The 235,309-nt window shown below is 45.1% G+C and overlaps 7 protein-coding genes, 1 long non-coding RNA gene and 4 pseudogenes across 16 annotated transcripts; 9 read left to right on the top strand and 3 right to left on the bottom strand.

Moving 5' to 3' along the window:
• Positions 1-12,613: 12,613 nt before the first annotated feature.
• Positions 12,614-15,704, top strand: LOC308609828 (protein FAM170A-like; the record flags this gene model as incomplete). The annotated part of the gene is made up of 2 exons (XM_081259124.1): positions 12,614-12,777; positions 13,576-15,704. Coding segments are annotated over 2 exons (833 nt in total), but the record flags the coding sequence as incomplete, so codon positions are not given.
• Positions 15,705-25,318: 9,614 nt separating this feature from the next.
• LOC308609827 (uncharacterized protein) lies at positions 25,319-149,226 on the bottom strand (the record flags this gene model as incomplete). Its single annotated transcript, XM_081259123.1, has 11 exons — positions 25,319-25,717; positions 27,601-28,977; positions 29,743-29,793; positions 100,107-100,233; positions 102,117-102,162; positions 104,259-104,309; positions 138,869-138,995; positions 140,879-140,924; positions 143,021-143,071; positions 143,547-143,706; positions 149,189-149,226. 10 exons carry the CDS (start codon positions 149,224-149,226, stop codon positions 28,805-28,807), a joined length of 870 nt encoding a protein of 289 aa, XP_081115249.1. The 3' UTR covers positions 25,319-25,717; positions 27,601-28,804.
• On the bottom strand, positions 40,945-44,872 carry LOC308609832. Its single transcript, XR_014014359.1, has 3 exons — positions 44,042-44,872; positions 42,474-42,590; positions 40,945-41,050 (listed from the first exon to the last, which is right to left on the bottom strand). It is a non-coding gene; the product is annotated as an uncharacterized lncRNA (long non-coding RNA).
• On the top strand, positions 76,113-76,961 carry LOC308609825 (protein FAM170A-like; the record flags this gene model as incomplete). The annotated part of the gene is made up of 3 exons (XM_081259121.1): positions 76,113-76,125; positions 76,176-76,895; positions 76,945-76,961. 3 exons carry the CDS (start codon positions 76,113-76,115, stop codon positions 76,959-76,961), a joined length of 750 nt encoding a protein of 249 aa, XP_081115247.1.
• LOC308609824 (protein FAM170A-like) lies at positions 87,116-92,817 on the top strand (the record flags this gene model as incomplete). Its single annotated transcript, XM_081259120.1, has 3 exons — positions 87,116-87,283; positions 88,082-88,666; positions 92,704-92,817. Coding segments are annotated over 3 exons (867 nt in total), but the record flags the coding sequence as incomplete, so codon positions are not given.
• LOC308609823 (protein FAM170A-like) lies at positions 105,125-115,799 on the top strand (annotated as a pseudogene). The gene is made up of 2 exons: positions 105,125-105,142; positions 114,988-115,799. The product of its transcript is annotated as a protein FAM170A-like (transcript).
• LOC308609822 (protein FAM170A-like) lies at positions 125,888-131,580 on the top strand (annotated as a pseudogene). Its single transcript has 2 exons — positions 125,888-127,531; positions 131,467-131,580. The product of its transcript is annotated as a protein FAM170A-like (transcript).
• Positions 149,227-163,967: 14,741 nt separating the features above from the next.
• LOC308609826 (protein FAM170A-like) lies at positions 163,968-170,193 on the top strand (the record flags this gene model as incomplete). Its single annotated transcript, XM_081259122.1, has 3 exons — positions 163,968-164,037; positions 167,335-168,100; positions 170,166-170,193. 3 exons carry the CDS (start codon positions 163,968-163,970, stop codon positions 170,191-170,193), a joined length of 864 nt encoding a protein of 287 aa, XP_081115248.1.
• A 646-nt stretch (positions 170,194-170,839) lies between these two features.
• LOC308609831 (zinc finger protein 226-like) lies at positions 170,840-235,299 on the bottom strand. 5 transcript variants are annotated; one of them, XM_081259129.1, is made up of 5 exons: positions 195,952-201,584; positions 195,426-195,476; positions 193,284-193,329; positions 191,275-191,401; positions 170,840-171,053 (listed from the first exon to the last, which is right to left on the bottom strand). In XM_081259129.1, the coding sequence occupies exons 1-5, from the start codon at positions 195,984-195,986 to the stop codon at positions 171,022-171,024; spliced, it is 291 nt and encodes a 96-aa protein (XP_081115255.1). In that variant the 5' UTR covers positions 195,987-201,584; the 3' UTR covers positions 170,840-171,021. The 5 variants fall into 5 exon arrangements, 4 of the variants coding, with proteins under 4 accessions (XP_081115255.1, XP_081115252.1, XP_081115253.1 ...); XM_081259126.1 differs by lacking the exon at positions 170,840-171,053 and adding an exon at positions 184,804-188,003; XR_014014358.1 differs by lacking the exons at positions 170,840-171,053; positions 195,952-201,584 and adding exons at positions 231,740-231,866; positions 233,752-235,299 and having other exon boundaries at positions 190,765-191,401; positions 193,284-194,660.
• Positions 178,297-183,987, top strand: LOC308609821 (protein FAM170A-like; annotated as a pseudogene). Its single transcript has 2 exons — positions 178,297-179,934; positions 183,874-183,987. The product of its transcript is annotated as a protein FAM170A-like (transcript).
• Positions 204,448-208,687, top strand: LOC308609829 (protein FAM170A-like; the record flags this gene model as incomplete). Its single annotated transcript, XM_081259125.1, has 2 exons — positions 204,448-204,517; positions 207,809-208,687. 2 exons carry the CDS (start codon positions 204,448-204,450, stop codon positions 208,669-208,671), a joined length of 933 nt encoding a protein of 310 aa, XP_081115251.1. The 3' UTR covers positions 208,672-208,687.
• On the top strand, positions 218,765-224,451 carry LOC308609833 (protein FAM170A-like; annotated as a pseudogene). Its single transcript has 2 exons — positions 218,765-220,402; positions 224,338-224,451. The product of its transcript is annotated as a protein FAM170A-like (transcript).
• Positions 235,300-235,309: the final 10 nt, after the last annotated feature.

Genomic DNA, 235,309 nt, shown 5'->3' with positions numbered 1-235,309 from the left:
AAATGGGTGTTGAATTTTGTCAAAAGCTTTTTCTGCATCTCTTGAGATGATCATATTGTTTTACTCCTTCAATTTGTTAATATGGTTTATCACAATGATTGATGTGCGTATATTGAAGAATCCTTGCATCCTGGGATAAACCCCACTTGATCGTGGTGTATGATCCTTTTAATGTGCTGCTGGATTCTGTTTGCTAGTATTTTGTTGAGGATTTTTTCATCTCTGTTCATCAATGATATTGGCCTGTAGTTTTCTATCAATGTGACATATTTGTCTGGTTTTGGTATCAGGGTGATGGTGGCCTTGTAGAATGAGTTTGGAAGTGTTGCTCCTTCTGCTACATTTTGGGAGAGCTTGAGAAGGAGACGTGTTAGCTCTTCTCTAAATGTTTGATAGAATTTGCCTGTGAAGCCATCTGGTCCTGGGCTTTTGTTTCTTGGAAGATTTTTAATCACAGTCTCAATTTCAGCACTTGTGATTGGTCTGTTTATATTTTCTATTCCTTCCTGGTTCGGTCTCGGAAGGTTATGCTTTTCTAATAATTTGTCCATTTCTTCCAGGTTGTCCATTTTATTGGCATAGAGTTGCTTGTAGTCATCTCTCATGATCCTTTGTATTTCTGCAGTGTCAGTTGTTACTTCTCCTTCTTCATTTCTAACTGTTGATTTGCATCTTCTCCCTTTTTTTCCTGATGAGTCTGACTAATGGTTTATCAATTTTGCTTCTCTTCTCAAAGAACCAGCTTTGAGTTTTATTGATCTTTGCTACTGTTTCCTTCACTTCTTTTTTGTTTATTTCTGATGTGATCTTAATGATTTCTTTCCTTTTGCTAACTTTGGGTCTTTTTTGTTTTTCTTTCTCTAATTGCTTTAGGTGTAAGGTTAGGTTGTTTATTTGAGATTTTTCCTGTTTCTTGAGGTAGGATTGTATTGCTATAAACTTCCCTCTTAGAACTGCAGTTGCTGCATCCCATAGGTTTTGGGTCATCATGTTTTCATTTCACATAACTGATGTGTCTTAGATGCTTAACATGAAAACAAATATTCTAAAATCAGCAGTGTCCTTTTGCTTTTTGTATCACTTCTATATTATATCATTATTTAAACAATACTGTAGCCAATTAATGTGCATAGGGAAAAATGAATCGACCATAAAGAAAGCTTAAGTTTTTCTATTATTTAATATCTTTTCATAGAAGGCAACTTGACAACTATTTTCTCTCAAGAAAATGACTTCCTATGGGTTCTCCCAGAATCAAACCCAGTCATAAACATTCCAGTTCAAATAGTTAATATGAGAAATGGAAGAAACTCCAATAGGAAAGTGAGATAGGGAAGAGAAGGCAAGCATTAAGTACTGTGTTATAGCCAGGTAATAGTGTGGAAAAGTGGAGGTAATCCACAGAGAAACTCTGGGAAACACAAGCTTCCAACTTGAAGGGCCAGGGAGCTGGGGCATTTAGATACCCACTCCCATCAGTCCTTGGTTGAGGACTGCTGCTGGGAAGCTATTAATTCCCCTCACTTCCTTCCTGCCATCTACACAGGCAGAGCAGACTTCAACAGCTTCAGAAGTTCCTGGGCTGGAAAATGCCAAATAATGGCAATTGAAAGTTTGCCACATGCACAAAATGGTAGGGTCTAAGAAATATAGGAGGGACATTGAACAAATTGCCAATAGCAGGCAACTGGCAAATGCAAATTCAGAGGGCTTCACAAGTCATCTTAGCAATTAGAATAGATAATAAGAAACCTCTCTCAACAAGAGCCTGAGATGCACTATTCTTAGCATTTGAATAATGAGTGCTGGTTTCCATTTATTAAACAGTTCTTATGTGCCAGGTACTGTACCAATGGCCCAACGTCCATGATCTCATTTAATGCCCACAACAATCTTATTAGTACATCACCAGTTTATAGATGAGGAAGCTGGACTCAGAGGCATTAAGTAATTTACTGAAGTAACAGACACCAGCCCAGGTCTCTCAGTTGCCAAAATATTTTCTCTTTCTGCCTCCCACTGTTTTCAGTGTCCCTAGATGGACAGATATATATTTTCTTTAGCTTGAGTATGTCATTAGCTCTGGAAATTCTATCTAAAAAACGTCACAGTCCGCCCCTTTCAGAGAAAGACCTGTGTCTTCATATCTTTGAAATTCCAGCCTGTGTACCAAACATGGAGAGACTTCCCACCTGGTGCCCCTGTCATCTCTGCCGCGTGGACTTTTACGAGAGGCTCTCACTTGGTGCTCTGCACCTGCCCCATGGTGGTTAGCACTTTCAAAGAGCTGCAGGCTCCAGGAATCACAAAACCACCTCTGCTTCTATGTCCTTTCCCACCTGATTTCCATTTGCTCTGCCTGGTCATGATGGGAAGTTTCTTTTTTTGTAGCATCATTCCAGTCTGACTTTTCTTTCACCTCTTCACAGTCCACATTCCATCAAGTGGCAATTTTATTCTACGATCACCAGTTAGAACTTTCAAATAGATTTTCAAAGAATATCTGACTGTTAGAACTTCAAATAGCTCAAATATAACCATTTTCTTCAATAAACCTAAATTCTAATCTCTTTTAAATAGTATTTTGAGCAAAATAATAATTCATACTCACTTGTATTAGTCCCTTTTCACTCCTGCGTCTCCAAGTCATTCTTAAAACCTTCAAACTTTAAGTCCTCTAACGCTACCACAGCACACTTTTAATTACTGGTATCAAAAGAAAGGGACTATCATAGGGGAAAAGCCTTCTATGTTATTTTACCAGCTTAATTTCTACACCAAAGCTTTCAAGTAATCAACAAAAAGAAGAAATGCGAATCCAAATAAGCCACAAACTAGGAAGACAGTCCAAGAATGAACAATGAAGGTCAAATCCAAGTACAACAAACCCCATGGAGAATACTGATGTTTTGCTGCAGTGACATTTCATGGTTAATTGGTGGTTTGTTAAAGATTACATTTCCAAGATCAAAAAGAATAATGATAAAACACACTCAGAAATGGAAAGCAAGGGCTCTATAAACAGTAGCTGTTTGGAAATTATAAATGGTACTAAATGACTAATGAGGAAGATAGAGAGCTTACCAATTCTCAGGGAATTTTGTAACTTTCAAACCACAGACTGTTGTGGGCAGGATTTGATCAAAGGTCGCTAGAGTACACTTTCATCCTCATGAGGTTGGGGTCAGGAAGAGGAGAAGGTAAAGAGGACCAGGAGCTATAAGGCTGTGACTTGGAAAGGCCTTTTGCAGTCATCTACTTCCAGCATCCTGCCCCAGAATTCCTCAAATTCCATGTTTTCCCATAAGCTGTTATTTCCATCCAGGTGTTACATGTACCAGACCCCTTTTCTACAGCAATGGCCCTTTCAGGTCTTGAGGGAATTTTAAATAATACAAAGAAAAATCTGCCTTGCAGAATCTTAGGAGATTTCACTGATTTCACATTGCTCTTAATGGAACGAAGGCATGGCATCATCTGCCTAGCCTCATATAAAAAAGGAGGAAAAAACCAAAAAACATTCATTGCCCCATTGAATCTGGTGCCCTACATAGTCCCATGTGTGACACTGGTCCCACACAGAAAAATTTGAGCTTACTGTCCACGCTGATGCTCAGTTAAACCCACCCTATACACAGTCACCTAAGTGGCTTTTCTAGGACACAGTCTGATGGAGGCACTCCTCTGCCTTCACCTTCAATGAATCCCCATTGATTACAGAACAAAGTCTAAATGACAGAGCCATGGCTCTCGTTCCAGCCATATCTCCTATCAACCCCCTTTCTCAGAGTTCATGCCCCAGCCATGCTGAAGAACATACAATATTCTCTTTATCTTAAGGATTTTGTACAGAGTGGTCCCTCTGCCTGAAACTTCCTTCCTTCCTTCCATCTTTGCCTGGGAAGGTCCTGGAAAATTGCTACTCACCCTGCTGATCTCCACTATCACTTTGTTCAAGAAGTCCCTCTGGGTCTCCCATTCCCTACCTCCACAACTGGACTTAGTTAAATTTACCCTCCTGTTTACACCCACAAACACCTACTTCCTCTATCAAATGACTTATTTCCTATGTTGTAATTACCTACTTCTTTATCAGTCTCTCTGACTGACCTATACACTCCTTAAAGACCGAGAAGTTGTTTCCTTCACTATCGTATCACAAAACCTAACAGACTAACTGACACATGATAGTAACTCAGGAAATACGTGTTGGATGAATGAATGAATGAATGAATGAACGAATGAACAACACACTAACCAGCTGTATGAGCTCAATCTCTAGTCCATCCCTCTGTCTCTTACCTGCAACCTAAAACAATCCCAGTACTTCTGGTTGTCTTCCTTGGTCCTGGAGCATTTGTGAAATTGCAACATCATTCCCATGCCAGACAACTCCACTTCCAATAATTTGTTGTCCTTGTCTATAGTAACACCAGTTACCTAAATTTGGCCCATCTACTCCAACCACATCCCAAATCCTCTGAGCCAGGTGCAGCAGCTTCCTTTCACAATGCTAGGAACCACCACAAAACAGATGATAATCCCTTTGCACATTTCAAGGAGCAGCACCAAGGGAACAGTACCTGGGAAAGGCCATTGACAGCTCAGACTATCCAGGGCATTTCTAGAACCTCGGCACTGCTCTCGCTCTAGGAATGAAGGTCCAAAAAGCATGTCAGAGAATGTTCATAATTGTAAACAAGCTCCACCTTTGAAACACAATCTACATAGAACCAAATATACAAGCCTGCACAATGGATGAAGCCAACGTCTCCTCCATGATTGCCCTTCTGACAACCTTATTGTCTCCTCAACCATAAAAGGTGAACTTCAAACTCACGACCTTGCCTTGTCACCAGAAACATCCAAGCTTGGATCAGTCTTTCCAAGACCAGATATTTGCTCTGTGAGCTACTAGAGACTTGTCACATACACAGAAGTAGAACAGGATTATTTCTATCTACCTGGGGACCTGGAGTCTTTCACATTGCTCCTGTTAAAACTCTCACAACAGCAAAACTTTACCTACAAAGGGTTCAAGCTATGACACTCCCAATTTTCACAAACCTCATCTCCTGTGAGTCAAATGCAGCCAATTCCAGGAATTGGAGACATGGTTGTGAGGATGAAACTGACTTTGGGGCTCCCCTTGGATATGGTCTTCCAGACTTACCAAAAGGCCATTAAGAGGAAGGTTTACCCCACCTCAGGGAAACCCGAGGCAGTACTTGCAGTCAAGGGCTGGCCATGGCTTCTGAGCTACATCCAAAAAGAATTTCATACTGTACCTGGATCTGCTGGAGCCATTTCTGACTGTCCGAGAGCCAGCATGTACCGTTCCTGAAGTGCCTCCATTGTGGATCATCAGTAGGGCTGTCACCTTTACTAAATAAAAATACAGGATACCCAGTTAAACTTGAACTTCCCATGAATAGTAAGTCATCACTTTTAGTATAAGTAGATCCTATGTAGTATTTGGGGCATACTTATCTTAAAAATGTACTCGTTGTTTTTCTGACATTCACATTTAACTGAACAGCCTATATTTTACCTGTCAACCCTACTCATCAGAAATGATGGAGGCTTATAGAGATCCAAGAGATGCCTCAGAGCATCCTCAGCTTTGATTTCTATGTCCTGGACAGTGAGCCCGAGCTTCCCACTCCCATTAATTGCCTGGAATGGCATATATTCTCCATTTTAGAGTCTTTTCTACATGTCATTGTAATTATCTTCCTTATTTTAAAGAGATGTATATTTTTTTCCAAACTTAATGGCTCATCCAAAAGTATTTGGAAGTTCATTCGACAAGGGAAAAAACAACATGATTCTGACAAGCGAAGGAAACCACCTGGTGCTTACTAAAGAAGTATTAGGGAGATTGAAAAAGCCAAACTTAATAAGCAATTCTCTCCAAGGGTATTTTCAGAGCTTGATACCCTCCCACACCCTGAAAATATTATTACATCAAGAATGTAGAACCTGCTAACCAAATGTAAGGCTCCCATATGATTCTATCAAACTGAGGATGCTTCTTCACTAAGCAGTGAGCACACATGCTGCCCCAGGGACCTTGGCAGTTGCAACACAGAGCTCTTCCCTTTGGAATGGAAACAGCAAGCTTTCCTGTGGTCTTCACACTGGCCCCCAAAATACTACAGTCCCAATACTTGTCAACTTTAAGTATTTTTCTACATATCTCCATTTTTCTGTTACTATTTGGACTACATCCTAGACTTGACATTACATAAATTGCATTCAAGAAGCTACTTTTAAAAGTTGGTAGGAAACCTTAAATCTATAGCTTGCAGTCCCTGCCTTACTTTCATCCAGGTGCATAAGGGTTTTCAAAAGTAGTCAGGTTAGTTACCCCGTATCACAGTCCCACGCTTGTGTCACAGATATGAAAATGGAACATGATATTTAAGGTTTTAGTTGCCAAATCATCAAGCTTCCCAGACAGAGGCAATAGAGCAAAATGATTACAGAGGCATGGATTTTGATTTGCTCCAGTGTCTTGGGCAAGTCACTTGGCCTCTGTATTTATTTGTACTTATCTGCACTTATCTGTCACTTGGGGGTTATAATTGTACCTAGTCCATGGGTATGTTGTACAAATTAACTGTAAAGTAGTTAGAAGAAACCGACACAGAGTAAGCACTCCACAGACATTGGCTATTAGCTATTGGAAATATTTCTCCATGAAACAGATGACTTTATCAGTGGATGACTCGGTGGGAGACAGTGAATCACAGAATCACAGCATGTTGAAAGTGACCTAGTTCACACTCTTATGTGAAAAAAAGAAAAGTGTGCATGTGTAGAAAATGTCTCAAAGTTTACATAACAAATAGTTCATCATGTTAACTTGGAGGATTAGAATAAATCAGGAAAGGAGGAAAGAATAACTTGAGTGTAATTCAATTTCTACATCATTTGTGTTTCTACACTGAGACTCTGAATACACTGGAGGTGCAAATTTTTTTTAACGTGGCGGGATAAAGGTTCTCAAGTTTTCCTGATACATCCGTATTATTATTTCAGAATTGCTGGCATTTCTTGCCATCTTCGGATCTACACCCATTGGAGTCAGGGGGCCATTCTGGATGGAGGAGATAATAGAGCAGAAGTGAAGTGAGAAAAAAGGAGAGAAAAGATTTTCTCTTTTCTCTTCAAAGAGGAAAGGTCTTTGGAATGGGAACAACTCACAACCAAACTTTGGGGAAAGGATGTGATGGAAAATGAGATAAACATCCTACCCCTGTGATGAGAAGGATTCCCTGGGCTGGATGGAGGGAGGTCACAGGTGGCTGGACAAGGAAACCAACTAGGGAGAAACACACACAAGTGCAGAGCAAACACCCTGAGGCCACTCAGCCTGACTCCATGCAAACATGTGTCCAGCAGCCAGCCCTTCACCTGTGGCTCCCCAGCAAGACAGGTACCTCGGGGGTGCCAACTCATTCTGAGTCCATTACGCCTGGCCATTCATAAACCGCTGAGTAAACTGTCAATGTTTATGAGGAAATTGGGGAAGGAGATTGAAAGGTTACTTAAACGGAAAAAAAAAGAAGTTCAGGAAGGCAGGATGGTAGAGAGACAAGAAAAAGACCTTAAAAGATAGAAAGGATTTGCCAAAGAAGAGAAAGAAAAAGAAATGATTCCGAATGGCTTAACCTGCAGCTAGGAAGTTAAGGAAGATTATTGATGGGTGAAGACTATGGAATAAAGTGAATAAAAGTTTTCAGAAGTTGCTGAGACTATGGTAAGAAGCATGATTATCCAATTATGAATTGGCTGCAATGGCATTCTAGGGGGACACTAGGAAGGGGAAGCAAATGTTCCTGAGATGACAGTGGCAGGTGGAAAGTTGTTTCAGGGGAAGATCAGTCTTGCAGAGGGTGTGTCAGAGGAGGGCAAGTGTGAGCAAGCAAGGAAATACTAAGTGTATACGGTTCCTTCACTGAGTGCACCCAGCCCCGTGGTCAGCCTTGAGAACAAGCAGGACTTCAGGTACTGGAGCTACATTTCAGTCATCAAGACTTGAGAAGACACCCTTAACTCAGGTCTTCTCTTCAAACTCCATCTTTCCTTCTTGACCTTCATTTGGCCTCTTCCCTTACCCTCAAGCTGTGGACTGAGGCCACAGAGCAAGATGGGTCACTAGTGTCCTCCATCCCCTGGCGACTGTGGTTCACATCAGTGGAGTACCAAAGGCAATAACCAAGTAACAGACACAAGAGTGTATGAAGAAGAAGAGATTCTGATAAGGCTTTCTGTGACAGTGTGGGCCAAGTCGGCTCTATATGGCTGGTATCACCTGAATTATGAGCAGCCTTAGGGGAGAAGTTCTCAGAAGGCAGAGCCTGGCTCTCTAGAGGCTCTGCGTGCTCACAGCCCACTCCAAGACCTCAGTTACACCTTCGGCCCCCAATATCTCTCCCTCTGCCTGCTCAGAGTTTTTGAAGGCTTCTTTCCTCCACATTTCTCTTGAGCGGTGGAGGAGGAAGATGAGCTTCAGGCCAGCTCAGACTCCCCTGGGATCCCAGCAGGATGCCTATCATTAACCTCCCACCTTCTAGGAAGCTCCTAAGATCTTCACATTTGGGGCAGTTTTCATTTCAGCTGTGCTTCAAATTGCTGGCTGGAGACGGCCTGTTGGAAGGTGGCTAAAAGCAAGTAGCAATCCTTCGGGCAGCCTGGCCCTTCTCGACTGTCAGACATCTTCAGGGATATTCTAGGAAATGTTGTTTGTTCTAGAGAAGGGAGGGAAACAATCCAATTGTCCAATAATGCTTGAATGGAAAATAAATGATGCTATATGCATGTGATGAAATAATATCAAGCAGTCAAAAATCAAAGACCTAGATCTATATGGATTCACGTGGATAAATCTTGAAAACATAATATTGATTGAAAGAAAATAAGATCAAGAATGTTAGATTGTGATAACAGGTATGTAAGTATTTAAATATTTAAATCAATTCAACATATTGCTTCTATATATATAGATGCAAGAAAATAAACTTTATCCAAAGAACACATTATTTACATTTCATATGCTCATTTATCTAGGAGACCCAAAAGAACCCACAGATAAACTAGCAGGAACTAATAAGACGGTTCAACAAGGCACACACATACAAGATCAATAAATTTTAAAAGTCAATCAGGCTCCTCTACACTGGCGATAACAAATTAGAAACTGTAAAAGAAAATAAGAAAAAAAGAAGATCTAAAAATTGTCACAAGAGCCATATAAATTATTTAGAGCTAAGCATACGTAGAAGGCAATATAACTAACAAACTGAGTACGAACAGTTAAACTCCACCCAACCCAAGGTTAGGAAAAGACTGTTGTTACTTTATGAGAACAGACCCTCTTCTTAAGTGGCAGATCAGTAAGTGAGAGTGAATCAAAGAAACACAGCATTTGAAAAGTCAGCTAGTCCAAGCCTCTTGATGGCACATACAGAAGCTGAAGCCCAGATAGGTTGAGTTACTTGGTAAAGGGCCCAACGTCCTGACTCAAGGACTAGCATTTTTCACTCATTCGTAAGACACAATCAAATGCAGTACCTTGGAAAGAGATGGGAAAAAAATGAAGAAATCAATTATATAGTTCCTCATCTTTAAGTACAGAAATAGCTGTGACAAAATTACACGTATTGAGGGAAAATTGAAGTGCAGAGTTTAAAATGTCAATAATCCACAGGGAAACTGGAGACCACTGAAAATATTCATATTAAATCTCTCTAGAAAAGACATGAAAAGATCTCCACTCAAAATGTGAATTTTATAATAGACATGGTATGATACAATTTATAATAGATATGGTATGAACCTTTCCCTTTCACGGGAAAGGTTCAGCTGGGAGAAAGGAAATGTTCTTGAAAATGGGGCCTGTGCTATTGCAGACACTGTGCTCAACCTAGGTCCACGGAATGCTCTGATGTCATCACTGAGGTCACAGAATTCCACTGTGCGCCTGGCAACCTTGCAAACATAACAGCCCTGGTGAGCACTAGGCAGTACTGCTGGTTCACTAAGTGGTACAAGTCTTTCAGCCATTTAGGAGACTTGACTATTTTTATTTGTATTGAATCATTTCAACGGATTGCCCAAGAGCCAACAAGGGCCAACCTGTAGGGAAGAGGAGGAGTTGGACATCTCTTGAGGCATCTTCTAAGGGAGACTTCTAGTTGGTACCATGAAACGGCGACAAAAGAGGAAACATCTGGAAAATGAAGAGTCCCAGGAAACTGCCGAGAACGGAGGAGGTATGTGGGGGGCAACTTGCTGGGGCACATGGGTTTCTGCCAAACTAAACCTTCTCTAGGATGGGGGGGACTGAGAACGTGTCACCTGTGAAGCAGGGAGCGAGAGACCTTGTCTCACTGACGCTGCCGTATCCATCCGGAGGGTCCCTGTGGTGTGAGACGGCACAGAACGGCCAGATGCCCCCTGGGAGATGGGAGGTCAGCTCCGCTGGTCTGAGGACTCTCTCCTGGGGCTGCCGGGCCTGGAGCTTTGTCGGACTCACAGCAGGCTGCATCCTGCTTGCACAGACCTAGAGATGCAGCTTTTCTCAGTCCCCGATTTCTCTCTTATTCTCTTGGATCTTTCCCTGGGGTCATGAGGTGGGGGATGTGAAGGATGCAAGGATGCTGAGAGAGACCCATGAGTTGCTTGGCCTCTTTTACCAAAGTGGAAAGAGAAGCCCCATGAGTTGAAGGCCCTGTTGAAAAGTATCTTGACAAGTGGAATGCAGTTCGAAAGAAGATTGTTTGTCTAGGGATGGTGTCATATTGAAAGCAAGGAGGTTTTATTCCTTCAACAGGAAGAATTGCCCAAAGGAGATCAAGGGAAAGGAAGGGTTTTCCAGAGACTGAGACCACGTGGGCGGGAGCGAGAAATGTCCTCAGGGTCCTGCGGGGAGCTCTGAGAGCCACGGGCCACGGGGTGCCTGCGTGCATTAAATGTAGGCGAGTAGCTTGCCCTGGGAGAGGCGTGGTCACCCCAGAGTTCCAGCTAGACGTCTCTGCCCCAGATTAGAACCCAGTAGCTCCTACCGGGCCCAGGACCCTGGAGACTGTAGGGTGGGCCCTGCCAATGGAGGTCTAGACAGCAGGCAGATTTTCAGGCAGTGGCTGGGACAGGCTGGGGAAGGCAATGACTGCCCCTGACCATTCAGAATATTTTGCTCTATGTTCCTGTGTGTGTGTGTGTGACTGTGTGTGCGTGTGTGTGCGTGGTAGTGCAGAGATGAGCAGGATGAATGGGGGTAGAGTGCTTATCAGGTATAAAGTCTGCGTGGTAAAGTTCTTGTCACCCTGCCTGGACCTGGCTGACATTCAGTGTACGTAAGAGTGTATACAGAATTCTTGTTAGGGGTGTTTTATGAGACAGTAACTCATACACCCATGTACACTCTGATACAGCAAAAATATCACACACCCCACATATAACTTCCTTAGTAAACCACACACAGCACATGGAGGTATATACACGCATCCCTCCTATACTACGTTCTCATACAACCCATCTGTACCACAATCCTGTCCTCCAACACCAAACGCTGGAGATGAGATATGCATATAGACACACACACTATATATATAGGACACACAAACACACACTATATATATATATGTATCTCCTCAACTCTCGCACAAACACAGCTAACTTCAGCCATCGCTAAATACCTCTATAAGAACCAGTCACGTGTCATACACACCACACTTATAACACATTCTTGAGTAATGCCAGACCCGCTTTGTACAAACCACAGTAAACCACAGTGTCACTAACCCATGTCAGGGTTGCCAGAGAAAATATGGGCTATCCAGTTCAATTTGAATTCCAGATAAACAACAAGTAATTTTTCAGTATCAGTATGTCCCAAATATGGTATGGGCCATACTTACACTAAAAGTAAGTAAGACCAAATACTGCATGGGAACACTTACACTAAAAAATTATTCTGGGTTTATCTGAAACTGAAATTTAACTGGGTGCTCTGTATTTTTCTTTGCTTAGTCTGGTAACCCTTATATACTTACCACCAGCTCAGGTATTATATATTTATTGTATTTTGGTTTAGTCTGTGTCTTCCACTACTAGAATGTGCAGCGTTACCAAAGACTACAACAATGGAAGAGTGCCAGATACACAGGAGTAGCTGCTTACTGAATCTTGGTGAACGAATGAATGAACACACACCATAAATACAAGCCACACCATGTAATGAGGAAAAGTTACATGTCCCAGAATTCCTGACTTGTGAACAGAAACCATGCACACAAAGGCCACAGACACAGATAAGACACATCTGCACCGTGCTCCCCATGCCAACCCCACACTTACCACAGACTTAACTGATACACATCACTCACTCACTCTTCCCACATACTCACAGTCACCACCGAGGCCTACATTTCCAACAAGACAGTGACAGAGTAAGTACTGATTGGAATTAAATACTGGAGGATCCACTGGGAACCACACTCTCAACTGTGTGTATTCACTGCACCTGACACGTGTCACACACTCAGTAAATATTTGTGGACAGAGGACTGATGAACCCACCCTGAGCCTTTCATTCCTCCCTCAGGAATCTCGAAGTCACAAGAGGATCCCCCTCGGCTTGGATCCACTGTGGTGGCCCAAGGCTGCAGCCCAGGGCCAGGGGAGGTCTCCTCTGCCCCTAAACACTTCTCCTGTGCTTCTTCTCCGCGCAAGCTCATGTACGCCGGTAAGGGCGCGGGGCTCCTCAGGTGAGGGGTTGCTTGGCTGTGAGGCAGGAGGCACACAGATCCCAGGGAGGCTGAGAGGAAACCCAGGGTCATCAGAGGTGATGAGGGCTCTGTGGAGGAGCCTGGGCGGGATGGCTGAGCTGTTACGAGGGCGTGTATCCCAGCTGAGTCAGGGGTGGGGGGCGGGTGTGAATCCTGGTACTACCATGGTGGGGAAGTCAAGGAGCAGGGGCCGGAAAGGTCTGGACTTGAGGTGGAGGGAAGAGGGACCAGATTAAGCATCTTCAGAGAAAAATGTAGGGTTTCTCTTTGCCTTTGCTTCCAGAGAAGGACAGAGTTCTGCATCATACACCTCCAGCTTGAGAGCAGCACCATCCAGCTCAGGTCCACACAGCTCACACACACATGCGCCCTCCAGGCACAGCCCTTCTCCGTGCACACATGAACCCCAAGCACGTGATCCACAGTACTCTCCTCCTGCACCACAGCCCCATTCCACAAGGAATGCACCACCGATATTCCCAAACTCACACTCCTCGTCATACACGCATCCATACGCTTCCCTCACATACCACAGTCCTCACCACTGTACTCCACACCCGTGTATACAGACACCGCTCCAGTATCCCCCAACACGCAGATGAAAAGCCCACAGATGACACCAGATACACCACTGCCTCCTACGGCCAACAGACACCAAGCTCACGACATAGCTACGTCATGCAAATGTCCCTCTCTCGTCTACCACACCTGCTCCCTCAGCTTCCGGCAGGGCCCATGCATGTTATTATGATTTTAATTTCCTTTTTCAGGAATCCGGAGATCACATCGAGACACTGCCCAGCCTACCGCACCCCTAGCCCAGGTTCAGGAAAAAGGGGAGACCGCTCCCCCATCACACTGTGTCTCCTCCTCACCCTCTTCACCCTGTAAGAACGATCTGCACCCAGACAAACAGGAAAGGGGCATGAAAATATACTACATGCAGGTACAAGTGAACAAGGGTGTCGCTGTCTCCTGGAAGACAAAGAAACCCTTGGAGTTGCCTGAAAAGCAGCTGAGGATAGAAGAAGTGACCCTTCCTGAGGATGCGTGCGCAGTAGGCACTTACCCCTATGATGTGTCCACCGAAAACCTCCTGTCTGACAGTGAGCCCACTGGGGAGGACAAAGAGTATGAGGAAAGGGCAGCGCCAGGCAGCCCATCAGGGTCACCTGCCGTCGAGGAGAGACCCAGGGCCAAGACACCGGAGTGGATGGTGACCATGGAGACCGGCTTCAGGTGCATGGCCTGCTGCCGGGTCTTCCCCACCTTGGAGATCCTCCAGCAGCACGTGAAGTTTGGCATCCTGGAGGGCTTCAGCTGCCGTGTCTTTCATCTCACCATGGCCCAGCTGATGGGCAATGTGGAATCCGAGATCACCCCGAGGAGGAGGACGAGGAGGACGAGGAGGACGAGGAGGACGAGGAGGACGAGGAAGAGAAGGTAGAAGGCCCCAGCCCGAAGAGACCCCGCAGGCAGGCTCTTTTCTCTCTTTTGAGTTCCACACAGCAACTGAGATTCATGGGACAGAAGATCCTGGAGACGGTGTGGCCGTGGAAGAGGTAAGGCTTGAGGCTGGCAGTCTTCTGAGCCTATGTCACGAGGGCCCAGAGGAGTCTAAGGGAAGGGGCCGCACACATGTGCTGGTTGACCTAATGGCTCTGCAGTTGCATCAAATGGGACACACCCAGCACTAACAAAGGCATTGAGCTCTGTTGACGTAAACAAGAAGGTGGAGCCTTTTCCTAGGAGTTTTCTCAGGGTCTGCACGACGGACCTCAACTCTTAGAGGACGTACTGCCAGCAGCGCCTTCTCGGCAGAGCGAGCCAGGAGTGGTCTCCAGAGAGGACAGGGGCCCTGGCAGGACCAGACCTTTGAGGTCTGAGAGCCTTGGGCCTGAGCCGAGATCTCACCCGGACCACTGGACCTAGCCTTCTGTGACAAAGGGGAATATGAAAGAGAGTCACGTGGAAATGAGGTCCCCCGAGATATGGAAATGTTCCAGAACCTTCGTTGCGTGGTAGTTGATCTGGAGCCAAGCTCACTGTGGTGTGTGTGGCTCTGAGCATTAAGGCAACGCTGGAGGGTAACCCTGACCAGCAGAGCTTGGAGTGCTTCTTGTCTCTTCCTGTTCTACCTCAGTTGTTTTATCCCTTCCAGGGAGAAGAAAGCACCCTCGGGATAGTTGGTAGTAAACCAGGGTATATCCTCCCTCAAGGGGACCCGGCCTGCCCTTCATTCAAGATGCTCTGGAAATGGGAACTGACTCATGTTATCCAATTGGCTGAGGGAGCACAACTCCCATGTTGATTCCGGTCAGACATGTTCATCAGACCTAGAGCTTTTCTCCTGATTCAAATCAAGTAGGGTATTAGTAGAGTTCCCATTTATTTCAGCCCTAGAGATAGCACATGAGCAAATAAAAAATCTTTGTGTATCAAAGCATTCTAATGAGCCCTTTCATTTTGCTGTTCATTGTGAAAAACTCGCTCACTTTATCTCTGCCAATGAAGTGTTTCCACTTGACCAATGATGCCCCACGATCCCATTAGCCTCACTGAATTTAGGGAGCCCATTATGATGACATCATTTCCCTCTCATTCTTGGCCTGCAGAGAAGAGCAGCTACAGAGCATTCCAAGACTGCTAACGCTCCCCTCACCAATACGTTTCTTAAACCTCTGGCAAAGGAAGTGTCCTCTGAGCCCTCCCAGGGCACATAGGGGGTTTGGGTGAGCAGATCTTATGTGATAAATCCACTCCAGTGGTCTGGCATTCCTATGCCTTTGTAAACCTTCTACAGTGGTGGTTCTCAGCTGGGGACACTTTTGGTCCCCCCTCCCAGGAAATATGTGGCAGTGTCTTGAGACTTTTATTTTATTTTATTTTTTTTTTGTGGTACGCGGGCCTCTCACTGTTGTGGCCTCTCCCGTTGTGGAGCACAAGCTCCAGACGCACAGGCTCAGTGGCCGTGGCTCACGGGCCTAGCCGCTCCACGGCATGTGGGATCTTCCCGGGCCCTGGCACGAACCCATGTCCCCTGCATCGGCAGGCGGACTCTCAACCACTGCGCCACCAGGGAAGCCCCTTGAGACTTTTTTCTTTAAGGAGCTGTGTTATGAATGAGCCCCACGTGGCTGGTGCACACGGATGTATCAAGGCACTTTTTTTTTTTTTTTTTTTGGTACGCGGGCCTCTCACTGTTGTGGCCTCTCCCGTTGCGGAGCACAGGCTCCGGACGCGCAGGCTCAGCGGCCATGGCTCACGGGCCCAGCTGCCCCGCGGCATGTGGGGTCTTCCCGGACCGGGGCACAAACCCGTGTCCCCTGCATCGGCAGGCGGACTCTCAATCACTGCGCCACCAGGGAGGCCCTCAAGGCACTTTTTATTGTTACAACTAGGGTGGCAGGGAAGAGTATGTGCCACTGGCCCATCTTACATTGCACAGGACAGCTCCCAACAACAAAGAGCTATCCAGTTCAAAATGTCAGTCATGCCAACGTCAAGAAATTTTGCTACAACATACTTAGAAAGTCCTGGCATTTTGACTTTAGCATACGCTAACTTTGGGTACAGGTTTCAGTCATTTGAGCAAACTGCTGAAGGCATTCCCAGGTAGCCAAGCTAACACGCTGAGTCTGGAATGGGTGTTGAATGCACTCGTATCAACAAATCCAGCCTAACCCAATATTACATTACTCCCACCTGCTTCAATACCTACAAACTCCACACACATTATTTCTCAGGTTTCTATTGATATAAGTTATAAAATTCCGTATTTTAGCAGATAGCGTCTCCTCATGGTCATCCTTTATACCCGGTGGGTACCCACCCCTTCCCTGCTCCCGTCCCCATTTCAAGGACTCTAGTCTGATTACTAGGTCTGGAAAAACGAGAGGTAGTGGAGGCAAGTCTTGAGGATCCACAGACCCCTGCAAGGAAACTACCTCAGAGTAGAGGCAGACTTCCTTCTAATAGCACAGCAGGCTCAACTAAGAGGTCACAGGTCAGAGGTCACAGGCCTCAGCTTTGTTGGAATCTGCCCATATATTTCCACCTCAAATTTCCAGGATTCTACTCCTTCCCACTGATGCCCTATGACATAAGAGAATCTACAAGGTTGTGAATCAATGTGTTGTCATTCAGCCACTGACTGAATTTGACTTTGGATCCCCTTAAAAAAATAAACAAATAAAAAGGAAGGAAAGAAAGATAGAAATGCTGATTATAACAAGTCCCCCAAAGTGTTGCTATGTAGCCAAGCTCAAAGCTAAGACAGAAAATCCCCAACGGTAAAAACAGATTTCGAGCTCAAGCTATCAACTGGGACTTGAAACTGAAGGCCCTACAAAGGCCAATGGAACTGGATACAAAGCTAAAGATTTAGTCTTTAGCATAGATGGGAGTCAAGGTTAGAGGAAGCCACGCACTGGGAGTGAGTTGTGAACTACTCAACACTAAGAATGGAAGAGCAGCTCTTTCATTGAATGTGAAGAAAGAAACAGGTAGTCCCTAGTTGCTACCACTGTCTTTGAACCAAACTAAAGAACAAGGTCAACCAGAAGGGCAGATATGAGAATCAAAAAGGAAACCTCTCTGGAATCCTCACTGAACCAAGTCTAAGTTCTGCTCTACTTGTGGTCTTTCACTTACAGAGACAAACCTTTTGGGCTTACCACAGGGATCAACAGACTTTTTCTCTGAAGGGCCAGAAAGTAAATATTTTAGGTTTTGTGGGCCATCAGTGCTCGTCACAACCACTGAACACTGTCAGCACAATGGGAAACACTCAAAGATGGTAAATAAATGGATGGGCCAATAAAGAGCTTTTATGTTCCAATAAAGCTTTAAAGGCAACGAGCCAGGTTGGGCTCACAGGAGGTAGTTTTCCAGCCCTTGACTTAACTCACTAAACTACAAATTACCTTGAGAGTTGGTGGTTTGATATCTACCAAACCAAACCAAACAAGAAAGCCCTAGGATTTCTGACATCTAATGCAATGCAATTTGAGGTAGCATGGACTTTACATACACATGTGAAGGTGTGGTCTAGGAAACCAATCTTGGAAACCTGCCTCTCACATTAAATACATCTTTTGCTGAGTAAAGCCCTTTAACCAAGTAAGTGTTAAACATCAGTGAAATGACCAAGAAGTAGGAAATGGTATGCAAACCTCCTCCTTAACAACTTGTTCCCATCATTCTAGGTTTCTTCCCTATGCACATTTTTCCTTAGGGAATCGTTGATAAATTTTACCTCTAAAACTTACCTATTTCCACTCTCTATCTTCAGGATTTGCCCAATCACTGTTACTTTGTAAACAATTTAAAAAAGTTTTTTTGGGGGGTAAATTCCTTTTTTCCCACAGCTAATGGTTCTCTGTGTCATAGTGTCTGGAACGACCCAGCTACTTCTCCAGTCAGACCAAGCACTTGAAAGGACAAGCCGGTACCCCGAGCTATCCATCCATTCACCCAGTAAGGAAGCCTGATGAGGAGAACTAGGATGTGTAAATTTCTACTGTTGGAATTAAAACAGAATATTCTGGGCTGCACGGATTTATCCTAAACTTCAAATGCATTAATTATAAATAGACCGTTACACTGACTAATATTCTGTCTCTTTGAATAACCATATACATTTTTTCTTTTTTATAACTGATTTCTACAGGTCTATTCCTTAATTTTGGCCATATATATGTATACCTCATGATGATAGGATTTCTTGCTGTGAGGGATTAATATGTTCTTAGTAATTTTTAATATTATATTTTACATTATTTTACCACCTATGTTACTATAAAAATAACAGTATTTTACTGGGAAATTGATGCTCAATGAAAAATTTAAAATATGGAAGTTAAATGTGGAAAAAATCCCTGAAAATCTTGCCACTGTTTACATAAGGGTGAATATCCCTTTACAGATGATAGGATGCATTAACACACACACATACATGTTTGATAAAGGTATGTGATGTACCTACCTAAAATACATTAAACTGTTACATGCTTCTGTCATTAAGTTTAAGCCATCATTTTAACAGACCTGTTATTACATAAGTATCTTAAAATATAAAGACATTCCTATTGAATATTTCACTTTTACAAAATTTAGTAACATTGACATGCTACTCACCTTTTCTACTTGAATTTCCTAATTATAAGGTCCTATTCTGTGATTTCTATATCAAAGGGACGCACGTTCTATGTTTTGATATGTACTCAGCAACTTCACTTTGAAAATCAATTTTTCAATCCACCGCTAGGAAAAAGTGTGCAAGTCAGTCATTGAATAAATATGTTTGATGAAATTACCAAATTTCAACAAATAATTTTTTTCTTTTTATCTCAGGCCAGAGAGGAGTAAGGAGATAGAGAACTTGACAAAAGTAATCTACTTCACACAGCCTCTTTTCTCTACTTAAGAAGTCCTGATGAAAGTAATGCTAAAACCCTTGGGAGACAATCACATCAAAACCTAGACGGAAATGTGGTGAATAAGAAACCAACGATCAGTTCATTTACTAAGAAATGTTTGTCCTCTGTCACTGTCATTAGTAACTCTTTCTGACACTTAAACCTCTGCCTTGACGTTCTTGAAAAAAGGGTCAACAGTATGCTTTCTGTATTGCAAGATGAACAATCCATTTTCAGTAAGTCTATACTGTCACAAAAGATAACCAAATTTGTACTGTATAAGGTTCACAGAATATTAGATAGACAAAGTCCAAGATAAGATCCAACTTGAAGCGAGGCTGGGGGGAGACAAATGGAGCTCATCATAACAGGACGATGCCACATTAATATTACAAATTGCAATACTGAGTGGTTTTCTAACACTTCAAATTTTTGTCTCCCTGAATTACTTTTAAGGCCAGATTTAGGTTAACTCCTCTGAATACAAATTTTTATGAAATTTTGGAGGGGATTGCAACATAATTTTCAAAAAGTTTTTCCTCATTCATTAACTGAACAAATATCGAGCACCTACAAAGTAGCTGACAATGTTCAGACTGTAGATTCAGAACAAACGTCGCTGCATTCGTGGAATTTACGTTGTAATGGGCATAAATTTTGGCATGTTCATCATACTTTTGTACAAGGCCTGCTAAAACTCACACTAAGGCTTCTCCCCTAATATTTAATAGAGGTCAAAGTTCAAACTTACTACACCACTTACCAGAGTTCTCTGCCGTGTGGCCTCCTGACTACTGGGACATGTTGAGCTATGGCTGAAACACCGACTTTAATGAAACAAATGATTTTTTTTTTCTTCTGAACTTGATGACTGGAAGAATTCACATGACACCTGAGTTGTTTCTGTCTCTGTTTTCATCATTCTATGGAACTTTTTTCGTGTGTGGGCTCTCTGATGGTCTTACCACTCCTATCACTTTTATAGGATTTATCAGCAGCATGGATTCTGTGATGAACTGTCAGATTGGAGCGCCAACTGAAGCTCTTCCCACAGGTCTCACACGTGTAAGGCTTCTCCCCCGTGTGCACTCGTTGATGGGACTGTAGCTGTGAAGGCCGACTGAAGACCTTACTGCATCTGTCACATCTGTACGGCTTCTCTCCAGTGCGGACGCTCTGATGAAGCTGAAGACTTGAGGCCTGACTGAAGTGCTTCCCACACTCCCCACACTTACATGGTTTCTCTCCTGTGTGGACCCTCTGATGCATGTCGAGGTTCAGGCTCCGCTTGAAGCCCTTCCCACACTCCTCACATTTGTATGGCTTTTCTCCAGTGTGGACTTTTTGATGGGCTTGAAGGTGTGAACTCCGACCAAAGCTCTTCCCACACTCTTCACAGTTGAATGGTTTTTCTCTGCTGTGGACTCTCTCATGGGCCAGAAGATTTGAGGCCTGCCTGAAGACTTTCCCACACTCCTCACAATTATACGGTTTCTCTCCGGTGTGGATTCTGCAATGAATTTTAAGATCTGCTCTACGACTGAATCCCTTCCCACACTCTTCACATTTGTATGGTTTCTCACCGGTATGGATCAGCTGGTGGATCTGAAGTCGTGAACTCTGATTGAAGCCCTGCCCACACTCCTCACACTTGTAAGGTTTCTCTACACTGTGGGCCTTCTGATGGATTTGAAGATATGAACTCTGACTGAAGCCCTTCCCACATACCTCACATTTATAGGGCTTCTCCCCTGGGTGGACAACCAGATGAACTTGATAATGGGAGTTCCTCCTGAAGCTCTTCCCACACTCATTACATTTGTATGGTTTCTCTCCTGTATGGACTCTTTGATGTGCCTGAAGGTTTGAACTCAGAGTAAAGCCTTTACCACACACATTACATATGTATGATTTCTCTCCAGTGTGGACTCCCTGATGGGCCTCAAGACTTGAAGGCCGACTAAAGCCTTTCCCACATTCCTCACATTTGTAGGGCTTTTCTCCTGTGTGGACCCTCTGATGAATGTATAGATTTGAGCTACAAATGAAGCCCTTCCCACACTCCTCACATTTGTACGGTTTCTCTCCCGTATGGACTCTCTGATGGGACTGAAGGTGTGAATTCCGACTGAAGCTCTTATCACATGTGTCACATTTGAATGGTTTCTCCCCAGTGTGGACTCTCTGATGGTCCTGAAGGTGAGAGGCCTGACTGAAGGCCCTCCCACACTCCTCACAATTATAAGGTTTCTCTCCCGTGTGGACTTTACAATGAATAGTAAGTGCTGACCTACGACTGAAGCCTTTCCCACATTCCCCACATTTGAATGGTTTCTCTACAGTGTGGACTTTCTGAGGAGTCTGCAGCTGTGAGCTCTGACTGAACCCCTTGCCACACTCATCACACTCACTGTGTTTTCCTCCCACGTGAACTCTCTGATGAATATGAAGAACCGAGCTGTAACGGAAGCCTTTTCCACACTCACTGCACATGAGACTTCTCTTTTGAGTGTAATTGCTGGTGAAGATCAAAGGTGGAGAGATCGGTGAAGGTTTCTTTACATTCATCACACTGGTAAGGATTTTGTCCTGTGTGAATCATAGTATTCTGATCCAGTGTTGAAACCCTCGTGCTATCTTTTCTATAATCGCTGTAGCCGTAAGATTTTTGACCCTTGTGTACTCCATGAGCATCAAGGTGATGTGAAATCCAACTGATGGTGTCAACATCCTCTTTACACTGACACAGTTTATTTTTCATGGAAATTTGCTGGTGTCTATTCTGATAATTCTGGGACTCAGCCAATGAAGTTTTCCTCCAAGAATCCTGGGCTCTCAAAGTTGCAAACCTTGGATTTCCAGTACTACTGGGATCACCTGCTTTATCATTTAATATACGGTTCTCATCTTCAGAAATTTGAATAGAGTCCTGCCCCAATCTGGCAGGGGGAATCACCTTGTTTGTGGAACTGACAACTATTTATCATGGAGTCTTGGCATCTGGTTAAGTCATTTGCAATCTGTTGCCAGATTTGCCAGCAGGAAAGCTCTTCACGTGATCCTCTGTCTTGAACGGCCCTCAACTCACTTTGATTGTTTTCTTCTATATGGACAGAGAATTCAGAGATGTGGACACGTGAAAGCTTTGTTCAAAGATTCAAGATTTTACACTTAAGACACAGTATGAGACTTTAATGAACCTCAGGATGGTTCAGCTGATCTTTCGCACGACAAATGAAGTTCTCTGGTTTATATACTAACAGAAACCAAGAGATGGTCTGTTAAACTCCCAAATACTTAGCATTAATGAAACCCATTTAAAACCAAATGACTACTCTGACATACTATTTAAATCATCTTTCAAAAATTACATGTCATTCCTACCATAACACAGTATCAATAAAGACAAGCATTTTGCTGTGCTCACAGCTTTAACAGTGCCTAGCAGTTAGTCAGGGCTCAAGAAATGCATGCACAGGTGAACTCAGTTTGATTTCTAGGATTCTCTACAATTCTGAATCCCAGGTTAAGTTTGAACCAAGTCAGAGAAGCGAAACAGCTTTTACACGTCAGGTATCAGATACAGGAAAAGGACTGGAAAGTACAGTTTTGCTTAAGTTGAAAGGCTGCACCCGAGGCGGCAGCACACCAAGGGGGTTAGTGCTGAGGAGGATATGAAAGGTGCTAAAAACCGGGACTTCCCCGGTGGCACAGTGGTTAATGATCTGCCTGCCAGTGCAGGGGACACAGGTTCGAGCCCCGGTCCGGAAAGATCCCACATGCCGCAGAGCAACTGAGCCCGTGAGCCACAACTACTGAGCCCACGTGCCACAACTACTGAAGCCCGCGTTCCTAGAGACCGTGCTCTGAAACAAGAGAAGCCACTGCAATGAGAAGCCTGCGCACCACGACGAAGAGCTGCTCCCACTCACCACAACTAGAGAAAAGCCCATATGCAGCAACGAAGACCCAATGCAACCAAAAATTAATTAATTTTAAAAAAGGGTCTAAGAATCAGTGGGGTTAAAAAAAAGCATGAAGACCTATGCACTGGATCCTTCTGAGGCATTTGTGCTGCCTAATATGTTCCTCCACTCCCCCTGCCAAGCAGGAGTCAAAATGTAGAGGCTAGGGAAGAATGCTGTCTCTTTAAAAACAGCATGGAAAATTTTTGGACACAGATACATTGGTCTTTAACAAGAATGAGTTCCAAAGTGAAGAATGGGGTTTATGAGTGAGCTGGGAATAACTTCCATAGCCTGTGATAAGTGTTGAGAAGAAACAGACTAGAAACTATTAAAGAATGATCAAAGCACCCAAGGTGACATTATCTAAAATGCCTTCTACAAGATACATACAAATGCACACACACACACACAAAATGTTTGTAGAGCTAACAAAGATCGATTTCTTATTAGTGAGGTGGGCTTTGGAGGAGGCAAATGGGACGCAGCGGGGCAAATCTTTTAAGGGAAAGGCTAACTCACCAGCTGCCTGTTTTCTGAGACCTGTTCTCCCCTGGTATAAGGGATAAGGAAACAGAAATTTCTTTCCTTCTATGGGAGGGTTACCTAAGAAGTAGACATAAGAATCCTCATTCAAAACAGTATTTCCTCCCCAAATGAATTTGCTCTGCTACTAAGAGCTCAAGGAAAGTCACAGGGAAAGCATTTTACTCAGTTTGGTTATAATTACAGGTTCTATACATATTTTTTGTGCAAGTTGATGAGGGCCAACTTGTACAGAAAGGCAAACACACACATACACACATCATGGGCACCTGAGAAGTTAGAATTAGGCTAGGAATTCATTTGAAGACAAAAAAACATTTAGCAATATCCCTTATTCACTCGGATTTGTTCACCGCCTACTAGCTATTTTCATGGAAGGCTAATTTCTCTATCCATTAACTCATTCGTTTATTCAAGAAATATTTAAGAGTTCCTGTCATGTACCAAGACTATGCTAAGCACTGAGGCTAGTGAGCAATAAACATATAACAGACCAAATTCCTCCTGCACTCCTGGATTACCCTCCAGTGGAAGAAAGAGAGGCGAGAAACAGGTGAACAAAATGTACATGAGTGAAACGCTTAGAGACAAAACAAGGCAGGGCAGAGAGAGTAAGAAAGAGAGGACTGTATTTCCCATAGGGTGGTCAGAGGACAGCCACCTCCTCATCTTTAAGGTGACTGACTGAAAGAAGTAGAGGCCTAAAAGATTACAGGTGAAAGAGCATTCCAGGCAGAGAGAAGGACAAGGAAAAGGCTCTGTGGCAGAAGCATCCTTTGCAGGTCTGGAAAAGATAGGGTAAGAGGGAGGAGAGGTGGTGTATTCAGGGAGGTGGTGGAGAACGAACAGCAGCCCACAGAAGGCTCTAGAAGCCACTTTAAGTGGTTTTTATTCTAAGTAAAAGAAGCCACAAGAGAATTTTGAAACAAGAACATAACCTGACTTAAAGTTACAAAAGATCACTTTGCCACCTAAAGAACAAACTGTGGGAGGAGAAGGGTGGCAACAGGTGACCAGTACAAAGACTATGCAATAATCCTGGAAAGAGATTTCCAACTGGGACCAGGTGATGGACAGCACAGGGCTGGTGAGAAGCAAAACAGATAGACAGCTAACCACAGGAACTCACGACTGCTTGGTTCTCACCTAAATTTCTATCTGCGTTGCTGAATTCATCAACCAAAGCCTCTCTTCTCTTTCTATATGTTTTGTATCTCGTTTGAAGAATGAGAACATGCAAAGTCACAAGTTAACATGAACGGGCTAGAGCGAAAGTTTACTAGAAATTTGAGTTCCAACTGCATATTCAAGGTATTGAAAGCTGTGTTTTTCAAACTTTGTATCACGACCCACTGAAGAAACAGCATTTATTTCACAACCTAGATACACAGGTAGAAAAGTATACATTACTAAAACGAAGCTTGAATGACCTATATCTAACCAATGTCTCTTTTCATGAAATCTGTTCCCACTGGCTCTCACACCACTCATGCCATCGCCCAGAGTTTCTGCTGCAATGTGTTGTACTCTTCCTAAGAAACTCTGATATTTTCTATACTTTTTTATTTCATTAAAAAATCACACGTAGGGCTCAATAAATTGGCTTTATGATCCACTAATGGCAGGGAGGGAAATCTGAAAAAGAATACACAAGGTACAGCAAGATACTGTCGATTTACAGTTCTTTTACAGAATAATTGAAAAGGACCTGAAACACACTGTTTGGAAAGACCAGAGGCATCCTCTCGTGTCCCACAGGAATTGCAAAAGTCTGGTCCCCAAACTCAGGGAACCACCTCAAGAGGCCCAAAGCCTTGAAACACCAAGGTCACAAAGACACTCGCAGAGAAAGGCTGTCCTCACCCACTGAGACCAGGTTCCGGAAGTTTTCCACCATCACATCCTGGTACAGCTTCCTCTGGGCCGAGTCCAGCAGCCCCAGCTCCTCCTCTGTGAAGGCCACGGCCACGTCCTTGAAGGTCACCGCCTCCTACGACAAACACCACCACCTCAATCTTATACCCAGTGGCCAGTGGAAGAGGGGCAGCCCCGAGGAGACGAGGAGGATGGGAAGTTGCTCCGGCTCCTGTGAGGTGTGCAGACTTCCCAGCACCCCCTCCTTCCATCCTGCCAATGCCACACACTGACTTTCCTCAGCCTCACCGGACGTGCAGCTATGAAAGAGAAAGCTTTGTGTATTTACCTGGGGCTCTCAGACAACTCATAAGTAAACTCCCTAGAATTCTAACCCCTGGATCCTGAACTAAAAAGCTTTCACTGTTTAATTATTATTGCCAAGTGCCCCAGAAACAGTTACCAATTCAGTCCTGGCAGTATTTGATGGCACCTGCTTTCTCATTGAGGTGGGAACCAGCTGAGAAGGAGTGTTATCTGTGGAAACTAACCAAAAGGCCATGCCAGGTCTCTGAATGAAAACTCTCTCTTTCCCCGTTTCTGTCTTTCGCTTGAATGCAATACTCTGACTCCAGACCCTTGGTTTTCTGGGTGAGTCTGAGTTGGTTCCTCCTTTTTTCACAACCCCTATTCTTTATATTTAAAACAAAGATGAAACCAAGCACCTCTTTATACAATTGTTCTGAGCTGTCTATGCAGTGACAAGTGCTTTAAGTACCACTGGACTTTTTAAACTAAGGTCATGTATTACTCTGATTAGAAAAAAATAGAAGATGGAAAAAGAAACAAACCAGTAAATAAAATACACAAAGGGTCTGACTCAAGCATGGGGAAGACTGAATCTAACTCTGGTCGTGAGAAAACTTCTAACCATACATTATTTTTTCTGCGTGAAGCAGCAGTTTGATCCTGCTGTGCTCTGCCGTATTTGGATATTCTACCAAAAAACATCCAAGGCACCACATGGAAAACATACCTCTTAAATTCTGAATACCTAAACCTACTATGTTAAGGGCAAAAAGGGGCAATATTCTTCAGAACAGATATTTTGAGAACAAGGTTAAATCAGGAACACTGTCACTGTAGTGCTCCGAAAACAGGAGAAGTCTTTCAACTCAATGTCTGTGAATAAAGAATAGTTTAAAAAATAGGTGCAGGGCTTCCCTGGTGGCGCAGTGGTCGAGAGTCCGCCTGCCGATGCAGGGGACACGGGTTCGTGCCCCGGTCCGGGAAGATCCCACATGCCGCAGAGCAGCTGGGCCCGTGAGCCGTGGCCGCTGAGCCTGCGCCTCCGGAGCCTGTGCCCCGCAACGGGAGAGGCCACAACAGTGAGAGGCCCGCATACCGGGAAAAAAAAAAAAAAATAGGTGCCTAAGTTTGCAGGAACATGATAAAGCAATTAAAAGTGAATGTTAGCTAGTATTAAATGAAAAAAACAATTTAAAACTGTATCTATGTTATAAATACAAATACACATCCATGAATACATATGATGAAGAGATTACAGAAATATAAAAGCAGCTAATTTGTAAGCAGGTAAGCAGTAGACTGGAAGATGTCCTTCATTTCCCTTAATTTTTCTTTTACTTGTAAAATAAAAAAATGATGAAATAAAACAAAAATTAAAACCGAAACCAATTAAATTTAACAGGAATTTTAAAAAAAGCACACATGGCACACTCAGGTCCTCATATGCTTAGACTCTCCTTGAAAGAGAAAACCCATATGGAACTATACCCAATATTTCGTAATAACCTATAAGGGAAAAGAATCTGAAAATATATGTATATATATGTATAACTGAATCACTTTGCTGTACACCTGAAATTAATACATTGTAAATCAACTATACTCCAATCAAAAAAAAAAAAGAAAAAGAAAAAAAAAAGAGGAAAACCTGTGTCCAACCTGAGTACAAAAGTGGCGTTTTTAACAGCAAGAAAGGCAAGCTCTACTCACCTGGAATGTGCTCATTTTCTCTCTCCTTCTGGGGCAGTGCAGAGTCCTAGCAAGACAGACAGGGAAAGAAGAAGTCAAACTGGAAACTGGTTTAAAGAAAAAGAAGTCACTAACCCACGTGGTGCTCATTGTGAATTACCAAGGCTCCCAGTCCTCGGGGTGGCTACAGCTGATTATGCTTGATGAGCAGAGCCCCACGCAGATACCAGATGCCCCCGTGAACCCCCTCAGTGGCTGTGTGAGGAATGACCTGCCCATTCATACACAGTGGCCCCCTCACAGTGTGCCTGCAGCTTCCACAGGGGTCATTCTTATTCTGGGTATGGTGTAAACAGAGACCATGTAAGTCAGAGTAGGTTTTGGAGTCAATAGGCATGGGCTCTGATCAGGCTACGCCATTCACTAGCAGTGTCACCCTGGGCAAATTATGCACATCCCTTCGCCTCAGTTCTGTCCTCTGCCAGTAGGGGAGAACACGGGCATCCACCTCGTGAGATCGTCATAAGGTAGGAAGCTCTGAGAACACCACTGTCAGGGTTTCTTATTTCTTAGCAACTGCGGTAAAGCAGATGATATTTTAGTTAGAAATTATCCTTAGAGATGTGATTTCTACCAACAGAAGACTGTCAGACATGTGGAGGTCATACGTTGTTGCCCTGTTATGTGAGAGTCTTTAGACTTCTGAAAATCTCTGCTTGTCTTCCTAAAGATTTTGTGACTGCAACAATAATATTTAAATTGACATGGACAACTTTTTACAAAAGGTATAAAAATACGTTAAGTTTCTTTTTAGACAGGAAGTACCCTTTTGACAATTATGCACAGAGGTAAAGAGAACTAATAAAAGCCAGGATTCTGCAACAACAATAAAAAATAGTTTGACAGTCCATACCTAATTCAAATGAAAAAAGACAGGAATCTGAATTGTAATTATATCATCATAAATATAGGAAAGTTTAAGAAATAAATGGGAGACTTCCCTGGTGGTGCAGTGGATAAGACTCCACATTCCCAATGCAGGGGGCCCGGGTTCGATCTAGTACAAAAGATGGCAATGATTCCACTCCCCAAAGCTTGGGAGAGAGACATCTTCACAACTTCTAACGACCTCCATTTTGACTCTACACTTGCTAGCTGTCTTCTGCTCAATTCAGGATTCTGAAAGGGGCCCTGACAGTTGACAATAATTAGTGGGGGAATAAAATCATTGGACTAAGTAGGGCTTTGGTGAATCCAGCTCAGTTTTATCTGTGACATCCAGCAGGGTCAATTTCCTCGGCCTCAGTTTCCAGAAAAGACCCTCTCTTGAGCTTCTCGAATTTTCACGTGCATGTGAATTACTGCGGGATCTTGTTGGAATGCAGCCTCCTGGGCCCCCTACGCAGAAATTATAAATCAGAAGGTCTCGAATGGGGCTCAAGGCTGGGCATTTCTATCCAAGTGATGCCAGTGCCGCTGGTTTGTGGACCACAATTTGAGTAGCACTGCAGTGGAACATCAGTCCCACAAAAAACAGCCTCCACTACACAGAAACATACACAAAGAGTAACCAGACAAAAAGGCACTAAAACATTAACAACTGCTATCTTTACATCCTAAAGTTATAGATAATTAAAATTTTTCTTTATGTATATATCTGCATTTTTCCATAATGATTATGCTGCTTCTATGATATACATATTATTTGAAATAAAATAAATGACCCAGTTGAGAAAACTATCTTAAAAACTCATAAAATAGCCTAAACCTTGCTCTCAAGGTCCCCACAATTAAGTCCCAACCTACTTTCATGATATGATTCTAGCCAGTACCCTATGCTCAAAGAGAATATACCAAAGGGATTAGCAAACTCAGCTGCTGGACTCAAACTGCCTGGGTCCCAACCCCAGCTCTGCCTCCTACCATCGGGGTGAGGATGGGCCAACAGGGTTGTGTTCCCTGCCCCCAGCTCCTCAGCCTTAAAGTAGAGAAAACAGCAGTACCAATTCACAGAGCCACTGCCTGATGGAAATGTGGTCATGTGCATAAAGCTTTTAGAATGGAAATTAGTGACCAAGGCTCAGTTATCATCGTTACCCATGTCCCATACGTTCTACAATTTATAGGAATATCTTAAGTAGAAGAATGCCAAGTCCTACTCACGTGGGGCTCTGTTGCCTCTTCCTCCGTGCAGTGCTTTTTGAGAAGCCAGGGCTGGGGAAGGAAAGGAGACTGTGAAATACCAGGGCTGTTGTTTCCATCCCCACTAATTCATACCGCACCCCCTTCCGCCCCCGTACCAGCTAGAAGTCCTCTCCTTCCAAAACAGGCCAGGAGTCCAGGACAATTCAGCTTCCTGGGCTCACAGAATCCCGCTGCGAAATGGGTGCCTCCCGAATTAGCGTAGTATTAATACCAACAACGTATCAGGCAGTTGTAGACCTTTTACTTGTGCTATCTCGTTTCTTCTCACAACACTATGTTAACAAGGCATTCCTTTCTCCCCCCTTTTACCGAACAGCAACGGAGGCACAGAGGAGTTAAGCAACTCACCCAGTGTGACGCCGTATGAAGCGGTAGGGCTAGCTCATAGGTGGGGGACGGGGTCAGGTTAGGGGTGAAGAAAACCGGGGAGACCCTCAAACCCCAGGAGGCACGACCTGAGCCCACCCCATCCCGGGTACGTTACCAAACGCAAAGAAGCTCCGCCCGCGGGACGTACATCACCACTCCAGGCCCTCAAACCTCCGCTTTTAGCCGCCCCTCCTCTTTCTCCCCAAATGAAAGGTCTGCAAACGTTGGCCCCAGGCGCATGTCGGGGAAGCTTGAATGGGTCGTGAAGAGCGGACCTGAAACACCGCCATCACGCAAAACATGGCTGCTACGTGTCCTCCTGGGGCGGAAGTGCCTGCGACTAACCCGGAACTCCTGGACCACATTTCCCAGAATTCCGCGGGCAAACCTTTACAGCGAGGCGTTACTGTAGCTGCAGTATATGGGACTACACGAGTTTACGAGCTCTGGACTACATGTCCCAGAATGCAAGGGTGGGTGCGGGGGTGTCTACCGGCACCAGCTCTGGACTACATGTTTTCACTCTGGTTTTCACTTTCCGGAATCCCTGAGAAGGTCTCGGGCAGTCTTGCCGTTCTACTGTGTAGGCTTCAGAAGAGTGTAGATTCTGTTCATTGAAAGGCGTACAAACTCAGTAGAATTTTGGACGTCTTCAAGAGGCTAAGCGACATAAAAGCATTACCAGCCACGAAGGCTTCCTGGTAAACCCCAAAGAGTTTCACCATTGGAATAAGGGGAGAAGGAAACTGGGCTTTCTTTGGCAGGGACTGAAGCCAAACGCCAAAACACCTCATTCCCTGAGATTGTGTAAAGGTGAACGTGTTTTGTTAGCATCTTACAACCCGTGCAGAAGCAAGGGAAAATCCTTTCTAGAGACAGACATCAACATCCTAGGTCTCGAGTTATTTCTGTAATTATAAAATCTGTGACATTGCTATTTGACCAAGTGAACTTTAAGGGGAAGGAAAAAGCATTACTTGACATACGGAGGGACACTTCACAGTCATAAAAGTTTCCAATTATCAGAAACTAATAACTTCAGCTGATACTTTATAAAGCAAAAATTGACAGAACCATGAAGAGAAACATTCAAATTCATAATTGGATCTGGAGATTTGAACACATACATAGAGGGAAATGTTGAGCCTTAAAAGCATATATTAAAGTAGAAAGGGGGGCTTCCCTGGTGGCGCAGTGGTTGAGAGTCCGCCTGCCGATGCAGGGGACACGGGTTCGTGCCCTGGTCCGGGAAGATCCCACATGCCGCAGAGCGGCTGGGCCCGTGAGCCATGGCCGCTGAGCCTGCGCGTCCGGAGCCTGTGCTCCGCAACGGGAGAGGCCACAACAGTGAGAGGCCCGCGTACAGCAAGGAAAACAAAAACAAAACAAAACAAAAAAAAACAAAGTAAAAAGGAAGTTGAAAATTGATTCAGAAAACATCCATTTCAGGAAGTTAATAAATGAATAATAAAACTGAAGAAGGCAGATGGAAAAATATAAGATCAGATTAATGAAATACAAAATAAAGTAGATCCCACACACACCCACAAAACAGAAATTAAAGAAAAAAACAAAACAAACAAAAAAAGATCATCCATAGTATAAACAAAGATTTTTTCAAAAATTTGTTCCAAATTCTTTCAGGAAAATATCCTCCAAGAACTATTCCTGACTTAAGCCAACATAGCACACAGGATTTCTTTCCACTACAAGTAAAGTGAAATCTTGGATATAGCATGATGAAATACGGTAACATGATTAAGTTTTATTTATTCACCTCCTGTTCCCTATGGCACCCTCCACTCCCTTCTCTACCCCGTAAGCTACCATTCTAATTTGTTTGATGTGTTTTCTTTTGGGTGTGTTCTTGTGCACAATGTGCACTTGTGTATATTTTCAATTCATATAAATAATATTGTGTCATAAAATTCATTCTGGTGTTTATTTCCTTCATTCAGGAGTATATTTTTAAGATTCACCCATCCGGGCTTCCCTGGTGGCACAGTGGTTGAGAGTCTGCCTGCCGATGCAGGGGACGCGGGTTCATGCCCCAGTCTGGGAAAATCCCACGTGCCGCGGAGCGGCTGGGCCCGTGAGCCATGGCTGCTGAGCCTGCACGTCCGGAGCCTGTGCTCCGCAGCGGGAGAGGCCACAACAGTGAGAGGCCCACGTACCGCAGAAAAACAAACAAACAAAAAAAAACATTCACCCATCTATCTAATTTGTTTCATAGAGTTCCATTTTCTGCACCCACATTTTACCTGTACTCTTCCAACTGCCATGCCAATGACAATCAAGTAAACATCTTCTTACATTTGTTTATAGACGTATCTGAGAATTTCTTTGGAATACATACCCGAGTGAAATTATTTCATAGCAAATGTGTATACTTTAATAATATAGCCAGATTGACTTCCTGAACGGCTCCACCAGTCCAGATTACCAAAGAGTTGCACGTCAGGTTTTTGTGCAACCACTTACCTTCATTTGGACGACTCATCACCGTTTTGCTAGTGTATTAAGTGTACAGTAGTATCTTGTTTTAGTTAAATTTCTCTGATTTCTAATAAGTTTGATCTTTTTTTCAAATGCTTGGTAGCTTCATCTATAAATGTCTACTTAAAACTTTTGCCCCATTTTCTAATGTGGATGCTATCTTTTTCTTCCTCATTTCTATTACATATTCTGATTATTAATACCTTTTCAGTTTTACCAATTACAAGTATCCTTTCCTAATTGGGCACGTGTTTCTAAAATTTTTCTATTGTGTTCTTCATGGAATAGAAATCTTTAATTATAAGATAATAAACCAATAATTTCTTAATATCTGTGCTTCTGAAACTCCTCAGGTGAAAAAATATATTTCTACCTTTTAAAAATTAACTTTCTAGACTTATCTTTCACATGTAGGTCCTTTAAATATTTTGGAGTCTATTTATGTACATTTTATTACATGGGATCCACTTTTATTTTTCTCCAAGAGAAATTCTTAAAAATAGTGATATTCATGGCTTGAAGATTCAATATTACAAAGATATCAGTAATCCTCAAAATGATCTATAGGCTCAGTCAAACCCCAATAAAAACACCAGCATTTTTTCCCCTTGGAAATTGATGAGATGTTTACAAATATTATGTGGGAAAGCAAAGAGCTACAAGAAGAGCTGGGGGCTTCCCTGGTGGCGCAGTGGTTGAGAATCTGCCTGCTAATGCAGGGGACACGGGTTTGAGCCCTGGTCTGGGAAGATCCCACATGCCACGGAGCAACTAGGCCCGTGAGCCACGTAGTGAGCCTGCGCGTCTGGAGCCTGTGCTCCCCAACAAGAGGCCGTGATAGTGAGGCCCACGCACCACGATGAAGAGTGGCCCCCGCTTGCCACAACTAAAGAAAGCCCTCGCACAGAAACGAAGACCCAACACAGCAAAAATAAATACATAAACTCCTACCCCCAACATCTAAAAAAACATAAAAATAAAAAACAAAAGAAGAGCTGGGACAATCTGAAAGAAGAATGAAAAGAAAGATATTAGTCACATTAAATCTTACTATAAATCTACAATATAAGATAGTCTGGTGTTCGCTCAAGGATAGACAAGATAATAGACATCAAAATCCATGTTGAAACAGACATTATAACAACGTGTAAAAAGAAAACACTGCAGGGAGTTCCCTGGTGGTCTAGTGGTAAGGATTTGGCGCTTTCACTGTGGTGACCCTGGTTCAATCCCTGGTCAGGGAACTGAGATCCCGCAAGCCACGCAGCACGGCCAAAAGAAAAAAGAAAGAAAAGAAAACACTGCAGCAGAGAGGGGAAAGAACTCTTGTTAATACAGTTGATCCTTGAACTAGGGTTCAAGGGGGTTAGGGGTGCCAACCCTCTGCTAAGCTGAAAATCCAAGTATAACTTATAGCCAGTCCTCTGTACGTACATGGTTTCTCCATAATCGGCAATTCTGCATCTGAGGATTGAACCAACCTTGGATCGTGTAGTAGTGCAGTATTTACTATTAAAAAAAATCCTCGTATAAGTGCACTTGTGTAGTTTAAACCCATGTTGTCCAAGGGTCAACTATTGGTTCTCAGTCAGCTGGATATCCATATGGGAAAAATATTAATCATTACTGCATAGGATATAAAAATATAAATTGCAGAAGATCTGCAGACTTAAATTTGAAAAGTAAACAATGATGCTTTAGGAAAGGAACGTAAGATAACAGCCTTTTTGCCTTGGAGTAGGAAGAATTTCTTAAGACCAAAAAAGTCACCAACTGTGAAAGAAAAAATTGAAAAATTGGACTATTTTAAAGTTAAGAAACACTGTAAACCCAAACGCAGCACTCTTGGGCCAAAAGTGAGAGATATTTTAAAAACATCTATGGAATAAAAGACTCAGATGCATCCCTCATGCCCATGCATTCTTCAAGGGTCAACTGTATCTACCAAAGTTGAACATATACCCTAGAACCCTTTGGCTCCACCCATAGAAATATCCCTCAAACAAGTGCACAAGGCACATTCTAGATTGCTCACGTCACCACTAACTGTGATAGCCAAGAATGGGGAAGTACCCAATACCCACCAATAATGGGATTAATAAATAGATTTTGATATGTTTACACACTGCAATAATATCCACCAATGAAAATGAATCAAAGGTATCCACTCCCAACAATATGGATAAATGTCATGGATATACTGTGGAGCAAATGAAGCCAACACAAAATAGCACCTGTTACACGACTCCATTTATATCAAGTACAAAATAGGCTAAGTGAATCTACACCATTACAAATTAGTGGCTACCATATGGAAAGGAAGGTTACTAGAAAGAGCCAAAAAGGGATGCTTCTAGGGCTTGGGGTTTGTCCTGGTCCTCCAAGAACTAGACGGCAAAGTGCTGAGAAAGACTTTAATGAACAAATCTTTCATTAGGGAAAACATCGGAGAGGAAATGGCAGGGAGCTCTGGAAGGCTGGCGGAGCTATCAGCTCATAGTGCAAGTCTGACCCTGAGTGAAGATTTGGAAGAAAGATTTGGTAGATCATCCGAGACTGCCTTGTCATCCACGTAAACTCCTTCAAGGCTGTCAGAGTCCTTGAAAAAAGGTCACTGGACAGAGGAATCCTGGTCTCCAAGAAATGGCCTGCCTTAGGATCCCTGCTGTGCTGACTAGGAGCAATCAGGGGCAAGGCCGGCCTCCAGGCAAACCTGGTGATGGGTTTAAGAGCAGCAGCTGGGACCTTTGGCCAGTTATGCTCCCTGTGGTCATAACTGTGAAACAGGAGACTCTCAACGTGGATGCTTCCTTGCGATAAGATCTGGTTCTTTATTTCTGTCAGTAATAGTACTGAAGCAACGTTGCGTCCTTCTCAGTATAGCATACCCCAGAGATCTAAAACGTTCGTTTGTTCTGTTATTGATCATGTTCATCTCTTGGCTAAGGTAGTGTTCACCAAATTTATACCTACTGTATTTCTTGTTGTGATTAATACTTTGTGGAGAGATACTTTGGGTTTTGTAGCATCCTGCTCCTTGTAAACTTTCAACCAGTAGTTTTATAATTCATTGATTACTCTTGCCAGAACCTATCATTACTATGATGGTTGTAAATAAGGATTTTTACATTACATCATTCCTTCTATATATTTATGGTTTGGCATTCTATTATGAGAGCCCTTCCTTCCCTCCCTTCCTCTTTTTTTATTCATATTCTGTATGATAATTGTTTATTTTATGGCCAAATTGCTCAGATTTACCCAGTGTGAGTCTCTTCAAGCTGGATCTTTTTACACATCCCGCCACTCTTTCCTACTTTCTGGCACAGTAAATTTTCTCCAGGATCATTCTACACTTTCCTTGCTCCAGCCCTGAAATAGAAACGTGGATATACATGCTTATATACATCACATACACATGTGTGTGTTTGTATATCCTCACACTTCCATATCTACTTCTGTAAATACCTAGCATGTGCACTCACTCCCTCTCTCTCTCTACAGATGGGTGGACGGATGGATGGATGGATAGACAGATCTGTATAAATAACTTATGGTCAGACTTCCATATCCGTGGTTCCTCTGTATCTGCAATTCTGCAACCATGGGTTCAACCAACCACAGATCATGTAGTACTGTAGTAATTACTATTAAAAAAAACCCTGCATATAAGTGGACCTGCCCAGTTCAAAACCATATTGTTCAAGGGTCAACTGTAACTTGCTAAATAAAGCCCTTTAACCAACTATATTAAAAATACCACCATTGGTCTGCGTATGGAACGCCATCCAAACCTGCTTTGTCCTTACTGGTTCCACATCCAGAGGGTCCTCTGCCATTATGCTCAGTTCTCTCCTCTTGTGCACCTTTTCAACAAGAGCAACTTTTTTTTTTTAAACCTCCACAATGTAGGTATATCCACTTTTGTTTCTAGCTCCAGGATTTTCCCTCTCCCTATTATGGATCTGTAGTTAAAGCACAGCATAAATAATAAAGCTTCAATTGTTGAAACTCATGAATTTTTCTGTGTATGCAAAATAATCTGAGAACTGTTGTGTTTTTGAAATTGGCTTCCAGAGTTCATACCATAATTTTGATCTTATATGCCTTATGACAATATAGAACAATTATATAAGGTCTTAACTTGCTATTGCAGAGACTGCGCTCAACCTAGGTCCACAGAATGCTCTGATGTCATCATTGAGGTCACAGAATCCCGCTGTGCGCCTGGCAACCTTGTAAACTTAACAGCCCTGGTGAGCACTAGGCAGTACTGCTGCTTCAATAAGTGGTACAAGTTTTTCAGCCATTTAGGAGACTTGACTACTTTTATTTGTATTGAATCATTTCAACGGATTGCCCAAGAGCCAACAAGGGCCAACCTGTAGGGAAGACGAGGAGTTGGACATCTCTTGAGGCATCTTCTAAGGGAGACTTCTAGTTGGTACCATGAAACGGCGACAAAAGAGGAAACATCTGGAAAATGAAGAGTCCCAGGAAACTGCCGAGAACAGAGGAGGTATGTGGGGGGCAACATGCTGGGGCACATGGGTTTCTGCCAAACTAAACCTTCTCTAGGATGGGGGGGACTGAGAACGTGTCACCTGTGAAGCAGGGAGCGAGAGACCTTGTCTCACTGATGCTGCCGTATCCATCCGGAGGGTCCCTGTGGTGTGAGACGGCACAGAACGGCCAGATGCCCCCTGGGAGATGGGAGGTCAGCTCCGCTGGTCTAGGGACTCTCTCCTGGGGCTGCCGGGCCTGGAGCTTTGTCGGACTCACAGCAGGCTGCATCCTGCTTGCACAGACCTAGAGGTGCAGCTTTTCTCAGTCCCCGATTTCTCTCTTATTCTCTTGGATCGTTCCCTGGGGTCATGAGGTGGGGGATGTGAAGGATGCAAGGATGCTGAGAGAGACCCATGAGTTGCTTGGCCTCTTTTACCAAAGTGGAAAGAGAAGCCCCATGAGTTGAAGGCCCTGTTGAAAACTATCTTGACAAGTGGAATGCACTTTGAAAGAAGATTGTTTGTCTAGGGATGGTGTCATATTGAAAGCAAGGAGGTTTTATTCCTTCAACAGGAAGAATTTCCCAAAGGCGATCAAGGAAAGGGAAGGGTTTTCCAGAGACTGAGACCGCGTGAGCAGGGGTGAGAAATGGCCTCAGTGTCCTGCGGGGAGCTCTGAGAGCCACGGGCCATGTGGTGCCTGCGTGCATTAAAAGTAGGCGAGTAGCTTGCCCTGGGAGACAGAGGGGTGGTCACTCCAGAGCTCCAGCTAGAGGCCTCTGCCCCAGATTAGAGCCCAGTAGCTCCTACCGGGCCCAGGGCCCTGGAGACTGTAGGATGGGCCCTGGGAATGGAGCTCTACACAGCAGGCAGATTTCCAGGCAGTGGCTGGGACAGGCTGGGGAAGGCAATGACTGCCCCTGACCATTCAGAATATTTTGCTCTATGTTCCTGTGTGTGTGTGTGTGTGTGTGTGTGTGTGTTAGTGCAGAGAAGAGCGAGATCAATGGGGTTAGAGTGCTTACCAGATATAAAGTCTGCGTGGTAAAGTTCTTGTCACCCTGCCAGGACCTGGCTGACACTCGGTGTACGTAAGAGTGTATACAGAATTCTTGTTAGGGGTGTTTCATGAGACAGTAACTCATACAACCATGTACACTCTGATACAGCAAAAATATCACACACCCCACATATAACTTCCTTAGTAAACCACACACAACACATGGAGGTATATACATGCATCCCTTCTGTACTACGTTCTCATACAACCCACCTGTATCACAATCGTCTCCTCCAACACCAAACGCTGGAGATGAGATATGTTTATAGACACACACACTATATATATAGGACACACACACACACACACTATATATATATGTATCTCCTCAACTCTTGCACAAACACAGCTAACTTCAGCCATCTCTAAATACCTCTATAAGAACCAGTCACGTGTCATACACACCACACTTATAACACATTCTTGAGTAATGCCAGACCCGCTTTGTACAAACCACAGTAAACCACAGTCTCAGTAACCCAGGTCAGGATTGCCAGAGAAAATATGGGCTATCCAGTTCAATTTGAATTCCAGATAAACAACAAGTAATTTTTCAGTATCAGTATGTCCCACATATTGTATGGGCCATACTTACACTAAAACTAAGTCAGGCCAAACACTGCATGGGAATACTTACACTAAAAAATTATTCTGGGTTTATCTGAAACTGAAATTTAACTGGGTGCCTTGTATTCTTGCTCGCTAAGTCTGGCAACCCTTATATACTTACCACCAGCTGATGTATTATATATTTATTGTAGTTTTGTTTAGTGTGTGTCTTCCCCTACTAGAATGTGCAGCGTTACCAAAGACTACAACAATGGAAGAGTGCCGGATACACAGGAGTAGCTGCTTACTGAATCTTGGTGACTGAATGAATGAACACACACCATAAATACAAGCCACACCATGTAATGAGGAAAAGTTACATGTCCCAGAATTCCTGACTTGTGAACAGAAACCATGCACACAAAGGCCACAGACACAGATAGACACATCTGCACTGTGCTCCCCATGCCAACCCCACACTTACCACAGACTTAACTGATACACATCACTCACTCTTCCCACACACTCACAGTCACCACCGAGGCCTACATTACCAACTAGACAGTGAGAGAATAAGTATGGATTGGAATTAAATCCTGGAGTATCCACTGGGAACCACACTCTCAACTGTGTGTATTCACTGCACCTGACACGTGTCACACACTCAGTAAATATTTGTGGACAGAGGACTGATGAACCCACCCTGAGCCTTTCATTCCTCCCTCAGGAATCTCGAAGTCACAAGAGGATCCCCCTCACCTTCGATCCACTGTGGTGGCCCAAGGCTGCAGCCCAGGGCCAGGGGAGGTCTCCTCTGCCTCTAACTACTTCTTCTGTACTTCTACTCCGCTCAAGCTCAGCTACGCTGGTAAGGGCGCGGGGCTCCTCAGGTGAGGGGGTGCTTGGCTGTGAGGCAGGAGGCACACAGATCCCAGGGAGGCTGAGAGGAAACCCAGGGTCATCAGAGGTGATGAGGGCTCTGTGGAGGAGCCTGGGCAGGATGGCTGAGCTGTTCCGAGGGCGTGGATGCCAGCTGAGTCTTGGGTGTGTGTGTGAATACTGCTACTACCATGGTGGGGAAGTCAAGGAGCAGGGGCCGGAAAGGTCTGGGCTTGAGGTGGAGGGAAGAGGGACCAGATTAAGCATCTTCAGAGGAAAATGTAGGCTTTGTCTTTGCCTTTGCTTCCAGAGAAGGACAGAGTTCTGCATCATACACCTCCAGCCTGAGAGCAGGACCATCCAGCTCGGGTGCACACAGCTCACACATACACGCGCCCTCCAGGCACAGCCCTTCTCAGTGCACATCAACCCCAGCACGTGCTCCACAGTACTCTCCTCCTGCACCACAGCCCCATTCCACAAGGAATGCACCACCGATATTCCCAAACTCACACTCCTCGTCGTACACGCATCCAGCCGCATCCCTCACATACCACAGCCCTCACCACCATACTCCACACCCCTGTATACAGACACCGCTCCAGTATCCCCCCCACGCACATGAAAAGCCCACAGATGACACCAGATACACCACTCCGTCCTACGGCCAACAGACACCAAGCTCACGACATAGCTATGTCGTGCCAATGTCCCTCTCTCGTCTACCACACCTGCTCCCTCAGCTTCCGGCATGGCCCATGCATGTTATTATGATTTTAATTTCCTTTTTCAGGAATCCGGAGATTTCATCGAGACACTGCCCAGCCTACAGCAGCCCTAGCCCAGGATCAGGAAGAAGGAGAGACCGCTCCCCCATCACACTGTGTCTCCTCCTCACCCTCTTCACCCTCTAAGAACTATCTGCACCCAGACAAAGAGGAAAGGGGCATGAAAATATACTACATGCAGGCACAAGTGAACAAGGGTGTCGCTGTCTCCTGGAAGACAAAGAAACCCTTGGAGTTGCCTGAAAAGCAGCTGAGGATAGAAGAAGTGACCCTTCCTGAGGATGTGTGCGCAGTAGCCACTGAGCCCTCTTCTGATGTGTCCACCGAAAGCCTCCTGTCTGACAGTGAGCCCACTGGGGAGGAGAAAGAGTAAGAGCAAAGGGCAGAGCCAGGCAGCCCATCAGGGCCACCTGCCGTCGAGGAGAGACCCAGCGCCAAGACAGCGGACTGGATGGTGACCATGGAGACCGGCTTCAGGTGCATGGCCTGCTGCCGGGTCTTCCCCGCCTTGGAGATCCTCCAGCAGCACGTGAAGTTCGGCATCCTGGAGGGCTTCAGCTGCCGTGTCTCTCATCTCACCATGGTCCAGCTGATGGGCAATGTGGAATCCGAGAGCACCCCTGAGGAGGAGGACGAGGAGGAGGAGGAGGAGGACGAGGAGGACGAGGAAGAGAAGCAAGAAGAAAAGGAGAATGAGGGAGCGCAGCCCACGGGGGAAGGCCCCAGCACAAAGAGACCCCGCAGGCAGGGTCTTTTCTCTCCTTTGAGTTCCAAACAGCAACTGAGATTCATGGGACACAAGATCCTGGAAGACGGTGTGGCCGTCCCTTGGAAGAGGTAAGGCTTGAGGCTGGCAGTCTACTGAGCCTATGTCACGAGGGCCCAGAGGAGTCTAAGGGAAGGGGCCGCACACATGTGCTGGTTGACCTAATGGCTCTGCCGTTGCATCAAATGGGACACACCCAGCACTACCAAAGGCATTGAGCTCTGTTGACGTAAACAAGAAGGTGGAGCCTTTTCCTAGGAGTTTTCTCAGGGTCTGCACGACGGACCTCAACTCTTAGAGGACGTACTGCCAGCAGCGCCTTCTCGGCAGAGAGAGCCAGGAGTGGTCTCCAGAGAGGACAGGGGCCCTGGCAGGACCAGAACTTTGAGGTCTGAGAGCCTTGGGCCTGAGCCGAGATCTCACCCGGACCACTGGACCTAGCCTTCTGTGACAAAGGGGAATATGAAATAGAGTCACGTGGAAATGAGGTCCCCTGAGATATGGAAATGTTCCAGAACCTTCGTTGCGTGGTAGTTGATCTGGAGCCAAGCTCACTGTGGTGTGTGTGGCTCTGAGCATTAAGGCAACGCTGGAGGGTAACCCTGACCAGCAGAGCTTGGAGTGCTTCTTGTCTCTTCCTGTTCTACCTCATTTGTTTTATCCCTTCCAGGGAGAAGAAAGGACCCTCGGGAGAGTAGCAGACAGAAGGCCGTGGTCTGAAGGAGGATGAAGGGACCGGCACTCAGTCTAACATCATATGACAATAGAAGCGTCCTATGCATTAAAGGGCATTTTCCAAACCTTTCCTGGAGCTTTTATTTAATTACATTTTTCTATCTATGCATCTATCTGTCAAATACATCTGTATCTTTCAAGGTTTGTGAACAAGCTTTCACATAAGCACTAGAGACGTCGGCCAGCATTTTCCAGAAGAGGCCTGCAAATTGCTGGGGACTCCTCACAAATAGGGAATGGCCACAACCCCTGCCACACAGACTATGCGCGTGGCCCTCCTGACGTACTCCCACTCTCTCTCTGAATTTCCCAACGTCTGAGATGAGGGTGCTGGCTGGAGGCAATGATCACGTGCAGGCTGAATCTTCTCCAGATTCTGATTCTCTTCCTGGGCCTATCGTCCTCAAGCACAGTCTCCATGTCCCTGGCCACACTGATCTCCCTCCTTCAGTCCTTCCCTCCCTCCCTCTCCTGCCTCCCAGTGCAGAGAATACTGTTTTGCATTTGAGACGACATTTAGTTTTTGTTCACAGAATTCTCACCTGTTCTACTGTGGCCTCCGTTGTGAACATTCCAAAGCTGAGAATTTTCTTTTTTTCTCCCTCATTTCTGCTGAGTCTTTACCTTCCTAATGCAGTGAACTCAGAGTGCCTAGCTGACTGGATGGGGACAAAAATCCAGGGAGCAAAGAGAAATAATAAAAGAATATATCAGTTAATTTTTCATAGTGTTATCCAACTACATATTTTTAAAATTTTGGAATACTATTAGGAATCTTCTCTTTATAAAAAACTGAATTATTGGGCTTCCCTGGTGGAGCAGTGGTTAAGAATATGCCTGCGAATGCAGGGGACATGGGTTCGAGCCCTGGTCTGGGAAGATCCCACGTGCCACGGAGTAACTCAGCCCGCGCGCCACAACTACTGAGCCTGCGCTCTAGAGCCCGTGTGCCACATCTACCGAGCCCACGTGCCACAACTACGGAAGCCTGCGTGCCTAGAGCCCATGCTCCGCAACAAGAGAAGCCACTGCAATGAGAAGCCCGTGCACCACAGCCAAGAGTAGACCCCGCTCACTGCAACTAGAGAACGCCCGCTAGCAGCAACAAAGACCCAATGCAGCCCAAAATAAATTAATTAATTTTAAAAAATTGAATTAGTTTCAAGGGTACAATGTATAAAAGTACAATAAAAGCCCCCCTTCAGAACCCCCCAACCCCACTCTCAAGATGGAATAGATATGCTGTGATACAATTTATAGTCGTAGCACTACTACTCCTCCCACCACATCCGAAATCCTCTGAGACAGGTGCGGCAGCTTCCTTTCACAATGCTAGGACCCGCCACAAGACAGATGATAATCCCTTTGGACGTTTCAAGGAGCGGCACCAAGGCAACAGTACCTGGGAAATGCCACTGACAGCTCAGAATATCCATGGCATTTCTAGAGCCTCGGCACTGCTCTCGCTCTGGGAATGAAGGTCCAAAAAGCACATCGGAGAATGTTCATAGTTGTAAACAAGCTCCACCTTTGAAACACAATCTACATAGAACCACATATACAAGCCTGCACGATGGAGGAAGCCAAGGTCTCCTCCATGATTTCCCTTCTGACCACCTTATTGTCTCCTCAACCATAAAAGGTGAACTTGAAACTCAGGACCTTGCCTTGTCCCCAGAAACATCCAAGCTTGGATCAGTCTTTCTAAGACCAGATCCTTGCTCTCTGAACTATTAGAGACTTGTCACATACACAGAGGTAGAACAGGATTATTTCTATCTACCTGGGGACCTGGAGTCTTTCACATTGCTCCTGTTAAAATTCTCACAACAGCAAAACTTTACCTACAAAGGGTTCAAGCTATGACACTCCCAATTTCCACAAACCTCCTCAGCTCTTGTGAGTCACATGCAGCCAATTCCAGGAATTGGAAACATGGTTGTGAGGATGAAACTGACTTTGGGGCTCCCCTTGGATATGGTCTTCCAGACTTACCAAAAGGCCATTAAGAGGAAGGTTTACCCCACCTCAGGGAAACCCGAGGCAGTACTTGCAGTCAAGGGCTGGCCATGGCTTCTGAGCTACATCCAAAAAGAATTTCATACTGTACCTGGATCTGCTGAAGCCATTTCTGACTGTCCGAGAGCCAGCATGTACCGCTCCTCAACTGCCTCCATTGTGGATCATCAGTAGGGCTGTCAGATTTAGTAAATAAAAGTACAGGATACCCAGTTCAACTTGAACTTCACATGAATAATAAGTCATTATTTTTAGTATAAGTAGATCCTATGAACTCTTTGGGGCATACTTATCTTAAAAATGTACTTGTTGTTTCTCTGACATTCAGATTTAACTAAACAGCCTATATTTTATCTGTCAACCCTACCCTTCAGAAATGATGGAGGCTCATAGAGATCCAGGAGACGCCTCAGCGCCTCCTCAGCTTTTATTTCTACGTCCTGGACAGCGAGCACGAACCTTCCAGTCCCAGTCATTGGCTAGAATGGAGGATATTCTCTGTTTTAGAGCTTTTTCTACTTGTCATTGTTATTATCTTCCTTATTTTAAAGAGATGTTTATTTTTTCCCAAACTTCATAGCTCATCCAAAAGTATTTCAAAGTTCATTAGACAAGGGAAAAACAACATGGTTCTGAAAAGTGAAGGAAACCGCCTGGTGTTTAGTAAAGAAGTAGTAGGGAGACTGAAAAAGCCAAACTTAATAAGCAAATCTCTCCAAGGGTATTTTCAGAGCTTGATACCCTCCCACACCCTGAAAATATTATTACATCAAAAACGTAGAACTGCTAACCAAATGTAAGGCTCCCATATGATTCTATCAAAGTGAGGATGCTTCTTTACGAAGCAGTGAGCACACTTGCTGCCCCAGGGACCTTGGCAGTTGCAACGTAGGGCTCTTCCCTCTGGGATGGAAACAGCAAGTTTTCCTGTGGTCTACACGCTGGCCCCAAAAATACTACACTCCCAATACTTGTCAACTTTAAGTATTTTTCTACATATCTACATTTTTCTGTTACTATTTGGACTACATCCTAGACTTGACACTACATAAATTGCATTCAAGAAGCTATTTTTAAAAATTGGTAGGAAACCTTAAATCTAGAGCTTGCAGTCCCTGGCTTACTTTCATCCAGGTGCATAAGGGTTTTCAAAAGTAGTCAGGTTAGTTACCCCATATCACAGCCCCACGCTTGTGTCACAGATATAAAAATGGAACATGATATTTAAGGTTTTAGTTGCCAAATCATCAAGCCTCCCAGACAGAGGCAATAGGGCAAAATGATTACAGAGGCATGGATTTTGATTTGCTCCAGTGTCTTGGGCAAGTCACTTGGCCTCTGTATTTATTTGTACTTATCTGCACTTATCTGTCACTTGGGGGTCATAATTGTACCTGGTCCATGGGTACGTTGTACAAATGATCTGTAAAGTAGTTACAAGAAACCGACACAGAGTAAGCACTCCACAGACATTGGCTATTAGCTATTGGAAATATTTCTCCATGAAACAGATGACTTTATCAGTGGATGACTCGGTGGGAGACAGTGAATCACAGAATCACAGCATGTTGAAAGTGACCTAGTTCACACTCTTCTGTGAAAAAAAGAAAAGTGTGCCTGTGTAGAAAATGTCTGAAAGTTTACCGAACAAATAGTTTATCATGTTAACTTGGAGAATTAGAATAAAACAGGAAAGCAGGAAAGAAAAACTTGAGTGTAATTCAATTTCTCTATCATTTGTGTTTCTACACTGAGACTCTGAATACACTGGAAGCGCAATGTTTTTTAATGTGGCGGGATAAAGGTTTTCACGTTTTCCTGATCCATCCGTATTATCATCTCAGAATTGCTGGCAGTTCTTGCCATCTTTGGATCTACACCCATCTGAGTCAGGGGGCCATTCTGGACGGAGGAGATAATAGAGCAGAAGTGAAGTGAGAGGAAAGGAGAGACAAGATTTTCTCTTTTCTCTTCCAAGAGGAAAGGTCTTTGGAATGGGAACAACTCACAACCAAACTTTGGGGAAAGGATGTGATGGAAAATGAGACAAACATCCTACCCCTGTGATGAGAAGGATTCCCTGGGCTGGATGGAGGGAGGTCACAGGTGGCTGGACAAGGAAACCAACTAGGGAGAAACACACACAAGTGCAGAGCAAACACCCTGAGGCCACTCAGCCTGACTCCATGCAAACATGTGTCCAGCAGCCAGCCCTTCACCTGTGGCTCCCCAGCAAGACAGGTACCTCGGGGGTGCCAACTCATTCTGAGTCCATTATGCCTGGCCATTCATAAACCGCTGTCTAACGTGTGAGGAATAAACTCTCAATGTTTATGAGGAAATTGGGGAAGGAGATTGAAAGGTTACTTAAACGGAAAAAAAAGAAGTTCAGCAAGGCAGGATGGTAGAGAGACAAGAAAAAGACCTTAAAAGATAGAAAGGATTTGCCAAAGAAGAGAAAGAAAAAGAAATGATTCCGAATGGCTTAACCTGCAGCTAGGAAGTTAAGGAAGATTATCGATGGGTGAAGACTATGGAATAAAGTGAATAAAAGTTTTCAGAAGTTGCTGAGACTATGGTAAGAAGCATGATTATCCAATTATGAATTGGCTGCAATGGCATTCTAGGGGGACACTAGGAAGGGGAAACAAATGTTCCTGAGATGACAGTGGCAGGTGGAAAGTTGTTTCAGGGGAAGATCAGTCTTGCAGAGGGTGTATCAGAGGAGGGCAAGTGTGAGCAAGCAAGGAAATACTAAGTGTATACGGTTCCTTCACTGAGTGCACCCAGCCCCGTGGTCAGCCTTGAGAACAAGCAGGACTTCAGGTACTGGAGCTACATTTCAGTCATCAAGACTTGAGAAGACACCCTTAACTCAGGTCTTCTCTTCAAACTCCATCTTTCCTTCTTGACCTTCATTTGGCCTCTTCCCTTACCCTCAAGCTGTGGACTGAGGCCACAGAGCAAGATGGGTCACTAGTGTCCTCCATCCCCTGGCGACTGTGGTTCACATCAGTGGAGTACCAAAGGCAATAGCCAAGTAACAGACACAAGAGTGTATGAAGAAGAAGAGATTCTGATAAGGCTTTCTGTGACAGTGTGGGCCAAGTCGGTTCTATATGGCTGGTATCACCTGAATTATGAGCAGCCTTAGGGGAGAAGTTCTCAGAAGGCAGAGCCTGGCTCTCTAGAGGCTCTGCGTGCTCACAGCCCACTCCAAGACCTCAGTTACACCTTCGGCCCCCAATATCTCTCCCTCTGCCTGCTCAGAGTTTTTGAAGGCTTCTTTCCTCCACATTTCTCTTGAGCGGTGGAGGAGGAAGATGAGCTTCAGGCCAGCTCAGACTCCCCTGGGATCCCAGCAGGATGCCTATCATTAACCTCCCACCTTCTAGGAAGCTCCTAAGATCTTCACATTTGGGGCAGTTTTCATTTCAGCTGTGCTTCAAATTGCTGGCTGGAGACGGCCTGTTGGAAGGTGGCTAAAAGCAAGTAGCAATCCTTCGGGCAGCCTGGCCCTTCTCGACTGTCAGACATCTTCAGGGATATTCTAGGAAATGTTGTTTGTTCTAGAGAAGGGAGGGAAACAATCCAATTGTCCAATAATGCTTGAATGGAAAATAAATGATGCTATATGCATGTGATGAAAAAATATCAAGCAGTCAAAAATCAAAGACCTAGATCTATATGGATTCACGTGGATAAATCTTGAAAACATAATATTGATTGAAAGAAAATAAGATCAAGAATGTTAGATTGTGATAACAGGTATGTAAGTATTTAAATATTTAAATCAATTCAACATATTGCTTCTATATATATATATAGATGCAAGAAAATAAACTTTATCCAAAGAACACATTATTTACATTTCATATGCTCATTTATCTAGGAGACCCAAAAGAACCCACAGATAAACTAGCAGGAACTAATAAGACGGTTCAACAAGGCACACACATACAAGATCAATAAATTTTAAAAGTCAATCAGGCTCCTCTACACTGGCGATAACAAATTAGAAACTGTAAAAGAAAATAAGAAAAAAAGAAGATCTAAAAATTGTCACAAGAGCCATATAAATTATTTAGAGCTAAGCATACGTAGAAGGCAATATAACTAACAAACTGAGTACGAACAGTTAAACTCCACCCAACCCAAGGTTAGGAAAAGACTGTTGTTACTTTATGAGAACAGACCCTCTTCTTAAGTGGCAGATCAGTAAGTGAGAGTGAATCAAAGAAACACAGCATTTGAAAAGTCAGCTAGTCCAAGCCTCTTGATGGCACATACAGAAGCTGAAGCCCAGATAGGTTGAGTTACTTGGTAAAGGGCCCAACGTCCTGACTCAAGGACTAGCATTTTTCACTCATTCGTAAGACACAATCAAATGCAGTACCTTGGAAAGAGATGGGAAAAAAATGAAGAAATCAATTATATAGTTCCTCATCTTTAAGTACAGAAATAGCTGTGACAAAATTACACGTATTGAGGGAAAATTGAAGTGCAGAGTTTAAAATGTCAATAATCCACAGGGAAACTGGAGACCACTGAAAATATTCATATTAAATCTCTCTAGAAAAGACATGAAAAGATCTCCACTCAAAATGTGAATTTTATAATAGACATGGTATGATACAATTTATAATAGATATGGTATGAACCTTTCCCTTTCACGGGAAAGGTTCAGCTGGGAAAAAGGAAATGTTCTTGAAAATGGGGCCTGTGCTATTGCAGACACTGTGCTCCACCTAGGTCCACGGAATGCTCTGATGTCATCACTGAGGTCACAGAATTCCACTGTGCGCCTGGCAACCTTGCAAACATAACAGCCCTGGTGAGCACTAGGCAGTACTGCTGGTTCACTAAGTGGTACAAGTTTTTCAGCCATTTAGGAGACTTGACAATTTTTATTTGTATTGAATCATTTCAACGGATTGCCCAAGAGCCAACAAGGGCCAACCTGTAGGGAAGACGAGGAGTTGGACATCTCTTGAGGCATCTTCTAAGGGAGACTTCTAGTTGGTACCATGAAACGGCGACAAAAGAGGAAACATCTGGAAAATGAAGAGTCCCAGGAAACTGCCGAGAACAGAGGAGGTATGTGGGGGGCAACATGCTGGGGCACATGGGTTTCTGCCAAACTAAACCTTCTCTAGGATGGGGGGGACTGAGAACGTGTCACCTGTGAAGCAGGGAGCGAGAGACCTTGTCTCACTGACGCTGCCGTATCCATCCGGAGGGTCCCTGTGGTGTGAGACGGCACAGAACGGCCAGATGCCCCCTGGGAGATGGGAGGTCAGCTCCGCTGGTCTGAGGACTCTCCCCTGGGGCAGCCGGGCCTGGAGCTTTGTCGGACTCATAGCAGGCTGCATCCTGCTTGCACAGACCTAGAGGTGCAGCTTTTCTCAGTCCCCGATTTCTCTCTTATTCTCTTGGATCGTTCCCTGGGGTCATGAGGTGGGGGATGTGAAGGATGCAAGGATGCTGAGAGAGACCCATGAGTTGCTTGGCCTCTTTTACCAAAGTGGAAAGAGAAGCCCCATGAGTTGAAGGCCCTGTTGAAAACTATCTTGACAAGTGGAATGCACTTTGAAAGAAGATTGTTTGTCTAGGGATGGTGTCATATTGAAAGCAAGGAGGTTTTATTCCTTCAACAGGAAGAATTTCCCAAAGGAGATCAAGGGAAGGGAAGGGTTTTCCAGAGACTGAGACCGCGTGAGCAGGGGTGAGAAATGGCCTCAGGGTCCTGCGGGGAGCTCTGAGAGCCACGGGCCACGGGGTGCCTGCGTGCATTAAATGTAGGCGAGTAGCTTGCCCTGGGAGAGGGGTGGTCACCCCAGAGCTCCAGCTAGAGGCCTCTGCCCCAGATTAGAGCCCAGTAGCTCCTACCAGGCCCAGGGCCCTGGAGACTGTAGGATGGGCCCTGGGAATGGAGCTCTAGACAGCAGGCAGATTTCCAGGCAGTGGCTGGGACAGGCTGGGGAAGGCAATGAGTGCCCCTGACCATTCAGAATATTTTGCTCTATGTTCCTGTGTGTGTGTGTGTGTGTGTGTGTGTGTGTGTGTGTGTGGTAGTGCAGAGAAGAGCGAGATGAATGGGGTTAGAGTGCTTACCAGATATAAAGTCTGCGTGGTAAAGTTCTTGTCACCCTGCCTGGACCTGGCTGACACTCGGTGTACGTAAGAGTGTATACAGAATTCTTGTTAGGGGTGTTTCATGAGACAGTAACTCATACACCCATGTACACTCTGATACAGCAAAAATATCACACACCCCACATATAACTTCCTTAGTAAACCACACACAGCACATGGAGGTATATACATGCATCCCTTCTCTACTACGTTCTCATACAACCCACCTGTATCACAATCGTCTCCTCTAACACCAAACGCTGGAGATGAGATATGTATATAGACACACACACTATATATATAGGACACACACACACACACACTATATATATATGTATCTCCTCAACTCTTGCACAAACACAGCTAACTTCAGCCATCTCTAAATACCTCTATAAGAACCAGTCACGTGTCATACACACCACACTTATAATACATTCTTGAGTATTGCCAGACCCGCTTTGTACAAACCACAGTAAACCACAGTCTCAGTAACCCAGGTCAGGATGGCCAGAGAAAATATGGGCTATCCAGTTCAATTTGAATTCCAGATAAACAACAAGTAATTTTTCAGTATCAGTATGTCCCACATATTGTATGGGCCATACTTACACTAAAACTAAGTCAGGCCAAACACTGCATGGGAATACTTACACTAAAAAAGTATTCTGGGTTTATCTGAAACTGAAATTTAACTGGGTGCCTTGTATTCTTGTTCGCTAAGTCTGGCAACCCTTATATACTTACCACCAGCTGATGTATTATATATTTATTGTAGTTTTGTTTAGTGTGTGTCTTCCCCTACTAGAATGTGCAGCGTTACCAAAGACTACAACAATGGAAGAGTGCCGGATACACAGGAGTAGCTGCTTACTGAATCTTGGTGACTGAATGAATGAACACGCACCATAAATACAAGCCACACCATGTAATGAGGAAAAGTTACATGTCCCAGAATTCCTGACTTGTGAACAGAAACCATGCACACAAAGGCCACACACACAGATAGACACATCTGCACTGTGCTCCCCATGCCAACCCCACACTTACCACAGACTTAACTGATACACATCACTCACTCTTCCCACACACTCACAGTCACCACCGAGGCCTACATTACCAACTAGACAGTGAGAGAATAAGTATGGATTGGAATTAAATCCTGGAGTATCCACTGGGAACCACACTCTCAACTGTGTGTATTCACTGCACCTGACACGTGTCACACACTCAGTAAATATTTGTGGACAGAGGACTGATGAACCCACCCTGAGCCTTTCATTCCTCCCTCAGGAATCTCGAAGTCACAAGAGGATCCCCCTCGGCTTGGATCCACTGTGGTGGCCCAAGGCTGCAGCCCAGGGCCAGGGGAGGTCTCCTCTGCCTCTAAATACTTCTTCTGTACTTCTACTCGGCGCAAGCTCAGCTACGCTGGTAAGGGCGCGGGGCTCCTCAGGTGAGGGGGTGCTTGGCTGTGAGGCAGGAGGCACACAGATCCCAGGGAGGCTGAGAGGAAACCCAGGGTCATCAGAGGTGATGAGGGCTCTGTGGAGGAGCCTGGGCAGGATGGCTGAGCTGTTCCGAGGGCGTGGATGCCAGCTGAGTCTGGGTGTGTGTGTGTGAATACTGCTACTACCATGGTGGGGAAGTCAAGGAGCAGGGGCCGGAAAGGTCTGGGCTTGAGGTGGAGGGAAGAGGGACCAGATTAAGCATCTTCAGAGGAAAATGTAGGCTTTGTCTTTGCCTTTGCTTCCAGAGAAGGACAGAGTTCTGCATCATACACCTCCAGCCTGAGAGCAGGACCATCCAGCTCAGGTCCACACAGCTCACACATACACGCGCCCTCCAGGCACAGCCCTTCTCAGTGCACATCAACCCCAAGCACGTGCTCCACAGTACTCTCCTCCTGCACCACAGCCCCATTCCACAAGGAATGCACCACCGATATTCCCAAACTCACACTCCTCGTCGTACACGCATCCAGCCGCATCCCTCACATACCACAGCCCTCACCACCATACTCCACACCCCTGTATACAGACACCGCTCCAGTATCCCCCCCACGCACATGAAAAGCCCACAGATGACACCAGATACACCACTCCGTCCTACGGCCAACAGACACCAAGCTCACGACATAGCTATGTCGTGCCAATGTCCCTCTCTCGTCTACCACACCTGCTCCCTCAGCTTCCGGCATGGCCCATGCATGTTATTATGATTTTAATTTCCTTTTTCAGGAATCCGGAGATTTCATCGAGACACTGCCCAGCCTAGAGCACCCCTAGCCCAGGACCTTGGAGAAGGAGAGACCGCTCCCCCATCACACTGTGTCTCCTCCTCACCCTCTTCACCCTGTAAGAACTATCTGCACCCAGACAAAGAGGAAAGGGGCATGAAAATATACTACATGCAGGCACAAGTGAACAAGGGTGTCGCTGTCTCCTGGAAGACAAAGAAACCCTTGGAGTTGCCTGAAAAGCGGCTGAGGATAGAAGAAGTGACCCTTCCTGAGGATGTGTGCGCAGTAGCCACTGAGCCCTCTTCTGATGTGTCCACCGAAAGCCTCCTGTCTGACAGTGAGCCCACTGGGGAGGAGAAAGAGTATGAGGAAAGGGCAGAGCCAGGCAGCCCATCAGGGCCACCTGCCGTCGAGGAGAGACCCAGCGCCAAGACAGCGGACTGGATGGTGACCATGGAGACCGGCTTCAGGTGCATGGCCTGCTGCCGGGTCTTCCCCGCCTTGGAGATCCTCCAGCAGCACGTGAAGTTCGGCATCCTGGAGGGCTTCAGCTGCCGTGTCTCTCATCTCACCATGGTCCAGCTGATGGGCAATGTGGAATCCAAGAGCACCCCTGAGGAGGAGGAGGAGGAGGAGGAGGAGAACGAGGAGGAGGAGGACGACGACGAGGAGGAGGAGGAGGAGGAAGAGAAGCAAGAAGAAAAGGAGAATGAGGGAGCGCAGCCCACGGGGGAAGGCCCCAGCCCAAAGAGACCCCGCAGGCAGGGTCTTTTCTCTCCTTTGAGTTCCAAACAGCAACTGAGGTTCATGGGACCGAATATCCTGGAAGACGGTGTGGCCGTCCCTCGGAAGAGGTAAGGCTTGAGGCTGGCAGTCTTCTGAGCCTATGTCACGAGGGCCCAGAGGAGTCTAAGGGAAGGGGCCGCACACATGTGCTGGTTGACCTAATGGCTCTGCAGTTGCATCAAATGGGACACACCCAGCACTACCAAAGGCATTGAGCTCTGTTGACGTAAACAAGAAGGTGGAGCCTTTTCCTAGGAGTTTTCTCAGGGTCTGCACGACGGACCTCAACTCTTAGAGGACGTACTGCCAGCAGCGCCTTCTCGGCAGAGAGAGCCAGGAGTGGTCTCCAGAGAGGACAGGGGCCCTGGCAGGACCAGACCGTTGAGGTCTGAGAGCCTTGGGCCTGAGCCGAGATCTCACCCGGACCACTGGACCTAGCCTTCTGTGACAAAGGGGAATATGAAAGAGAGTCACGTGGAAATGAGGTCCCCCGAGATATGGAAATGTTCCAGAACCTTCGTTGCGTGGTAGTTGATCTGGAGCCAAGCTCACTGTGGTGTGTGTGGCTCTGAGCATTAAGGCAACGCTGGAGGGTAACCCTGACCAGCAGAGCTTGGAGTGCTGCTTGTCTCTTCCTGTTCTACCTCATTTGTTTTATCCCTTCCAGGGAGAAGAAAGGACCCTCGGGAGAGTAGCAGACAGAAGGCCGTGGTCTGAAGGAGGATGAAGGGACCGGCACTCAGTCTAACATCATATGACGATAGAAGCGTCCTATGCAATAAAGGGCATTTTCCAAACCTTTCCTGGAGCTTTTATTTAATTACATTTTTCTATCTATGCATCTATCTGTCATCTACATCTGTATCTTTCAAGGTTTGTGAACAAGCTTTCACATAAGCACTAGAGACGTCCACCAGCATTTTCCAGAAGAGGCCTGCAAATTGCTGGGGACTCCTCACAAATAGGGAATGGCCACAACCCCTGCCACACAGACTATGCGCGTGGCCCTCCTGACGTACTCCCACTCTCTCTCTGAATTTCCCAACGTCTGAGATGAGGGTGCTGGCTGGAGGCAATGATCACGTGCAGGCTGAATCTTCTCCAGATTCTGATTCTCTTCCTGGGCCTATCGTCCTCAAGCACAGTCTCCATGTCCCTGGCCACACTGATCTCTCTCCTTCAGTCCTTCCCTCCCTCGCTCTCCTGCCTCCCAGTGCAGAGAATACTGTTTTGCATTTGAGACGACATTTAGTTTTTGTTCACAGAATTCTCACCTGTTCTACTGTGGCCTCCGTTGTGAACATTCCAAAGCTGAGAATTTTCTTTTTTTCTCCCTCATTTCTGCTGAGTCTTTACCTTCCTAATGCAGTGAACTCAGAGTGCCTAGCTGACTGGATGGGGACAAAAATCCAGGGAGCAAAGAGAAATAATAAAAGAATATATCAGTTAATTTTTCATAGTGTTATCCAACTACATATTTTTAAAATTTTGGAATACTATTAGGAATCTTCTCTTTATAAAAAACTGAATTATTGGGCTTCCCTGGTGGAGCAGTGGTTAAGAATATGCCTGCGAATGCAGGGGACATGGGTTCGAGCCCTGGTCTGGGAAGATCCCACGTGCCACGGAGTAACTCAGCCCGCGCGCCACAACTACTGAGCCTGCGCTCTAGAGCCCGTGTGCCACATCTACCGAGCCCACGTGCCACAACTACGGAAGCCTGCGTGCCTGGAGCCCATGCTCCACAACAAGAGAAGCCACTGCAATGAGAAGCCCGTGCACCACAGCCAAGAGTAGACCCCGCTCACTGCAACTAGAGAACGCCCGCTAGCAGCAACAAAGACCCAATGCAGCCCAAAATAACTTAATTAATTTTAAAAAATTGAATTAGTTTCAAGGGTACAATGCATAAAAGTACAATAAAAGCCCCCCTTCAGAACCCCCCAACCCCACTCTCAAGATGGAATAGATATGCTGTGATACAATTTATAGTCGTAGCACTACTACTCCTCCCACCACATCCGAAATCCTCTGAGCCAGGTGCAGCAGCTCCCTTTCACAAAGCTAGGACCCGCCACAAGACAGATGATAATCCCTTTGGACATTTCAAGGAGCGGCACCAAGGCAACAGTACCTGGGAAATGCCACTGACAGCTCAGAATATCCATGGCATTTCTAGAGCCTCGGCACTGCTCTCGCTCTGGGAATGAAGGTCCAAAAAGCACATCGGAGAATGTCCATAGTTGTAAACAAGCTCCACCTTTGAAACACAATCTACATAGAACCACATATACAAGCCTGCACGATGGAGGAAGCCAAGGTCTCCTCCATGATTTCCCTTCTGACCACCTTATTGTCTCCTCAACCATAAAAGGTGAACTTGAAACTCAGGACCTTGCCTTGTCCCCAGAAACATCCAAGCTTGGATCAGTCTTTCTAAGACCAGATCCTTGCTCTCTGAACTATTAGAGACTTGTCACATACACAGAAGTAGAACAGGATTGTTTCTATCTACCTGGGGACCAGGAGTCTTTCACATTGCTCCTGTTAAAACTCTCACAACAGCAAAACTTTACCTACAAAGGGTTCAAGCTATGACACTCCCAATTTCCACAAACCTCCTCAGCTCTTGTGAGTCACATGCAGCCAATTCCAGGAATTGGAAACATGGTTGTGAGGATGAAACTGACTTTGGGGCTCCCCTTGGATATGGTCTTCCAGACTTACCGAAAGGCCATTAAGAGGAAGGTTTACCCCACCTCAGGGAAACCCGAGGCAGTACTTGCAGTCAAGGGCTGGCCATGGCTTCTGAGCTACATCCAAAAAGAATTTCATACTGTACCTGGATCTGCTGAAGCCATTTCTGACTGTCCGAGAGCCAGCATGTACCGCTTCTCAACTGCCTCCATTGTGGATCATCAGTAGGGCTGTCAGATTTAGTAAATATAAGTACAGGATACCCAGTTAAACCTGAACTTCACATGAATAATAAGTCATTATTTTTAGTATAAGTAGATCCTATGAACTCTTTGGGGCATACTAATCTTAAAAATGTACTTGTTGTTTCTCTGACATTCAGATTTAACTAAACAGCCTATATTTTATCTGTCAACCCTACCCTTCAGAAATGATGGAGGCTCATAGAGATCCAGGAGACGCCTCAGCGCCTCCTCAGCTTTTATTTCTACGTCCTGGACAGCGAGCACGAACCTTCCAGCCCCAGTCATTGGCTAGAATGGAGGATATTCTCTGTTTTAGAGCTTTTTCTACTTGTCATTGTTATTATCTTCCTTATTTTAAAGAGATGTTTCTATTTTCCCAAACTTCATAGCTCATCCAAAAGTATTTCAAAGTTCATTAGACAAGGGAAAAACAACATGGGTCTGAAAAGTGAAGGAAACCGCCTGGTGTTTAGTAAAGAAGTAGTAGGGAGACTGAAAAAGCCAAACTTAATAAGCAAATCTCTCCAAGGGTATTTTCAGAGCTTGATACCCTCCCACACCCTGAAAATATTATTACATCAAAAACGTAGAACTGCTAACCAAATGTAAGGCTCCCATATGATTCTATCAAACTGAGGATGCTTCTTTACTAAGCAGTGAGCACACTTGCTGCCCCAGGGACCTTGGCAGTTGCAACGTAGGGCTCTTCCCTCTGGGATGGAAACAGCAAGTTTTCCTGTGGTCTACACGCTGGCCCCAAAAATACTACACTCCCAATACTTGTCAACTTTAAGTATTTTTCTACATATCTCCATTTTTCTGTTACTATTTGGACTACATCCTAGACTTGACACTACATAAATTGCATTCAAGAAGCTATTTTTAAAAGTTGGTAGGAAACCTTAAATCTATAGCTTGCAGTCCCTGGCTTACTTTCATCCAGGTGCATAAGTGTTTTCAAAAGTAGTCAGGTTAGTTACCCCATATCACAGCCCCACGCTTGTGTCACAGATATAAAAATGGAACATGATATTTAAGGTTTTAGTTGCCAAGTCATCAAGCCTCCCAGACAGAGGCAATAGGGCAAAATGATTACAGAGGCATGGATTTTGATTTGCTCCAGTGTCTTGGGCAAGTCACTTGGCCTCTGTATTTATTTGTACTTATCTGCACTTATCTGTCACTTGGGGGTCATAATTGTACCTGGTCCATGGGTACGTTGTACAAATGATCTGTAAAGTAGTTACAAGAAACCGACACAGAGTAAGCACTCCACAGACATTGGCTATTAGCTATTGGAAATATTTCTCCATGAAACAGATGACTTTATCAGTGGATGACTCGGTGGGAGACAGTGAATCACAGAATCACAGCATGTTGAAAGTGACCTAGTTCACACTCTTCTGTGAAAAAAAGAAAAGTGTGCCTGGGTAGAAAATGTCTGAAAGTTTACCGAACAAATAGTTTATCATGTTAACTTGGAGAATTAGAATAAAACAGGAAAGCAGGAAAGAAAAACTTGAGTGTAATTCAATTTCTCTATCATTTGTGTTTCTACACTGAGACTCTGAATACACTGGAAGCGCAATGTTTTTTAATGTGGCGGGATAAAGGTTTTCACGTTTTCCTGATCCATCCGTATTATTATCTCAGAATTGCTGGCAGTTCTTGCCATCTTTGGATCTACACCCATCTGAGTCAGGGGGCCATTCTGGACGGAGGAGATAATAGAGCAGAAGTGAAGTGAGAGGAAAGGAGAGACAAGATTTTCTCTTTTCTCTTCCAAGAGGAAAGGTCTTTGGAATGGGAACAACTCACAACCAAACTTTGGGGAAAGGATGTGATGGAAAATGAGACAAACATCCTACCCCTGTGATGAGAAGGATTCCCTGGGCTGGATGGAGGGAGGTCACAGGTGGCTGGACAAGGAAACCAACTAGGGAGAAACACACACAAGTGCAGAGCAAACACCCTGAGGCCACTCAGCCTGACTCCATGCAAACATGTGTCCAGCAGCCAGCCCTTCACCTGTGGCTCCCCAGCAAGACAGGTACCTCGGGGGTGCCAACTCATTCTGAGTCCATTATGCCTGGCCATTCATAAACCGCTGTCTAACGTGTGAGGAATAAACTCTCAATGTTTATGAGGAAATTGGGGAAGGAGATTGAAAGGTTACTTAAACGGAAAAAAAAGAAGTTCAGCAAGGCAGGATGGTAGAGAGACAAGAAAAAGACCTTAAAAGATAGAAAGGATTTGCCAAAGAAGAGAAAGAAAAAGAAATGATTCCGAATGGCTTAACCTGCAGCTAGGAAGTTAAGGAAGATTATCGATGGGTGAAGACTATGGAATAAAGTGAATAAAAGTTTTCAGAAGTTGCTGAGACTATGGTAAGAAGCATGATTATCCAATTATGAATTGGCTGCAATGGCATTCTAGGGGGACACTAGGAAGGGGAAACAAATGTTCCTGAGATGACAGTGGCAGGTGGAAAGTTGTTTCAGGGGAAGATCAGTCTTGCAGAGGGTGTATCAGAGGAGGGCAAGTGTGAGCAAGCAAGGAAATACTAAGTGTATACGGTTCCTTCACTGAGTGCACCCAGCCCCGTGGTCAGCCTTGAGAACAAGCAGGACTTCAGGTACTGGAGCTACATTTCAGTCATCAAGACTTGAGAAGACACCCTTAACTCAGGTCTTCTCTTCAAACTCCATCTTTCCTTCTTGACCTTCATTTGGCCTCTTCCCTTACCCTCAAGCTGTGGACTGAGGCCACAGAGCAAGATGGGTCACTAGTGTCCTCCATCCCCTGGCGACTGTGGTTCACATCAGTGGAGTACCAAAGGCAATAGCCAAGTAACAGACACAAGAGTGTATGAAGAAGAAGAGATTCTGATAAGGCTTTCTGTGACAGTGTGGGCCAAGTCGGTTCTATATGGCTGGTATCACCTGAATTATGAGCAGCCTTAGGGGAGAAGTTCTCAGAAGGCAGAGCCTGGCTCTCTAGAGGCTCTGCGTGCTCACAGCCCACTCCAAGACCTCAGTTACACCTTCGGCCCCCAATATCTCTCCCTCTGCCTGCTCAGAGTTTTTGAAGGCTTCTTTCCTCCACATTTCTCTTGAGCGGTGGAGGAGGAAGATGAGCTTCAGGCCAGCTCAGACTCCCCTGGGATCCCAGCAGGATGCCTATCATTAACCTCCCACCTTCTAGGAAGCTCCTAAGATCTTCACATTTGGGGCAGTTTTCATTTCAGCTGTGCTTCAAATTGCTGGCTGGAGACGGCCTGTTGGAAGGTGGCTAAAAGCAAGTAGCAATCCTTCGGGCAGCCTGGCCCTTCTCGACTGTCAGACATCTTCAGGGATATTCTAGGAAATGTTGTTTGTTCTAGAGAAGGGAGGGAAACAATCCAATTGTCCAATAATGCTTGAATGGAAAATAAATGATGCTATATGCATGTGATGAAAAAATATCAAGCAGTCAAAAATCAAAGACCTAGATCTATATGGATTCACGTGGATAAATCTTGAAAACATAATATTGATTGAAAGAAAATAAGATCAAGAATGTTAGATTGTGATAACAGGTATGTAAGTATTTAAATATTTAAATCAATTCAACATATTGCTTCTATATATATATATAGATGCAAGAAAATAAACTTTATCCAAAGAACACATTATTTACATTTCATATGCTCATTTATCTAGGAGACCCAAAAGAACCCACAGATAAACTAGCAGGAACTAATAAGACGGTTCAACAAGGCACACACATACAAGATCAATAAATTTTAAAAGTCAATCAGGCTCCTCTACACTGGCGATAACAAATTAGAAACTGTAAAAGAAAATAAGAAAAAAAGAAGATCTAAAAATTGTCACAAGAGCCATATAAATTATTTAGAGCTAAGCATACGTAGAAGGCAATATAACTAACAAACTGAGTACGAACAGTTAAACTCCACCCAACCCAAGGTTAGGAAAAGACTGTTGTTACTTTATGAGAACAGACCCTCTTCTTAAGTGGCAGATCAGTAAGTGAGAGTGAATCAAAGAAACACAGCATTTGAAAAGTCAGCTAGTCCAAGCCTCTTGATGGCACATACAGAAGCTGAAGCCCAGATAGGTTGAGTTACTTGGTAAAGGGCCCAACGTCCTGACTCAAGGACTAGCATTTTTCACTCATTCGTAAGACACAATCAAATGCAGTACCTTGGAAAGAGATGGGAAAAAAATGAAGAAATCAATTATATAGTTCCTCATCTTTAAGTACAGAAATAGCTGTGACAAAATTACACGTATTGAGGGAAAATTGAAGTGCAGAGTTTAAAATGTCAATAATCCACAGGGAAACTGGAGACCACTGAAAATATTCATATTAAATCTCTCTAGAAAAGACATGAAAAGATCTCCACTCAAAATGTGAATTTTATAATAGACATGGTATGATACAATTTATAATAGATATGGTATGAACCTTTCCCTTTCACGGGAAAGGTTCAGCTGGGAAAAAGGAAATGTTCTTGAAAATGGGGCCTGTGCTATTGCAGACACTGTGCTCCACCTAGGTCCACGGAATGCTCTGATGTCATCACTGAGGTCACAGAATTCCACTGTGCGCCTGGCAACCTTGCAAACATAACAGCCCTGGTGAGCACTAGGCAGTACTGCTGGTTCACTAAGTGGTACAAGTTTTTCAGCCATTTAGGAGACTTGACTATTTTTATTTGTATTGAATCATTTCAACGGATTGCCCAAGAGCCAACAAGGGCCAACCTGTAGGGAAGACGAGGAGTTGGACATCTCTTGAGGCATCTTCTAAGGGAGACTTCTAGTTGGTACCATGAAACGGCGACAAAAGAGGAAACATCTGGAAAATGAAGAGTCCCAGGAAACTGCCGAGAACGGAGGAGGTATGTGGGGGGCAACATGCTGGGGCACATGGGTTTCTGCCAAACTAAACCTTCTCTAGGATGGGGGGGACTGAGAACGTGTCACCTGTGAAGCAGGGAGCGAGAGACCTTGTCTCACTGACGCTGCCGTATCCATCCGGAGGGTCCCTGTGGTGTGAGACGGCACAGAACGGCCAGATGCCCCCTGGGAGATGGGAGGTCAGCTCCGCTGGTCTGAGGACTCTCCCCTGGGGCAGCCGGGCCTGGAGCTTTGTCGGACTCATAGCAGGCTGCATCCTGCTTGCACAGACCTAGAGGTGCAGCTTTTCTCAGTCCCCGATTTCTCTCTTATTCTCTTGGATCGTTCCCTGGGGTCATGAGGTGGGGGATGTGAAGGATGCAAGGATGCTGAGAGAGACCCATGAGTTGCTTGGCCTCTTTTACCAAAGTGGAAAGAGAAGCCCCATGAGTTGAAGGCCCTGTTGAAAACTATCTTGACAAGTGGAATGCACTTTGAAAGAAGATTGTTTGTCTAGGGATGGTGTCATATTGAAAGCAAGGAGGTTTTATTCCTTCAACAGGAAGAATTTCCCAAAGGAGATCAAGGGAAGGGAAGGGTTTTCCAGAGACTGAGACCGCGTGAGCAGGGGTGAGAAATGGCCTCAGGGTCCTGCGGGGAGCTCTGAGAGCCACGGGCCACGGGGTGCCTGCGTGCATTAAATGTAGGCGAGTAGCTTGCCCTGGGAGAGGGGTGGTCACCCCAGAGCTCCAGCTAGAGGCCTCTGCCCCAGATTAGAGCCCAGTAGCTCCTACCAGGCCCAGGGCCCTGGAGACTGTAGGATGGGCCCTGGGAATGGAGCTCTAGACAGCAGGCAGATTTCCAGGCAGTGGCTGGGACAGGCTGGGGAAGGCAATGAGTGCCCCTGACCATTCAGAATATTTTGCTCTATGTTCCTGTGTGTGACTCTGTGTGTGTGTGTGTGTGTGTGTGTGTGTGTGTGTGTGTGTGTGTGGTAGTGCAGAGAAGAGCGAGATGAATGGGGTTAGAGTGCTTACCAGATATAAAGTCTGCGTGGTAAAGTTCTTGTCACCCTGCCTGGACCTGGCTGACACTCGGTGTACGTAAGAGTGTATACAGAATTCTTGTTAGGGGTGTTTCATGAGACAGTAACTCATACACCCATGTACACTCTGATACAGCAAAAATATCACACACCCCACATATAACTTCCTTAGTAAACCACACACAGCACATGGAGGTATATACATGCATCCCTTCTGTACTACGTTCTCATACAACCCACCTGTATCACAATCGTCTCCTCTAACACCAAACGCTGGAGATGAGATATGTATATAGACACACACACTATATATATAGGACACACACACACACACACACTATATATATATGTATCTCCTCAACTCTTGCACAAACACAGCTAACTTCAGCCATCTCTAAATACCTCTATAAGAACCAGTCACGTGTCATACACACCACACTTATAATACATTCTTGAGTAATGCCAGACCCGCTTTGTACAAACCACAGTAAACCACAGTCTCAGTAACCCAGGTCAGGATGGCCAGAGAAAATATGGGCTATCCAGTTCAATTTGAATTCCAGATAAACAACAAGTAATTTTTCAGTATCAGTATGTCCCACATATTGTATGGGCCATACTTACACTAAAACTAAGTCAGGCCAAACACTGCATGGGAATACTTACACTAAAAAATTATTCTGGGTGTATCTGAAACTGAAATTTAACTGGGTGCCTTGTATTCTTGTTCACTAAGTCTGGCAACCCTTATATACTTACCACCAGCTGATGTATTATATATTTATTGTAGTTTTGTTTAGTGTGTGTCTTCCCCTACTAGAATGTGCAGCGTTACCAAACACTACAACAATGGAAGAGTGCCGGATACACAGGAGTAGCTGCTTACTGAATCTTGGTGACTGAATGAATGAACACGCACCATAAATACAAGCCACACCATGTAATGAGGAAAAGTTACATGTCCCAGAATTCCTGACTTGTGAACAGAAACCATGCACACAAAGGCCACAGACACAGATAGACACATCTGCACTGTGCTCCCCATGCCAACCCCACACTTACCACAGACTTAACTGATACACATCACTCACTCTTCCCACACACTCACAGTCACCACCGAGGCCTACATTACCAACTAGACAGTGAGAGAATAAGTATGGATTGGAATTAAATCCTGGAGTATCCACTGGGAACCACACTCTCAACTGCGTGTATTCACTGCACCTGACACGTGTCACACACTCAGTAAATATTTGTGGACAGAGGACTGACGAACCCACCCTGAGCCTTTCATTCCTCCCTCAGGAATCTCGAAGTCACAAGAGGATCCCCCTCGGCTTGGATCCACTGTGGTGGCCCAAGGCTGCAGCCCAGGGCCAGGGGAGGTCTCCTCTGCCTCTAAATACTTCTTCTGTACTTCTACTCGGCGCAAGCTCAGCTACGCTGGTAAGGGCGCGGGGCTCCTCAGGTGAGGGGGTGCTTGGCTGTGAGGCAGGAGGCACACAGATCCCAGGGAGGCTGAGAGGAAACCCAGGGTCATCAGAGGTGATGAGGGCTCTGTGGAGGAGCCTGGGCAGGATGGCTGAGCTGTTCCGAGGGCGTGGATGCCAGCTGAGTCTGGGTGTGTGTGTGTGAATACTGCTACTACCATGGTGGGGAAGTCAAGGAGCAGGGGCCGGAAAGGTCTGGGCTTGAGGTGGAGGGAAGAGGGACCAGATTAAGCATCTTCAGAGGAAAATGTAGGCTTTGTCTTTGCCTTTGCTTCCAGAGAAGGACAGAGTTCTGCATCATACACCTCCAGCCTGAGAGCAGGACCATCCAGCTCAGGTCCACACAGCTCACACATACACGCGCCCTCCAGGCACAGCCCTTCTCAGTGCACATCAACCCCAAGCACGTGCTCCACAGTACTCTCCTCCTGCACCACAGCCCCATTCCACAAGGAATGCACCACCGATATTCCCAAACTCACACTCCTCGTCGTACACGCATCCAGCCGCATCCCTCACATACCACAGCCCTCACCACCATACTCCACACCCCTGTATACAGACACCGCTCCAGTATCCCCCCCACGCACATGAAAAGCCCACAGATGACACCAGATACACCACTCCGTCCTACGGCCAACAGACACCAAGCTCACGACATAGCTATGTCGTGCCAATGTCCCTCTCTCGTCTACCACACCTGCTCCCTCAGCTTCCGGCATGGCCCATGCATGTTATTATGATTTTAATTTCCTTTTTCAGGAATCCGGAGATTTCATCGAGACACTGCCCAGCCTAGAGCAGCCCTAGCCCAGGATCAGGAAGAAGGAGAGACCGCTCCCCCATCACACTGTGTCTCCTCCTCACCCTCTTCACCCTGTAAGAACTATCTGCACCCAGACAAAGAGGAAAGGGGCATGAAAATATACTACATGCAGGCACAAGTGAACAAGGGTGTCGCTGTCTCCTGGAAGACAAAGAAACCCTTGGAGTTGCCTGAAAAGCGGCTGAGGATAGAAGAAGTGACCCTTCCTGAGGATGTGTGCGCAGTAGCCACTGAGCCCTCTTCTGATGTGTCCACCGAAAGCCTCCTGTCTGACAGTGAGCCCACTGGGGAGGAGAAAGAGTATGAGGAAAGGGCAGAGCCAGGCAGCCCATCAGGGCCACCTGCCGTCGAGGAGAGACCCAGCGCCAAGACAGCGGACTGGATGGTGACCATGGAGACCGGCTTCAGGTGCATGGCCTGCTGCCGGGTCTTCCCCGCCTTGGAGATCCTCCAGCAGCACGTGAAGTTCGGCATCCTGGAGGGCTTCAGCTGCCGTGTCTCTCATCTCACCATGGTCCAGCTGATGGGCAATGTGGAATCCAAGAGCACCCCGGAGGAGGAGGAGGAGAACGAGGAGGAGGAGGACGACGAGGAGGAGGAGGAGGAGGTGGAAGAGAAGCAAGAAGAAAAGGAGAATGAGGGAGCGCAGCCCACGGGGGAAGGCCCCAGCCCAAAGAGACCCCGCAGGCAGGGTCTTTTCTCTCCTTTGAGTTCCAAACAGCAACTGAGATTCATGGGACCGAAGATCCTGGAAGACGGTGTGGCCGTCCCTCGGAAGAGGTAAGGCTTGAGGCTGGCAGTCTTCTGAGCCTATGTCACGAGGGCCCAGAGGAGTCTAAGGGAAGGGGCCGCACACATGTGCTGGTTGACCTAATGGCTCTGCAGTTGCATCAAATGGGACACACCCAGCACTACCAAAGGCATTGAGCTCTGTTGACGTAAACAAGAAGGTGGAGCCTTTTCCTAGGAGTTTTCTCAGGGTCTGCACGACGGACCTCAACTCTTAGAGGACGTACTGCCAGCAGCGCCTTCTCGGCAGAGAGAGCCAGGAGTGGTCTCCAGAGAGGACAGGGGCCCTGGCAGGACCAGACCGTTGAGGTCTGAGAGCCTTGGGCCTGAGCCGAGATCTCACCCGGACCACTGGACCTAGCCTTCTGTGACAAAGGGGAATATGAAAGAGAGTCACGTGGAAATGAGGTCCCCCGAGATATGGAAATGTTCCAGAACCTTCGTTGCGTGGTAGTTGATCTGGAGCCAAGCTCACTGTGGTGTGTGTGGCTCTGAGCATTAAGGCAACGCTGGAGGGTAACCCTGACCAGCAGAGCTTGGAGTGCTGCTTGTCTCTTCCTGTTCTACCTCATTTGTTTTATCCCTTCCAGGGAGAAGAAAGGACCCTCGGGAGAGTAGCAGACAGAAGGCCGTGGTCTGAAGGAGGATGAAGGGACCGGCACTCAGTCTAACATCATATGACGATAGAAGCGTCCTATGCAATAAAGGGCATTTTCCAAACCTTTCCTGGAGCTTTTATTTAATTACATTTTTCTATCTATGCATCTATCTGTCATCTACATCTGTATCTTTCAAGGTTTGTGAACAAGCTTTCACATAAGCACTAGAGACGTCCACCAGCATTTTCCAGAAGAGGCCTGCAAATTGCTGGGGACTCCTCACAAATAGGGAATGGCCACAACCCCTGCCACACAGACTATGCGCGTGGCCCTCCTGACGTACTCCCACTCTCTCTCTGAATTTCCCAACGTCTGAGATGAGGGTGCTGGCTGGAGGCAATGATCACGTGCAGGCTGAATCTTCTCCAGATTCTGATTCTCTTCCTGGGCCTATCGTCCTCAAGCACAGTCTCCATGTCCCTGGCCACACTGATCTCTCTCCTTCAGTCCTTCCCTCCCTCGCTCTCCTGCCTCCCAGTGCAGAGAATACTGTTTTGCATTTGAGACGACATTTAGTTTTTGTTCACAGAATTCTCACCTGTTCTACTGTGGCCTCCGTTGTGAACATTCCAAAGCTGAGAATTTTCTTTTTTTCTCCCTCATTTCTGCTGAGTCTTTACCTTCCTAATGCAGTGAACTCAGAGTGCCTAGCTGACTGGATGGGGACAAAAATCCAGGGAGCAAAGAGAAATAATAAAAGAATATATCAGTTAATTTTTCATAGTGTTATCCAACTACATATTTTTAAAATTTTGGAATACTATTAGGAATCTTCTCTTTATAAAAAACTGAATTATTGGGCTTCCCTGGTGGAGCAGTGGTTAAGAATATGCCTGCGAATGCAGGGGACATGGGTTCGAGCCCTGGTCTGGGAAGATCCCACGTGCCACGGAGTAACTCAGCCCGCGCGCCACAACTACTGAGCCTGCGCTCTAGAGCCCGTGTGCCACATCTACCGAGCCCACGTGCCACAACTACGGAAGCCTGCGTGCCTGGAGCCCATGCTCCACAACAAGAGAAGCCACTGCAATGAGAAGCCCGTGCACCACAGCCAAGAGTAGACCCCGCTCACTGCAACTAGAGAACGCCCGCTAGCAGCAACAAAGACCCAATGCAGCCCAAAATAACTTAATTAATTTTAAAAAATTGAATTAGTTTCAAGGGTACAATGCATAAAAGTACAATAAAAGCCCCCCTTCAGAACCCCCCAACCCCACTCTCAAGATGGAATAGATATGCTGTGATACAATTTATAGTCGTAGCACTACTACTCCTCCCACCACATCCGAAATCCTCTGAGCCAGGTGCAGCAGCTCCCTTTCACAAAGCTAGGACCCGCCACAAGACAGATGATAATCCCTTTGGACATTTCAAGGAGCGGCACCAAGGCAACAGTACCTGGGAAATGCCACTGACAGCTCAGAATATCCATGGCATTTCTAGAGCCTCGGCACTGCTCTCGCTCTGGGAATGAAGGTCCAAAAAGCACATCGGAGAATGTCCATAGTTGTAAACAAGCTCCACCTTTGAAACACAATCTACATAGAACCACATATACAAGCCTGCACGATGGAGGAAGCCAAGGTCTCCTCCATGATTTCCCTTCTGACCACCTTAGTGTCTCCTCAACCATAAAAGGTGAACTTGAAACTCAGGACCTTGCCTTGTCCCCAGAAACATCCAAGCTTGGATCAGTCTTTCTAAGACCAGATCCTTGCTCTCTGAACTATTAGAGACTTGTCACATACACAGAAGTAGAACAGGATTGTTTCTATCTACCTGGGGACCAGGAGTCTTTCACATTGCTCCTGTTAAAACTCTCACAACAGCAAAACTTTACCTACAAAGGGTTCAAGCTATGACACTCCCAATTTCCACAAACCTCCTCAGCTCTTGTGAGTCACATGCAGCCAATTCCAGGAATTGGAAACATGGTTGTGAGGATGAAACTGACTTTGGGGCTCCCCTTGGATATGGTCTTCCAGACTTACCGAAAGGCCATTAAGAGGAAGGTTTACCCCACCTCAGGGAAACCCGAGGCAGTACTTGCAGTCAAGGGCTGGCCATGGCTTCTGAGCTACATCCAAAAAGAATTTCATACTGTACCTGGATCTGCTGAAGCCATTTCTGACTGTCCGAGAGCCAGCATGTACCGCTTCTCAACTGCCTCCATTGTGGATCATCAGTAGGGCTGTCAGATTTAGTAAATATAAGTACAGGATGCCCAGTTAAACCTGAACTTCACATGAATAATAAGTCATTATTTTTAGTATAAGTAGATCCTATGAACTCTTTGGGGCATACTAATCTTAAAAATGTACTTGTTGTTTCTCTGACATTCAGATTTAACTAAACAGCCTATATTTTATCTGTCAACCCTACCCTTCAGAAATGATGGAGGCTCATAGAGATCCAGGAGACGCCTCAGCGCCTCCTCAGCTTTTATTTCTACGTCCTGGACAGCGAGCACGAACCTTCCAGCCCCAGTCATTGGCTAGAATGGAGGATATTCTCTGTTTTAGAGCTTTTTCTACTTGTCATTGTTATTATCTTCCTTATTTTAAAGAGATGTTTCTATTTTCCCAAACTTCATAGCTCATCCAAAAGTATTTCAAAGTTCATTAGACAAGGGAAAAACAACATGGTTCTGAAAAGTGAAGGAAACCGCCTGGTGTTTAGTAAAGAAGTAGTAGGGAGACTGAAAAAGCCAAACTTAATAAGCAAATCTCTCCAAGGGTATTTTCAGAGCTTGATACCCTCCCACACCCTGAAAATATTATTACATCAAAAACGTAGAACTGCTAACCAAATGTAAGGCTCCCATATGATTCTATCAAACTGAGGATGCTTCTTTACTAAGCAGTGAGCACACTTGCTGCCCCAGGGACCTTGGCAGTTGCAACGTAGGGCTCTTCCCTCTGGGATGGAAACAGCAAGTTTTCCTGTGGTCTACACGCTGGCCCCAAAAATACTACACTCCCAATACTTGTCAACTTTAAGTATTTTTCTACATATCTCCATTTTTCTGTTACTATTTGGACTACATCCTAGACTTGACACTACATAAATTGCATTCAAGAAGCTATTTTTAAAAGTTGGTAGGAAACCTTAAATCTATAGCTTGCAGTCCCTGGCTTACTTTCATCCAGGTGCATAAGTGTTTTCAAAAGTAGTCAGGTTAGTTACCCCATATCACAGCCCCACGCTTGTGTCACAGATATAAAAATGGAACATGATATTTAAGGTTTTAGTTGCCAAGTCATCAAGCCTCCCAGACAGAGGCAATAGGGCAAAATGATTACAGAGGCATGGATTTTGATTTGCTCCAGTGTCTTGGGCAAGTCACTTGGCCTCTGTATTTATTTGTACTTATCTGCACTTATCTGTCACTTGGGGGTCATAATTGTACCTGGTCCATGGGTACGTTGTACAAATGATCTGTAAAGTAGTTACAAGAAACCGACACAGAGTAAGCACTCCACAGACATTGGCTATTAGCTATTGGAAATATTTCTCCATGAAACAGATGACTTTATCAGTGGATGACTCGGTGGGAGACAGTGAATCACAGAATCACAGCATGTTGAAAGTGACCTAGTTCACACTCTTCTGTGAAAAAAAGAAAAGTGTGCCTGGGTAGAAAATGTCTGAAAGTTTACCGAACAAATAGTTTATCATGTTAACTTGGAGAATTAGAATAAAACAGGAAAGCAGGAAAGAAAAACTTGAGTGTAATTCAATTTCTCTATCATTTGTGTTTCTACACTGAGACTCTGAATACACTGGAAGCGCAATGTTTTTTAATGTGGCGGGATAAAGGTTTTCACGTTTTCCTGATCCATCCGTATTATTATCTCAGAATTGCTGGCAGTTCTTGCCATCTTTGGATCTACACCCATCTGAGTCAGGGGGCCATTCTGGACGGAGGAGATAATAGAGCAGAAGTGAAGTGAGAGGAAAGGAGAGACAAGATTTTCTCTTTTCTCTTCCAAGAGGAAAGGTCTTTGGAATGGGAACAACTCACAACCAAACTTTGGGGAAAGGATGTGATGGAAAATGAGACAAACATCCTACCCCTGTGATGAGAAGGATTCCCTGGGCTGGATGGAGGGAGGTCACAGGTGGCTGGACAAGGAAACCAACTAGGGAGAAACACACACAAGTGCAGAGCAAACACCCTGAGGCCACTCAGCCTGACTCCATGCAAACATGTGTCCAGCAGCCAGCCCTTCACCTGTGGCTCCCCAGCAAGACAGGTACCTCGGGGGTGCCAACTCATTCTGAGTCCATTATGCCTGGCCATTCATAAACCGCTGTCTAACGTGTGAGGAATAAACTCTCAATGTTTATGAGGAAATTGGGGAAGGAGATTGAAAGGTTACTTAAACGGAAAAAAAAGAAGTTCAGCAAGGCAGGATGGTAGAGAGACAAGAAAAAGACCTTAAAAGATAGAAAGGATTTGCCAAAGAAGAGAAAGAAAAAGAAATGATTCCGAATGGCTTAACCTGCAGCTAGGAAGTTAAGGAAGATTATCGATGGGTGAAGACTATGGAATAAAGTGAATAAAAGTTTTCAGAAGTTGCTGAGACTATGGTAAGAAGCATGATTATCCAATTATGAATTGGCTGCAATGGCATTCTAGGGGGACACTAGGAAGGGGAAACAAATGTTCCTGAGATGACAGTGGCAGGTGGAAAGTTGTTTCAGGGGAAGATCAGTCTTGCAGAGGGTGTATCAGAGGAGGGCAAGTGTGAGCAAGCAAGGAAATACTAAGTGTATACGGTTCCTTCACTGAGTGCACCCAGCCCCGTGGTCAGCCTTGAGAACAAGCAGGACTTCAGGTACTGGAGCTACATTTCAGTCATCAAGACTTGAGAAGACACCCTTAACTCAGGTCTTCTCTTCAAACTCCATCTTTCCTTCTTGACCTTCATTTGGCCTCTTCCCTTACCCTCAAGCTGTGGACTGAGGCCACAGAGCAAGATGGGTCACTAGTGTCCTCCATCCCCTGGCGACTGTGGTTCACATCAGTGGAGTACCAAAGGCAATAGCCAAGTAACAGACACAAGAGTGTATGAAGAAGAAGAGATTCTGATAAGGCTTTCTGTGACAGTGTGGGCCAAGTCGGCTCTATATGGCTGGTATCACCTGAATTATGAGCAGCCTTAGGGGAGAAGTTCTCAGAAGGCAGAGCCTGGCTCTCTAGAGGCTCTGCGTGCTCACAGCCCACTCCAAGACCTCAGTTACACCTTCGGCCCCCAATATCTCTCCCTCTGCCTGCTCAGAGTTTTTGAAGGCTTCTTTCCTCCACATTTCTCTTGAGCGGTGGAGGAGGAAGATGAGCTTCAGGCCAGCTCAGACTCCCCTGGGATCCCAGCAGGATGCCTATCATTAACCTCCCACCTTCTAGGAAGCTCCTAAGATCTTCACATTTGGGGCAGTTTTCATTTCAGCTGTGCTTCAAATTGCTGGCTGGAGACGGCCTGTTGGAAGGTGGCTAAAAGCAAGTAGCAATCCTTCGGGCAGCCTGGCCCTTCTCGACTGTCAGACATCTTCAGGGATATTCTAGGAAATGTTGTTTGTTCTAGAGAAGGGAGGGAAACAATCCAATTGTCCAATAATGCTTGAATGGAAAATAAATGATGCTATATGCATGTGATGAAAAAATATCAAGCAGTCAAAAATCAAAGACCTAGATCTATATGGATTCACGTGGATAAATCTTGAAAACATAATATTGATTGAAAGAAAATAAGATCAAGAATGTTAGATTGTGATAACAGGTATGTAAGTATTTAAATATTTAAATCAATTCAACATATTGCTTCTATATATATATATAGATGCAAGAAAATAAACTTTATCCAAAGAACACATTATTTACATTTCATATGCTCATTTATCTAGGAGACCCAAAAGAACCCACAGATAAACTAGCAGGAACTAATAAGACGGTTCAACAAGGCACACACATACAAGATCAATAAATTTTAAAAGTCAATCAGGCTCCTCTACACTGGCGATAACAAATTAGAAAGTGTAAAAGAAAATAAGAAAAAAAGAAGATCTAAAAATTGTCACAAGAGCCATATAAATTATTTAGAGCTAAGCATACGTAGAAGGCAATATAACTAACAAACTGAGTACGAACAGTTAAACTCCACCCAACCCAAGGTTAGGAAAAGACTGTTGTTACTTTATGAGAACAGACCCTCTTCTTAAGTGGCAGATCAGTAAGTGAGAGTGAATCAAAGAAACACAGCATTTGAAAAGTCAGCTAGTCCAAGCCTCTTGATGGCACATACAGAAGCTGAAGCCCAGATAGGTTGAGTTACTTGGTAAAGGGCCCAACGTCCTGACTCAAGGACTAGCATTTTTCACTCATTCGTAAGACACAATCAAATGCAGTACCTTGGAAAGAGATGGGAAAAAAATGAAGAAATCAATTATATAGTTCCTCATCTTTAAGTACAGAAATAGCTGTGACAAAATTACACGTATTGAGGGAAAATTGAAGTGCAGAGTTTAAAATGTCAATAATCCACAGGGAAACTGGAGACCACTGAAAATATTCATATTAAATCTCTCTAGAAAAGACATGAAAAGATCTCCACTCAAAATGTGAATTTTATAATAGACATGGTATGATACAATTTATAATAGATATGGTATGAACCTTTCCCTTTCACGGGAAAGGTTCAGCTGGGAAAAAGGAAATGTTCTTGAAAATGGGGCCTGTGCTATTGCAGACACTGTGCTCCACCTAGGTCCACGGAATGCTCTGATGTCATCACTGAGGTCACAGAATTCCACTGTGCGCCTGGCAACCTTGCAAACATAACAGCCCTGGTGAGCACTAGGCAGTACTGCTGGTTCACTAAGTGGTACAAGTTTTTCAGCCATTTAGGAGACTTGACTATTTTTATTTGTATTGAATCATTTCAACGGATTGCCCAAGAGCCAACAAGGGCCAACCTGTAGGGAAGACGAGGAGTTGGACATCTCTTGAGGCATCTTCTAAGGGAGACTTCTAGTTGGTACCATGAAACGGCGACAAAAGAGGAAACATCTGGAAAATGAAGAGTCCCAGGAAACTGCCGAGAACAGAGGAGGTATGTGGGGGGCAACATGCTGGGGCACATGGGTTTCTGCCAAACTAAACCTTCTCTAGGATGGGGGGGACTGAGAACGTGTCACCTGTGAAGCAGGGAGCGAGAGACCTTGTCTCACTGACGCTGCCGTATCCATCCGGAGGGTCCCTGTGGTGTGAGACGGCACAGAACGGCCAGATGCCCCCTGGGAGATGGGAGGTCAGCTCCGCTGGTCTGAGGACTCTCCCCTGGGGCAGCCGGGCCTGGAGCTTTGTCGGACTCATAGCAGGCTGCATCCTGCTTGCACAGACCTAGAGGTACAGCTTTTCTCAGTCCCCGATTTCTCTCTTATTCTCTTGGATCGTTCCCTGGGGTCATGAGGTGGGGGATGTGAAGGATGCAAGGATGCTGAGAGAGACCCATGAGTTGCTTGGCCTCTTTTACCAAAGTGGAAAGAGAAGCCCCATGAGTTGAAGGCCCTGTTGAAAACTATCTTGACAAGTGGAATGCACTTTGAAAGAAGATTGTTTGTCTAGGGATGGTGTCATATTGAAAGCAAGGAGGTTTTATTCCTTCAACAGGAAGAATTTCCCAAAGGAGATCAAGGGAAGGGAAGGGTTTTCCAGAGACTGAGACCGCGTGAGCAGGGGTGAGAAATGGCCTCAGGGTCCTGCGGGGAGCTCTGAGAGCCACGGGCCACGGGGTGCCTGCGTGCATTAAATGTAGGCGAGTAGCTTGCCCTGGGAGAGGGGTGGTCACCCCAGAGCTCCAGCTAGAGGCCTCTGCCCCAGATTAGAGCCCAGTAGCTCCTACCAGGCCCAGGGCCCTGGAGACTGTAGGATGGGCCCTGGGAATGGAGCTCTAGACAGCAGGCAGATTTCCAGGCAGTGGCTGGGACAGGCTGGGGAAGGCAATGACTGCCCCTGACCATTCAGAATATTTTGCTCTATGTTCCTGTGTGTGACTGTGTGTGTGTGTGTGTGTGTGTGTGTCTGGTAGTGCAGAGAAGAGCGAGATGAATGGGGTTAGAGTGCTTACCAGATATAAAGTCTGCGTGGTAAAGTTCTTGTCACCCTGCCTGGACCTGGCTGACACTCGGTGTACGTAAGAGTGTATACAGAATTCTTGTTAGGGGTGTTTCATGAGACAGTAACTCATACACCCATGTACACTCTGATACAGCAAAAATATCACACACCCCACATATAACTTCCTTAGTAAACCACACACAGCACATGGAGGTATATACATGCATCCCTTCTGTACTACGTTCTCATACAACCCACCTGTATCACAATCGTCTCCTCTAACACCAAACGCTGGAGATGAGATATGTATATAGACACACACACTATATATATAGGACACACACACACACACACACTATATATATATGTATCTCCTCAACTCTTGCACAAACACAGCTAACTTCAGCCATCTCTAAATACCTCTATAAGAACCAGTCACGTGTCATACACACCACACTTATAATACATTCTTGAGTAATGCCAGACCCGCTTTGTACAAACCACAGTAAACCACAGTCTCAGTAACCCAGGTCAGGATGGCCAGAGAAAATATGGGCTATCCAGTTCAATTTGAATTCCAGATAAACAACAAGTAATTTTTCAGTATCAGTATGTCCCACATATTGTATGGGCCATACTTACACTAAAACTAAGTCAGGCCAAACACTGCATGGGAATACTTACACTAAAAAATTATTCTGGGTGTATCTGAAACTGAAATTTAACTGGGTGCCTTGTATTCTTGTTCACTAAGTCTGGCAACCCTTATATACTTACCACCAGCTGATGTATTATATATTTATTGTAGTTTTGTTTAGTGTGTGTCTTCCCCTACTAGAATGTGCAGCGTTACCAAACACTACAACAATGGAAGAGTGCCGGATACACAGGAGTAGCTGCTTACTGAATCTTGGTGACTGAATGAATGAACACGCACCATAAATACAAGCCACACCATGTAATGAGGAAAAGTTACATGTCCCAGAATTCCTGACTTGTGAACAGAAACCATGCACACAAAGGCCACAGACACAGATAGACACATCTGCACTGTGCTCCCCATGCCAACCCCACACTTACCACAGACTTAACTGATACACATCACTCACTCTTCCCACACACTCACAGTCACCACCGAGGCCTACATTACCAACTAGACAGTGAGAGAATAAGTATGGATTGGAATTAAATCCTGGAGTATCCACTGGGAACCACACTCTCAACTGCGTGTATTCACTGCACCTGACACGTGTCACACACTCAGTAAATATTTGTGGACAGAGGACTGACGAACCCACCCTGAGCCTTTCATTCCTCCCTCAGGAATCTCGAAGTCACAAGAGGATCCCCCTCGGCTTGGATCCACTGTGGTGGCCCAAGGCTGCAGCCCAGGGCCAGGGGAGGTCTCCTCTGCCTCTAAATACTTCTTCTGTACTTCTACTCGGCGCAAGCTCAGCTACGCTGGTAAGGGCGCGGGGCTCCTCAGGTGAGGCGGTGCTTGGCTGTGAGGCAGGAGGCACACAGATCCCAGGGAGGCTGAGAGGAAACCCAGGGTCATCAGAGGTGATGAGGGCTCTGTGGAGGAGCCTGGGCAGGATGGCTGAGCTGTTCCGAGGGCGTGGATGCCAGCTGAGTCTGGGTGTGTGTGTGTGAATACTGCTACTACCATGGTGGGGAAGTCAAGGAGCAGGGGCCGGAAAGGTCTGGGCTTGAGGTGGAGGGAAGAGGGACCAGATTAAGCATCTTCAGAGGAAAATGTAGGCTTTGTCTTTGCCTTTGCTTCCAGAGAAGGACAGAGTTCTGCATCATACACCTCCAGCCTGAGAGCAGGACCATCCAGCTCAGGTCCACACAGCTCACACATACACGCGCCCTCCAGGCACAGCCCTTCTCAGTGCACATCAACCCCAAGCACGTGCTCCACAGTACTCTCCTCCTGCACCACAGCCCCATTCCACAAGGAATGCACCACCGATATTCCCAAACTCACACTCCTCGTCGTACACGCATCCAGCCGCATCCCTCACATACCACAGCCCTCACCACCATACTCCACACCCCTGTATACAGACACCGCTCCAGTATCCCCCCCACGCACATGAAAAGCCCACAGATGACACCAGATACACCACTCCGTCCTACGGCCAACAGACACCAAGCTCACGACATAGCTATGTCGTGCCAATGTCCCTCTCTCGTCTACCACACCTGCTCCCTCAGCTTCCGGCATGGCCCATGCATGTTATTATGATTTTAATTTCCTTTTTCAGGAATCCGGAGATTTCATCGAGACACTGCCCAGCCTAGAGCAGCCCTAGCCCAGGATCAGGAAGAAGGAGAGACCGCTCCCCCATCACACTGTGTCTCCTCCTCACCCTCTTCACCCTGTAAGAACTATCTGCACCCAGACAAAGAGGAAAGGGGCATGAAAATATACTACATGCAGGCACAAGTGAACAAGGGTGTCGCTGTCTCCTGGAAGACAAAGAAACCCTTGGAGTTGCCTGAAAAGCGGCTGAGGATAGAAGAAGTGACCCTTCCTGAGGATGTGTGCGCAGTAGCCACTGAGCCCTCTTCTGATGTGTCCACCGAAAGCCTCCTGTCTGACAGTGAGCCCACTGGGGAGGAGAAAGAGTATGAGGAAAGGGCAGAGCCAGGCAGCCCATCAGGGCCACCTGCCGTCGAGGAGAGACCCAGCGCCAAGACAGCGGACTGGATGGTGACCATGGAGACCGGCTTCAGGTGCATGGCCTGCTGCCGGGTCTTCCCCGCCTTGGAGATCCTCCAGCAGCACGTGAAGTTCGGCATCCTGGAGGGCTTCAGCTGCCGTGTCTCTCATCTCACCATGGTCCAGCTGATGGGCAATGTGGAATCCAAGAGCACCCCTGAGGAGGAGGACGAGGAGGAGGAGGAGGAGAACGAGGAGGAGGAGGACGACGACGAGGAGGAGGAGGAGGAGGAAGAGAAGCAAGAAGAAAAGGAGAATGAGGGAGCGCAGCCCACGGGGGAAGGCCCCAGCCCAAAGAGACCCCGCAGGCAGGGTCTTTTCTCTCCTTTGAGTTCCAAACAGCAACTGAGATTCATGGGACCGAAGATCCTGGAAGACGGTGTGGCCGTCCCTCGGAAGAGGTAAGGCTTGAGGCTGGCAGTCTTCTGAGCCTATGTCACGAGGGCCCAGAGGAGTCTAAGGGAAGGGGCCGCACACATGTGCTGGTTGACCTAATGGCTCTGCAGTTGCATCAAATGGGACACACCCAGCACTACCAAAGGCATTGAGCTCTGTTGACGTAAACAAGAAGGTGGAGCCTTTTCCTAGGAGTTTTCTCAGGGTCTGCACGACGGACCTCAACTCTTAGAGGACGTACTGCCAGCAGCGCCTTCTCGGCAGAGAGAGCCAGGAGTGGTCTCCAGAGAGGACAGGGGCCCTGGCAGGACCAGACCGTTGAGGTCTGAGAGCCTTGGGCCTGAGCCGAGATCTCACCCGGACCACTGGACCTAGCCTTCTGTGACAAAGGGGAATATGAAAGAGAGTCACGTGGAAATGAGGTCCCCCGAGATATGGAAATGTTCCAGAACCTTCGTTGCGTGGTAGTTGATCTGGAGCCAAGCTCACTGTGGTGTGTGTGGCTCTGAGCATTAAGGCAACGCTGGAGGGTAACCCTGACCAGCAGAGCTTGGAGTGCTGCTTGTCTCTTCCTGTTCTACCTCATTTGTTTTATCCCTTCCAGGGAGAAGAAAGGACCCTCGGGAGAGTAGCAGACAGAAGGCCGTGGTCTGAAGGAGGATGAAGGGACCGGCACTCAGTCTAACATCATATGACGATAGAAGCGTCCTATGCAATAAAGGGCATTTTCCAAACCTTTCCTGGAGCTTTTATTTAATTACATTTTTCTATCTATGCATCTATCTGTCATCTACATCTGTATCTTTCAAGGTTTGTGAACAAGCTTTCACATAAGCACTAGAGACGTCCACCAGCATTTTCCAGAAGAGGCCTGCAAATTGCTGGGGACTCCTCACAAATAGGGAATGGCCACAACCCCTGCCACACAGACTATGCGCGTGGCCCTCCTGACGTACTCCCACTCTCTCTCTGAATTTCCCAACGTCTGAGATGAGGGTGCTGGCTGGAGGCAATGATCACGTGCAGGCTGAATCTTCTCCAGATTCTGATTCTCTTCCTGGGCCTATCGTCCTCAAGCACAGTCTCCATGTCCCTGGCCACACTGATCTCTCTCCTTCAGTCCTTCCCTCCCTCGCTCTCCTGCCTCCCAGTGCAGAGAATACTGTTTTGCATTTGAGACGACATTTAGTTTTTGTTCACAGAATTCTCACCTGTTCTACTGTGGCCTCCGTTGTGAACATTCCAAAGCTGAGAATTTTCTTTTTTTCTCCCTCATTTCTGCTGAGTCTTTACCTTCCTAATGCAGTGAACTCAGAGTGCCTAGCTGACTGGATGGGGACAAAAATCCAGGGAGCAAAGAGAAATAATAAAAGAATATATCAGTTAATTTTTCATAGTGTTATCCAACTACATATTTTTAAAATTTTGGAATACTATTAGGAATCTTCTCTTTATAAAAAACTGAATTATTGGGCTTCCCTGGTGGAGCAGTGGTTAAGAATATGCCTGCGAATGCAGGGGACATGGGTTCGAGCCCTGGTCTGGGAAGATCCCACGTGCCACGGAGTAACTCAGCCCGCGCGCCACAACTACTGAGCCTGCGCTCTAGAGCCCGTGTGCCACATCTACCGAGCCCACGTGCCACAACTACGGAAGCCTGCGTGCCTAGAGCCCATGCTCCGCAACAAGAGAAGCCACTGCAATGAGAAGCCCGTGCACCACAGCCAAGAGTAGCCCCCGCTCACTGCAACTAGAGAACGCCCGCTAGCAGCAACAAAGACCCAATGCAGCCCAAAATAACTTAATTAATTTTAAAAAATTGAATTAGTTTCAAGGGTACAATGTATAAAAGTACAATAAAAGCCCCCCTTCAGAACCCCCCAACCCCACTCTCAAGATGGAATAGATATGCTGTGATACAATTTATAGTCGTAGCACTACTACTCCTCCCACCACATCCGAAATCCTCTGAGCCAGGTGCAGCAGCTCCCTTTCACAATGCTAGGACCCGCCACAAGACAGATGATAATCCCTTTGGACATTTCAAGGAGCGGCGCCAAGGCAACAGTACCTGGGAAATGCCACTGACAGCTCAGAATATCCATGGCATTTCTAGAGCCTCGGCACTGCTCTCGCTCTGGGAATGAAGGTCCAAAAAGCACATCGGAGAATGTCCATAGTTGTAAACAAGCTCCACCTTTGAAACACAATCTACATAGAACCACATATACAAGCCTGCACGATGGAGGAAGCCAAGGTCTCCTCCATGATTTCCCTTCTGACCACCTTAGTGTCTCCTCAACCATAAAAGGTGAACTTGAAACTCAGGACCTTGCCTTGTCCCCAGAAACATCCAAGCTTGGATCAGTCTTTCTAAGACCAGATCCTTGCTCTCTGAACTATTAGAGACTTGTCACATACACAGAAGTAGAACAGGATTGTTTCTATCTACCTGGGGACCAGGAGTCTTTCACATTGCTCCTGTTAAAACTCTCACAACAGCAAAACTTTACCTACAAAGGGTTCAAGCTATGACACTCCCAATTTCCACAAACCTCCTCAGCTCTTGTGAGTCACATGCAGCCAATTCCAGGAATTGGAAACATGGTTGTGAGGATGAAACTGACTTTGGGGCTCCCCTTGGATATGGTCTTCCAGACTTACCAAAAGGCCATTAAGAGGAAGGTTTACCCCACCTCAGGGAAACCCGAGGCAGTACTTGCAGTCAAGGGCTGGCCATGGCTTCTGAGCTACATCCAAAAAGAATTTCATACTGTACCTGGATCTGCTGAAGCCATTTCTGACTGTCCGAGAGCCAGCATGTACCGCTCCTCAACTGCCTCCATTGTGGATCATCAGTAGGGCTGTCAGATTTAGTAAATATAAGTACAGGATGCCCAGTTCAACTTGAACTTCACATGAATAATAAGTCATTATTTTTAGTATAAGTAGATCCTATGAACTATTTGGGGCATACTTATCTTAAAAATGTACTTGTTGTTTCTCTGACATTCAGAGTTAACTAAACAGCCTATATTTTATCTGTCAACCCTACCCTTCAGAAATGATGGAGGCTCATAGAGATCCAGGAGACGGCTCAGCGCCTCCTCAGCTTTTATTTCTACGTCCTGGACAGCGAGCACGAACCTTCCAGTCCCAGTCATTGGCTAGAATGGAGGATATTCTCTGTTTTAGAGCTTTTTCTACTTGTCATTGTTATTATCTTCCTTATTTTAAAGAGATGTTTCTATTTTCCCAAACTTCATAGCTCATCCAAAAGTATTTCAAAGTTCATTAGACAAGGGAAAAACAACATGGTTCTGAAAAGTGAAGGAAACCGCCTGGTGTTTAGTAAAGAAGTAGTAGGGAGACTGAAAAAGCCAAACTTAATAAGCAAATCTCTCCAAGGGTATTTTCAGAGCTTGATACCCTCCCACACCCTGAAAATATTATTACATCAAAAACGTAGAACTGCTAACCAAATGTAAGGCTCCCATATGATTCTATCAAACTGAGGATGCTTCTTTACTAAGCAGTGAGCACACTTGCTGCCCCAGGGACCTTGGCAGTTGCAACGTAGGGCTCTTCCCTCTGGGATGGAAACAGCAAGTTTTCCTGTGGTCTACACGCTGGCCCCAAAAATACTACACTCCCAATACTTGTCAACTTTAAGTATTTTTCTACATATCTCCATTTTTCTGTTACTATTTGGACTACATCCTAGACTTGACACTACATAAATTGCATTCAAGAAGCTATTTTTAAAAGTTGGTAGGAAACCTTAAATCTATAGCTTGCAGTCCCTGGCTTACTTTCATCCAGGTGCATAAGTGTTTTCAAAAGTAGTCAGGTTAGTTACCCCATATCACAGCCCCACGCTTGTGTCACAGATATAAAAATGGAACATGATATTTAAGGTTTTAGTTGCCAAGTCATCAAGCCTCCCAGACAGAGGCAATAGGGCAAAATGATTACAGAGGCATGGATTTTGATTTGCTCCAGTGTCTTGGGCAAGTCACTTGGCCTCTGTATTTATTTGTACTTATCTGCACTTATCTGTCACTTGGGGGTCATAATTGTACCTGGTCCATGGGTACGTTGTACAAATGATCTGTAAAGTAGTTACAAGAAACCGACACAGAGTAAGCACTCCACAGACATTGGCTATTAGCTATTGGAAATATTTCTCCATGAAACAGATGACTTTATCAGTGGATGACTCGGTGGGAGACAGTGAATCACAGAATCACAGCATGTTGAAAGTGACCTAGTTCACACTCTTCTGTGAAAAAAAGAAAAGTGTGCCTGGGTAGAAAATGTCTGAAAGTTTACCGAACAAATAGTTTATCATGTTAACTTGGAGAATTAGAATAAAACAGGAAAGCAGGAAAGAAAAACTTGAGTGTAATTCAATTTCTCTATCATTTGTGTTTCTACACTGAGACTCTGAATACACTGGAAGCGCAATGTTTTTTAATGTGGCGGGATAAAGGTTTTCACGTTTTCCTGATCCATCCGTATTATTATCTCAGAATTGCTGGCAGTTCTTGCCATCTTTGGATCTACACCCATCTGAGTCAGGGGGCCATTCTGGACGGAGGAGATAATAGAGCAGAAGTGAAGTGAGAGGAAAGGAGAGACAAGATTTTCTCTTTTCTCTTCCAAGAGGAAAGGTCTTTGGAATGGGAACAACTCACAACCAAACTTTGGGGAAAGGATGTGATGGAAAATGAGACAAACATCCTACCCCTGTGATGAGAAGGATTCCCTGGGCTGGATGGAGGGAGGTCACAGGTGGCTGGACAAGGAAACCAACTAGGGAGAAACACACACAAGTGCAGAGCAAACACCCTGAGGCCACTCAGCCTGACTCCATGCAAACATGTGTCCAGCAGCCAGCCCTTCACCTGTGGCTCCCCAGCAAGACAGGTACCTCGGGGGTGCCAACTCATTCTGAGTCCATTATGCCTGGCCATTCATAAACAGCTGTCTAACGTGTGAGGAATAAACTCTCAATGTTTATGAGGAAATTGGGGAAGGAGATTGAAAGGTTACTTAAACGGAAAAAAAAGAAGTTCAGCAAGGCAGGATGGTAGAGAGACAAGAAAAAGACCTTAAAAGATAGAAAGGATTTGCCAAAGAAGAGAAAGAAAAAGAAATGATTCCGAATGGCTTAACCTGCAGCTAGGAAGTTAAGGAAGATTATTGATGGGTGAAGACTATGGAATAAAGTGAATAAAAGTTTTCAGAAGTTGCTGAGACTATGGTAAGAAGCATGATTATCCAATTATGAATTGGCTGCAATGGCATTCTAGGGGGACACTAGGAAGGGGAAGCAAATGTTCCTGAGATGACAGTGGCAGGTGGAAAGTTGTTTCAGGGGAAGATCAGTCTTGCAGAGGGTGTATCAGAGGAGGGCAAGTGTGAGCAAGCAAGGAAATACTAAGTGTATACGGTTCCTTCACTGAGTGCACCCAGCCCCGTGGTCAGCCTTGAGAACAAGCAGGACTTCAGGTACTGGAGCTACATTTCAGTCATCAAGACTTGAGAAGACACCCTTAACTCAGGTCTTCTCTTCAAACTCCATCTTTCCTTCTTGACCTTCATTTGGCCTCTTCCCTTACCCTCAAGCTGTGGACTGAGGCCACAGAGCAAGATGGGTCACTAGTGTCCTCCATCCCCTGGCGACTGTGGTTCACATCAGTGGAGTACCAAAGGCAATAGCCAAGTAACAGACACAAGAGTGTATGAAGAAGAAGAGATTCTGATAAGGCTTTCTGTGACAGTGTGGGCCAAGTCGGCTCTATATGGCTGGTATCACCTGAATTATGAGCAGCCTTAGGGGAGAAGTTCTCAGAAGGCAGAGCCTGGCTCTCTAGAGGCTCTGCGTGCTCACAGCCCACTCCAAGACCTCAGTTACACCTTCGGCCCCCAATATCTCTCCCTCTGCCTGCTCAGAGTTTTTGAAGGCTTCTTTCCTCCACATTTCTCTTGAGCGGTGGAGGAGGAAGATGAGCTTCAGGCCAGCTCAGACTCCCCTGGGATCCCAGCAGGATGCCTATCATTAACCTCCCACCTTCTAGGAAGCTCCTAAGATCTTCACATTTGGGGCAGTTTTCATTTCAGCTGTGCTTCAAATTGCTGGCTGGAGACGGCCTGTTGGAAGGTGGCTAAAAGCAAGTAGCAATCCTTCGGGCAGCCTGGCCCTTCTCGACCGTCAGACATCTTCAGGGATATTCTAGGAAATGTTGTTTGTTCTAGAGAAGGGAGGGAAACAATCCAATTGTCCAATAATGCTTGAATGGAAAATAAATGATGCTATATGCATGTGATGAAATACTATCAAGCAGTCAAAAATCAAAGACCTAGATCTATATGGATTCACGTGGATAAATCTTGAAAACATAATATTGATTGAAAGAAAATAAGATCAAGAATGTTAGATTGTGATAACAGGTATGTAAGTATTTAAATATTTAAATCAATTCAACATATTGCTTCTATATATATATATAGATGCAAGAAAATAAACTTTATCCAAAGAACACATTATTTACATTTCATATGCTCATTTATCTAGGAGACCCAAAAGAACCCACAGATAAACTAGCAGGAACTAATAAGACGGTTCAACAAGGCACACACATACAAGATCAATAAATTTTAAAAGTCAATCAGGCTCCTCTACACTGGCGATAACAAATTAGAAAGTGTAAAAGAAAATAAGAAAAAAAGAAGATCTAAAAATTGTCACAAGAGCCATATAAATTATTTAGAGCTAAGCATACGTAGAAGGCAATATAACTAACAAACTGAGTACGAACAGTTAAACTCCACCCAACCCAAGGTTAGGAAAAGACTGTTGTTACTTTATGAGAACAGACCCTCTTCTTAAGTGGCAGATCAGTAAGTGAGAGTGAATCAAAGAAACACAGCATTTGAAAAGTCAGCTAGTCCAAGCCTCTTGATGGCACATACAGAAGCTGAAGCCCAGATACGTTGAGTTACTTGGTAAAGGGCCCAACGTCCTGACTCAAGGACTAGCATTTTTCACTCATTCGTAAGACACAATCAAATGCAGTACCTTGGAAAGAGATGGGAAAAAAATGAAGAAATCAATTATATAGTTCCTCATCTTTAAGTACAGAAATAGCTGTGACAAAATTACACGTATTGAGGGAAAATTGAAGTGCAGAGTTTAAAATGTCAATAATCCACAGGGAAACTGGAGACCACTGAAAATATTCATATTAAATCTCTCTAGAAAAGACATGAAAAGATCTCCACTCAAAATGTGAATTTTATAATAGACATGGTATGATACAATTTATAATAGATATGGTATGAACCTTTCCCTTTCACGGGAAAGGTTCAGCTGGGAAAAAGGAAATGTTCTTGAAAATGGGGCCTGTGCTATTGCAGACACTGTGCTCCACCTAGGTCCACGGAATGCTCTGATGTCATCACTGAGGTCACAGAATTCCACTGTGCGCCTGGCAACCTTGCAAACATAACAGCCCTGGTGAGCACTAGGCAGTACTGCTGGTTCACTAAGTGGTACAAGTTTTTCAGCCATTTAGGAGACTTGACTATTTTTATTTGTATTGAATCATTTCAACGGATTGCCCAAGAGCCAACAAGGGCCAACCTGTAGGGAAGAGGAGGAGTTGGACATCTCTTGAGGCATCTTCTAAGGGAGACTTCTAGTTGGTACCATGAAACGGCGACAAAAGAGGAAACATCTGGAAAATGAAGAGTCCCAGGAAACTGCCGAGAACGGAGGAGGTATGTGGGGGGCAACATGCTGGGGCACATGGGTTTCTGCCAAACTAAACCTTCTCTAGGATGGGGGGGACTGAGAACGTGTCACCTGTGAAGCAGGGAGCGAGAGACCTTGTCTCACTGACGCTGCCGTATCCATCCGGAGGGTCCCTGTGGTGTGAGACGGCACAGAACGGCCAGATGCCCCCTGGGAGATGGGAGGTCAGCTCCGCTGGTCTGAGGACTCTCCCCTGGGGCAGCCGGGCCTGGAGCTCTGTCGGACTCATAGCAGGCTGCATCCTGCTTGCACAGACCTAGAGGTGCAGCTTTTCTCAGTCCCCGATTTCTCTCTTATTCTCTTGGATCTTTCCCTGGGGTCATGAGGTGGGGGATGTGAAGGATGCAAGGATGCTGAGAGAGACCCATGAGTTGCTTGGCCTCTTTTACCAAAGTGGAAAGAGAAGCCCCATGAGTTGAAGGCCCTGTTGAAAAATATCTTGACAAGTGGAATGCACTTTGAAAGAAGATTGTTTGTCTAGGGATGGTGTCATATTGAAAGCAAGGAGGTTTTATTCCTTCAACAGGAAGAATTTCCCAAAGGAGATCAAGGGAAGGGAAGGGTTTTCCAGAGACTGAGACCGCGTGAGCAGGGGTGAGAAATGGCCTCAGGGTCCTGCGGGGAGCTCTGAGAGCCACGGGCCACGGGGTGCCTGCGTGCATTAAATGTAGGCGAGTAGCTTGCCCTGGGAGAGGGGTGGTCACCCCAGAGCTCCAGCTAGAGGCCTCTGCCCCAGATTAGAGCCCAGTAGCTCCTACCAGGCCCAGGGCCCTGGAGACTGTAGGATGGGTCCTGGGAATGGAGCTCTAGACAGCAGGCAGATTTCCAGGCAGTGGCTGGGACAGGCTGGGGAAGGCAATGACTGCCCCTGACCATTCAGAATATTTTGCTCTGTGTTCCTGTGTGTTCGTGTGTGTGTGTGTGTGTGTGGGGGGGTAGTGCAGAGAAGAGCGAGATGAATGGGGTTAGAGTGCTTACCAGATATAAAGTCTGCGTGGTAAAGTTCTTGTCACCCTGCCTGGACCTGGCTGACACTCGGTGTACGTAAGAGTGTATACAGAATTCTTGTTAGGGGTGTTTCATGAGACAGTAACTCATACACCCATGTACACTCTGATACAGCAAAAATATCACACACCCCACATATAACTTCCTTAGTAAACCACACACAGCACATGGAGGTATATACATGCATCCCTTCTGTACTACGTTCTCATACAACCCACCTGTATCACAATCGTCTCCTCCAACACCAAACGCTGGAGATGAGATATGTATATAGGCACACACACTATATATATAGGACACACACACACACACTATATATATATGTATCTCCTCAACTCTTGCACAAACACAGCTAACTTCAGCCATCTCTAAATACCTCTATAAGAACCAGTCACGTGTCATACACACCACACTTATAACACATTCTTGAGTAATGCCAGACCCGCTTTGTACAAACCACAGTAAACCACAGTCTCAGTAACCCAGGTCAGGATTGCCAGAGAAAATATGGGCTATCCAGTTCAATTTGAATTCCAGATAAACAACAAGTAATTTTTCAGTATCAGTATGTCCCACATATTGTATGGGCCATACTTACACTAAAACTAAGTCAGGCCAAACACTGCATGGGAATACTTACACTAAAAAAGTATTCTGGGTTTATCTGAAACTGAAATTTAACTGGGTGCCTTGTATTCTTGTTCGCTAAGTCTGGCAACCCTTATATACTTACCACCAGCTGATGTATTATATATTTATTGTAGTTTTGTTTAGTGTGTGTCTTCCCCTACTAGAATGTGCAGCGTTACCAAAGACTACAACAATGGAAGAGTGCCGGATACACAGGAGTAGCTGCTTACTGAATCTTGGTGAACGAATGAATGAACACACACCATAAATACAAGCCACACCATGTAATGAGGAAAAGTTACATGTCCCAGAATTCCTGACTTGTGAACAGAAACCATGCACACAAAGGCCACAGACACAGATAAGACACATCTGCACCGTGCTCCCCATGCCAACCCCACACTTACCACAGACTTAACTGATACACATCACTCACTCACTCTTCCCACATACTCACAGTCACCACCGAGGCCTACATTTCCAACAAGACAGTGACAGAGTAAGTACTGATTGGAATTAAATACTGGAGGATCCACTGGGAACCACACTCTCAACTGTGTGTATTCACTGCACCTGACACGTGTCACACACTCAGTAAATATTTGTGGACAGAGGACTGATGAACCCACCCTGAGCCTTTCATTCCTCCCTCAGGAATCTCGAAGTCACAAGAGGATCCCCCTCGGCTTGGATCCACTGTGGTGGCCCAAGGCTGCAGCCCAGGGCCAGGGGAGGTCTCCTCTGCCCCTAAACACTTCTCCTGTGCTTCTTCTCCGCGCAAGCTCATGTACGCCGGTAAGGGCGCGGGGCTCCTCAGGTGAGGGGGTGCTTGGCTGTGAGGCAGGAGGCACACAGATCCCAGGGAGGCTGAGAGGAAACCCAGGGTCATCAGAGGTGATGAGGGCTCTGTGGAGGAGCCTGGGCGGGATGGCTGAGCTGTTACGAGGGCGTGTATCCCAGCTGAGTCAGGGGTGGGGGGCGGGTGTGAATCCTGGTACTACCATGGTGGGGAAGTCAAGGAGCAGGGGCCGGAAAGGTCTGGACTTGAGGTGGAGGGAAGAGGGACCAGATTAAGCATCTTCAGAGAAAAATGTAGGGTTTCTCTTTGCCTTTGCTTCCAGAGAAGGACAGAGTTCTGCATCATACACCTCCAGCCTGAGAGCAGCACCATCCAGCTCAGGTCCACACAGCTCACACACACATGCGCCCTCCAGGCACAGCCCTTCTCCGTGCACACATGAACCCCAAGCTCGTGCTCCACAGTACTCTCCTCCTGCACCACAGCCCCATTCCACAAGGAATGCACCACCGATATTCCCAAACTCACACTCCTCGTCATACACGCATCCATACGCTTCCCTCACATACCACAGTCCTCACCACTGTACTCCACACCCGTGTATACAGACACCGCTCCAGTATCCCCCAACACGCAGATGAAAAGCCCACAGATGACACCAGATACACCACTGCCTCCTACGGCCAACAGACACCAAGCTCACGACATAGCTACGTCATGCAAATGTCCCTCTCTCGTCTACCACACCTGCTCCCTCAGCTTCCGGCATGGCCCATGCATGTTATTATGATTTTAATTTCCTTTTTCAGGAATCCGGAGATCACATCGAGACACTGCCCAGCCTACCGCACCCCTAGCCCAGGTTCAGGAAAAAGGGGAGACCGCTCCCCCATCACACTGTGTCTCCTCCTCACCCTCTTCACCCTGTAAGAACGATCTGCACCCAGACAAACAGGAAAGGGGCATGAAAATATACTACATGCAGGTACAAGTGAACAAGGGTGTCGCTGTCTCCTGGAAGACAAAGAAACCCTTGGAGTTGCCTGAAAAGCAGCTGAGGATAGAAGAAGTGACCCTTCCTGAGGATGCGTGCGCAGTAGGCACTTACCCCTCTGATGTGTCCACCGAAAACCTCCTGTCTGACAGTGAGCCCACTGGGGAGGACAAAGAGTATGAGGAAAGGGCAGCGCCAGGCAGCCCATCAGGGTCACCTGCCGTCGAGGAGAGACCCAGGGCCAAGACACCGGAGTGGATGGTGACCATGGAGACCGGCTTCAGGTGCATGGCCTGCTGCCGGGTCTTCCCCACCTTGGAGATCCTCCAGCAGCACGTGAAGTTTGGCATCCAGGAGGGCTTCAGCTGCCGTGTCTTTCATCTCACCATGGTCCAGCTGATGGGCAATGTGGAATCCGAGATCACCCCGAGGAGGAGGACGAGGAGGACGAGGAGGACGAGGAGGACGAGGAGGACGAGGAGGACGAGGAGGACGAGGAAGAGAAGGTAGAAGGCCCCAGCCCAAAGAGACCCCGCAGGCACGCTCTTTTCTCTCTTTTGAGTTCCAAACAGCAACTGAGATTCATGGGACACAAGATCCTGGAGACGGTGTGGCCTTGGAAGAGGTAAGGCTTGAGGCTGGCAGTCTTCTGAGCCTATGTCACGAGGGCCCAGAGGAGTCTAAGGGAAGGGGCCGCACACATGTGCTGGTTGACCTAATGGCTCTGCAGTTGCATCAAATGGGACACACCCAGCACTAACAAAGGCATTGAGCTCTGTTGACGTAAACAAGAAGGTGGAGCCTTTTCCTAGGAGTTTTCTCAGGGTCTGCACGACGGACCTCAACTCTTAGAGGACGTACTGCCAGCAGCGCCTTCTCGGCAGAGAGAGCCAGGAGTGGTCTCCAGAGAGGACAGGGGCCCTGGCAGGACCAGACCGTTGAGGTCTGAGAGCCTTGGGCCTGAGCCGAGATCTCACCCGGACCACTGGACCTAGCCTTCTGTGACAAAGGGGAATATGAAAGAGAGTCACGTGGAAATGAGGTCCCCCGAGATATGGAAATGTTCCAGAACCTTCGTTGCGTGGTAGTTGATCTGGAGCCAAGCTCACTGTGGTGTGTGTGGCTCTGAGCATTAAGGCAACGCTGGAGGGTAACCCTGACCAGCAGAGCTTGGAGTGCTTCTTGTCTCTTCCTGTTCTACCTCAGTTGTTTTATCCCTTCCAGGGAGAAGAAAGCACCCTCGGGATAGTTGGTAGTAAACCAGGGTATATCCTCCCTCAAGGGGACCCGGCCTGCCCTTCATTCAAGATGCTCTGGAAATGGGAACTGACTCATGTTATCCAATTGGCTGAGGGAGCACAACTCCCATGTTGATTCCGGTCAGACATGTTCATCAGACCTAGAGCTTTTCTCCTGATTCAAATCAAGTAGGGTATTAGTAGAGTTCCCATTTATTTCAGCCCTAGAGATAGCACATGAGCAAATAAAAAATCTTTGTGTATCAAAGCATTCTAATGAGCCCTTTCATTTTGCTGTTCATTGTGAAAAACACGCTCACTTTATCTCTGCCAATGAAGTGTTTCCACTTGACCAATGATGCCCCACGATCCCATTAGCCTCACTGAATTTAGGGAGCCCATTATGATGACATCATTTCCCTCTCATTCTTGGCCTGCAGAGAAGAGCAGCTACAGAGCATTCCAAGACTGCTAACGCTCCCCTCACCAATACGTTTCTTAAACCTCTGGCAAAGGAAGTGTCCTCTGAGCCCTCCCAGGGCACATAGGGGGTTTGGGTGAGCAGATCTTATATGATAAATCCACTCCAGTGGTCTGGCATTCCTATGCCTTTGTAAACCTTCTACAGTGGTGGTTCTCAGCTGGGGACACTTTTGGTCCCCCCTCCCAGGAAATATGTGGCAGTGTCTTGAGACTTTTATTTTATTTTATTTTTTTTTTGTGGTACGCGGGCCTCTCACTGTTGTGGCCTCTCCCGTTGTGGAGCACAAGCTCCAGACGCACAGGCTCAGTGGCCATGGCTCACGGGCCTAGCCGCTCCACGGCATGTGGGATCTTCCCGGGCCCTGGCACGAACCCATGTCCCCTGCATCGGCAGGCGGACTCTCAACCACTGCGCCACCAGGGAAGCCCCTTGAGACTTTTTTCTTTAAGGAGCTGTGTTATGAATGAGCCCCACGTGGCTGGTGCACACGGATGTATCAAGGCACTTTTTTTTTTTTTTTTTTTTGGTACGCGGGCCTCTCACTGTTGTGGCCTCTCCCGTTGCGGAGCACGGGCTCCGGACGCGCAGGCTCAGCGGCCATGGCTCACGGGCCCAGCTGCCCCGCGGCATGTGGGATCTTCCCGGACCGGGGCACAAACCCGTGTCCCCTGCATCGGCAGGCGGACTCTCAATCACTGCGCCACCAGGGAAGCCCTCAAGGCACTTTTTATTGTTACAACTAGGGTGGCAGGGAAGAGTATGTGCCACTGGCCCATCTTACATTGCACAGGACAGCTCCCAACAACAAAGAGCTATCCAGTTCAAAATGTCAGTCATGCCAACGTCAAGAAATTTTGCTACAACATACTTAGAAAGTCCTGGTATTTTGACTTTAGCCTACGCTAACTTTGGGTACAGGTTTCAGTCATTTGAGCAAACTGCTGAAGGCATTCCCAGGTAGCCAAGCTAACACGCTGAGTCTGGAATGGGTGTTGAATGCACTCGTATCAACAAATCCAGCCTAACCCAATATTACATTACTCCCACCTGCTTCAATACCTACAAACTCCACACACATTATTTCTCAGGTTTCTATTGATATAAGTTATAAAATTCCGTATTTTAGCAGATAGTGTCTCCTCATGGTCATCCTTTATACCCGGTGGGTACCCACCCCTTCCCTGCTCCCCTCCCCATTTCAAGGACTCTAGTCTGATTACTAGGTCTGGAAAAACGAGAGGTAGTGGAGGCAAGTCTTGAGGATCCACAGACCCCTGCAAGGAAACTACCTCAGAGTAGAGGCAGACTTCCTTCTAATAGCACAGCAGGCTCAACTAAGAGGTCACAGGTCAGAGGTCACAGGCCTCAGCTTTGTTGGAATCTGCCCATATATTTCCACCTCAAATTTCCAGGATTCTACTCCTTCCCACTGATGCCCTATGACATAAGAGAATCTACAAGGTTGTGAATCAATGTGTTGTCATTCAGCCACTGACTGAATTTGACTTTGGATCCCCTTAAAAAAATAAATAAATAAAAAGGAAGGAAAGAAAGATAGAAATGCTGATTATAACAAGTCCCCCAAAGTGTTGCTATGTAGCCAAGCTCAAAGCTAAGACAGAAAATCCCCAACGGTAAAAACAGATTTCGAGCTCAAGCTATCAACTGGGACTTGAAACTGAAGGCCCTACAAAGGCCAATGGAACTGGATACAAAGCTAAAGATTTAGCCTTTAGCATAGATGGGAGTCAAGGTTAGAGGAAGCCACGCACTGGGAGTGAGTTGTGAACTACTCAACACTAAGAGCAGCTCTTTCATTGAATGTGAAGAAAGAAACAGGTAGTCCCTAGTTGCTACCACTGTCTTTGAACCAAACTAAAGAACAAGGTCAACCAGAAGGGCAGATATGAGAATCAAAAAGGAAACCTCTCTGGAATCCTCACTGAACCAAGTCTAAGTTCTGCTCTACTTGTGGTCTTTCACTTACAGAGACAAACCTTTTGGGCTTACCACAGGGATCAACAGACTTTTTCTCTGAAGGGCCAGAAAGTAAATATTTTAGGTTTTGTGGGCCATCAGTGCTCGTCACAACCACTGAACACTGTCAGCACAATGGGAAACACTCAAAGATGGTAAATAAATGGATGGGCCAATAAAGAGCTTTTATGTTCCAATAAAGCTTTAAAGGCAATGAGCCAGGTTGGGCTCACAGGAGGTAGTTTTCCAGCCCTTGACTTAACTCACTAAACTACAAATTACCTTGAGAGTTGGTGGTTTGATATCTACCAAACCAAACCAAACAAGAAAGCCCTAGGATTTCTGACATCTAATGTAATGCAATTTGAGGTAGCATGGACTTTACATACACATGTGAAGGTGTGGTCTAGGAAACCAATCTTGGAAACCTGCCTCTCACATTAAATACATCTTTTGCTGAGTAAAGCCCTTTAACCAAGTAAGTGTTAAACATCAGTGAAATGACCAAGAAGTAGGAAATGGTATGCAAACCTCCTCCTTAACAACTTGTTCCCATCATTCTAGGTTTCTTCCCTATGCACATTTTTCCTTAGGGAATCGTTGATAAATTTTACCTCTAAAACTTACCTATTTCCACTCTCTATCTTCAGGATTTGCCCAATCACTGTTACTTTGTAAACAATTTAAAAAGTTTTTTGGGGGGTAAATTCCTTTTTTCCCACAGCTAATGGTTCTCTGTGTCATAGTGTCTGGAACGACCCAGCTACTTCTCCAGTCAGACCAAGCACTTGAAAGGACAAGCCGGTACCCCGAGCTATCCATCCATTCACCCAGTAAGGAAGCCTGATGAGGAGAACTAGGATGTGTACATTTCTACTGTTGGAATTAAAACAGAATATTCTGGGCTGCACGGATTTATCCTAAACTTCAAATGCATTAATTATAAATAGACCGTTACACTGACTAATATTCTGTCTCTTTGAATAACCATATACATTTTTTCTTTTTTATAACTGATTTCTACAGGTCTATTCCTTAATTTTGGCCATATATATGTATACCTCATGATGATAGGATTTCTTGCTGTGAGGGATTAATATGTTCTTAGTAATTTTTAATATTATATTTTACATTATTTTACCACCTATGTTACTATAAAAATAACAGTATTTTACTGGGAAATTGATGCTCAATGAAAAATTTAAAATATGGAAGTTAAATGTGGAAAAAATCCCTGAAAATCTTGCCACTGTTTACATAAGGGTGAATATCCCTTTACAGATGATAGGATGCATTAACACACACACATACATGTTTGATAAAGGTATGTGATGTACCTACCTAAAATACATTAAACTGTTACATGCTTCTGTCATTAAGTTTAAGCCATCATTTTAACAGACCTGTTATTACATAAGTATCTTAAAATATAAAGACATTCCTATTGAATATTTCACTTTTACAAAATTTAGTAACATTGACATGCTACTCACCTTTTCTACTTGAATTTCCTAATTATAAGGTCCTATTCTGTGATTTCTATATCAAAGGGACGCACGTTCTATGTTTTGATATGTACTCAGCAACTTCACTTTGAAAATCAATTTTTCAATCCACCGCTAGGAAAAAGTGTGCAAGTCAGTCATTGAATAAATATGTTTGATGAAATTACCAAATTTCAACAAATAATTTTTTTCTTTTTATCTCAGGCCAGAGAGGAGTAAGGAGATAGAGAACTTGACAAAAGTAATCTACTTCACACAGCCTCTTTTCTCTACTTAAGAAGTCCTGATGAAAGTAATGCTAAAACCCTTGGGAGACAATCACATCAAAACCTAGACGGAAATGTGGTGAATAAGAAACCAACGATCAGTTCATTTACTAAGAAATGTTTGTCCTCTGTCACTGTCATTAGTAACTCTTTCTGACACTTAAACCTCTGCCTTGACGTTCTTGAAAAAAGGGTCAACAGTATGCTTTCTGTATTGCAAGATGAACAATCCATTTTCAGTAAGTCTATACTGTCACAAAAGATAACCAAATTTGTACTGTATAAGGTTCACAGAATATTAGATAGACAAAGTCCAAGATAAGATCCAACTTGAAGCGAGGCTGGGGGGAGACAAATGGAGCTCATCATAACAGGACGATGCCACATTAATATTACAAATTGCAATACTGAGTGGTTTTCTAACACTTCAAATTTTTGTCTCCCTGAATTACTTTTAAGGCCAGATTTAGGTTAACTCCTCTGAATACAAATTTTTATGAAATTTTGGAGGGGATTGCAACATAATTTTCAAAAAGTTTTTCCTCATTCATTAACTGAACAAATATCGAGCACCTACAAAGTAGCTGACAATGTTCAGACTGTAGATTCAGAACAAACGTCGCTGCATTCGTGGAATTTACGTTGTAATGGGCATAAATTTTGGCATGTTCATCATACTTTTGTACAAGGCCTGCTAAAACTCACACTAAGGCTTCTCCCCTAATATTTAATAGAGGTCAAAGTTCAAACTTACTACACCACTTACCAGAGTTCTCTGCCGTGTGGCCTCCTGACTACTGGGACATGTTGAGCTATGGCTGAAACACCGACTTTAATGAAACAAATGATTTTTTTTTTCTTCTGAACTTGATGACTGGAAGAATTCACATGACACCTGAGTTGTTTCTGTCTCTGTTTTCATCATTCTATGGAACTTTTTTCGTGTGTGGGCTCTCTGATGGTCTTACCACTCCTATCACTTTTATAGGATTTATCAGCAGCATGGATTCTGTGATGAACTGTCAGATTGGAGCGCCAACTGAAGCTCTTCCCACAGGTCTCACACGTGTAAGGCTTCTCCCCCGTGTGCACTCGTTGATGGGACTGTAGCTGTGAAGGCCGACTGAAGACCTTACTGCATCTGTCACATCTGTACGGCTTCTCTCCAGTGCGGACGCTCTGATGAAGCTGAAGACTTGAGGCCTGACTGAAGTGCTTCCCACACTCCCCACACTTACATGGTTTCTCTCCTGTGTGGACCCTCTGATGCATGTCGAGGTTCAGGCTCCGCTTGAAGCCCTTCCCACACTCCTCACATTTGTATGGCTTTTCTCCAGTGTGGACTTTTTGATGGGCTTGAAGGTGTGAACTCCGACCAAAGCTCTTCCCACACTCTTCACAGTTGAATGGTTTTTCTCTGCTGTGGACTCTCTCATGGGCCAGAAGATTTCAGGCCTGCCTGAAGACTTTCCCACACTCCTCACAATTATACGGTTTCTCTCCGGTGTGGATTCTGCAATGAATTTTAAGATCTGCTCTACGACTGAATCCCTTCCCACACTCTTCACATTTGTATGGTTTCTCACCGGTATGGATCAGCTGGTGGATCTGAAGTCGTGAACTCTGATTGAAGCCCTGCCCACACTCCTCACACTTGTAAGGTTTCTCTACACTGTGGGCCTTCTGATGGATTTGAAGATATGAACTCTGACTGAAGCCCTTCCCACATACCTCACATTTATAGGGCTTCTCCCCTGGGTGGACAACCAGATGAACTTGATAATGGGAGTTCCTCCTGAAGCTCTTCCCACACTCATTACATTTGTATGGTTTCTCTCCTGTATGGACTCTTTGATGTGCCTGAAGGTTTGAACTCAGAGTAAAGCCTTTACCACACACATTACATATGTATGATTTCTCTCCAGTGTGGACTCCCTGATGGGCCTCAAGACTTGAAGGCCGACTAAAGCCTTTCCCACATTCCTCACATTTGTAGGGCTTTTCTCCTGTGTGGACCCTCTGATGAATGTATAGATTTGAGGTACAAATGAAGCCCTTCCCACACTCCTCACATTTGTACGGTTTCTCTCCCGTATGGACTCTCTGATGGGACTGAAGGTGTGAATTCCGACTGAAGCTCTTATCACATGTGTCACATTTGAATGGTTTCTCCCCAGTGTGGACTCTCTGATGGTCCTGAAGGTGAGAGGCCTGACTGAAGGCCCTCCCACACTCCTCACAATTATAAGGTTTCTCTCCCGTGTGGACTTTACAATGAATAGTAAGTGCTGACCTACGACTGAAGCCTTTCCCACATTCCCCACATTTGAATGGTTTCTCTACAGTGTGGACTTTCTGAGGAGTCTGCAGCTGTGAGCTCTGACTGAACCCCTTGCCACACTCATCACACTCACTGTGTTTTCCTCCCACGTGAACTCTCTGATGAATATGAAGAACCGAGCTGTAACGGAAGCCTTTTCCACACTCACTGCACATGAGACTTCTCTTTTGAGTGTAATTGCTGGTGAAGATCAAAGGTGGAGAGATCGGTGAAGGTTTCTTTACATTCATCACACTGGTAAGGATTTTGTCCTGTGTGAATCATAGTATTCTGATCCAGTGTTGAAACCCTCGTGCTATCTTTTCTATAATCGCTGTAGCCGTAAGATTTTTGACCCTTGTGTACTCCATGAGCATCAAGGTGATGTGAAATCCAACTGATGGTGTCAACATCCTCTTTACACTGACACAGTTTATTTTTCATGGAAATTTGCTGGTGTCTATTCTGATAATTCTGGGACTCAGCCAATGAAGTTTTCCTCCAAGAATCCTGGGCTCTCAAAGTTGCAAACCTTGGATTTCCAGTACTACTGGGATCACCTGCTTTATCATTTAATATACGGTTCTCATCTTCAGAAATTTGAATAGAGTCCTGCCCCAATCTGGCAGGGGGAATCACCTTGTTTGTGGAACTGACAACTATTTATCATGGAGTCTTGGCATCTGGTTAAGTCATTTGCAATCTGTTGCCAGATTTGCCAGCAGGAAAGCTCTTCACGTGATCCTCTGTCTTGAACGGCCCTCAACTCACTTTGATTGTTTTCTTCTATATGGACAGAGAATTCAGAGATGTGGACACGTGAAAGCTTTGTTCAAAGATTCAAGATTTTACACTTAAGACACAGTATGAGACTTTAATGAACCTCAGGATGGTTCAGCTGATCTTTCGCACGACAAATGAAGTTCTCTGGTTTATATACTAACAGAAACCAAGAGATGGTCTGTTAAACTCCCAAATACTTAGCATTAATGAAACCCATTTAAAACCAAATGACTACTCTGACATACTATTTAAATCATCTTTCAAAAATTACATGTCATTCCTACCATAACACAGTATCAATAAAGACAAGCATTTTGCTGTGCTCACAGCTTTAACAGTGCCTAGCAGTTAGTCAGGGCTCAAGAAATGCATGCACAGGTGAACTCAGTTTGATTTCTAGGATTCTCTACAATTCTGAATCCCAGGTTAAGTTTGAACCAAGTCAGAGAAGCGAAACAGCTTTTACACGTCAGGTATCAGATACAGGAAAAGGACTGGAAAGTACAGTTTTGCTTAAGTTGAAAGGCTGCACCCGAGGCGGCAGCACACCAAGGGGGTTAGTGCTGAGGAGGATATGAAAGGTGCTAAAAACCGGGACTTCCCCGGTGGCACAGTGGTTAATGATCTGCCTGCCAGTGCAGGGGACACAGGTTCGAGCCCCGGTCCGGAAAGATCCCACATGCCGCAGAGCAACTGAGCCCGTGAGCCACAACTACTGAGCCCACGTGCCACAACTACTGAAGCCCGCGTTCCTAGAGACCGTGCTCTGAAACAAGAGAAGCCACTGCAATGAGAAGCCTGCGCACCACGACGAAGAGCTGCTCCCACTCACCACAACTAGAGAAAAGCCCATATGCAGCAACGAAGACCCAATGCAACCAAAAATTAATTAATTTTAAAAAAGGGTCTAAGAATCAGTGGGGTTAAAAAAAAGCATGAAGACCTATGCACTGGATCCTTCTGAGGCATTTGTGCTGCCTAATATGTTCCTCCACTCCCCCTGCCAAGCAGGAGTCAAAATGTAGAGGCTAGGGAAGAATGCTGTCTCTTTAAAAACAGCATGGAAAATTTTTGGACACAGATACATTGGTCTTTAACAAGAATGAGTTCCAAAGTGAAGAATGGGGTTTATGAGTGAGCTGGGAATAACTTCCATAGCCTGTGATAAGTGTTGAGAAGAAACAGACTAGAAACTATTAAAGAATGATCAAAGCACCCAAGGTGACATTATCTAAAATGCCTTCTACAAGATACATACAAATGCACACACACACACACAAAATGTTTGTAGAGCTAACAAAGATCGATTTCTTATTAGTGAGGTGGGCTTTGGAGGAGGCAAATGGGACGCAGCGGGGCAAATCTTTTAAGGGAAAGGCTAACTCACCAGCTGCCTGTTTTCTGAGACCTGTTCTCCCCTGGTATAAGGGATAAGGAAACAGAAATTTCTTTCCTTCTATGGGAGGGTTACCTAAGAAGTAGACATAAGAATCCTCATTCAAAACAGTATTTCCTCCCCCAAATGAATTTGCTCTGCTACTAAGAGCTCAAGGAAAGTCACAGGGAAAGCATTTTACTCAGTTTGGTTATAATTACAGGTTCTATACATATTTTTTGTGCAAGTTGATGAGGGCCAACTTGTACAGAAAGGCAAACACACACATACACACATCATGGGCACCTGAGAAGTTAGAATTAGGCTAGGAATTCATTTGAAGACAAAAAAACATTTAGCAATATCCCTTATTCACTCGGATTTGTTCACCGCCTACTAGCTATTTTCATGGAAGGCTAATTTCTCTATCCATTAACTCATTCGTTTATTCAAGAAATATTTAAGAGTTCCTGTCATGTACCAAGACTATGCTAAGCACTGAGGCTAGTGAGCAATAAACATATAACAGACCAAATTCCTCCTGCACTCCTGGATTACCCTCCAGTGGAAGAAAGAGAGGCGAGAAACAGGTGAACAAAATGTACATGAGTGAAACGCTTAGAGACAAAACAAGGCAGGGCAGAGAGAGTAAGAAAGAGAGGACTGTATTTTCCATAGGGTGGTCAGAGGACAGCCACCTCCTCATCTTTAAGGTGACTGACTGAAAGAAGTAGAGGCCTAAAAGATTACAGGTGAAAGAGCATTCCAGGCAGAGAGAAGGACAAGGAAAAGGCTCTGTGGCAGAAGCATCCTTTGCAGGTCTGGAAAAGATAGGGTAAGAGGGAGGAGAGGTGGTGTATTCAGGGAGGTGGTGGAGAACGAACAGCAGCCCACAGAAGGCTCTAGAAGCCACTTTAAGTGGTTTTTATTCTAAGTAAAAGAAGCCACAAGAGAATTTTGAAACAAGAACATAACCTGACTTAAAGTTACAAAAGATCACTTTGCCACCTAAAGAACAAACTGTGGGAGGAGAAGGGTGGCAACAGGTGACCAGTACAAAGACTATGCAATAATCCTGGAAAGAGATTTCCAACTGGGACCAGGTGATGGACAGCACAGGGCTGGTGAGAAGCAAAACAGACAGACAGCTAACCACAGGAACTCACGACTGCTTGGTTCTCACCTAAATTTCTATCTGCGTTGCTGAATTCATCAACCAAAGCCTCTCTTCTCTTTCTATATGTTTTGTATCTCGTTTGAAGAATGAGAACATGCAAAGTCACAAGTTAACATGAACGGGCTAGAGCGAAAGTTTACTAGAAATTTGAGTTCCAACTGCATATTCAAGGTATTGAAAGCTGTGTTTTTCAAACTTTGTATCACGACCCACTGAAGAAACAGCATTTATTTCACAACCTAGATACACAGGTAGAAAAGTATACATTACTAAAACGAAGCTTGAATGACCTATATCTAACCAATGTCTCTTTTCATGAAATCTGTTCCCACTGGCTCTCACACCACTCATGCCATCGCCCAGAGTTTCTGCTGCAATGTGTTGTACTCTTCCTAAGAAACTCTGATATTTTCTATACTTTTTTATTTCATTAAAAAATCACACGTAGGGCTCAATAAATTGGCTTTATGATCCACTAATGGCAGGGAGGGAAATCTGAAAAAGAATACACAAGGTACAGCAAGATACTGTCGATTTACAGTTCTTTTACAGAATAATTGAAAAGGACCTGAAACACACTGTTTGGAAAGACCAGAGGCATCCTCTCGTGTCCCACAGGAATTGCAAAAGTCTGGTCCCCAAACTCAGGGAACCACCTCAAGAGGCCCAAAGCCTTGAAACACCAAGGTCACAAAGACACTCGCAGAGAAAGGCTGTCCTCACCCACTGAGACCAGGTTCCGGAAGTTTTCCACCATCACATCCTGGTACAGCTTCCTCTGGGCCGAGTCCAGCAGCCCCAGCTCCTCCTCTGTGAAGGCCACGGCCACGTCCTTGAAGGTCACCGCCTCCTACGACAAACACCACCACCTCAATCTTATACCCAGTGGCCAGTGGAAGAGGGGCAGCCCCGAGGAGACGAGGAGGATGGGAAGTTGCTCCGGCTCCTGTGAGGTGTGCAGACTTCCCAGCACCCCCTCCTTCCATCCTGCCAATGCCACACACTGACTTTCCTCAGCCTCACCGGACGTGCAGCTATGAAAGAGAAAGCTTTGTGTATTTACCTGGGGCTCTCAGACAACTCATAAGTAAACTCCCTAGAATTCTAACCCCTGGATCCTGAACTAAAAAGCTTTCACTGTTTAATTATTATTGCCAAGTGCCCCAGAAACAGTTACCAATGCAGTCCTGGCAGTATTTGATGGCACCTGCTTTCTCATTGAGGTGGGAACCAGCTGAGAAGGAGTGTTATCTGTGGAAACTAACCAAAAGGCCATGCCAGGTCTCTGAATGAAAACTCTCTCTTTCCCCGTTTTTGTCTTTCGCTTGAATGCAATACTCTGACTCCAGACCCTTGGTTTTCTGGGTGAGTCTGAGTTGGTTCCTCCTTTTTTCACAACCCCTATTCTTTATATTTAAAACAAAGATGAAACCAAGCACCTCTTTATACAATTGTTCTGAGCTGTCTATGCAGTGACAAGTGCTTTAAGTACCACTGGACTTTTTAAACTAAGGTCATGTATTACTCTGATTAGAAAAAAATAGAAGATGGAAAAAGAAACAAACCAGTAAATAAAATACACAAAGGGTCTGACTCAAGCATGGGGAAGACTGAATCTAACTCTGGTCGTGAGAAAACTTCTAACCATACATTATTTTTTCTGCGTGAAGCAGCAGTTTGATCCTGCTGTGCTCTGCCGTATTTGGATATTCTACCAAAAAACATCCAAGGCACCACATGGAAAACATACCTCTTAAATTCTGAATACCTAAACCTACTATGTTAAGGGCAAAAAGGGGCAATATTCTTCAGAACAGATATTTTGAGAACAAGGTTAAATCAGGAACACTGTCACTGTAGTGCTCCGAAAACAGGAGAAGTCTTTCAACTCAATGTCTGTGAATAAAGAATAGTTTAAAAAATAGGTGCAGGGCTTCCCTGGTGGCGCAGTGGTCGAGAGTCCGCCTGCCGATGCAGGGGACACGGGTTCGTGCCCCGGTCCGGGAAGATCCCACATGCCGCAGAGCAGCTGGGCCCGTGAGCCGTGGCCGCTGAGCCTGCGCCTCCGGAGCCTGTGCCCCGCAACGGGAGAGGCCACAACAGTGAGAGGCCCGCATACCGGGAAAAAAAAAAAAAAATAGGTGCCTAAGTTTGCAGGAACATGATAAAGCAATTAAAAGTGAATGTTAGCTAGTATTAAATGAAAAAAACAATTTAAAACTGTATCTATGTTATAAATACAAATACGCATCCATGAATACATATGATGAAGAGATTACAGAAATATAAAAGCAGCTAATTTGTAAGCAGGTAAGCAGTAGACTGGAAGATGTCCTTCATTTCCCTTAATTTTTCTTTTACTTGTAAAATAAAAAAATGATGAAATAAAACAAAAATTAAAACCGAAACCAATTAAATTTAACAGGAATTTTAAAAAAAGCACACATGGCACACTCAGGTCCTCATATGCTTAGACTCTCCTTGAAAGAGAAAACCCATATGGAACTATACCCAATATTTCGTAATAACCTATAAGGGAAAAGAATCTGAAAATATATGTATATATATGTATAACTGAATCACTTTGCTGTACACCTGAAATTAATACATTGTAAATCAACTATACTCCAATCAAAAAAAAAAAAGAAAAAGAAAAAAAAAAGAGGAAAACCTGTGTCCAACCTGAGTACAAAAGTGGCGTTTTTAACAGCAAGAAAGGCAAGCTCTACTCACCTGGAATGTGCTCATTTTCTCTCTCCTTCTGGGGCAGTGCAGAGTCCTAGCAAGACAGACAGGGAAAGAAGAAGTCAAACTGGAAACTGGTTTAAAGAAAAAGAAGTCACTAACCCACGTGGTGCTCATTGTGAATTACCAAGGCTCCCAGTCCTCGGGGTGGCTACAGCTGATTATGCTTGATGAGCAGAGCCCCACGCAGATACCAGATGCCCCCGTGAACCCCCTCAGTGGCTGTGTGAGGAATGACCTGCCCATTCATACACAGTGGCCCCCTCACAGTGTGCCTGCAGCTTCCACAGGGGTCATTCTTATTCTGGGTATGGTGTAAACAGAGACCATGTAAGTCAGAGTAGGTTTTGGAGTCAATAGGCATGGGCTCTGATCAGGCTACGCCATTCACTAGCAGTGTCACCCTGGGCAAATTATGCACATCCCTTCGCCTCAGTTCTGTCCTCTGCCAGTAGGGGAGAACACGGGCATCCACCTCGTGAGATCGTCATAAGGTAGGAAGCTCTGAGAACACCACTGTCAGGGTTTCTTATTTCTTAGCAACTGCGGTAAAGCAGATGATATTTTAGTTAGAAATTATCCTTAGAGATGTGATTTCTACCAACAGAAGACTGTCAGACATGTGGAGGTCATACGTTGTTGCCCTGTTATGTGAGAGTCTTTAGACTTCTGAAAATCTCTGCTTGTCTTCCTAAAGATTTTGTGACTGCAACAATAATATTTAAATTGACATGGACAACTTTTTACAAAAGGTATAAAAATACGTTAAGTTTCTTTTTAGACAGGAAGTACCCTTTTGACAATTATGCACAGAGGTAAAGAGAACTAATAAAAGCCAGGATTCTGCAACAACAATAAAAAATAGTTTGACAGTCCATACCTAATTCAAATGAAAAAAGACAGGAATCTGAATTGTAATTATATCATCATAAATATAGGAAAGTTTAAGAAATAAATGGGAGACTTCCCTGGTGGTGCAGTGGATAAGACTCCACATTCCCAATGCAGGGGGCCCGGGTTCGATCTAGTACAAAAGATGGCAATGATTCCACTCCCCAAAGCTTGGGAGAGAGACATCTTCACAACTTCTAACGACCTCCATTTTGACTCTACACTTGCTAGCTGTCTTCTGCTCAACTCAGGATTCTGAAAGGGGCCCTGACAGTTGACAATAATTAGTGGGGGAATAAAATCATTGGACTAAGTAGGGCTTTGGTGAATCCAGCTCAGTTTTATCTGTGACATCCAGCAGGGTCAATTTCCTCGGCCTCAGTTTCCAGAAAAGACCCTCTCTTGAGCTTCTCGAATTTTCACGTGCATGTGAATTACTGCGGGATCTTGTTGGAATGCAGCCTCCTGGGCCCCCTACGCAGAAATTATAAATCAGAAGGTCTCGAATGGGGCTCAAGGCTGGGCATTTCTATCCAAGTGATGCCAGTGCCGCTGGTTTGTGGACCACAATTTGAGTAGCACTGCAGTGGAACATCAGTCCCACAAAAAACAGCCTCCACTACACAGAAACATACACAAAGAGTAACCAGACAAAAAGGCACTAAAACATTAACAACTGCTATCTTTACATCCTAAAGTTATAGATAATTAAAATTTTTCTTTATGTATATATCTGCATTTTTCCATAATGATTATGCTGCTTCTATGATATACATATTATTTGAAATAAAATAAATGACCCAGTTGAGAAAACTATCTTAAAAACTCATAAAATAGCCTAAACCTTGCTCTCAAGGTCCCCACAATTAAGTCCCAACCTACTTTCATGATATGATTCTAGCCAGTACCCTATGCTCAAAGAGAATATACCAAAGGGATTAGCAAACTCAGCTGCTGGACTCAAACTGCCTGGGTCCCAACCCCAGCTCTGCCTCCTACCATCGGGGTGAGGATGGGCCAACAGGGTTGTGTTCCCTGCCCCCAGCTCCTCAGCCTTAAAGTAGAGAAAACAGCAGTACCAATTCACAGAGCCACTGCCTGATGGAAATGTGGTCATGTGCATAAAGCTTTTAGAATGGAAATTAGTGACCAAGGCTCAGTTATCATCGTTACCCATGTCCCATACGTTCTACAATTTATAGGAATATCTTAAGTAGAAGAATGCCAAGTCCTACTCACGTGGGGCTCTGTTGCCTCTTCCTCCGTGCAGTGCTTTTTGAGAAGCCAGGGCTGGGGAAGGAAAGGAGACTGTGAAATACCAGGGCTGTTGTTTCCATCCCCACTAATTCATACCGCACCCCCTTCCGCCCCCGTACCAGCTAGAAGTCCTCTCCTTCCAAAACAGGCCAGGAGTCCAGGACAATTCAGCTTCCTGGGCTCACAGAATCCCGCTGCGAAATGGGTGCCTCCCGAATTAGCGTAGTATTAATACCAACAACGTATCAGGCAGTTGTAGACCTTTTACTTGTGCTATCTCGTTTCTTCTCACAACACTATGTTAACAAGGCATTCCTTTCTCCCCCCTTTTACCGAACAGCAACGGAGGCACAGAGGAGTTAAGCAACTCACCCAGTGTGACGCCGTATGAAGCGGTAGGGCTAGCTCATAGGTGGGGGACGGGGTCAGGTTAGGGGTGAAGAAAACCGGGGAGACCCTCAAACCCCAGGAGGCACGACCTGAGCCCACCCCATCCCGGGTACGTTACCAAACGCAAAGAAGCTCCGCCCGCGGGACGTACATCACCACTCCAGGCCCTCAAACCTCCGCTTTTAGCCGCCCCTCCTCTTTCTCCCCAAATGAAAGGTCTGCAAACGTTGGCCCCAGGCGCATGTCGGGGAAGCTTGAATGGGTCGTGAAGAGCGGACCTGAAACACCGCCATCACGCAAAACATGGCTGCTACGTGTCCTCCTGGGGCGGAAGTGCCTGCGACTAACCCGGAACTCCTGGACCACATTTCCCAGAATTCCGCGGGCAAACCTTTACAGCGAGGCGTTACTGTAGCTGCAGTATATGGGACTACACGAGTTTACGAGCTCTGGACTACATGTCCCAGAATGCAAGGGTGGGTGCGGGGGTGTCTACCGGCACCAGCTCTGGACTACATGTTTTCACTCTGGTTTTCACTTTCCGGAATCCCTGAGAAGGTCTCGGGCAGTCTTGCCGTTCTACTGTGTAGGCTTCAGAAGAGTGTAGATTCTGTTCATTGAAAGGCGTACAAACTCAGTAGAATTTTGGACGTCTTCAAGAGGCTAAGCGACATAAAAGCATTACCAGCCACGAAGGCTTCCTGGTAAACCCCAAAGAGTTTCACCATTGGAATAAGGGGAGAAGGAAACTGGGCTTTCTTTGGCAGGGACTGAAGCCAAACGCCAAAACACCTCATTCCCTGAGATTGTGTAAAGGTGAACGTGTTTTGTTAGCATCTTACAACCCGTGCAGAAGCAAGGGAAAATCCTTTCTAGAGACAGACATCAACATCCTAGGTCTCGAGTTATTTCTGTAATTATAAAATCTGTGACATTGCTATTTGACCAAGTGAACTTTAAGGGGAAGGAAAAAGCATTACTTGACATACGGAGGGACACTTCACAGTCATAAAAGTTTCCAATTATCAGAAACTAATAACTTCAGCTGATACTTTATAAAGCAAAAATTGACAGAACCATGAAGAGAAACATTCAAATTCATAATTGGATCTGGAGATTTGAACACATACATAGAGGGAAATGTTGAGCCTTAAAAGCATATATTAAAGTAGAAAGGGGGGCTTCCCTGGTGGCGCAGTGGTTGAGAGTCCGCCTGCCGATGCAGGGGACACGGGTTCGTGCCCTGGTCCGGGAAGATCCCACATGCCGCAGAGCGGCTGGGCCCGTGAGCCATGGCCGCTGAGCCTGCGCGTCCGGAGCCTGTGCTCCGCAACGGGAGAGGCCACAACAGTGAGAGGCCCGCGTACAGCAAGGAAAACAAAAACAAAACAAAACAAAAAAAAACAAAGTAAAAAGGAAGTTGAAAATTGATTCAGAAAACATCCATTTCAGGAAGTTAATAAATGAATAATAAAACTGAAGAAGGCAGATGGAAAAATATAAGATCAGATTAATGAAATACAAAATAAAGTAGATCCCACACACACCCACAAAACAGAAATTAAAGAAAAAAACAAAACAAACAAAAAAAGATCATCCATAGTATAAACAAAGATTTTTTCAAAAATTTGTTCCAAATTCTTTCAGGAAAATATCCTCCAAGAACTATTCCTGACTTAAGCCAACATAGCACACAGGATTTCTTTCCACTACAAGTAAAGTGAAATCTTGGATATAGCATGATGAAATACGGTAACATGATTAAGTTTTATTTATTCACCTCCTGTTCCCTATGGCACCCTCCACTCCCTTCTCTACCCCGTAAGCTACCATTCTAATTTGTTTGATGTGTTTTCTTTTGGGTGTGTTCTTGTGCACAATGTGCACTTGTGTATATTTTCAATTCATATAAATAATATTGTGTCATAAAATTCATTCTGGTGTTTATTTCCTTCATTCAGGAGTATATTTTTAAGATTCACCCATCCGGGCTTCCCTGGTGGCACAGTGGTTGAGAGTCTGCCTGCCGATGCAGGGGACGCGGGTTCATGCCCCAGTCTGGGAAAATCCCACGTGCCGCGGAGCGGCTGGGCCCGTGAGCCATGGCTGCTGAGCCTGCACGTCCGGAGCCTGTGCTCCGCAGCGGGAGAGGCCACAACAGTGAGAGGCCCACGTACCGCAGAAAAACAAACAAACAAAAAAAAACATTCACCCATCTATCTAATTTGTTTCATAGAGTTCCATTTTCTGCACCCACATTTTACCTGTACTCTTCCAACTGCCATGCCAATGACAATCAAGTAAACATCTTCTTACATTTGTTTATAGACGTATCTGAGAATTTCTTTGGAATACATACCCGAGTGAAATTATTTCATAGCAAATGTGTATACTTTAATAATATAGCCAGATTGACTTCCTGAACGGCTCCACCAGTCCAGATTACCAAAGAGTTGCACGTCAGGTTTTTGTGCAACCACTTACCTTCATTTGGACGACTCATCACCGTTTTGCTAGTGTATTAAGTGTACAGTAGTATCTTGTTTTAGTTAAATTTCTCTGATTTCTAATAAGTTTGATCTTTTTTTCAAATGCTTGGTAGCTTCATCTATAAATGTCTACTTAAAACTTTTGCCCCATTTTCTAATGTGGATGCTATCTTTTTCTTCCTCATTTCTATTACATATTCTGATTATTAATACCTTTTCAGTTTTACCAATTACAAGTATCCTTTCCTAATTGGGCACGTGTTTCTAAAATTTTTCTATTGTGTTCTTCATGGAATAGAAATCTTTAATTATAAGATAATAAACCAATAATTTCTTAATATCTGTGCTTCTGAAACTCCTCAGGTGAAAAAATATATTTCTACCTTTTAAAAATTAACTTTCTAGACTTATCTTTCACATGTAGGTCCTTTAAATATTTTGGAGTCTATTTATGTACATTTTATTACATGGGATCCACTTTTATTTTTCTCCAAGAGAAATTCTTAAAAATAGTGATATTCATGGCTTGAAGATTCAATATTACAAAGATATCAGTAATCCTCAAAATGATCTATAGGCTCAGTCAAACCCCAATAAAAACACCAGCATTTTTTCCCCTTGGAAATTGATGAGATGTTTACAAATATTATGTGGGAAAGCAAAGAGCTACAAGAAGAGCTGGGGGCTTCCCTGGTGGCGCAGTGGTTGAGAATCTGCCTGCTAATGCAGGGGACACGGGTTTGAGCCCTGGTCTGGGAAGATCCCACATGCCACGGAGCAACTAGGCCCGTGAGCCACGTAGTGAGCCTGCGCGTCTGGAGCCTGTGCTCCCCAACAAGAGGCCGTGATAGTGAGGCCCACGCACCACGATGAAGAGTGGCCCCCGCTTGCCACAACTAAAGAAAGCCCTCGCACAGAAACGAAGACCCAACACAGCAAAAATAAATACATAAACTCCTACCCCCAACATCTAAAAAAACATAAAAATAAAAAACAAAAGAAGAGCTGGGACAATCTGAAAGAAGAATGAAAAGAAAGATATTAGTCACATTAAATCTTACTATAAATCTACAATATAAGATAGTCTGGTGTTCGCTCAAGGATAGACAAGATAATAGACATCAAAATCCATGTTGAAACAGACATTATAACAACGTGTAAAAAGAAAACACTGCAGGGAGTTCCCTGGTGGTCTAGTGGTAAGGATTTGGCGCTTTCACTGTGGTGACCCTGGTTCAATCCCTGGTCAGGGAACTGAGATCCCGCAAGCCACGCAGCACGGCCAAAAGAAAAAAGAAAGAAAAGAAAACACTGCAGCAGAGAGGGGAAAGAACTCTTGTTAATACAGTTGATCCTTGAACTAGGGTTCAAGGGGGTTAGGGGTGCCAACCCTCTGCTAAGCTGAAAATCCAAGTATAACTTATAGCCAGTCCTCTGTACGTACATGGTTTCTCCATAATCGGCAATTCTGCATCTGAGGATTGAACCAACCTTGGATCGTGTAGTAGTGCAGTATTTACTATTAAAAAAAATCCTCGTATAAGTGCACTTGTGTAGTTTAAACCCATGTTGTCCAAGGGTCAACTATTGGTTCTCAGTCAGCTGGATATCCATATGGGAAAAATATTAATCATTACTGCATAGGATATAAAAATATAAATTGCAGAAGATCTGCAGACTTAAATTTGAAAAGTAAACAATGATGCTTTAGGAAAGGAACGTAAGATAACAGCCTTTTTGCCTTGGAGTAGGAAGAATTTCTTAAGACCAAAAAAGTCACCAACTGTGAAAGAAAAAATTGAAAAATTGGACTATTTTAAAGTTAAGAAACACTGTAAACCCAAACGCAGCACTCTTGGGCCAAAAGTGAGAGATATTTTAAAAACATCTATGGAATAAAAGACTCAGATGCATCCCTCATGCCCATGCATTCTTCAAGGGTCAACTGTATCTACCAAAGTTGAACATATACCCTAGAACCCTTTGGCTCCACCCATAGAAATATCCCTCAAACAAGTGCACAAGGCACATTCTAGATTGCTCACGTCACCACTAACTGTGATAGCCAAGAATGGGGAAGTACCCAATACCCACCAATAATGGGATTAATAAATAGATTTTGATATGTTTACACACTGCAATAATATCCACCAATGAAAATGAATCAAAGGTATCCACTCCCAACAATATGGATAAATGTCATGGATATACTGTGGAGCAAATGAAGCCAACACAAAATAGCACCTGTTACACGACTCCATTTATATCAAGTACAAAATAGGCTAAGTGAATCTACACCATTACAAATTAGTGGCTACCATATGGAAAGGAAGGTTACTAGAAAGAGCCAAAAAGGGATGCTTCTAGGGCTTGGGGTTTGTCCTGGTCCTCCAAGAACTAGACGGCAAAGTGCTGAGAAAGACTTTAATGAACAAATCTTTCATTAGGGAAAACATCGGAGAGGAAATGGCAGGGAGCTCTGGAAGGCTGGCGGAGCTATCAGCTCATAGTGCAAGTCTGACCCTGAGTGAAGATTTGGAAGAAAGATTTGGTAGATCATCCGAGACTGCCTTGTCATCCACGTAAACTCCTTCAAGGCTGTCAGAGTCCTTGAAAAAAGGTCACTGGACAGAGGAATCCTGGTCTCCAAGAAATGGCCTGCCTTAGGATCCCTGCTGTGCTGACTAGGAGCAATCAGGGGCAAGGCCGGCCTCCAGGCAAACCTGGTGATGGGTTTAAGAGCAGCAGCTGGGACCTTTGGCCAGTTATGCTCCCTGTGGTCATAACTGTGAAACAGGAGACTCTCAACGTGGATGCTTCCTTGCGATAAGATCTGGTTCTTTATTTCTGTCAGTAATAGTACTGAAGCAACGTTGCGTCCTTCTCAGTATAGCATACCCCAGAGATCTAAAACGTTCGTTTGTTCTGTTATTGATCATGTTCATCTCTTGGCTAAGGTAGTGTTCACCAAATTTATACCTACTGTATTTCTTGTTGTGATTAATACTTTGTGGAGAGATACTTTGGGTTTTGTAGCATCCTGCTCCTTGTAAACTTTCAACCAGTAGTTTTATAATTCATTGATTACTCTTGCCAGAACCTATCATTACTATGATGGTTGTAAATAAGGATTTTTACATTACATCATTCCTTCTATATATTTATGGTTTGGCATTCTATTATGAGAGCCCTTCCTTCCCTCCCTTCCTCTTTTTTTATTCATATTCTGTATGATAATTGTTTATTTTATGGCCAAATTGCTCAGATTTACCCAGTGTGAGTCTCTTCAAGCTGGATCTTTTTACACATCCCGCCACTCTTTCCTACTTTCTGGCACAGTAAATTTTCTCCAGGATCATTCTACACTTTCCTTGCTCCAGCCCTGAAATAGAAACGTGGATATACATGCTTATATACATCACATACACATGTGTGTGTTTGTATATCCTCACACTTCCATATCTACTTCTGTAAATACCTAGCATGTGCACTCACTCCCTCTCTCTCTCTACAGATGGGTGGACGGATGGATGGATGGATAGACAGATCTGTATAAATAACTTATGGTCAGACTTCCATATCCGTGGTTCCTCTGTATCTGCAATTCTGCAACCATGGGTTCAACCAACCACAGATCATGTAGTACTGTAGTAATTACTATTAAAAAAAACCCTGCATATAAGTGGACCTGCCCAGTTCAAAACCATATTGTTCAAGGGTCAACTGTAACTTGCTAAATAAAGCCCTTTAACCAACTATATTAAAAATACCACCATTGGTCTGCGTATGGAACGCCATCCAAACCTGCTTTGTCCTTACTGGTTCCACATCCAGAGGGTCCTCTGCCATTATGCTCAGTTCTCTCCTCTTGTGCACCTTTTCAACAAGAGCAACTTTTTTTTTTTAAACCTCCACAATGTAGGTATATCCACTTTTGTTTCTAGCTCCAGGATTTTCCCTCTCCCTATTATGGATCTGTAGTTAAAGCACAGCATAAATAATAAAGCTTCAATTGTTGAAACTCATGAATTTTTCTGTGTATGCAAAATAATCTGAGAACTGTTGTGTTTTTGAAATTGGCTTCCAGAGTTCATACCATAATTTTGATCTTATATGCCTTATGACAATATAGAACAATTATATAAGGTCTTAACTTGCTATTGCAGAGACTGCGCTCAACCTAGGTCCACAGAATGCTCTGATGTCATCATTGAGGTCACAGAATCCCGCTGTGCGCCTGGCAACCTTGTAAACTTAACAGCCCTGGTGAGCACTAGGCAGTACTGCTGCTTCAATAAGTGGTACAAGTTTTTCAGCCATTTAGGAGACTTGACTACTTTTATTTGTATTGAATCATTTCAACGGATTGCCCAAGAGCCAACAAGGGCCAACCTGTAGGGAAGACGAGGAGTTGGACATCTCTTGAGGCATCTTCTAAGGGAGACTTCTAGTTGGTACCATGAAACGGCGACAAAAGAGGAAACATCTGGAAAATGAAGAGTCCCAGGAAACTGCCGAGAACAGAGGAGGTATGTGGGGGGCAACATGCTGGGGCACATGGGTTTCTGCCAAACTAAACCTTCTCTAGGATGGGGGGGACTGAGAACGTGTCACCTGTGAAGCAGGGAGCGAGAGACCTTGTCTCACTGATGCTGCCGTATCCATCCGGAGGGTCCCTGTGGTGTGAGACGGCACAGAACGGCCAGATGCCCCCTGGGAGATGGGAGGTCAGCTCCGCTGGTCTAGGGACTCTCTCCTGGGGCTGCCGGGCCTGGAGCTTTGTCGGACTCACAGCAGGCTGCATCCTGCTTGCACAGACCTAGAGGTGCAGCTTTTCTCAGTCCCCGATTTCTCTCTTATTCTCTTGGATCGTTCCCTGGGGTCATGAGGTGGGGGATGTGAAGGATGCAAGGATGCTGAGAGAGACCCATGAGTTGCTTGGCCTCTTTTACCAAAGTGGAAAGAGAAGCCCCATGAGTTGAAGGCCCTGTTGAAAACTATCTTGACAAGTGGAATGCACTTTGAAAGAAGATTGTTTGTCTAGGGATGGTGTCATATTGAAAGCAAGGAGGTTTTATTCCTTCAACAGGAAGAATTTCCCAAAGGCGATCAAGGAAAGGGAAGGGTTTTCCAGAGACTGAGACCGCGTGAGCAGGGGTGAGAAATGGCCTCAGTGTCCTGCGGGGAGCTCTGAGAGCCACGGGCCATGTGGTGCCTGCGTGCATTAAAAGTAGGCGAGTAGCTTGCCCTGGGAGACAGAGGGGTGGTCACTCCAGAGCTCCAGCTAGAGGCCTCTGCCCCAGATTAGAGCCCAGTAGCTCCTACCGGGCCCAGGGCCCTGGAGACTGTAGGATGGGCCCTGGGAATGGAGCTCTACACAGCAGGCAGATTTCCAGGCAGTGGCTGGGACAGGCTGGGGAAGGCAATGACTGCCCCTGACCATTCAGAATATTTTGCTCTATGTTCCTGTGTGTGACTCTGTGTGTGTGTGTGTGTGTGTGTTAGTGCAGAGAAGAGCGAGATCAATGGGGTTAGAGTGCTTACCAGATATAAAGTCTGCGTGGTAAAGTTCTTGTCACCCTGCCAGGACCTGGCTGACACTCGGTGTACGTAAGAGTGTATACAGAATTCTTGTTAGGGGTGTTTCATGAGACAGTAACTCATACAACCATGTACACTCTGATACAGCAAAAATATCACACACCCCACATATAACTTCCTTAGTAAACCACACACAACACATGGAGGTATATACATGCATCCCTTCTGTACTACGTTCTCATACAACCCACCTGTATCACAATCGTCTCCTCCAACACCAAACGCTGGAGATGAGATATGTTTATAGACACACACACTATATATATAGGACACACACACACACACACTATATATATATGTATCTCCTCAACTCTTGCACAAACACAGCTAACTTCAGCCATCTCTAAATACCTCTATAAGAACCAGTCACGTGTCATACACACCACACTTATAACACATTCTTGAGTAATGCCAGACCCGCTTTGTACAAACCACAGTAAACCACAGTCTCAGTAACCCAGGTCAGGATTGCCAGAGAAAATATGGGCTATCCAGTTCAATTTGAATTCCAGATAAACAACAAGTAATTTTTCAGTATCAGTATGTCCCACATATTGTATGGGCCATACTTACACTAAAACTAAGTCAGGCCAAACACTGCATGGGAATACTTACACTAAAAAATTATTCTGGGTTTATCTGAAACTGAAATTTAACTGGGTGCCTTGTATTCTTGTTCGCTAAGTCTGGCAACCCTTATATACTTACCACCAGCTGATGTATTATATATTTATTGTAGTTTTGTTTAGTGTGTGTCTTCCCCTACTAGAATGTGCAGCGTTACCAAAGACTACAACAATGGAAGAGTGCCGGATACACAGGAGTAGCTGCTTACTGAATCTTGGTGACTGAATGAATGAACACACACCATAAATACAAGCCACACCATGTAATGAGGAAAAGTTACATGTCCCAGAATTCCTGACTTGTGAACAGAAACCATGCACACAAAGGCCACAGACACAGATAGACACATCTGCACTGTGCTCCCCATGCCAACCCCACACTTACCACAGACTTAACTGATACACATCACTCACTCTTCCCACACACTCACAGTCACCACCGAGGCCTACATTACCAACTAGACAGTGAGAGAATAAGTATGGATTGGAATTAAATCCTGGAGTATCCACTGGGAACCACACTCTCAACTGTGTGTATTCACTGCACCTGACACGTGTCACACACTCAGTAAATATTTGTGGACAGAGGACTGATGAACCCACCCTGAGCCTTTCATTCCTCCCTCAGGAATCTCGAAGTCACAAGAGGATCCCCCTCACCTTCGATCCACTGTGGTGGCCCAAGGCTGCAGCCCAGGGCCAGGGGAGGTCTCCTCTGCCTCTAACTACTTCTTCTGTACTTCTACTCCGCTCAAGCTCAGCTACGCTGGTAAGGGCGCGGGGCTCCTCAGGTGAGGGGGTGCTTGGCTGTGAGGCAGGAGGCACACAGATCCCAGGGAGGCTGAGAGGAAACCCAGGGTCATCAGAGGTGATGAGGGCTCTGTGGAGGAGCCTGGGCAGGATGGCTGAGCTGTTCCGAGGGCGTGGATGCCAGCTGAGTCTTGGGTGTGTGTGTGAATACTGCTACTACCATGGTGGGGAAGTCAAGGAGCAGGGGCCGGAAAGGTCTGGGCTTGAGGTGGAGGGAAGAGGGACCAGATTAAGCATCTTCAGAGGAAAATGTAGGCTTTGTCTTTGCCTTTGCTTCCAGAGAAGGACAGAGTTCTGCATCATACACCTCCAGCCTGAGAGCAGGACCATCCAGCTCGGGTGCACACAGCTCACACATACACGCGCCCTCCAGGCACAGCCCTTCTCAGTGCACATCAACCCCAGCACGTGCTCCACAGTACTCTCCTCCTGCACCACAGCCCCATTCCACAAGGAATGCACCACCGATATTCCCAAACTCACACTCCTCGTCGTACACGCATCCAGCCGCATCCCTCACATACCACAGCCCTCACCACCATACTCCACACCCCTGTATACAGACACCGCTCCAGTATCCCCCCCACGCACATGAAAAGCCCACAGATGACACCAGATACACCACTCCGTCCTACGGCCAACAGACACCAAGCTCACGACATAGCTATGTCGTGCCAATGTCCCTCTCTCGTCTACCACACCTGCTCCCTCAGCTTCCGGCATGGCCCATGCATGTTATTATGATTTTAATTTCCTTTTTCAGGAATCCGGAGATTTCATCGAGACACTGCCCAGCCTACAGCAGCCCTAGCCCAGGATCAGGAAGAAGGAGAGACCGCTCCCCCATCACACTGTGTCTCCTCCTCACCCTCTTCACCCTCTAAGAACTATCTGCACCCAGACAAAGAGGAAAGGGGCATGAAAATATACTACATGCAGGCACAAGTGAACAAGGGTGTCGCTGTCTCCTGGAAGACAAAGAAACCCTTGGAGTTGCCTGAAAAGCAGCTGAGGATAGAAGAAGTGACCCTTCCTGAGGATGTGTGCGCAGTAGCCACTGAGCCCTCTTCTGATGTGTCCACCGAAAGCCTCCTGTCTGACAGTGAGCCCACTGGGGAGGAGAAAGAGTAAGAGCAAAGGGCAGAGCCAGGCAGCCCATCAGGGCCACCTGCCGTCGAGGAGAGACCCAGCGCCAAGACAGCGGACTGGATGGTGACCATGGAGACCGGCTTCAGGTGCATGGCCTGCTGCCGGGTCTTCCCCGCCTTGGAGATCCTCCAGCAGCACGTGAAGTTCGGCATCCTGGAGGGCTTCAGCTGCCGTGTCTCTCATCTCACCATGGTCCAGCTGATGGGCAATGTGGAATCCGAGAGCACCCCTGAGGAGGAGGACGAGGAGGAGGAGGAGGAGGACGAGGAGGACGAGGAAGAGAAGCAAGAAGAAAAGGAGAATGAGGGAGCGCAGCCCACGGGGGAAGGCCCCAGCACAAAGAGACCCCGCAGGCAGGGTCTTTTCTCTCCTTTGAGTTCCAAACAGCAACTGAGATTCATGGGACACAAGATCCTGGAAGACGGTGTGGCCGTCCCTTGGAAGAGGTAAGGCTTGAGGCTGGCAGTCTACTGAGCCTATGTCACGAGGGCCCAGAGGAGTCTAAGGGAAGGGGCCGCACACATGTGCTGGTTGACCTAATGGCTCTGCCGTTGCATCAAATGGGACACACCCAGCACTACCAAAGGCATTGAGCTCTGTTGACGTAAACAAGAAGGTGGAGCCTTTTCCTAGGAGTTTTCTCAGGGTCTGCACGACGGACCTCAACTCTTAGAGGACGTACTGCCAGCAGCGCCTTCTCGGCAGAGAGAGCCAGGAGTGGTCTCCAGAGAGGACAGGGGCCCTGGCAGGACCAGAACTTTGAGGTCTGAGAGCCTTGGGCCTGAGCCGAGATCTCACCCGGACCACTGGACCTAGCCTTCTGTGACAAAGGGGAATATGAAATAGAGTCACGTGGAAATGAGGTCCCCTGAGATATGGAAATGTTCCAGAACCTTCGTTGCGTGGTAGTTGATCTGGAGCCAAGCTCACTGTGGTGTGTGTGGCTCTGAGCATTAAGGCAACGCTGGAGGGTAACCCTGACCAGCAGAGCTTGGAGTGCTTCTTGTCTCTTCCTGTTCTACCTCATTTGTTTTATCCCTTCCAGGGAGAAGAAAGGACCCTCGGGAGAGTAGCAGACAGAAGGCCGTGGTCTGAAGGAGGATGAAGGGACCGGCACTCAGTCTAACATCATATGACAATAGAAGCGTCCTATGCATTAAAGGGCATTTTCCAAACCTTTCCTGGAGCTTTTATTTAATTACATTTTTCTATCTATGCATCTATCTGTCAAATACATCTGTATCTTTCAAGGTTTGTGAACAAGCTTTCACATAAGCACTAGAGACGTCGGCCAGCATTTTCCAGAAGAGGCCTGCAAATTGCTGGGGACTCCTCACAAATAGGGAATGGCCACAACCCCTGCCACACAGACTATGCGCGTGGCCCTCCTGACGTACTCCCACTCTCTCTCTGAATTTCCCAACGTCTGAGATGAGGGTGCTGGCTGGAGGCAATGATCACGTGCAGGCTGAATCTTCTCCAGATTCTGATTCTCTTCCTGGGCCTATCGTCCTCAAGCACAGTCTCCATGTCCCTGGCCACACTGATCTCTCTCCTTCAGTCCTTCCCTCCCTCCCTCTCCTGCCTCCCAGTGCAGAGAATACTGTTTTGCATTTGAGACGACATTTAGTTTTTGTTCACAGAATTCTCACCTGTTCTACTGTGGCCTCCGTTGTGAACATTCCAAAGCTGAGAATTTTCTTTTTTTCTCCCTCATTTCTGCTGAGTCTTTACCTTCCTAATGCAGTGAACTCAGAGTGCCTAGCTGACTGGATGGGGACAAAAATCCAGGGAGCAAAGAGAAATAATAAAAGAATATATCAGTTAATTTTTCATAGTGTTATCCAACTACATATTTTTAAAAATTTGGAATACTATTAGGAATCTTCTCTTTATAAAAAACTGAATTATTGGGCTTCCCTGGTGGAGCAGTGGTTAAGAATATGCCTGCGAATGCAGGGGACATGGGTTCGAGCCCTGGTCTGGGAAGATCCCACGTGCCACGGAGTAACTCAGCCCGCGCGCCACAACTACTGAGCCTGCGCTCTAGAGCCCGTGTGCCACATCTACCGAGCCCACGTGCCACAACTACGGAAGCCTGCGTGCCTGGAGCCCATGCTCCGCAACAAGAGAAGCCACTGCAATGAGAAGCCCGTGCACCACAGCCAAGAGTAGCCCCCGCTCACTGCAACTAGAGAACGCCCGCTAGCAGCAACAAAGACCCAATGCAGCCCAAAATAACTTAATTAATTTTAAAAAATTGAATTAGTTTCAAGGGTACAATGTATAAAAGTACAATAAAAGCCCCCCTTCAGAACCCCCCAACCCCACTCTCAAGATGGAATAGATATGCTGTGATACAATTTATAGTCGTAGCACTACTACTCCTCCCACCACATCCCAAATCCTCTGAGCCAGGTGCAGCAGCTCCCTTTCACAATGCTAGCACCCGCCACAAGACAGATGATAATCCCTTTGGACATTTCAAGGAGCGGCACCAAGGCAACAGTACCTGGGAAATGCCACTGACAGCTCAGAATATCCATGGCATTTCTAGAGCCTCGGCACTGCTCTCGCTCTGGGAATGAAGGTCCAAAAAGCACATCGGAGAATGTCCATAGTTGTAAACAAGCTCCACCTTTGAAACACAATCTACATAGAACCACATATACAAGCCTGCACGATGGAGGAAGCCAAGGTCTCCTCCATGATTTCCCTTCTGACCACCTTAGTGTCTCCTCAACCATAAAAGGTGAACTTGAAACTCAGGACCTTGCCTTGTCCCCAGAAACATCCAAGCTTGGATCAGTCTTTCTAAGACCAGATCCTTGCTCTCTGAACTATTAGAGACTTGTCACATACACAGAAGTAGAACAGGATTGTTTCTATCTACCTGGGGACCAGGAGTCTTTCACATTGCTCCTGTTAAAACTCTCACAACAGCAAAACTTTACCTACAAAGGGTTCAAGCTATGACACTCCCAATTTCCACAAACCTCCTCAGCTCTTGTGAGTCACATGCAGCCAATTCCAGGAATTGGAAACATGGTTGTGAGGATGAAACTGACTTTGGGGCTCCCCTTGGATATGGTCTTCCAGACTTACCAAAAGGCCATTAAGAGGAAGGTTTACCCCACCTCAGGGAAACCCGAGGCAGTACTTGCAGTCAAGGGCTGGCCATGGCTTCTGAGCTACATCCAAAAAGAATTTCATACTGTACCTGGATCTGCTGAAGCCATTTCTGACTGTCCGAGAGCCAGCATGTACCGCTCCTCAACTGCCTCCATTGTGGATCATCAGTAGGGCTGTCAGATTTAGTAAATATAAGTACAGGATGCCCAGTTCAACTTGAACTTCACATGAATAGTAAGTCATTATTTTTAGTATAAGTAGATCCTATGAACTATTTGGGGCATACTTATCTTAAAAATGTACTTGTTGTTTCTCTGACATTCAGAGTTAACTAAACAGCCTATATTTTATCTGTCAACCCTACCCTTCAGAAATGATGGAGGCTCATAGAGATCCAGGAGACGCCTCAGCGCCTCCTCAGCTTTTATTTCTACGTCCTGGACAGCGAGCACGAACCTTCCAGTCCCAGTCATTGGCTAGAATGGAGGATATTCTCTGTTTTAGAGCTTTTTCTACTTGTCATTGTTATTATCTTCCTTATTTTAAAGAGATGTTTATTTTTTCCCAAACTTCATAGCTCATCCAAAAGTATTTCAAAGTTCATTAGACAAGGGAAAAACAACATGGGTCTGAAAAGTGAAGGAAACCGCCTGGTGTTTAGTAAAGAAGTAGTAGGGAGACTGAAAAAGCCAAACTTAATAAGCAAATCTCTCCAAGGGTATTTTCAGAGCTTGATACCCTCCCACACCCTGAAAATATTATTACATCAAAAACGTAGAACTGCTAACCAAATGTAAGGCTCCCATATGATTCTATCAAACTGAGGATGCTTCTTTACTAAGCAGTGAGCACACTTGCTGCCCCAGGGACCTTGGCAGTTGCAACGTAGGGCTCTTCCCTCTGGGATGGAAACAGCAAGTTTTCCTGTGGTCTACACGCTGGCCCCAAAAATACTACACTCCCAATACTTGTCAACTTTAAGTATTTTTCTACATATCTCCATTTTTCTGTTACTATTTGGACTACATCCTAGACTTGACACTACATAAATTGCATTCAAGAAGCTATTTTTAAAAGTTGGTAGGAAACCTTAAATCTATAGCTTGCAGTCCCTGGCTTACTTTCATCCAGGTGCATAAGTGTTTTCAAAAGTAGTCAGGTTAGTTACCCCATATCACAGCCCCACGCTTGTGTCACAGATATAAAAATGGAACATGATATTTAAGGTTTTAGTTGCCAAATCATCAAGCCTCCCAGACAGAGGCAATAGGGCAAAATGATTACAGAGGCATGGATTTTGATTTGCTCCAGTGTCTTGGGCAAGTCACTTGGCCTCTGTATTTATTTGTACTTATCTGCACTTATCTGTCACTTGGGGGTCATAATTGTACCTGGTCCATGGGTACGTTGTACAAATGATCTGTAAAGTAGTTACAAGAAACCGACACAGAGTAAGCACTCCACAGACATTGGCTATTAGCTATTGGAAATATTTCTCCATGAAACAGATGACTTTATCAGTGGATGACTCGGTGGGAGACAGTGAATCACAGAATCACAGCATGTTGAAAGTGACCTAGTTCACACTCTTATGTGAAAAAAAGAAAAGTGTGCCTGGGTAGAAAATGTCTGAAAGCGTACCTAACAAATAGTTTATCATGTTAACTTGGAGAATTAGAATAAAACAGGAAAGCAGGAAAGAAAAACTTGAGTGTAATTCAATTTCTCTATCATTTGTGTTTCTACACTGAGACTCTGAATACACTGGAAGCGCAATGTTTTTTAATGTGGCGGGATAAAGGTTTTCACGTTTTCCTGATCCATCCGTATTATTATCTCAGAATTGCTGGCAGTTCTTGCCATCTTTGGATCTACACCCATCTGAGTCAGGGGGCCATTCTGGACGGAGGAGATAATAGAGCAGAAGTGAAGTGAGAGGAAAGGAGAGACAAGATTTTCTCTTTTCTCTTCCAAGAGGAAAGGTCTTTGGAATGGGAACAACTCACAACCAAACTTTGGGGAAAGGATGTGATGGAAAATGAGACAAACATCCTACCCCTGTGATGAGAAGGATTCCCTGGGCTGGATGGAGGGAGGTCACAGGTGGCTGGACAAGGAAACCAACTAGGGAGAAACACACACAAGTGTAGAGCAAACACCCTGAGGCCACTCAGCCTGACTCCATGCAAACATGTGTCCAGCAGCCAGCCCTTCACCTGTGGCTCCCCAGCAAGACAGGTACCTCGGGGGTGCCAACTCATTCTGAGTCCATTATGCCTGGCCATTCATAAACCGCTGTCTAACGTGTGAGGAATAAACTCTCAATGTTTATGAGGAAATTGGGGAAGGAGATTGAAAGGTTACTTAAACGGAAAAAAAAGAAGTTCAGCAAGGCAGGATGGTAGAGAGACAAGAAAAAGACCTTAAAAGATAGAAAGGATTTGCCAAAGAAGAGAAAGAAAAAGAAATGATTCCGAATGGCTTAACCTGCAGCTAGGAAGTTAAGGAAGATTATTGATGGGTGAAGACTATGGAATAAAGTGAATAAAAGTTTTCAGAAGTTGCTGAGACTATGGTAAGAAGCATGATTATCCAATTATGAATTGGCTGCAATGGCATTCTAGGGGGACACTAGGAAGGGGAAGCAAATGTTCCTGAGATGACAGTGGCAGGTGGAAAGTTGTTTCAGGGGAAGAGCAGTCTTGCAGAGGGTGTATCAGAGGAGGGCAAGTGTGAGCAAGCAAGGAAATACTAAGTGTATACGGTTCCTTCACTGAGTGCACCCAGCCCCGTGGTCAGCCTTGAGAACAAGCAGGACTTCAGGTACTGGAGCTACATTTCAGTCATCAAGACTTGAGAAGACACCCTTAACTCAGGTCTTCTCTTCAAACTCCATCTTTCCTTCTTGACCTTCATTTGGCCTCTTCCCTTACCCTCAAGCTGTGGACTGAGGCCACAGAGCAAGATGGGTCACTAGTGTCCTCCATCCCCTGGCGACTGTGGTTCACATCAGTGGAGTACCAAAGGCAATAGCCAAGTAACAGACACAAGAGTGTATGAAGAAGAAGAGATTCTGATAAGGCTTTCTGTGACAGTGTGGGCCAAGTCGGCTCTATATGGCTGGTATCACCTGAATTATGAGCAGCCTTAGGGGAGAAGTTCTCAGAAGGCAGAGCCTGGCTCTCTAGAGGCTCTGCGTGCTCACAGCCCACTCCAAGACCTCAGTTACACCTTCGGCCCCCAATATCTCTCCCTCTGCCTGCTCAGAGTTTTTGAAGGCTTCTTTCCTCCACATTTCTCTTGAGCGGTGGAGGAGGAAGATGAGCTTCAGGCCAGCTCAGACTCCCCTGGGATCCCAGCAGGATGCCTATCATTAACCTCCCACCTTCTAGGAAGCTCCTAAGATCTTCACATTTGGGGCAGTTTTCATTTCAGCTGTGCTTCAAATTGCTGGCTGGAGACGGCCTGTTGGAAGGTGGCTGAAAGCAAGTAGCAATCCTTCGGGCAGCCTGGCCCTTCTCGACTGTCAGACATCTTCAGGGATATTCTAGGAAATGTTGTTTGTTCTAGAGAAGGGAGGGAAACAATCCAATTGTCCAATAATGCTTGAATGGAAAATAAATGATGCTATATGCATGTGATGAAATAATATCAAGCAGTCAAAAATCAAAGACCTAGATCTATATGGATTCACGTGGATAAATCTTGAAAACATAATATTGATTGAAAGAAAATAAGATCAAGAATGTTAGATTGTGATAACAGGTATGTAAGTATTTAAATATTTAAATCAATTCAACATATTGCTTCTATATATATATAGATGCAAGAAAATAAACTTTATCCAAAGAACACATTATTTACATTTCCTATGCTCATTTATCTAGGAGACCCAAAAGAACCCACAGATAAACTAGCAGGAACTAATAAGACGGTTCAACAAGGCACACACATACAAGATCAATAAATTTTAAAAGTCAATCAGGCTCCTCTACACTGGCGATAACAAATTAGAAACTGTAAAAGAAAATAAGAAAAAAAGAAGATCTAAAAATTGTCACAAGAGCCATATAAATTATTTAGAGCTAAGCATACGTAGAAGGCAATATAACTAACAAACTGAGTACGAACAGTTAAACTCCACCCAACCCAAGGTTAGGAAAAGACTGTTGTTACTTTATGAGAACAGACCCTCTTCTTAAGTGGCAGATCAGTAAGTGAGAGTGAATCAAAGAAACACGGCATTTGAAAAGTCAGCTAGTCCAAGCCTCTTGATGGCACATACAGAAGCTGAAGCCCAGATAGGTTGAGTTACTTGGTAAAGGGCCCAACGTCCTGACTCAAGGACTAGCATTTTTCACTCATTCGTAAGACACAATCAAATGCAGTACCTTGGAAAGAGATGGGAAAAAAATGAAGAAATCAATTATATAGTTCCTCATCTTTAAGTACAGAAATAGCTGTGACAAAATTACACGTATTGAGGGAAAATTGAAGTGCAGAGTTTAAAATGTCAATAATCCACAGGGAAACTGGAGACCACTGAAAATATTCATATTAAATCTCTCTAGAAAAGACATGAAAAGATCTCCACTCAAAATGTGAATTTTATAATAGACATGGTATGATACAATTTATAATAGATATGGTATGAACCTTTCCCTTTCACGGGAAAGGTTCAGCTGGGAAAAAGGAAATGTTCTTGAAAATGGGGCCTGTGCTATTGCAGACACTGTGCTCCACCTAGGTCCACGGAATGCTCTGATGTCATCACTGAGGTCACAGAATTCCACTGTGCGCCTGGCAACCTTGCAAACATAACAGCCCTGGTGAGCACTAGGCAGTACTGCTGGTTCACTAAGTGGTACAAGTTTTTCAGCCATTTAGGAGACTTGACTATTTTTATTTGTATTGAATCATTTCAACGGATTGCCCAAGAGCCAACAAGGGCCAACCTGTAGGGAAGAGGAGGAGTTGGACATCTCTTGAGGCATCTTCTAAGGGAGACTTCTAGTTGGTACCATGAAACGGCGACAAAAGAGGAAACATCTGGAAAATGAAGAGTCCCAGGAAACTGCCGAGAACGGAGGAGGTATGTGGGGGGCAACATGCTGGGGCACATGGGTTTCTGCCAAACTAAACCTTCTCTAGGATGGGGGGGACTGAGAACGTGTCACCTGTGAAGCAGGGAGCGAGAGACCTTGTCTCACTGACGCTGCCGTATCCATCCGGAGGGTCCCTGTGGTGTGAGACGGCACAGAACGGCCAGATGCCCCCTGGGAGATGGGAGGTCAGCTCCGCTGGTCTGAGGACTCTCCCCTGGGGCAGCCGGGCCTGGAGCTCTGTCGGACTCATAGCAGGCTGCATCCTGCTTGCACAGACCTAGAGGTGCAGCTTTTCTCAGTCCCCGATTTCTCTCTTATTCTCTTGGATCTTTCCCTGGGGTCATGAGGTGGGGGATGTGAAGGATGCAAGGATGCTGAGAGAGACCCATGAGTTGCTTGGCCTCTTTTACCAAAGTGGAAAGAGAAGCCCCATGAGTTGAAGGCCCTGTTGAAAAATATCTTGACAAGTGGAATGCACTTTGAAAGAAGATTGTTTGTCTAGGGATGGTGTCATATTGAAAGCAAGGAGGTTTTATTCCTTCAACAGGAAGAATTTCCCAAAGGAGATCAAGGGAAGGGAAGGGTTTTCCAGAGACTGAGACCGCGTGAGCAGGGGTGAGAAATGGCCTCAGGGTCCTGCGGGGAGCTCTGAGAGCCACGGGCCACGGGGTGCCTGCGTGCATTAAATGTAGGCGAGTAGCTTGCCCTGGGAGAGGGGTGGTCACCCCAGAGCTCCAGCTAGAGGCCTCTGCCCCAGATTAGAGCCCAGTAGCTCCTACCAGGCCCAGGGCCCTGGAGACTGTAGGATGGGTCCTGGGAATGGAGCTCTAGACAGCAGGCAGATTTCCAGGCAGTGGCTGGGACAGGCTGGGGAAGGCAATGACTGCCCCTGACCATTCAGAATATTTTGCTCTGTGTTCCTGTGTGTTCGTGTGTGTGTGTGTGTGTGGTGGGGGGTAGTGCAGAGAAGAGCGAGATGAATGGGGTTAGAGTGCTTACCAGATATAAAGTCTGCGTGGTAAAGTTCTTGTCACCCTGCCTGGACCTGGCTGACACTCGGTGTACGTAAGAGTGTATACAGAATTCTTGTTAGGGGTGTTTCATGAGACAGTAACTCATACACCCATGTACACTCTGATACAGCAAAAATATCACACACCCCACATATAACTTCCTTAGTAAACCACACACAGCACATGGAGGTATATACATGCATCCCTTCTGTACTACGTTCTCATACAACCCACCTGTATCACAATCGTCTCCTCCAACACCAAACGCTGGAGATGAGATATGTATATAGGCACACACACTATATATATAGGACACACACACACACACTATATATATATGTATCTCCTCAACTCTTGCACAAACACAGCTAACTTCAGCCATCTCTAAATACCTCTATAAGAACCAGTCACGTGTCATACACACCACACTTATAACACATTCTTGAGTAATGCCAGACCCGCTTTGTACAAACCACAGTAAACCACAGTCTCACTAACCCAGGTCAGGATTGCCAGAGAAAATATGGGCTATCCAGTTCAATTTGAATTCCAGATAAACAACAAGTAATTTTTCAGTATCAGTATGTCCCACATATTGTATGGGCCATACTTACACTAAAACTAAGTCAGGCCAAACACTGCATGGGAATACTTACACTAAAAAATTATTCTGGGTTTATCTGAAAGTGAAATTTAACTGGGTGCCTTGTATTCTTGTTCGCTAAGTCTGGCAACCCTTATATACTTACCACCAGCTGATGTATTATATATTTATTGTAGTTTTGTTTAGTGTGTGTCTTCCCCTACTAGAATGTGCAGCGTTACCAAACACTACAACAATGGAAGAGTGCCGGATACACAGGAGTAGCTGCTTACTGAATCTTGGTGACTGAATGAATGAACACGCACCATAAATACAAGCCACACCATGTAATGAGGAAAAGTTACATGTCCCAGAATTCCTGACTTGTGAACAGAAACCATGCACACAAAGGCCACACACACAGATAGACACATCTGCACTGTGCTCCCCATGCCAACCCCACACTTACCACAGACTTAACTGATACACATCACTCACTCTTCCCACACACTCACAGTCACCACCGAGGCCTACATTACCAACTAGACAGTGAGAGAATAAGTATGGATTGGAATTAAATCCTGGAGTATCCACTGGGAACCACACTCTCAACTGTGTGTATTCACTGCACCTGACACGTGTCACACACTCAGTAAATATTTGTGGACAGAGGACTGATGAACCCACCCTGAGCCTTTCATTCCTCCCTCAGGAATCTCGAAGTCACAAGAGGATCCCCCTCGGCTTGGATCCACTGTGGTGGCCCAAGGCTGCAGCCCAGGGCCAGGGGAGGTCTCCTCTGCCCCTAAACACTTCTCCTGTGCTTCTTCTCCGCGCAAGCTCATGTACGCCGGTAAGGGCGCGGGGCTCCTCAGGTGAGGGGGTGCTTGGCTGTGAGGCAGGAGGCACACAGATCCCAGGGAGGCTGAGAGGAAACCCAAGGTCATCAGAGGTGATGAGGGCTCTGTGGAGGAGCCTGGGCGGGATGGCTGAGCTGTTACGAGGGCGTGTATCCCAGCTGAGTCAGGGGTGGGGGGCGGGTGTGAATCCTGGTACTACCATGGTGGGGAAGTCAAGGAGCAGTGGCCGGAAAGGTCTGGACTTGAGGTGGAGGGAAGAGGGACCAGATTAAGCATCTTCAGAGAAAAATGTAGGGTTTCTCTTTGCCTTTGCTTCCAGAGAAGGACAGAGTTCTGCATCATACACCTCCAGCCTGAGAGCAGCGCCATCCAGCTCAGGTCCACACAGCTCACACACACATGCGCCCTCCAGGCACAGCCCTTCTCCGTGCACACATGAACCCCAAGCACGTGCTCCACAGTACTCTCCTCCTGCACCACAGCCCCATTCCACAAGGAATGCACCACCGATATTCCCAAACTCACACTCCTCGTCATACACGCATCCATACGCTTCCCTCACATACCACAGTCCTCACCACTGTACTCCACACCCGTGTATACAGACACCGCTCCAGTATCCCCCAACACGCAGATGAAAAGCCCACAGATGACACCAGATACACCACTGCCTCCTACGGCCAACAGACACCAAGCTCACGACATAGCTACGTCATGCAAATGTCCCTCTCTCGTCTACCACACCTGCTCCCTCAGCTTCCGGCATGGCCCATGCATGTTATTATGTTTTAAAATTCCTTTTTCAGGAATCCGGAGATCACATCGAGACACTGCCCAGCCTACCGCACCCCTAGCCCAGGTTCAGGAAAAAGGGGAGACCGCTCCCCCATCACACTGTGTCTCCTCCTCACCCTCTTCACCCTGTAAGAACGATCTGCACCCAGACAAACAGGAAAGGGGCATGAAAATATACTACATGCAGGTACAAGTGAACAAGGGTGTCGCTGTCTCCTGGAAGACAAAGAAACCCTTGGAGTTGCCTGAAAAGCAGCTGAGGATAGAAGAAGTGACCCTTCCTGAGGATGCGTGCACAGTAGCCACTGAGCCCTCTGATGTGTCCACCGAAAACCTCCTGTCTGACAGTGAGCCCACTGGGGAGGACAAAGAGTATGAGGAAAGGGCAGCGCCAGGCAGCCCATCAGGGTCACCTGCCGTCGAGGAGAGACCCAGGGCCAAGACACCGGAGTGGATGGTGACCATGGAGACCGGCTTCAGGTGCATGGCCTGCTGCCGGGTCTTCCCCACCTTGGAGATCCTCCAGCAGCACGTGAAGTTTGGCGTCCTGGAGGGCTTCAGCTGCCGTGTCTTTCATCTCACCATGGCCCAGCTGATGGGCAATGTGGAATCCGAGATCACCCCGAGGAGGAGGACGAAGAGGACGAGGAGGACGAGGAGGACGAGGAGGACGAGGAGGACGAGGAGGACGAGGAAGAGAAGGTAGAAGGCCCCAGCCCGAAGAGACCCCGCAGGCAGGCTCTTTTCTCTCTTTTGAGTTCCACACAGCAACTGAGATTCATGGGACAGAAGATCCTGGAGACGGTGTGGCCTTGGAAGAGGTAAGGCTTGAGGCTGGCAGTCTTCTGAGCCTATGTCACGAGGGCCCAGAGGAGTCCAAGGGAAGGGGCCGCACACATGTGCTGGTTGACCTAATGGCTCTGCAGTTGCATCAAATGGGACACACCCAGCACTAACAAAGGCATTGAGCTCTGTTGACGTAAACAAGAAGGTGGAGCCTTTTCCTAGGAGTTTTCTCAGGGTCTGCACGACGGACCTCAACTCTTAGAGGACATACTGCCAGCAGCGCCTTCTCGGCAGAGAGAGCCAGGAGTGGTCTCCAGAGAGGACAGGGGCCCTGGCAGGACCAGACCTTTGAGGTCTGAGAGCCTTGGGCCTGAGCCGAGATCTCACCCGGACCACTGGACCTAGCCTTCTGTGACAAAGGGGAATATGAAAGAGAGTCACGTGGAAATGAGGTCCCCCGAGATATGGAAATGTTCCAGAACCTTCGTTGCGTGGTAGTTGATCTGGAGCCAAGCTCACTGTGGTGTGTGTGGCTCTGAGCATTAAGGCAACGCTGGAGGGTAACCCTGACCAGCAGAGCTTGGAGTGCTTCTTGTCTCTTCCTGTTCTACCTCAGTTGTTTTATCCCTTCCAGGGAGAAGAAAGCACCCTCGGGAGAGTTGGTAGTAAACCAGGGTATATCCTCCCTCAAGGGGACCCGGCCTGCCCTTCATTCAAGATGCTCTGGAAATGGGAACTGACTCATGTTATCCAATTGGCTGAGGGAGCACAACTCCCATGTTGATTCCGGTCAGACATGTTCATCAGACCTAGAGCTTTTCTCCTGATTCAAATCAAGTAGGGTATTAGTAGAGTTCCCATTTATTTCAGCCCTAGAGATAGCACATGAGCAAATAAAAAATCTTTGTGTATCAAAGCATTCTAATGAGCCCTTTCATTTTGCTGTTCATTGTGAAAAACACGCTCACTTTATCTCTGCCAATGAAGTGTTTCCACTTGACCAATGATGCCCCACGATCCCATTAGCCTCACTGAATTTAGGGAGCCCATTATGATGACATCATTTCCCTCTCATTCTTGGCCTGCAGAGAAGAGCAGCTACAGAGCATTCCAAGACTGCTAACGCTCCCCTCACCAATACGTTTCTTAAACCTCTGGCAAAGGAAGTGTCCTCTGAGCCCTCCCAGGGCACATAGGGGGTTTGGGTGAGCAGATCTTATATGATAAATCCACTCCAGTGGTCTGGCATTCCTATGCCTTTGTAAACCTTCTACAGTGGTGGTTCTCAGCTGGGGACACTTTTGGTCCCCCCTCCCAGGAAATATGTGGCAGTGTCTTGAGACTTTTATTTTATTTTTTTTTTGTGGTACGCGGGCCTCTCACTGTTGTGGCCTCTCCCGTTGTGGAGCACAAGCTCCAGACGCACAGGCTCAGTGGCCGTGGCTCACGGGCCTAGCCGCTCCACGGCATGTGGGATCTTCCCGGGCCCTGGCACGAACCCATGTCCCCTGCATCGGCAGGCGGACTCTCAACCACTGCGCCACCAGGGAAGCCCCTTGAGACTTTTTTCTTTAAGGAGCTGTGTTATGAATGAGCCCCACGTGGCTGGTGCACACGGATGTATCAAGGCACTTTTTTTTTTTTTTTTTTTTGGTACGCGGGCCTCTCACTGTTGTGGCCTCTCCCGTTGCGGAGCACAGGCTCCGGACGCGCAGGCTCAGCGGCCATGGCTCACGGGCCCAGCTGCCCCGCGGCATGTGGGGTCTTCCCGGACCGGGGCACAAACCCGTGTCCCCTGCATCGGCAGGCGGACTCTCAATCACTGCGCCACCAGGGAAGCCCTCAAGGCACTTTTTATTGTTACAACTAGGGTGGCAGGGAAGAGTATGTGCCACTGGCCCATCTTACATTGCACAGGACAGCTCCCAACAACAAAGAGCTATCCAGTTCAAAATGTCAGTCATGCCAACGTCAAGAAATTTTGCTACAACATACTTAGAAAGTCCTGGCATTTTGACTTTAGCCTACGCTAACTTTGGGTACAGGTTTCAGTCATTTGAGCAAACTGCTGAAGGCATTCCCAGGTAGCCAAGCTAACACGCTGAGTCTGGAATGGGTGTTGAATGCACTCGTATCAACAAATCCAGCCTAACCCAATATTACATTACTCCCACCTGCTTCAATACCTACAAACTCCACACACATTATTTCTCAGGTTTCTATTGATATAAGTTATAAAATTCCGTATTTTAGCAGATAGTGTCTCCTCATGGTCATCCTTTATACCCGGTGGGTACCCACCCCTTCCCTGCTCCCGTCCCCATTTCAAGGACTCTAGTCTGATTACTAGGTCTGGAAAAACGAGAGGTAGTGGAGGCAAGTCTTGAGGATCCACAGACCCCTGCAAGGAAACTACCTCAGAGTAGAGGCAGACTTCCTTCTAATAGCACAGCAGGCTCAACTAAGAGGTCACAGGTCAGAGGTCACAGGCCTCAGCTTTGTTGGAATCTGCCCATATATTTCCACCTCAAATTTCCAGGATTCTACTCCTTCCCACTGATGCCCTATGACATAAGAGAATCTACAAGGTTGTGAATCAATGTGTTGTCATTCAGCCACTGACTGAATTTGACTTTGGATCCCCTTAAAAAAATAAATAAATAAAAAGGAAGGAAAGAAAGATAGAAATGCTGATTATAACAAGTCCCCCAAAGTGTTGCTATGTAGCCAAGCTCAAAGCTAAGACAGAAAATCCCCAACGGTAAAAACAGATTTCGAGCTCAAGCTATCAACTGGGACTTGAAACTGAAGGCCCTACAAAGGCCAATGGAACTGGATACAAAGCTAAAGATTTAGTCTTTAGCATAGATGGGAGTCAAGGTTAGAGGAAGCCACGCACTGGGAGTGAGTTGTGAACTACTCAACACTAAGAGCAGCTCTTTCATTGAATGTGAAGAAAGAAACAGGTAGTCCCTAGTTGCTACCACTGTCTTTGAACCAAACTAAAGAACAAGGTCAACCAGAAGGGCAGATATGAGAATCAAAAAGGAAACCTCTCTGGAATCCTCACTGAACCAAGTCTAAGTTCTGCTCTACTTGTGGTCTTTCACTTACAGAGACAAACCTTTTGGGCTTACCACAGGGATCAACAGACTTTTTCTCTGAAGGGCCAGAAAGTAAATATTTTAGGTTTTGTGGGCCATCAGTGCTCGTCACAACCACTGAACACTGTCAGCACAATGGGAAACACTCAAAGATGGTAAATAAATGGATGGGCCAATAAAGAGCTTTTAGGTTCCAATAAAGCTTTAAAGGCAATGAGCCAGGTTGGGCTCACAGGAGGTAGTTTTCCAGCCCTTGACTTAACTCACTAAACTACAAATTACCTTGAGAGTTGGTGGTTTGATATCTACCAAACCAAACCAAACAAGAAAGCCCTAGGATTTCTGACATCTAATGCAATGCAATTTGAGGTAGCATGGACTTTACATACACATGTGAAGGTGTGGTCTAGGAAACCAATCTTGGAAACCTGCCTCTCACATTAAATACATCTTTTGCTGAGTAAAGCCCTTTAACCAAGTAAGTGTTAAACATCAGTGAAATGACCAAGAAGTAGGAAATGGTATGCAAACCTCCTCCTTAACAACTTGTTCCCATCATTCTAGGTTTCTTCCCTATGCACATTTTTCCTTAGGGAATCGTTGATAAATTTTACCTCTAAAACTTACCTATTTCCACTCTCTATCTTCAGGATTTGCCCAATCACTGTTACTTTGTAAACAATTTAAAAAAGTTTTTTGGGGGGTAAATTCCTTTTTTCCCACAGCTAATGGTTCTCTGTGTCATAGTGTCTGGAACGACCCAGCTACTTCTCCAGTCAGACCAAGCACTTGAAAGGACAAGCCGGTACCCCGAGCTATCCATCCATTCACCCAGTAAGGAAGCCTGATGAGGAGAACTAGGATGTGTACATTTCTACTGTTGGAATTAAAACAGAATATTCTGGGCTGCATGGATTTATCCTAAACTTCAAATGCATTAATTATAAATAGACCGTTACACTGACTAATATTCTGTCTCTTTGAATAACCATATACATTTTTTCTTTTTTATAACTGATTTCTAGAGGTCTATTCCTTAATTTTGGCCATATATATGTATACCTCATGATGATAGGATTTCTTACTGTGAGGGATTAATATGTTCTTAGTAATTTTTAATATTATATTTTACATTATTTTACTACCTATGTTACTATAAAAATAACAGTATTTTACTGGAAAATTGATGCTCAATGAAAAATTTAAAATATGGAAGTTAAATGTGGAAAAAATCCCTGAAAATCTTGCCACTGTTTACATAAGGGTGAATATCCCTTTACAGATGATAGGATGCATTAACACACACACATACATGTTTGATTAAGGTATGTGATGTACCTACCTAAAATACATTAAACTGTTACATGCTTCTGTCATTAAGTTTAAGCCATCATTTTAACAGACCTGTCATTACATAAGTATCTTAAAATATAAAGACATTCCTATTGAATATTTCACTTTTGCAAAATTTAGTAACATTGACATGCTACTCACCTTTTCTACTTGAATTTCCTAATTATAAGGTCCTATTCTGTGATTTCTATATCAAAGGGACGCACGTTCTATGTTTTGATATGTACTCAGCAACTTCACTTTGAAAATCAATTTTTCAATCCACCGCTAGGAAAAAGTGTGCAAGTCAGTCATTGAATAAATATGTTTGATGAAGTTACCAAATTTCAACAAATAATTTTTTTCTTTTTATCTCAGGCCAGAGAGGAGTAAGGAGATAGAGAACTTGACAAAAGTAATCTACTTCACACAGCCTCTTTTCTCTACTTAAGAAGTCCTGATGAAAGTAATGCTAAAACCCTTGGGAGACAATCACATCAAAACCTAGACGGAAATGTGGTGAATAAGAAACCAACGATCAGTTCATTTACTAAGAAATGTTTGTCCTCTGTCACTGTCATTAGTAACTCTTTCTGACACTTAAACCTCTGCCTTGACGTTCTTGAAAAAAGGGTCAACAGTATGCTTTCTGTATTGCAAGATGAACAATCCATTTTCAGTAAGTCTATACTGTCACAAAAGATAACCAAATTTGTACTGTATAAGGTTCACAGAATATTAGATAGACAAAGTCCAAGATAAGATCCAACTTGAAGCGAGGCTGGGGGGAGACAAATGGAGCTCATCATAACAGGACGATGCCACATTAATATTACAAATTGCAATACTGAGTGGTTTTCTAACACTTCAAATTTTTGTCTCCCTGAATTACTTTTAAGGCCAGATTTAGGTTAACTCCTCTGAATACAAATTTTTATGAAATTTTGGAGGGGATTGCAACATAATTTTCAAAAAGTTGTTCCTCATTCATTAACTGAACAAATATCGAGCACCTACAAAGTAGCTGACAATGTTCAGACTGTAGATTCAGAACAAACGTCGCTGCATTCGTGGAATTTACGTTGTAATGGGCATAAATTTTGGCATGTTCATCATACTTTTGTACAAGGCCTGCTAAAACTCACACTAAGGCTTCTCCCCTAATATTTAATAGAGGTCAAAGTTCAAACTTACTACACCATTTACCAGAGTTCTCTGCCGTGTGGCCTCCTGGCTACTGGGACATGTTGAGCTATGGCTGAAACACCGACTTTAATGAAACAAATGATTTTTTTTTCTTCTGAACTTGATGACTGGAAGAATTCACATGACACCTGAGTTGTTTCTGTCTCTGTTTTCATCATTCTATGGAACTTTTTTCGTGTGTGGGCTCTCTGATGGTCTTACCACTCCTATCACTTTTATAGGATTTATCAGCAGCATGGATTCTGTGATGAACTGTCAGATTGGAGCGCCAGCTGAAGCTCTTCCCACAGGTCTCACACGTGTAAGGCTTCTCCCCCGTGTGCACTCTTTGATGGGACTGTAGCTGTGAAGGCCGACTGAAGACCTTACTGCATCTGTCACATCTGTACGGCTTCTCTCCAGTGTGGACGCTTTGATGAAGCTGAAGACTTGAGGCCTGACTGAAGTGCTTCCCACACTCCCCACACTTACATGGTTTCTCTCCTGTGTGGACCCTCTGATGCATGTCGAGGTTCAGGCTCCGCTTGAAGCCCTTCCCACACTCCTCACATTTGTATGGCTTTTCTCCAGTGTGGACTTTTTGATGGGCTTGAAGGTGTGAACTCCGACCAAAGCTCTTCCCACACTCTTCACAGTTGAATGGTTTTTCTCTGCTGTGGACTCTCTCATGGGCCAGAAGATTTGAGGCCTGCCTGAAGACTTTCCCACACTCCTCACAATTATACGGTTTCTCTCCGGTGTGGATTCTGCAATGAATTTTAAGATCTGCTCTACGACTGAATCCCTTCCCACACTCTTCACATTTGTATGGTTTCTCACCGGTATGGATCAGCTGGTGGATCTGAAGTCGTGAACTCTGATTGAAGCCCTGCCCACACTCCTCACACTTGTAAGGTTTCTCTACACTGTGGGCCTTCTGATGGATTTGAAGATATGAACTCTGACTGAAGCCCTTCCCACATACCTCACATTTATAGGGCTTCTCCCCTGGGTGGACAACCAGATGAACTTGATAATGGGAGTTCCTCCTGAAGCTCTTCCCACACTCATTACATTTGTATGGTTTCTCTCCTGTATGGACTCTTTGATGTGCCTGAAGGTTTGAACTCAGAGTAAAGCCTTTACCACACACATTACATATGTATGATTTCTCTCCAGTGTGGACTCCCTGATGGGCCTCAAGACTTGAAGGCCGACTAAAGCCTTTCCCACATTCCTCACATTTGTAGGGTTTTTCTCCTGTGTGGACCCTCTGACGAATGTATAGATTTGAGGTACAAATGAAGCCCTTCCCACACTCCTCACATTTGTACGGTTTCTCTCCCGTATGGACTCTCTGATGGGACTGAAGGTGTGAATTCCGACTGAAGCTCTTATCACATGTGTCACATTTGAATGGTTTCTCCCCAGTGTGGACTCTCTGATGGTCCTGAAGGTGAGAGGCCTGACTGAAGGCCCTCCCACACTCCTCACAATTATAAGGTTTCTCTCCCGTGTGGACTTTACAATGAATAGTAAGTGCTGACCTACGACTGAAGCCTTTCCCACATTCCCCACATTTGAATGGTTTCTCTACAGTGTGGACTTTCTGAGGAGTCTGCAGCTGTGAGCTCTGACTGAACTCCTTGCCACACTCATCACACTCACTGTGTTTTCCTCCCACGTGAACTCTCTGATGAATATGAAGAACCGAGCTGTAACGGAAGCCTCTTCCACACTCACTGCACATGAGACTTCTCTTTTGAGTGTAATTGCTGGTGAAGATCAAAGGTGGAGAGATCGGTGAAGGTTTCTTTACATTCATCACACTGGTAAGGTTTTTGTCCTGTGTGAATCATAGTATTCTGATCCAGTGTTGAAACCCTCGTGCTATCTTTTCTATAATCACTGTAGCCGTAAGATTTTTGACCCTTGTGTACTCCATGAGCATCAAGGTGATGTGAAATCCAACTGATGGTGTCAACATCCTCTTTACACTGACACAGTTTATTTTTCATGGAAATTTGCTGGTGTCTATTCTGATAATTCTGGGACTCAGCCAATGAAGTTTTCCTCCAAGAATCCTGGGCTCTCAAAGTTGCAAACCTTGGATTTCCAGTACTACTGGGATCACCTGCTTTATCATTTAATATACGGTTCTCATCTTCAGAAATTTGAATAGAGTCCTGCCCCAATCTGGCAGGGGGAATCACCTTGTTTGTGGAACTGACAACTATTTATCATGGAGTCTTGGCATCTGGTTAAGTCATTTGCAATCTGTTGCCAGATTTGCCAGCAGGAAAGCTCTTCACGTGATCCTCTGTCTTGAACGGCCCTCCACTCACTTTGATTGTTTTCTTCTATATGGACAGAGAATTCAGAGATGTGGACACGTGAAAGCTTTGTTCAAAGATTCAAGATTTTACACTTAAGACACAGTATGAGACTTTAATGAACCTCAGGATGGTTCAGCTGATCTTTCGCACGACAAATGAAGTTCTCTGGTTTATATACTAACAGAAACCAAGAGATGGTCTGTTAAACTCCCAAATACTTAGCATTAATGAAACCCATTTAAAACCAAATGACTACTCTGACATACTATTTAAATCATCTTTCAAAAATTACATGTCATTCCTACCATAACACAGTATCAATAAAGACAAGCATTTTGCTGTGCTCACAGCTTTAACAGTGCCTAGCAGTTAGTCAGGGCTCAAGAAATGCATGCACAGGTGAACTCAGTTTGATTTCTAGGATTCTCTACAATTCTGAATCCCAGGTTAAGTTTGAACCAAGTCAGAGAAGCGAAACAGCTTTTACACGTCAGGTATCAGATACAGGAAAAGGACTGGAAAGTACAGTTTTGCTTAAGTTGAAAGGCTGCACCCGAGGCGGCAGCACACCAAGGGGGTTAGTGCTGAGGAGGATATGAAAGGTGCTAAAAACCGGGACTTCCCCGGTGGCACAGTGGTTAATGATCTGCCTGCCAGTGCAGGGGACACAGGTTCGAGCCCCGGTCTGGAAAGATCCCACATGCCGCAGAGCAACTGAGCCCGTGAGCCACAACTACTGAGCCCACGTGCCACAACTACTGAAGCCCGCGTTCCTAGAGACCGTGCTCTGAAACAAGAGAAGCCACTGCAATGAGAAGCCTGCGCACCACAACGAAGAGCTGCTCCCACTCACCACAACTAGAGAAAAGCCCATATGCAGCAACGAAGACCCAATGCAACCAAAAATTAATTAATTTTAAAAAAGGGTCTAAGAATCAGTGGGGTTAAAAAAAAGCATAAAGACCTATGCACTGGATCCTTCTGAGGCATTTGTGCTGCCTAATATGTTCCTCCACTCCCCCTGCCAAGCAGGAGTCAAAATGTAGAAGCTAGGGAAGAATGCTGTCTCTTTAAAAACAGCATGGAAAATTTTTGGACACAGATACATTGGTCTTTAACAAGAATGAGTTCCAAAGTGAAGAATGGGGTTTATGAGTGAGCTGGGAATAACTTCCATAGCCTGTGATAAGTATTGAGAAGAAACAGACTAGAAACTATTAAAGAATGATCAAAGCACCCAAGGTGACATTATCTAAAATGCCTTCTACAAGATACATACAAATGCACACACACACACACAAAATGTTTGTAGAGCTAACAAAGATCGATTTCTTATTAGTGAGGTGGGCTTTGGAGGAGGCAAATGGGACGCAGCGGGGCAAATCTTTTAAGGGAAAGGCTAACTCACCAGCTGCCTGTTTTCTGAGACCTGTTCTCCCCTGGTATAAGGGATAAGGAAACAGAAATTTCTTTCCTTCTATGGGAGGGCTACCTAAGAAGTAGACATAAGAATCCTCATTCAAAACAGTATTTCCTCCCCCAAATGAATTTGCTCTGCTACTAAGAGCTCAAGGAAAGTCACAGGGAAAGCATTTTACTCAGTTTGGTTATAATTACAGGTTCTATACATATTTTTTGTGCAAGTTGATGAGGGCCAACTTGTACAGAAAGGCAAACACACACATACACACATCATGGGCACCTGAGAAGTTAGAATTAGGCTAGGAATTCATTTGAAGACAAAAAAACATTTAGCAATATCCCTTATTCACTCGGATTTGTTCACCGCCTACTAGCTATTTTCATGGAAGGCTAATTTCTCTATCCATTAACTCATTCGTTTATTCAAGAAATATTTAAGAGTTCCTGTCATGTACCAAGACTATGCTAAGCACTGAGGCTAGTGAGCAATAAACATATAACAGACCAAATTCCTTCTGCACTCCTGGATTACCCTCCAGTGGAAGAAAGAGAGGCGAGAAACAGGTGAACAAAATGTACATGAGTGAAACGCTTAGAGACAAAACAAGGCAGGGCAGAGAGAGTAAGAAAGAGAGGACTGTATTTCCCATAGGGTGGTCAGAGGACAGCCACCTCCTCATCTTTAAGGTGACTGACTGAAAGAAGTAGAGGCCTAAAAGATTACAGGTGAAAGAGCATTCCAGGCAGAGAGAAGGACAAGGAAAAGGCTCTGTGGCAGAAGCATCCTTTGCAGGTCTGGAAAAGATAGGGTAAGAGGGAGGAGAGGTGGTGTATTCAGGGAGGTGGTGGAGAACGAACAGCAGCCCACAGAAGGCTCTAGAAGCCACTTTAAGTGGTTTTTATTCTAAGTAAAAGAAGCCACAAGAGAATTTTGAAACAAGAACATAACCTGACTTAAAGTTACAAAAGATCACTTTGCCACCTAAAGAACAAACTGTGGGAGGAGAAGGGTGGCAACAGGTGACCAGTACAAAGACTATGCAATAATCCTGGAAAGAGATTTCCAACTGGGACCAGGTGATGGACAGCACAGGGCTGGTGAGAAGCAAAACAGACAGACAGCTAACCACAGGAACTCACGACTGCTTGGTTCTCACCTAAATTTCTATCTGCGTTGCTGAATTCATCAACCAAAGCCTCTCTTCTCTTTCTATATGTTTTGTATCTCGTTTGAAGAATGAGAACATGCAAAGTCACAAGTTAACATGAACGGGCTAGAGCGAAAGTTTACTAGAAATTTGAGTTCCAACTGCATATTCAAGGTATTGAAAGCTGTGTTTTTCAAACTTTGTATCACGACCCACTGAAGAAACAGCATTTATTTCACAACCTAGATACACAGGTAGAAAAGTATACATTACTAAAACGAAGCTTGAATGACCTATATCTAACCAATGTCTCTTTTCATGAAATCTGTTCCCACTGGCTCTCACACCACTCATGCCATCGCCCAGAGTTTCTGCTGCAATGTGTTGTACTCTTCCTAAGAAACTCTGATATTTTCTATACTTTTTTATTTCATTAAAAAATCACACGTAGGGCTCAATAAATTGGCTTTATGATCCACTAATGGCAGGGAGGGAAATCTGAAAAAGAATACACAAGGTACAGCAAGATACTGTCGATTTACAGTTCTTTTACAGAATAATTGAAAAGGACCTGAAACACACTGTTTGGAAAGACCAGAGGCATCCTCTCGTGTCCCACAGGAATTGCAAAAGTCTGGTCCCCAAACTCAGGGAACCACCTCAAGAGGCCCAAAGCCTTGAAACACCAAGGTCACAAAGACACTCGCAGAGAAAGGCTGTCCTCACCCACTGAGACCAGGTTCCGGAAGTTTTCCACCATCACATCCTGGTACAGCTTCCTCTGGGCCGAGTCCAGCAGCCCCAGCTCCTCCTCTGTGAAGGCCACGGCCACGTCCTTGAAGGTCACCGCCTCCTACGACAAACACCACCACCTCAATCTTATACCCAGTGGCCAGTGGAAGAGGGGCAGCCCCGAGGAGACGAGGAGGATGGGAAGTTGCTCCGGCTCCTGTGAGGTGTGCAGACTTCCCAGCACCCCCTCCTTCCATCCTGCCAATGCCACACACTGACTTTCCTCAGCCTCACCGGACGTGCAGCTATGAAAGAGAAAGCTTTGTGTATTTACCTGGGGCTCTCAGACAACTCATAAGTAAACTCCCTAGAATTCTAACCCCTGGATCCTGAACTAAAAAGCTTTCACTGTTTAATTATTATTGCCAAGTGCCCCAGAAACAGTTACCAATTCAGTCCTGGCAGTATTTGATGGCACCTGCTTTCTCATTGAGGTGGGAACCAGCTGAGAAGGAGTGTTATCTGTGGAAACTAACCAAAAGGCCATGCCAGGTCTCTGAATGAAAACTCTCTCTTTCCCCGTTTCTGTCTTTCGCTTGAATGCAATACTCTGACTCCAGACCCTTGGTTTTCTGGGTGAGTCTGAGTTGGTTCCTCCTTTTTTCACAACCCCTATTCTTTATATTTAAAACAAAGATGAAACCAAGCACCTCTTTATACAATTGTTCTGAGCTGTCTATGCAGTGACAAGTGCTTTAAGTACCACTGGACTTTTTAAACTAAGGTCATGTATTACTCTGATTAGAAAAAAATAGAAGATGGAAAAAGAAACAAACCAGTAAATAAAATACACAAAGGGTCTGACTCAAGCATGGGGAAGACTGAATCTAACTCTGGTCGTGAGAAAACTTCTAACCATACATTATTTTTTCTGCGTGAAGCAGCAGTTTGATCCTGCTGTGCTCTGCCGTATTTGGATATTCTACCAAAAAACATCCAAGGCACCACATGGAAAACATACCTCTTAAATTCTGAATACCTAAACCTACTATGTTAAGGGCAAAAAGGGGCAATATTCTTCAGAACAGATATTTTGAGAACAAGGTTAAATCAGGAACACTGTCACTGTAGTGCTCCGAAAACAGGAGAAGTCTTTCAACTCAATGTCTGTGAATAAAGAATAGTTTAAAAAATAGGTGCAGGGCTTCCCTGGTGGCGCAGTGGTCGAGAGTCCGCCTGCCGATGCAGGGGACACGGGTTCGTGCCCCGGTCCGGGAAGATCCCACATGCCGCAGAGCAGCTGGGCCCGTGAGCCGTGGCCGCTGAGCCTGCGCCTCCGGAGCCTGTGCCCCGCAACGGGAGAGGCCACAACAGTGAGAGGCCCGCATACCGGGAAAAAAAAAAAAAAATAGGTGCCTAAGTTTGCAGGAACATGATAAAGCAATTAAAAGTGAATGTTAGCTAGTATTAAATGAAAAAAACAATTTAAAACTGTATCTATGTTATAAATACAAATACGCATCCATGAATACATATGATGAAGAGATTACAGAAATATAAAAGCAGCTAATTTGTAAGCAGGTAAGCAGTAGACTGGAAGATGTCCTTCATTTCCCTTAATTTTTCTTTTACTTGTAAAATAAAAAAATGATGAAATAAAACAAAAATTAAAACCGAAACCAATTAAATTTAACAGGAATTTTAAAAAAAGCACACATGGCACACTCAGGTCCTCATATGCTTAGACTCTCCTTGAAAGAGAAAACCCATATGGAACTATACCCAATATTTCGTAATAACCTATAAGGGAAAAGAATCTGAAAATATATGTATATATATGTATAACTGAATCACTTTGCTGTACACCTGAAATTAATACATTGTAAATCAACTATACTCCAATCAAAAAAAAAAAAGAAAAAGAAAAAAAAAAGAGGAAAACCTGTGTCCAACCTGAGTACAAAAGTGGCGTTTTTAACAGCAAGAAAGGCAAGCTCTACTCACCTGGAATGTGCTCATTTTCTCTCTCCTTCTGGGGCAGTGCAGAGTCCTAGCAAGACAGACAGGGAAAGAAGAAGTCAAACTGGAAACTGGTTTAAAGAAAAAGAAGTCACTAACCCACGTGGTGCTCATTGTGAATTACCAAGGCTCCCAGTCCTCGGGGTGGCTACAGCTGATTATGCTTGATGAGCAGAGCCCCACGCAGATACCAGATGCCCCCGTGAACCCCCTCAGTGGCTGTGTGAGGAATGACCTGCCCATTCATACACAGTGGCCCCCTCACAGTGTGCCTGCAGCTTCCACAGGGGTCATTCTTATTCTGGGTATGGTGTAAACAGAGACCATGTAAGTCAGAGTAGGTTTTGGAGTCAATAGGCATGGGCTCTGATCAGGCTACGCCATTCACTAGCAGTGTCACCCTGGGCAAATTATGCACATCCCTTCGCCTCAGTTCTGTCCTCTGCCAGTAGGGGAGAACACGGGCATCCACCTCGTGAGATCGTCATAAGGTAGGAAGCTCTGAGAACACCACTGTCAGGGTTTCTTATTTCTTAGCAACTGCGGTAAAGCAGATGATATTTTAGTTAGAAATTATCCTTAGAGATGTGATTTCTACCAACAGAAGACTGTCAGACATGTGGAGGTCATACGTTGTTGCCCTGTTATGTGAGAGTCTTTAGACTTCTGAAAATCTCTGCTTGTCTTCCTAAAGATTTTGTGACTGCAACAATAATATTTAAATTGACATGGACAACTTTTTACAAAAGGTATAAAAATACGTTAAGTTTCTTTTTAGACAGGAAGTACCCTTTTGACAATTATGCACAGAGGTAAAGAGAACTAATAAAAGCCAGGATTCTGCAACAACAATAAAAAATAGTTTGACAGTCCATACCTAATTCAAATGAAAAAAGACAGGAATCTGAATTGTAATTATATCATCATAAATATAGGAAAGTTTAAGAAATAAATGGGAGACTTCCCTGGTGGTGCAGTGGATAAGACTCCACATTCCCAATGCAGGGGGCCCGGGTTCGATCTAGTACAAAAGATGGCAATGATTCCACTCCCCAAAGCTTGGGAGAGAGACATCTTCACAACTTCTAACGACCTCCATTTTGACTCTACACTTGCTAGCTGTCTTCTGCTCAACTCAGGATTCTGAAAGGGGCCCTGACAGTTGACAATAATTAGTGGGGGAATAAAATCATTGGACTAAGTAGGGCTTTGGTGAATCCAGCTCAGTTTTATCTGTGACATCCAGCAGGGTCAATTTCCTCGGCCTCAGTTTCCAGAAAAGACCCTCTCTTGAGCTTCTCGAATTTTCACGTGCATGTGAATTACTGCGGGATCTTGTTGGAATGCAGCCTCCTGGGCCCCCTACGCAGAAATTATAAATCAGAAGGTCTCGAATGGGGCTCAAGGCTGGGCATTTCTATCCAAGTGATGCCAGTGCCGCTGGTTTGTGGACCACAATTTGAGTAGCACTGCAGTGTAACATCAGTCCCACAAAAAACAGCCTCCACTACACAGAAACATACACAAAGAGTAACCAGACAAAAAGGCACTAAAACATTAACAACTGCTATCTTTACATCCTAAAGTTATAGAAAATTAAAATTTTTCTTTATGTATATATCTGCATTTTTCCATAATGATTATGCTGCTTCTATGATATACATATTATTTGAAATAAAATAAATGACCCAGTTGAGAAAACTATCTTAAAAACTCATAAAATAGCCTAAACCTTGCTCTCAAGGTCCCCACAATTAAGTCCCAACCTACTTTCATGATATGATTCTAGCCAGTACCCTATGCTCAAAGAGAATATACCAAAGGGATTAGCAAACTCAGCTGCTGGACTCAAACTGCCTGGGTCCCAACCCCAGCTCTGCCTCCTACCATCGGGGTGAGGATGGGCCAACAGGGTTGTGTTCCCTGCCCCCAGCTCCTCAGCCTTAAAGTAGAGAAAACAGCAGTACCAATTCACAGAGCCACTGCCTGATGGAAATGTGGTCATGTGCATAAAGCTTTTAGAATGGAAATTAGTGACCAAGGCTCAGTTATCATCGTTACCCATGTCCCATACGTTCTACAATTTATAGGAATATCTTAAGTAGAAGAATGCCAAGTCCTACTCACGTGGGGCTCTGTTGCCTCTTCCTCCGTGCAGTGCTTTTTGAGAAGCCAGGGCTGGGGAAGGAAAGGAGACTGTGAAATACCAGGGCTGTTGTTTCCATCCCCACTAATTCATACCGCACCCCCTTCCGCCCCCGTACCAGCTAGAAGTCCTCTCCTTCCAAAACAGGCCAGGAGTCCAGGACAATTCAGCTTCCTGGGCTCACAGAATCCCGCTGCGAAATGGGTGCCTCCCGAATTAGCGTAGTATTAATACCAACAACGTATCAGGCAGTTGTAGACCTTTTACTTGTGCTATCTCGTTTCTTCTCACAACACTATGTTAACAAGGCATTCCTTTCTCCCCCCTTTTACCGAACAGCAACGGAGGCACAGAGGAGTTAAGCAACTCACCCAGTGTGACGCCGTATGAAGCGGTAGGGCTAGCTCATAGGTGGGGGACGGGGTCAGGTTAGGGGTGAAGAAAACCGGGGAGACCCTCAAACCCCAGGAGGCACGACCTGAGCCCACCCCATCCCGGGTACGTTACCAAACGCAAAGAAGCTCCGCCCGCGGGACGTACATCACCACTCCAGGCCCTCAAACCTCCGCTTTTAGCCGCCCCTCCTCTTTCTCCCCAAATGAAAGGTCTGCAAACGTTGGCCCCAGGCGCATGTCGGGGAAGCTTGAATGGGTCGTGAAGAGCGGACCTGAAACACCGCCATCACGCAAAACATGGCTGCTACGTGTCCTCCTGGGGCGGAAGTGCCTGCGACTAACCCGGAACTCCTGGACCACATTTCCCAGAATTCCGCGGGTAAACCTTTACAGCGAGGCGTTACTGTAGCTGCAGTATATGGGACTACACGAGTTTACGAGCTCTGGACTACATGTCCCAGAATGCAAGGGTGGGTGCGGGGGTGTCTACCGGCACCAGCTCTGGACTACATGTTTTCACTCTGGTTTTCACTTTCCGGAATCCCTGAGAAGGTCTCGGGCAGTCTTGCCGTTCTACTGTGTAGGCTTCAGAAGAGTGTAGATTCTGTTCATTGAAAGGCGTACAAACTCAGTAGAATTTTGGACGTCTTCAAGAGGCTAAGCGACATAAAAGCATTACCAGCCACGAAGGCTTCCTGGTAAACCCCAAAGAGTTTCACCATTGGAATAAGGGGAGAAGGAAACTGGGCTTTCTTTGGCAGGGACTGAAGCCAAACGCCAAAACACCTCATTCCCTGAGATTGTGTAAAGGTGAACGTGTTTTGTTAGCATCTTACAACCCGTGCAGAAGCAAGGGAAAATCCTTTCTAGAGACAGACATCAACATCCTAGGTCTCAAGTTATTTCTGTAATTATAAAATCTGTGACATTGCTATTTGACCAAGTGAACTTTAAGGGGAAGGAAAAAGCATTACTTGACATACGGAGGGACACTTCACAGTCATAAAAGTTTCCAATTATCAGAAACTAATAACTTCAGCTGATACTTTATAAAGCAAAAATTGACAGAACCATGAAGAGAAACATTCAAATTCATAATTGGATCTGGAGATTTGAACACATACATAGAGGGAAATGTTGAGCCTTAAAAGCATATATTAAAGTAGAAAGGGGGGCTTCCCTGGTGGCGCAGTGGTTGAGAGTCCGCCTGCCGATGCAGGGGACACGGGTTCGTGCCCTGGTCCGGGAAGATCCCACATGCCGCAGAGCGGCTGGGCCCGTGAGCCATGGCCGCTGAGCCTGCGCGTCCGGAGCCTGTGCTCCGCAACGGGAGAGGCCACAACAGTGAGAGGCCCGCGTACAGCAAGGAAAACAAAAACAAAACAAAACAAAAAAAAACAAAGTAGAAAGGAAGTTGAAAATTGGTTCAGAAAACATCCATTTCAGGAAGTTAATAAATGAATAATAAAACTGAAGAAGGCAGATGGAAAAATATAAGATCAGATTAATGAAATACAAAATAAAGTAGATCCCACACACACCCACAAAACAGAAATTAAAGAAAAAAACAAAACAAACAAAAAAAGATCATCCATAGTATAAACAAAGATTTTTTCAAAAATTTGTTCCAAATTCTTTCAGGAAAATATCCTCCAAGAACTATTCCTGACTTAAGCCAACATAGCACACAGGATTTCTTTCCACTACAAGTAAAGTGAAATCTTGGATATAGCATGATGAAATACGGTAACATGATTAAGTTTTATTTATTCACCTCCTGTTCCCTGTGGCACCCTCCACTCCCTTCTCTACCCCGTAAGCTACCATTCTAATTTGTTTGATGTGTTTTCTTTTGGGTGTGTTCTTGTGCACAATGTGCACTTGTGTATATTTTCGATTCATATAAATAATATTGTGTCATAAAATTCATTCTGGTGTTTATTTCCTTCATTCAGGAGTATATTTTTAAGATTCACCCATCCGGGCTTCCCTGGTGGCACAGTGGTTGAGAGTCTGCCTGCCGATGCAGGGGACGCGGGTTCATGCCCCAGTCTGGGAAAATCCCACATGCCGTGGAGCGGCTGGGCCCGTGAGCCATGGCTGCTGAGCCTGCACGTCCGGAGCCTGTGCTCCGCAGCGGGAGAGGCCACAACAGTGAGAGGCCCACGTACCGCAGAAAAACAAACAAACAAAAAAAAACATTCACCCATCTATCTAATTTGTTTCATAGAGTTCCATTTTCTGCACCCACATTTTACCTGTACTCTTCCAACTGCCATGCCAATGACAATAAAGTAAACATCTTCTTACATTTGTTTATAGACGTATCTGAGAATTTCTTTGGAATACATACCCGAGTGAAATTATTTCATAGCAAATGTGTATACTTTAATAATATAGCCAGATTGACTTCCTGAAGGGCTACACCAGTCCAGATTACCAAAGAGTTGCACGTCAGGTTTTTGTGCAACCACTTACCTTCATTTGGACGACTCATCACCGTTTTGCTAGTGTATTAAGTGTATAGTAGTATCTTGTTTTAGTTAAATTTCTCTGATTTCTAATAAGTTTGATCTTTTATTCAAATGCTTGGTAGCTTCATCTATAAATGTCTACTTAAAACTTTTGCCCCATTTTCTAATGTGGATGCTATCTTTTTCTTCCTCATTTCTATTACATATTCTGATTATTAATACCTTTTCAGTTTTACCAATTACAAGTATCCTTTCCTAATTGGGCACGTGTTTCTAAAATTTTTCTATTGTGTTCTTCATGGAATAGAAATCTTTAATTATAAGATAATAAACCAATAATTTCTTAATATCTGTGCTTCTGAAACTCCTCAGGTGAAAAAATATATTTCTACCTTTTAAAAATTAACTTTCTAGACTTATCTTTCACATGTAGGTCCTTTAAATATTTTGGAGTCTATTTATGTACATTTTATTACATGGGATCCACTTTTATTTTTCTCCAAGAGAAATTCTTAAAAATAGTGATATTCATGGCTTGAAGATTCAATATTACAAAGATATCAGTAATCCTCAAAATGATCTATAGGCTCAGTCAAACCCCAATAAAAACACCAGCATTTTTTCCCCTTGGAAATTGATGAGATGTTTACAAATATTATGTGGGAAAGCAAAGAGCTACAAGAAGAGCTGGGGGCTTCCCTGGTGGCGCAGTGGTTGAGAATCTGCCTGCTAATGCAGGGGACACGGGTTTGAGCCCTGGTCTGGGAAGATCCCACATGCCACGGAGCAACTAGGCCCGTGAGCCACGTAGTGAGCCTGCGCGTCTGGAGCCTGTGCTCCCCAACAAGAGGCCGTGATAGTGAGGCCCACGCACCACGATGAAGAGTGGCCCCCGCTTGCCACAACTAAAGAAAGCCCTCGCACAGAAACGAAGACCCAACACAGCAAAAATAAATACATAAACTCCTACCCCCAACATCTAAAAAAACATAAAAATAAAAAATAAAAGAAGAGCTGGGACAATCTGAAAGAAGAATGAAAAGAAAGATATTAGTCACATTAAATCTTACTATAAATCTACAATATAAGATAGTCTGGTGTTCGCTCAAGGATAGACAAGATAATAGACATCAAAATCCATGTTGAAACAGACATTATAACAACGTGTAAAAAGAAAACACTGCAGGGAGTTCCCTGGTGGTCTAGTGGTAAGGATTTGGCGCTTTCACTGTGGTGACCCTGGTTCAATCCCTGGTCAGGGAACTGAGATCCTGCAAGCCACGCAGCACGGCCAAAAGAAAAAAGAAAGAAAAGAAAACACTGCAGCAGAGAGGGGAAAGAACTCTTGTTAATACAGTTGATCCTTGAACTAGGGTTCAAGGGGGTTAGGGGTGCCAACCCTCTGCTAAGCTGAAAATCCAAGTATAACTTATAGCCAGTCCTCTGTACGTACATGGTTTCTCCATAATCGGCAATTCTGCATCTGAGGATTGAACCAACCTTGGATCGTGAAGTAGTGCAGTATTTACTATTAAAAAAAATCCTCGTATAAGTGCACTTGTGTAGTTTAAACCCATGTTGTCCAAGGGTCAACTATTGGTTCTCAGTCAGCTGGATATCCATATGGGAAAAATATTAATCATTACTGCATAGGATATAAAAATATAAATTGCAGAAGATCTGCAGACTTAAATTTGAAAAGTAAACAATGATGCTTTAGGAAAGAAACGTAAGATAACAGCCTTTTTGCCTTGGAGTAGGAAGAATTTCTTAAGACCAAAAAAGTCACCAACTGTGAAAGAAAAAATTGAAAAATTGGACTATTTTAAAGTTAAGAAACACTGTAAACCCAAACGCAGCACTCTTGGGCCAAAAGTGAGAGATATTTTAAAAACATCTATGGAATAAAAGACTCAGATGCATCCCTCATGCCCATGCATTCTTCAAGGGTCAACTGTATCTACCAAAGTTGAACATATACCCTAGAACCCTTTGGCTCCACCCATAGAAATATCCCTCAAACAAGTGCACAAGGCACATTCTAGATTGCTCACATCACCACTAACTGTGATAGCCAAGAATGGGGAAGTACCCAATACCCACCAATAATGGGATTAATAAATAGATTTTGATATGTTTACACACTGCAATAATATCCACCAATGAAAATGAATCAAAGGTATCCACTCCCAACAATATGGATAAATGTCATGGATATACTGTGGAGCAAATGAAGCCAACACAAAATAGCACCTGTTACACGACTCCATTTATATCAAGTACAAAATAGGCTAAGTGAATCTACACCATTACAAATTAGTGGCTACCATATGGAAAGGAAGGTTACTAGAAAGAGCCAAAAAGGGATGCTTCTAGGGCTTGGGGTTTGTCCTGGTCCTCCAAGAACTAGACGGCAAAGTGCTGAGAAAGACTTTAATGAACAAATCTTTCATTAGGGAAAACATCGGAGAGGAAATGGCAGGGAGCTCTGGAAGGCTGGCGGAGCTATCAGCTCATAGTGCAAGTCTGACCCTGAGTGAAGATTTGGAAGAAAGATTTGGTAGATCATCCGAGACTGCCTTGTCATCCACGTAAACTCCTTCAAGGCTGTCAGAGTCCTTGAAAAAAGGTCACTGGACAGAGGAATCCTGGTCTCCAAGAAATGGCCTGCCTTAGGATCCCTGCTGTGCTGACTAGGAGCAATCAGGGGCAAGGCCGGCCTCCAGGCAAACCTGGTGATGGGTTTAAGAGCAGCAGCTGGGACCTTTGGCCAGTTATGCTCCCTGTGGTCATAACTGTGAAACAGGAGACTCTCAACGTGGATGCTTCCTTGCGATAAGATCTGGTTCTTTATTTCTGTCAGTAATAGTACTGAAGCAACGTTGCGTCCTTCTCAGTATAGCATACCCCAGAGATCTAAAACGTTCGTTTGTTCTGTTATTGATCATGTTCATCTCTTGGCTAAGGTAGTGTTCACCAAATTTATACCTACTGTATTTCTTGTTGTGATTAATACTTTGTGGAGAGATACTTTGGGTTTTGTAGCATCCTGCTCCTTGTAAACTTTCAACCAGTAGTTTTATAATTCATGGATTACTCTTGCCAGAACCTATCATTACTATGATGGTTGTAAATAAGGATTTTTACATTACATCATTCCTTCTATATATTTATGGTTTGGCATTCTATTATGAGAGCCCTTCCTTCCCTCCCTTCCTCTTTTTTTATTCATATTCTGTATGATAATTGTTTATTTTATGGCCAAATTGCTCAGATTTACCCAGTGTGAGTCTCTTCAAGCTGGATCTTTTTACACATCCCGCCACTCTTTCCTACTTTCTGGCACAGTAAATTTTCTCCAGGATCATTCTACACTTTCCTTGCTCCAGCCCTGAAATAGAAACGTGGATATACATGCTTATATACATCACATACACATGTGTGTGTTTGTATATACTCACACTTCCATATCTACTTCTGTAAATACCTAGCATGTGCACTCACTCCCTCTCTCTCTCTACAGATGGGTGGACGGATGGATGGATGGATAGACAGATCTGTATAAATAACTTATGGTCAGACTTCCATACCGTGGTTCCTCTGTATCTGCAACCATGGGTTCAACCAACCACAGATCATGTAGTACTGTAGTAATTACTATTAAAAAAAACCCTGCATATAAGTGGACCTGCCCAGTTCAAAACCATATTGTTCAAGGGTCAACTGTAACTTGCTAAATAAAGCCCTTTAACCAACTATATTAAAAATACCACCATTGGTCTGCGTATGGAACGCCATCCAAACCTGCTTTGTCCTTACTGGTTCCACATCCAGAGGGTCCTCTGCTATTATGCTCAGTTCTCTCCCCTTGTGCATCTTTTCAACAAGAGCAACTTTTTTTTTTTACACCTCCACAATGTAGGTATATCCACTTTTGTTTCTAGCTCCAGGATTTTCCCTCTCCCTATTATGGATCTGTAGTTAAAGCACAGCATAAATAATAAAGCTTCAATTGTTGAAACTCATGAATTTTTCTGTGTATGCAAAATAATCTGAGAACTGTTTTGTTTTTGAAATTGGCTTCCGGAGTTCCTACCATAATTTTGATCTTATATGCCTTATGACAATATAGAACAATCATATAAGGTCTTAACTTGCTATTGCAGAGACTGCGCTCAACCTAGGTCCACAGAATGCTCTGATGTCATCATTGAGGTCACAGAATTCCACTGTGCGCCTGGCAACCTTGCAAACATAACAGCCCTGGTGAGCACTAGGCAGTACTGCTGGTTCACTAAGTGGTACAAGTTTTTCAGCCATTTAGGAGACTTGACTATTTTTATTTGTATTGAATCATTTCAACGGATTGCCCAAGAGCCAACAAGGGCCAACCTGTAGGGAAGAGGAGGAGTTGGACATCTCTTGAGGCATCTTCTAAGGGAGACTTCTAGTTGGTACCATGAAACGGCGACAAAAGAGGAAACATCTGGAAAATGAAGCTCCTAAGATCTTCACATTTGGGGCAGTTTTCATTTCAGCTGTGCTTCAAATTGCTGGCTGGAGACGGCCTGTTGGAAGGTGGCTGAAAGCAAGTAGCAATCCTTCGGGCAGCCTGGCCCTTCTCGACTGTCAGACATCTTCAGGGATATTCTAGGAAATGTTGTTTGTTCTAGAGAAGGGAGGGAAACAATCCAATTGTCCAATAATGCTTGAATGGAAAATAAATGATGCTATATGCATGTGATGAAATAATATCAAGCAGTCAAAAATCAAAGACCTAGATCTATATGGATTCACGTGGATAAATCTTGAAAACATAATATTGATTGAAAGAAAATAAGATCAAGAACGTTAGATTGTGATAACAGGTATGTAAGTATTTAAATATTTAAATCAATTCAACATATTGCTTCTATATATATATAGATGCAAGAAAATAAACTTTATCCAAAGAACACATTATTTACATTTCCTATGCTCATTTATCTAGGAGACCCAAAAGAACCCACAGATAAACTAGCAGGAACTAATAAGACGGTTCAACAAGGCACACACATACAAGATCAATAAATTTTAAAAGTCAATCAGGCTCCTCTACACTGGCGATAACAAATTAGAAACTGTAAAAGAAAATAAGAAAAAAAGAAGATCTAAAAATTGTCACAAGAGCCATATAAATTATTTAGAGCTAAGCATACGTAGAAGGCAATATAACTAACAAAGTGAGTACGAACAGTTAAACTCCACCCAACCCAAGGTTAGGAAAAGACTGTTGTTACTTTATGAGAACAGACCCTCTTCTTAAGTGGCAGATCAGTAAGTGAGAGTGAATCAAAGAAACACAGCATTTGAAAAGTCAGCTAGTCCAAGCCTCTTGATGGCACATACAGAAGCTGAAGCCCAGATAGGTTGAGTTACTTGGTAAAGGGCCCAACGTCCTGACTCAAGGACTAGCATTTTTCACTCATTCGTAAGACACAATCAAATGCAGTACCTTGGAAAGAGATGGGAAAAAAATGAAGAAATCAATTATATAGTTCCTCATCTTTAAGTACAGAAATAGCTGTGACAAAATTACACGTATTGAGGGAAAATTGAAGTGCAGAGTTTAAAATGTCAATAATCCACAGGGAAACTGGAGACCACTGAAAATATTCATATTAAATCTCTCTAGAAAAGACATGAAAAGATCTCCACTCAAAATGTGAATTTTATAATAGACATGGTATGATACAATTTATAATAGATATGGTATGAACCTTTCCCTTTCACGGGAAAGGTTCAGCTGGGAAAAAGGAAATGTTCTTGAAAATGGGGCCTGTGCTATTGCAGACACTGTGCTCCACCTAGGTCCACGGAATGCTCTGATGTCATCACTGAGGTCACAGAATTCCACTGTGCGCCTGGCAACCTTGCAAACATAACAGCCCTGGTGAGCACTAGGCAGTACTGCTGGTTCACTAAGTGGTACAAGTTTTTCAGCCATTTAGGAGACTTGACTATTTTTATTTGTATTGAATCATTTCAACGGATTGCCCAAGAGCCAACAAGGGCCAACCTGTAGGGAAGAGGAGGAGTTGGACATCTCTTGAGGCATCTTCTAAGGGAGACTTCTAGTTGGTACCATGAAACGGCGACAAAAGAGGAAACATCTGGAAAATGAAGAGTCCCAGGAAACTGCCGAGAACGGAGGAGGTATGTGGGGGGCAACATGCTGGGGCACATGGGTTTCTGCCAAACTAAACCTTCTCTAGGATGGGGGGGACTGAGAACGTGTCACCTGTGAAGCAGGGAGCGAGAGACCTTGTCTCACTGACGCTGCCGTATCCATCCGGAGGGTCCCTGTGGTGTGAGACGGCACAGAACGGCCAGATGCCCCCTGGGAGATGGGAGGTCAGCTCCGCTGGTCTGAGGACTCTCCCCTGGGGCAGCCGGGCCTGGAGCTCTGTCGGACTCATAGCAGGCTGCATCCTGCTTGCACAGACCTAGAGGTGCAGCTTTTCTCAGTCCCCGATTTCTCTCTTATTCTCTTGGATCTTTCCCTGGGGTCATGAGGTGGGGGATGTGAAGGATGCAAGGATGCTGAGAGAGACCCATGAGTTGCTTGGCCTCTTTTACCAAAGTGGAAAGAGAAGCCCCATGAGTTGAAGGCCCTGTTGAAAAATATCTTGACAAGTGGAATGCACTTTGAAAGAAGATTGTTTGTCTAGGGATGGTGTCATATTGAAAGCAAGGAGGTTTTATTCCTTCAACAGGAAGAATTTCCCAAAGGAGATCAAGGGAAGGGAAGGGTTTTCCAGAGACTGAGACCGCGTGAGCAGGGGTGAGAAATGGCCTCAGGGTCCTGCGGGGAGCTCTGAGAGCCACGGGCCACGGGGTGCCTGCGTGCATTAAATGTAGGCGAGTAGCTTGCCCTGGGAGAGGGGTGGTCACCCCACAGCTCCAGCTAGAGGCCTCTGCCCCAGATTAGAGCCCAGTAGCTCCTACCAGGCCCAGGGCCCTGGAGACTGTAGGATGGGCCCTGGGAATGGAGCTCTAGACAGCAGGCAGATTTCCAGGCAGTGGCTGGGACAGGCTGGGGAAGGCAATGACTGCCCCTGACCATTCAGAATATTTTGCTCTGTGTTCCTGTGTGTGACTCTGTGTGTGTGTGTGTGTGTGTGTGTGTGTGTGTGTGTGTGTGTGTGGTAGTGCAGAGAAGAGCGAGATGAATGGGGTTAGAGTGCTTACCAGATATAAAGTCTGCGTGGTAAAGTTCTTGTCACCCTGCCTGGACCTGGCTGACACTCGGTGTACGTAAGAGTGTATACAGAATTCTTGTTAGGGGTGTTTCATGAGACAGTAACTCATACACCCATGTACACTCTGATACAGCAAAAATATCACACACCCCACATATAACTTCCTTAGTAAACCACACACAGCACATGGAGGTATATACATGCATCCCTTCTGTACTACGTTCTCATACAACCCACCTGTATCACAATCGTCTCCTCTAACACCAAACGCTGGAGATGAGATATGTATATAGACACACACACTATATATATAGGACACACACACACACACACACACTATATATATATGTATCTCCTCAACTCTTGCACAAACACAGCTAACTTCAGCCATCTCTAAATACCTCTATAAGAACCAGTCACGTGTCATACACACCACACTTATAACACATTCTTGAGTAATGCCAGACCCGCTTTGTACAAACCACAGTAAACCACAGTCTCAGTAACCCAGGTCAGGATGGCCAGAGAAAATATGGGCTATCCAGTTCAATTTGAATTCCAGATAAACAACAAGTAATTTTTCAGTATCAGTATGTCCCACATATTGTATGGGCCATACTTACACTAAAACTAAGTCAGGCCAAACACTGCATGGGAATACTTACACTAAAAAAGTATTCTGGGTTTATCTGAAACTGAAATTTAACTGGGTGCCTTGTATTCTTGTTCGCTAAGTCTGGCAACCCTTATATACTTACCACCAGCTGATGTATTATATATTTATTGTAGTTTTGTTTAGTGTGTGTCTTCCCCTACTAGAATGTGCAGCGTTACCAAACACTACAACAATGGAAGAGTGCCGGATACACAGGAGTAGCTGCTTACTGAATCTTGGTGACTGAATGAATGAACACGCACCATAAATACAAGCCACACCATGTAATGAGGAAAAGTTACATGTCCCAGAATTCCTGACTTGTGAACAGAAACCATGCACACAAAGGCCACACACACAGATAGACACATCTGCACTGTGCTCCCCATGCCAACCCCACACTTACCACAGACTTAACTGATACACATCACTCACTCTTCCCACACACTCACAGTCACCACCGAGGCCTACATTACCAACTAGACAGTGAGAGAATAAGTATGGATTGGAATTAAATCCTGGAGTATCCACTGGGAACCACACTCTCAACTGTGTGTATTCACTGCACCTGACACGTGTCACACACTCAGTAAATATTTGTGGACAGAGGACTGATGAACCCACCCTGAGCCTTTCATTCCTCCCTCAGGAATCTCGAAGTCACAAGAGGATCCCCCTCGGCTTGGATCCACTGTGGTGGCCCAAGGCTGCAGCCCAGGGCCAGGGGAGGTCTCCTCTGCCTCTAAATACTTCTTCTGTACTTCTACTCGGCGCAAGCTCAGCTACGCTGGTAAGGGCGCGGGGCTCCTCAGGTGAGGGGGTGCTTGGCTGTGAGGCAGGAGGCACACAGATCCCAGGGAGGCTGAGAGGAAACCCAGGGTCATCAGAGGTGATGAGGGCTCTGTGGAGGAGCCTGGGCAGGATGGCTGAGCTGTTCCGAGGGCGTGGATGCCAGCTGAGTCTGGGTGTGTGTGTGTGACTACTGCTACTACCATGGTGGGGAAGTCAAGGAGCAGGGGCCGGAAAGGTCTGGGCTTGAGGTGGAGGGAAGAGGGACCAGATTAAGCATCTTCAGAGGAAAATGTAGGCTTTGTCTTTGCCTTTGCTTCCAGAGAAGGACAGAGTTCTGCATCATACACCTCCAGCCTGAGAGCAGGACCATCCAGCTCAGGTGCACACAGCTCACACATACACGCGCCCTCCAGGCACAGCCCTTCTCAGTGCACATCAACCCCAAGCACGTGCTCCACAGTACTCTCCTCCTGCACCACAGCCCCATTCCACAAGGAATGCACCACCGATATTCCCAAACTCACACTCCTCGTCGTACACGCATCCAGCCGCATCCCTCACATACCACAGCCCTCACCACCATACTCCACACCCCTGTATACAGACACCGCTCCAGTATCCCCCCCACGCACATGAAAAGCCCACAGATGACACCAGATACACCACTCCGTCCTACGGCCAACAGACACCAAGCTCGCGACATAGCTATGTCGTGCCAATGTCCCTCTCTCGTCTACCACACCTGCTCCCTCAGCTTCCGGCATGGCCCATGCATGTTATTATGATTTTAATTTCCTTTTTCAGGAATCCGGAGATTTCATCGAGACACTGCCCAGCCTAGAGCAGCCCTAGCCCAGGATCAGGGAGAAGGAGAGACCGCTCCCCCATCACACTGTGTCTCCTCCTCACCCTCTTCACCCTCTAAGAACTATCTGCACCCAGACAAAGAGGAAAGGGGCATGAAAATATACTACATGCAGGTACAAGTGAACAAGGGTGTCGCTGTCTCCTGGAAGACAAAGAAACCCTTGGAGTTGCCTGAAAAGCAGCTGAGGATAGAAGAAGTGACCCTTCCTGAGGATGTGTGCGCAGTAGCCACTGAGCCCTCTTCTGATGTGTCCACCGAAAGCCTCCTGTCTGACAGTGAGCCCACTGGGGAGGAGAAAGAGTATGAGGAAAGGGCCGAGCCAGGCAGCCCATCAGGGCCACCTGCCGTCGAGGAGAGACCCAGCGCCAAGACAGCGGACTGGATGGTGACCATGGAGACCGGCTTCAGGTGCATGGCCTGCTGCCGGGTCTTCCCCGCCTTGGAGATCCTCCAGCAGCACGTGAAGTTCGGCATCCTGGAGGGCTTCAGCTGCCGTGTCTCTCATCTCACCATGGTCCAGCTGATGGGCAATGTGGAACCCAAGAGCACCCCTGAGGAGGAGGACGAGGAGGAGGAGGAGGAGAACGAGGAGGAGGAGGACGACGAGGAGGAGGAGGAGGAGGAGGAAGAGAAGCAAGAAGAAAAGGAGAATGAGGGAGCGCAGCCCACGGGGGAAGGCCCCAGCCCAAAGAGACCCCGCAGGCAGGGTCTTTTCTCTCCTTTGAGTTCCAAACAGCAACTGAGATTCATGGGACCGAAGATCCTGGAAGACGGTGTGGCCGTCCCTCGGAAGAGGTAAGGCTTGAGGCTGGCAGTCTTCTGAGCCTATGTCACGAGGGCCCAGAGGAGTCTAAGGGAAGGGGCCGCACACATGTGCTGGTTGACCTAATGGCTCTGCAGTTGCATCAAATGGGACACACCCAGCACTACCAAAGGCATTGAGCTCTGTTGACGTAAACAAGAAGGTGGAGCCTTTTCCTAGGAGTTTTCTCAGGGTCTGCACGACGGACCTCAACTCTTAGAGGACGTACTGCCAGCAGCGCCTTCTCGGCAGAGAGAGCCAGGAGTGGTCTCCAGAGAGGACAGGGGCCCTGGCAGGACCAGACCGTTGAGGTCTGAGAGCCTTGGGCCTGAGCCGAGATCTCACCCGGACCACTGGACCTAGCCTTCTGTGACAAAGGGGAATATGAAAGAGAGTCACGTGGAAATGAGGTCCCCCGAGATATGGAAATGTTCCAGAACCTTCGTTGCGTGGTAGTTGATCTGGAGCCAAGCTCACTGTGGTGTGTGTGGCTCTGAGCATTAAGGCAACGCTGGAGGGTAACCCTGACCAGCAGAGCTTGGAGTGCTGCTTGTCTCTTCCTGTTCTACCTCATTTGTTTTATCCCTTCCAGGGAGAAGAAAGGACCCTCGGGAGAGTAGCAGACAGAAGGCCGTGGTCTGAAGGAGGATGAAGGGACCGGCACTCAGTCTAACATCATATGACGATAGAAGCGTCCTATGCAATAAAGGGCATTTTCCAAACCTTTCCTGGAGCTTTTATTTAATTACATTTTTCTATCTATGCATCTATCTGTCATCTACATCTGTATCTTTCAAGGTTTGTGAACAAGCTTTCACATAAGCACTAGAGACGTCCACCAGCATTTTCCAGAAGAGGCCTGCAAATTGCTGGGGACTCCTCACAAATAGGGAATGGCCACAACCCCTGCCACACAGACTATGCGCGTGGCCCTCCTGACGTACTCCCACTCTCTCTCTGAATTTCCCAACGTCTGAGATGAGGGTGCTGGCTGGAGGCAATGATCACGTGCAGGCTGAATCTTCTCCAGATTCTGATTCTCTTCCTGGGCCTATCGTCCTCAAGCACAGTCTCCATGTCCCTGGCCACACTGATCTCTCTCCTTCAGTCCTTCCCTCCCTCGCTCTCCTGCCTCCCAGTGCAGAGAATACTGTTTTGCATTTGAGACGACATTTAGTTTTTGTTCACAGAATTCTCACCTGTTCTACTGTGGCCTCCGTTGTGAACATTCCAAAGCTGAGAATTTTCTTTTTTTCTCCCTCATTTCTGCTGAGTCTTTACCTTCCTAATGCAGTGAACTCAGAGTGCCTAGCTGACTGGATGGGGACAAAAATCCAGGGAGCAAAGAGAAATAATAAAAGAATATATCAGTTAATTTTTCATAGTGTTATCCAACTACATATTTTTAAAATTTTGGAATACTATTAGGAATCTTCTCTTTATAAAAAACTGAATTATTGGGCTTCCCTGGTGGAGCAGTGGTTAAGAATATGCCTGCGAATGCAGGGGACATGGGTTCGAGCCCTGGTCTGGGAAGATCCCACGTGCCACGGAGTAACTCAGCCCGCGCGCCACAACTACTGAGCCTGCGCTCTAGAGCCCGTGTGCCACATCTACCGAGCCCACGTGCCACAACTACGGAAGCCTGCGTGCCTAGAGCCCATGCTCCGCAACAAGAGAAGCCACTGCAATGAGAAGCCCGTGCACCACAGCCAAGAGTAGCCCCCGCTCACTGCAACTAGAGAACGCCCGCTAGCAGCAACAAAGACCCAATGCAGCCCAAAATAACTTAATTAATTTTAAAAAATTGAATTAGTTTCAAGGGTACAATGTATAAAAGTACAATAAAAGCCCCCCTTCAGAACCCCCCAACCCCACTCTCAAGATGGAATAGATATGCTGTGATACAATTTATAGTCGTAGCACTACTACTCCTCCCACCACATCCCAAATCCTCTGAGCCAGGTGCAGCAGCTCCCTTTCACAATGCTAGGACCCGCCACAAGACAGATGATAATCCCTTTGGACATTTCAAGGAGCGGCACCAAGGCAACAGTACCTGGGAAATGCCACTGACAGCTCAGAATATCCATGGCATTTCTAGAGCCTCGGCACTGCTCTCGCTCTGGGAATGAAGGTCCAAAAAGCACATCGGAGAATGTCCATAGTTGTAAACAAGCTCCACCTTTGAAACACAATCTACATAGAACCACATATACAAGCCTGCACGATGGAGGAAGCCAAGGTCTCCTCCATGATTTCCCTTCTGACCACCTTAGTGTCTCCTCAACCATAAAAGGTGAACTTGAAACTCAGGACCTTGCCTTGTCCCCAGAAACATCCAAGCTTGGATCAGTCTTTCTAAGACCAGATCCTCGCTCTCTGAACTATTAGAGACTTGTCACATACACAGAAGTAGAACAGGATTGTTTCTATCTACCTGGGGACCAGGAGTCTTTCACATTGCTCCTGTTAAAACTCTCACAACAGCAAAACTTTACCTACAAAGGGTTCAAGCTATGACACTCCCAATTTCCACAAACCTCCTCAGCTCTTGTGAGTCACATGCAGCCAATTCCAGGAATTGGAAACATGGTTGTGAGGATGAAACTGACTTTGGGGCTCCCCTTGGATATGGTCTTCCAGACTTACCAAAAGGCCATTAAGAGGAAGGTTTACCCCACCTCAGGGAAACCCGAGGCAGTACTTGCAGTCAAGGGCTGGCCATGGCTTCTGAGCTACATCCAAAAAGAATTTCATACTGTACCTGGATCTGCTGAAGCCATTTCTGACTGTCCGAGAGCCAGCATGTACCGCTCCTCAACTGCCTCCATTGTGGATCATCAGTAGGGCTGTCAGATTTAGTAAATATAAGTACAGGATGCCCAGTTCAACTTGAACTTCACATGAATAATAAGTCATTATTTTTAGTATAAGTAGATCCTATGAACTATTTGGGGCATACTTATCTTAAAAATGTACTTGTTGTTTCTCTGACATTCAGAGTTAACTAAACAGCCTATATTTTATCTGTCAACCCTACCCTTCAGAAATGATGGAGGCTCATAGAGATCCAGGAGACGGCTCAGCGCCTCCTCAGCTTTTATTTCTACGTCCTGGACAGCGAGCACGAACCTTCCAGTCCCAGTCATTGGCTAGAATGGAGGATATTCTCTGTTTTAGAGCTTTTTCTACTTGTCATTGTTATTATCTTCCTTATTTTAAAGAGATGTTTATTTTTTCCCAAACTTCATAGCTCATCCAAAAGTATTTCAAAGTTCATTAGACAAGGGAAAAACAACATGGGTCTGAAAAGTGAAGGAAACCGCCTGGTGTTTAGTAAAGAAGTAGTAGGGAGACTGAAAAAGCCAAACTTAATAAGCAAATCTCTCCAAGGGTATTTTCAGAGCTTGATACCCTCCCACACCCTGAAAATATTATTACATCAAAAACGTAGAACTGCTAACCAAATGTAAGGCTCCCATATGATTCTATCAAAGTGAGGATGCTTCTTTACTAAGCAGTGAGCACACTTGCTGCCCCAGGGACCTTGGCAGTTGCAACGTAGGGCTCTTCCCTCTGGGATGGAAACAGCAAGTTTTCCTGTGGTCTACACGCTGGCCCCAAAAATACTACACTCCCAATACTTGTCAACTTTAAGTATTTTTCTACATATCTCCATTTTTCTGTTACTATTTGGACTACATCCTAGACTTGACACTACATAAATTGCATTCAAGAAGCTATTTTTAAAAGTTGGTAGGAAACCTTAAATCTATAGCTTGCAGTCCCTGGCTTACTTTCATCCAGGTGCATAAGTGTTTTCAAAAGTAGTCAGGTTAGTTACCCCATATCACAGCCCCACGCTTGTGTCACAGATATAAAAATGGAACATGATATTTAAGGTTTTAGTTGCCAAATCATCAAGCCTCCCAGACAGAGGCAATAGGGCAAAATGATTACACAGGCATGGATTTTGATTTGCTCCAGTGTCTTGGGCAAGTCACTTGGCCTCTGTATTTATTTGTACTTATCTGCACTTATCTGTCACTTGGGGGTCATAACTGTACCTGGTCCATGGGTACGTTGTACAAATGATCTGTAAAGTAGTTACAAGAAACCGACACAGAGTAAGCACTCCACAGACATTGGCTATTAGCTATTGGAAATATTTCTCCATGAAACAGATGACTTTATCAGTGGATGACTCGGTGGGAGACAGTGAATCACAGAATCACAGCATGTTGAAAGTGACCTAGTTCACACTCTTCTGTGAAAAAAAGAAAAGTGTGCCTGGGTAGAAAATGTCTGAAAGTTTACCGAACAAATAGTTTATCATGTTAACTTGGAGAATTAGAATAAAACAGGAAAGCAGGAAAGAAAAACTTGAGTGTAATTCAATTTCTCTATCATTTGTGTTTCTACACTGAGACTCTGAATACACTGGAAGCGCAATGTTTTTTAATGTGGCGGGATAAAGGTTTTCACGTTTTCCTGATCCATCCGTATTATTATCTCAGAATTGCTGGCAGTTCTTGCCATCTTTGGATCTACACCCATCTGAGTCAGGGGGCCATTCTGGACGGAGGAGATAATAGAGCAGAAGTGAAGTGAGAGGAAAGGAGAGACAAGATTTTCTCTTTTCTCTTCCAAGAGGAAAGGTCTTTGGAATGGGAACAACTCACAACCAAACTTTGGGGAAAGGATGTGATGGAAAATGAGATAAACATCCTACCCCTGTGATGAGAAGGATTCCCTGGGCTGGATGGAGGGAGGTCACAGGTGGCTGGACAAGGAAACCAACTAGGGAGAAACACACACAAGTGCAGAGCAAACACCCTGAGGCCACTCAGCCTGACTCCATGCAAACATGTGTCCAGCAGCCAGCCCTTCACCTGTGGCTCCCCAGCAAGACAGGTACCTCGGGGGTGCCAACTCATTCTGAGTCCATTATGCCTGGCCATTCATAAACCGCTGTCTAACGTGTGAGGAATAAACTCTCAATGTTTATGAGGAAATTGGGGAAGGAGATTGAAAGGTTACTTAAACGGAAAAAAAAGAAGTTCAGCAAGGCAGGATGGTAGAGAGACAAGAAAAAGACCTTAAAAGATAGAAAGGATTTGCCAAAGAAGAGAAAGAAAAAGAAATGATTCCGAATGGCTTAACCTGCAGCTAGGAAGTTAAGGAAGATTATTGATGGGTGAAGACTATGGAATAAAGTGAATAAAAGTTTTCAGAAGTTGCTGAGAATATGGTAAGAAGCATGATTATCCAATTATGAATTGGCTGCAATGGCATTCTAGGGGGACACTAGGAAGGGGAAGCAAATGTTCCTGAGATGACAGTGGCAGGTGGAAAGTTGTTTCAGGGGAAGAGCAGTCTTGCAGAGGGTGTATCAGAGGAGGGCAAGTGTGAGCAAGCAAGGAAATACTAAGTGTATACGGTTCCTTCACTGAGTGCACCCAGCCCCGTGGTCAGCCTTGAGAACAAGCAGGACTTCAGGTACTGGAGCTACATTTCAGTCATCAAGACTTGAGAAGACACCCTTAACTCAGGTCTTCTCTTCAAACTCCATCTTTCCTTCTTGACCTTCATTTGGCCTCTTCCCTTACCCTCAAGCTGTGGACTGAGGCCACAGAGCAAGATGGGTCACTAGTGTCCTCCATCCCCTGGCGACTGTGGTTCACATCAGTGGAGTACCAAAGGCAATAGCCAAGTAACAGACACAAGAGTGTATGAAGAAGAAGAGATTCTGATAAGGCTTTCTGTGACAGTGTGGGCCAAGTCGGCTCTATATGGCTGGTATCACCTGAATTATGAGCAGCCTTAGGGGAGAAGTTCTCAGAAGGCAGAGCCTGGCTCTCTAGAGGCTCTGCGTGCTCACAGCCCACTCCAAGACCTCAGTTACACCTTCGGCCCCCAATATCTCTCCCTCTGCCTGCTCAGAGTTTTTGAAGGCTTCTTTCCTCCACATTTCTCTTGAGCGGTGGAGGAGGAAGATGAGCTTCAGGCCAGCTCAGACTCCCCTGGGATCCCAGCAGGATGCCTATCATTAACCTCCCACCTTCTAGGAAGCTCCTAAGATCTTCACATTTGGGGCAGTTTTCATTTCAGCTGTGCTTCAAATTGCTGGCTGGAGACGGCCTGTTGGAAGGTGGCTGAAAGCAAGTAGCAATCCTTCGGGCAGCCTGGCCCTTCTCGACTGTCAGACATCTTCAGGGATATTCTAGGAAATGTTGTTTGTTCTAGAGAAGGGAGGGAAACAATCCAATTGTCCAATAATGCTTGAATGGAAAATAAATGATGCTATATGCATGTGATGAAATAATATCAAGCAGTCAAAAATCAAAGACCTAGATCTATATGGATTCACGTGGATAAATCTTGAAAACATAATATTGATTGAAAGAAAATAAGATCAAGAATGTTAGATTGTGATAACAGGTATGTAAGTATTTAAATATTTAAATCAATTCAACATATTGCTTCTATATATATATAGATGCAAGAAAATAAACTTTATCCAAAGAACACATTATTTACATTTCCTATGCTCATTTATCTAGGAGACCCAAAAGAACCCACAGATAAACTAGCAGGAACTAATAAGACGGTTCAACAAGGCACACACATACAAGATCAATAAATTTTAAAAGTCAATCAGGCTCCTCTACACTGGCGATAACAAATTAGAAACTGTAAAAGAAAATAAGAAAAAAAGAAGATCTAAAAATTGTCACAAGAGCCATATAAATTATTTAGAGCTAAGCATACGTAGAAGGCAATATAACTAACAAAGTGAGTACGAACAGTTAAACTCCACCCAACCCAAGGTTAGGAAAAGACTGTTGTTACTTTATGAGAACAGACCCTCTTCTTAAGTGGCAGATCAGTAAGTGAGAGTGAATCAAAGAAACACAGCATTTGAAAAGTCAGCTAGTCCAAGCCTCTTGATGGCACATACAGAAGCTGAAGCCCAGATAGGTTGAGTTACTTGGTAAAGGGCCCAACGTCCTGACTCAAGGACTAGCATTTTTCACTCATTCGTAAGACACAATCAAATGCAGTACCTTGGAAAGAGATGGGAAAAAAATGAAGAAATCAATTATATAGTTCCTCATCTTTAAGTACAGAAATAGCTGTGACAAAATTACACGTATTGAGGGAAAATTGAAGTGCAGAGTTTAAAATGTCAATAATCCACAGGGAAACTGGAGACCACTGAAAATATTCATATTAAATCTCTCTAGAAAAGACATGAAAAGATCTCCACTCAAAATGTGAATTTTATAATAGACATGGTATGATACAATTTATAATAGATATGGTATGAACCTTTCCCTTTCACGGGAAAGGTTCAGCTGGGAAAAAGGAAATGTTCTTGAAAATGGGGCCTGTGCTATTGCAGACACTGTGCTCCACCTAGGTCCACGGAATGCTCTGATGTCATCACTGAGGTCACAGAATTCCACTGTGCGCCTGGCAACCTTGCAAACATAACAGCCCTGGTGAGCACTAGGCAGTACTGCTGGTTCACTAAGTGGTACAAGTTTTTCAGCCATTTAGGAGACTTGACTATTTTTATTTGTATTGAATCATTTCAACGGATTGCCCAAGAGCCAACAAGGGCCAACCTGTAGGGAAGAGGAGGAGTTGGACATCTCTTGAGGCATCTTCTAAGGGAGACTTCTAGTTGGTACCATGAAACGGCGACAAAAGAGGAAACATCTGGAAAATGAAGAGTCCCAGGAAACTGCCGAGAACGGAGGAGGTATGTGGGGGGCAACATGCTGGGGCACATGGGTTTCTGCCAAACTAAACCTTCTCTAGGATGGGGGGGACTGAGAACGTGTCACCTGTGAAGCAGGGAGCGAGAGACCTTGTCTCACTGACGCTGCCGTATCCATCCGGAGGGTCCCTGTGGTGTGAGACGGCACAGAACGGCCAGATGCCCCCTGGGAGATGGGAGGTCAGCTCCGCTGGTCTGAGGACTCTCCCCTGGGGCAGCCGGGCCTGGAGCTCTGTCGGACTCATAGCAGGCTGCATCCTGCTTGCACAGACCTAGAGGTGCAGCTTTTCTCAGTCCCCGATTTCTCTCTTATTCTCTTGGATCTTTCCCTGGGGTCATGAGGTGGGGGATGTGAAGGATGCAAGGATGCTGAGAGAGACCCATGAGTTGCTTGGCCTCTTTTACCAAAGTGGAAAGAGAAGCCCCATGAGTTGAAGGCCCTGTTGAAAAATATCTTGACAAGTGGAATGCACTTTGAAAGAAGATTGTTTGTCTAGGGATGGTGTCATATTGAAAGCAAGGAGGTTTTATTCCTTCAACAGGAAGAATTTCCCAAAGGAGATCAAGGGAAGGGAAGGGTTTTCCAGAGACTGAGACCGCGTGAGCAGGGGTGAGAAATGGCCTCAGGGTCCTGCGGGGAGCTCTGAGAGCCACGGGCCACGGGGTGCCTGCGTGCATTAAATGTAGGCGAGTAGCTTGCCCTGGGAGAGGGGTGGTCACCCCAGAGCTCCAGCTAGAGGCCTCTGCCCCAGATTAGAGCCCAGTAGCTCCTACCAGGCCCAGGGCCCTGGAGACTGTAGGATGGGCCCTGGGAATGGAGCTCTAGACAGCAGGCAGATTTCCAGGCAGTGGCTGGGACAGGCTGGGGAAGGCAATGACTGCCCCTGACCATTCAGAATATTTTGCTCTGTGTTCCTGTGTGTGACTCTGTGTGTGTGTGTGTGTGTGTGTGTGTGTGTGTGTGTGTGTGTGTGGTAGTGCAGAGAAGAGCGAGATGAATGGGGTTAGAGTGCTTACCAGATATAAAGTCTGCGTGGTAAAGTTCTTGTCACCCTGCCTGGACCTGGCTGACACTCGGTGTACGTAAGAGTGTATACAGAATTCTTGTTAGGGGTGTTTCATGAGACAGTAACTCATACACCCATGTACACTCTGATACAGCAAAAATATCACACACCCCACATATAACTTCCTTAGTAAACCACACACAGCACATGGAGGTATATACATGCATCCCTTCTGTACTACGTTCTCATACAACCCACCTGTATCACAATCGTCTCCTCTAACACCAAACGCTGGAGATGAGATATGTATATAGACACACACACTATATATATAGGACACACACACACACACACACACTATATATATATGTATCTCCTCAACTCTTGCACAAACACAGCTAACTTCAGCCATCTCTAAATACCTCTATAAGAACCAGTCACATGTCATACACACCACACTTATAACACATTCTTGAGTAATGCCAGACCCGCTTTGTACAAACCACAGTAAACCACAGTCTCAGTAACCCAGGTCAGGATTGCCAGAGAAAATATGGGCTATCCAGTTCAATTTGAATTCCAGATAAACAACAAGTAATTTTTCAGTATCAGTATGTCCCACATATTGTATGGGCCATACTTACACTAAAACTAAGTCAGGCCAAACACTGCATGGGAATACTTACACTAAAAAAGTATTCTGGGTTTATCTGAAACTGAAATTTAACTGGGTGCCTTGTATTCTTGTTCGCTAAGTCTGGCAACCCTTATATACTTACCACCAGCTGATGTATTATATATTTATTGTAGTTTTGTTTAGTGTGTGTCTTCCCCTACTAGAATGTGCAGCGTTACCAAAGACTACAACAATGGAAGAGTGCCGGATACACAGGAGTAGCTGCTTACTGAATCTTGGTGACTGAATGAATGAACACGCACCATAAATACAAGCCACACCATGTAATGAGGAAAAGTTACATGTCCCAGAATTCCTGACTTGTGAACAGAAACCATGCACACAAAGGCCACACACACAGATAGACACATCTGCACTGTGCTCCCCATGCCAACCCCACACTTACCACAGACTTAACTGATACACATCACTCACTCTTCCCACACACTCACAGTCACCACCGAGGCCTACATTACCAACTAGACAGTGAGAGAATAAGTATGGATTGGAATTAAATCCTGGAGTATCCACTGGGAACCACACTCTCAACTGTGTGTATTCACTGCACCTGACACGTGTCACACACTCAGTAAATATTTGTGGACAGAGGACTGATGAACCCACCCTGAGCCTTTCATTCTTCCCTCAGGAATCTCGAAGTCACAAGAGGATCCCCCTCGGCTTGGATCCACTGTGGTGGCCCAAGGCTGCAGCCCAGGGCCAGGGGAGGTCTCCTCTGCCTCTAAATACTTCTTCTGTACTTCTACTCGGCGCAAGCTCAGCTACGCTGGTAAGGGCGCGGGGCTCCTCAGGTGAGGGGGTGCTTGGCTGTGAGGCAGGAGGCACACAGATCCCAGGGAGGCTGAGAGGAAACCCAGGGTCATCAGAGGTGATGAGGGCTCTGTGGAGGAGCCTGGGCAGGATGGCTGAGCTGTTCCGAGGGCGTGGATGCCAGCTGAGTCTGGGTGTGTGTGTGTGAATACTGCTACTACCATGGTGGGGAAGTCAAGGAGCAGGGGCCGGAAAGGTCTGGGCTTGAGGTGGAGGGAAGAGGGACCAGATTAAGCATCTTCAGAGGAAAATGTAGGCTTTGTCTTTGCCTTTGCTTCCAGAGAAGGACAGAGTTCTGCATCATACACCTCCAGCCTGAGAGCAGGACCATCCAGCTCAGGTCCACACAGCTCACACATACACGCGCCCTCCAGGCACAGCCCTTCTCAGTGCACATCAACCCCAAGCACGTGCTCCACAGTACTCTCCTCCTGCACCACAGCCCCATTCCACAAGGAACGCACCACCGATATTCCCAAACTCACACTCCTCGTCGTACACGCATCCAGCCGCATCCCTCACATACCACAGCCCTCACCACCATACTCCACACCCCTGTATACAGACACCGCTCCAGTATCCCCCCCACGCACATGAAAAGCCCACAGATGACACCAGATACACCACTCCGTCCTACGGCCAACAGACACCAAGCTCACGACATAGCTATGTCGTGCCAATGTCCCTCTCTCGTCTACCACACCTGCTCCCTCAGCTTCCGGCATGGCCCATGCATGTTATTATGATTTTAATTTCCTTTTTCAGGAATCCGGAGATTTCATCGAGACACTGCCCAGCCTAGAGCACCCCTAGCCCAGGATCAGGGAGAAGGAGAGACCGCTCCCCCATCACACTGTGTCTCCTCCTCACCCTCTTCACCCTCTAAGAACTATCTGCACCCAGACAAAGAGGAAAGGGGCATGAAAATATACTACATGCAGGTACAAGTGAACAAGGGTGTCGCTGTCTCCTGGAAGACAAAGAAACCCTTGGAGTTGCCTGAAAAGCAGCTGAGGATAGAAGAAGTGACCCTTCCTGAGGATGTGTGCGCAGTAGCCACTGAGCCCTCTTCTGATGTGTCCACCGAAAGCCTCCTGTCTGACAGTGAGCCCACTGGGGAGGAGAAAGAGTATGAGGAAAGGGCAGAGCCAGGCAGCCCATCAGGGCCACCTGCCGTCGAGGAGAGACCCAGCGCCAAGACAGCGGACTGGATGGTGACCATGGAGACCGGCTTCAGGTGCATGGCCTGCTGCCGGGTCTTCCCCGCCTTGGAGATCCTCCAGCAGCACGTGAAGTTCGGCATCCTGGAGGGCTTCAGCTGCCGTGTCTCTCATCTCACCATGGTCCAGCTGATGGGCAATGTGGAACCCAAGAGCACCCCTGAGGAGGAGGACGAGGAGGAGGAGGAGGAGAACGAGGAGGAGGAGGACGACGAGGAGGAGGAGGAGGAGGAGGAAGAGAAGCAAGAAGAAAAGGAGAATGAGGGAGCGCAGCCCACGGGGGAAGGCCCCAGCCCAAAGAGACCCCGCAGGCAGGGTCTTTTCTCTCCTTTGAGTTCCAAACAGCAACTGAGATTCATGGGACCGAAGATCCTGGAAGACGGTGTGGCCGTCCCTCGGAAGAGGTAAGGCTTGAGGCTGGCAGTCTTCTGAGCCTATGTCACGAGGGCCCAGAGGAGTCTAAGGGAAGGGGCCGCACACATGTGCTGGTTGACCTAATGGCTCTGCAGTTGCATCAAATGGGACACACCCAGCACTACCAAAGGCATTGAGCTCTGTTGACGTAAACAAGAAGGTGGAGCCTTTTCCTAGGAGTTTTCTCAGGGTCTGCACGACGGACCTCAACTCTTAGAGGACGTACTGCCAGCAGCGCCTTCTCGGCAGAGAGAGCCAGGAGTGGTCTCCAGAGAGGACAGGGGCCCTGGCAGGACCAGACCGTTGAGGTCTGAGAGCCTTGGGCCTGAGCCGAGATCTCACCCGGACCACTGGACCTAGCCTTCTGTGACAAAGGGGAATATGAAAGAGAGTCACGTGGAAATGAGGTCCCCCGAGATATGGAAATGTTCCAGAACCTTCGTTGCGTGGTAGTTGATCTGGAGCCAAGCTCACTGTGGTGTGTGTGGCTCTGAGCATTAAGGCAACGCTGGAGGGTAACCCTGACCAGCAGAGCTTGGAGTGCTGCTTGTCTCTTCCTGTTCTACCTCATTTGTTTTATCCCTTCCAGGGAGAAGAAAGGACCCTCGGGAGAGTAGCAGACAGAAGGCCGTGGTCTGAAGGAGGATGAAGGGACCGGCACTCAGTCTAACATCATATGACGATAGAAGCGTCCTATGCAATAAAGGGCATTTTCCAAACCTTTCCTGGAGCTTTTATTTAATTACATTTTTCTATCTATGCATCTATCTGTCATCTACATCTGTATCTTTCAAGGTTTGTGAACAAGCTTTCACATAAGCACTAGAGACGTCCACCAGCATTTTCCAGAAGAGGCCTGCAAATTGCTGGGGACTCCTCACAAATAGGGAATGGCCACAACCCCTGCCACACAGACTATGCGCGTGGCCCTCCTGACGTACTCCCACTCTCTCTCTGAATTTCCCAACGTCTGAGATGAGGGTGCTGGCTGGAGGCAATGATCACGTGCAGGCTGAATCTTCTCCAGATTCTGATTCTCTTCCTGGGCCTATCGTCCTCAAGCACAGTCTCCATGTCCCTGGCCACACTGATCTCTCTCCTTCAGTCCTTCCCTCCCTCGCTCTCCTGCCTCCCAGTGCAGAGAATACTGTTTTGCATTTGAGACGACATTTAGTTTTTGTTCACAGAATTCTCACCTGTTCTACTGTGGCCTCTGTTGTGAACATTCCAAAGCTGAGAATTTTCTTTTTTTCTCCCTCATTTCTGCTGAGTCTTTACCTTCCTAATGCAGTGAACTCAGAGTGCCTAGCTGACTGGATGGGGACAAAAATCCAGGGAGCAAAGAGAAATAATAAAAGAATATATCAGTTAATTTTTCATAGTGTTATCCAACTACATATTTTTAAAATTTTGGAATACTATTAGGAATCTTCTCTTTATAAAAAACTGAATTATTGGGCTTCCCTGGTGGAGCAGTGGTTAAGAATATGCCTGCGAATGCAGGGGACATGGGTTCGAGCCCTGGTCTGGGAAGATCCCACGTGCCACGGAGTAACTCAGCCCGCGCGCCACAACTACTGAGCCTGCGCTCTAGAGCCCGTGTGCCACATCTACCGAGCCCACGTGCCACAACTACGGAAGCCTGCGTGCCTAGAGCCCATGCTCCGCAACAAGAGAAGCCACTGCAATGAGAAGCCCGTGCACCACAGCCAAGAGTAGCCCCCGCTCACTGCAACTAGAGAACGCCCGCTAGCAGCAACAAAGACCCAATGCAGCCCAAAATAACTTAATTAATTTTAAAACATTGAATTAGTTTCAAGGGTACAATGTATAAAAGTACAATAAAAGCCCCCCTTCAGAACCCCCCAACCCCACTCTCAAGATGGAATAGATATGCTGTGATACAATTTATAGTCGTAGCACTACTACTCCTCCCACCACATCCCAAATCCTCTGAGCCAGGTGCAGCAGCGACCTTTCACAATGCTAGCACCCGCCACACGACAGATGATAATCCCTTTGGACGTTTCAAGGAGCGGCACCAAGGCAACAGTACCTGGGAAATGCCACTGACAGCTCAGAATATCCATGGCATTTCTAGAGCCTCGGCACTGCTCTCGCTCTGGGAATGAAGGTCCAAAAAGCACATCGGAGAATGTTCATAGTTGTAAACAAGCTCCACCTTTGAAACACAATCTACATAGAACCACATATACAAGCCTGCACGATGGAGGAAGCCAAGGTCTCCTCCATGATTTCCCTTCTGACCACCTTAGTGTCTCCTCAACCATAAAAGGTGAACTTGAAACTCAGGACCTTGCCTTGTCACCAGAAACATCCAAGCTTGGATCAGTCTTTCTAAGACCAGATCCTTGCTCTCTGAACTATTAGAGACTTGTCACATACACAGAGGTAGAACAGGATTATTTCTATCTACCTGGGGACCTGGAGTCTTTCACATTGCTCCTGTTAAAACACTCACAACAGCAAAACTTTACCTACAAAGGGTTCAAGCTATGACACTCCCAATTTCCACAAACCTCCTCAGCTCTTGTGAGTCACATGCAGCCAATTCCAGGAATTGGAAACATGGTTGTGAGGATGAAACTGACTTTGGGGCTCCCCTTGGATATGGTCTTCCAGACTTACCAAAAGGCCATTAAGAGGAAGGTTTACCCCACCTCAGGGAAACCCGAGGCAGTACTTGCAGTCATAGGGCTGGCCATGGCTTCTGAGCTACATCCAAAAAGAATTTCATACTGTACCTGGATCTGCTGAAGCCATTTCTGACTGTCCGAGAGCCAGCATGTACCGCTTCTCAACTGCCTCCATTGTGGATCATCAGTAGGGCTGTCAGATTTAGTAAATATAAGTACAGGATACCCAGTTAAACCTGAACTTCACATGAATAATAAGTCATTATTTTTAGTATAAGTAGATCCTATGAACTCTTTGGGGCATACTAATCTTAAAAATGTACTTGTTGTTTCTCTGACATTCAGATTTAACTAAACAGCCTATATTTTATCTGTCAACCCTACCCTTCAGAAATGATGGAGGCTCATAGAGATCCAGGAGACGCCTCAGCGCCTCCTCAGCTTTTATTTCTACGTCCTGGACAGCGAGCACGAACCTTCCAGTCCCAGTCATTGGCTAGAATGGAGGATATTCTCTGTTTTAGAGCTTTTTCTACTTGTCATTGTTATTATCTTCCTTATTTTAAAGAGATGTTTATTTTTTCCCAAACTTCATAGCTCATCCAAAAGTATTTCAAAGTTCATTAGACAAGGGAAAAACAACATGGGTCTGAAAAGTGAAGGAAACCGCCTGGTGTTTAGTAAAGAAGTAGTAGGGAGACTGAAAAAGCCAAACTTAATAAGCAAATCTCTCCAAGGGTATTTTCAGAGCTTGATACCCTCCCACACCCTGAAAATATTATTACATCAAAAACGTAGAACTGCTAACCAAATGTAAGGCTCCCATATGATTCTATCAAACTGAGGATGCTTCTTTACGAAGCAGTGAGCACACTTGCTGCCCCAGGGACCTTGGCAGTTGCAACGTAGGGCTCTTGCCTCTGGGATGGAAACAGCAAGTTTTCCTGTGGTCTACACGCTGGCCCCAAAAATACTACACTCCCAATACTTGTCAACTTTAAGTATTTTTCTACATATCTCCATTTTTCTGTTACTATTTGGACTACATCCTAGACTTGACACTACATAAATTGCATTCAAGAAGCTATTTTTAAAAGTTGGTAGGAAACCTTAAATCTATAGCTTGCAGTCCCTGGCTTACTTTCATCCAGGTGCATAAGTGTTTTCAAAAGTAGTCAGGTTAGTTACCCCATATCACAGCCCCACGCTTGTGTCACAGATATAAAAATGGAACATGATATTTAAGGTTTTAGTTGCCAAATCATCAAGCCTCCCAGACAGAGGCAATAGGGCAAAATGATTACACAGGCATGGATTTTGATTTGCTCCAGTGTCTTGGGCAAGTCACTTGGCCTCTGTATTTATTTGTACTTATCTGCACTTATCTGTCACTTGGGGGTCATAATTGTACCTGGTCCATGGGTACGTTGTACAAATGATCTGTAAAGTAGTTACAAGAAACCGACACAGAGTAAGCACTCCACAGACATTGGCTATTAGCTATTGGAAATATTTCTCCATGAAACAGATGACTTTATCAGTGGATGACTCGGTGGGAGACAGTGAATCACAGAATCACAGCATGTTGAAAGTGACCTAGTTCACACTCTTATGTGAAAAAAAGAAAAGTGTGCCTGGGTAGAAAATGTCTGAAAGCTTACCTAACAAATAGTTTATCATGTTAACTTGGAGAATTAGAATAAAACAGGAAAGCAGGAAAGAAAAACTTGAGTGTAATTCAATTTCTCTATCATTTGTGTTTCTACACTGAGACTCTGAATACACTGGAAGCGCAATGTTTTTTAATGTGGCGGGATAAAGGTTTTCACGTTTTCCTGATCCATCCGTATTATTATCTCAGAATTGCTGGCAGTTCTTGCCATCTTTGGATCTACACCCATCTGAGTCAGGGGGCCATTCTGGACGGAGGAGATAATAGAGCAGAAGTGAAGTGAGAGGAAAGGAGGGACAAGATTTTCTCTTTTCTCTTCCAAGAGGAAAGGTCTTTGGAATGGGAACAACTCACAACCAAACTTTGGGGAAAGGATGTGATGGAAAATGAGACAAACATCCTACCCCTGTGATGAGAAGGATTCCCTGGGCTGGATGGAGGGAGGTCACAGGTGGCTGGACAAGGAAACCAACTAGGGAGAAACACACACAAGTGCAGAGCAAACACCCTGAGGCCACTCAGCCTGACTCCATGCAAACATGTGTCCAGCAGCCAGCCCTTCACCTGTGGCTCCCCAGCAAGACAGGTACCTCGGGGGTGCCAACTCATTCTGAGTCCATTATGCCTGGCCATTCATAAACCGCTGTCTAACGTGTGAGGAATAAACTCTCAATGTTTATGAGGAAATTGGGGAAGGAGATTGAAAGGTTACTTAAACGGAAAAAAAAGAAGTTCAGCAAGGCAGGATGGTAGAGAGACAAGAAAAAGACCTTAAAAGATAGAAAGGATTTGCCAAAGAAGAGAAAGAAAAAGAAATGATTCCGAATGGCTTAACCTGCAGCTAGGAAGTTAAGGAAGATTATTGATGGGTGAAGACTATGGAATAAAGTGAATAAAAGTTTTCAGAAGTTGCTGAGAATATGGTAAGAAGCATGATTATCCAATTATGAATTGGCTGCAATGGCATTCTAGGGGGACACTAGGAAGGGGAAGCAAATGTTCCTGAGATGACAGTGGCAGGTGGAAAGTTGTTTCAGGGGAAGAGCAGTCTTGCAGAGGGTGTATGAGAGGAGGGCAAGTGTGAGCAAGCAAGGAAATACTAAGTGTATACGGTTCCTTCACTGAGTGCACCCAGCCCCGTGGTCAGCCTTGAGAACAAGCAGGACTTCAGGTACTGGAGCTACATTTCAGTCATCAAGACTTGAGAAGACACCCTTAACTCAGGTCTTCTCTTCAAACTCCATCTTTCCTTCTTGACCTTCATTTGGCCTCTTCCCTTACCCTCAAGCTGTGGACTGAGGCCACAGAGCAAGATGGGTCACTAGTGTCCTCCATCCCCTGGCGACTGTGGTTCACATCAGTGGAGTACCAAAGGCAATAGCCAAGTAACAGACACAAGAGTGTATGAAGAAGAAGAGATTCTGATAAGGCTTTCTGTGACAGTGTGGGCCAAGTCGGCTCTATATGGCTGGTATCACCTGAATTATGAGCAGCCTTAGGGGAGAAGTTCTCAGAAGGCAGAGCCTGGCTCTCTAGAGGCTCTGCGTGCTCACAGCCCACTCCAAGACCTCAGTTACACCTTCGGCCCCCAATATCTCTCCCTCTGCCTGCTCAGAGTTTTTGAAGGCTTCTTTCCTCCACATTTCTCTTGAGCGGTGGAGGAGGAAGATGAGCTTCAGGCCAGCTCAGACTCCCCTGGGATCCCAGCAGGATGCCTATCATTAACCTCCCACCTTCTAGGAAGCTCCTAAGATCTTCACATTTGGGGCAGTTTTCATTTCAGCTGTGCTTCAAATTGCTGGCTGGAGACGGCCTGTTGGAAGGTGGCTGAAAGCAAGTAGCAATCCTTCGGGCAGCCTGGCCCTTCTCGACTGTCAGACATCTTCAGGGATATTCTAGGAAATGTTGTTTGTTCTAGAGAAGGGAGGGAAACAATCCAATTGTCCAATAATGCTTGAATGGAAAATAAATGATGCTATATGCATGTGATGAAATAATATCAAGCAGTCAAAAATCAAAGACCTAGATCTATATGGATTCACGTGGATAAATCTTGAAAACATAATATTGATTGAAAGAAAATAAGATCAAGAATGTTAGATTGTGATAACAGGTATGTAAGTATTTAAATATTTAAATCAATTCAACATATTGCTTCTATATATATATAGATGCAAGAAAATAAACTTTATCCAAAGAACACATTATTTACATTTCCTATGCTCATTTATCTAGGAGACCCAAAAGAACCCACAGATAAACTAGCAGGAACTAATAAGACGGTTCAACAAGGCACACACATACAAGATCAATAAATTTTAAAAGTCAATCAGGCTCCTCTACACTGGCGATAACAAATTAGAAACTGTAAAAGAAAATAAGAAAAAAAGAAGATCTAAAAATTGTCACAAGAGCCATATAAATTATTTAGAGCTAAGCATACGTAGAAGGCAATATAACTAACAAAGTGAGTACGAACAGTTAAACTCCACCCAACCCAAGGTTAGGAAAAGACTGTTGTTACTTTATGAGAACAGACCCTCTTCTTAAGTGGCAGATCAGTAAGTGAGAGTGAATCAAAGAAACACAGCATTTGAAAAGTCAGCTAGTCCAAGCCTCTTGATGGCACATACAGAAGCTGAAGCCCAGATAGGTTGAGTTACTTGGTAAAGGGCCCAACGTCCTGACTCAAGGACTAGCATTTTTCACTCATTCGTAAGACACAATCAAATGCAGTACCTTGGAAAGAGATGGGAAAAAAATGAAGAAATCAATTATATAGTTCCTCATCTTTAAGTACAGAAATAGCTGTGACAAAATTACACGTATTGAGGGAAAATTGAAGTGCAGAGTTTAAAATGTCAATAATCCACAGGGAAACTGGAGACCACTGAAAATATTCATATTAAATCTCTCTAGAAAAGACATGAAAAGATCTCCACTCAAAATGTGAATTTTATAATAGACATGGTATGATACAATTTATAATAGATATGGTATGAACCTTTCCCTTTCACGGGAAAGGTTCAGCTGGGAAAAAGGAAATGTTCTTGAAAATGGGGCCTGTGCTATTGCAGACACTGTGCTCCACCTAGGTCCACGGAATGCTCTGATGTCATCACTGAGGTCACAGAATTCCACTGTGCGCCTGGCAACCTTGCAAACATAACAGCCCTGGTGAGCACTAGGCAGTACTGCTGGTTCACTAAGTGGTACAAGTTTTTCAGCCATTTAGGAGACTTGACTATTTTTATTTGTATTGAATCATTTCAACGGATTGCCCAAGAGCCAACAAGGGCCAACCTGTAGGGAAGAGGAGGAGTTGGACATCTCTTGAGGCATCTTCTAAGGGAGACTTCTAGTTGGTACCATGAAACGGCGACAAAAGAGGAAACATCTGGAAAATGAAGAGTCCCAGGAAACTGCCGAGAACGGAGGAGGTATGTGGGGGGCAACATGCTGGGGCACATGGGTTTCTGCCAAACTAAACCTTCTCTAGGATGGGGGGGACTGAGAACGTGTCACCTGTGAAGCAGGGAGCGAGAGACCTTGTCTCACTGACGCTGCCGTATCCATCCGGAGGGTCCCTGTGGTGTGAGACGGCACAGAACGGCCAGATGCCCCCTGGGAGATGGGAGGTCAGCTCCGCTGGTCTGAGGACTCTCCCCTGGGGCAGCCGGGCCTGGAGCTCTGTCGGACTCATAGCAGGCTGCATCCTGCTTGCACAGACCTAGAGGTGCAGCTTTTCTCAGTCCCCGATTTCTCTCTTATTCTCTTGGATCTTTCCCTGGGGTCATGAGGTGGGGGATGTGAAGGATGCAAGGATGCTGAGAGAGACCCATGAGTTGCTTGGCCTCTTTTACCAAAGTGGAAAGAGAAGCCCCATGAGTTGAAGGCCCTGTTGAAAAATATCTTGACAAGTGGAATGCACTTTGAAAGAAGATTGTTTGTCTAGGGATGGTGTCATATTGAAAGCAAGGAGGTTTTATTCCTTCAACAGGAAGAATTTCCCAAAGGAGATCAAGGGAAGGGAAGGGTTTTCCAGAGACTGAGACCGCGTGAGCAGGGGTGAGAAATGGCCTCAGGGTCCTGCGGGGAGCTCTGAGAGCCACGGGCCACGGGGTGCCTGCGTGCATTAAATGTAGGCGAGTAGCTTGCCCTGGGAGAGGGGTGGTCACCCCAGAGCTCCAGCTAGAGGCCTCTGCCCCAGATTAGAGCCCAGTAGCTCCTACCAGGCCCAGGGCCCTGGAGACTGTAGGATGGGTCCTGGGAATGGAGCTCTAGACAGCAGGCAGATTTCCAGGCAGTGGCTGGGACAGGCTGGGGAAGGCAATGACTGCCCCTGACCATTCAGAATATTTTGCTCTGTGTTCCTGTGTGTTCGTGTGTGTGTGTGTGTGTGGGGGGGGGTAGTGCAGAGAAGAGCGAGATGAATGGGGTTAGAGTGCTTACCAGATATAAAGTCTGCGTGGTAAAGTTCTTGTCACCCTGCCTGGACCTGGCTGACACTCGGTGTACGTAAGAGTGTATACAGAATTCTTGTTAGGGGTGTTTCATGAGACAGTAACTCATACACCCATGTACACTCTGATACAGCAAAAATATCACACACCCCACATATAACTTCCTTAGTAAACCACACACAGCACATGGAGGTATATACATGCATCCCTTCTCTACTACGTTCTCATACAACCCACCTGTATCACAATCGTCTCCTCCAACACCAAACGCTGGAGATGAGATATGTATATAGACACACACACTATATATATAGGACACACACACACACACACTATATATATATGTATCTCCTCAACTCTTGCACAAACACAGCTAACTTCAGCCATCTCTAAATACCTCTATAAGAACCAGTCACGTGTCATACACACCACACTTATAACACATTCTTGAGTAATGCCAGACCCGCTTTGTACAAACCACAGTAAACCACAGTCTCAGTAACCCAGGTCAGGATTGCCAGAGAAAATATGGGCTATCCAGTTCAATTTGAATTCCAGATAAACAACAAGTAATTTTTCAGTATCAGTATGTCCCACATATTGTATGGGCCATACTTACACTAAAACTAAGTCAGGCCAAACACTGCATGGGAATACTTACACTAAAAAAGTATTCTGGGTTTATCTGAAACTGAAATTTAACTGGGTGCCTTGTATTCTTGTTCGCTAAGTCTGGCAACCCTTATATACTTACCACCAGCTGATGTATTATATATTTATTGTAGTTTTGTTTAGTGTGTGTCTTCCCCTACTAGAATGTGCAGCGTTACCAAAGACTACAACAATGGAAGAGTGCCGGATACACAGGAGTAGCTGCTTACTGAATCTTGGTGACTGAATGAATGAACACGCACCATAAATACAAGCCACACCATGTAATGAGGAAAAGTTACATGTCCCAGAATTCCTGACTTGTGAACAGAAACCATGCACACAAAGGCCACAGACACAGATAGACACATCTGCACTGTGCTCCCCATGCCAACCCCACACTTACCACAGACTTAACTGATACACATCACTCACTCTTCCCACACACTCACAGTCACCACCGAGGCCTACATTACCAACTAGACAGTGAGAGAATAAGTATGGATTGGAATTAAATCCTGGAGTATCCACTGGGAACCACACTCTCAACTGTGTGTATTCACTGCACCTGACACGTGTCACACACTCAGTAAATATTTGTGGACAGAGGACTGATGAACCCACCCTGAGCCTTTCATTCCTCCCTCAGGAATCTCGAAGTCACAAGAGGATCCCCCTCGGCTTGGATCCACTGTGGTGGCCCAAGGCTGCAGCCCAGGGCCAGGGGAGGTCTCCTCTGCCCCTAAACACTTCTCCTGTGCTTCTTCTCCGCGCAAGCTCATGTACGCCGGTAAGGGCGCGGGGCTCCTCAGGTGAGGGGGTGCTTGGCTGTGAGGCAGGAGGCACACAGATCCCAGGGAGGCTGAGAGGAAACCCAAGGTCATCAGAGGTGATGAGGGCTCTGTGGAGGAGCCTGGGCGGGATGGCTGAGCTGTTACGAGGGCGTGTATCCCAGCTGAGTCAGGGGTGGGGGGCGGGTGTGAATCCTGGTACTACCATGGTGGGGAAGTCAAGGAGCAGTGGCCGGAAAGGTCTGGACTTGAGGTGGAGGGAAGAGGGACCAGATTAAGCATCTTCAGAGAAAAATGTAGGGTTTCTCTTTGCCTTTGCTTCCAGAGAAGGACAGAGTTCTGCATCATACACCTCCAGCCTGAGAGCAGCGCCATCCAGCTCAGGTCCACACAGCTCACACACACATGCGCCCTCCAGGCACAGCCCTTCTCCGTGCACACATGAACCCCAAGCACGTGCTCCACAGTACTCTCCTCCTGCACCACAGCCCCATTCCACAAGGAATGCACCACCGATATTCCCAAACTCACACTCCTCGTCATACACGCATCCATACGCTTCCCTCACATACCACAGTCCTCACCACTGTACTCCACACCCGTGTATACAGACACCGCTCCAGTATCCCCCAACACGCAGATGAAAAGCCCACAGATGACACCAGATACACCACTGCCTCCTACGGCCAACAGACACCAAGCTCACGACATAGCTACGTCATGCAAATGTCCCTCTCTCGTCTACCACACCTGCTCCCTCAGCTTCCGGCATGGCCCATGCATGTTATTATGTTTTAAAATTCCTTTTTCAGGAATCCGGAGATCACATCGAGACACTGCCCAGCCTACCGCACCCCTAGCCCAGGTTCAGGAAAAAGGGGAGACCGCTCCCCCATCACACTGTGTCTCCTCCTCACCCTCTTCACCCTGTAAGAACGATCTGCACCCAGACAAAGAGGAAAGGGGCATGAAAATATACTACATGCAGGTACAAGTGAACAAGGGTGTCGCTGTCTCCTGGAAGACAAAGAAACCCTTGGAGTTGCCTGAAAAGCAGCTGAGGATAGAAGAAGTGACCCTTCCTGAGGATGCGTGCACAGTAGCCACTGAGCCCTCTTCTGATGTGTCCACCGAAAACCTCCTGTCTGACAGTGAGCCCACTGGGGAGGACAAAGAGTATGAGGAAAGGGCAGCGCCAGGCAGCCCATCAGGGTCACCTGCCGTCGAGGAGAGACCCAGGGCCAAGACACCGGAGTGGATGGTGACCATGGAGACCGGCTTCAGGTGCATGGCCTGCTGCCGGGTCTTCCCCACCTTGGAGATCCTCCAGCAGCACGTGAAGTTTGGCATCCTGGAGGGCTTCAGCTGCCGTGTCTTTCATCTCACCATGGCCCAGCTGATGGGCAATGTGGAATCCGAGATCACCCCGAGGAGGAGGACGAAGAGGACGAGGAGGACGAGGAGGACGAGGAGGACGAGGAGGACGAGGAAGAGAAGGTAGAAGGCCCCAGCCCGAAGAGACCCCGCAGGCAGACTCTTTTCTCTCTTTTGAGTTCCACACAGCAACTGAGATTCATGGGACAGAAGATCCTGGAGACGGTGTGGCCTTGGAAGAGGTAAGGCTTGAGGCTGGCAGTCTTCTGAGCCTATGTCACGAGGGCCCAGAGGAGTCCAAGGGAAGGGGCCGCACACATGTGCTGGTTGACCTAATGGCTCTGCAGTTGCATCAAATGGGACACACCCAGCACTAACAAAGGCATTGAGCTCTGTTGACGTAAACAAGAAGGTGGAGCCTTTTCCTAGGAGTTTTCTCAGGGTCTGCACGACGGACCTCAACTCTTAGAGGACGTACTGCCAGCAGCGCCTTCTCGGCAGAGAGAGCCAGGAGTGGTCTCCAGAGAGGACAGGGGCCCTGGCAGGACCAGACCTTTGAGGTCTGAGAGCCTTGGGCCTGAGCCGAGATCTCACCCGGACCACTGGACCTAGCCTTCTGTGACAAAGGGGAATATGAAAGAGAGTCACGTGGAAATGAGGTCCCCCGAGATATGGAAATGTTCCAGAACCTTCGTTGCGTGGTAGTTGATCTGGAGCCAAGCTCACTGTGGTGTGTGTGGCTCTGAGCATTAAGGCAACGCTGGAGGGTAACCCTGACCAGCAGAGCTTGGAGTGCTTCTTGTCTCTTCCTGTTCTACCTCAGTTGTTTTATCCCTTCCAGGGAGAAGAAAGCACCCTCGGGAGAGTTGGTAGTAAACCAGGGTATATCCTCCCTCAAGGGGACCCGGCCTGCCCTTCATTCAAGATGCTCTGGAAATGGGAACTGACTCATGTTATCCAATTGGCTGAGGGAGCACAACTCCCATGTTGATTCCGGTCAGACATGTTCATCAGACCTAGAGCTTTTCTCCTGATTCAAATCAAGTAGGGTATTAGTAGAGTTCCCATTTATTTCAGCCCTAGAGATAGCACATGAGCAAATAAAAAATCTTTGTGTATCAAAGCATTCTAATGAGCCCTTTCATTTTGCTGTTCATTGTGAAAAACACGCTCACTTTATCTCTGCCAATGAAGTGTTTCCACTTGACCAATGATGCCCCACGATCCCATTAGCCTCACTGAATTTAGGGAGCCCATTATGATGACATCATTTCCCTCTCATTCTTGGCCTGCAGAGAAGAGCAGCTACAGAGCATTCCAAGACTGCTAACGCTCCCCTCACCAATACGTTTCTTAAACCTCTGGCAAAGGAAGTGTCCTCTGAGCCCTCCCAGGGCACATAGGGGGTTTGGGTGAGCAGATCTTATATGATAAATCCACTCCAGTGGTCTGGCATTCCTATGCCTTTGTAAACCTTCTACAGTGGTGGTTCTCAGCTGGGGACACTTTTGGTCCCCCCTCCCAGGAAATATGTGGCAGTGTCTTGAGACTTTTATTTTATTTTATTTTTTTTTTGTGGTACGCGGGCCTCTCACTGTTGTGGCCTCTCCCGTTGTGGAGCACAAGCTCCAGACGCACAGGCTCAGTGGCCGTGGCTCACGGGCCTAGCCGCTCCACGGCATGTGGGATCTTCCCGGGCCCTGGCACGAACCCATGTCCCCTGCATCGGCAGGCGGACTCTCAACCACTGCGCCACCAGGGAAGCCCCTTGAGACTTTTTTCTTTAAGGAGCTGTGTTATGAATGAGCCCCACGTGGCTGGTGCACACGGATGTATCAAGGCACTTTTTTTTTTTTTTTTTTTTGGTACGCGGGCCTCTCACTGTTGTGGCCTCTCCCGTTGCGGAGCACAGGCTCCGGACGCGCAGGCTCAGCGGCCATGGCTCACGGGCCCAGCTGCCCCGCGGCATGTGGGGTCTTCCCGGACCGGGGCACAAACCCGTGTCCCCTGCATCGGCAGGCGGACTCTCAATCACTGCGCCACCAGGGAAGCCCTCAAGGCACTTTTTATTGTTACAACTAGGGTGGCAGGGAAGAGTATGTGCCACTGGCCCATCTTACATTGCACAGGACAGCTCCCAACAACAAAGAGCTATCCAGTTCAAAATGTCAGTCATGCCAACGTCAAGAAATTTTGCTACAACATACTTAGAAAGTCCTGGCATTTTGACTTTAGCCTACGCTAACTTTGGGTACAGGTTTCAGTCATTTGAGCAAACTGCTGAAGGCATTCCCAGGTAGCCAAGCTAACACGCTGAGTCTGGAATGGGTGTTGAATGCACTCGTATCAACAAATCCAGCCTAACCCAATATTACATTACTCCCACCTGCTTCAATACCTACAAACTCCACACACATTATTTCTCAGGTTTCTATTGATATAAGTTATAAAATTCCGTATTTTAGCAGATAGTGTCTCCTCATGGTCATCCTTTATACCCGGTGGGTACCCACCCCTTCCCTGCTCCCGTCCCCATTTCAAGGACTCTAGTCTGATTACTAGGTCTGGAAAAACGAGAGGTAGTGGAGGCAAGTCTTGAGGATCCACAGACCCCTGCAAGGAAACTACCTCAGAGTAGAGGCAGACTTCCTTCTAATAGCACAGCAGGCTCAACTAAGAGGTCACAGGTCAGAGGTCACAGGCCTCAGCTTTGTTGGAATCTGCCCATATATTTCCACCTCAAATTTCCAGGATTCTACTCCTTCCCACTGATGCCCTATGACATAAGAGAATCTACAAGGTTGTGAATCAATGTGTTGTCATTCAGCCACTGACTGAATTTGACTTTGGATCCCCTTAAAAAAATAAATAAATAAAAAGGAAGGAAAGAAAGATAGAAATGCTGATTATAACAAGTCCCCCAAAGTGTTGCTATGTAGCCAAGCTCAAAGCTAAGACAGAAAATCCCCAACGGTAAAAACAGATTTCGAGCTCAAGCTATCAACTGGGACTTGAAACTGAAGGCCCTACAAAGGCCAATGGAACTGGATACAAAGCTAAAGATTTAGTCTTTAGCATAGATGGGAGTCAAGGTTAGAGGAAGCCACGCACTGGGAGTGAGTTGTGAACTACTCAACACTAAGAGCAGCTCTTTCATTGAATGTGAAGAAAGAAACAGGTAGTCCCTAGTTGCTACCACTGTCTTTGAACCAAACTAAAGAACAAGGTCAACCAGAAGGGCAGATATGAGAATCAAAAAGGAAACCTCTCTGGAATCCTCACTGAACCAAGTCTAAGTTCTGCTCTACTTGTGGTCTTTCACTTACAGAGACAAACCTTTTGGGCTTACCACAGGGATCAACAGACTTTTTCTCTGAAGGGCCAGAAAGTAAATATTTTAGGTTTTGTGGGCCATCAGTGCTCGTCACAACCACTGAACACTGTCAGCACAATGGGAAACACTCAAAGATGGTAAATAAATGGATGGGCCAATAAAGAGCTTTTAGGTTCCAATAAAGCTTTAAAGGCAACGAGCCAGGTTGGGCTCACAGGAGGTAGTTTTCCAGCCCTTGACTTAACTCACTAAACTACAAATTACCTTGAGAGTTGGTGGTTTGATATCTACCAAACCAAACCAAACAAGAAAGCCCTAGGATTTCTGACATCTAATGCAATGCAATTTGAGGTAGCATGGACTTTACATACACATGTGAAGGTGTGGTCTAGGAAACCAATCTTGGAAACCTGCCTCTCACATTAAATACATCTTTTGCTGAGTAAAGCCCTTTAACCAAGTAAGTGTTAAACATCAGTGAAATGACCAAGAAGTAGGAAATGGTATGCAAACCTCCTCCTTAACAACTTGTTCCCATCATTCTAGGTTTCTTCCCTATGCACATTTTTCCTTAGGGAATCGTTGATAAATTTTACCTCTAAAACTTACCTATTTCCACTCTCTATCTTCAGGATTTGCCCAATCACTGTTACTTTGTAAACAATTTAAAAAGTTTTTTGGGGGGTAAATTCCTCTTTTCCCACAGCTAATGGTTCTCTGTGTCATAGTGTCTGGAACGACCCAGCTACTTCTCCAGTCAGACCAAGCACTTGAAAGGACAAGCCGGTACCCCGAGCTATCCATCCATTCACCCAGTAAGGAAGCCTGATGAGGAGAACTAGGATGTGTACATTTCTACTGTTGGAATTAAAACAGAATATTCTGGGCTGCATGGATTTATCCTAAACTTCAAATGCATTAATTATAAATAGACCGTTACACTGACTAATATTCTGTCTCTTTGAATAACCATATACATTTTTTCTTTTTTATAACTGATTTCTAGAGGTCTATTCCTTAATTTTGGCCATATATATGTATACCTCATGATGATAGGATTTCTTACTGTGAGGGATTAATATGTTCTTAGTAATTTTTAATATTATATTTTACATTATTTTACTACCTATGTTACTATAAAAATAACAGTATTTTACTGGAAAATTGATGCTCAATGAAAAATTTAAAATATGGAAGTTAAATGTGGAAAAAATCCCTGAAAATCTTGCCACTGTTTACATAAGGGTGAATATCCCTTTACAGATGATAGGATGCATTAACACACACACATACATGTTTGATAAAGGTATGTGATGTACCTACCTAAAATACATTAAACTGTTACATGCTTCTGTCATTAAGTTTAAGCCATCATTTTAACAGACCTGTCATTACATAAGTATCTTAAAATATAAAGACATTCCTATTGAATATTTCACTTTTACAAAATTTAGTAACATTGACATGCTACTCACCTTTTCTACTTGAATTTCCTAATTATAAGGTCCTATTCTGTGATTTCTATATCAAAGGGACGCACGTTCTATGTTTTGATATGTACTCAGCAACTTCACTTTGAAAATCAATTTTTCAATCCACCGCTAGGAAAAAGTGTGCAAGTCAGTCATTGAATAAATATGTTTGATGAAATTACCAAATTTCAACAAATAATTTTTTTCTTTTTATCTCAGGCCAGAGAGGAGTAAGGAGATAGAGAACTTGACAAAAGTAATCTACTTCACACAGCCTCTTTTCTCTACTTAAGAAGTCCTGATGAAAGTAATGCTAAAACCCTTGGGAGACAATCACATCAAAACCTAGACGGAAATGTGGTGAGTAAGAAACCAACGATCAGTTCATTTACTAAGAAATGTTTGTCCTCTGTCACTGTCATTAGGAACTCTTTCTGACACTTAAACCTCTGCCTTGACGTTCTTGAAAAAAGGGTCAACAGTATGCTTTCTGTATTGCAAGATGAACAATCCATTTTCAGTAAGTCTATACTGTCACAAAAGATAACCAAATTTGTACTGTATAAGGTTCACAGAATATTAGATAGACAAAGTCCAAGATAAGATCCAACTTGAAGCGAGGCTGGGGGGAGACAAATGGAGCTCATCATAACAGGACGATGCCACATTAATATTACAAATTGCAATACTGAGTGGTTTTCTAACACTTCAAATTTTTGTCTCCCTGAATTACTTTTAAGGCCAGATTTAGGTTAACTCCTCTGAATACAAATTTTTATGAAATTTTGGAGGGGATTGCAACATAATTTTCAAAAAGTTTTTCCTCGTTCATTAACTGAACAAATATCGAGCACCTACAAAGTAGCTGACAATGTTCAGACTGTAGATTCAGAACAAATGTCGCTGCATTCGTGGAATTTACGTTGTAATGGGCATAAATTTTGGCATGTTCATCATACTTTTGTACAAGGCCTGCTAAAACTCACACTAAGGCTTCTCCCCTAATATTTAATAGAGGTCAAAGTTCAAACTTACTACACCATTTACCAGAGTTCTCTGCCGTGTGGCCTCCTGGCTACTGGGACATGTTGAGCTATGGCTGAAACACCGACTTTAATGAAACAAATGATTTTTTTTTCTTCTGAACTTGATGACTGGAAGAATTCACATGACACCTGAGTTGTTTCTGTCTCTGTTTTCATCATTTTATGGAACTTTTTTCGTGTGTGGGCTCTCTGATGGTCTTACCACTCCTATCACTTTTATAGGATTTATCAGCAGCATGGATTCTGTGATGAACTGTCAGATTGGAGCGCCAGCTGAAGCTCTTCCCACAGGTCTCACACGTGTAAGGCTTCTCCCCCGTGTGCACTCTTTGATGGGACTGTAGCTGTGAAGGCCGACTGAAGACCTTACTGCATCTGTCACATCTGTACGGCTTCTCTCCAGTGTGGACGCTCTGATGAAGCTGAAGACTTGAGGCCTGAATGAAGTGCTTCCCACACTCCCCACACTTACATGGTTTCTCTCCTGTGTGGACCCCCTGATGCATGTCGAGGTTCAGGCTCCGCTTGAAGCCCTTCCCACACTCCTCACATTTGTATGGCTTTTCTCCAGTGTGGACTTTTTGATGGGCTTGAAGGTGTGAACTCCGACCAAAGCTCTTCCCACACTCTTCACAGTTGAATGGTTTTTCTCTGCTGTGGACTCTCTCATGGGCCAGAAGATTTGAGGCCTGCCTGAAGACTTTCCCACACTCCTCACAATTATACGGTTTCTCTCCGGTGTGGATTCTGCAATGAATTTTAAGATCTGCTCTACGACTGAATCCCTTCCCACACTCTTCACATTTGTATGGTTTCTCACCGGTATGGATCAGCTGGTGGATCTGAAGTCGTGAACTCTGATTGAAGCCCTGCCCACACTCCTCACACTTGTAAGGTTTCTCTACACTGTGGGCCTTCTGATGGATTTGAAGATATGAACTCTGACTGAAGCCCTTCCCACATACCTCACATTTATAGGGCTTCTCCCCTGGGTGGACAACCAGATGAACTTGATAATGGGAGTTCCTCCTGAAGCTCTTCCCACACTCATTACATTTGTATGGTTTCTCTCCTGTATGGACTCTTTGATGTGCCTGAAGGTTTGAACTCAGAGTAAAGCCTTTACCACACACATTACATATGTATGATTTCTCTCCAGTGTGGACTCCCTGACGGGCCTCAAGACTTGAAGGCCGACTAAAGCCTTTCCCACATTCCTCACATTTGTAGGGCTTTTCTCCTGTGTGGACCCTCTGATGAATGTATAGATTTGAGCTACAAATGAAGCCCTTCCCACACTCCTCACATTTGTATGGTTTCTCTCCCGTATGGACTCTCTGATGGGACTGAAGGTGTGAATTCCGACTGAAGCTCTTATCACATGTGTCACATTTGAATGGTTTCTCCCCAGTGTGGACTCTCTGATGGTCCTGAAGGTGAGAGGCCTGACTGAAGGCCCTCCCACACTCCTCACAATTATAAGGTTTCTCTCCCGTGTGGACTTTACAATGAATAGTAAGTGCTGACCTACGACTGAAGCCTTTCCCACATTCCCCACATTTGAATGGTTTCTCTACAGTGTGGACTTTCTGAGGAGTCTGCAGCTGTGAGCTCTGACTGAACTCCTTGCCACACTCATCACACTCACTGTGTTTTCCTCCCACGTGAACTCTCTGATGAATATGAAGAACCGAGCTGTAACGGAAGCCTTTTCCACACTCACTGCACATGAGACTTCTCTTTTGAGTGTAATTGCTGGTGAAGATCAAAGGTGGAGAGATCGGTGAAGGTTTCTTTACATTCATCACACTGGTAAGGATTTTGTCCTGTGTGAATCATAGTATTCTGATCCAGTGTTGAAACCCTCGTGCTATCTTTTCTATAATCGCTGTAGCCGTAAGATTTTTGACCCTTGTGTACTCCATGAGCATCAAGGTGATGTGAAATCCAACTGATGGTGTCAACATCCTCTTTACACTGACACAGTTTATTTTTCATGGAAATTTGCTGGTGTCTATTCTGATAATTCTGGGACTCAGCCAATGAAGTTTTCCTCCAAGAATCCTGGGCTCTCAAAGTTGCAAACCTTGGATTTCCAGTACTACTGGGATCACCTGCTTTATCATTTAATATACGGTTCTCATCTTCAGAAATTTGAATAGAGTCCTGCCCCAATCTGACAGGGGGAATCACCTTGTTTGTGGAACTGACAACTATTTATCATGGAGTCTTGGCATCTGGTTAAGTCATTTGCAATTTGTTGCCAGATTTGCCAGCAGGAAAGCTCTTCACGTGATCCTCTGTCTTGAACGGCCCTCAACTCACTTTGATTGTTTTCTTCTATATGGACAGAGAATTCAGAGATGTGGACACGTGAAAGCTTTGTTCAAAGATTCAAGATTTTACACTTAAGACACAGTATGAGACTTTAATGAACCTCAGGATGGTTCAGCTGATCTTTCGCACGACAAATGAAGTTCTCTGGTTTATATACTAACAGAAACCAAGAGATGGTCTGTTAAACTCCCAAATACTTAGCATTAATGAAACCCATTTAAAACCAAATGACTACTCTGACATACTATTTAAATCATCTTTCAAAAATTACATGTCATTCCTACCATAACACAGTATCAATAAAGACAAGCATTTTGCTGTGCTCACAGCTTTAACAGTGCCTAGCAGTTAGTCAGGGCTCAAGAAATGCATGCACAGGTGAACTCAGTTTGATTTCTAGGATTCTCTACAATTCTGAATCCCAGGTTAAGTTTGAACCAAGTCAGAGAAGCGAAACAGCTTTTACACGTCAGGTATCAGATACAGGAAAAGGACTGGAAAGTACAGTTTTGCTTAAGTTGAAAGGCTGCACCCGAGGCGGCAGCACACCAAGGGGGTTAGTGCTGAGGAGGATATGAAAGGTGCTAAAAACCGGGACTTCCCCGGTGGCACAGTGGTTAATGATCTGCCTGCCAGTGCAGGGGACACAGGTTCGAGCCCCGGTCCGGAAAGATCCCACATGCCGCAGAGCAACTAAGCCCGTGAGCCACAACTACTGAGCCCACGTGCCACAACTACTGAAGCCCGCGTTCCTAGAGACCGTGCTCTGAAACAAGAGAAGCCACTGCAATGAGAAGCCTGCGCACCACAACGAAGAGCTGCTCCCACTCACCACAACTAGAGAAAAGCCCATATGCAGCAACGAAGACCCAATGCAACCAAAAATTAATTAATTTTAAAAAAGGGTCTAAGAATCAGTGGGGTTAAAAAAAAGCATAAAGACCTATGCACTGGATCCTTCTGAGGCATTTGTGCTGCCTAATATGTTCCTCCACTCCCCCTGCCAATCAGGAGTCAAAATTTAGAGGCTAGGGAAGAATGCTGTCTCTTTAAAAACAGCATGGAAAATTTTTGGACACAGATACATTGGTCTTTAACAAGAATGAGTTCCAAAGTGAAGAATGGGGTTTATGAGTGAGCTGGGAATAACTTCCATAGCCTGTGATAAGTATTGAGAAGAAACAGACTAGAAACTATTAAAGAATGATCAAAGCACCCAAGGTGACATTATCTAAAATGCCTTCTACAAGATACATACAAATGCACACACACACACACAAAATGTTTGTAGAGCTAACAAAGATCGATTTCTTATTAGTGAGGTGGGCTTTGGAGGAGGCAAATGGGACGCAGCGGGGCAAATCTTTTAAGGGAAAGGCTAACTCACCAGCTGCCTGTTTTCTGAGACCTGTTCTCCCCTGGTATAAGGGATAAGGAAACAGAAATTTCTTTCCTTCTATGGGAGGGTTACCTAAGAAGTAGACATAAGAATCCTCATTCAAAACAGTATTTCCTCCCCAAATGAATTTGCTCTGCTACTAAGAGCTCAAGGAAAGTCACAGGGAAAGCATTTTACTCAGTTTGGTTATAATTACAGGTTCTATACATATTTTTTGTGCAAGTTGATGAGGGCCAACTTGTACAGAAAGGCAAACACACACATACACACATCATGGGCACCTGAGAAGTTAGAATTAGGCTAGGAATTCATTTGAAGACAAAAAAACATTTAGCAATATCCCTTATTCACTCGGATTTGTTCACCGCCTACTAGCTATTTTCATGGAAGGCTAATTTCTCTATCCATTAACTCATTCGTTTATTCAAGAAATATTTAAGAGTTCCTGTCATGTACCAAGACTATGCTAAGCACTGAGGCTAGTGAGCAATAAACATATAACAGACCAAATTCCTCCTGCACTCCTGGATTACCCTCCAGTGGAAGAAAGAGAGGCGAGAAACAGGTGAACAAAATGTACATGAGTGAAACGCTTAGAGACAAAACAAGGCAGGGCAGAGAGAGTAAGAAAGAGAGGACTGTATTTCCCATAGGGTGGTCAGAGGACAGCCACCTCCTCATCTTTAAGGTGACTGACTGAAAGAAGTAGAGGCCTAAAAGATTACAGGTGAAAGAGCATTCCAGGCAGAGAGAAGGACAAGGAAAAGGCTCTGTGGCAGAAGCATCCTTTGCAGGTCTGGAAAAGATAGGGTAAGAGGGAGGAGAGGTGGTGTATTCAGGGAGGTGGTGGAGAACGAACAGCAGCCCACAGAAGGCTCTAGAAGCCACTTTAAGTGGTTTTTATTCTAAGTAAAAGAAGCCACAAGAGAATTTTGAAACAAGAACATAACCTGACTTAAAGTTACAAAAGATCACTTTGCCACCTAAAGAACAAACTGTGGGAGGAGAAGGGTGGCAACAGGTGACCAGTACAAAGACTATGCAATAATCCTGGAAAGAGATTTCCAACTGGGACCAGGTGATGGACAGCACAGGGCTGGTGAGAAGCAAAACAGATAGACAGCTAACCACAGGAACTCACGACTGCTTGGTTCTCACCTAAATTTCTATCTGCGTTGCTGAATTCATCAACCAAAGCCTCTCTTCTCTTTCTATATGTTTTGTATCTCGTTTGAAGAATGAGAACATGCAAAGTCACAAGTTAACATGAACGGGCTAGAGCGAAAGTTTACTAGAAATTTGAGTTCCAACTGCATATTCAAGGTATTGAAAGCTGTGTTTTTCAAACTTTGTATCACGACCCACTGAAGAAACAGCATTTATTTCACAACCTAGATACACAGGTAGAAAAGTATACATTACTAAAACGAAGCTTGAATGACCTATATCTAACCAATGTCTCTTTTCATGAAATCTGTTCCCACTGGCTCTCACACCACTCATGCCATCGCCCAGAGTTTCTGCTGCAATGTGTTGTACTCTTCCTAAGAAACTCTGATATTTTCTATACTTTTTTATTTCATTAAAAAATCACACGTAGGGCTCAATAAATTGGCTTTATGATCCACTAATGGCACGGAGGGAAATCTGAAAAAGAATACACAAGGTACAGCAAGATACTGTCGATTTACAGTTCTTTTACAGAATAATTGAAAAGGACCTGAAACACACTGTTTGGAAAGACCAGAGGCATCCTCTCGTGTCCCACAGGAATTGCAAAAGTCTGGTCCCCAAACTCAGGGAACCACCTCAAGAGGCCCAAAGCCTTGAAACACCAAGGTCACAAAGACACTCGCAGAGAAAGGCTGTCCTCACCCACTGAGACCAGGTTCCGGAAGTTTTCCACCATCACATCCTGGTACAGCTTCCTCTGGGCCGAGTCCAGCAGCCCCAGCTCCTCCTCTGTGAAGGCCACGGCCACGTCCTTGAAGGTCACCGCCTCCTACGACAAACACCACCACCTCAATCTTATACCCAGTGGCCAGTGGAAGAGGGGCAGCCCCGAGGAGACGAGGAGGATGGGAAGTTGCTCCGGCTCCTGTGAGGTGTGCAGACTTCCCAGCACCCCCTCCTTCCATCCTGCCAATGCCACACACTGACTTTCCTCAGCCTCACCGGACGTGCAGCTATGAAAGAGAAAGCTTTGTGTATTTACCTGGGGCTCTCAGACAACTCATAAGTAAACTCCCTAGAATTCTAACCCCTGGATCCTGAACTAAAAAGCTTTCACTGTTTAATTATTATTGCCAAGTGCCCCAGAAACAGTTACCAATTCAGTCCTGGCAGTATTTGATGGCACCTGCTTTCTCATTGAGGTGGGAACCAGCTGAGAAGGAGTGTTATCTGTGGAAACTAACCAAAAGGCCATGCCAGGTCTCTGAATGAAAACTCTCTCTTTCCCCGTTTCTGTCTTTCGCTTGAATGCAATACTCTGACTCCAGACCCTTGGTTTTCTGGGTGAGTCTGAGTTGGTTCCTCCTTTTTTCACAACCCCTATTCTTTATATTTAAAACAAAGATGAAACCAAGCACCTCTTTATACAATTGTTCTGAGCTGTCTATGCAGTGACAAGTGCTTTAAGTACCACTGGACTTTTTAAACTAAGGTCATGTATTACTCTGATTAGAAAAAAATAGAAGATGGAAAAAGAAACAAACCAGTAAATAAAATACACAAAGGGTCTGACTCAAGCATGGGGAAGACTGAATCTAACTCTGGTCGTGAGAAAACTTCTAACCATACATTATTTTTTCTGCGTGAAGCAGCAGTTTGATCCTGCTGTGCTCTGCCGTATTTGGATATTCTACCAAAAAACATCCAAGGCACCACATGGAAAACATACCTCTTAAATTCTGAATACCTAAACCTACTATGTTAAGGGCAAAAAGGGGCAATATTCTTCAGAACAGATATTTTGAGAACAAGGTTAAATCAGGAACACTGTCACTGTAGTGCTCCGAAAACAGGAGAAGTCTTTCAACTCAATGTCTGTGAATAAAGAATAGTTTAAAAAATAGGTGCAGGGCTTCCCTGGTGGCGCAGTGGTCGAGAGTCCGCCTGCCGATGCAGGGGACACGGGTTCGTGCCCCGGTCCGGGAAGATCCCACATGCCGCAGAGCAGCTGGGCCCGTGAGCCGTGGCCGCTGAGCCTGCGCCTCCGGAGCCTGTGCCCCGCAACGGGAGAGGCCACAACAGTGAGAGGCCCGCATACCGGGGAAAAAAAAAAAAAATAGGTGCCTAAGTTTGCAGGAACATGATAAAGCAATTAAAAGTGAATGTTAGCTAGTATTAAATGAAAAAAACAATTTAAAACTGTATCTATGTTATAAATACAAATACACATCCATGAATACATATGATGAAGAGATTACAGAAATATAAAAGCAGCTAATTTGTAAGCAGGTAAGCAGTAGACTGGAAGATGTCCTTCATTTCCCTTAATTTTTCTTTTACTTGTAAAATAAAAAAATGATGAAATAAAACAAAAATTAAAACCGAAACCAATTAAATTTAACAGGAATTTTAAAAAAAGCACACATGGCACACTCAGGTCCTCATATGCTTAGACTCTCCTTGAAAGAGAAAACCCATATGGAACTATACCCAATATTTCGTAATAACCTATAAGGGAAAAGAATCTGAAAATATATGTATATATATGTATAACTGAATCACTTTCCTGTACACCTGAAATTAATACATTGTAAATCAACTATACTCCAATCAAAAAAAAAAAAGAAAAAGAAAAAAGAAGAGGAAAACCTGTGTCCAACCTGAGTACAAAAATGGCGTTTTTAACAGCAAGAAAGGCAAGCTCTACTCACCTGGAATGTGCTCATTTTCTCTCTCCTTCTGGGGCAGTGCAGAGTCCTAGCAAGACAGACAGGGAAAGAAGAAGTCAAACTGGAAACTGGTTTAAAGAAAAAGAAGTCACTAACCCACGTGGTGCTCATTGTGAATTACCAAGGCTCCCAGTCCTCGGGGTGGCTACAGCTGATTATGCTTGATGAGCAGAGCCCCACGCAGATACCAGATGCCCCCGTGAACCCCCTCAGTGGCTGTGTGAGGAATGACCTGCCCATTCATACACAGTGGCCCCCTCACAGTGTGCCTGCAGCTTCCACAGGGGTCATTCTTATTCTGGGTATGGTGTAAACAGAGACCATGTAAGTCAGAGTAGGTTTTGGAGTCAATAGGCATGGGCTCTGATCAGGCTACGCCATTCACTAGCAGTGTCACCCTGGGCAAATTATGCACATCCCTTCGCCTCAGTTCTGTCCTCTGCCAGTAGGGGAGAACACGGGCATCCACCTCGTGAGATCGTCATAAGGTAGGAAGCTCTGAGAACACCACTGTCAGGGTTTCTTATTTCTTAGCAACTGCGGTAAAGCAGATGATATTTTAGTTAGAAATTATCCTTAGAGATGTGATTTCTACCAACAGAAGACTGTCAGACATGTGGAGGTCATATGTTGTTGCCCTGTTATGTGAGAGTCTTTAGACTTCTGAAAATCTCTGCTTGTCTTCCTAAAGATTTTGTGACTGCAACAATAATATTTAAATTGACACGGACAACTTTTTACAAAAGGTATAAAAATACGTTAAGTTTCTTTTTAAACAGGAAGTACCCTTTTGACAATTATGCACAGAGGTAAAGAGAACTAATAAAAGCCAGGATTCTGCAACAACAATAAAAAATAGTTTGACAGTCCATACCTAATTCAAATGAAAAAAGACAGGAATCTGAATTGTAATTATATCATCATAAATATAGGAAAGTTTAAGAAATAAATGGGAGACTTCCCTGGTGGTGCAGTGGATAAGACTCCACATTCCCAATGCAGGGGGCCCGGGTTCGATCTAGTACAAAAGATGGCAATGATTCCACTCCCCAAAGCTTGGGAGAGAGACATCTTCACAACTTCTAACGACCTCCATTTTGACTCTACACTTGCTAGCTGTCTTCTGCTCAATTCAGGATTCTGAAAGGGGCCCTGACAGTTGACAATAATTAGTGGGGGAATAAAATCATTGGACTAAGTAGGGCTTTGGTGAATCCAGCTCAGTTTTATCTGTGACATCCAGCAGGGTCAATTTCCTCGGCCTCAGTTTCCAGAAAAGACCCTCTCTTGAGCTTCTCGAATTTTCACGTGCATGTGAATTACTGCGGGATCTTGTTGGAATGCAGCCTCCTGGGCCCCCTACGCAGAAATTATAAATCAGAAGGTCTCGAATGGGGCTCAAGGCTGGGCATTTCTATCCAAGTGATGCCAATGCCGCTGGTTTGTGGACCACAATTTGAGTAGCACTGCAGTGTAACATCAGTCCCACAAAAAACAGCCTCCACTACACAGAAACATACACAAAGAGTAACCAGACAAAAAGGCACTAAAACATTAACAACTGCTATCTTTACATCCTAAAGTTATAGATAATTAAAATTTTTCTTTATGTATATATCTGCATTTTTCCATAATGATTATGCTGCTTCTATGATATACATATTATTTGAAATAAAATAAATGACCCAGTTGAGAAAACTATCTTAAAAACTCATAAAATAGCCTAAACCTTGCTCTCAAGGTCCCCACAATTAAGTCCCAACCTACTTTCATGATATGATTCTAGCCAGTACCCTATGCTCAAAGAGAATATACCAAAGGGATTAGCAAACTCAGCTGCTGGACTCAAACTGCCTGGGTCCCAACCCCAGCTCTGCCTCCTACCATCGGGGTGAGGATGGGCCAACAGGGTTGTGTTCCCTGCCCCCAGCTCCTCAGCCTTAAAGTAGAGAAAACAGCAGTACCAATTCACAGAGCCACTGCCTGATGGAAATGTGGTCATGTGCATAAAGCTTTTAGAATGGAAATTAGTGACCAAGGCTCAGTTATCATCGTTACCCATGTCCCATACGTTCTACAATTTATAGGAATATCTTAAGTAGAAGAATGCCAAGTCCTACTCACGTGGGGCTCTGTTGCCTCTTCCTCCGTGCAGTGCTTTTTGAGAAGCCAGGGCTGGGGAAGGAAAGGAGACTGTGAAATACCAGGGCTGTTGTTTCCATCCCCACTAATTCATACCGCACCCCCTTCCGCCCCCGTACCAGCTAGAAGTCCTCTCCTTCCAAAACAGGCCAGGAGTCCAGGACAATTCAGCTTCCTGGGCTCACAGAATCCCGCTGCGAAATGGGTGCCTCCCGAATTAGCGTAGTATTAATACCAACAATGTATCAGGCAGTTGTAGACCTTTTACTTGTGCTATCTCGTTTCTTCTCACAACACTATGTTAACAAGGCATTCCTTTTTCCCCCCTTTTACCGAACAGCAACGGAGGCACAGAGGAGTTAAGCAACTCACCCAGTGTGACGCCGTATGAAGCGGTAGGGCTAGCTCATAGGTGGGGGACGGGGTCAGGTTAGGGGTGAAGAAAACCGGGGAGACCCTCAAACCCCAGGAGGCACGACCTGAGCCCACCCCATCCCGGGTACGTTACCAAACGCAAAGAAGCTCCGCCCGCGGGACGTACATCACCACTCCAGGCCCTCAAACCTCCGCTTTTAGCCGCCCCTCCTCTTTCTCCCCAAATGAAAGGTCTGCAAACGTTGGCCCCAGGCGCATGTCGGGGAAGCTTGAATGGGTCGTGAAGAGCGGACCTGAAACACCGCCATCACGCAAAACATGGCTGCTACGTGTCCTCCTGGGGCGGAAGTGCCTGCGACTAACCCGGAACTCCTGGACCACATTTCCCAGAATTCCGCGGGTAAACCTTTACAGCGAGGCGTTACTGTAGCTGCAGTATATGGGACTACACGAGTTTACGAGCTCTGGACTACATGTCCCAGAATGCAAGGGTGGGTGCGGGGGTGTCTACCGGCACCAGCTCTGGACTACATGTTTTCACTCTGGTTTTCACTTTCCGGAATCCCTGAGAAGGTCTCGGGCAGTCTTGCCGTTCTACTGTGTAGGCTTCAGAAGAGTGTAGATTCTGTTCATTGAAAGGCGTACAAACTCAGTAGAATTTTGGACGTCTTCAAGAGGCTAAGCGACATAAAAGCATTACCAGCCACGAAGGCTTCCTGGTAAACCCCAAAGAGTTTCACCATTGGAATAAGGGGAGAAGGAAACTGGGCTTTCTTTGGCAGGGACTGAAGCCAAACGCCAAAACACCTCATTCCCTGAGATTGTGTAAAGGTGAACGTGTTTTGTTAGCATCTTACAACCCGTGCAGAAGCAAGGGAAAATCCTTTCTAGAGACAGACATCAACATCCTAGGTCTCAAGTTATTTCTGTAATTATAAAATCTGTGACATTGCTATTTGACCAAGTGAACTTTAAGGGGAAGGAAAAAGCATTACTTGACATACGGAGGGACACTTCACAGTCATAAAAGTTTCCAATTATCAGAAACTAATAACTTCAGCTGATACTTTATAAAGCAAAAATTGACAGAACCATGAAGAGAAACATTCAAATTCATAATTGGATCTGGAGATTTGAACACATACATAGAGGGAAATGTTGAGCCTTAAAAGCATATATTAAAGTAGAAAGGGGGGCTTCCCTGGTGGCGCAGTGGTTGAGAGTCCGCCTGCCGATGCAGGGGACACGGGTTCGTGCCCTGGTCCGGGAAGATCCCACATGCCGCAGAGCGGCTGGGCCCGTGAGCCATGGCCGCTGAGCCTGCGCGTCCGGAGCCTGTGCTCCGCAACGGGAGAGGCCACAACAGTGAGAGGCCCGCGTACAGCAAGGAAAACAAAAACAAAACAAAACAAAAAAAAACAAAGTAGAAAGGAAGTTGAAAATTGATTCAGAAAACATCCATTTCAGGAAGTTAATAAATGAATAATAAAACTGAAGAAGGCAGATGGAAAAATATAAGATCAGATTAATGAAATACAAAATAAAGTAGATCCCACACACACCCACAAAACAGAAATTAAAGAAAAAAACAAAACAAACAAAAAAAGATCATCCATAGTATAAACAAAGATTTTTTCAAAAATTTGTTCCAAATTCTTTCAGGAAAATATCCTCCAAGAACTATTCCTGACTTAAGCCAACATAGCACACAGGATTTCTTTCCACTACAAGTAAAGTGAAATCTTGGATATAGCATGATGAAATACGGTAACATGATTAAGTTTTATTTATTCACCTCCTGTTCCCTGTGGCACCCTCCACTCCCTTCTCTACCCCGTAAGCTACCATTCTAATTTGTTTGATGTGTTTTCTTTTGGGTGTGTTCTTGTGCACAATGTGCACTTGTGTATATTTTCGATTCATATAAATAATATTGTGTCATAAAATTCATTCTGGTGTTTATTTCCTTCATTCAGGAGTATATTTTTAAGATTCACCCATCCGGGCTTCCCTGGTGGCACAGTGGTTGAGAGTCTGCCTGCCGATGCAGGGGACGCGGGTTCATGCCCCAGTCTGGGAAAATCCCACATGCCGTGGAGCGGCTGGGCCCGTGAGCCATGGCTGCTGAGCCTGCACGTCCGGAGCCTGTGCTCCGCAGCGGGAGAGGCCACAACAGTGAGAGGCCCACGTACCGCAGAAAAACAAACAAACAAAAAAAAACATTCACCCATCTATCTAATTTGTTTCATAGAGTTCCATTTTCTGCACCCACATTTTACCTGTACTCTTCCAACTGCCATGCCAATGACAATAAAGTAAACATCTTCTTACATTTGTTTATAGACGTATCTGAGAATTTCTTTGGAATACATACCCGAGTGAAATTATTTCATAGCAAATGTGTATACTTTAATAATATAGCCAGATTGACTTCCTGAAGGGCTACACCAGTCCAGATTACCAAAGAGTTGCACGTCAGGTTTTTGTGCAACCACTTACCTTCATTTGGACGACTCATCACCGTTTTGCTAGTGTATTAAGTGTATAGTAGTATCTTGTTTTAGTTAAATTTCTCTGATTTCTAATAAGTTTGATCTTTTATTCAAATGCTTGGTAGCTTCATCTATAAATGTCTACTTAAAACTTTTGCCCCATTTTCTAATGTGGATGCTATCTTTTTCTTCCTCATTTCTATTACATATTCTGATTATTAATACCTTTTCAGTTTTACCAATTACAAGTATCCTTTCCTAATTGGGCACGTGTTTCTAAAATTTTTCTATTGTGTTCTTCATGGAATAGAAATCTTTAATTATAAGATAATAAACCAATAATTTCTTAATATCTGTGCTTCTGAAACTCCTCAGGTGAAAAAATATATTTCTACCTTTTAAAAATTAACTTTCTAGACTTATCTTTCACATGTAGGTCCTTTAAATATTTTGGAGTCTATTTATGTACATTTTATTACATGGGATCCACTTTTATTTTTCTCCAAGAGAAATTCTTAAAAATAGTGATATTCATGGCTTGAAGATTCAATATTACAAAGATATCAGTAATCCTCAAAATGATCTATAGGCTCAGTCAAACCCCAATAAAAACACCAGCATTTTTTCCCCTTGGAAATTGATGAGATGTTTACAAATATTATGTGGGAAAGCAAAGAGCTACAAGAAGGGCTGGGGGCTTCCCTGGTGGCGCAGTGGTTGAGAATCTGCCTGCTAATGCAGGGGACACGGGTTTGAGCCCTGGTCTGGGAAGATCCCACATGCCACGGAGCAACTAGGCCCGTGAGCCACGTAGTGAGCCTGCGCGTCTGGAGCCTGTGCTCCCCAACAAGAGGCCGTGATAGTGAGGCCCACGCACCACGATGAAGAGTGGCCCCCGCTTGCCACAACTAAAGAAAGCCCTCGCACAGAAACGAAGACCCAACACAGCAAAAATAAATACATAAACTCCTACCCCCAACATCTAAAAAAACATAAAAATAAAAAATAAAAGAAGAGCTGGGACAATCTGAAAGAAGAATGAAAAGAAAGATATTAGTCACATTAAATCTTACTATAAATCTACAATATAAGATAGTCTGGTGTTCGCTCAAGGATAGACAAGATAATAGACATCAAAATCCATGTTGAAACAGACATTATAACAACGTGTAAAAAGAAAACACTGCAGGGAGTTCCCTGGTGGTCTAGTGGTAAGGATTTGGCGCTTTCACTGTGGTGACCCTGGTTCAATCCCTGGTCAGGGAACTGAGATCCTGCAAGCCACGCAGCACGGCCAAAAGAAAAAAGAAAGAAAAGAAAACACTGCAGCAGAGAGGGGAAAGAACTCTTGTTAATACAGTTGATCCTTGAACTAGGGTTCAAGGGGGTTAGGGGTGCCAACCCTCTGCTAAGCTGAAAATCCAAGTATAACTTATAGCCAGTCCTCTGTACGTACATGGTTTCTCCATAATCGGCAATTCTGCATCTGAGGATTGAACCAACCTTGGATCGTGAAGTAGTGCAGTATTTACTATTAAAAAAAATCCTCGTATAAGTGCACTTGTGTAGTTTAAACCCATGTTGTCCAAGGGTCAACTATTGGTTCTCAGTCAGCTGGATATCCATATGGGAAAAATATTAATCATTACTGCATAGGATATAAAAATATAAATTGCAGAAGATCTGCAGACTTAAATTTGAAAAGTAAACAATGATGCTTTAGGAAAGAAACGTAAGATAACAGCCTTTTTGCCTTGGAGTAGGAAGAATTTCTTAAGACCAAAAAAGTCACCAACTGTGAAAGAAAAAATTGAAAAATTGGACTATTTTAAAGTTAAGAAACACTGTAAACCCAAACGCAGCACTCTTGGGCCAAAAGTGAGAGATATTTTAAAAACATCTATGGAATAAAAGACTCAGATGCATCCCTCATGCCCATGCATTCTTCAAGGGTCAACTGTATCTACCAAAGTTGAACATATACCCTAGAACCCTTTGGCTCCACCCATAGAAATATCCCTCAAACAAGTGCACAAGGCACATTCTAGATTGCTCACATCACCACTAACTGTGATAGCCAAGAATGGGGAAGTACCCAATACCCACCAATAATGGGATTAATAAATAGATTTTGATATGTTTACACACTGCAATAATATCCACCAATGAAAATGAATCAAAGGTATCCACTCCCAACAATATGGATAAATGTCATGGATATACTGTGGAGCAAATGAAGCCAACACAAAATAGCACCTGTTACACGACTCCATTTATATCAAGTACAAAATAGGCTAAGTGAATCTACACCATTACAAATTAGTGGCTACCATATGGAAAGGAAGGTTACTAGAAAGAGCCAAAAAGGGATGCTTCTAGGGCTTGGGGTTTGTCCTGGTCCTCCAAGAACTAGACGGCAAAGTGCTGAGAAAGACTTTAATGAACAAATCTTTCATTAGGGAAAACATCGGAGAGGAAATGGCAGGGAGCTCTGGAAGGCTGGCGGAGCTATCAGCTCATAGTGCAAGTCTGACCCTGAGTGAAGATTTGGAAGAAAGATTTGGTAGATCATCCGAGACTGCCTTGTCATCCACGTAAACTCCTTCAAGGCTGTCAGAGTCCTTGAAAAAAGGTCACTGGACAGAGGAATCCTGGTCTCCAAGAAATGGCCTGCCTTAGGATCCCTGCTGTGCTGACTAGGAGCAATCAGGGGCAAGGCCGGCCTCCAGGCAAACCTGGTGATGGGTTTAAGAGCAGCAGCTGGGACCTTTGGCCAGTTATGCTCCCTGTGGTCATAACTGTGAAACAGGAGACTCTCAACGTGGATGCTTCCTTGCGATAAGATCTGGTTCTTTATTTCTGTCAGTAATAGTACTGAAGCAACGTTGCGTCCTTCTCAGTATAGCATACCCCAGAGATCTAAAACGTTCGTTTGTTCTGTTATTGATCATGTTCATCTCTTGGCTAAGGTAGTGTTCACCAAATTTATACCTACTGTATTTCTTGTTGTGATTAATACTTTGTGGAGAGATACTTTGGGTTTTGTAGCATCCTGCTCCTTGTAAACTTTCAACCAGTAGTTTTATAATTCATGGATTACTCTTGCCAGAACCTATCATTACTATGATGGTTGTAAATAAGGATTTTTACATTACATCATTCCTTCTATATATTTATGGTTTGGCATTCTATTATGAGAGCCCTTCCTTCCCTCCCTTCCTCTTTTTTTATTCATATTCTGTATGATAATTGTTTATTTTATGGCCAAATTGCTCAGATTTACCCCGTGTGAGTCTCTTCAAGCTGGATCTTTTTACACATCCCGCCACTCTTTCCTACTTTCTGGCACAGTAAATTTTCTCCAGGATCATTCTACACTTTCCTTGCTCCAGCCCTGAAATAGAAACGTGGATATACATGCTTATATACATCACATACACATGTGTGTGTTTGTATATCCTCACACTTCCATATCTACTTCTGTAAATACCTAGCATGTGCACTCACTCCCTCTCTCTCTCTACAGATGGGTGGACGGATGGATGGATGGATAGACAGATCTGTATAAATAACTTATGGTCAGACTTCCATATCCGTGGTTCCTCTGTATCTGCAATTCTGCAACCATGGGTTCAACCAACCACAGATCATGTAGTACTGTAGTAATTACTATTAAAAAAAACCCTGCATATAAGTGGACCTGCCCAGTTCAAAACCATATTGTTCAAGGGTCAACTGTAACTTGCTAAATAAAGCCCTTTAACCAACTATATTAAAAATACCACCATTGGTCTGCGTATGGAACGCCATCCAAACCTGCTTTGTCCTTACTGGTTCCACATCCAGAGGGTCCTCTGCTATTATGCTCAGTTCTCTCCCCTTGTGCATCTTTTCAACAAGAGCAACTTTTTTTTTTTACACCTCCACAATGTAGGTATATCCACTTTTGTTTCTAGCTCCAGGATTTTCCCTCTCCCTATTATGGATCTGTAGTTAAAGCACAGCATAAATAATAAAGCTTCAATTGTTGAAACTCATGAATTTTTCTGTGTATGCAAAATAATCTGAGAACTGTTTTGTTTTTGAAATTGGCTTCCGGAGTTCCTACCATAATTTTGATCTTATATGCCTTATGACAATATAGAACAATCATATAAGGTCTTAACTTGCTATTGCAGAGACTGCGCTCAACCTAGGTCCACAGAATGCTCTGATGTCATCATTGAGGTCACAGAATTCCACTGTGCGCCTGGCAACCTTGCAAACATAACAGCCCTGGTGAGCACTAGGCAGTACTGCTGGTTCACTAAGTGGTACAAGTTTTTCAGCCATTTAGGAGACTTGACTATTTTTATTTGTATTGAATCATTTCAACGGATTGCCCAAGAGCCAACAAGGGCCAACCTGTAGGGAAGAGGAGGAGTTGGACATCTCTTGAGGCATCTTCTAAGGGAGACTTCTAGTTGGTACCATGAAACGGCGACAAAAGAGGAAACATCTGGAAAATGAAGCTCCTAAGATCTTCACATTTGGGGCAGTTTTCATTTCAGCTGTGCTTCAAATTGCTGGCTGGAGACGGCCTGTTGGAAGGTGGCTGAAAGCAAGTAGCAATCCTTCGGGCAGCCTGGCCCTTCTCGACTGTCAGACATCTTCAGGGATATTCTAGGAAATGTTGTTTGTTCTAGAGAAGGGAGGGAAACAATCCAATTGTCCAATAATGCTTGAATGGAAAATAAATGATGCTATATGCATGTGATGAAATAATATCAAGCAGTCAAAAATCAAAGACCTAGATCTATATGGATTCACGTGGATAAATCTTGAAAACATAATATTGATTGAAAGAAAATAAGATCAAGAATGTTAGATTGTGATAACAGGTATGTAAGTATTTAAATATTTAAATCAATTCAACATATTGCTTCTATATATATATAGATGCAAGAAAATAAACTTTATCCAAAGAACACATTATTTACATTTCCTATGCTCATTTATCTAGGAGACCCAAAAGAACCCACAGATAAACTAGCAGGAACTAATAAGACGGTTCAACAAGGCACACACATACAAGATCAATAAATTTTAAAAGTCAATCAGGCTCCTCTACACTGGCGATAACAAATTAGAAACTGTAAAAGAAAATAAGAAAAAAAGAAGATCTAAAAATTGTCACAAGAGCCATATAAATTATTTAGAGCTAAGCATACGTAGAAGGCAATATAACTAACAAACTGAGTACGAACAGTTAAACTCCACCCAACCCAAGGTTAGGAAAAGACTGTTGTTACTTTATGAGAACAGACCCTCTTCTTAAGTGGCAGATCAGTAAGTGAGAGTGAATCAAAGAAACACAGCATTTGAAAAGTCAGCTAGTCCAAGCCTCTTGATGGCACATACAGAAGCTGAAGCCCAGATAGGTTGAGTTACTTGGTAAAGGGCCCAACGTCCTGACTCAAGGACTAGCATTTTTCACTCATTCGTAAGACACAATCAAATGCAGTACCTTGGAAAGAGATGGGAAAAAAATGAAGAAATCAATTATATAGTTCCTCATCTTTAAGTACAGAAATAGCTGTGACAAAATTACACGTATTGAGGGAAAATTGAAGTGCAGAGTTTAAAATGTCAATAATCCACAGGGAAACTGGAGACCACTGAAAATATTCATATTAAATCTCTCTAGAAAAGACATGAAAAGATCTCCACTCAAAATGTGAATTTTATAATAGACATGGTATGATACAATTTATAATAGATATGGTATGAACCTTTCCCTTTCACGGGAAAGGTTCAGCTGGGAAAAAGGAAATGTTCTTGAAAATGGGGCCTGTGCTATTGCAGACACTGTGCTCCACCTAGGTCCACGGAATGCTCTGATGTCATCACTGAGGTCACAGAATTCCACTGTGCGCCTGGCAACCTTGCAAACATAACAGCCCTGGTGAGCACTAGGCAGTACTGCTGGTTCACTAAGTGGTACAAGTTTTTCAGCCATTTAGGAGACTTGACTATTTTTATTTGTATTGAATCATTTCAACGGATTGCCCAAGAGCCAACAAGGGCCAACCTGTAGGGAAGAGGAGGAGTTGGACATCTCTTGAGGCATCTTCTAAGGGAGACTTCTAGTTGGTACCATGAAACGGCGACAAAAGAGGAAACATCTGGAAAATGAAGAGTCCCAGGAAACTGCCGAGAACGGAGGAGGTATGTGGGGGGCAACATGCTGGGGCACATGGGTTTCTGCCAAACTAAACCTTCTCTAGGATGGGGGGGACTGAGAACGTGTCACCTGTGAAGCAGGGAGCGAGAGACCTTGTCTCACTGACGCTGCCGTATCCATCCGGAGGGTCCCTGTGGTGTGAGACGGCACAGAACGGCCAGATGCCCCCTGGGAGATGGGAGGTCAGCTCCGCTGGTCTGAGGACTCTCCCCTGGGGCAGCCGGGCCTGGAGCTCTGTCGGACTCATAGCAGGCTGCATCCTGCTTGCACAGACCTAGAGGTGCAGCTTTTCTCAGTCCCCGATTTCTCTCTTATTCTCTTGGATCGTTCCCTGGGGTCATGAGGTGGGGGATGTGAAGGATGCAAGGATGCTGAGAGAGACCCATGAGTTGCTTGGCCTCTTTTACCAAAGTGGAAAGAGAAGCCCCATGAGTTGAAGGCCCTGTTGAAAAATATCTTGACAAGTGGAATGCACTTTGAAAGAAGATTGTTTGTCTAGGGATGGTGTCATATTGAAAGCAAGGAGGTTTTATTCCTTCAACAGGAAGAATTTCCCAAAGGAGATCAAGGGAAGGGAAGGGTTTTCCAGAGACTGAGACCGCGTGAGCAGGGGTGAGAAATGGCCTCAGGGTCCTGCGGGGAGCTCTGAGAGCCACGGGCCACGGGGTGCCTGCGTGCATTAAATGTAGGCGAGTAGCTTGCCCTGGGAGAGGGGTGGTCACCCCAGAGCTCCAGCTAGAGGCCTCTGCCCCAGATTAGAGCCCAGTAGCTCCTACCAGGCCCAGGGCCCTGGAGACTGTAGGATGGGCCCTGGGAATGGAGCTCTAGACAGCAGGCAGATTTCCAGGCAGTGGCTGGGACAGGCTGGGGAAGGCAATGAGTGCCCCTGACCATTCAGAATATTTTGCTCTGTGTTCCTGTGTGTGACTGTGTGTGTGTGTGTGTGTGTGTGTGTGTGTGTGTGTGTGTGGTAGTGCAGAGAAGAGCGAGATGAATGGGGTTAGAGTGCTTACCAGATATAAAGTCTGCGTGGTAAAGTTCTTGTCACCCTGCCTGGACCTGGCTGACACTCGGTGTACGTAAGAGTGTATACAGAATTCTTGTTAGGGGTGTTTCATGAGACAGTAACTCATACACCCATGTACACTCTGATACAGCAAAAATATCACACACCCCACATATAACTTCCTTAGTAAACCACACACAGCACATGGAGGTATATACATGCATCCCTTCTGTACTACGTTCTCATACAACCCACCTGTATCACAATCGTCTCCTCTAACACCAAACGCTGGAGATGAGATATGTATATAGACACACACACTATATATATAGGACACACACACACACACACACACTATATATATATGTATCTCCTCAACTCTTGCACAAACACAGCTAACTTCAGCCATCTCTAAATACCTCTATAAGAACCAGTCACGTGTCATACACACCACACTTATAACACATTCTTGAGTAATGCCAGACCCGCTTTGTACAAACCACAGTAAACCACAGTCTCAGTAACCCAGGTCAGGATGGCCAGAGAAAATATGGGCTATCCAGTTCAATTTGAATTCCAGATAAACAACAAGTAATTTTTCAGTAGCAGTATGTCCCACATATTGTATGGGCCATACTTACACTAAAACTAAGTCAGGCCAAACACTGCATGGGAATACTTACACTAAAAAATTATTCTGGGTTTATCTGAAACTGAAATTTAACTGGGTGCCTTGTATTCTTGTTCGCTAAGTCTGGCAACCCTTATATACTTACCACCAGCTGATGTATTATATATTTATTGTAGTTTTGTTTAGTGTGTGTCTTCCCCTACTAGAATGTGCAGCGTTACCAAAGACTACAACAATGGAAGAGTGCCGGATACACAGGAGTAGCTGCTTACTGAATCTTGGTGACTGAATGAATGAACACGCACCATAAATACAAGCCACACCATGTAATGAGGAAAAGTTACATGTCCCAGAATTCCTGACTTGTGAACAGAAACCATGCACACAAAGGCCACACACACAGATAGACACATCTGCACTGTGCTCCCCATGCCAACCCCACACTTACCACAGACTTAACTGATACACATCACTCACTCTTCCCACACACTCACAGTCACCACCGAGGCCTACATTACCAACTAGACAGTGAGAGAATAAGTATGGATTGGAATTAAATCCTGGAGTATCCACTGGGAACCACACTCTCAACTGTGTGTATTCACTGCACCTGACACGTGTCACACACTCAGTAAATATTTGTGGACAGAGGACTGATGAACCCACCCTGAGCCTTTCATTCCTCCCTCAGGAATCTCGAAGTCACAAGAGGATCCCCCTCGGCTTGGATCCACTGTGGTGGCCCAAGGCTGCAGCCCAGGGCCAGGGGAGGTCTCCTCTGCCTCTAAATACTTCTTCTGTACTTCTACTCGGCGCAAGCTCAGCTACGCTGGTAAGGGCGCAGGGCTCCTCAGGTGAGGGGGTGCTTGGCTGTGAGGCAGGAGGCACACAGATCCCAGGGAGGCTGAGAGGAAACCCAGGGTCATCAGAGGTGATGAGGGCTCTGTGGAGGAGCCTGGGCAGGATGGCTGAGCTGTTCCGAGGGCGTGGATGCCAGCTGAGTCTGGGTGTGTGTGTGTGACTACTGCTACTACCATGGTGGGGAAGTCAAGGAGCAGGGGCCGGAAAGGTCTGGGCTTGAGGTGGAGGGAAGAGGGACCAGATTAAGCATCTTCAGAGGAAAATGTAGGCTTTGTCTTTGCCTTTGCTTCCAGAGAAGGACAGAGTTCTGCATCATACACCTCCAGCCTGAGAGCAGGACCATCCAGCTCAGGTCCACACAGCTCACACATACACGCGCCCTCCAGGCACAGCCCTTCTCAGTGCACATCAACCCCAAGCACGTGCTCCACAGTACTCTCCTCCTGCACCACAGCCCCATTCCACAAGGAACGCACCACCGATATTCCCAAACTCACACTCCTCGTCGTACACGCATCCAGCCGCATCCCTCACATACCACAGCCCTCACCACCATACTCCACACCCCTGTATACAGACACCGCTCCAGTATCCCCCCCACGCACATGAAAAGCCCACAGATGACACCAGATACACCACTCCGTCCTACGGCCAACAGACACCAAGCTCGCGACATAGCTATGTCGTGCCAATGTCCCTCTCTCGTCTACCACACCTGCTCCCTCAGCTTCCGGCATGGCCCATGCATGTTATTATGATTTTAATTTCCTTTTTCAGGAATCCGGAGATTTCATCGAGACACTGCCCAGCCTAGAGCACCCCTAGCCCAGGATCAGGGAGAAGGAGAGACCGCTCCCCCATCACACTGTGTCTCCTCCTCACCCTCTTCACCCTCTAAGAACTATCTGCACCCAGACAAAGAGGAAAGGGGCATGAAAATATACTACATGCAGGTACAAGTGAACAAGGGTGTCGCTGTCTCCTGGAAGACAAAGAAACCCTTGGAGTTGCCTGAAAAGCAGCTGAGGATAGAAGAAGTGACCCTTCCTGAGGATGTGTGCGCAGTAGCCACTGAGCCCTCTTCTGATGTGTCCACCGAAAGCCTCCTGTCTGACAGTGAGCCCACTGGGGAGGAGAAAGAGTATGAGGAAAGGGCCGAGCCAGGCAGCCCATCAGGGCCACCTGCCGTCGAGGAGAGACCCAGCGCCAAGACAGCGGACTGGATGGTGACCATGGAGACCGGCTTCAGGTGCATGGCCTGCTGCCGGGTCTTCCCCGCCTTGGAGATCCTCCAGCAGCACGTGAAGTTCGGCATCCTGGAGGGCTTCAGCTGCCGTGTCTCTCATCTCACCATGGTCCAGCTGATGGGCAATGTGGAACCCAAGAGCACCCCTGAGGAGGAGGACGAGGAGGAGGAGGAGGAGAACGAGGAGGAGGAGGACGACGAGGAGGAGGAGGAGGAGGAGGAAGAGAAGCAAGAAGAAAAGGAGAATGAGGGAGCGCAGCCCACGGGGGAAGGCCCCAGCCCAAAGAGACCCCGCAGGCAGGGTCTTTTCTCTCCTTTGAGTTCCAAACAGCAACTGAGATTCATGGGACCGAAGATCCTGGAAGACGGTGTGGCCGTCCCTCGGAAGAGGTAAGGCTTGAGGCTGGCAGTCTTCTGAGCCTATGTCACGAGGGCCCAGAGGAGTCTAAGGGAAGGGGCCGCACACATGTGCTGGTTGACCTAATGGCTCTGCAGTTGCATCAAATGGGACACACCCAGCACTACCAAAGGCATTGAGCTCTGTTGACGTAAACAAGAAGGTGGAGCCTTTTCCTAGGAGTTTTCTCAGGGTCTGCACGACGGACCTCAACTCTTAGAGGACGTACTGCCAGCAGCGCCTTCTCGGCAGAGAGAGCCAGGAGTGGTCTCCAGAGAGGACAGGGGCCCTGGCAGGACCAGACCGTTGAGGTCTGAGAGCCTTGGGCCTGAGCCGAGATCTCACCCGGACCACTGGACCTAGCCTTCTGTGACAAAGGGGAATATGAAAGAGAGTCACGTGGAAATGAGGTCCCCCGAGATATGGAAATGTTCCAGAACCTTCGTTGCGTGGTAGTTGATCTGGAGCCAAGCTCACTGTGGTGTGTGTGGCTCTGAGCATTAAGGCAACGCTGGAGGGTAACCCTGACCAGCAGAGCTTGGAGTGCTGCTTGTCTCTTCCTGTTCTACCTCATTTGTTTTATCCCTTCCAGGGAGAAGAAAGGACCCTCGGGAGAGTAGCAGACAGAAGGCCGTGGTCTGAAGGAGGATGAAGGGACCGGCACTCAGTCTAACATCATATGACGATAGAAGCGTCCTATGCAATAAAGGGCATTTTCCAAACCTTTCCTGGAGCTTTTATTTAATTACATTTTTCTATCTATGCATCTATCTGTCATCTACATCTGTATCTTTCAAGGTTTGTGAACAAGCTTTCACATAAGCACTAGAGACGTCCACCAGCATTTTCCAGAAGAGGCCTGCAAATTGCTGGGGACTCCTCACAAATAGGGAATGGCCACAACCCCTGCCACACAGACTATGCGCGTGGCCCTCCTGACGTACTCCCACTCTCTCTCTGAATTTCCCAACGTCTGAGATGAGGGTGCTGGCTGGAGGCAATGATCACGTGCAGGCTGAATCTTCTCCAGATTCTGATTCTCTTCCTGGGCCTATCGTCCTCAAGCACAGTCTCCATGTCCCTGGCCACACTGATCTCTCTCCTTCAGTCCTTCCCTCCCTCGCTCTCCTGCCTCCCAGTGCAGAGAATACTGTTTTGCATTTGAGACGACATTTAGTTTTTGTTCACAGAATTCTCACCTGTTCTACTGTGGCCTCCGTTGTGAACATTCCAAAGCTGAGAATTTTCTTTTTTTCTCCCTCATTTCTGCTGAGTCTTTACCTTCCTAATGCAGTGAACTCAGAGTGCCTAGCTGACTGGATGGGGACAAAAATCCAGGGAGCAAAGAGAAATAATAAAAGAATATATCAGTTAATTTTTCATAGTGTTATCCAACTACATATTTTTAAAATTTTGGAATACTATTAGGAATCTTCTCTTTATAAAAAACTGAATTATTGGGCTTCCCTGGTGGAGCAGTGGTTAAGAATATGCCTGCGAATGCAGGGGACATGGGTTCGAGCCCTGGTCTGGGAAGATCCCACGTGCCACGGAGTAACTCAGCCCGCGCGCCACAACTACTGAGCCTGCGCTCTAGAGCCCGTGTGCCACATCTACCGAGCCCACGTGCCACAACTACGGAAGCCTGCGTGCCTAGAGCCCATGCTCCGCAACAAGAGAAGCCACTGCAATGAGAAGCCCGTGCACCACAGCCAAGAGTAGCCCCCGCTCACTGCAACTAGAGAACGCCCGCTAGCAGCAACAAAGACCCAATGCAGCCCAAAATAACTTAATTAATTTTAAAAAATTGAATTAGTTTCAAGGGTACAATGTATAAAAGTACAATAAAAGCCCCCCTTCAGAACCCCCCAACCCCACTCTCAAGATGGAATAGATATGCTGTGATACAATTTATAGTCGTAGCACTACTACTCCTCCCACCACATCCCAAATCCTCTGAGCCAGGTGCAGCAGCTCCCTTTCACAATGCTAGGACCCGCCACAAGACAGATGATAATCCCTTTGGACATTTCAAGGAGCGGCACCAAGGCAACAGTACCTGGGAAATGCCACTGACAGCTCAGAATATCCATGGCATTTCTAGAGCCTCGGCACTGCTCTCGCTCTGGGAATGAAGGTCCAAAAAGCACATCGGAGAATGTCCATAGTTGTAAACAAGCTCCACCTTTGAAACACAATCTACATAGAACCACATATACAAGCCTGCACGATGGAGGAAGCCAAGGTCTCCTCCATGATTTCCCTTCTGACCACCTTAGTGTCTCCTCAACCATAAAAGGTGAACTTGAAACTCAGGACCTTGCCTTGTCCCCAGAAACATCCAAGCTTGGATCAGTCTTTCTAAGACCAGATCCTTGCTCTCTGAACTATTAGAGACTTGTCACATACACAGAAGTAGAACAGGATTGTTTCTATCTACCTGGGGACCAGGAGTCTTTCACATTGCTCCTGTTAAAACTCTCACAACAGCAAAACTTTACCTACAAAGGGTTCAAGCTATGACACTCCCAATTTCCACAAACCTCCTCAGCTCTTGTGAGTCACATGCAGCCAATTCCAGGAATTGGAAACATGGTTGTGAGGATGAAACTGACTTTGGGGCTCCCCTTGGATATGGTCTTCCAGACTTACCAAAAGGCCATTAAGAGGAAGGTTTACCCCACCTCAGGGAAACCCGAGGCAGTACTTGCAGTCAAGGGCTGGCCATGGCTTCTGAGCTACATCCAAAAAGAATTTCATACTGTACCTGGATCTGCTGAAGCCATTTCTGACTGTCCGAGAGCCAGCATGTACCGCTCCTCAACTGCCTCCATTGTGGATCATCAGTAGGGCTGTCAGATTTAGTAAATATAAGTACAGGATGCCCAGTTCAACTTGAACTTCACATGAATAATAAGTCATTATTTTTAGTATAAGTAGATCCTATGAACTATTTGGGGCATACTTATCTTAAAAATGTACTTGTTGTTTCTCTGACATTCAGAGTTAACTAAACAGCCTATATTTTATCTGTCAACCCTACCCTTCAGAAATGATGGAGGCTCATAGAGATCCAGGAGACGGCTCAGCGCCTCCTCAGCTTTTATTTCTACGTCCTGGACAGCGAGCACGAACCTTCCAGTCCCAGTCATTGGCTAGAATGGAGGATATTCTCTGTTTTAGAGCTTTTTCTACTTGTCATTGTTATTATCTTCCTTATTTTAAAGAGATGTTTATTTTTTCCCAAACTTCATAGCTCATCCAAAAGTATTTCAAAGTTCATTAGACAAGGGAAAAACAACATGGGTCTGAAAAGTGAAGGAAACCGCCTGGTGTTTAGTAAAGAAGTAGTAGGGAGACTGAAAAAGCCAAACTTAATAAGCAAATCTCTCCAAGGGTATTTTCAGAGCTTGATACCCTCCCACACCCTGAAAATATTATTACATCAAAAACGTAGAACTGCTAACCAAATGTAAGGCTCCCATATGATTCTATCAAACTGAGGATGCTTCTTTACGAAGCAGTGAGCACACTTGCTGCCCCAGGGACCTTGGCAGTTGCAACGTAGGGCTCTTCCCTCTGGGATGGAAACAGCAAGTTTTCCTGTGGTCTACACGCTGGCCCCAAAAATACTACACTCCCAATACTTGTCAACTTTAAGTATTTTTCTACATATCTCCATTTTTCTGTTACTATTTGGACTACATCCTAGACTTGACACTACATAAATTGCATTCAAGAAGCTATTTTTAAAAGTTGGTAGGAAACCTTAAATCTATAGCTTGCAGTCCCTGGCTTACTTTCATCCAGGTGCATAAGTGTTTTCAAAAGTAGTCAGGTTAGTTACCCCATATCACAGCCCCACGCTTGTGTCACAGATATAAAAATGGAACATGATATTTAAGGTTTTAGTTGCCAAATCATCAAGCCTCCCAGACAGAGGCAATAGGGCAAAATGATTACACAGGCATGGATTTTGATTTGCTCCAGTGTCTTGGGCAAGTCACTTGGCCTCTGTATTTATTTGTACTTATCTGCACTTATCTGTCACTTGGGGGTCATAATTGTACCTGGTCCATGGGTACGTTGTACAAATGATCTGTAAAGTAGTTACAAGAAACCGACACAGAGTAAGCACTCCACAGACATTGGCTATTAGCTATTGGAAATATTTCTCCATGAAACAGATGACTTTATCAGTGGATGACTCGGTGGGAGACAGTGAATCACAGAATCACAGCATGTTGAAAGTGACCTAGTTCACACTCTTATGTGAAAAAAAGAAAAGTGTGCCTGGGTAGAAAATGTCTGAAAGTTTACCTAACAAATAGTTTATCATGTTAACTTGGAGAATTAGAATAAAACAGGAAAGCAGGAAAGAAAAACTTGAGTGTAATTCAATTTCTCTATCATTTGTGTTTCTACACTGAGACTCTGAATACACTGGAAGCGCAATGTTTTTTAATGTGGCGGGATAAAGGTTTTCACGTTTTCCTGATCCATCCGTATTATTATCTCAGAATTGCTGGCAGTTCTTGCCATCTTTGGATCTACACCCATCTGAGTCAGGGGGCCATTCTGGACGGAGGAGATAATAGAGCAGAAGTGAAGTGAGAGGAAAGGAGAGACAAGATTTTCTCTTTTCTCTTCCAAGAGGAAAGGTCTTTGGAATGGGAACAACTCACAACCAAACTTTGGGGAAAGGATGTGATGGAAAATGAGACAAACATCCTACCCCTGTGATGAGAAGGATTCCCTGGGCTGGATGGAGGGAGGTCACAGGTGGCTGGACAAGGAAACCAACTAGGGAGAAACACACACAAGTGTAGAGCAAACACCCTGAGGCCACTCAGCCTGACTCCATGCAAACATGTGTCCAGCAGCCAGCCCTTCACCTGTGGCTCCCCAGCAAGACAGGTACCTCGGGGGTGCCAACTCATTCTGAGTCCATTATGCCTGGCCATTCATAAACCGCTGTCTAACGTGTGAGGAATAAACTCTCAATGTTTATGAGGAAATTGGGGAAGGAGATTGAAAGGTTACTTAAACGGAAAAAAAAGAAGTTCAGCAAGGCAGGATGGTAGAGAGACAAGAAAAAGACCTTAAAAGATAGAAAGGATTTGCCAAAGAAGAGAAAGAAAAAGAAATGATTCCGAATGGCTTAACCTGCAGCTAGGAAGTTAAGGAAGATTATTGATGGGTGAAGACTATGGAATAAAGTGAATAAAAGTTTTCAGAAGTTGCTGAGAATATGGTAAGAAGCATGATTATCCAATTATGAATTGGCTGCAATGGCATTCTAGGGGGACACTAGGAAGGGGAAGCAAATGTTCCTGAGATGACAGTGGCAGGTGGAAAGTTGTTTCAGGGGAAGAGCAGTCTTGCAGAGGGTGTATCAGAGGAGGGCAAGTGTGAGCAAGCAAGGAAATACTAAGTGTATACGGTTCCTTCACTGAGTGCACCCAGCCCCGTGGTCAGCCTTGAGAACAAGCAGGACTTCAGGTACTGGAGCTACATTTCAGTCATCAAGACTTGAGAAGACACCCTTAACTCAGGTCTTCTCTTCAAACTCCATCTTTCCTTCTTGACCTTCATTTGGCCTCTTCCCTTACCCTCAAGCTGTGGACTGAGGCCACAGAGCAAGATGGGTCACTAGTGTCCTCCATCCCCTGGCGACTGTGGTTCACATCAGTGGAGTACCAAAGGCAATAGCCAAGTAACAGACACAAGAGTGTATGAAGAAGAAGAGATTCTGATAAGGCTTTCTGTGACAGTGTGGGCCAAGTCGGCTCTATATGGCTGGTATCACCTGAATTATGAGCAGCCTTAGGGGAGAAGTTCTCAGAAAGCAGAGCCTGGCTCTCTAGAGGCTCTGCGTGCTCACAGCCCACTCCAAGACCTCAGTTACACCTTCGGCCCCCAATATCTCTCCCTCTGCCTGCTCAGAGTTTTTGAAGGCTTCTTTCCTCCACATTTCTCTTGAGAGGTGGAGGAGGAAGATGAGCTTCAGGCCAGCTCAGACTCCCCTGGGATCCCAGCAGGATGCCTATCATTAACCTCCCACCTTCTAGGAAGCTCCTAAGATCTTCACATTTGGGGCAGTTTTCATTTCAGCTGTGCTTCAAATTGCTGGCTGGAGACGGCCTGTTGGAAGGTGGCTAAAAGCAAGTAGCAATCCTTCGGGCAGCCTGGCCCTTCTCGACTGTCAGACATCTTCAGGGATATTCTAGGAAATGTTGTTTGTTCTAGAGAAGGGAGGGAAACAATCCAATTGTCCAATAATGCTTGAATGGAAAATAAATGATGCTATATGCATGTGATGAAATAATATCAAGCAGTCAAAAATCAAAGACCTAGATCTATATGGATTCACGTGGATAAATCTTGAAAACATAATATTGATTGAAAGAAAATAAGATCAAGAATGTTAGATTGTGATAACAGGTATGTAAGTATTTAAATATTTAAATCAATTCAACATATTGCTTCTATATATATATAGATGCAAGAAAATAAACTTTATCCAAAGAACACATTATTTACATTTCCTATGCTCATTTATCTAGGAGACCCAAAAGAACCCACAGATAAACTAGCAGGAACTAATAAGACGGTTCAACAAGGCACACACATACAAGATCAATAAATTTTAAAAGTCAATCAGGCTCCTCTACACTGGCGATAACAAATTAGAAACTGTAAAAGAAAATAAGAAAAAAAGAAGATCTAAAAATTGTCACAAGAGCCATATAAATTATTTAGAGCTAAGCATACGTAGAAGGCAATATAACTAACAAAGTGAGTACGAACAGTTAAACTCCACCCAACCCAAGGTTAGGAAAAGACTGTTGTTACTTTATGAGAACAGACCCTCTTCTTAAGTGGCAGATCAGTAAGTGAGAGTGAATCAAAGAAACACAGCATTTGAAAAGTCAGCTAGTCCAAGCCTCTTGATGGCACATACAGAAGCTGAAGCCCAGATAGGTTGAGTTACTTGGTAAAGGGCCCAACGTCCTGACTCAAGGACTAGCATTTTTCACTCATTCGTAAGACACAATCAAATGCAGTACCTTGGAAAGAGATGGGAAAAAAATGAAGAAATCAATTATATAGTTCCTCATCTTTAAGTACAGAAATAGCTGTGACAAAATTACACGTATTGAGGGAAAATTGAAGTGCAGAGTTTAAAATGTCAATAATCCACAGGGAAACTGGAGACCACTGAAAATATTCATATTAAATCTCTCTAGAAAAGACATGAAAAGATCTCCACTCAAAATGTGAATTTTATAATAGACATGGTATGATACAATTTATAATAGATATGGTATGAACCTTTCCCTTTCACGGGAAAGGTTCAGCTGGGAAAAAGGAAATGTTCTTGAAAATGGGGCCTGTGCTATTGCAGACACTGTGCTCCACCTAGGTCCACGGAATGCTCTGATGTCATCACTGAGGTCACAGAATTCCACTGTGCGCCTGGCAACCTTGCAGACATAACAGCCCTGGTGAGCACTAGGCAGTACTGCTGGTTCACTAAGTGGTACAAGTTTTTCAGCCATTTAGGAGACTTGACTATTTTTATTTGTATTGAATCATTTCAACGGATTGCCCAAGAGCCAACAAGGGCCAACCTGTAGGGAAGAGGAGGAGTTGGACATCTCTTGAGGCATCTTCTAAGGGAGACTTCTAGTTGGTACCATGAAACGGCGACAAAAGAGGAAACATCTGGAAAATGAAGAGTCCCAGGAAACTGCCGAGAACGGAGGAGGTATGTGGGGGGCAACATGCTGGGGCACATGGGTTTCTGCCAAACTAAACCTTCTCTAGGATGGGGGGGACTGAGAACGTGTCACCTGTGAAGCAGGGAGCGAGAGACCTTGTCTCACTGACGCTGCCGTATCCATCCGGAGGGTCCCTGTGGTGTGAGACGGCACAGAACGGCCAGATGCCCCCTGGGAGATGGGAGGTCAGCTCCGCTGGTCTGAGGACTCTCCCCTGGGGCAGCCGGGCCTGGAGCTCTGTCGGACTCATAGCAGGCTGCATCCTGCTTGCACAGACCTAGAGGTGCAGCTTTTCTCAGTCCCCGATTTCTCTCTTATTCTCTTGGATCTTTCCCTGGGGTCATGAGGTGGGGGATGTGAAGGATGCAAGGATGCTGAGAGAGACCCATGAGTTGCTTGGCCTCTTTTACCAAAGTGGAAAGAGAAGCCCCATGAGTTGAAGGCCCTGTTGAAAAATATCTTGACAAGTGGAATGCACTTTGAAAGAAGATTGTTTGTCTAGGGATGGTGTCATATTGAAAGCAAGGAGGTTTTATTCCTTCAACAGGAAGAATTTCCCAAAGGAGATCAAGGGAAGGGAAGGGTTTTCCAGAGACTGAGACCGCGTGAGCAGGGGTGAGAAATGGCCTCAGGGTCCTGCGGGGAGCTCTGAGAGCCACGGGCCACGGGGTGCCTGCGTGCATTAAATGTAGGCGAGTAGCTTGCCCTGGGAGAGGGGTGGTCACCCCAGAGCTCCAGCTAGAGGCCTCTGCCCCAGATTAGAGCCCAGTAGCTCCTACCAGGCCCAGGGCCCTGGAGACTGTAGGATGGGTCCTGGGAATGGAGCTCTAGACAGCAGGCAGATTTCCAGGCAGTGGCTGGGACAGGCTGGGGAAGGCAATGACTGCCCCTGACCATTCAGAATATTTTGCTCTGTGTTCCTGTGTGTTCGTGTGTGTGTGGGGGGGGGGGGGGTAGTGCAGAGAAGAGCGAGATGAATGGGGTTAGAGTGCTTACCAGATATAAAGTCTGCGTGGTAAAGTTCTTGTCACCCTGCCTGGACCTGGCTGACACTCGGTGTACGTAAGAGTGTATACAGAATTCTTGTTAGGGGTGTTTCATGAGACAGTAACTCATACACCCATGTACACTCTGATACAGCAAAAATATCACACACCCCACATATAACTTCCTTAGTAAACCACACACAGCACATGGAGGTATATACATGCATCCCTTCTGTACTACGTTCTCATACAACCCACCTGTATCACAATCGTCTCCTCCAACACCAAACGCTGGAGATGAGATATGTATATAGACACACACACTATATATATAGGACACACACACACACACTATATATATATGTATCTCCTCAACTCTTGCACAAACACAGCTAACTTCAGCCATCTCTAAATACCTCTATAAGAACCAGTCACGTGTCATACACACCACACTTATAACACATTCTTGAGTAATGCCAGACCCGCTTTGTACAAACCACAGTAAACCACAGTCTCAGTAACCCAGGTCAGGATTGCCAGAGAAAATATGGGCTATCCAGTTCAATTTGAATTCCAGATAAACAACAAGTAATTTTTCAGTATCAGTATGTCCCACATATTGTATGGGCCATACTTACACTAAAACTAAGTCAGGCCAAACACTGCATGGGAATACTTACACTAAAAAAGTATTCTGGGTTTATCTGAAACTGAAATTTAACTGGGTGCCTTGTATTCTTGTTCGCTAAGTCTGGCAACCCTTATATACTTACCACCAGCTGATGTATTATATATTTATTGTAGTTTTGTTTAGTGTGTGTCTTCCCCTACTAGAATGTGCAGCGTTACCAAAGACTACAACAATGGAAGAGTGCCGGATACACAGGAGTAGCTGCTTACTGAATCTTGGTGACTGAATGAATGAACACGCACCATAAATACAAGCCACACCATGTAATGAGGAAAAGTTACATGTCCCAGAATTCCTGACTTGTGAACAGAAACCATGCACACAAAGGCCACACACACAGATAGACACATCTGCACTGTGCTCCCCATGCCAACCCCACACTTACCACAGACTTAACTGATACACATCACTCACTCTTCCCACACACTCACAGTCACCACCGAGGCCTACATTACCAACTAGACAGTGAGAGAATAAGTATGGATTGGAATTAAATCCTGGAGTATCCACTGGGAACCACACTCTCAACTGTGTGTATTCACTGCACCTGACACGTGTCACACACTCAGTAAATATTTGTGGACAGAGGACTGATGAACCCACCCTGAGCCTTTCATTCCTCCCTCAGGAATCTCGAAGTCACAAGAGGATCCCCCTCGGCTTGGATCCACTGTGGTGGCCCAAGGCTGCAGCCCAGGGCCAGGGGAGGTCTCCTCTGCCCCTAAACACTTCTCCTGTGCTTCTTCTCCGCGCAAGCTCATGTACGCCGGTAAGGGCGCGGGGCTCCTCAGGTGAGGGGGTGCTTGGCTGTGAGGCAGGAGGCACACAGATCCCAGGGAGGCTGAGAGGAAACCCAAGGTCATCAGAGGTGATGAGGGCTCTGTGGAGGAGCCTGGGCGGGATGGCTGAGCTGTTACGAGGGCGTGTATCCCAGCTGAGTCAGGGGTGGGGGGCGGGTGTGAATCCTGGTACTACCATGGTGGGGAAGTCAAGGAGCAGTGGCCGGAAAGGTCTGGACTTGAGGTGGAGGGAAGAGGGACCAGATTAAGCATCTTCAGAGAAAAATGTAGGGTTTCTCTTTGCCTTTGCTTCCAGAGAAGGACAGAGTTCTGCATCATACACCTCCAGCCTGAGAGCAGCGCCATCCAGCTCAGGTCCACACAGCTCACACACACATGCGCCCTCCAGGCACAGCCCTTCTCCGTGCACACATGAACCCCAAGCACGTGCTCCACAGTACTCTCCTCCTGCACCACAGCCCCATTCCACAAGGAATGCACCACCGATATTCCCAAACTCACACTCCTCGTCATACACGCATCCATACGCTTCCCTCACATACCACAGTCCTCACCACTGTACTCCACACCCGTGTATACAGACACCGCTCCAGTATCCCCCAACACGCAGATGAAAAGCCCACAGATGACACCAGATACACCACTGCCTCCTACGGCCAACAGACACCAAGCTCACGACATAGCTACGTCATGCAAATGTCCCTCTCTCGTCTACCACACCTGCTCCCTCAGCTTCCGGCATGGCCCATGCATGTTATTATGTTTTAAAATTCCTTTTTCAGGAATCCGGAGATCACATCGAGACACTGCCCAGCCTACCGCACCCCTAGCCCAGGTTCAGGAAAAAGGGGAGACCGCTCCCCCATCACACTGTGTCTCCTCCTCACCCTCTTCACCCTGTAAGAACGATCTGCACCCAGACAAAGAGGAAAGGGGCATGAAAATATACTACATGCAGGTACAAGTGAACAAGGGTGTCGCTGTCTCCTGGAAGACAAAGAAACCCTTGGAGTTGCCTGAAAAGCAGCTGAGGATAGAAGAAGTGACCCTTCCTGAGGATGCGTGCACAGTAGCCACTGAGCCCTCTTCTGATGTGTCCACCGAAAACCTCCTGTCTGACAGTGAGCCCACTGGGGAGGACAAAGAGTATGAGGAAAGGGCAGCGCCAGGCAGCCCATCAGGGTCACCTGCCGTCGAGGAGAGACCCAGGGCCAAGACACCGGAGTGGATGGTGACCATGGAGACCGGCTTCAGGTGCATGGCCTGCTGCCGGGTCTTCCCCACCTTGGAGATCCTCCAGCAGCACGTGAAGTTTGGCGTCCTGGAGGGCTTCAGCTGCCGTGTCTTTCATCTCACCATGGCCCAGCTGATGGGCAATGTGGAATCCGAGATCACCCCGAGGAGGAGGACGAAGAGGACGAGGAGGACGAGGAGGACGAGGAGGACGAGGAGGACGAGGAAGAGAAGGTAGAAGGCCCCAGCCCGAAGAGACCCCGCAGGCAGGCTCTTTTCTCTCTTTTGAGTTCCACACAGCAACTGAGATTCATGGGACAGAAGATCCTGGAGACGGTGTGGCCTTGGAAGAGGTAAGGCTTGAGGCTGGCAGTCTTCTGAGCCTATGTCACGAGGGCCCAGAGGAGTCCAAGGGAAGGGGCCGCACACATGTGCTGGTTGACCTAATGGCTCTGCAGTTGCATCAAATGGGACACACCCAGCACTAACAAAGGCATTGAGCTCTGTTGACGTAAACAAGAAGGTGGAGCCTTTTCCTAGGAGTTTTCTCAGGGTCTGCACGACGGACCTCAACTCTTAGAGGACGTACTGCCAGCAGCGCCTTCTCGGCAGAGAGAGCCAGGAGTGGTCTCCAGAGAGGACAGGGGCCCTGGCAGGACCAGACCTTTGAGGTCTGAGAGCCTTGGGCCTGAGCCGAGATCTCACCCGGACCACTGGACCTAGCCTTCTGTGACAAAGGGGAATATGAAAGAGAGTCACGTGGAAATGAGGTCCCCCGAGATATGGAAATGTTCCAGAACCTTCGTTGCGTGGTAGTTGATCTGGAGCCAAGCTCACTGTGGTGTGTGTGGCTCTGAGCATTAAGGCAACGCTGGAGGGTAACCCTGACCAGCAGAGCTTGGAGTGCTTCTTGTCTCTTCCTGTTCTACCTCAGTTGTTTTATCCCTTCCAGGGAGAAGAAAGCACCCTCGGGAGAGTTGGTAGTAAACCAGGGTATATCCTCCCTCAAGGGGACCCGGCCTGCCCTTCATTCAAGATGCTCTGGAAATGGGAACTGACTCATGTTATCCAATTGGCTGAGGGAGCACAACTCCCATGTTGATTCCGGTCAGACATGTTCATCAGACCTAGAGCTTTTCTCCTGATTCAAATCAAGTAGGGTATTAGTAGAGTTCCCATTTATTTCAGCCCTAGAGATAGCACATGAGCAAATAAAAAATCTTTGTGTATCAAAGCATTCTAATGAGCCCTTTCATTTTGCTGTTCATTGTGAAAAACACGCTCACTTTATCTCTGCCAATGAAGTGTTTCCACTTGACCAATGATGCCCCACGATCCCATTAGCCTCACTGAATTTAGGGAGCCCATTATGATGACATCATTTCCCTCTCATTCTTGGCCTGCAGAGAAGAGCAGCTACAGAGCATTCCAAGACTGCTAACGCTCCCCTCACCAATACGTTTCTTAAACCTCTGGCAAAGGAAGTGTCCTCTGAGCCCTCCCAGGGCACATAGGGGGTTTGGGTGAGCAGATCTTATATGATAAATCCACTCCAGTGGTCTGGCATTCCTATGCCTTTGTAAACCTTCTACAGTGGTGGTTCTCAGCTGGGGACACTTTTGGTCCCCCCTCCCAGGAAATATGTGGCAGTGTCTTGAGACTTTTATTTTATTTTTTTTTTGTGGTACGCGGGCCTCTCACTGTTGTGGCCTCTCCCGTTGTGGAGCACAAGCTCCAGACGCACAGGCTCAGTGGCCGTGGCTCACGGGCCTAGCCGCTCCACGGCATGTGGGATCTTCCCGGGCCCTGGCACGAACCCATGTCCCCTGCATCGGCAGGCGGACTCTCAACCACTGCGCCACCAGGGAAGCCCCTTGAGACTTTTTTCTTTAAGGAGCTGTGTTATGAATGAGCCCCACGTGGCTGGTGCACACGGCTGTATCAAGGCACTTTTTTTTTTTTTTTTTTTTGGTACGCGGGCCTCTCACTGTTGTGGCCTCTCCCGTTGCGGAGCACAGGCTCCGGACGCGCAGGCTCAGCGGCCATGGCTCACGGGCCCAGCTGCCCCGCGGCATGTGGGGTCTTCCCGGACCGGGGCACAAACCCGTGTCCCCTGCATCGGCAGGCGGACTCTCAATCACTGCGCCACCAGGGAAGCCCTCAAGGCACTTTTTATTGTTACAACTAGGGTGGCAGGGAAGAGTATGTGCCACTGGCCCATCTTACATTGCACAGGACAGCTCCCAACAACAAAGAGCTATCCAGTTCAAAATGTCAGTCATGCCAACGTCAAGAAATTTTGCTACAACATACTTAGAAAGTCCTGGCATTTTGACTTTAGCCTACGCTAACTTTGGGTACAGGTTTCAGTCATTTGAGCAAACTGCTGAAGGCATTCCCAGGTAGCCAAGCTAACACGCTGAGTCTGGAATGGGTGTTGAATGCACTCGTATCAACAAATCCAGCCTAACCCAATATTACATTACTCCCACCTGCTTCAATACCTACAAACTCCACACACATTATTTCTCAGGTTTCTATTGATATAAGTTATAAAATTCCGTATTTTAGCAGATAGTGTCTCCTCATGGTCATCCTTTATACCCGGTGGGTACCCACCCCTTCCCTGCTCCCGTCCCCATTTCAAGGACTCTAGTCTGATTACTAGGTCTGGAAAAACGAGAGGTAGTGGAGGCAAGTCTTGAGGATCCACAGACCCCTGCAAGGAAACTACCTCAGAGTAGAGGCAGACTTCCTTCTAATAGCACAGCAGGCTCAACTAAGAGGTCACAGGTCAGAGGTCACAGGCCTCAGCTTTGTTGGAATCTGCCCATATATTTCCACCTCAAATTTCCAGGATTCTACTCCTTCCCACTGATGCCCTATGACATAAGAGAATCTACAAGGTTGTGAATCAATGTGTTGTCATTCAGCCACTGACTGAATTTGACTTTGGATCCCCTTAAAAAAATAAATAAATAAAAAGGAAGGAAAGAAAGATAGAAATGCTGATTATAACAAGTCCCCCAAAGTGTTGCTATGTAGCCAAGCTCAAAGCTAAGACAGAAAATCCCCAACGGTAAAAACAGATTTCGAGCTCAAGCTATCAACTGGGACTTGAAACTGAAGGCCCTACAAAGGCCAATGGAACTGGATACAAAGCTAAAGATTTAGTCTTTAGCATAGATGGGAGTCAAGGTTAGAGGAAGCCACGCACTGGGAGTGAGTTGTGAACTACTCAACACTAAGAGCAGCTCTTTCATTGAATGTGAAGAAAGAAACAGGTAGTCCCTAGTTGCTACCACTGTCTTTGAACCAAACTAAAGAACAAGGTCAACCAGAAGGGCAGATATGAGAATCAAAAAGGAAACCTCTCTGGAATCCTCACTGAACCAAGTCTAAGTTCTGCTCTACTTGTGGTCTTTCACTTACAGAGACAAACCTTTTGGGCTTACCACAGGGATCAACAGACTTTTTCTCTGAAGGGCCAGAAAGTAAATATTTTAGGTTTTGTGGGCCATCAGTGCTCGTCACAACCACTGAACACTGTCAGCACAATGGGAAACACTCAAAGATGGTAAATAAATGGATGGGCCAATAAAGAGCTTTTATGTTCCAATAAAGCTTTAAAGGCAATGAGCCAGGTTGGGCTCACAGGAGGTAGTTTTCCAGCCCTTGACTTAACTCACTAAACTACAAATTACCTTGAGAGTTGGTGGTTTGATATCTACCAAACCAAACCAAACAAGAAAGCCCTAGGATTTCTGACATCTAATGCAATGCAATTTGAGGTAGCATGGACTTTACATACACATGTGAAGGTGTGGTCTAGGAAACCAATCTTGGAAACCTGCCTCTCACATTAAATACATCTTTTGCTGAGTAAAGCCCTTTAACCAAGTAAGTGTTAAACATCAGTGAAATGACCAAGAAGTAGGAAATGGTATGCAAACCTCCTCCTTAACAACTTGTTCCCATCATTCTAGGTTTCTTCCCTATGCACATTTTTCCTTAGGGAATCGTTGATAAATTTTACCTCTAAAACTTACCTATTTCCACTCTCTATCTTCAGGATTTGCCCAATCACTGTTACTTTGTAAACAATTTAAAAAAGTTTTTTGGGGGGTAAATTCCTTTTTTCCCACAGCTAATGGTTCTCTGTGTCATAGTGTCTGGAACGACCCAGCTACTTCTCCAGTCAGACCAAGCACTTGAAAGGACAAGCCGGTACCCCGAGCTATCCATCCATTCACCCAGTAAGGAAGCCTGATGAGGAGAACTAGGATGTGTACATTTCTACTGTTGGAATTAAAACAGAATATTCTGGGCTGCATGGATTTATCCTAAACTTCAAATGCATTAATTATAAATAGACCGTTACACTGACTAATATTCTGTCTCTTTGAATAACCATATACATTTTTTCTTTTTTATAACTGATTTCTAGAGGTCTATTCCTTAATTTTGGCCATATATATGTATACCTCATGATGATAGGATTTCTTACTGTGAGGGATTAATATGTTCTTAGTAATTTTTAATATTATATTTTACATTATTTTACTACCTATGTTACTATAAAAATAACAGTATTTTACTGGAAAATTGATGCTCAATGAAAAATTTAAAATATGGAAGTTAAATGTGGAAAAAATCCCTGAAAATCTTGCCACTGTTTACATAAGGGTGAATATCCCTTTACAGATGATAGGATGCATTAACACACACACATACATGTTTGATTAAGGTATGTGATGTACCTACCTAAAATACATTAAACTGTTACATGCTTCTGTCATTAAGTTTAAGCCATCATTTTAACAGACCTGTCATTACATAAGTATCTTAAAATATAAAGACATTCCTATTGAATATTTCACTTTTGCAAAATTTAGTAACATTGACATGCTACTCACCTTTTCTACTTGAATTTCCTAATTATAAGGTCCTATTCTGTGATTTCTATATCAAAGGGACGCACGTTCTATGTTTTGATATGTACTCAGCAACTTCACTTTGAAAATCAATTTTTCAATCCACCGCTAGGAAAAAGTGTGCAAGTCAGTCATTGAATAAATATGTTTGATGAAGTTACCAAATTTCAACAAATAATTTTTTTCTTTTTATCTCAGGCCAGAGAGGAGTAAGGAGATAGAGAACTTGACAAAAGTAATCTACTTCACACAGCCTCTTTTCTCTACTTAAGAAGTCCTGATGAAAGTAATGCTAAAACCCTTGGGAGACAATCACATCAAAACCTAGACGGAAATGTGGTGAATAAGAAACCAACGATCAGTTCATTTACTAAGAAATGTTTGTCCTCTGTCACTGTCATTAGTAACTCTTTCTGACACTTAAACCTCTGCCTTGACGTTCTTGAAAAAAGGGTCAACAGTATGCTTTCTGTATTGCAAGATGAACAATCCATTTTCAGTAAGTCTATACTGTCACAAAAGATAACCAAATTTGTACTGTATAAGGTTCACAGAATATTAGATAGACAAAGTCCAAGATAAGATCCAACTTGAAGCGAGGCTGGGGGGAGACAAATGGAGCTCATCATAACAGGACGATGCCACATTAATATTACAAATTGCAATACTGAGTGGTTTTCTAACACTTCAAATTTTTGTCTCCCTGAATTACTTTTAAGGCCAGATTTAGGTTAACTCCTCTGAATACAAATTTTTATGAAATTTTGGAGGGGATTGCAACATAATTTTCAAAAAGTTGTTCCTCATTCATTAACTGAACAAATATCGAGCACCTACAAAGTAGCTGACAATGTTCAGACTGTAGATTCAGAACAAACGTCGCTGCATTCGTGGAATTTACGTTGTAATGGGCATAAATTTTGGCATGTTCATCATACTTTTGTACAAGGCCTGCTAAAACTCACACTAAGGCTTCTCCCCTAATATTTAATAGAGGTCAAAGTTCAAACTTACTACACCATTTACCAGAGTTCTCTGCCGTGTGGCCTCCTGGCTACTGGGACATGTTGAGCTATGGCTGAAACACCGACTTTAATGAAACAAATGATTTTTTTTTCTTCTGAACTTGATGACTGGAAGAATTCACATGACACCTGAGTTGTTTCTGTCTCTGTTTTCATCATTCTATGGAACTTTTTTCGTGTGTGGGCTCTCTGATGGTCTTACCACTCCTATCACTTTTATAGGATTTATCAGCAGCATGGATTCTGTGATGAACTGTCAGATTGGAGCGCCAGCTGAAGCTCTTCCCACAGGTCTCACACGTGTAAGGCTTCTCCCCCGTGTGCACTCTTTGATGGGACTGTAGCTGTGAAGGCCGACTGAAGACCTTACTGCATCTGTCACATCTGTACGGCTTCTCTCCAGTGTGGACGCTTTGATGAAGCTGAAGACTTGAGGCCTGACTGAAGTGCTTCCCACACTCCCCACACTTACATGGTTTCTCTCCTGTGTGGACCCTCTGATGCATGTCGAGGTTCAGGCTCCGCTTGAAGCCCTTCCCACACTCCTCACATTTGTATGGCTTTTCTCCAGTGTGGACTTTTTGATGGGCTTGAAGGTGTGAACTCCGACCAAAGCTCTTCCCACACTCTTCACAGTTGAATGGTTTTTCTCTGCTGTGGACTCTCTCATGGGCCAGAAGATTTGAGGCCTGCCTGAAGACTTTCCCACACTCCTCACAATTATACGGTTTCTCTCCGGTGTGGATTCTGCAATGAATTTTAAGATCTGCTCTACGACTGAATCCCTTCCCACACTCTTCACATTTGTATGGTTTCTCACCGGTATGGATCAGCTGGTGGATCTGAAGTCGTGAACTCTGATTGAAGCCCTGCCCACACTCCTCACACTTGTAAGGTTTCTCTACACTGTGGGCCTTCTGATGGATTTGAAGATATGAACTCTGACTGAAGCCCTTCCCACATACCTCACATTTATAGGGCTTCTCCCCTGGGTGGACAACCAGATGAACTTGATAATGGGAGTTCCTCCTGAAGCTCTTCCCACACTCATTACATTTGTATGGTTTCTCTCCTGTATGGACTCTTTGATGTGCCTGAAGGTTTGAACTCAGAGTAAAGCCTTTACCACACACATTACATATGTATGATTTCTCTCCAGTGTGGACTCCCTGATGGGCCTCAAGACTTGAAGGCCGACTAAAGCCTTTCCCACATTCCTCACATTTGTAGGGTTTTTCTCCTGTGTGGACCCTCTGACGAATGTATAGATTTGAGGTACAAATGAAGCCCTTCCCACACTCCTCACATTTGTACGGTTTCTCTCCCGTATGGACTCTCTGATGGGACTGAAGGTGTGAATTCCGACTGAAGCTCTTATCACATGTGTCACATTTGAATGGTTTCTCCCCAGTGTGGACTCTCTGATGGTCCTGAAGGTGAGAGGCCTGACTGAAGGCCCTCCCACACTCCTCACAATTATAAGGTTTCTCTCCCGTGTGGACTTTACAATGAATAGTAAGTGCTGACCTACGACTGAAGCCTTTCCCACATTCCCCACATTTGAATGGTTTCTCTACAGTGTGGACTTTCTGAGGAGTCTGCAGCTGTGAGCTCTGACTGAACTCCTTGCCACACTCATCACACTCACTGTGTTTTCCTCCCACGTGAACTCTCTGATGAATATGAAGAACCGAGCTGTAACGGAAGCCTCTTCCACACTCACTGCACATGAGACTTCTCTTTTGAGTGTAATTGCTGGTGAAGATCAAAGGTGGAGAGATCGGTGAAGGTTTCTTTACATTCATCACACTGGTAAGGTTTTTGTCCTGTGTGAATCATAGTATTCTGATCCAGTGTTGAAACCCTCGTGCTATCTTTTCTATAATCACTGTAGCCGTAAGATTTTTGACCCTTGTGTACTCCATGAGCATCAAGGTGATGTGAAATCCAACTGATGGTGTCAACATCCTCTTTACACTGACACAGTTTATTTTTCATGGAAATTTGCTGGTGTCTATTCTGATAATTCTGGGACTCAGCCAATGAAGTTTTCCTCCAAGAATCCTGGGCTCTCAAAGTTGCAAACCTTGGATTTCCAGTACTACTGGGATCACCTGCTTTATCATTTAATATACGGTTCTCATCTTCAGAAATTTGAATAGAGTCCTGCCCCAATCTGGCAGGGGGAATCACCTTGTTTGTGGAACTGACAACTATTTATCATGGAGTCTTGGCATCTGGTTAAGTCATTTGCAATCTGTTGCCAGATTTGCCAGCAGGAAAGCTCTTCACGTGATCCTCTGTCTTGAACGGCCCTCCACTCACTTTGATTGTTTTCTTCTATATGGACAGAGAATTCAGAGATGTGGACACGTGAAAGCTTTGTTCAAAGATTCAAGATTTTACACTTAAGACACAGTATGAGACTTTAATGAACCTCAGGATGGTTCAGCTGATCTTTCGCACGACAAATGAAGTTCTCTGGTTTATATACTAACAGAAACCAAGAGATGGTCTGTTAAACTCCCAAATACTTAGCATTAATGAAACCCATTTAAAACCAAATGACTACTCTGACATACTATTTAAATCATCTTTCAAAAATTACATGTCATTCCTACCATAACACAGTATCAATAAAGACAAGCATTTTGCTGTGCTCACAGCTTTAACAGTGCCTAGCAGTTAGTCAGGGCTCAAGAAATGCATGCACAGGTGAACTCAGTTTGATTTCTAGGATTCTCTACAATTCTGAATCCCAGGTTAAGTTTGAACCAAGTCAGAGAAGCGAAACAGCTTTTACACGTCAGGTATCAGATACAGGAAAAGGACTGGAAAGTACAGTTTTGCTTAAGTTGAAAGGCTGCACCCGAGGCGGCAGCACACCAAGGGGGTTAGTGCTGAGGAGGATATGAAAGGTGCTAAAAACCGGGACTTCCCCGGTGGCACAGTGGTTAATGATCTGCCTGCCAGTGCAGGGGACACAGGTTCGAGCCCCGGTCTGGAAAGATCCCACATGCCGCAGAGCAACTGAGCCCGTGAGCCACAACTACTGAGCCCACGTGCCACAACTACTGAAGCCCGCGTTCCTAGAGACCGTGCTCTGAAACAAGAGAAGCCACTGCAATGAGAAGCCTGCGCACCACAACGAAGAGCTGCTCCCACTCACCACAACTAGAGAAAAGCCCATATGCAGCAACGAAGACCCAATGCAACCAAAAATTAATTAATTTTAAAAAAGGGTCTAAGAATCAGTGGGGTTAAAAAAAAGCATAAAGACCTATGCACTGGATCCTTCTGAGGCATTTGTGCTGCCTAATATGTTCCTCCACTCCCCCTGCCAAGCAGGAGTCAAAATGTAGAAGCTAGGGAAGAATGCTGTCTCTTTAAAAACAGCATGGAAAATTTTTGGACACAGATACATTGGTCTTTAACAAGAATGAGTTCCAAAGTGAAGAATGGGGTTTATGAGTGAGCTGGGAATAACTTCCATAGCCTGTGATAAGTATTGAGAAGAAACAGACTAGAAACTATTAAAGAATGATCAAAGCACCCAAGGTGACATTATCTAAAATGCCTTCTACAAGATACATACAAATGCACACACACACACACAAAATGTTTGTAGAGCTAACAAAGATCGATTTCTTATTAGTGAGGTGGGCTTTGGAGGAGGCAAATGGGACGCAGCGGGGCAAATCTTTTAAGGGAAAGGCTAACTCACCAGCTGCCTGTTTTCTGAGACCTGTTCTCCCCTGGTATAAGGGATAAGGAAACAGAAATTTCTTTCCTTCTATGGGAGGGCTACCTAAGAAGTAGACATAAGAATCCTCATTCAAAACAGTATTTCCTCCCCCAAATGAATTTGCTCTGCTACTAAGAGCTCAAGGAAAGTCACAGGGAAAGCATTTTACTCAGTTTGGTTATAATTACAGGTTCTATACATATTTTTTGTGCAAGTTGATGAGGGCCAACTTGTACAGAAAGGCAAACACACACATACACACATCATGGGCACCTGAGAAGTTAGAATTAGGCTAGGAATTCATTTGAAGACAAAAAAACATTTAGCAATATCCCTTATTCACTCGGATTTGTTCACCGCCTACTAGCTATTTTCATGGAAGGCTAATTTCTCTATCCATTAACTCATTCGTTTATTCAAGAAATATTTAAGAGTTCCTGTCATGTACCAAGACTATGCTAAGCACTGAGGCTAGTGAGCAATAAACATATAACAGACCAAATTCCTTCTGCACTCCTGGATTACCCTCCAGTGGAAGAAAGAGAGGCGAGAAACAGGTGAACAAAATGTACATGAGTGAAACGCTTAGAGACAAAACAAGGCAGGGCAGAGAGAGTAAGAAAGAGAGGACTGTATTTCCCATAGGGTGGTCAGAGGACAGCCACCTCCTCATCTTTAAGGTGACTGACTGAAAGAAGTAGAGGCCTAAAAGATTACAGGTGAAAGAGCATTCCAGGCAGAGAGAAGGACAAGGAAAAGGCTCTGTGGCAGAAGCATCCTTTGCAGGTCTGGAAAAGATAGGGTAAGAGGGAGGAGAGGTGGTGTATTCAGGGAGGTGGTGGAGAACGAACAGCAGCCCACAGAAGGCTCTAGAAGCCACTTTAAGTGGTTTTTATTCTAAGTAAAAGAAGCCACAAGAGAATTTTGAAACAAGAACATAACCTGACTTAAAGTTACAAAAGATCACTTTGCCACCTAAAGAACAAACTGTGGGAGGAGAAGGGTGGCAACAGGTGACCAGTACAAAGACTATGCAATAATCCTGGAAAGAGATTTCCAACTGGGACCAGGTGATGGACAGCACAGGGCTGGTGAGAAGCAAAACAGACAGACAGCTAACCACAGGAACTCACGACTGCTTGGTTCTCACCTAAATTTCTATCTGCGTTGCTGAATTCATCAACCAAAGCCTCTCTTCTCTTTCTATATGTTTTGTATCTCGTTTGAAGAATGAGAACATGCAAAGTCACAAGTTAACATGAACGGGCTAGAGCGAAAGTTTACTAGAAATTTGAGTTCCAACTGCATATTCAAGGTATTGAAAGCTGTGTTTTTCAAACTTTGTATCACGACCCACTGAAGAAACAGCATTTATTTCACAACCTAGATACACAGGTAGAAAAGTATACATTACTAAAACGAAGCTTGAATGACCTATATCTAACCAATGTCTCTTTTCATGAAATCTGTTCCCACTGGCTCTCACACCACTCATGCCATCGCCCAGAGTTTCTGCTGCAATGTGTTGTACTCTTCCTAAGAAACTCTGATATTTTCTATACTTTTTTATTTCATTAAAAAATCACACGTAGGGCTCAATAAATTGGCTTTATGATCCACTAATGGCAGGGAGGGAAATCTGAAAAAGAATACACAAGGTACAGCAAGATACTGTCGATTTACAGTTCTTTTACAGAATAATTGAAAAGGACCTGAAACACACTGTTTGGAAAGACCAGAGGCATCCTCTCGTGTCCCACAGGAATTGCAAAAGTCTGGTCCCCAAACTCAGGGAACCACCTCAAGAGGCCCAAAGCCTTGAAACACCAAGGTCACAAAGACACTCGCAGAGAAAGGCTGTCCTCACCCACTGAGACCAGGTTCCGGAAGTTTTCCACCATCACATCCTGGTACAGCTTCCTCTGGGCCGAGTCCAGCAGCCCCAGCTCCTCCTCTGTGAAGGCCACGGCCACGTCCTTGAAGGTCACCGCCTCCTACGACAAACACCACCACCTCAATCTTATACCCAGTGGCCAGTGGAAGAGGGGCAGCCCCGAGGAGACGAGGAGGATGGGAAGTTGCTCCGGCTCCTGTGAGGTGTGCAGACTTCCCAGCACCCCCTCCTTCCATCCTGCCAATGCCACACACTGACTTTCCTCAGCCTCACCGGACGTGCAGCTATGAAAGAGAAAGCTTTGTGTATTTACCTGGGGCTCTCAGACAACTCATAAGTAAACTCCCTAGAATTCTAACCCCTGGATCCTGAACTAAAAAGCTTTCACTGTTTAATTATTATTGCCAAGTGCCCCAGAAACAGTTACCAATTCAGTCCTGGCAGTATTTGATGGCACCTGCTTTCTCATTGAGGTGGGAACCAGCTGAGAAGGAGTGTTATCTGTGGAAACTAACCAAAAGGCCATGCCAGGTCTCTGAATGAAAACTCTCTCTTTCCCCGTTTCTGTCTTTCGCTTGAATGCAATACTCTGACTCCAGACCCTTGGTTTTCTGGGTGAGTCTGAGTTGGTTCCTCCTTTTTTCACAACCCCTATTCTTTATATTTAAAACAAAGATGAAACCAAGCACCTCTTTATACAATTGTTCTGAGCTGTCTATGCAGTGACAAGTGCTTTAAGTACCACTGGACTTTTTAAACTAAGGTCATGTATTACTCTGATTAGAAAAAAATAGAAGATGGAAAAAGAAACAAACCAGTAAATAAAATACACAAAGGGTCTGACTCAAGCATGGGGAAGACTGAATCTAACTCTGGTCGTGAGAAAACTTCTAACCATACATTATTTTTTCTGCGTGAAGCAGCAGTTTGATCCTGCTGTGCTCTGCCGTATTTGGATATTCTACCAAAAAACATCCAAGGCACCACATGGAAAACATACCTCTTAAATTCTGAATACCTAAACCTACTATGTTAAGGGCAAAAAGGGGCAATATTCTTCAGAACAGATATTTTGAGAACAAGGTTAAATCAGGAACACTGTCACTGTAGTGCTCCGAAAACAGGAGAAGTCTTTCAACTCAATGTCTGTGAATAAAGAATAGTTTAAAAAATAGGTGCAGGGCTTCCCTGGTGGCGCAGTGGTCGAGAGTCCGCCTGCCGATGCAGGGGACACGGGTTCGTGCCCCGGTCCGGGAAGATCCCACATGCCGCAGAGCAGCTGGGCCCGTGAGCCGTGGCCGCTGAGCCTGCGCGTCCGGAGCCTGTGCCCCGCAACGGGAGAGGCCACAACAGTGAGAGGCCCGCATACCGGGGAAAAAAAAAAAAAAAAGGTGCCTAAGTTTGCAGGAACATGATAAAGCAATTAAAAGTGAATGTTAGCTAGTATTAAATGAAAAAAACAATTTAAAACTGTATCTATGTTATAAATACAAATACGCATCCATGAATACATATGATGAAGAGATTACAGAAATATAAAAGCAGCTAATTTGTAAGCAGGTAAGCAGTAGACTGGAAGATGTCCTTCATTTCCCTTAATTTTTCTTTTACTTGTAAAATAAAAAAATGATGAAATAAAACAAAAATTAAAACCGAAACCAATTAAATTTAACAGGAATTTTAAAAAAAGCACACATGGCACACTCAGGTCCTCATATGCTTAGACTCTCCTTGAAAGAGAAAACCCATATGGAACTATACCCAATATTTCGTAATAACCTATAAGGGAAAAGAATCTGAAAATATATGTATATATATGTATAACTGAATCACTTTGCTGTACACCTGAAATTAATACATTGTAAATCAACTATACTCCAATCAAAAAAAAAAAAAAAGAAAAAGAAAAAAAAAGAGGAAAACCTGTGTCCAACCTGAGTACAAAAATGGCGTTTTTAACAGCAAGAAAGGCAAGCTCTACTCACCTGGAATGTGCTCATTTTCTCTCTCCTTCTGGGGCAGTGCAGAGTCCTAGCAAGACAGACAGGGAAAGAAGAAGTCAAACTGGAAACTGGTTTAAAGAAAAAGAAGTCACTAACCCACGTGGTGCTCATTGTGAATTACCAAGGCTCCCAGTCCTCGGGGTGGCTACAGCTGATTATGCTTGATGAGCAGAGCCCCACGCAGATACCAGATGCCCCCGTGAACCCCCTCAGTGGCTGTGTGAGGAATGACCTGCCCATTCATACACAGTGGCCCCCTCACAGTGTGCCTGCAGCTTCCACAGGGGTCATTCTTATTCTGGGTATGGTGTAAACAGAGACCATGTAAGTCAGAGTAGGTTTTGGAGTCAATAGGCATGGGCTCTGATCAGGCTACGCCATTCACTAGCAGTGTCACCCTGGGCAAATTATGCACATCCCTTCGCCTCAGTTCTGTCCTCTGCCAGTAGGGGAGAACACGGGCATCCACCTCGTGAGATCGTCATAAGGTAGGAAGCTCTGAGAACACCACTGTCAGGGTTTCTTATTTCTTAGCAACTGCGGTAAAGCAGATGATATTTTAGTTAGAAATTATCCTTAGAGATGTGATTTCTACCAACAGAAGACTGTCAGACATGTGGAGGTCATACGTTGTTGCCCTGTTATGTGAGAGTCTTTAGACTTCTGAAAATCTCTGCTTGTCTTCCTAAAGATTTTGTGACTGCAACAATAATATTTAAATTGACATGGACAACTTTTTACAAAAGGTATAAAAATACGTTAAGTTTCTTTTTAGACAGGAAGTACCCTTTTGACAATTATGCACAGAGGTAAAGAGAACTAATAAAAGCCAGGATTCTGCAACAACAATAAAAAATAGTTTGACAGTCCATACCTAATTCAAATGAAAAAAGACAGGAATCTGAATTGTAATTATATCATCATAAATATAGGAAAGTTTAAGAAATAAATGGGAGACTTCCCTGGTGGTGCAGTGGATAAGACTCCACATTCCCAATGCAGGGGGCCCGGGTTCGATCTAGTACAAAAGATGGCAATGATTCCACTCCCCAAAGCTTGGGAGAGAGACATCTTCACAACTTCTAACGACCTCCATTTTGACTCTACACTTGCTAGCTGTCTTCTGCTCAACTCAGGATTCTGAAAGGGGCCCTGACAGTTGACAATAATTAGTGGGGGAATAAAATCATTGGACTAAGTAGGGCTTTGGTGAATCCAGCTCAGTTTTATCTGTGACATCCAGCAGGGTCAATTTCCTCGGCCTCAGTTTCCAGAAAAGACCCTCTCTTGAGCTTCTCGAATTTTCACGTGCATGTGAATTACTGCGGGATCTTGTTGGAATGCAGCCTCCTGGGCCCCCTACGCAGAAATTATAAATCAGAAGGTCTCGAATGGGGCTCAAGGCTGGGCATTTCTATCCAAGTGATGCCAGTGCCGCTGGTTTGTGGACCACAATTTGAGTAGCACTGCAGTGTAACATCAGTCCCACAAAAAACAGCCTCCACTACACAGAAACATACACAAAGAGTAACCAGACAAA

The sequence above is a fragment of the Mesoplodon bidens genome (assembly GCF_964165515.1).
Source record: "Mesoplodon bidens genome assembly, contig: HAP1_SCAFFOLD_608, whole genome shotgun sequence".
Classification (NCBI taxonomy): Eukaryota; Metazoa; Chordata; class Mammalia; order Artiodactyla; family Ziphiidae; genus Mesoplodon; species Mesoplodon bidens.
This window is presented reverse-complemented; position numbering and strand designations above follow the sequence as displayed.

Bases quoted from the DNA above. Each gene is read 5' to 3' on its own strand.
- LOC308609831 (XM_081259126.1), bottom strand. From the start codon at position 195,986: ATGTACGTCCCGCGGGCGGAGCTTCTTTGCGTTTG. The intron at 195,477-195,951 runs GTAACGTACCCG...TTCCTTCCCCAG, and splicing joins GCGGAGCTTCTTTGCGTTTG to CCCTGGCTTCTCAAAAAGCA. The intron at 188,004-191,274 runs GTGAGGACAGCC...CTGTCCATATAG, and splicing joins CCGGAACCTGGTCTCAGTGG to AAGAAAACAATCAAAGTGAG.